Source organism: Schistocerca americana, chromosome 7 (genome assembly GCF_021461395.2).
Source record: "Schistocerca americana isolate TAMUIC-IGC-003095 chromosome 7, iqSchAmer2.1, whole genome shotgun sequence".
NCBI classification, from domain to species: domain Eukaryota; kingdom Metazoa; phylum Arthropoda; class Insecta; order Orthoptera; family Acrididae; genus Schistocerca; species Schistocerca americana.
In genome coordinates this window covers 208669707-208958064 of record NC_060125.1, presented here as the reverse complement: position 1 = coordinate 208958064, position 288358 = coordinate 208669707, and the positions used below count along the sequence as shown (strand labels likewise).

Sequence of the window (288358 nt, the reverse complement as noted above, 5' to 3'; positions counted from 1 at the left end):
CTGGCGTGATGGCCAGTGCTGCGAGTCCTGATGCCACGAGAAGAAGGGCGTCTTCTCCTTGCGATACATGGGGAATTTGCTGCTCAGGCATCAGCAGTGCAACCCCTGTGCTGTCTTGGGGCTACTACCAGATCGGTACGTGACAGCCCCACCACAGCAGACTGGCTACCGTGCTGGATATTGGGTGCCGAAAAATCCAAAACTGTCATGAGGGCGAAAGAGGATAGCGGACTATGGAATGTGACGATACAGTGTTTGGAGCGCTGTACCATCCATTTGTTCACACCACACGACACATGGAATGTAAGTAGCTGTATGTGTGGTATAATGTTTAGATACGGTAAAACGAATTTTATATTTTGTTGTTAGAACTGTAACAATTGAGGAAATGTTTGTGTTTATTTCTGTTTCATGATGCAAGCGGGGGTGTGGCAGTGACGCAAGGAAATGTCTGTCCGTCGTCACATAGCCAGGGTTACCGCTCATCAGAAACGTGATAACGACGGTCGAGTTCCAAAGAAGTCGTCCCAAAGCGACTCGTTCAACCTTGCAGGAATAATGGAAAAAAGGAGAATGTTACAAACTGAAAAAGATGTTGTATGGAATTGATACTGCAAACTTTCATATCCACGTTGTTAATGATTGACACGTGGCTACTTGTAACTGTATGATTTCACTGTAATAAAGTGGATAAAAAGTGAAGTTATTAATTTTGAAGTGTTCAGTCAAAAAGTTTATATGAAGATAATTGTTATGAATTGAGTGTGAGCGGATTATATTATGGATTAAGTGAAGCTGATTTGCTAAAATTGAAGTGAGCTTAATGAAACGGAAGATCAAATTATACTAGAATATTGAATGCACGGATGTGATATTTTATGGACCATACTTCACTGTGATTATGATGCTGAAATTTTCTTTAGAAAGGCATACAAGAGATAAATTTAAATTGAAAACATTGCAGAAACGAAGGTTTAGCAAATTATGGGCGAAATAAGTTTTCAAGTGACAGTTATAAATCAATAGACAAAGATCATCTTTGTACTTGAAGCGCAGCTGCGGCGGACCACTATATTAAAGTCGCTGGATGTTATAAGTCACGTTCAACGCAATAAAGAGGAACGTCATACTAATTGTGGAAAAGTGCAAGTAGGAACTTTATTCTTTAGAAGTGAAACTTCGTGAGTCTGTGTTTTTTTAGTGAAAAATCATAAACTGTTCCAACATAAAATGTTATTAGGACCAAAGATCACTCGCTGTGGAAAGTTGACACAAAATGGGTTGCTATGTGGGCAAAATAATAAAAAAGACCATAATAAGGAAATTTTTATAATCATGAATAGTACAAAAAGCTACTACTACGCCCTCGACGATCGACCGTTCAAACTGAACCATCATATTGATTATACCTTCGGAACTATACAGTGTACGGCAGCTACAGTATGTGCTTTGCTTTATTGCAGTAACATATCGTAACTGACGAGTAGCACCTTTTCGTCACCAAGGAAGAAAAGTTGCCGTGCACTGTAGGAAGTAGATTATGTACCCTGTGAATCGTCCTCACCCAGATGACTGGATTGCAGGTGGAGTTGCAGATCCAGGACAATGTGAACATTGTCAGGTGCAGAAGGTCTAGTCAAACGCTAGATATATGGTGCACCATGGAAGGCGTCCTTCCTCAAATGTCCCGTACTTTGGATAATTTTGAAAGATGTGTTAGTCAAACCCTGAAAGTGGACCATAACTGATTAGGCAGAAAAGTGAGAGACTCCTTTTAGTCGCCTCTTTCGACAGGCAGGAATACCTCGTGCCTATTCTAACCCCCAAACCGGCAGGGGGCAACGTACACCACCCTTTGGCATACAGGGTGGTTGGCAAAATCGCACGAAATCAATGAATATAATCGAAAGCATCAGGACATACCTGTATGTTGTGGAGTACACCGCCAGATGTCACGAGAGGCGAACCCGGCAGTATCAAAGAAGGTGGGGAGTATTGTTTTGTCAGCAGAGAAGCAGTAACAGCAGAATGTGTCTCAAGAGACCTTAGTGACTTCGAGCGTAGGTTAGTCACGGATATGGTAACAAATCCATCAGAGACGTTTGTGCCTTTCTAAAGATGTCCAAGTCAAGTGTTGGTGATTTGATTGTGAAGTGTAAATGTGAAGGACCAACGAATACTAAACCATGACCAGGTGAACCGCATCTACTGATTCACAGCGACAGTCGAACATTAAGGAGGATGGTTGGCAAAATCGCACGAAATCAATGAAAAGAATCACACATACTATTTACAAAGCGCTGCCAGCAGTCTGGGTCATCTACTGACTGTCTACAGGGAGTTAAAAGAAATGGGTTGCAACTGTCGAGCAACTCCTCATTTGGTAGTCAGCGCTTAAGCTACACATGAGATAGTGAAACAGTGACGCCACTGGACGGTGGATGACTGGAAACGAGTTTTTTGGAGTGTTGAATCACGCTTCACTCTTTGGCAATCCGAAGGAAGAGCTTGGGTTTGGGAAATGCCTGAAAACGTTGCCTGCCATCATGTGTAGTGCAAACATTGAAGTAAGGAGTTGGTGTTACGGTAAGGGTGTGTTTTTTGTGGTTTCTTCGTGGTCCCCTTATTGCCCTTAAGAAATCGCTATATGCGGAAGTATGTGAACACTTTTTACTGCATTATGCACTATGTACAGTAGAGGAACCGTTCGGATGACAATGGACCATGTCACAAAGCAGCATCTGCGAGAGCAATTATCCATGTTCAGTAACGTTTCCTGAAATAGACTGGCCTGCCTTGAGTCCCGAAGTGAACCCAGTGGAACACCTGTGGAATTGGTTAGAAAGTTAAAAATTCGCTCCCGACCACAACGTCCAACATCTCTATCTTCTGTACTTTAAGCCCTAGAGGAAGAACGGGCTTCCATTGTCCACAGGCATTCAGACGCCCCATTGAAAGTGTGTGTAACAGAGTTTAAGCTGTCCACTAACAGGTGCGCTTTGTTACATTGATACCTGTTTATTTGCTCTTAGCTCTCAGCTACATCTAGTACAATCTAGTGCGCATTTTTCTACCTGAATATGTGTTTGCTATAAAGATTGAACGTTTTCTCCGATTCACTTCTAGCGATGACGATTCTGTAATTAAAATCTGCTTTCGACAGCTTTATTGCATAAACTCGATAAACTATCTTAAATTTACTGAGTAGAGGAAAAAAAAGATGGTCCGTACTACAACGTACGTCAGCCTAAAGGGCATGGACTTCATCACAATTACTCTTCTGTCACTGTAGGTTTTGTTTAGAGGTTTTGGCATTGGCAACATTCTTTGTTTGTACTCCCAAGGTAATTTCTCACAAGACTAATCAAGTGTCGTGCGACGTTGGTATTGTTGGGCGTATGATTCTATATAAAAGTGTAGGTCTTTGCACAATGATTAATTACAGGCAAAGCAGACGACAAACGATCTTCAATCATCTGTTTGAAGACTTATCAGTGAATCTCAGTTCTTTGTCCAGTGATTATGCTTTGAGTACCTCGATCCTATCGTTCGTTCTAATGACGTGAGTACTTAGCAGCATTTCCCTTTTTCGTCGGAACTCCATGTATGACAGGCCCTGTGAATATTTGTTTCGACAGTCCGGCACGGTGATCAGCGCCTATCGTCGAATCCATTTGATCAATGTGTTTTTATCATTAACTTCTTTGTAACCCTTTGTGAGGTAGCAGAAGATAAGCGCTTTGTTATCTCGATGGCAAGAGCTATGTTAGCTCTGATTACCATATAATCAAGATATCTTTAGCTACATACATTAATTAACAGCGTCTCCGACAGTCAATGTAGCGAACGCTGGGGTGGCAGTGCTGCTGAAATCCCGGACACAAGTCCGCCAGTACGGAGTGTCGCGTTTACGCTTCTGTTCTATTGACTCATTCGCCACCTGCAAACGAATGATGGGAGTGCCTGCTTTGTATGGGCTTAAAACAGGTAAGGTGAGAAACGAGGCTTAGCCATCACATAAAAAAGAAAGTCTTGTATTAAATTCTCTTTACAATATATTACAATAGTAGTATTCCATGGACACCACAGAGAGCGAACTGAGGGATGTGAAAATAAGTCAAGGATATTTTAATTTAACTTTAGTGCAATTCAGCGACTTGACATTACGTTACTACATTACAGCACAAATTAAAATTATAATTTAAGCTAAAACGTAAAATTTAAGAGTTTCTATGATAAATACTCTTTGGTAGAGTGGAAGGAGTTGCCAAACATAAAATTCTTTAATTCAGTCTTAAACTCCACTACATTACCTACATGACGTTTAATGCGCTCTCGTACGTTGTTGAAAACATGTATACCCCTGGATCCGACTCCTTTTCGTACTAATATTAACACCTTGAAATCTTTGTAGACGTTATTTTTGATCCTATTGTGATATTCAAGCTTTTAACTATTTTTGACAATAGAGAAATATTGGCAAGGAAGAGAGTTAATGAACATACAAACTGGGAAGCAGTTGGCAAAATATCCAGTTCTTTTAAAGAGGTTTCTGTATGATTTTCTAGAATTAACACCAGATATAATTCTTGTAACACACTCCTGTGACCAGAAAATATCAGTCCTGTTGTTTTAATTTTCTCATAAAATGATTCTATAAGCCTTGGGTGAATGCAAATATGCAAAATAATCCATTTCTGCGTTTGAAACCGTATATAGCAGTAATCATGTGTGCTGCAAACAGATGTACCAAGGCACTTCATTAATTTCAGGCAGTAGATTTTCCAGTTGAGGTAGTGATCTCTCTCTGGCCCCTGAACCATATCACTTTCTACTTCATGTATTTCAATGTCTGAGAATCTTGCAGCTTGTGGAGTTCCATGAGAAATACTGACTGTATGTACTGAGTCCTCTCTAAATTCACTGACAATCCATCTGCGTTCAACGATCTGTTGATGTTTTCAAGTATTTAATTAGATAACTTTTCAGTGAGGGGACTAGTGCTATTTTTCATCCCTATATCTCTAACATCTACAAAAGTTGCAAAGTTTGCATCTTCTGAAACTGAAAATGCAAAACCATTAACGTATATCAGAAACAGAAAAAGACCAAAAATCATACCTTGGGTACACAATGTGTTATTGATTCAAGTTCTGAGTGTCTGTCCTTACGTAATTCGCACGGTACTGATATACAATGCGTACTGTCATTCAGATATACCTGCTCTGCCTTCTGTTCTGTAAATTTTTGACTTCTGCATTAGGATATCAAGGTTCACGTAGTCAAAAGCCTTATCCAAGGCACAAAATGCTGCAGTCGTAGTAATTTGTGATTTATTGTTTCTATTACACCATATGTCGAGGTAAAGATAGCCTGTTTAGATGACAATCGTTTCTGAAGTAAAGAACTGCTTTGTACTAACTATATTTTTCTGTACTGAGTGTGTATAAAATCTGTTGTACATTATGTTCCCTAAAACTTTTGAAAATGCTGCAGTAATGAGATGAGCTGTTCATTTTTGTGCGGTTTTATCTAACTTTTTGTGAAGTGGCTAAACAATTGCAATGTAAGTCCGTCTGAGGAAATTTCACTATAAAAAGATTCATTAAATAAGAACATTTACGTATTTCTAACTTAAGGTGAACAACATGTCATTATTTTACTACCGCTTTCAGAGTAAGTACTTGAACATTTATTTTTAAAAGAATTGATGACATTGAAAACTTTTTTTTTTTTTTTTTTTTTTTTTTTTGCAGACATGGGGAGAGGGTGAATTTTATCAAAATTGTTTTCAGAGAATTTCATACGAACTGTAGGCTATCTGCTAAGGAAGTGTTAAAACCTATGTTACCTACTACTGCAGAAAAACATTATTCAAAGCTTCTGCAATTTAGGGCTGCATTTGACCGATTTATTATCTACATATTCTCTTCAGGTTCTTTATTTATATTCCCTGTCTCATATTTTACTATGTTTCAAATAGTTTTACCTTGTTGCTGTGGTAATTTATTTTTTCTTTACAAGTACATGCATTTTGATGCTCTAATTGCTTTGCTTATAATTTTACAGTACAGTGTGTAACGTGATTTAACTCTGTCATCGTCCATTTCCCTTGATGCAGTTAGATCCTTCTATTAGTTTTGCATGATATTCTGTAATCCAGGCTTCAGGTGCATTTAATATGCTTCAGCAGCTCAATTTACTAGGAAAAGAGTTTCCAAAGTACCCTATAAATATACTGCAGAATGCTTTACATTTATTTTTATTCATGCCAGTAATGTTGACCACATCTTACCATTCTGTATTTCGCTAATTCATCTTGAATTGCTGAATTACTTTTTCATATATTATCCTTGTAGTTTTCCATTCAGTTTAATTAATATCAGGAAGTCTTGTACTGAACGTCAGCAGTTGACTATCAAGAGTGGATAGGCTTTTGACTATGGGATTTACACTATGACTTCGCTATAGTGTCGAAGCCTTTATAAAATTATTGTCTGTAGCAATGTTAGTGGTTCCCATAGTTCGTGTTATATTGTATGAAATGGGCAGGGGCTCAAATACAGCTCTAGAATATGTATGCTCTAAAAATTTAAATTAAAATCTCCTGTCAGTATTACTTCATTATGCTTGGAAGTCAAGATCTTTAGTAATATATTAAGTTGTCTCGTCAATTCCGAAAAATTACCAATTACAAGTACAATATATTTCTTTAAACTAGTAATAGCCAACGACTTCAAAAATACAACTTTATGATAGCCACTGTGGTTCGCGGTAGGTAAGAATATACTGACTCTTTGAGCGCAGTGTTATGAGGCCGCTGGATATTAGCTGTTTTCTAGCTTTATCCGGCTGTTAACGATCTCCCAGTGAAACTCGTGCTCCAACTTCATTTCTCCTTTTTTTCTAACCACAGCACTTTTCAGTGCATTACTGGCGGTAGAACGAACGTGTTGTGATGAGAAATATGTAAGCCTGCCGTATAAACTTAATATTTTCATTTGTTGCCATTTGTGATCGAAAAATTTACTATGACGGTAATCTTCTCTAGGGAAAAAATCTTATCTTCCGCCTTCTGAGCGATTCCAACATACATCTGCAACTTAATGCAAGGGCCAATGGATGCCACAACCAACGAGATGTATTAGGATATGTGTCTTTCCTATCAAGAAACGCTACAACCCGAGTAAGACCGACGATGTCCTGGAAACGTACTGTAAGAGATGCTTCTAACACACAAGACCATAAACGTGGCGTAAATTACTACCAGACCACACACAAGGGAGCTGAATTTTCACGGACTCGAGGGTTCAGACAACAGTAGTTTTACACATAATGCGTTCATCAAGTTATCACACAAAATAATTGTCGTCCACAGATCATGATAGGTATGTCGGTTTACCTACATGTACATCTACATTTACATGATTATTGTGCAATTCACAATTAAGTGCGTGGCAGAGGGTTCGTCGGACCACCATCAAGCTATTTCTCAACCGTTCCGCTCTCGAACAGCGCCGGAAAAGACGAACACTTAAAACTTTCAGTATGCGTTCTGATTTCTCTCATTCAACTATGATAATCGTTCCTCACTATATACGTGAGTTCCAACAAAATATTTTCACACTGTGAGGAGAAAGTTGATCGTTGAAATTTCATTTGAAGATCTTGCCGCAACGATAAATGCCTTTGCTTCGTGATCGCCAGCCCAATTGACGTCTCATCCGTGGCTATATATCCCCTATTTCGCCCCAGCACAAAATGAGCTGCCTTTCTTTGAACTTTTTCGATGTCCTACGTCAAGTAGTGTAGTGCATCTCTGTAGCAGATCTTTTGCATTTTCCCAGTGTTCTGCCACTGCATCGTAGTCTTACTTTGCTTTACCCACAACATTATTTACGTGATGTTTCCAAATTAAGTTATTCGTAACTGTAATCTATAAGTATTTACTTGAATTTGCAGCCTTCAGATTTATGTGATTTATCGTGTAACCAAAATTTGACGGATTCCTTTTGCTACTCATGTGGATAACTTCACGCTTTGCATTATTTAGGGTCAACTGCCACTTTTCGCTCCATACAGATATCTTGTATAAAACCTTTTTCAGTTTGTTTTGATCATCTGATGACTATATAAAACGGTAAATAACAGCATCTTCTGCAGACAGCTTAAGAGTGCTATTCAGATTGTCTCTTAAATCGTTTATGTAAATCGGGATCAACAGAGGACATGTAACACTTCCTTGGGTAGTGCCAGATATTACTTCTGTGTTACTCGATGACTTTATGGCAGTTACTGCGAGATGTGACTTCTTTGGCTGGAAATCACGAATCCAGTCTCACGTCTGAGACGATAGTCCATAGGCACGCAATTAGGTTAGAAGTTGCTTGTGAGGTACAGTGTCAAAAGCCATCTGGGAATCTAAAAATAGGGAATCAGTTTGACATCACCTATCAATAGCACTCCTTTTTTACCATGTGTCTGTGTACCACTTCACAAGTGTTACGTTGTTGTGCGAGTGAAAATTATATCTTTATCTCATTTGGTTTCATGCTTACCGAATATTGTTTAACTTGCAGACACGAGTGTGGTACAAGCCAAGACCGGCCGTTAGTAACAAGATATCGACGATAGCTTGATTGAGAGATACCCACCCCACTCTTCGTAAAATCATATACAGTTTCGTCTTCAGACACTATGCATCGCACGAGTTCCGGTTGGATAAGTCTATAATTTTATCTCTATGGAGATGATCTGGATAGCACGTGAAATCCAAACGGATTCTAATGAGTGCGAATCATTATCTTGTTATAACATTCGTCTGACTTTGCCAAGGTGATCTAGGTATGCCGATTTAACAGCGCTATGCCTTCCTCTAACTACGAAAAGGCCTGCCACCTTCATAGAAATTAAACTGCCAGCATTCAAAAACCAGAGAATATTGTAAAACACTGGAACGCAATTGGGTGAGCTCAAAAACCAGAAACTGAGTCCAGTCCTTGGAAGTAATGTTTCCTGTGGTATGATGCACAATCCCAATGGGTTGAAATGAGGGAACTTATGTGTGAGGGACGAAATAACAAATGCGGGAGCATAAAGTCAGAACATTGAGGACTAAACTTTTGTGGATACGAATGAAATCGGCGATCTCTTGGTGAGGAAACCTTGTAGGAGGCTAGGAACCTCGATATCTTGAAGCAGAGGAGGGTGTTGTACCTTGCTATACTTTTGAGACTTTCGCCTCTAGCCACACCTGTGACAGAAGTGCAAAATATTTTCGTATTCCATTTGTAAATGATGATATTCACTTTTTATGTGCTTCAGTCCTTTTTTTTAAATCACAAAAATTACCCCATAAAATTAAGGTTATTCCAAATGTGAAAAAATGCTGCAAGGTACAACATGGTCATTGCCTAGGAGCAAATATTCGATAGGAATTTAAAAGCGTTCCAATGGATAAACTTTTATCACGACTGTATTTAACAATCTATCGGTTACACTGTTACTCTACTAAACATCAATATCAAATTCCGTTACATGTTAAGTACGTTTCAAAATAGAAGCTATTGGAAACTAGCATGAATTTCTATTTCCAAGACAGGTGAAATTGTTGAGGCATTAAAGAAACTCAATTCACTTGCAAGAATTAGATCATCTTCTGTTTCAGCTTACGAGATGGTTCATGGACCGACCAAGTACGGTTTAACTGTCCACATCTTATATAAATAGTACTAAAAATATACAGCGTTTTACTCACCATAAAATTCTGCACGTAAACAGTTAACTCTATATTCCAAATAGCTTAAATATATTACATGGCAAATAAATGTGTAAAAGGCGAAATATTTTTAAATGCTGCACAAAACACAACCTCATGTCTAACAACAACAAAACCTGTAGAAAATGGAGGGAGCAGATTTTGGCAGCCTTTAGTGAGCATTCCTTTGTGGATTCTAAAATCAGTCGCTAGACTGCAGTAGCGACCAAAACACATCGGGTGTTCGTAGGTGCACCATCCTATAGATCAGTGTGCTCTGTCACCCGTCGATCTCGATCGGCCAGTCGATGCCATGGCTTTATGAGTCGATCTTTCAAAACTTTGGTTCAAATGGCCCTGAGCACTATGGGACTTAACTTCTAAGGTCATCAGTCCCCTAGAACTTAGAACTACTTAAACCTAACTAACCTAAGGACATCACACACATCCATGCCCGAGACAGGATTCTAACCTGCGACTGTAGGGGACGCGCGGTTCCAAACTGTAGCGCCTAGAACCGCTTGGCCACTCCGGCCGGCGACAAAAAAAACCTATGTTCTAAATCAATTTAAATGAACTGTTTTTGTAAAATACCAGTTTGCTCACAATGAGTATTTCGCATGGTATTTACAGGCCGTAAATCTGACGGCACTATCCGCCTCCTCTCCATCAGTTTTAACGCTTGCGCCAAGCAACAGTCTCTCCTCCTGCATGGTGAGGCAACTACTCGCATACTTAAGTTGGCGCGTTGTGAGCGGGGGCTGCGGTGAACGGCGGTTGCGCGTAGGGTTTGTTGCGGGGTGATGTCCGGTGTACGGTGCCGGAAGGGGAAGAGGGGGAAGGGAATGCTCCGCCTCCATTAGGTATCGGTTTTCGAGTTTCCACGAAACAACAATGTGCACGGTGGGGAGGTAATGATCAGTTAAATACTTCCTGTTACCGAGCCAGATTGCTTTTTGTATTGACGTGTCAAATAACCACCTCATCACTCAATTTCGAAACAATAGTGATCAAAATAGCGCAACAGTATATACCACTGCGACAATAGAGACAACATCGTCGAATACTATACTGTACAGCTGGCAACGAACGGCTCCGAACCGCTATTGCACACCAAAGTTTGATGACTAAGTAGGGGTATGGTTCCAAATAGATTTAGGGAACTTCAACTAGCGATAAAATCTTTTGTGTCTGAAAGAGAGGAAGACTATTCACAAGTGTATGATTGGAGCTGGTTGGTGCGTCTGGCACTTGTAACTGATACGACAGTTGAACTAAATGAGTTAAACAAAGAACTCAAAGGAAAAAACTGGATCGTCATATCTCTTATTTCTTCTATAAAGTATTTCATGCAGAAACATGATCTTTGGATAGCACAATTATAGAAATTAATTGTGACAGGCCTTATTCAGATAAAGTCAGAACTACAGTATCAAGAAACATCATTGGATCAAGAAGTTGAAAAGAAGTATACGGCCAACAAGACAGTACTGAAAACAGAGTTTGAAAACCCATTTTCAGTTTTAAAGCCAGTGGAACATGTTCTAGCATTCATACATTAACGTCTCCAGAAAGTGAGGTGGAAAGTTTTTAAAGCAAAATGCACAGTATTTTCTCTTGTAGTGAGATTGAACCTGAAGAAGAAATAACTAGATTTCACAAAGCCATTTCCTTAAAATCGGTAAACGATGAAGGTAACTTTTGGAAATTAGTGAGTGTAAAGAACCTACCCTAACACTGCAAAGGTGGGATCGAATGTTTTAGCGTTTTTAGATCAACTTACCTATGTGAGGTAGCGTTTTCAACGTTGAACATAATGATAATATATTTTGTGTAATTAAAACGATCAATTTTGGCTACAGTATTCTTTTATGCTCAAACCTTTATCAATTTTTAATTCATTAGGTCTAAATGAAGCAAACTGCATGTAGAAAATGTCAAGCCTAGAAAGACTGAGACCCTCTACTCTAGATACAACACTGCCGCCCACAAACTGGTGCAGATCTATAATGTCGTCAGTGAATAGCATTCCTGTGGTGGAGTGGTGGGAGGGGAGAGTTAACGGTAGTGGGGGGCGAGGTGGCTCAAAATCAATCGAATTAATGGGATATTTTTATAGTGGAAACGAAAAAATAATCTAGAAAATTAACGTTCTTGTGACGTAATTCAATTAGGTAGAGCTCATAAGACGAATCTATAATTTTCGAAGTAGCAGAAAATACGAAAATAAAGTTGAAAAAATGCTAATATCAGGATCCAATACTAATAGACCACAAATCCCCATGTGAGAAACGATACGTGCACAGTTTTACTTTAGGGTACGGTATTAAAAATTACTGAAAATACACGAAAACGTAGAAATTTGTCAAAATTAAGTGAAATATACCAGTAACAGTGCTCAGACCCAAAATATTTGCGGCATGAATCCCCATGTGAGAGGAATCCTACCCTCCATTGGAACTTACGATGGACCTCTGTTCTCGCAAAAATGTTCAAATGTGTGTGAAATCTTATGGGACTTACACACTACTTAACCTAAATTATCCTAAGGACAAACACACACACCCATGCCCGAGGGAGGACTCGAACCTCCGCCGGGACCAGCCGCACAGTCCATGACTGCAGCGCTTTAGACCGCTCTGCTCTCTAAGGTAACATCATGTGGCGGACAACAAGCTGCCGTCCGCAAGGGTGGGGCCGAGGTGCGAAGTCGCGGCATCCCGGGTGCGGTCACTGAACGAGCTGCCTTGGGTAGATGGACGGAGCTGCTAAGACTCCCAATAACGGCTGCGGTCGGTCCCTTCTGCTCTCTTCATCGGGTTCACGAATCGCACTTGAGGGATCAGCCGACACACGCGATGGGCACTTAGCTGTGAAGCGAATAAGGACGCTACGTCTGCAAGACTGTACGACCGGAAGCCGGCGTTGCATATTCCGGTATTGGCGATGGCGCTAACCCACGCATGCACGGTGCGCGGCGCCATTGCCGAGTTCAGCAGAAAGCCTGCTGTGTACCTTCGATGTAATAAAGTCAGTGACACACTTGCCTGTGTTTCTCTGCACACTTCGGCGTGAATCATTCTTCTCTCACAAACCACGCCACTAGGTAGTTCTGACATATTGCAACCCGTGAGCTCGGGGGGGTTGTAACAGAAATCTCTGAGTATGATATGCTTCGAAATTATACCTTTGCCATTATCAAAACCGAAAAAGACTCATATGGGGGCATTTCCAGCGTAGGAAATTTGCCGTTATGATGCCTCCAGCAGGACCAGATGATCTGTGGAAGGCCGGCATCTCCTGAACCCACACTGGACCCAACTAAGGAGCTGCTTGCAGCTGAGACCAAAAACAGCAGTTCATCATATCTCGTTTTCCTACACGTTTCGCTGAGCAACACTATCATGTCGACTTGGGAAGTAATGTCCTTCCCTATCTTCAGGAGAAAGTGAAGAGCACTGGAGGAGACCAGAAACTTTCATATCTAAAGAAACTGTAAAACTAGCTGTCTTAGTTAATTAAAAAAAAGATTCAAATGACTCTGAGCAGTATGGGACTTAACATCTGAGATCATCAGTCCCCTAGACTTATAACTACTTAAACCTAACTAACCTAAGGACATCACACACATCCATGGCCGTGGCAGGATTCGAACCTGCGACCGTAGCAGCAGCGCCGTTCCAGACTGAAGCCCCTAGAACCGCTCGGCCACAGCGACCGGTAGTTAATTTCAGTTTATTTGAACATATAACTGATTTAGTCATTGCAGCTATTATAAGATGTTAAAAAGGCATTAGCACAAGGGACACACAGACTTTTATGTCTATTCGTCGTCTGTGTCACTGTTTATTTCGGACCTATTGATGTCTGGAACGTCGAAACTGATTATCTGCTCTAATAAACTGAACTGTGACTAAGGATTTTAATTCTACAGTTTATTTCTAAAACAGTCAGAGGCAAAAGACGGCAAATGAGGACATACGCAAAAACGCCTCATTTCTGTATTGGTCACTCAGGCAGTATTCAGCCCGACAAAAAAGTGAAGCACACAGAAGACATGGTCGGATGTGAATGTAACTTTGTAGACGTACATGCCATCAGTGGGTACGTCAATGAAAAGTGCTGCAATTATCTTTGACAGAACAGTCATCACATGTCATTAGGCCGACCGTTGTGGCCGAGCGGTTCTAGGCACTTCAGTCAGGAACTGCGCTGCTACTACGGTCGCAGGTTTGAATCATACCTCAGGCATGGATGTGCGTGATGTCCTCAGGTTAGTTAGGTTTAAGTAGTTCTAAGTCTAGGGGTCTGAAGACCTCAGATGCTAAGTCCCATAGTGCTTAGCACCATTTGAACCGTTTGAACATGTCATTAGTGCTGTTGGCGCTTAGTGTCGTTACCAGGCCTGGTATGAAATGTAAGGGGCGTGGATAGCGTCAGATTTTGAGTTATTACTGTGAAAGACACCGAGATGTTGCGTAAGCGTGTGAGACAGTCTTGTCATCAGGTGATGCAACTTGAAAGGGACCTCACTGTGGATCTTCACTTGGTCCGCTGATGAAATCGTTCAGTATCGAGATTTGTGGGACATTTGGATGTGACAATGGCCCGACGTTGAACCTGATGGGAGCATTAGGGCGGGCAATTCGTTGTCAAGGTTCCGGTCGACGACGTCTGGCCACCACAAGGGCGTTCAGCCATATTCTGCACCAAGCTCACCCCTCCACATCCGCACTTGCCATCCTAGAACAAGTGACGGACTACCACCAACAGTCTGCGATATTCTGCACCACTGATAGGATTTTATCAGCAGCCGGACTAGCGAATTATACTCCCATACACAGGCTGCCGTAATACCTCAAAACAAACGGCTGCGCCTGCATAGGAGATGTAGGACTGCTGATGAATAGCGTCGCTTCGTACTGAGCGAAGATTCGCAGTCTGCACTTCGCCAGATGACCATCATCGGCGAGTATGGTGGCGACCTGGGGAGGTGTCTCATCCTCCCAACGTTTTGAAGAGACATAGCGTTATTCATGGCATCGTGATGTGGGGAGCCGTCGAGTATGACTTCCGGTCGTGACTGGTAATGACTGAGGCACCTCAGAGGACACAGCGGTACGACAGGGACATCCTGCGTCGTCGTGTGTTATTTCGCGTGCTACAGTATCTTCGTGCCATTTTTCAGTAGGACTACACTCGTCCACACATAGCACGTGTCTCTATGAATTGTATCCATTATGTTGAGGTACTCTAATGGCCAGCAAGATCGACAGGTCTATGCATGATAGAAAATGCGAGGGTTCATCTCCTATGTCAACCCTGTCACTGAAACAGTGTCCACGCTGTCAAGGACCAGTTACAAGAGTTGCTCGTCAGCTTGACTCAGTAGAGCATGCAACGGCTTTATGACAGTCTTCACAACCAAAATCAGTGGATACATTCAGGCCAGAGGGGGTGCGACATCATAGTGGTAAGTGCGTTTATAATGCCAGCTTCGGAACCATTTCATAATCACTGAAGTAACATTACACAGTTTCCCAACCCGTGAAGTTTCGTTTCGTTTCCTTTCTGGGAGCGTTGTATCTGCAAACCTATAGCGGGCTTTGTATGAAGCATTAGTTAACGAATGCACCTCGTGAACACGCATGGCTGCTATTCTTCCTCACGCACTAGGCAACTAGGCCCTAAGGGCACCCATACACGCTCCGCGAATCTAACTGCTGTCAGTTAGGCCTGAACAGCCATCCAGGTGTCGGAATGTGTGTGGGTTACACAGTTCGACTGATCCAGAGGACGGAGAACCAAGGAGCAACTCGTTCGTCCACACGGCCGAACTGACGAATGCGCAGGCCGATCTCAAACTCCGCCATTCAGATGCCAACCAACGGCAGCCTGTCAAGAACTACATTGGTAATGTGTTGTGTGGAGCTGAAGATGGCAACTTAACTGAAGTTATTCACTTGTTCGCCACTTTACTCCTCACTATCACAAATTTGTCAGGTTCGAAAATGGTTCAAATGGCTCCAAGTGCTATATGACTTAACATCCGAGGTCATCAGTTCCCTAGACTTAGAACTACTTAAACCTAACTAACCTAAGGACATCACACACATCCATGCCTGAGGCAGGATTCGAACCGGCGACCGTAGCAGCACCGCGGTTCCGGACTGAAGCGCCTATAACCGCTCGGTCACAGCGGCCGGCTTCTCAAATTCCCTCACATCTTTGCAGCAATAGTTAGTATATTTCTCTAAACTCGAGAACCGAAGCACCGAATCCACCATATGCCGATCAACACACCAGACACTCACTACATTTATAAAGTAAACCAACGTTAGAGTCATAACGAACGAAAGCCAAAATAAATAAATAAATACATTAATATACTCTTCACTCTTACGTCTGTGTATGAGGGTTTTTGACTCTTCGTATTTTCACTTTTTGTATTAATGTTAAAACAAAGAAGAGTGCGAAACGATTATATGCCAGTTTTCTTAGGTGCAAATGATCCTTACGTAGGACGTTGTGAATTGCTTCTCTCTATACATACAGGGATTGGACAAAAATATGGAAAAACGGTATATCGTGTTATTTCATGGTCCCCACCGGCATTCTTCAAGATTGAATTACTCCCAAGAATTATGTGACCATTTTGGCTGATGATGTACATCCAGTGGTGCAATATTTGTTGCGTAATGTTGATGCTATATCCCAAGATGACAGGGCCCCTATTCACACAGTTCGCATCGTCCAAGACTGGTTTTGCGAGCTCGAGGATTGGTTCTAGCACCCCCTCCCCCCTCCACGTCCCTGGCCACTGCAATCAGCAGATCTCAATATTATTAAGCCTCCATGATCTACTTTGTAGAGAAGTGTGCGTGATCGCTAGCGACCTCCATTTTCGTTACCTGTATGTGTCCCTATTTTGTAGAAGAATGGTATGAGAGTTCGCTCAAAATCATACAGGGGCTTTGTTTGTCCATTCCGAGACAACTGCAAGATGTTTTGACTGTTTTAGTACTCCGTATGAAGCATGGTAATGTATCTTGTTATTGGTGTAATCATAGTTTTGTTCATTCTTTTTTTTCCTTTATTGTAATTTCATGCCGCAGATGAGGCGGGCCAGCAGCGGCCTACATACGCCGCTCTTCAGTCAATAGACACAACAGATAGACATAGACGACAGAGAAACATAAAAGGTATGGTAATACATGATGAACATTACACAATATACACTCCTGGAAATTGAAATAAGAACACCGTGAATTCATTGTCCCAGGAAGGGGAAACTTTATTGACACATTCCTGGGGTCAGATACATCACATGATCACACTGACAGAACCACAGGCACATAGACACAGGTAACAGAGCATGCACAATGTCGGGACTAGTACAGTGTATATCCACCTTTCGCAGCAATGCAGGCTGCTATTCTCCCATGGAGACGATCGTAGAGATGCTGGATGTAGTCCTGTGGAACGGCTTGCCATGCCTTTTCCACCTGGCGCCTCAGTTGGACCAGCGTTCGTGCTGGACGTGCAGACCGCGTGAGACGACGCTTCATCCAGTCCCAAACATGCTCCATGGGGGACAGATCCGGAGATCTTGCTGGCCAGGGTAGTTGACTTACACCTTCTAGAGCACGTTGGGTGGCACGGGATACATGCGGACGTGCATTGTCCTGTTGGAACAGCAAGTTCCCTTGCCGGTCTAGGAATGGTAGAACGATGGGTTCGATGACGGTTTGGATGTACCGTGCACTATTCAGTGTCCCCTCGACGATCACCAGTGGTGTACAGCCAGTGTAGGAGATCGCTCCCCACACCATGATGCCGGGTGTTGGCCCTGTGTGCCTCGGTCGTATGCGGTCCTGATTGTGGCGCTCACCTGCACGGCGCCAAACACGCATACGACCATCATTGGCACCAAGGCAGAAGCGACTCTCATCGCTGAAGACGACACGTCTCCATTCGTCCCTCCATTCACGCCTGTCGCGACACCACTGGAGGCGGGCTGCACGATGTTGGGGCGTGAGCGGAAGACGGCCTAACGGTGTGCGGGACCGTAGCCCAGCTTCATGGAGACGGTTGCGAATGGTCCTCGCCGATACCCCAGGAGCAACAGTGTCCCTAATTTGCTGGGAAGTGGCGGTGCGGTCCCCTACGGCACTGCGTAGGATCCTACGGTCTTGGCGTGCATCCGTGCGTCGCTGCGGTCCGGCCCCAGGTCGACGGGCACGTGCACCTTCCGCCGACCACTGGCGACAACATCGATGTACTGTGGAGACCTCACGCCCCACGTGTTGAGTAATTCGGCGGTACGTCCAACCGGCCTCCCGCATGCCCACTATACGCCCTCGCTCAAAGTCCGTCAACTGCACATACGGTTCACGTCCACGCTGTCGCGGCATGCTACCAGTGTTAAAGACTGCGATGGAGCTCCGTATGCCACGGCAAACTGGCTGACACTGACGGCGGCGGTGCACAAATGCTGCGCAGCTAGCGCCATTCGACGGCCAACAGCGCGGTTCCTGGTGTGTCCGCTGTGCCGTGCGTGTGATCATTGCTTGTACAGCCCTCTCGCAGTGTCCGGAGCAAGTATGGTGGGTCTGACACACCGGTGTCAATGTGTTCTTTTTTCCATTTCCAGGAGTGTATTAGAAGTTGTTGGATGGAAGACATTGTACACAGAGGGTGTCGCCAGCTGAACAGATGAAGACATCCAGTTGGAGACGAGAACGTAGAAGAACATTGATGAAAACACTGTAGCACACAGTGGAGAAACACTGACTGACAGAAAACACAGGTGACGATCATCGGTGAAGCACTCACAAACACACTGATGAAGAGGGGTGGCCTGCCACCAGGTGGAAGAGAGAGGCAGGAGGGCAGGAATGAGGGGGGTGGAACCAGTGGAAGAAAGAAGGGAGATTGGGGGAGGGGAGAGGCGAGGGGTTGGAAGCCAGTGGAGAGGGGTGGAAGCAGGAGACGTGGGAGAGAGGAGGGGGAGAAAAGGAAGGTCAGGAGGGAGAGAGGGAGCCCTGGGGGAGAAAGGGGGGAATGGGAGAGGTGAGTCAGGGCTGGCAGGAGGGGTAGACGGATGGAACAATGACATCATCAGGGAGGGAGCCACCCTGGGCAAGGGTATGGAGGGTCTTGGATGTTGAAAGTTGAACGTTAATACTTCTTTGCAAAGTTGACCAATAATTCTGCTGGTGTGCATGCACGAACTCTGACTCTGAGATATTATTATCGCCAGTATTAGCGAGCAAACAGTTGCTGAGAAGAGTCATAAGCGGTCGGACGGAGCCTGTGATGGAGAGATGGTGCGCAACATGAGAGGTCGCAGCCTACTGGGGTCGTGCTTATAGTGCCAGAGGGGGCTTTGGTATGAATAGATGATTTTTGATAATTTGCCTTTTTTTGCACGTAGATGTTGCTTGATTGCACACTAGGGGGATTTTGTCAGATTTGTATGGAATACATTGAGAGCGATATTTGTGTCTTTGTTGTGGCCAGAGGTGTGTTTAATGAGTATAGACATTTTGAAATAATGAAAGTCTGTGTGAAGTCCGTCAGTGTTTAAATAATTCATCTTATAAATATAGTAAATTAAAGTCTTTATTGGTTTCGTTTATTCTTTTTACGCCGTTTAAGTCTTGAGGACCAACCGCCCCCTCCCCCCCCCCCCCCAATATACAATTTCTGTACAAAAACATGGCAGCAATTAGTGCAATTATTTTGATCATGCTTTCTGGAAGGGCGCAGTATTAATTCTGAAATATTTTTAGCATGTTGCTGATGGCGCAGTTGCAGCGGCAAGACGAGGTAAATTGTCTGTTGCGTACAGGAGCATTGGAGAACAGTTTTTACGAATAATTTGTGAATATTTTAAAACCCGCAGTCAGGTACTTGAGAACTGATTTATTTATGATTTGTAGATAGAGTAAATAATTTGTTTCTTTTTGTTCTCAATTAGAATTCTATTATTGTTAGAGATGTAAAGTCATTTCAGTACGTCTTTTAAAATTACCAGTTTCACCTGTCGACCCGTCTGCCAGGATTTCGTTTAGTTGGACGACTTCGCAGTTAGAGATACTTCATCTTGCTACCTGCATTTGCAAAATTTAATGCAATAGTACTTCGTCAGTTGTTGTGACATAGCATTTTTTGTTGCTTGCACGCTGTTTCACATTAATTCAAAACTTTTTATTTCGGCAATTTTCTAGCTCAGAAATTATTTTCTAACAGTGAAGTTAACAGTTCCGTATATGATAGTTGTTCTGCGTTTTGTATTATTTTCTTTATTGCTGCTACGACAATGAAAACAAGAGCGCAGTCAGAAACAGAAGAGACTACAGAGGTAGCTTCAAACAAAATTTCCGAAAATTTGGGACATAGTGTAGAAAATTCTTCTCAGGATAATAAAGTTAGGGAACTTTCGTTCAATACTGTGAATAATCGGAGTGTACAATATTATTTGCCAGTCATGCGTGACGAACTGCAAGGAACCACACGCAATTCAGGCGATCAGAATACCGTAAAACAATCCGATTTTGTTATGAGAGATTCAGGCGCTGCTTCTACTTCTATGGATTAAAATGATTTTGTCTTTCCCTCTTTCAGTGGTAATGTAACGCAGTTAATACTATCACAACTTGATGTGATTAGGAAATCCAATAATGAAATTAGAATATCCAATCATGAAATTAGGAAACCCAATGACGAACTTCGTGGAGAGATCAAAGAATCTAGTAGCAAACAGGAGAAGAACTTCAAATTGTTTCTTGATTAGATAAATGACAAATTAGATCGTAAATTCGAGGAAATCTCAGAACAGTGGAAAACTCAGATACGCAAGGAACTAAAATCTGATGTTAATAATCTTGAGTCCAGACTTGACCATGGACAGTCAGTTGATATTGTAGAGTTGAGAAGTCACAACAAGAATTGCAAATAGAGGAATTAGGGCATAAGTTCGAGCCATTACAGTTAAGGACTAACACTGAAGTTTCAAAGACGCAAAATCAGTTGTTGATTGCTGCAAAACGTGTCGAATAATTATCTGAGAGAGTGACGCTATAGAACAATCATTCAGACAGCCGGTTCCGTTCGCTGATTCCGAAGTATTTCAGCATGCAACGTTTTAAAGAAGGGGTGATGACGATTAATGAGCAAAATAAACATGACGTAACACAGATACAGGAACAGCTTGTCAGTATCGAAGAAAACATCGGTTGCGATAACGATACCAGTAGTTTCAATAATTATCACGGTGGAAATAACAATGAACGCACTAATTTTGGAAATGCTAATCACTTCTCTCTTGAACGTGATATGTGAGTGGAGTGCAAGTTTCGGTATGAGACAAAACTCATCCGCTCAGAAAAACGATGATTTTGTTACAAACATTTTTTCACGGTTCAATTAGGGGATACATGTTACTTCAACAATATGGAAAAGTGAATTCGGACTGTCTTGGCCAAATGCGAACTGCGCTGAAAGTCAAAACAACCTACTGTAACGCACAGAACACCACTATTTCCGATTATTCCCGTGGAACCGAGAGAAATAGTTGCTGTTGACATTTTAGATCCTATTACGAGAACTAAACATTGTTATTCGTTTGTTTTTATAGCTGTTGAGCTTACTTTTAAATTTGTGTCATTCACACCCTTACGGAAAGCTACTGCAGGATCTGTTTCTATAGCATTCGTAAAGAATTTCTGATGATGGCCCAAAATCTCTGCGACGTAGGAGAATTAAACCTATGTTTATATACGTTTTATGCCATCTTGTAACCAACCCTTCAGAAAGCATTATGAAAGAATTAGGTAAACTTTGCAGATCGTATTGCTATCATTACTGCAGAAATTGGAATTTACACCTATCTATTTTTCAAAATTTCACTAACGAACTACCGAAAGATTCTACAACCTGGCCTACACTGCTTGTATTAAGGAATAAACCACCATCATAGAGTACAAAACAGTTAGTAGCCGTCCCTGCACAACGACGTTTAAGACAACGTGAAATAATTAATTTAGCAGTGGAAAACATCAAGAAAGCTGTAGAGAAAAGGAAGAGCCTACAGAATCCACGAGTTAACATTTTGAGTTTACAGGGAGGTCAGAAAGTATTGCTCAAATCGCATCATTTATCTCATGAAGGAAAGTCTCTAAGGAACAAGTTTATCTTGGTGTATGAAGCTAGTTTTCGCATACCGTTACGGCAAATCGTACATGCAAATACTGTGGCTCTTGAAACCATACGCACGCATAAATCACGAGGTCTTCATCATGTATCGAACATCAAAGTGTACGAAAAATAATAGCCTAGGGGGCTTACTGTGCTTTGGTGAACATATGCAGTGGCGAGCGTAGGTGCCCCAGCTGTTGCAATGCATTTTATTACTTTAACTTTCTGCACTGTTTCATATTCTTCAACTAATCTGTATATTTGTTAATGAATTTCTCACTGTCAATCTATTTAATAGGGAATTTTAATGAAAACTGATGATCTATGATTTGTGTTGCGTGAAAAAAGTACTTTGAATTTGCTATGCATATTCTGACATGGTGCTAATAAAGTGGAAATAGACAATTTTTTGCAAGCCTTCTATGAACGATTTGCACTCAGCTGGTACTGTTCTGACTTTACTGGTGAAGTATCTGATTGAAATGTAATACTGCAATCATATTTAATGGACCTGCAACTGTTCTTTTGAGATCTTGGTATAGCAGAGTAGACTTGGTTTTGAGGTTCTAAGACAATAATTTTTTTCCTTGGGAAGATAGTTTGCACATATATATCTTGTGGTAACTTGTTATGTACATTTTGCTTTACCTTCACCAGACAGAATACTGTATTATTTTTGTGGATAGTGCATGAGATGATATTTTCTGTTCGCACAAAAGAATGGCTCTGAGCACTATGGGACATAATATCTGAGGTCATCAGTCCCCTAGAACTTAGAACTACTTAAACCTATCTAACCTAAGGACATCACACACATCCATGCCCGAAGCAGGATTCGAACCTGCGCCATAGCGGTCGCGCGGTTCCAGACTGAAGCGCCTAGAACCTCTCGGCCCCACCGGCCCCCTCTGTAGGCACATATTTTGTGAAGTAGGCCCTGAATTCTAGAGGTATAAGTTTATTTTGAATGAGAAACTGTGTGGGACTGGTTCTGAACTGAGAAAGGTACATCTGATGGGTAGTACTGTAATTAGGAAGATGTCTGATTGTTGCTTGTTCTGCTATTTGGGAAGTAGTTTGAGGAGTGATAATTTCTGAGTTGTACGCACACACATGATGAATCTAGGGAATACTGTGCGATATAGGTATGGAATATGATGAGGAATGTTGCTTTAGGATTGCCATGTGAGGCTTATGATGTTATGTTTCATTATGGTGCAACTGTGGTACATTACCATGCAACTATAGTATATTATTTGAAGTGGATTATGATTTGTAGGATATTATGCTGAAGGTTAATCATATATGCTGGTCTGAGGAAGACAGACGAGGTGTTATATACTATTTGGTGAGGAAGCATTTTTTTCGCTACTGTTTATGGAACACGGCAAGATAAGGAACTTACCCTCTTTAAACGAAATACTCCACAGCTGTTCTAGATAAGTGGAGGTTCTGTTTGTGCACACTTTATTCGAAGGTGGAGTGACAATGATATCTTCAAAAGAGGTTTATTTTGTCAAGAAAGGATTTCTGAAAGAACAGTGCTATTGAAGGTTTTTTGCTGCTGGCAAGATGTATTATGACTTTGAAAGCTATCGATTATGGAAGTAACACAAATTACAGATTGAGATACCATTCATATCTGCTATATACACTGAAAACTCCAGAAAACACGCAACTTTTACCTGTAAGATACACCAGCGCTTGCAGATGACAAATTTTCTTTTCAGCTATTTGGAGATAAGAGTGCATATGTGGATGAGCATGAATAGTTTTACAAAGATTTTTTACCTACTGCTGAGTTATGTGAGGTGTGCGTGGAATGAATTTTCTGGCTTGTAAAATGAAATTGTCTCAGTGAAAAATTTTGTTTTTCTACTTATTGCTGTTTACACTTACTATACGTTATTTTTTGGGTGTGACATGGTCATAACTGAATCTTTTCTCTTTTGCAGAAATAATAAAAGAAATACAGAATTCTATGCATTTGTATGAACCAAACAATATTTTCAGATCGGAGTATAACGTATATAATGTGCGAGCTACATTCTAACAATGCGAATGTTGCAGTGGTCTGTTATAGAGAATTATAGTTGGAGTCCTGAACGATGGTGGTCGAGAATAGGCTTGTCCTGAGCACCAATGTCACGCATTCTCCGACAGCCAATCCGCGTTCAGTAGTGTTCTGAGCTCTCTGCTCTGAATACCATAGCTAATGTTGTGGCGTAACCACAAGCGTTGGAACGAAGAGGAAGAATGCAAGAGCAGAGAAGGCGGTGAGGCGACGTCAGCCAATAGTGCACTGACTAGCATGTCACCACGATAGGAGCGCCATCTGTCTGAAGTGAATAGAAGTGCTGCTTCTGCCAGCCTCAGCCAGACATTAGAGGACAGATTATTAGCACTGCCTAGCAGAGAGTACTACAATAGCAACTATTAGCTATACACAAACTGTGTCTCAAACTTGAATGACCTTATATAGAGCCAAGTACTCAGATATATGTTGCATGTCACCCATTGCTTGCGGCACCATTGTTATTTCAAAGTTAAGTATTGTCAATATGCTTTATTGAAATAAAACTACTAATGTTATTTGCTTGAATTGTTGTATAGTGTTCTGAGAACGCAGCATCCCCTAGGCTCCCTATACGAGACGAGTGGGCAAGACCCCACATTTGGATCCCATCCTCGTCGCCAAATGTCTTTACTAACTTATGATGACTGGAGCTCAAGTCACTTACATTCTATAAGAAGGAACTGCATGTATACCCACTTTTTCCTAAATACCTACCACAGAAATGAATTATTAGAACTTAATATTTTGATTGTTTTCCTGTAATTTCACTGCATATGTGAATGTATCTTCACTCATTGCCAATTTTATATTGCATGATAATTTAAATAACATGTACTTACTATTTATACATCAACTCTGTGATATATGATTAACTGTAACATTTTTTTAATATGTCACCATTAATGACTTTGGAAAAATCTGTATGTCATTCAGTGATGTTATATAACACACATTTTAACATGTATTAACATTTTGGTGTGGTGGAAGTGGTCATAATATATGTAATCAATTCCTGAGTCTGCTTACACCTCAAACCTTTGTGTCGTCAAATGAATATATTTACATTTCGGTGCGGTTGCCAGTGGACATAGTGTGAGTTGTCCCTGAGTCTGCTGCACCTAAAGCATGTGTTTCTTTACCGGTTTTCTATTGCCAGATGATTTTTTTACGCCCTTGAAGAACTGTAAATATTATATTGTTATCTTGTCAAAAGAACTACCGCCAGTGTCATGCAGATATGAGTGCTTAACTCCACTATGATTCTTGTATATTTAGTTTCTCTCTCTTTGCGCTGTATGCAGTTCAAGGTAATATTTGTATCTACATAACTGAAAGACATTTTTAAGCTCTTGGAGAACTATAAATAACATTGTTGTCCTGTCAAAAGAAGTACTATCAGTGTCAAGTGGAGATGAGTGCTTACATACACAAGATGATATTTGTATATTTTTTTTTCTTGACTACTTTCTAAGGCTTATCAATTTCTTATTTCGTACATAAATTATGCAATCCTCTGCTTGTGATTATGCACTATACCACTTTTGTAAACGTTTGATGCTACTTTTCTCAGTTTCGTTATGTAAGAATTTTGCCTTTGCTCCTTGCCAACATGTTAAGAATGAATTACACCACAAAAGTCTGAAAAGTGCCGATGGGGGTCATGAGAAGTTGGACTTTACTACTTCTTTGCAAAGTTGAGCATTGATCCTGCTGGTGTGTATACTCTGAGATATTATTTTGCGAATACCAGTGAGGAGTCGGAAGTGGTCAGACGCAGCCTGTGGTGAATAGAAGCCACGTGACATGAAAGGTCGCAGCCTGCTGTGACCGTGCTAGTAGCGCCAGGACAGACTTTTGCATTAACTGAGATTTTTGGTAATATGCCTATGTGTTGCACGTAGTTAGTGCTTGCATGTGCACTGGAGGGATTTTGTCAGGTTTGTATATGCATACAGTGAGAGCAATATTGTATCATTGTAGTGGCCAGAGACGTGTTTATTGAGTATTGCGGAATAATTAAAATCTGTGTAAAGTCTGTCAGTGTTAAAACATCTATTTTGTGAATATAGTAAATTAAAGTCTTTACTGGTTTCTTTCGTTCTTTTTTCACTGTATAAGACTTGTAGACCGTACCCCTCCCGATTATTCAATTTCTATATAAAAATATCGCAGTTATTAGTGCAATTGTTTTGACCATGCACTGCATTCTGCATGGATCGCAGTATTGCTTTTGAAATATTTTTAGCATAGACATAAAGCCGCGTGATTGATGCGCCAGGTCGGCACGAGGTACTATTATTAGGAGGCCAGTGCGAGATACCACTGACGTGATGCCTTCCCGTTTTTTCTTTCTGTAAGTGAAGGCAAATCTCAGGAAATATGTAGGGATTTTCATACGATTTTCACAAACAGATCACGAGGATGATTTGTTGCCACAGGTGATAGCCGCGCAACTTCAGTGTCAAGCCAGCGCAATTTACTATTTCTGCGAAGCAGGCACGAGCTAACACCGATTTCCTAAATGATCTGTGATGCAGCATACATCAGCCATAAAGCTGATAAGAACAGATTATTTTCCGATGGAGTTAATGTTTAAAGTGTGTGAAGAGATTTGTGCGAAAAGTGACACAGAAAACGTATCTAGTGCCGGACTGGTGCTGGAATCAGTTGGCATGCAACTGACCGTAGCTCGCGCCACTCTTCTACGGTTGAATAGACCACACTGTACAGGTGTTGGACAAGTCAGCTGGCTGGCAGCGGCAGGGCAAGCCCGAGAGCCCACTGGCGCTAGTCAAGGACCCTTCACCCTTTCTCCGTTGTCTTACGGCTTTTGATATGGAGTGATTGTGTGCGTCAACGTTTGTAAGGTGGAACTAAGTGAGAGTCATTTGTAGGTCTACTGCTTACGGTGTGACAACATTTTTAGCCCTTTTATCCGCATTCGTTTCTTTTAATAGTTATAAGGGCGCCCCGAAACTTTAAACATACATACACACACACACACACACACACACACACACACACAGTACTGATGCTGCAATTGTGTGGCCCGTAAGTAGTCAACCTCGTTCCTACCGCCCACTAGTCGGCGTTCTGGCTTTAAGGCTAGTATGTATATCCTGGGTTCAACAGACCCGCAAATAGTTTTAACTTTTAAGTGCTATGTGAAAGACTTAAAATTGTGGCCCTACTCATCAGGTATGCTCTCTTGCAGTACTGAGTACCAAATGAAAGGTACCATTAGAGATCTGTGTCATTAATTTTAAGTGCCACTAACATTTTCGTCTTTCTACCACACATTTACATAACGTGGATCCGATGGACACTGTGCATTATGTTGAAGTGTCATCAAATTATGGTTCAAATGGTTCTGAGCACTATGGGACTTAACTACTGAGGTCATAAGTCCCCTAGAACTTAGAACTACTTAAACATAACTAACCTAAGGACATCACACACATCCATGCCCGAGGCAGGATTCGAACCTGCGACCGTAGCAGTCGCGCGGTACCAGACTGTAGCGCCTAGAACCGCTCGGCCACTCCGGCCGGCCATCATATTAGATTGGGAATTAAGAGAATGCGTTATTGGTACACCTATACATCGTTGTCATTGCAGAAAATATATTGTTACATCTCGCAACTCTGTTCAGTTGTCAGATAGAGTACTCCTATATTATGTAAGAGAACGAAATATTGTAGCGGATTATTACGAGTATGTGAAGCAATATAGTAATGTTGTAGGAGTTTGCTGCACAGCAGTGTTGTATTCGATGTCTGATACGAACTTGGAAGAAAGGAAAGTGTCTTTCGGAGCACTGAACAGTGAAATGAACAGCAGTTACATTTCAACAGACGACAGAAGAAGAGAGTAATGAGGTTATTTCTTCACATTATTTTTTTCAGATAGAATGTCAAGACCTACATCTAATAAAAGGAGCATTAAAGAAGATAGCATTCACTTATGAAGCCCAAATTTTGAATCATTTATTAGTCAATGGGAAGCTGAAGATGATGATTTCCTTTCAGATGTAAGTACTGCTTCAGATGAAAACCATGAAGTTGTTCCTCAGGCAGCAGCATGCAACTCTTTGAGTGAAGATCAGAGTAGTGGTGGTGGTTGTGATGATGACCGTGATGATGATGATAACGATGAGGTCGGTAATAATGGCTCTGGACAAATAAGCTTTGAAAATGCTAACATCCATGTTGCTCCAAATGGTATGCAAAGGAGTAAGCGCCCCCCCCCCCCCCCCCTTCCTCCCCGCCCCCTCAGTGCAAACTAAATCGTGCGTTCACAATTTGGTGAAATTTATTCTAGGACCAGCAAGGGGCATAATGACTTACACCCCCAATGATGCTTGTGACTTATTTATTCCTCTAGCCATTGTGGATGAAATTGTGAGACGCACAAACCTAGAAGCAAGAAGAGTTTGTGTACCCAGAAAAATAAACTGGAATGATGTAGCTAGAGACGAAATGTTCGCCTTCTGGGGAATTTTACTTCACATTGGAGCAGATAAGGATTGGGATTTTCCAATCAGAGAACTTTCTTTGAGAAAGTTTTCCAGTCTGTTATATTGAGCTACAATGTCTGTGAGTCGGTTTGAGGCGATAAGAAGATTCATTAGATTTTATGACAAAAGAACAAGAGAGGCTAAGGTACAAACTGATAACCTTGCTGCTGTATCCTATGTATGGAAAATATTTACAGGATAGTGCAAGAAAATAATGATACGTAAAAGTAATGTTACACTGGATGAACAGCTAGTTTCATTTAGGGGCCGTTGAGGGTATCTGCGATATATGCCAAACAATCCTGGAAAGTATGAAATAAAAATATTTTGGACTTGCGAAGCTGAACTTGGTTATGCCATTGACGGGATTGTGTACACGGGAAGAGAAACCAGGTGAGGCACCCCAGAAAAATTTGGGCCTTGCGGCAATATTGCTGGTACAGCCAAAAATGTGACCATACATATTATTTTACAAGTGTATCATTAGCAGAACATCTGTCGAGTAAAATCCTAACTGTTGTGGGAACAATGAGTATGAATAAAAGAGAAATTCCGAAGGAAATGACGCCGAATAGGAACAGAGCATAAAATTCAGGCCTATTTGCATTTACAAAAGAAATGACAATAGCTAGTTTTTCGCCAAAGAAAAAAAGTGTGTAATCCTCCTAAGTACCATGCGTCATGATCAATCTAAAGGTGAACAACGTTCAAAATGGAAGCCTGAGATTGTGAAATTTGGACCTACTAGTGCGTAATTATACACGCAAAATACAAAATAAACGGTGGCTAGTGGCTCTCGTGCAACATAATGGATATATGCATTCCAAATTCCTTTGCTGTTTCCAAACACGACGTCCCACATATCTGAAGGACTTTTGCACAAGAGAAGACTTTTCATAAAGGACCTTTCAGTGGAGATGATCCAACCGTTTATGAACAGAAGATCGTCTAATCCATTTTCACAGAAATCTACGTAGCTGGATGTGGAAAAATTCGTTACTATTCCTACAACGCAAAACAGCAGTAGCAACAACAGTACAATTAGTTGTCAGAAGAGAAGGTGTTCATTGTGTCCTCCTTCATAAGACAGACAAACAAAGACAGTGTGCTGTGAGTACACAAACATGTGTGCTAAGACTATAGCAGTATGGTATGTAACAATTGTAAAAATTAATGTCATACTTGTTTGCTTAATGATTTGTTCTTTGTGAGTGCTATAACCGCCAAACTGAGAACAGTTCGTGATAGTACTGGTGGCTTGTGTTTCAGTTTGTATAATGTAATTTATTTAATAAAAATTATTCCTTTAATTTATTAAAAGTGTTAAAAATTATCACAGCTGCCTTATATTATACTAATAAACCTTAAAACTAAATATTTGTGCGCATTAATATCCACAAAATACTTTTTCTCGTTTAAATTCTCGAATTAGACATAAATGGTTCCAATGGACCCAAGGTTTGTAAATGTGTAAAAAATTTTGGTAGTGAATGGTAATCTCTAAGAGTTTAAAAAAAATATTTTCATTTCCCTTATAGTTGGAAGAGTCTATCATTGCATTAATGCTAACAATACGTAACCAGAATAAACGCTATTCACAATGAACTATTAACAGATACAACTAGATTTATATTTAATACTGAGAAATAAAAAATAATATCCATTTGAGTTATATTAATACATGCGCTAGTGATGGAGCACCATCAGTGGTACGTCGCAATTGTCTATTTATTGCTTATTTGAAGGAAGAAGTGTCAAATGTTTCATGTATCATTGTGTGGTGCATAGACAACATCTTGTAGGAAAACATCTAAGAACAAATCGCCATTCATCATTCACTATGATAATTCGAAAATAAATAAAGTCAAATTCAGTTTAAAAATGATAGTATGCTGCAGCAGGTTTACCAGGACAGTAATAAAGATTTCTTTACGTTACTTTTATACACTAAGTCTTGTTGCGTCAAAGGGTGCAACAATGGCATGTTTTGTAACATAATATGACAGTATTATTCAGATTTTTGAAATTAATAATAAAATTGATCTGTCGATAGGTAAAAGGTAAAGGATGATGCCTTTTACTTGGAAGAGATTTCCAGGAAACTGTATGGTATCAAATTGCAGCTTCAGTGAACTAATGAAATTGCTATAAGTTCCAAAGTATTGTGTCATTTATTTACAAATTTAAACTACTTCGTTGTAATCTATTGAACAGATAAATTTACACCTTTCCTGAATTACTATTTATAAAAGATGATATAACTCTAGAATATCGGCAGAGTCAGCAGCCACTTCGACGAATGTAAGTGGAAATGGAAAAGCTATTTGTAGATGTTTTGAAATTGGAGGCGTATGAATGGTTGAAAAGTCTTTTACCCAGCAGTATCGAATAGACTGATACAACTTTCCAAGAAGCACTGTTAGAAATAAGGTATGATGAAGAAGGTAAGCATAAATTCGATAATGATGGGTTCGAAAACATATGGTGAAATAAAGAAGAAATGTCTGTTTATGTTAAATATGTGGAAAATGATTTTTAGTGTTTTGCTCCCTACCTCATGTCTTGTGGAATAGGGCTTTAGTGCTGGTAGTTACGTTATGACCAAAGAAAGAAACTACCTCAATATTTCCAAAAGAGGAGTAGTTCCTCTCTTCCTTAAAAAATTGAGCCAGATATGAAATATTTAGTTTTGCATTGTCAGCCTCAGAGATTTCATTGATAATTAACTATATGAACGTAATTTGAACTGACTTAATGCTCCTATATATGCTAGGTATAATTAAAAAGCTAAATTTATTATAGTAAGTAGTTTTACATAGATTTCTTCTGCCATATTTAGCGAAAGTTCGGCATAAGGTATTGCTAAGTAATTGTTATTATATATACTGTATTAACTTGCTGTAAAGTTTGTAAAGTTATTGTAAGGCTACCCGTAGACACGTAGACAAATTTACCGCTGTGCCAGACAGGCTCTCCGGTTGTAGATACCTAGTGATACTCAACCACAGAAGGAGTAGTTCGTTAGTTATGTATAATTTCCCCAAGCGCCTGAGATCTTCCAAATGTCTCCCAGTTGCCAGGAACCTCAGCTTTGGTCTAAATCATTCATGATGAGAAGACGTGTTTTTTGTCGCTGTCTTTTTTTCTCTTTGTTAATGGTGCCACCAATGACAACAGTTCTAAAGTGTGCGCTTTCTTATGTACTTTCCAAGGTAATTAAGCCAGTATTCTACGTCCACCTTCAGTTTCTTGAGCTAATTCACGTTTGAATATATTTGTCTCTTATACAATTATTCTTTATACCACACCTCAGGTTTTTTTCTTATTGTCTAATAGCACAATTAAATAAAAAAATGCTAGCATATCTTCAGCGTTGGTGGACATAATCACGTCTGTCTGCCGTCTAGGTTGAACTGAAGGTGTATGGTGCACTCAGTTCACCAACCTGTTCCGGCGCAGAACTGGCAGGTCTGCCGGAGAGGCCAACTGGAGCGCTGAAGCAGAGTAGTGATGGAAAAGGCACTACGGGTATCTTGTTCACGCCACACTAATTCCTCCTAGCAACTACCATTACACTCAGTGAAGGTTCCTTCTTCCACTCCTTGCAGCCCATTTTACTAGGGATCAACAAACTAGTTTGCGAACAGTACGTCCCGATTGTTACAGGCGCCGTTTCTTTTGTACAGGTGATGTCAGCCGGCGGTTTCTGGTGCTGGTCTTGCTTCTTTTGTGCACTAGCAGAGGAGTCTTCTCGGATCAGCCTCTGTGGCCACCAGAGGGACTCGTCCAACAGCTATCCCGGGCTCTGGGCCTCACACGACCCGTCCTTCTGGTTCCTCCCTCTCATGGTAGGTTTTATGAGACAAGCATTTCACGTACTGTTAGAACGAGTTTTGTTGATGGTCCATTTGATGAAAGGAGTGATGCGTTTGATTTTCCTTTACTGTAATATGCCATGCCACTGTGAATAGTTGCAGGAATGTAGGTACAGGATTCATGAACGGTGCATACTGTGTTAATTTCATTTCTACACGTCGATATCAGCTTTACACATGTGCCTTTATAGAGTTCTGCTGGTAAAGGTCGACAATACTGCCATATAAATTGTGCCAGCTGAGAACGTCCACCTGGCGTAGCAGCATCTACAACAGTTGCAGTCACCCTGGGGACAATTGTGTATAGACGCTGAAGGACAATAAACTGTATTTTATAAGTTTTCATAAGATGTATAAAACTGTAACGAGCAGCTGATAGTTCATAAAATTAAGATTGCAGTACCATGATGATATTCATACCCGAAAAATGTGACGTCGAAGAAACACAGATTATTTCATCCTCTCTTCATAGAAGCAATCTTAGATGGTTACAGAAATGTTAATGAAGGCTTCGCAATCCTGCAAGATGGAAGAAATGCCTGATACACTAAAAGAATGTGGCAGCTTATAATGGTTTCACAGATTTCACAAGTTACTTCTCGTGGCAGTGTGAGAGGGCCTGCTGAGAATCTCTATAGTTGGTGGAAAACAGGACGAATGGTACGTTCCTTCTGATGTTCTTCACAGATTATCACAACCTCTGTTATGAAGCAATGTAAAGGTAGGCTGACATAGCTATAATTTTGTAGTGTTTCCGATCTGAGAGCGTGTTAACGTGTGGAGATCGTCGGAAGAAACAACTTACTTTGTTTTTTCGCCAACTATGGAGACCCTCTATATATTTGGAAAAGTAAATAGTTGTGACTATATGGCACAACTAGACCAAAACCAGGGACAAGTTGACAGGGCGCAACCTGGAGCATTAAGCAGCAATTAATTTTGTGCAGGTAGGAAATGTGATAGAGTGGACTGTAGGCAGAGACTAGTGATTGACTACAAAAGGAGATACTAGGTGATGTTGTTTGCAGTAGCTATGCAGAGATTAGCAGACTTGCATAAGATAGACTCGGGTGAAGAACTACATCAAAGTAATCTCTCGACTGAAGGCCACTACAGAAACTGACTGTATAACTTGCTTCCTTTATATGAAAGTCCAGAGTTGCTGATTCTTGCAACACTAAAGGCTCCTCTCTTTATTCTAGTGGTATACAACTTGTTTAAGAATAGCTGCTTCTACTTTTTCCACCTTAAAGTTTTAGTTGTGATTCTGCACTCTAGGCCGACAGTAAGCTCAGTAGTCTGACAACAATGTCGTCCTTATTAGAGTTAATACCCCTCAACGCCCTCCTGAAGTTGGTAACAAGCAGAGGTTTATTTTCTTCAATAGGTTAAAGAATGGATGATTCTTATCGGCAAGATGGTCTTTGGAAAGGAACTGGGAGCTTGGACAGAACGAAGGTGGGCAAAGATATCGCTTTTGTACTTTTTGAATGAACCATCCAGGCACTTGTTTTCAGAGATTATGCGTATCTACGGAAACTCTGAATCCAGAAGTCCAGGAGTGAATCTGTTCCCCACTTTTGCAAATAAAGTTTCCCATGTTCAGGGTGAGTCGTCATGATGCAACGCATAATAACTCAAGGTACCCACCCGTCCATAATGACTTCGTCGTCGAAGGGACGTTAAAACCTGATCTATACTTGTACAGGATTAATATGAAATTCACACAAAAGTATTCGGCAGAGGGCCATCGAACCACTTCAGACTACTTTTTCTACTGTTCCACTCTCGAACAGCGGGCGGAAAAACGAACATTTAAGACTTTCCCTGCCTCTTTGATGTTCCTTATTTTATTACGATGGTCACTTCTCCCTATGTAGCTGGGCGGCAACAAAATATTTTTGCATTCGGAGCAGAATGTTGTTTCAGATTTCCTCGAAAGATTTCGTCGCAATGAAAAACGACTTTGTTTTAATTATTGGCATCTTAGCGCAAGTATCATATCCACGACATTCTCTCCCCTGTTTTCCAATAATACGAAGTGAACTGCTGTTCTTTGAACTTCTTATATGGCCTCCGCAAACCCATCTGGTAAGGATTCCACACTGTGTAGCTACACGTAGTGTAGGCAGTGTCTTTAGCATATGTGTTGCATTTCCCAAATATTCTGCGAATAAAACGTAGTATTAGCTTCGCCTTCCCCACATTTTCTGTGATCCTTCCAATTTAAATTTTTTTTGATTGTAGTCCCTAGGTATTTAGTTGAATTGGCAGATTTAAGATTTGTGTGATTTATCGTGTAATGGACATTCAACACATTTTTTGTTATTTTTCTTTTTTTGGCAGGGTAGAATGTTGTAGTTAGACGATAGTGCGCCTGGGAACACACCATGTTTTTAGGTCGATACTTCAGCATAGTGACTGATTTTAGAACCACATGAAGGAACGCGCGCTAGAGACGCCATAAGCAACTTTCATTATACGAGGGTTGGGCCTTTAATAGTCGCAACTATTTATTTACCACTCGTACAAAGTAAATACGTGTTTCAAAGTTTTACTGACCTTCAAAGTAGTCACCAGAATTGTGTATAACCCGTTGCCAGCGATGTGGAAGTCATAGGATACTCTTAGCAGTGCCAGTTGTGTTCACAGTTCGAGCGGCGCGCTCTATAGCCCGACGAATTTGTAGCAGCTCTGAAGCGAATGCCGTGAAGTGTTTTCTTCAGTTTAGAAATCGAGTTAAACTCACTAGGGCTTAAGTCAGGGGAGTGCAGTAGGTGGTTTGGCACTTAGCAGTCCCATCAGTCCAACAAATCAGTAACAGCTTGCATCCACACACTGTACTGTAAAATGATGTTCAGATCCTGCAGAAAGTGTCATCACTTCTGTCTCTATGCTGTTCATTTTTGGAATGCACCCTACGACCAGCTTAGAGACAGAAGTGATGACACTTTCTACAGGACCTGACCATCATTTTGCAAGACAATGCTCAAGCACATACAGTGCAAGCTGTTACTGATTTGTTTGACTGTCAATTTGATTAGAGCCTGCGTCTAAGGAACTGTGTTAAAAGCATTCTGCAAATCTAGAAATATGGTATCAACTCGAAATCCCCTGTCGACAGCACTCATTACTCCGTATGAATAAAGAGCTAGTTGTGTTTCACAAGAACGATATTTTCTGTTGTGACTTGACAAGACAGCCAAGCCACTATGAGATTGCCGAAAGGCACGCGTTAAAGCTCACGCAGGCTGGCGTGAGGTCTGGAACAGGTAAAGTAATTATACTAGAAGAAAAGTACGTAGCTGCTGGAATACTCAGCTTTAATCCATAATTGGTGAACATCGGTCTGACGGTACATGCATCACAAGATAAATAGCAATTGATAATGGCGCCTTGCTAGGTCGTAGCAAATGACGTAGCTGAAGGCTATGCTAACTATCGTCTCAGCAAATGAGAGCGTAATTTGTCAGTGAACCATCGTTAGCAAAGTCGGCTGTACAAATGGGGCGAGTGCTAGGAAGTGTCTCTAGACCTGCCGTGTGGCGGCGCTCGGTCTGCAATCACTGATAGTGGCGACACGCGGGTCCCACGTATACTAGCGGACAGCGGCCGATTTAAAGGCTACCACCTAGCAAGTGTGGTGTCTGGCGGTGACACCACATTTTATACACCCGTCCTGAATATGTGTCGATAGATCGTTCTCTTCGAGAAAATTCAAAATGTTCATATGCAGCATATGATCCAAAATCCTACTGCATATCGACGTCAGTGATTTGGGATTTTAGGTAAGGGGATTAATCCTTTATGTGTTGGTGTAAGCTATGGAACTTTCCTGGCCTTAGTTAGGGATATTTGGCCGAGTATGCGGTTGTATAATATCGCTAAACACTTTCACCCCATCTCCGATGGGAGCTAGGAATTGCTCTTTCGATGCACAGAAAAAAGACGTAATACGGAAGGAACCGAACGTCAGCCTGAAGCCCCGGCAGCGTTTCCCAAGAAGGGGATGCAGACGATTAGGCATAGGGTCATCTGCCAGGCAACTGTTACCTTCAGGTGACCACCCTCCCCCCCCCCCCCTCCCCCCTGGAGGGTCACATTTCCATTTCCGAACCTTGGCTAGGGGCTGTCCGGTCCCTCAGTTGCTGTACACTGGCTCGTAACAGCCATCATCGTTGCTATCATCGTTGCTGATTACCGCTCAGAGTGGACATATTGAACTGTTGCCATACTAGACGTTACACTTTAAACATTCTCAATCCTGGTGTGGTACATGGCGATCATAAATTAGCTCAGCGCCAAGCGGGCTGGCAACATCATCGAGGGGCAATAACTTCCCACCTGTTGCAATCACATCTCTGTGTTGAAATAAGTAAAGGACTGATATAAAGAGAGATGCTTCAGTAATGGCCCGTCACGCTATTCCAGTTACCACCGCCCCTACAACCGACATGCACGTGAGCCATTGTCACCTTTTCATGACCTAAGAACGGCTCGTCAAATTTTCCTAGTTGGTAGTCTGTAAAGTTCAATCAACAGCACAACAATGGCAACTATAATGGAAGGTCAGAACATGTCCTGAAAAATTACGGAATAAGGGCAAAAATCAGGACATATGTTCCGGAAATGAGGTTCTTACACCATTGTGAAGTCCGCCGCTCTAATTTATATTGCTGGTATGTAGACTAACACGTCCTGCATCAATGGAGGCGCAAACAGAGCGCAACCCATGTAAACAATTCAGAATAAGTTTAATAAAAAGCGCATAAGCAGAAGCTCCTTCTTTGAGTGAGTTATTTATAAGAACTGCTTGTGGTTGTTCATGGTTATCATTGCGTTTACTCAAGTCCCTAAGTGGGCAGATGGCCTCAATGATAGACAAACTCAAAAGTCTCAGTTCACTTTGGAGTTGAACAGTGACAACGCAAAGCAAAGGCGACGGCCAGTACCAAAGTCCTCTGCAGTCTCCAATGTAGAGGCCACTTCCTGGTGATGCCTAAGATAGTCACTGGCAGCGCCACATTCGGTGATGATTGGGGTACAGCGTCAGATACACTGGTGTTTTACATAGCGAGAGCTCTGATTGATGGATCGCTACTGTAGTCGGCGCCTGGACCAGAGGGTTCGAAGAAATAACTGGCCTGGAGCAGCACGGTGCCGGCCTAAATTCTCTGGCGGCTCCGGGATACAGCTGGATCTATTACCAGCCTTTTGGTCCATAGTCTGCGTAGAATCATTTAATATCCGCTTGAAATGAGTTTCCGAGAAACAAATTATATAATCTGACGCATCAAAGACGTTTCCGAGCTCTGAATGCAGCTTGCATCGGCTTGATACTGCACTAAATTCTCATAGTCACTAATTAAGTACATTCGTGGTCTTAATTATTTATCTGTGCCATATGCGTAAGCCATGATATGAAGTACATCTCGGTGACATGTACCGTTCCCTCTGTTCGCATTTTCGCGAATGTTATTCTACATTCACAGGATCCCACAATGTTGTCAGCAGCAGTTGACAAGGACGATTAGGTTAGTTGTAGGAATACTGTATAATACAGCAGTATCGAATAGATCACCAGAATAAGAATAATATAATCGGAAATAACCTGACTTCCCTTCAGGAGAGCTCTATAAAACGAAACCAAACGATTAGTCAGTTAGGGCGATTCTGTGTTAATCAGTTTAAAGTGGCTCTGTCGTTCTTATGGCATAGACTGTGTACAGATTTTTAACGAGACAGTCTAAGGGTCGCTTTTTCCAGTCCCAGAAATTGTATCTCATTACCACTCAGAAATCTGAAATTTGGCTCAAAGGCGACTACAACCTTCCTCCGATTTGGTTCAACGTCAATCTCGGGTTAGGCAACGCTTCAAACAGCAAGGTGACGACAAATGCGAAAAGATGGCCTGAGCTCAGAAGTTCATGTGAGTTGTATGGTGGGTTAGTAATGTTATATTGGTTCCATACTTCACGAAGATTCTGAAATGAGTGGACAGATTTCATCATTAACTTAAGTTGTTTTAATAAATTCATGTACCATATAGAGATCTTAAAATGGAAATACTTAAGCTTGAATCACTGTTACTGCTGATTCTAGGTTTCATAATAATATGTATGGAATAATTAATAAGACAATTTAATTTATTCCTCTTATTGGATCTATATTTTCTACCAACGTTAACGATATATTACCTGCAATCATATTTGCTGCCAATTGAACTGCTAATGTTCCTCTCAAATTATGTATGTAATTGTTTCAATTGGTACCATAAACGGTATAATGCAGGGATTGTACCTCGATGTATTAAACGTGCAGCTATATGATTTGTGTCATTAATTCATGCGAATAACAAAAATATTATTTCTGTCAGTAATACAACAGTCACTTTTCATGCTAGATAACTAAATATTGTGCAAACATATGAATTATTAATCAGTGTTGTAAAAAAACTGAAGTTGAAAATGTTCTTCCATTAAACTGTAATACTAATAATATTTTGAATTCATTAAGTAATGTGAAATTTATATCATTTTAAAGAATATCAGTTCATGGTGCTGTTATTCAGAATAATATATGTCTACAGGCTGGTTTACTGATGAAGCATCAGCAGTTCATGTTATCAAACGTCTTTCCAAGGTAGCTGTTTCGTCTGTAACTGTAGCAATGGGCAACAAGAACAAAAGGCTACAGAAAACGGAGTTTTGTGTTCTGCTTCCAGGATCTGGTCATTTTGAATTTTCAGAACAGGTAATGCTCCTTTAGTGTTCTCTAGTTTTAAGTCGTTTATTTATGTCTTGTAAAATTTCACTGTGTAAAGTGTACAAGTGTGGTTTTCTTTCAGTCAGTGCTTGATTTTAAGCTTATTCTGGAGGCCAGAATCGGTAGCTTCTTACATCATCAGGCGACACTTCTGTGCGGTAGATCAATCAACCTGTCTTATTGTTGAACTTCATGACGTCCTGAATTAGGAAAACCTGCTCGTGTGATTACACAGCGTTTGTTTTTCACCCACAATGTCTTGGAACAGTTGATACTGATGAATGGGTAGATTCAGTCTAACTAGTTTTCTGAAAAGCTTTCGACACTGTGTCACATTGTGCTGTTGTTTACAGGAAAAAAATTGTCGTTGACAATCTTGAGAAAATGCAGAAAGAGCTACCTAAAATTTTCACTTGATGTAATGAATGAAAACTCTCATTACATGTAGATTAGTGGCAGTCAATGCCCCAAGCAAACAGAAACATCTGAATAGGATCCGATTAAAAGTTGGTGAAAGTATGGAGAATGTCTGCTTGTTTTAACATATAGAAGCAATATGAATTGAGACTAAGATGTGATACCTATAATGGGGAAGAAGAATGGGAGGCTTAGTGGAAGGTTCTGGAAGAGTGCAGTGCATCTGGAAATGGAACCACGTGCAAAATCGTAGCGCTACCAATTCTAGAATATTTCACTAGCGTTTGGAGTCGTTATCGATAGACACGAGAGAATACATCGAACAAGTTCAAGGAATCGTGGCTACCATCTAAACAGGTATATATTGCCGTACAAAAGTGTAACGGAGTTGCTTTGGAGATTCAAATAAAAATCTATGGAAGAAGGTGAAGTGGTAATTACAATGTCCTGTTGGGCAAATTTAGAGAACTGGTGTTCGAGAAAAACTGTATCAACTCTACAAGGGCCAAGGGCAACCGTGCATAATTTTTTGTGTATCTGCCTTACAGTAATTCAATATGAAAAACAACAGCGATCGTATTATCTAGATCTTTCTCATGAAATGCTTCATTCCTCTGTGTTTTAATTACGCCACTAAGATTCCGAATCTGCATTTAGCTGAGGAATAAGAGAAAGAACGTAAGTAACACAGCAACTTCTGTTTTGGGAAATTCTTCTTTGTAAATACTGCAAAATGTTACCATATATTGTTTCAAGCAAATATTTAGCTTTCCGGCAGATCATATCTTTTTGTGACTCTTCCGAATATTGTGGCCATAACTGTTACGGTAACTGAGTACTGAGCGACTTGTTCTTCTGCTGATTTAAAATTCCGTTCACATTAAGAAAAATCATTAATAATCAATTGTACAAAAATGCATAGTTTTATAGGTAAATGACGCTGTTGAGTGGTAAAACAAACATATCTGTCAGTTTTAAAACCGTTTTCATTCGATTTTAGCCTTTAGGGCTAGAGTACTTCCCTCGTTAGATGTGTGAACTGTTCCGGCATAACGTCAAGCGCCGGCACGACGATCAAGAACAGAAGAGCAGAGAGGATTGTGGGATGACGTCAGCCAGTAGTACGCTGGCAAACCCCTCTCTAGGACGACGGCCTCTACACGAAGAGAATATAAGCGCCGAGCTGCCTAGCCGCGGCCGGAGTGGAAGACGAGCCGTCATACAAACGCTGCAGCAGTAACTTACGAACTGCATTGTTTTGCTTGCAGTGAAATTGTATATACCGAAGGACAATGATTATTTGCATGTCACCATTTGCTTGCGACACACCTTTGTGAATACGCAAAGATAAGTATTGTCAATTTAACTTACTGTAATAATCTCCATTAATACGATTTGATTGAATTGTTGTCTAGCGATCCGAGAAAACAGTTTTCTAGGCACCCTATATTAGAAGCGTGGGCAAACACAAAAGAAACTGCTCTGTTTCCTTTCATGTAAGTTATAGATGCATTACGTAGTTCACAGAGTAAGATTCTTGTGTTTAGCTTAAGGATATCATCAATGATTACACGTTTCCTTTCAGTCATGGTCTGTAAAGCTTAAAGAGACGCCCTTTTATCATTAGAAAATATGATTCTCTACGTAGAAATTAGTTCAACTTCCTTACGGGTATTTACATAATTAGATGCTGCGTATAATAGAAGCTGCTTTTACTATAATTTTCAGTGAGTTTTTAATTTATTTAACCGAGACATTATCATTACTGACAGCGCTACTGGGTGTTGCTTTAAATACATAATTTCATACTCTGGCTGTGAGTGGAAGAGTACGTGCTGCTCTAAATGAGAGTGCGAATATATAATTACTTTTCAGCTTGTTTCAGTGCTTTTTAGCGGAAATATATTGCTTCATCTGTATTTTCAGTCAGCGATGTAAATTGCCTATTCTACAGTAGAAGTAATAATTTATAGTCCTTATCAATTTAGTCCACTAAATTTGTTGAATTAGTTCGACTTAATTCGTTTTAAGGAATTGATGTTTTGTTTACTGCCTGCTGTTTCCCTCTCTTTTTCACATCTGTTGTTACATCATACCTAATGACTTATAATGTAATGATACCATAATCAATCTGATATCGAGACTCCACCATTCATCTCTATCAACGTTTGTAGTCTCGATGGGGAAGGCACGGCCCTGGGTTAAGGGTGATTGGCATATACATCCTTGGCAATCCGTGTACGGCCGCCTATACCTTTTCAGATGGTGTGTTCGTTTATCTATGGTATCATGAACCTGTCTGGATGAGCAATCGTGTATCAAAATATGGTACTGTTGCTGTTGATAGACCGTCTGTTTGCCGTCGTAATACTATGTACAACTACTGTGACAATGCGTTTGTTTCTGGGGCACACGACAGATGCGTTAGGAACGACAGTACTACATCTAGTAACTTACTAGTGTGGCTAAGAAGTACTAAATAATTTACGCACATGCTACTGAATGAGATTATCAAAATGTCTCCAGCAATACGATTTTATTACCTACAACAGATTGCTGAAACAGTAGTAGCATTTTGGAAATGATAGAAGAAGTTATCATCGCCAGTATTTGGCTAGCAAGGGGAGGAGAGGAGATGGTGTGAAGCTCCGGAACAAAATAGTTTTCACAAATATCTGGCTTTAAATACCAAACCTCTGCCCAGTGTCTTGCCCAGTGTCCCTCCCCCCTCCCCCCTACACTTAACGGGTATGCTTAAGACACATCTCTCATACACAGCGATTGAAGGGCAGATTCTTCACGGGCAAGGAAACCTTTTCCGATGGGTCTGTTACATCTACCCCTAGGAGTCTCCCAGCCAACAAGGAATAGCAACAGAACATCATAAACGATGCGAATGTGCCACAGACTTCTAGGGCACAGTTTAGATATCGTAAATATTCATGACAGTTGTTAACAGATCGTGTATAAGCAGCCCAATATATCAATTGTCATCTGTCAGTCATACTTGTATTAGGACTTTGCATACGATACGTTACCGACACATTAAGGTACAGCTGAATATGTGTACGTGAGTTGTACACCACATGGTGGACGCTGGCGGATTTCTGGTAACACCCAATGTTTATAATGAATAGCGCTCAGTTCTGTGGCCGGAGAGCAATGAAAATGTAAGTTGCCAGCCAGTTATTGACACTAGTACCTGTCATACTGTCGCATACCAGTACCAAGCTTCGGGCTTCAAATACGAGTAGAAGTATTCAACTTGCGTTTGTCTCATCTGGAAATGAGCGTGAAACGACTCCAAAACCAGTTTATGCAAGTAAAAAAAAAGATAAATAAATAAAATAAAATAATAAAAAATTCACAAGTGGCTTGCCGCAGTTATCAGTATTTATATGTAAATGATACACAGTCACGTTGTTCTACAATAACCATAATGGGTAAACGACAGTATACGTCGTCTTTCGCGAACTGCTTGCACAAAAAGCGTTACCTTATGCCAGATAATCTGTTGTATTATTGGGTTGTGGGAGATGTTGAATGAAGTCGATAAATTTGTTGTTGTGATCATAGGTTCACGATTGCGTCTTTGCGTGCGCGATCTCAACAGCAGCATACTTTCGCCACGAAATCTGCGAAGATAACAATGATATGCAGTGGGTGAATCACGATTCGTTGATATATACATATGTTAAACTGAGGAGCTGAGACTGGACCGAGAAAGACGAAAGCTGGTGATAAACGCAACTGCTCTAGGAATCGGTGGATTTGTTGCAGAACGTACACGGCAGAATTCACTGAAGTACATGACGGAATACACGTTACCGTCGATAAGATAATCAGAGCGCTACAGCGCTAAATGACCAAAGGGTTGGCCTCAAAATGTAGTGTTTATTTCATTTATTTGCTGTATTTATTCATTCTAACACCTTCTTGACAGCAACAATAGATCGTTAAATATCACATACGTACGAATAATCATAATAATTTTTTCTTCTAGTCTTAACGTGCAACTAATTCTGCAATATCTAGCTCAAAAGTTGTTCTGATTGTATTTGTTTCTGCCACTACTTTAAATTACTTTCCTCAACGTACTCGGTAAGCTATGTGGTAGAAAATACGTTGACTCGTATTAAATTTTGTGAAAACAAATTGATGTCGGTACACAGGCAGGAACGTACAGCTTGGAGGTTGCCACCAATATTACTTGGTCTAACCACTCGCTTTCAGGTAGGTGGAAATTCCAGCGAGCAACTAATGGACGCGATCAGCGTCCCTTTAGTTCGCTGAGCGTAGCTACCTCTGGGGATTGGAAATTCTCAGGAAATACCACGGCTCTAACCAGCAGAAACTCTAAAAATAGCTATCCAAGAAAAAATTTTAGATCCACGTATAGACTCAGGTGTACCTTAAGAAATTACATAAATTGACTCATGCCCCTGCATGTAAATGACCTTCAGAAGCTAGAGGGTGCGAGAGGCTGAATCTGAAACAGCATCTTGAGTACATCAGCTCTCTCTGAACATCTCGCCGAAATCCTACCAGCATTGCCCTTTGCCAGTCGCATCGCTATGCGTTGTTTGATCTTCCACTAGTCGTGCAAGCTTCGACAATGTACCACTGCTTACGTCGACACACATACCTGTAAAATGTGTCTTGACAGACCATAGGGGATAAACTGTGTTCGCAACAACTGATTCTCTTTCTTCATTGCAGTTTTCATCTCGGCAGTGCCATGATCTTGTCTCAGTATAGATCACGCAAAGATGTGCAGTATATTCTGTCCTTTTTATATTTTGTAATTATTTGTTAAATATTGCTCTTTGGCGTACTGAGCATCGAAGGACGTGGAAGAGAGGTAGTAATTGAGGAGAGAGATAGGCAAATCTGTAATGTATCCCACCTGTTATTCTATATATACAATGAGCAAGCGGTAAAGAACGCTAAGGAAAAACTGGGAAAGAGAATTAAAGTTCAGGGAGAAAGTATACACATTAACGATAGCCAGTGTCATTCTAATTTTGGCAGAGATGCCAAAGGAGTTCAAATATCAGCGGAATGGATCATAACATGGAAAAAAGTTACAAGATGAACTCGAACAAAAGTAAAACAAGAGCGATGCAGTGTTTTCCAATTAAATCAGATGACGCTTAAAGTGATAGATTAAGAAATGAAACACAGAACAGGCTATTAGAGGCTGCGAAATAGGAAATAAAAAGTGAACTTGAAAGTTTTCCTGAATAACAGAAATTTGTTGATACACTGCTCAACAAAAGTTTGGAACACTATTGTAAAATATAGTGTACAATAGTAGAGGTCTCATTGACCTAGGAACTTCATGCATTATCCAGTTAGAGCCCATATACTGTTTACTAAAGGCACGCTTTTTGGCGGTTCACCACTCACGTAAACATTTCGGTGCTGCAGCAGTACACAGCGACTAGTCCAGTACTAACAACAGCTTGATTCAGTTTGTGTTCAGCGCTACGGTAACATCCAACGTAGATGTATACAACACTTTGAGAGAGTCAGTATGGTGACTTTACTTTCAGCAGAACACACACAGTGTAAGTAGCCTGTTCGTGTGTTTGTATGCTGGCAGCGCTAGATTGCATTAATATCACTGACAGCACTCTGCTCCCTCGCTAAGAGACTCTGTGGCTGGTCGGACTCGCAGTTGGAAGTTAATAGTTAGCAGTGATGAAGGTTTGCAGTGTTAGTGCAAGCGCACGATTTGAAGGTGTGTCCGTCTTGGGGATTTAGTGTTGGTTGGAAATGGATTGTAAAATGATGATTGATGTATCTGCTAATGTTTGGATAATGAAATTATTGATGATTATATAATATTTGGAACCAGATGTCACATCGGCTAAATACATTGTTTGCTGTAGTTCGTGTAATGACGATTTTCTGGGAGGTAAGTGAGTTACGGAAAAGTGTAGGTTATTGTTAAGATGTTTTGTAATTCAGGGCCATTCATTTGTGTTAATTATTTGAACAGTCAGACTGCGTTGCGCTTGGATATTGTGTGTAATAAATGAATAGGATAAATTTGAGTTATAGTTATCAGAGAAAATTCTGTAGGTCAGTAAATAGCAAGACGTGGCCCATCGGTTACATCTCACTCAGTGGATTGATTGATTGTTGACGGAGGTTATGGGGGAAAAACGGCGAGGTCACTAGTCCTGCTCATAGCACTCAAAATGGTGTGTCTGAGGTGCGGAGAAGGTACAGAAAGACGGGAATGTGAATGATAGACCTCGCAGTGGTCGTCCTCGAATGACAACACCAATGACTTCTGCAAGGCAACAGGGATTCATACCTCATACCAAACAGTGCTTAGAAGATTGCATCTCGGTGATCTTCACTCCAGAAGACCAATAAGACGTTTCGCACTAAACCAATGGTTGCAACGCAGGCGAAAGACATGGGCTCTTGCACATCAACATTGGACTACTACAGAATGGAGTAATGTCGTGTTTGCTGACGAGACCATGATTGGTTTGCGATTAGACACCAGACGCGTTATGGTTTGGAGAAGCGCGAGACGGCAGCAGGAACGCCGATACGTTCTCGAAGTCCAATGTAAGTGCAATGTTCTGGGAGGCAATAATGATGGAATGGCGGACCCCTCTAATTCTCATCTGCGGCAGTTTGGCTGGTCTCTGATACCTCTGAGAGATCCTACAAACGATTGTAAAGCCTTGCAAAGGTGTTGTCAGCCTGAGTGTATAAACGACGTGTCTGGATAAGCTATTATTAAGGCGAGTAGCGGCTCGAAACATTAACCGTATCAGGGATGCTGGCCTGTGGCGACGATGTTACGCTATTCCTAAAAGCTTCCAAGGGACCTGAGGTGTTAACCGAAGGCACTGTGGCGGCTGTGGACAACGTGGGCACTGCTGTGGACCACTTGCACCCAAGGACTTATCGAATCCGTGCCATTCAGAAGCGCTGTTTTATTGCGTTGCAAAAGTAGACCTACTCACCATTAAGGAGGTGATCATGATGTTTTGGCTAATCGGTGCAGGTCGCTGCCGATCACAAGCGATGCAGTCATTGGCAGCTTAGATGTTGATGGCTATGGTTGCTGTTAGGAGGCAGCCACACATGGACAGAGCACGCAGAGCTGGTCACAGAGGCGGCAGAGGCGTAAAGGTTGGCTGGTAGGCCCAGGGGTGGCCTCTACATGGCAGCCGCCACCGGCGGCGTGGGTCTCTGTGATCCAGCGTAACTGTCGATTGTGCTGACTGAGGTTTTTGTAGAAGGCATAATGAAAATGATAGCTGACTTTACTAAGGGCATAGGTGGCACTGTCCGAATGAAAGCACTGTGATGGACTCCTTATAGAAAAAATATTACGGTAAAGCTGCTATTGACAAATCTATTGTAAACCACATCAATGCACAGAGAAGACATTAATGATGCAAGCAGCACAAGACGTAGGATACCTAGCGGAGAAAACGTGTAAAGTGGTCCGACGAATTTACATACATATTGTTGCATATTGAATGAAAACAACACGGGAGGTGTACAGTCGATACTTCTAATGTTCTTCGTTTTCCTTAGAGTTTGTAGTTGTGTGGCAAGGACCATTAATGATCAGATATCAAAGAGTTGTTGATTGTGTTATTTTAATTCTAGATCGCTTTAACAGATGGGTTCAATTGCTATGAAGGGTCAAGCCATGTTCTGTCAACAAATTGAGTAAACTTTTTCTATGGGTATTCGTATTGTTAGAACGAGAGACGAAGGGGCGTGACTTGCCTCAGAAGTCTGAGTGACACCATCTGAATTTAGACCTTGCTTGGCCTACACGTCATTAAAATCAGAAACGCCTGTGCCTAGGAGCTGTCTTTTTATACGTTTGAATACACTGTACCATTTAACTGACATGAGGCAACTTTCAAAGTAGCGAATAGAGTTAAAATGGTGGAATAAAAAATTCATATAACACAATAAACTGGTAGCCCAAGATCGCAGGAATTCTTTTAATTCCATGATTACCGGTTTCGGCGAAACTAAAGACGCCATCATCGGATCTAGGGATAACAGAAAACACTACAAAAGTGGGCTTCTATTCCACTTATATAACATGAATACATATAAATTTAGTTACATACCTTAGGACACATACAGGTTACAACATCAAGGCAAACAATGATGATATTAATAGTTGCCTATAACACGCAGGACTTACAAAATTGTCATGAGTAGCGCATAGGCGTCCAAGCGAGATGACATAAATATGAAGTGTCTCCATCACATAGAAGCGCACGCTAGGTACTACCACAACTCCGGCTCTGTTCTTACCCTACAGGCCGCGTCGCTAGCAGAAGAGGCGCCAATGAATGTCACAGCTCGCGACACAACAGGCTCTGCGTGTGTGGTAACATCACGTCATTATGGCTTATACATAATTCTAGAGATTACTGTATCACGTAAACATGTACAAAACTTATGATAGCTGCAGACCTACACAATTGCACATCTGCCTGGTCAGTTTATTATGTTACAAGCATCTAGATCGCTTCCACATGAGCACAGTGTGCTCCCTACACAAAAATTTAGTCTTCAGAATAGTGTTACTGAACATAGGGACTTCAAAACGAAAGTTACGCATGTCCTCCCACGCTAATACCGTTGCGCAACGAGGGAAGTGCGTTGTCTGAGAAGAGTGTATGTTCCGGATAACCTGTAGATTTAGTTCTGCTGCAGTACGAATAGCAATACTTCAGAATGTGCTATTGATATGTTGCGGTAACTGGAAACGTACTCCGAAGTTCAACTGTGCAGGAAAGTAGGATTCTTGTGTGCAAAATCGGATTAGGACTTCACGCAGCGGTTCTCAAATGGCTCCATGGCTCAGGAGCGGATTTCTATCGTCGAGGAATTGACCGACGGGAAGTACGTTCTGACAGCTGTTTACAAAGACTTGGTGATTGTGTTGAAAAATGGTGCTACATTTCTATGTCAGTTTAAAGCATAGTGTACCATTCAATGAAGTTACTTGGCCTGCCAGAATAAAGTGTAACAAACTATTTGAACCTGATACAGTAAACGGACGCTTATTCCCCATACTGTTTTACTTGACCTAATTATGGCATATTTTTAATTTCCTTACCTCCACGTGGTAAATGTTGATTTTCAGTCCTATATTCTGGCAGCCAGCATGACGAGTGATGAGCAGATTCCGCGTTACTACACTGTGACACACTATGTGATCAAAAGCATCCGGAAACCTGGCTGAAAATTACTTACAAGTTCATGGCGGCCTTCATCAGTAATGCTAGAATTCAGTATGGTGTTGACCCACCATTAGCCTTGATGACAGCTTCCACTCTCTCAGGCATACGTTCTATTAGGTGCTGGAAGGTTTCTTGGGGAATGGCAGCCCATTCTTCAGGGAGTGCTGCACTGAGAAGAGGTATCAATGTCGGTCGGTGAGGCCTGGCACGAAGTCGGCGTTCCAAAACATCCCAAAGGTGTTCTAAAGGATTCAGCTCAGGACTCCTTGCAGGCCAGTCCATTACAGGGATGTTATTGTCGAGTAACCACTATGCCACAGGCCGTGCATTATGAAGAGGTGCCCGATTGTGTTGAAAGAGGCAATCTCCATCCCCGAATATCTCTTCAACAGTGGGAAGCAAGAAGGTGCTTAAAACATCAATATAGGCCTCTGCTGTGACAGTGCCACGCAAAACAAGAAGGGGTGCAAGCTCTCTCCTAGAAAAACACGACCGCACCATAACCGCCTCCGAATTTTACTGTTGGCACTACACGCACGGGCATATAACGTTCACTGGGCATTCGCCATACCCAAACCCAGCTATCGGATCGCCACACTGTGTACCGTGTTTCGTCACTCGACACAACGTTTTCCCGCTGTTCAGTCGTCCAATGTTTACGTTCCGTTCACTAAGCGAGTCGTCGTTTGGCATTTACCGGCGTGATGTGTGGCTTACGAGCAGCCGCTCGACCATGAAATCCAAGTTTTGTCACCTCTTGCTTAACTGTCGTAGTACTTGCAGTGGATCCTGATGCAGTTTGGAATTCTTGTGTGATGGTCTGGATAGATGTCTGCCTATTGCGCATTACGACCCTCTTCAACTGTCGGCGGTCTCTGTCAGTCAACAGACAAAGTCGACCTGTACCCTTTTGTAGTGTACGTGTCCCTTCACGTTTCCATTTCACTTTCACATCGGAAACAGTGGACCTGGGGATGTTTAGGAGTGTGGAAATCTCGCGTACAGACATATGACGCAAGTGGCACCCAATCACCTGACCACGTTCGAAGTCCATGGGTTCTGCGGAGCGCCGCATTCTGCTCTCTCACGATGTCTAATGACTGCTGAAATCGCTGATATGGAGTACCTGGCAGTAGGTGGCAGCAATGCACCTAATATGAAAAACGTATGTTTTCGGGGCTGTCAAAAAAAAAGTGGTTCAAATAACTCTGAGCACTATCAGACTTAACGTCTGAGGTCATCAGTGCCCTAGAGCTTAGAACTACTTAAACCTAACAAACCTAAGGACATCACACACATCCATTCCCGAGGCAGGATCCGAACCTGCGACCGTAGCGGTCGCGCAGTTCCAGACTGAAGCGCCTAGAGCCGCTCCTGCGGCCGGCTTTGGGAGTCTCCGGATACTTTTGATCACATAGTGTAGGTCCTACTGCAGGTAGTTTTGGCGTTGCCCAGCTCAACCCGTTGTGAAGAGACACGTGTGCCTCAATATCGTGTAGATGCTGTGAAAAGTGCTGCATAGTGATGAATGCGTATTGAGTCAAAGGAAGAGAGAGAAAGAGTGAAACCTGGCGGCTGTACATGGCCAGCTGTTCTATAATAGAAAGAACAGAGCCGCCGAGCTTGGCACTCCCTACAAAAAGGGCGAATCACATAGAGCAGAGTGGTCACATGCGCCATCTCCGTGAGACTTTGAGAGGGGAATGAAGTTTAATGCAGAGCATTGCCGTACAGTCTGGTGGCTATAAAGTTTACATTACGTCTTCTCCACCCTTTCCCAGCCGAACAGTGGCGGTCAAAACTCCATCCTGCAGGTGGATTCGACCCAGTTACAACGAAGGCAGGCGCTACTTCTAAAGCGGAGGTGGGCCAATGCGTTAAGGCGTTCGAAATTTTAGTTGCAAGGTAATAATGCAATTCTGTAGAAGTTTGAAGTCCGGAATATCTAAGTGCCTGAATTCTCTCGAAGCTCTCCGTTTCCAAATGTGGAAAGGTGCTGGTACTAATTAGACATTAATGTCTCTCACATACTGGATATTAGCATTTAAAGTGTTGCTGTGTCATTTCCGTGCCTCTTCACTATTAATGTCCGGGCCAGGCTGTAGTATCTCATGAATATATTACTTGTCGCAAGAGCGAAGCACCTCTTAAACAGCTGCCCCTCAGTCCCGAGAACTGACGTATTAACTGTTTCTTTGCCTGTGTGCATTTTTGTGTTACGCCCCTACGGGGAGGAGATTTGCAAATTGTACCGACGCCTTGACCAACGACGGAAGAAGAAAGCGCGATTGATGTCCTCTCTCGCCTTTCTGTCACGGTGCCGGGATGAAGGTGCTACACCGAAGTTCTTGAGATGTAAGCGTCTATTCACCACCGCCCAAACACATCGTATTTACGACAGAATGGAACGAGCTTTTCTTCGTGAGCGAATTCATACAACACGGGGAGACTTGGCAAGAACGGATCAGGAACTTCTGGACATTTTCTGTCAACTAAGTAGCAGAATGCATCGAGACGACTGGGACAAGATCGACAGCATCACTCACATGAGCATGCAGAACGATCTCGAGCGCTGCACCGAGCGACTGAAGAGAAAGTTTGAAAGATGCCGGAAGCAGACCGACAAGGCGATTACCGACATGTCACACACAGTGGTCAACCTCACTGAACGACAAATGACCGAAGAGGAAGTGTCTGTTCTTCAAAAATGAGGGAATTTCGCTACCATCCCGAGAACTATACCTATGGAGGAAAACATTGCCAACACCGAAGCAGTTATTCGGACCCTTCCTTGTGAAATGGCAGAGAAAATACGCACTGAAACAGGCAGGATACTGCGCCGAACAAAACCACCAGCTTGCAACCTGAAGAAAGAAGAGGTACAAGCCATTAAGAATCTCAACGCCGACAAGAGTTTATTGGTACTGCCTGCCAATAAGGGGAATACGACCGTCGTAATGAAGACCGAAGATTATGAGCAAAAGATCCGGGACCTAATAGGTCCGACGATGTACCGAAAACTAAGCGCAGATCCGACGCAGCGTATCACTCGGAATACGAATCGCTTAATCAAGGCGTCTTCTCTGCCGGCGGACATACAGAGAAACCTGCGGAACACAGAAGCCCTACCACCCCGGCTGTATGGATTACCCAAGATCCATACGAACAACGTTCCACTGAGACCGATTGTTAGCGCTCCTGGCTCACCAACGTATAAACTGGCAAAACACTTGGCCTCTCTGCTCCAGTTGTACGTGGGGAAGACCGACACATACATGAAGGACTCAGGACATTTCATTGAGAAGCTAAAGAAATTGAAACTTGCACCAAACGACATCCTGGTCAGCTCTGATGTTGTTTCGTTGTTTACGAAAGTGCCACTCAGTGATGTTCTGGGGCACATAGTTTCCATTTTCTAGCAAGACATCAAAAAGCTCTTCCATGCATGTCTCACCACGAGCTATTTCACGTGGAATGGCGATTTCTACGAACAGCTGGAAGGCGTCGCCATGGGTAGTCCTCTTAGTCCAGTGGTGGCCAACTTTTTCATGGAACAATTCGAAGCACAGGCCCTGGACTTGGCGACTTGCAAACCTAAGGTGCGGTACAGGTACGTCGATGATACTTTCGTGGTGTGGAGCCATGGCGAAGAACAGCTCGGTGACTTCCTACGACACTTTAACAGCCTCCACGCCAACATAACATTTACCTCGGAAGTAGAAAAGGACAAGAAACTGCCATTTCTAGATGTGCTGGTCACAAGGGACGGTGAAAACCTGGGACACAGCGTGTATCGAAAACCGACACACACGGACCGATGCCTGCACAAACTATCAAACCACCACCCGAGCCAGAAAAGAGGCATGATCAATACGGTCGTAACGAGAGCAGGGCGAATATGTGAGCCGCAGCACCTCCGACGAGAAATGCAACACATGGAAAGTGTTCTGAGGAGCAATGGGTACTCCACAAATTATATTAGAAGTGTAACAGAGCCAAACACTCGGCGAAGTAAGGAATCAGAAAAAGAAATGTCGGGTACGGCCTTTCTGCATACATTCCCAGAGTGACGGACAGAATCGGCCGTACATTGCGCAAACATGGCGTAAAGACGATTTTCAAACCGACAAGGAAGATCAAAGAGTGTCTTAAATCGGCGAAGGAGAAAAGGGACCCACTTGCAATGTCGGGAATATACCGTATACCCTGCACATGCGGAAAAGTTTATGTCGGAATGACTGGACGATCAATTAACACCAGGATCAAAGAGCATAAGCGACATTGCAGGTTGGGGCAGGTGGAAAAATCGACCGTGGCAGAGCACGCACTGAGTGAGACCTACCAAGTAATAAAATTCGCCGACACGGAAGTTCTGGCTGTAGAGAGGCACCATCACACGCACTTGTTCAGAGAAGCTGTAGAAATGCAAAAACACGTGAACAGTTTCAACAAGAAAGAGTAAAGCCTTAAGGTAAACGGATCCTGGCTTCCCGTACTGCAGCGAGCGACCGTCGCAGGTAGCAAGAGGAGAACCGCACCGGAAATGACTGTAGAGAAGCCCTCGGACGTCGGCTCCAGTTCACCACCGGCAATGGAGGGTGAAGCTTTGACAATGCCAGCCACTCGTGCTGGCGAAACGTCAGTAAACACGTTAGACGAATGTCGGCTGAAGAACCCGAGGCAGGAGCCAATAGGCAATTTGTCAACAAGCGGCCACGAAAGCCTTAACAAATTTTTAGTTATTATTTTGCCTTTATCAAAAAAAATGGTTCAAATGGCTCTGAGCACTATGGGACTTAACATCTATGGTCATCAGTCCCCTAGAACATAGAACTACTTAAACCTAACTAACCTAAGGACAGCACAAAACACCCAGCCATCACGAGGCAGAGAAAATCCCTGACCCGCCGGGAATCGAACCCGGGAACCCGCACGACCACGAGATGCGGGCTGCCTTTATCATATGCGGCTGCTATGTAGAGTCTGTCACTGTGATGTCCTCTAACATTTAGAGTCGAAGCCTTCTGGCTGTAAGTATCTTGGACACATTTAAATAGATCGGAAGTAATTGCTTTGTTCCAGTCTGGAGCTTAAGAAAACTAGCCGACCTTTGGCCTTTCATTGCTTGTCGTCACTTAAAGCTAAATGGACCTCGAGACGGGTCCCGCAATGGCTGTAAATGTTCATGTATGTGATCTTTTGGTATTTATGTTTTAGAGAGGTGGAGCCTGGGTACTGAGGGTGACTGTAAGACGTCCAGAAAGCGTGGTCGCGTTCGGGACATGTTAGTAGCCACTGAGTGGCTTACTCACAAGTAGAGTTTACTTATGTTCTTGCTATGTGCTTTGGTAAGTTCGATAACTTGTTTTGATCACGAACGTTTTCAGTGGTTTTCAGTAAGCAAATGCCAAGAACACTAGTTGCTCACGCAAGTGTTAACCTTTTGAATAATTTTCTTTTAGTAATTGTTTTAAATCGAAGCTTTTTGTGATTTGATCTGAAACACTCTTTCATCATTTAAACTTATTTGATTGACGTATGTTCAATAATTGTGTTTTAAAACTTGTTGGTGCCACGAGTGATGTTCAGTACCCCTTTGGTCCAGTCCTTCCGATCCAAGGCAGTAAGGCACAGCAAGCCATGTATCATTTATCATATGGCTGGCGCCTTCGTTTGCGATCATGGAGCCAACAAAACGGAATTCGCATACAAGAGACATTGCAGTGTTCTGTTGAAAGTAATGAACAGGTGGTGGTAAATTTCTGTAACAACATGTTTTTCCGATGCTGAAGAAACTGCATCTGCTAGACCGTCACGATGCTCAGTGGCGACAGACAGACCTTTTAGCGCTTAGCTGACGCCACACTCATGTTAGCTTCTCACTGTACCTCTATTCTTCCACGAGGAAGAAGGACTAGTGTTTAAAACTTGAGTAATTTTTAACAGGTGCCTCTGAATATGACAGCAGCCGAAATCAGTTCTCAGTACTGGCTCCTCAGTATGTCTGGGAACGATTATCATGAAACTTCTTGTGGTATCGATAGCTACGATGCCACAGTGTAGGTACCAGTTCTTAGGTTGGGACTACGACACAGACACCGACGACAGCGCCCTCTAGCCGGCGCTGTGCAGCTCTACGAGCGACGCTCCAGATTCAGTCCATTTGCTCGCGAGCTGACGACCGACCAACATTGTTTCATCTTCATAGTGGGCGAGCCACTACAGATTTTGCCTGTGTTAGCTTTGATACATCCGACTTCGCACCTACGTGCTCATTCTCTGTTAAATATACTTTTACGTTAAAAGCAGTACCGAGATTTTTACCTCACCTGCTCCTACTCGTTTCCTACATTCGGCTTACCCTTCAGTTTACGGGAGCAGACCCACGCGTCGCCTTCCACACGGGATAAAAAACTTCTTTTTTCTCAGAATATTAATAGCTTAAGTCACGATTGCATTTCTGTCGTCTCAATGATTGCTTATTTACTTCCTACTCGGTTCTTTCTTTTTTTCGGACTTGTGCAGTCGCCCACTCGCACGTCTCGCCAGTGTGCAACCCTGGAAATGTTCGTTGTGTTACAACCTGACGTAAAGGATTCATTCGGACAAAAAACACTGTAAAGTAAGCCAACAATGTTGTAAGGATATTCGAAAATTAATAACAAAAATAAATGATACAAAATGATGTAACTTTTAAACATGGTACCTGTTGTAAAGTGATTAATGAAATGGCTTAGTGTTAATTGTGGTATGCCAAAATCTCTCCTACACACGGCGCCATTACTCACGCATGACACCCCTCTCTCATTCGAAACTGGTACATCTGACGTCACCACTGCGTTAGATTTGTATGAGTTCGGTAGATTTGGTGCTGCGTCTCGCATATTCCCTAAGAATCAGAAGAACTAGCAGATATTATTACCTCTGTCTTATTGTTTGACTTTAAACTAAAGAAATATAAAATTTGTAGCATGCAGTTTTTCTCTTTGTGTGTGATAAGCGCACCTCCATGTAAGAATATAAAAACATGCAAAAGTGAAGAAAACAAAAAGATATGCAAAAGAGAAAATGGGTGCTACCGAAGGTCTTCACCAAAGTGTAGGGCATTCGGCCTCTGACTGACGCACATCAGAGGCAGCTAGTATAATTACTTCTTACATTCCTCTAGGAGTGACGGCGGACTGCAAACAAGAACACCACATGAATATTTATTAGTCCGGCCGCCGCGTAGTTTGTATTCGGAAACTAACTTCCAGAGTAATGACAGACTTTCGAAGGAGAGGCCGAAACACTTTGATAGCCACTGGGTTGCACTCCGGTAGCAAACGGAGACGTTCGTTCGAGTGGAAATGAAGCTTACCTATAGTACCATAAACGTTTGATGCCTCAATATGAAGCTAGCGCACAACGAATGCCAATTTCATGGACCGATGGGTCGAGATTTCTTAAGCAAGTAGAGCCTTTATTTACAGTTAACAATTATATGTCTATTATTCTCTAGAGTATCATGCCTTGTAGAAATAATTTACTTATTAGGATCTCGCAGCTTTTTTGTGTGGCAACTTGAATTTTGAAATTGTTTTCAGTGGCATACAATATCAGCTATTAACTTTGAATTGTACACGTTTAAGAACTAGACGTTTCACTTCCATACATGGCTAAACTCCATACAAATACTTTCAGAAAAGACTTCCTGACACTTAAATATATACTCGATGTTAGCAAATTTCTCTTCTGCAGAAACGCTTTCTTTGCCATTGCCAGTCTACATTTTATATCCTCTCTACTTCGACCATCATCAGTTATTTTGCTCCCCAAATAGCAAAACTCATTTACTACTTTAAGCGTCTCATTTCCTGATCTAATTCCCGCTGCATCACCCGATTTAATTTGACTACATTCCATTATCCTCGTTTTGCTTTTGTTGATGTTCATCTTATATCCTCCTTCCAAGACACTGTCCATTCCGTTCAGCTGCTCTTCCAGGTCGTAAATAATTTAGACAAAAAGAGAATAGAAGCTTTTGAATTGTGGTGCTACAAAAGAATGCTGAAAATTAGATGGGTAGATCACATAAATAATGAGAAGGTATTGAATAGAATTGGGGAGAAGAGAAATTTGTGGCACAACTTGACTAGAAGAAGGGTTCGGTTGTTAGGACATGTTCTGAGCCATCAAGGGATCACCAATTTAGTATTGGAGGGCAGCGCGGAGGGTAAAAATCGTAGAGGGAGACCAAGAGATGAATACACTAAACAGATTCAGAAAGATGTAGGTTGCAGTGGGTACGGGGAGATGAAGAAATTTGCACAAGATAGAGTAGCATGGAGAGCTGCATCAAACCAGTCTCCGGACTGAAGACCACAACAACAACAACAACAACATGAACTTGAGATGAACTGTGAATTCGAATTCCACGATATCAGGAGAACAATTGAATAGTAGGGATCACTTTTTAGAAATGTCAGTGTTTATTTTTGGTTGGTGCATAAGTTCGTAGCATTTTTGTTTTGAAAATTGGTATTCCGGTTGCTGTGGGCTCATTTATCGATTTTCATTTCTTATTTGTAGTTAAGTGTAGCTGTTTGAGTTGACATGTTGTCATTTTGTCATCTGGAGATAGTAATTGGAGCTGTGAACGCTGGAAAGTGGAGTGCCAAGCGGAGAAATGGGAAAATTTCCGATGTATTTTTCTGTTTGAGTTCAATAGAAGCGGAGGCAGCGGAGGCAGCCAGAAACGTTTGCACAGTGTAGGAGGTTGCTTGAGGATAATGGCACTGGGTAGAGCAGAGCAAGAAAATCGTTTTCTCGCTTTAAGCGGAATCGTTTGACATTAGCGACTCTCCACGTTCATGAAGACCTTCGGGCATTGGTGAAGATCGTTTAAACGCTTTAATTCACAATGATCCAACCTCAGAGTACTCGAGAACTGGCAGATGTGATGAACCGTGATCATGCAACCAGCGTGTGACATTCGCACGCTTAGGGGACTTTTCAAAAGCCGATGCTCTAAGACAAAATCACAAAAAAAGCGGGTGGCCATATATGCATCTCTCTTTGCTCGTCATCAATTAAATCGTGGTCAACATCCCCCATTCCTACTCCGTATCCTTTCTGGTGATGGTAAACGGTGTCTCTGTCCTATTATAAGGAAAAGAAAGGAATGGTTGACCCTAACAAAGCAGCAATTCCCCGTACAAATATCTGCGCGCATCCACACAATATAGTGTTATGTTTCTGGTGGATGAGCGACGGTGTGGTATACGTACTACGAAATGCTTCCCAGAGGTACAACCATCACTGCTGACACTTTTAGTCAACAACTGAGACGTCTTGCCGACGCAGTCCAAGAACAACGACCAGGAAGACATCGTGAAGTGATGCTACTCCACGATGACGCCCTCCGGGTTTCTGCTAGACGACAAAAAGACACTGTACAGGACATGGGTTGAGAATTCGTTCAGCTCCCACCTCGTTCACATGATCTTGCGCTCTCAGATTTTCTCCATTACCGCTCTCTGTCGAACAGCTACGAGGAACTTCCTCTCCGAAACAGTCACGGAGTCGTAAAGTTATCCCAGCGTTGGAAGACTATTGTAAATAGTGAAGGAGAATATATTATTGATGACTAAAGTATCTTTTATGTGTATCTCATCTGTTTATTAAACGATACGAACATATGCACCAACCTAACATTAAGATCCACATCTCTGAATGTCCGCCTTTGTAGTTGAGTGGCCATCGTAGCTGACTGCCATGCAGAGGACCTGTGTTCGAACCACAGTACTGCCAGAGATTTATCCTTGGTGAGAGGGCTAGAAGAGGGTCCATCCAGCCTCCTGATGTTACCTGAGGAGCTACTTGAATCAGAAGTAGCAGCTACAACTCTTGCAAAGCCGACGATCATTCAAATGACGCATTGGCTGAGGATGACACGGTGATCGGTCAATACCGATTGGGTTGCTTGCGGCTAGAACGGCAGAGCTTTTCTTTGTCTACATGTTTCTGAACGACTTCAAATGACGCATTGGATGAGGATGACACGGTGATCGGTCGATACCGATTGGGTTGCCTGCGGCTAGAACGGCAGAGTTTTTCTTTGTCTACATATTTCTGAACGACTAACCCCAAGCCAATGAGCATCCAATAAACAAGGGAACTGTTGATAGAACTAAAGAAAGGCAGAAACGAAAGAAGGAAAAAAAAGGAAGAAAGGTTTCTGATTAGCGTGCTGTCGACGAGGTGAGGACACAAAAACGGAAAACTGCTTTCTGATGGCTGATGGCTCTGAGCACTATGGGACTTAACATCTATGGTCATCAGTCCCCTAGAACTTAGAACTACTTAAACCGAACTAACCTAAGGACAGCACACAACACCCAGTCATCACGAGGCAGAGAAAATCCCTGACCCCGCCGGGAATCGAACCCTGGAACCCGGGTGCGTGTAGCGTGAACGCTACCGCACGACCACGAGCTGCGGACACTGCTTTCTGAAATTCGGGTAGAAAACTGTCAGCAGTTTTGGCGTATTTGGCGTTTACCCACAGAGGGAAAATTCTGTTTCGATGAAGTCTGTACGACGAATGTTTGGAACCCTTCTTGCGTGCGCTTTGATTATGGACTGATTTGGTGGCCTATTACGAACGACAACCGGGACCGTGGGATAAATAATGATTTGCAGTTCCAGGTCTATCAGAGCTGTCTCTGTGATAAATTGTACACTAACAAGCGGCGGTCAAGGTAAACACAGCTTTTGCTGTGTCTGTAGTAAAACCGCGCTCACTGACCTAAGGACATCACACACATCCGTGCCCGAGGCAGGATTCGAACCTGCGACCGTAGCGGTCGCGCGGTTCCAGACTGTAGCGCCTAGAACCGCTCGGCCACAATCGCGCTGTATTTCACACAATATTGTTGATATTAAATATGGAACTAAGTGTGAAGACACCTTACATGCATATACATTCGAGAAACACAAACATAATAATAGTTTTGTGAAGGGGGAAATATGGTTGAAATGGCCCTAAGCCCTATGGGACTTTACATCTGAGGTCATCAGTCCCCTAGAACTTAGAACTACTTAAACATAACTAACCTAAGGACATCACACACATCCCCTCCCGAGGCAGAATTGTTCGAACCTGCGACCGTAGCAGCAGCGCGGTTCCAGACTTAAGCGCCTAGAACCGCTCGGTCACAGCGTTCGGCGTGAAGGGGGAGTCGTATCACAAGTGTAAACGTCTATTAATACTAGTCCTGTTTTATTTCTTTGAAAGGATCACTACCATGATAGTATGAAAACCTCTGAAGTGTGCAATGTTTGTAAAGAGGGCACAACAAGTCTCTCGGTGCCACAGGCAAGTAACGTCGAGGGGTAGCACCACGCTCTACAACAACGCTGTGTGGTTCGAGGCATCCACGCTGAGACTGAGTTTTGCCGTCTAAGTGAGAAATGGTACAACTAGTACATTGGAGATACTTGACTACTTGACTTCTCGAGAGGACATGGAGTTTTGCGTATGCTGGCCAACTAAGTATTTCTGAAGACTACGCAGGAATACTTTTAGAGTGGAACATTCTTTATGAATGTTTGTTTACTTTAGAACGGTAAATGATGCTGTTTCTCAACAGCAGTGAAAGTTGTTAAACGAGTAATTCGATGGACGAGATGAAGAACACAAGCAAGGCCCATTAGATGTATGAACACACGTAGCAAATTTTGCGAAAGACCGAGAGAGAGACCTTTCTGGTGTGAGTTACTTCACTGCTAGTTTCGCGTGCGTCACTTCACGTCTAAGTCTAATATGAGGCACTTCTGCCATTGCCCAGAGTGGCTGAGGATTTGGTTGAGTTGCAGCATGTAAAAGCCTGGTCCAATTCAGCCCGGCACTGCTGCCCTGGAGTTAATAGCAGCCATGGATAAACATCACATCTTCTTATTGTTAGGCAGAGCACCAGACGCTATCCGGTAATGACATGCAAGCAAATAACAATCCAAATACTAATTTTTCGTTTGTTACAAAGGAAAATAATAACTAAAACCAGGAAAGTGACCCTGTGTTAATTGATACAAAAATGAGATTAAATTTAGTTAACGGGAATCATTCTAATCACAGTTGTGGCCAAACAGATATACGTCGTTGAATGGGTATAAGTGGACGTATTTTTGTTGGTGACTGAACGAAATTACATCATTGTTTACGTCATTTGCAGACTAATAATAATTATACTTACTAGGAGTTGTTTTTAGTTGGTTATTAGATCCAAGTATGTGTGGCGAGAGCAAGCTATTAGTGCTTATTTTCTCCTGGGCAGCGGTTGAAGTGTTGAAGTGTGGACAAATGGACGCAAAACGGCTAGTCCATACTGACAGGTGTCTTACATTTAGGTCACAAACTTTACGACCTGATGTTTTCTGCACGGTCATACGTGCATCACTGTTTGTGGCAAGATTGTTTGATGCAGTGGAGAAACAACCAACACACTGATGTATGCACAAATTTATGTGACACATATAAAACTATCACTTTTTATATCCGTTATACCTGGTATTTTGTGGAAATACGAATATACTTTGTTCCCGTACTTGCAGCTGATGCAATAATTCTTTTTTTTTGTTGGTGACTGAAACAATTGTTAGTAACTGAAAACTCCTATCCTCCACTGCAATTGTTTTATTACTATTAATGAATGTGATGAATACAAATTATTTTTCTAAGATAAACAATAACAATCAATGCAACAAGTATCAGCAGCCTTTGGTCTTGTGGTTACTGTTGCTAACTCTCGATCCTGGGCTCCAAGTTTCTATTCATGGCCCGGCTGAGGATTTTCCACACTCGGATCTGTATGTGTGTGTGTGTGTGTTTTGTTCGCACCATCACTTCATCATTATCGACGCACAACTAAAATAAAAGACTTGGACCTGGCGGCCGAAGTCCCCAGAGGGGGATTCCTGGCCAAAATTTCCGGACGCACATTTCATTTCATTGCAACAAATATAATAAAAACTATAGCAGAAATACCGTGATATAATAAACAACAATATTAAGATACGAGTGAAACATTTGTATCTAATAAAAATAGCTCACCAGTACTTCCCTGTTTCCCAAATGCAGAACCCTTCATACAGCTTTCAATCACACCTCTTCCGATAATTCTGTCTTGGAATTCACGTCAGAATAGGTTTTCTGTGGTTTTAAACGTAACGTACCTTCCATTTCGACACATTCAAGTAAAAAGTTTGTATCATTAGTGAGAATTCCTGGCGGTCTCAGAGCTTCAACGAAGAGTGTGACTTTTTCATTGAGATTATTAGAACACTCTCAGGTCGACTGTCTAGTCGAGTGCCGCAAATAGACTGCTATGGGCATGTAGTTGTCGGCCCAGGGTTTTAAAATAGTTCCGTGGCAGTTCCGTCCAAAGACGATCAATGGGATTTTATGATTTTCCTGTTGAGCTGCACGACCTTTCTGTCGACCAAGTATCGTGTGGGGCATATGAGCATCAGCATAGTATTCCATTACCTTCTCACACACAACTAAATCGTTTCTCGAAGAAAATTTGTAAGAATGCGCTTCTCTTAGGGTTTTTAAGAGAGAAAGTAGAAGCCGGATGATTTCGAGATGTGTGCCTCAAAGGCAGACGTTTCCGTTCCAATATAATCTCACAAGAGCTATGAGAGTCTACCTATGCCACCCGCTATTGTTGATATGTTACAGTAAAAACTAAAGATATCTTTTCAGCTAAACCTGCATGTGCTAATGAGGAGTACACGGCAAGTGCCATCATTCGATTTTCCGGGAACTTCGCTTAGTGGCAGAGGATTCAAAATAAGCGAACATGTGTCTCGGTTTATCCATAGATACTCGACAGTTTCTGACAAAACGGGTATCAAAATTGTCGAGGCATTTTCGAGGTACTTTATATTCCTTTTACCGCCGGGTTTGGTCATAAGGAAAAAAAGCGGTCAATTTCGCGGGTTCTTAATTTTGTGTCCTGTGTTCGAAATCCCATTACTGTTTTTACTTATTTTATTTTTTAATTTTATTTTTATTGTTCTTCTTTATCTACCCGTGGTCGTAGAAGGATAGTACACGAACGATTCCTATCAAGTCAGAGGTAGAGGGGTCTTATATTAATTGTAATCTTATAAACTGGATACCACAACAAGTGTATAACTGGATATCACAACAAGTGTCACAGATCTATTATTCAATAATGTATCTATATTATGTTGTGGGATTATGCCGCGCGAAATGGCCGCGCGGTTTGAGGCGCCATGAAATGGATTGCGCCCCCCCCCCCTTCCCCGCCGGAGTTTCGAGTAACATCTGGGGCATGGGTGTGTGTGTTGATTTTAGCAGAAGTTAGTTTAGGTTCGTTTAAGTAGTGTGTAAGTCTAGGGATGACCTCAGTAGTCTGGTTCCTTCGGAATTCACACACATTTGTGTGGTTACATCTTTTTAAATTCTCATATTTTGCTATTTCATTCTCATATCACTTCTTGTATTAATTTTTATATTTTATTTATAAGTTTACACTACAAGAAGGTTTGTTGCGTCCCCTTGGATGATACCGATCGTAGAAACATTCGAAAGACAGGTATTCCGAACACCACAAGCACCGCGCGAAGGTAGGTTTGCCACAGTGGCATTTCTTTTTGTGAATCTCACTCGCCAAAGAAACGTTGTTAATATTGGTGAAGTTTTCGCTCATGGGCAAAAATTTGATGGAATACAATGCGTAACGAATTACTTTTCCAGCAACTTACAGTTAATTATGAATCAAGAACACTACAGGAATTCCGGCGAAAACATTTTCAAATTATTTTTCCATTTTTTCTTTTTAAATCCATTCATTTGACATACAGTTAGTAGACGGATAAGGACAACATCCTATCAATGTAGACTGGAAAAAAAATTTCGTGTAGTGATCTTCTACAGGCGTGTGAGTATAAATAAAAAACGATAATAAAAGTAGTAACAGGGTTTAAAACACGGTTCGCAAAATTAAGACTCGATGATGCTAACCAATGTGCCACCATTTCGTCTGAGGATGTCGCGCAATGAAAGGCACATATAGTACCTGAAAAATACCCACCGTCATTTCTCAGAAGCGGTCGAGTATCTATTGATAAGCCGAGACTTGTGTTAGCTTATTAGGACACCTCTTCCATTGAGCGAAGTTTCTGGTTAATCGGGTTATGGCACTTTGCGTCTTCTGCTTGTAAGCAGAAATATGTGCTAGAATGTGACTCTTTGTATATGTTGTCACAAACTGTCACTTATTGGAGTGTACTCACAGCTCTCCACGAAAAACCTGGTCTGAAAAAAATTGCATGCCCAGACAGTAAAGCAAGAATGTATAACTGGCATCTACAAGTCAAGAGAGGATGTTCCTGACGAAACTAAACACTGAGTACACATTTACACACAAGTGCAATTTTGAAACATAGTAATGGCAAGCTCCGGGTTGGAAGAGGTCGTAAGGTACACAAACCCGAAGTAAAGGCAAAGAGAATAAGAAACGAACAACAATGTTATATTCACCATCCTAAAAGCATCACTGAAAGCGAAGGCGACTTCTTGTAGCGCATTGCCCCCCTCGCTCCTTCTGTTTGTCTCTCTCTCTCTCTCTCTCTCTCTCTCACACACACACACACACACACACACACACACTTAGGCGCGCAGGTATGCATACCAGACCCATTTAATATATGTAGCCTACTCTGACCAGAAGAGACAAGCATCCTCTACTCGGAAAAAAAAAACTGTAAACCATCGTGTTCCACATCAGTGACTTTTACGTGAAAACTGACCTTTCAGATATGTTCTAAGATCTGAAGAAAATCTGCATCTTTTTAGTACGTTCATGATTCTCAACCTAGTAGCTTTCAAGGCAATTACATTCGTTTTTGACATAGGCAAAGGGGTAATTGTCGTAATTTTATACTTCTTTTAAAAAAGCATTCATACAGTAGCGCTTCGATTTTGGGAATTGTTGATCGCCGGCTTACGAGCACATTCGGTATTCTTTTTAACATAAAATTAAATCAAAAGGTTTGACGAGTATGAATCAACTACACTAACGTGTGTCATGCATGAGGTACCTTGCAGCACGTACAACGAACTGATCTAGCACTGCTACATCAAGGCCTCTTGTATTCTGCTCTTCCTTAATGGAAATGTGATTGGCAGCAGCACCATCCAACAAAATGATAACTTACCGAATTAATATCAGTCTTAGAGAAGGCCTCTTTATTTAACATGCAATCGAGAATTCCGAATTGCCTACACTGAAGAAAAATGAAGTAAGGCAGAGATGGAAAAGTGTTAATCGAACATGAATATACAGGGTGATTCAAAAAGAATACCACAACTTTAAAAATGTGTATTTAATGAAAGAAACATAATATAACCTTCTGTTATACATCATTACAAAGAGTATTTAAAAAAGGTTTTTTTTCACTCAAAAACAAGTTCAGAAATGTTCAATATGGCCCCCTCCAGACACTCGAGCAATATCAACCCGATACTCCAACTCGTTCCACACTCTCTGTAGCATATCAGGCGTAACAGTTTGGATAGCTGCTGTTATTTTTCGTTTCAAATCATCAATGATGGCTGGGAGAGGTGGCCGAAACACCATATCCTTAACATACCCCCATAAGAAAAAATCGCAGGGGGTAAGATCAGGGCTTCTTGGAGGCCAGTGATGAAGTGTTCTGTCACGGGCTGCCTGGCGGCCGATCCATCGCCTCGGGTAGTTGACGTTCAGGTAGTTACGGACAGATAAGTGCCAATGTGGTGGCGCTCCATCCTGCTGAAATATGCAGCTCTCTGCTAGCTCTGCGAGTCGATTTTCCTGGGCTGCGAACAAATGGTTGAAAATGGCTCTGAGCACTATGGGACTCAACTGCTGTGGTTATCAGTCCCCTAGAACTTAGAACTACTTAAACCTAACTAACCTAAGGACATCACACACATCCATGCCTGAGGCAGGATTCGAACCTGCGACCGTAGCAGTCGCACGGTTCCGGACTGCGCGCCTCGAACCGCGAGACCACCGCGGCCGGCTGCGAACAAATGCTTGCTGGATGCGTGCTACATTTTCATCACTCGTTCTGGGCCGTCCAGAACCTTTCCCTTTGCACAAACACCCATTCTCTGTAAACTGTTTATACCAACGTTTAATACACCACCTATCAGGAGGTTTAACACCATACTTCGTTCGGAATGCACGTTGAACAACTGTCGTCGATTCACTTCTGCCGTACTCAATAACACTAAAAGCTTTCTGTTAAGCGGTCGCCATCTTAGCATCAACTGACGCTGACGCCTAGTCAACAGCGCCTCAAGCGAACAAATGTACAACTAAATGAAACTTTATAGCTCCCTTAGTTCGCCGACAGATAGTACTTAGCTCTGCCTTTTGTCGTTGCAGAGTTTTAAATTCCTAAAGTTGTGGTATTCTTTTTGAATCACCCTGTATATGTGTAGACATTCATACAAAGACGTCCACCGCAAGTAAACGTACGTCCTTTTTGATGCGGTTAAATGCCCCCTAAAGTTTTTACCCTCTAAAGTTCCATCTAGTGCCTTGGAAACATTTCCCTGATGTCTTAACACATGCCCTATCATCGTGTCCCTTCTTTTTCTCATTAGCACATTGTTCCTTTCTCCGCTGTTTATGTGGAGACCCTCCTCATTCCGTATTTCATCAGCCCACCTAATTTTCAACATCTTTCTACAGCAACACGTCCCAAGCGCTTAGCCGGCCGACGTGGCCGTGCGGTTAAAGGCGCTGCAGTCTGGAACCGCAAGACCGCTACGGTCGCAGGTTCGAATCCTGCCTCGGGCATGGGTGTTTGTGATGTCCTTAGGTTAGTTAGGTTTAACTAGTTCTAAGTTCTAGGGGACTAATGACCTCAGCAGTTGAGTCCCATAGTGCTCAGAGCCATTTGAACCCAAGCGCTTAGATTTTCTTCTATTACACTTTTCCACAATCTGTAATTCACTAAAACACAGAGCTGTGCTCCAAACGTCCAATCTCAGAAATCTCTTCGCCTCCCTGTTGATTGCAAGGTAACAGTATTCACTTAGTTCCCCTCTGCAAATTTTGATCTTAAGTTTACCAACAATCTCAGTTTTCCTGCTCCTCATCACATTCCTATTTCTTCGCTTCACTGTCAGTCCACATACTGTGCTAAGTAGACAATTAATTCCATTTAGTATTTCCTTTATTTCTTCCTCGCTTTCAATGAGGACAGCAATTGATACAGGCCTTCTGGGAAAGGACCAAAGTGGAAGGACTAGACCCCAGGAGTTCTTCCTTCAACAACATTCACCGCTTGATAAAAATAGAAACATATCTATATTGCATAAATAACAAGCGTCAGCAATGAACGGGATTGATGAGAAAATTTAAAGGTCCTACTAACACTGCTAACTGACCCATCTGACCACAAGGAAAAAATCTAAACCACACAATACTATTACATAAAACTAAGAAAGAAACAAAATAAGTAATCTTCAGAGTATGGCGCAACGTGTTTCTTAAGAGGTTAAAACCAATAAATAGCATAATGCTCATGAAATTATTGCATTTATCGGGTCATTGACATAAAAAGCATTTGCATCCAGAATGTCTTAAGCATTCAATATTATTTCTTGAAATAAGTGCCCCTACAAAAAACAAACAAGTAAATACTTAGAGAAAACCCGAAGAAGCGCTAAGAATAATTAACTCTTACAAACTAGCTAATAAGAAAAAATTGGAACCTTCCATATTAAACATCCAATATTAATCTTTTAAAGAAATTGACAGCTTGAACAACTTCTTTCACTGATACACTATAACGGGAAACACATCAGAACCTGACAAGATAGGAAGTACAACTATTAGACCAAATCTCGAAGGCATGGAGCCAAAAGTGTACACTATAATTCTTGACAACAAACTTGTCTTTGAGATCCACACATTGACAGAGGCAGGTGTGTACTTGCCGCCGTTAGACACACTGACCAGTATTCCCGATGTGTCTGTTCCCTCTGCGAAAACCAGGAAGCTCGTGGAACTGGCCAAACTCTCCAACGGGACCTGACCTTGCTCCTGCACTTGAGATACAAAACATTTTATCAGTTAAGATGCAAATACCTGACCTACAGAGAGTGGAAAAACAAGATATTGTAATATAACCTTGTTACAACAATGTTAAGCAAGTCCTCGTTCTAAATATTTGTATTTAAGACTGACAAAGTCGTAAATTATGGGCCGAAATACAATCATCTTAGAAGCAACTTAAGCTTTGTATTCTGCCTTACGGCAGGTCTTGTCGTGGGGGAAGCCCATCAGAGAGGTCCACCGCATGAGCGTCTAGGGAAGTGATTCCAGTGGAGATTTCTCGTGGCCTTCCAGTGGTGATGATGAAATGATAATGAGAACAACACAACACCCAGTCTCTGAGCGGAGAAAATCTCCGACTCAGCAGGAAATCGAACCCGTGTCCCTTGGTGTGACAGGCCGCCCCGCTCACCACTCAGCTATTGAGGCGGACTCTCTTAGGAGCAAGTGCCGACTTAAAAATATAAAGCAACAAGTCCCTTTGAACCATTTTCGGCCTAGGCGACGCAACAAGTATGAATTAATCCAAAGAGTATTCTATAAGGGGCGTTCAAAGGTAAACGAGCCGGAGTCTGGAATACGCAAACCGGTGAAATGACGGTAATATCGTGGTGTGTGTAGCGAGGTGTTGTTCCGACCAGAGCGTGGAAGTTCACAGCGCGTCGCTAGAGGGCACGCGTGCTCGTCACGTGACTCTGCAGTACTAAAGCAGCAGCAGCAGCATGCATCAATCTTCCAACGCTGCCAGTCGCATTGCAAATATTGACATGGAGGCGTCCACAGAAGAGAAAAGAAGTATTATTCGTTTTTTGACAGCAGAAGGAGGATGAGGAACGGACATTCATCGACGAATGTCACAAGTGTACGGCGAACACTGCATGTCCCTTGCAAGGGTCAAGGCGTGGCACGGGCGCTTCAGGGAAGGGCGGGTGTTCTCAGCTGTTGATGCACGGTCTGGGACACCACACTGCATAATCGATGACATCGTCCAGCTAATGGATGCACTCATTACCAAGGACCGCCGAATGACAGTGAAAGCCATGGCCGCCGTGGTCGAATTGAGCGTCGGAAGTGTTCACACCATCCTGAAGGAACGACTGCACATGCGCAAAGTGTGTACCCAATGGGTGCCCCACAGTCTTCAACCCCACCAAGAAGCATGTCGAATGGCCCACTGTCTTTCTCATCTGCAGCGCTATACTCAGGAAGGGAATGTGTACTTGCTACGAGTGGTAGCTGGGGATGAGTCATGGTGTCATCACTTCGAACCAGAATCAAAACGACATAGTCTCCAGCGGAAGCATCCAGGGTCACCACCACCAAAACAAGCCAAGGCCATCCAAAAGAGTGTAGGAAATGTAGTGCTGACGTTCTTCAGTGACCAATATGGCACACTTCTGATTCACTTCCTGCAGCACGGGACAACAGTGAATGCCCAGCGTTACTTGCAAACCTTAACCACCCTTCGCCAAGAGATCAAATCAAAACGACCAGGCAATCTCACCCTTGGGGTCATTCTGCTCCACGACAATGCAAAGCCTCATACGGCCAACAAAGTTGCGGCACTCCTGCAGAAATTCAAATGGGAGGTTGTCGGCCACCCCCATACAGTCCGGACCTCTCTCCCTGTGATTACGCCATTTTTGGTCCCCTTAAAAAGGCCCTGAGGGGAAAACGATTCACCTCGGACGACGACTTCCAGCTGTACGTGCGGAACTGGTTAAGATCGCAGCCCCAGTAATCTTATGTCACAGTGGGACAAGTGTCTCAACAGCCGGGGTCAATTCTTCTAACATACAGTTGCTGGTTTCTGTAATTATGCCTCCGGCTCGTTTCTGTTTGAACGCCCCTTATATTAAGATAAAAAATATTAAGTCAATTTCGTTATATGGAATACTACAAACAACTCAGAGCCCTGAGGGGCGTCCTGTACTCATTACTATTAAGCAAAATTTAGAAAGTTGGAGAAGTGGAAAACTCTACTAGCTTACAGTTTGATTCAATGCCGCCAGTAAGCAGACAGGTAAACAACGCACCCTGGGTATCAGCCGGCACATGCACATGATGACGTAGTACATACTTTTTCTTAGCGGGCTCTATGGACAACACTGAAACATGATAAAATACACATCAGTTCTTCATGCAAGAAAAGCTCTGTACGGATTGGTCTTAAGAATACAGCTCATTATGTATATAAATTTTACAATTCTGCTGCGGCAGCAAGTCTGAAATCGTAACTGAGAGGCTATCTTTCTCTCACCCCACAAAGAAGTGAAAGAACAGGACAAGTCGATCACAAAAGCATGGATTGAGAGTGCTAGGACTTGTAATATCTCAGATTACAAAATAATAATCTTCATTCCTTCAAAGTTTTGCCCGAGACACCAACGGGAAAGGCCGAAGAAAATAAAATCTGGCATGTAAGGTGACACATGGCCAACCCACGGGTCCAGTTTAAGGATGATGACGACAGCAATGAACTGCAAGGCCCAGAATAACACACATCACAACCGCCGAGCTGGACGCTGCAGCACAGGTCTTCACTAACTCTCTCGCCCGACCCCGGGTCCACTCCACCGGCCCCACCTATTTTGCTTCTCGCCAGCCACGAGACCTCGCTTCTCGAGCGCTACCAGCCTTCTTCGTACGGATGCCGACCAAAGATTCTATTTTCGGTAGAAGGTCTACTCTGATCGAGCCACCACGGCTTATCATATCGTTGACATTTTTTCACCTTGAATTGCAATCCCACTCCTGAACCTATTTACTTCCGTCATTGGTTCTTCGATGTGTAGACTGAACCGAAGGAAAAAAAGACTGCACCTCTGCCTGACACCCTTCCTAACCCAAGAACTTCGTTGTTGGGCTTCCATTCTTACTTTTCCTTCTTTGTTGTTGTTGACATCGCATATTACCCGTTTGTTCCTACAGCTTACACCTATTTATCTGAGATTTTCGGACATCTTGCACCGTTTTACACTGTCGATCGCTTTTTCTAGGTCGATATGTCCTGTGAAAGTATCGTAATATTTGCTTCCGTTATCATGCGAAACGTCAGAATATCCTCTCTGGTGCTTTTACATTTCCTAAAGCCGAACTGATCATTAGCTAACACATTTTCAATTTTCTTTCCAATTCTTCTCTATATTATTATTGTCAGCAGTTTTGATGCATCAGATATTAACCTGATCGTGCAATAGCTCTGGCACTTCATCTGCCTTTGCTGTCTTCGGAATTGTGTAGATCATATTTTTCCACAAATCTGGTGATGCGCCTCCAGTCTCATAGATTCTACACGCCAGCATCAATAGTCGTTTGTTGGCAGTTATGGTTTTCAGTGGTAACTTAGGTCAAAGCATGTGTGGCGTGTGATACATCTGTGATAATTTTTCTGCCGTTGATGTTGGTTTAGAACTGATCCGGTAGAAGAATAGATAATATTATCAGACACAGCACAGTGTTGTGCATTTTTTAAAGAAGTTTCCCCAATGATTTTAAAAATTCTGTAGGAATGATGTTTAGCTGTATCAAACACAAATTGTATGCCTTACAGATCGACTTCCAGTTTCTTCTTCTGTCAAATCAGCAGATAGCTCCTTTCCTTCGCAGGCACCTTCAGTGTATTATTTCACCTTTATGCTCCCTGTTCTAAGTTGAACATCAAAACTCCTATTTCACACTTAACGTTGACGCGTTTGCTTGTACTTTCAGCATAAACTGTTTTGACTTTCCTGTATGCCGAACCTGTCTTTCAAATGACCCTTTATTTTTCGATTTCTTCACATTATTTCTGCAGCCATTTTACCTTAACTTTCGTGTACTTCTTATTTATTTAATTCCTAAGTGTTTTATTGATGTAACATTGTCTTTTCCTTGAGAAATTTTGTATTTTAATCTTTCATCGAATAAGTGATTTCTTCTGTTGCCCAAAATTTCTTCGCAGTTCTCTTACTTCTTCCTATATTTACCAGTCCAGATTCCGTGCTTGCTTCACCTTTCAACTCAGCTGGCTGTTGTAGCATTCATTATCGCAATATCTAGAGTCTCAGAGACCTTCAACCAAACGTCATCATTTATCAGTACAACTGTATCCCCCATCTTTCCACATTGATTGTCCCACCAGTTCTCTTAAGCTTCAGGGCACCTTTCATATCAGTTCGTGGCTTCACCTTACAATCCTGTGTCTCATTTCGGAACAGACCAGCGATGGCCATTCGGTACACTTTTTTCTTCAACAACTTTTTTGGTCTAAGAAGGCGCACGGTCCATCCTGTTTAAAGTTGCATTAAAAAATATTTCAAAACATCTGAGCCCATGATTCTTAAAATAAGAGAAAAAGTTACAGAGTCTTGTGAATAATCTTTTTAGCAGCCAAGATAAAAAAACATTTATAATCAGTGATAACGAGTTATGTCTAAAATTGCTAGCCACCCTCAGATCAAATACGACAAACATTGTATTTTCTAATCAACAGGCTCGTAGGAGTCACATTGTCTTCAATGAAATGCCTGCGCATAACAGCATTCATAGCGCAACCTTTTTCTAAATGTGCAACTCGATGAATATTGATGACAGTGTGTCTCCTACCGGCCTGCTGATTAGACACAACAATGTTCTTCCTATTTTATCTGAAGGTGGCTAGCTATTTTAGCCAAAACTACAGAGTGCGATACAATGAAAGCTCACTTTTTTGAAACCCCGTATTCGTCTCCTATTGCGACAGAGAAGTTTGCTACATTGCATTCGGGCTCGGCGAAGCTATAAATAGCAATGTGTCAGAAATTTGTTAACATCGAGTATAGATTTAAGTGTCAGGAAGTCGTTTCTGAAAGTATTCGTATGGAGTGTAGCCATGTATGGAAGTGAAACATGGACGATAAACAGTTTGGACAAGAAGAGAATAGAAGCTTTCGAAATGTGGTGCTACAGAAGAATGCTGAAGATTAGATGGGTAGATCACATAACTAACGAGGACGTATTGAATAGGATTGGGGAGAAGAGGAGTTTGTGGTACAACTTGACTAGAAGAAGGGATCGGTTGTAGGACACGTTCTGAGGCATCAAGGGATCACCAATTTAGTACTGGAGGGCAGCGTGGAGGGTAAAAATCGTAGAGGGAGAACAAGAGAAGAATACACTAAGCAGATTCAGAAGGATGTAGGCTGCAGTAGGTAATGGGATATGAAGCTTGCACAGGATAGAGTAGCATGGAGAGCTGTATCAAACCAGTCTCAGGACTGAAGACCACAACAACAACAACACTTGCCAGAACTCAGAAGTTCATTGTGATGTAACGTGGGTTAATGACATCACGTTGTCACCAAATTTCACCACAATTTTTGCCAATGTAACCGTGGACGTGACACACTATAGGAAAGTCGCCACGCCCACTCTTACACACATATCACCGCGTGGTCTAAGAGGCTAGCGTTGCTGCCTCTGGATCGTGGAGTCCCGAGTTCCATCACCGGCCGGGTTGGGCATATTCTCCGCCCGGGGACTGGGTGTTTGCGCCGTTCTCATCATTCATGAAAGTGGCGAGATTGGACTGGGTAAAGACTGGGAATTTGTAAGGGCACTGATGACCGCTCAGTTGAGCGCCCCACAAACCAAACATCATCATCTTTTTGACGCATAATGCGATGGAATTCAAAACCGTAACGCCCTGCGCTTAACTGGACGGTTTTCTTATAGCTGGCCGAGGAAAACATTTCGGACACACCGTCAGAATCGACACAAAAAGGCATCAGGAGGTGGAGGAAAGGGAGTCAATCAAATCATCTCTTTTCCTGAAGCGTTGATTTCCTCATATTTTGCAGTCTAAAACGACAGGTTGCAATGCGGCTAGCAACAGGAGGACGTTCTTGACAACGTTCGACTCTGCTGACAACCCTGGACCATTCATGCCTTCTCCACTGATTTCGTAAACCTGAAACCCCATCGAACGTAATCCGACCCGTTTGGAGTGCGGCGGCGTAACCGCAGTATTTGTTCTCGTATACAGGATGGAACCACTAGGGACCATTGAAAATCACTCGACGGAATCTGAACGTGATCCGAAGCTGCAAAGGGTGTTTACAGTTTTTCAGCGCTCCTGTTTGCACCTTCCTGTGACGTGATTACGGGAGAGAGGGAGTGGCAAAATTTACAGATACGTGTCTCCCCCCCCCCCCCCCACCACCACCCCAGTTCAGCAACACCCTCAGTGCTACCCGCACACCTTTGTTGGGTACTTCAAAAATATACCTGTACAGTGGCTTCCATACTCGTACACTGCTGCTCTAGCACCTGAGGGCAGGCATGGAATCTAAGAGGTGTCGAAGGGGTTACCTACACTCAGCTGCTAGAGCAGCAGTCGGCCGTTACCCGGCTGAATGTGTAGCGAAACTTCAGCACAGAGCTCAACAAGTGTACTCGCGTGGCATCAAGGATGTTGCCGAATGGGGGGTGGGGTGTGTCTTAGAGGGATCATTTGCACGCACTTATAACCACGCCACTGGAGAACGCAAAACAGTAGGAGTGAAAATCATAAATCCTTTTGCTGTTTCGGATCATGTTCAGATTTCGTCTAAAGGTCTCGGACGATCCATAGTGGTTCCACTATGTGTATCAGTATAAAAATTCCGGTCGCACTACACTCAAATGGGTCAGATCACGTTCAATCGGGTTTGCAAACTGTCATTTTCGACTGTGAAACGTGTGGGTATTCACGTTCCAAGGGAAGGGCTGGTTTCATTGATACTCTTTACGCCGCCTTCTAAAGTCCTTTTCGTGTCGATTCTGGGCGGTGGTGTGTCCGAAATGTTTTTCTTGCCACTCACAAAAAAGAAAAAAAAAAAAAGCCTGATTTCAATGCTGGACGTCGCGGCTCAAACCTCCATCGCAGATTCGCCAAATGAAGTGGTGAAATGTCGGTAAGAGAGGGTGTGACGACCTTCCCATCGGGTTACACGTCCACTTCGTGTTGAGCAGAATTGTGGTGAAATTTGGTGGCAATGTGACATCATTAACTCACCTTACATGTCACGTGAACTTCTGAGCTGTGGCCTTTTCTTGCCATGTGTCGACTGCGTGTACTCTTTCAAGCGTCACCGAGCCAGATGGTGACGTCGCAGGACGCCATGCATTCGCACCGTTACAGAGGAAGGTGGTACGCACTTTTAATCCAGATTTCAAACTTCTGCATCGCAATTGGTGACAGTTACGGGATTTTAAAAACGTTTCCCTTTAATTGTGTTATGCAGTTTAGTTATCACTGATCATGTATAACTTTTGCGACGTCGATTAATAAACGAATACTTACAAAAACCCACAACTTTTAACATTTATAGGTCACTTATTTCCAGCCTGACTATGTCAGAAAACGATATTTATGTAGGAAGGTAGGTCAATAAGAAAATTTTTGCTAAAAATGCAACGCAAGAGAAATATTTTCATTCTCAATATCGTCTTCCAGTAAACTTGGTTATTCATTCTACTGTCAAAGCTATCGAATACCAATAGTGCAAAATTTAGCTTGGTACAGACGAAACATAACTACAGAAATTGTTGTAACTGAGATTCGAAACAGTCGCTGGAACGACTCTAGATAAACTCGATGGGGCTGGACTGACCACTCAGGAACCTTCAACGGCGGATTGCCGAGCGGAAGCAGAAAAAATAATACTGAGGAAAAGGGGACGCCTTTCAGATAAATAAGGACCCATGAGTAATCCAGAGAGAGAGAGAGAGAGAGAGAGAGAGAGAGAGAACCTGAGGCCTAGGCAAAGAGATAAAAAATAATGCTTTACTTGTATGGGACAATAGAGAAGCGAATACACATCTGACCTCTGTATCGCTGCGCAATGAGACCTTTACGACAGCAGCGAGATGTAATTGTTTGCCACATGGTGTGTGGCGCTGCAGTCAGAGTCGCTAGCGCTTAAGCATCTAACAGCTCTGCTTAGTAGCCGAATTCCAGTTCCATGCACTTTGACAGACTTAAAAAGTCACCTGGCTTGGATACCACATCACAACCTCTCGAAATTGCGCATTTGGCCGAAATCGCAGATGTTTGAGAATGTGAATTGGCGGTACTGTCACTGTCCCAGCACTTAAGCCTGACGGCTGGTATGAGGAACTGAGAATGGCTGGCTTCTTGTTGGGACATGGCGGAGCGCGTGTTGTTGGCTGTGGCTGTGGAGGCTGTGTGGAGACCTCTACCTCCACCTTTGTTCCACTGAAATTGTCGCTGGAGTAATCCAGAGAGGGAAAGAGAACAAGAGCCGTAACTAAAGAGACCAAAAATCAGATGTGCATTACTACAACGAGATATACGGAAGTGAATACGCCGCTAATCTCTGTGTAGTTGGGCAGTAGAACTTGTAGGGCTGCAGTGAGCTACATTTGGCTGCCTCATGGTTGTGGCGCTGCAGTCAGTGTCGCGATCCCTCACAGATGTAACAGCGCTGCCTAGTTACCAAGGTCCAGTTCTATGCTCTTTGGTGGGCTTTAATAGGCGCCGGGCTAAGATACCAGATCCCTCCCTCTGAAAACTGGCGCATATGAATGAAATCATCCTTAAATATGTTTTATAAGGTGAACTAGGGGTGCTGTTGCTGTCCCAGCCTTAAGCCTGCTGGCTGGTGTGAGGAACTGGAAGTGTCTAGCATCTTGCTGGCGCATGGCGGCGTGGGTGTTGTTGGCTGTGGTTGTGTGGAGACCTCTATCTCCATGTCTTTGTCCACTGACAATGCCACGGGGTTTCTTGGGTGCACGTTATATTAGTGAGGTTGGGGTCTGGCAACAGTAGGCTTCCTAGTTAAGGGTGTACCACAGGTGGTGGTGTATGGCTCTGAGCACTATGGGACTTAACATCTTAGGTCATCAGTCCCCTATAACTTAGAACCACTTAAACCTAACTAACCTAAGGACATCACACACATCCATGCCCGAGGCAGGATTCGAACCTGTGCCCGTTGCGGTCGCGCGGTTCCAGACCGAAGCGCCTAGAACCACTCGGCCACTTCGGCCGGCGTGGTGGTGTAGTGTGTATGCATCGAGGCAGCTAATTTATATGACCGCACTCCAAATCTTTCTCCCTGTTGACTGAAGTGATGAGCTGCTCAAGGGTATTCACAACCACTGTTCGTGTCCACATGTCCTTTGTTCTGTACAAGCCTGTCCCCACTGCTTGTCCTGCTGGTGATAGCCCTGTTGCTGGATCTAGGGTTACTGGGGTTTGTGGGGCTAGAAAATTGAGGAGCATTCATGGTTGCCTCCCATGGAGGAGCTTTTCTAGACTATGGCCCTGATCTACATCACAATGCCCCAAAAATATTCCAGACGTTCCCAGTTTCTTACACCAGCCAGCGGGCTCACGTGCTGGAACAGCAACTGTTCCACCAGTTCACCCTCTAAAACATCTACAAGGACAATTCCGGTCACACATCGATTGCAAGGGGGGAGGGATCTGGTACCTCATACTGGCGATTTTTAAAGTCTGTCAGAGAGCATGAAAATGGACTTTGGCTATTAGGCAGAGCTGTTACATCCGTGAGCGCTAGCGATGCCGACCACAGTACCACACACCACGTACCAACCAACTGTAGCTCGCTGCAGCACTGTCACTTTCACTGCGCGGCTGTACAGAACTCAGTGATATATTCGCTGCCCTATCGTCCCGTATTAGTTATACACTACTGTTTATTTGTCTCTTGGGCTATGGGTAAGGTTCTTTTCCTTTCACACACATTTAGATGTCCAGTTATTGGTTTGTACTAAGTTGCATAATTGGGAGTGCAGAAAAGAGCCCAACACTGGAGGTGTTGGACTGTTCAATCTGGTGCGGTATATTGTGGCCAAAAAACGCTGATAGTTATGATCAGACCGGAAGGAGAGAGGAATCATCCACATTTGTATGTCGAACTGGAGGCGCTGAGTACTTTTCCTGAAGTCCCAATTATGCAATTAAGTACAAGCCTACAGCTCAACACGCAAACGTGGACGATGTCTCTCACTTTCCGGTCTAACCAGACCTAGCCTTTGACGAGCGGATGGTCTTGTTTCCAAATAAACGCAGAAAGGAGAGAGACCTTGTAAGTATTTACCATAATGTCTAGACCAATCGTCGCAGACTTGCGCTACAACCCAGTCTTACGACAAGTATAGCATCATGCGCTGCAGCGATGGGCTGCATACATTTCGGAAAACCAAAAATCTTGATTTCCAGACTCTGCCCCGTTTTTACTACCGACTATCAATCATCAATGACGTCATCATAACAGATGCTGAGGCAATTGAACACCTGGTTGTCATCCCAGCCTGTTTGCAGCCACAGGTTTTAGGACTACTTCTATGCGGGTACTGGGGAATGTCACAGACGATAGCGTTACTTGCCAGACTTTAACAGGGACACGGAAGCCATGGTACGCAACTCTTCAGCTTATGCCCTACGTCACACAGTACCACCTCAGTCTATCTCCCATATCGACAATCTTCGAACCGCAATAATTTGGACTTTGCGAGCCTATTTCTACGTTCTATGTGGCTAATAGTAGTAGATGATTTCTCCACATATCCATATGTGGTAAGCATCGCGTCCAGCGCAACATAAGCCACAATAAACACACCAGCATAGATTCTACACTAAGGTGCTTCCCTGAACTGTGGTATCGGGCAATGGGCCCCAATTCATGGTAACCGTTATCAAAAAATTCTGCACATCAAACAGTATAAATTCTCTTCTCACTCCAGAATTCACCCATCCAGCAATAACTGAGGGCAGTACCACTTCCTTGCCCCACAGTCCTGGGAAACTCATGCCCAGCAACCAGCAGGAGGAGCAGCGTGGGCATGCTTGTACAAAGCAAAAGACATGTAGACATGAACAGTGGTGGTCAACACTCATAGGCAGCGCATCACTTTAGTCAATACGAAGAACGTCCACTATTCCCAGTCCCCCAAGCTGTCCCAGCTTGTACCCAAGAAACCCAGTGGCATTTTCAGTGGACGCATACCTGGAGATAGAGGTCTCCACGCAACCACAGCCAACAACACCCACGCCGCCATGCCCCAGCAAGATACTAGACACTTCCAGTTCCTCACACCAGCCAGCAGGCTTAAGGCTGGGACAACAACAGCACTACTAGTTCACTTTATAAAATATCTACAAGGATGATTTCGGTCCTATGCGCCAGTTTCTGGAGGGAGGGATCTGGTATCTCTGCCTGGCGACCTTTAAAGCCCACCAAAGAGCATGGAACTGGACCTTGGCAACTAGGCAGAACTGTTACATCTGTGAGCGCTAGCGACACCGACTGCAGCGCTACAACCATGTGGCAACCAATTGTAGCTCACTGCAACCTTACAAGTTCTACTGCCCAGCTACACAGAGATCAGTGGCGTATTCACTCCCGTATATCCCGTTGTAGTAGTAATGCACTACTGATTTTTGGTCTGTTTGGTTACGGCTCTTGTTCTCTCTCCTTCTCTGGATCATTCCATGGATTTTGTTTGCCTGGATTGCTGTCCTATTGGGCACGCTGAGAGAGTAAGACGCCTGTCCAGAGGCCATTGACAGAGCTGATAGTGATGAATCAAAACACTGCCATCTTGGAAGTGGTTTAGGGGTATTTCGCTTTCCTGGGGCTCGTTGTGGCGTCTGGCCACTGCTACTTTCGGTCGGATCATGGCGCGCTCGTTTTATGCCTTGTGCAATTTGTATGGTGTGCTTGACTATTGAAATTGAAATACACTCCTGGAAATTGAAATAAGAACACCGTGAATTCATTGTCCCAGGAAGGGGAAACTTTATTGACACATTCCTGGGGTCAGATACATCACATGATCACACTGACAGAACCACAGGCACATAGACACAGGCAACAGAGCATGCACAATGTCGGCACTAGTACAGTGTATATCCACCTTTCGCAGCAATGCAGGCTGCTATTCTCCCATGGAGACGATCGTAGAGATGCTGGATGTAGTCCTGTGGAACGGCTTGCCATGCCATTTCCACCTGGCGCCTCAGTTGGACCAGCGTTCGTGCTGGACGTGCAGACCGCGTGAGACGACGCTTCATCCAGTCCCAAACATGCTCAATGGGGGACAGATCCAGAGATCTTGCTGGCCAGGGTAGTTGACTTACACCTTCTAGAGCACGTTGGGTGGCACGGGATACATGCGGACGTGGATTGTCCTGTTGGAACAGCAAGTTCCCTTGCCGGTCTAGGAATGGTAGAACGATGGGTTCGATGACGGTTTGGATGTACCGTGCACTATTCAGTGTCCCCTCGACGATCACCAGTGGTGTACGGCCAGTGTAGGAGATCGCTCCCCACACCATGATGCCGGGTGTTGGTCCTGTGTGCCTCGGTCGTATGCAGTCCTGATTGTGGCGCTCACCTGCACGGCGCCAAACACGCATACGACCATCATTGGCACCAAGGCAGAAGCGACTCTCATCGCTGAAGACGACACGTCTCCATTCGTCCCTCCATTCACGCCTGTCGCGACACCACTGGAGGCGGGCTGCACGATGTTGGGGCGTGAGCGGAAGACGGCCTAACGGTGTGCGGGACCGTAGCCCAGCTTCATGGAGACGGTTGCGAATGGTCCTCGCCGATACCCCAGGAGCAACAGTGTCCCTAATTTGCTGGGAAGTGGCGGTGCGGTCCCCCACGGCACTGTGTAGGATCCTACGGTCTTGGCGTGCATCCGTGCGTCGCTGCGGTCCGGTCCCAGGTCGACGGGCACGTGCACCTTCCGGCGACCACTGGCGACAACATCGATGTACTGTGGAGACCTCACGCCCCACGTGTTGAGCAATTCGGCGGTACGTCCACCCGGCCTCCCGCATGCCCACTATACGCCCTCGCTCAAAGTCCGTCAACTGCACATACGGTTCACGTCCACGCTGTCGCGGCATGCTACCAGTGTTAAAGACTGCGATGGAGCTCCGTATGCCACGGCAAACTAGCTGACACTGACGGCGGCGGTGCACAAATGCTGCGCAGCTAGCGCCATTCGACGGCCAACACCGCGGTTCCTGGTGTGTCCGCTGTGCCGTGCGTGTGATCATTGCTTGTACAGCCCTCTCGCAGTGTCCGGAGCAAGTATGGTGGGTCTGACACACCGGTGTCAATGTGTTCTTTTTTCCATTTCCAGGAGTGTATGTCCCAAAGACAGGTTGTCTACTTTGATGGCTGAAGTGCTTACTTGCGGACTGAGAGCGAACTGGGAATCTACATCTCTCATTAAAGAGTCTGTATGTGAGGTTTTACTTGCTGAGTTTGCACAAGTGAAATCGCATCGACGACTAGACCCTTGCACGATTGACCAGGTTTTGTGTGATACTGATGAAGTTCGAAATAGAATCGTTGCGAATAATAATTCAAAAATGATGTACAAATATCCTCGAATTTGAGGGTGACTGAATTTGAGAGAGAACCCAACTTCTTAAATAAGAAAAGCGTCTCCATGGAAGAACAAAACAGAAAGATCCAGTGTTGGGGAGCGTCATCAGTGACCGCAAGTCGACTAAGTACTGTGTCCCAATCCTCTTTGGCGTCGTTAAATGGCGGAAACGTGGGTGGGCTGGTCTCCGCCTGGGAAGTGATCACTGCCGGTATTGGGTTGTACTTTTTGTGTAGCAACTCAGTTTGATGCTGTTGCGGTTCATGGAACTGCTGTTGGAACTTTTACTGCAGTTGCTGCTGCAGTTGCAACGGTTGCTGTTACCGTTTCAAGACTTACAGAAGATTTGCTCCCATGATACTCAGATAACCTTTACACTTCGTCGCCATTTATTGTGAAAGAGGCCGACCGAATGTCGGTACGACTTGAGAGAAACCCGATAAGACTGGGCCGACTGGTCGGGAGCCGTCAATGGTGGATTGTCGAGAGGGATCAGAAAAGGCGACAACGGGGAAACGGCCAAGTGGAGGCGACACTACAGATAAACAAAGTAACGAGTAATCCGGAGAGAGAGAACCTGAGACGTAGCGAAAGCGAAGACCAAGAACCAACGGCGCGTTACGACAAGGAGACGACAGCAAAACGAATACGCCACTGAACTCAGCTCTGTATCGCTACGCGGCGAAACTTACGGGCGGTCGTGAGCTATAATTGTCTCACAGAATAGATTGTCGCGTCGCGGCCGGCAACACTAGCGAACTCCACCTAGCGGCTGGCGTCCAATTACATGCTCTCCAGCGTTCTTTTCAGCATCGCTGGGCCCAGGGTTCACATTTGTCTTGTTCGCAGCACGAGGAAGTGCTTTGTCGTGTAAAAGTAAAATACATTAATCTAAGCCACTTCCTTACTGTAAGTAATTCGTTGTTGCTGACGTTTATTTTGAGCAGCTTTCGTCTGTTGCGATGTGGCGTGTTATCACATCCGGACTCAGATCTGAGGAAACAGAATGAGCTACCAGCCGTCAGTAAAGGAACGATAAAATCCTTGTTTGTACACTACTGGCCATTAAAGTTACTGCACGACGAAGATGACGTGCTACAGACGCCAAATTTAACCGACAGGAAGAAGATGCTGTGACATGCATATGATTAGCTTTCCAGAGCATTCACACAAGGTTGGCGTCGGTGGCGACACCTACAACATGCTGACATGAAGAAAGTTTCCAACCGATTTCTCATATACAAACAGCAGTTGACGGGCGTTGCCTGGTGAAACGTTGTTGTGATGCCTCGTGTAAGGAGGAGAAATGCGTACCATCACGTTTCCGACTTTGATAAAGGTCGGACTGTAGTCTATCGCGATTGCGGTTTATCGTATCGCGACATTGTTGCTCGCGTTGCTCGACATCCAATGACTGTTAGCAGAATATGGAATCGGTGAGTTCAAGAGGGTAATACGCAACGCCGTGCTGGATCCCAACGGCCTCATATCACTAGCAGTCGAGATGACCGGCATCTTATCCGCTCGGCTGTAATGGATCGTGCAGCCACGTCTCGATCCCTGAGTCAACAGATGGGGACGTTTGCAAGACAACAACCATCTGCACGAACAGTTCGACGACGTTTGCAGGAGCATGGACATCAACTCGGATACCATGGCTGCGGTTACCCTTGACGCTGCATCACAGACAGGAGTGCCCTCGATGGTGTATTCAACGACGAACCTGGGTGCACGAATGGCAAAACGTCATTTTTTCTGATGAATCCAGGTTCTGTTTACAGCATCATGATGGTCGCATCTGTGTTTGGCGACATCGCGGTGAACGCACAGTGGAAGCGTGTATTCGTCATCGCTACACTGGCGTATCGGCCGGCGTGATGGTATGGGGTGCCATGGGTTACACGTCTCGGTCACCTCTTGTTCGCATTGACGGCACTTTGAACAGTGGACGTTACATTTCAGATGTGTTGCGACCAGTAGCTCTACCCTTCATTCGATCCCTGCGAAACCCTACATTTCAGCAGGATAATGCACGACAGCATGTTGCAGGTCCTTTACGGGCCTTTCTGGATACAGAAAATGTTCGACTGCTGCTCTGGACAGAACATTCTCCTGATCTCTCACCAATTGAAAACGTCTGGTGCGGCGAAATAAATAAAAAACATGTGAATTTATTGGTTTTTTGAAAAGAGGAAAAATTATGGATATGGAACTGTAACTTTAGAATTTTTGAAAGGCTTTTTTACGGATTGTATTGACCGGCTTGAATGCGGACAAATTCAGTGCTGCGTGAAATATGCCTGTAATATAATTTACCATTTCGATTAGTTGCATTTTGAATTCTACGTCATTGTTGATTTAATCAGAGTTCTCACCTTAGACGTAGAATTAGTCCTTCTGCCGTAATATTAATTCATCTGTCGCCATCGATGTTCTTCTCTTTGTTGACCGTGTGTACCATCATGAGTCGGCATCGGTTCACTTCACGAAGACGGTGGAAACCAAGGAATACAATGCTACGTCACTTTAAATAATTTTCGTAACACTTCGATACTTTTCACTATTTTTTATTCACAACACAATAAGACTTGCTGTACTCGTCGCACAAACCATAATTACTAAATATATGGCTGCCTTTCCGCACAGTCCAAAAAATCACGTCCATCCTCCACAAGGCAACAATCGAAAGTGTCTCCTAGCTCCTTCATAGGGTATGAAACAAAAGGGAATCCAATGTGAACATTACAAAGATTATAATCTACATGCCTCTCAATTTTATCTTTGGCGCAGCTTTTAAGGTATTGTATGTCTCTGCGTCGGAATGTGTCATTACAACTGCCCCCCTACTGTATACTGTCACTAGAAAATTTTATTTGGTTGACAGGATACAGTAGTTGACCTTGCAATTGATAGGTTTGGGGGTCTTTTATTTACAAACTTCATTTTTATTGTCTCATTTTCATGGCACTGTGAATTCTTTGGTATTACTGAGTGTGTGTCAGTGTTTTGTATACTTATGCTAATACAGGGCGTTTCAAAAAGAAAGAGCAGATTTCAAACATTTATTTCTCAAAAACTACAAATGATAGAAACACAATTCCAACGGTCCTTCACTCAATATGAGTACCAAATGTTACACAACAAATATCAAAACTGTACCTCAATATGAGCACCATTTGTTACACGACAAATATCAAACCGGTATCTCATTTCTTGCCACACACGACGCAACTGGTCTTTAGTTACCGAATTCACGGCCGCAACAATTCGATGTCGTACCTCTTGAAGAGTAGCGGGCATAGGTGGGACATAAACACAGTCCTTTATGTACCCCCACAAATAAAAATCGCAGGGAGTAAGGTCTGGTGACCTGGGAGGCCACAGACGATGACATTGATCTTGTGCTCCTGCTCTTCCAATCCACCGTCCTGGAATGGTGTTATTTAGGTACCGTCGTACAGGTTCAGAGAAGTGTGGTGGGGCGCCATCTTGCATGAAGATGAAGTGATTTGAATCTTCCTGAAGTTGAGGAAATAGCCAGTTTTCTAACATGTCCAGGTAAATGGTTCCTGTGATAGTTTTCTCCATGAAAAAGAAAGGTCCATAAACTTTGTTTACCGAAATTGCACAAAAGATGTTAACCTTTGGTGAGTCTCTTTCATGTTGAATAACGTCCCTCGGAGTTTCACTCGCCCAAATTCGTACGTTATGCCGATTAACTTTACCAGAAATGTGAAACGTTGATTCATCTGAAAAAATTAATCGTTCGGCAAAATTGTCCTCTTCCATGTCCTGTAGAATTGCAGTTGAAAATTCGAACCTTTTGTTGTGGTCGTCAGGACGCAATGCTTGCAATAACTGCAGTTTGTACGGCTTCATGTGCAGACGCTTACTCAGAACGCGCCATACCGTTGTTTTAGACATGTTTAGTTCGTGACTTGCCCGTGTCGTGGATTTTCTAGGGCTCCTTTCGTAAGCTGCACGGACACGCTCGACATTTTCATCCGATGTGCGTGGACGACCCGTGCTTTTTCGCTTGCAGATGCAACCATCTTCTACGAATCTGTGATGCCACTCATAAATTTGCTTATGACGAGGCGGCTGTTTGTTGAATTGACGGCGGAATGCACGTTGCACACCAACAATGGACTCTAACTTTGCAAATTGCAGCACACAAAATGATCGTTCCTGTGGTGTCGTCGCCATTTTCCTACAAACAAACGCCAGCGCCACTGCGGATTTGCATGGAACTTCTGCGCGGACCATTGAAAAACTTTGAACCTTTCTCTGACAAGAAACGTTTGAATTGTGTTTCTATCATTTGTAGTTTTTGAGAAATAAATGTTTGAAATCTGCTCTTTCTTTTTGAAACGCCCTGTATTTACAAACCTTAATCCTAATATACAAAGTTTTGGTTAATACTGAGAAAACGACATCTTGTGGTAAAGTTTGTACAATAAAATGTACAATGAATACAACGTTATTTACAAAAGTTTACTTCCTCATCAGAGGTGAAAATTAAGTCCTTGTATTACTTTCTGTATTTATTCTGGGGCGCCGAGCTTTGTTCGCTAGCCCCAGTGTTGATAAGGACGGGTGATACGCGCACCAGATTGTTTGGTCGTCCGTTAGCGGGCGACGTTGGTTGAATGCGCGCTAGTGCACTGAATATACACCGACGTGCGGGTACCGTCGAGCCTTCCGAACCTCAGTATGCGTGTGCTTTTTGTAGTTCCTTCCTGTAGACTGGATACGACGAGGTACATTAGAATATGTGCCCCGAAGAACACACCATACTATGTGCGAGGCGGAGGACGATCCCTTCGATGCAGCTCCTGGTAAGAACCGTACCATGTCAAACTTGTTTGGCATTGTCCTTTCCTATTGTGACGCCATGGGTAGTTTGACGATACAAGCTTCAATTTTCGATGTCACTTGTTTAGGCTCGCTGACACTTGCAACGTAGCACTACTTTGCACAATTTTAATTTCTACACACACCACTTTAACCGCGAGTATTGCGATCGAAACTTTCTTTTCACTACACTTTTTTCTTCGCATTAACCCCTTTTACCTATTGTACCGAGATTCATTTCCCTCAACACTTCTGGTCAATGTACATAAGTATTCACAAAATTGTAAGTCACGGGACTTGGCATGAAATGCAAAATACATCACATACAATTGAATAACATATAACACATACAATACATAGGTTACATTAATTACAGGAAAAAACTATCGACGAAAATTGAAAAATTTTTGACCACTCGTAGTGGCTTCTTCGTCTTGGATTTCACTGACACACACACATTTTTCCATTAATCGGTTAGAAGGAACAAGTCCTTTGTTTTCCTTCTTGAACTCTAGTATGTGTTAAGGTTTACCTCCGTTATGTATTCTTCATACGCAATGACATGCATCAGCATGCAGAGAATACACCTGTAGCCGCTCCACTGAAGCTTGGGAAGGGAATTTTCTACCTTCTACTTAGGGTAGTGGCAACGACTACGTGTATGCTACGGTTTTTACGTATAAAATCTGAAATTGCACGAAATAATGATTTATGTGTAGCATAAACCTAACATGTACAGTGTTTTGTGCTTAAGCACGTTCTGGTGTGCTTGTAAATCATTACCTCTAATAAAATTTCCTACATTAACATAGACATATAAACATAAAACCTTGAAGTTCAGGGTGTAACTACTATTACTATGTACAATGTTTCATAATAGCGGCACGCCCTTGTGTGCGTGTATCATCTTCAATTAAAGTGCGCTTATAGGCGTCTTGTGTTATCATGGGAGAAAAAATACAGACATTTTAATGCATCGGTTGTCATGAAAATCTATGTACACGAATAATCAGACTTTCATAGCTTCAGTGCAGCATGAAATTCTGTATGACGTTTTTGTTCATAATTCATTTTATAGACGATTCCTTTGCTTACAGGTCGTCGATCACACTACTTACCTGTTTCTCGTATAGCAACGATATCATTTTCATTCTTTGTGACTGAATCGTCATATGCATGAAAGATATAATTTTAACATGATTTATCCTTTCATGTTTCAAGTGGGTAAAGTAATTCATACCTTCCTTCTGCATACATGAGTGAAGTATCGCTAATGTTGCACTTTGTATCAGGTTTCTCGCATTTTCTCGTAAACTCGTAGAGTCTTACGGTTTTAATTAAGTTGTTTCTTGACGTTAGGTATACCTGTTTATATGATGTTGTCTTACAGTTTAATTTTCCTTATACACTTCTACGTTGTTTAAGTTCCGTACATGTACAGAGCTTCTTTCGCCTTTCACACATTCATACATACGTTTATACACAAAAAAATATCTACCACTATAATATACACATTGATGGTGGGGCCCTTTTTTCGGTACCCTGCACCATTCCTTCAGTATTCCAAAATAATTCAGGGTGTGCTGAGCATCGTCCCTTATACTAATAATACTTACAACTAAATATTTCTTCTTACATACATAACTGCCTTACGGTCCATTAATGCGCAATCATTCCCTATTTTCCTCCTTTACACTTTAGCTTTCGTACATGTACCCTCGTGTATAGCTTATATATTCTACAAAGTTGTTTGCTGAGTGCTTCAGGTGTTAACTAACGTTAATGTGTGTCTCTCTCTCTATAAACCCTAGGTATTTGTTTTTGAGGGCGATTCAGTTCGTTACTCACGTTGCATAGATCTGTTTATTATTTTCCTATTTTAAAGCTTGTGTCATTCTCTACCTTAGTCACAAAAATTAACGCGTTTGCCTTGTTGTTCATTCTGAAAATCGCTCGCTACTGTGTAATGTAAATGTATGCGTTATCTCTTTTCTTTCCTCTTTGCTGCTTTTTCCCTATATATAATTGTGTGTTGTTCTCGCGTGTACATAGCCTTCTTCCGGATATATATCTGCATTTTTTTTGAGCTATTTTCTTTGTCCTTCCGTACAAGCTAAGATTTTACTCAATATAATATAATATTACAATACCGTCCATGACCAGTATGTACTAGTATGTTCACTTTTATTACGTAATACCAGCTTATAATAAAATTTTCTAAGCTACTATTTACAAAACTAGTGTACCCTTTTCTTTCTTGTTTTTGAATGACTTTCGTTACTGTGTCTCATAGGAGCATGGTCTCAAAACTTTTAAACGTTCCGCGCGTCCGCGCTTACGTATCACGACTGGACTGTAGCGCGGGGAAAATTCTGCATTGTTGGTGAACATTATTCGTGATAGCCGCCATCATGTTATACGAGTCACGTGTCGCCTGGACTCTATCGCGCATGCGCCTTCGCTCTTTGTATACACTCAGCTGATCGGACAGGGAAGGGGGAAGATTTCTCCCCGGCTTGCTGCCTACAGCGCGGCCAATGACCTCGTCTTGCCATGCAGCTATCGCGTGCTCATCAGCTGAGCGTTGGATTCCACTTCGACGCGTGGCTTGTTGCTCGTCTCAAGCGAACAAACTCTCGCCTTCGCGTTAATTTGGCATTGTTCCTCTCTCTTAAATAACTGAGTTAGACTACAAAAGTACCGTGTGGTTTATTTTATAGTGTTAAGACTCACAGTAACACATGTTTCATTAGGTGTGGTTAACTATGCGTTTTAAAGCTGGCATATGCCCCCAGTTGGTTACTAGTTTCGATGTTTAACTGAAATTTCAGTTATGTTTTCTATAATAGACCATTACGCTCTATTGTTGACTTTACAAGATTGACCTTCACACTACGACTGCCCACTCGGAAATAGCAAAGTCCACTGCCTATGTCGATGTTTACTTTATACTGCCGGAAAACTTCCATACCTAAAATACAATTGACGATTAATTTCTCAACGATTAAGAATGTACAGTTTATCGTGACATCGCTAATGGTAACAGGTATTTGCGTCTGCCACTTAATACTTTTTGACTTGTTACCTACAGCTGTCAAGATTTTACAATTTTCCATTGGCAACACTGGTACTTTTAATGCTTTCGAAACTTCTTTAAATAAACTGATAGAAATAATATTCGTAGATGCGCCTGTATCTAAAATTACGTTGGTAATTATAGTTCCTATCTTTGCTGTTATTACAGCCTGCACGAGGTCACTTACCTTGTCCGGTGCTTTCCTCTCTTCTTCACATAGATCATCTTCTACGGCAGCTTCCTGATCATATCTTAAAAATAATTGTTTAAGATGTAATGTGTGCTTGTTTGTGCCCCCTGTTGTCAAATCGGTCGGCCGGTGGGGGCTCATTGCGACCGATTGTTGTTTACCGGGGGAGACAACGGCGTTGCTTCATTACTGTCCGTTACCTCTACGAAGTGTACTGGGTGGTTATTCTGTCGCCAGTTAGTTTCCGGACCGCTGCGTGCAACATTTTCTTGCGACCGGCCGTCGCTATTCCTCCTTGGTCTGTCATTTCTATTTCTGTAACTACTGTAATTTTCATTGGTGTGCCGCCTTTCATCACGCGGACCTGACCAATCGTTCACGTGATCATTTCCATACCGGCGTGGACCGTAATCTGTATTATACCTTCGGTCTTCACGTCTCTGTGGTGCCGAATTCCTCCGATTTCCGTAATTCCAGTTTCCATTATTTGGCCTTGTCGCATAAGGATGCCAACTGTGTGGGTTTTGTCCACTGCCATTAAAATGATATCCGTTTACGTTGTTTTGATTGGTTCCGGAATGTTCATTTCGATTACTTGTGCTCGGCTCTTCTTCGTATATTAGATCAATTGAGTCAAGCACGGAAAGAAAGTATTCAAGGTCGTTCTCCGGTATGGTTACCAATTTCTCGCGTAAGTTCGCGGGTAGTCTGTTTTTCAGAATTTTGAGAACATCTACGTGCGGTATTGGATTGTTCCAATAGCGCGTCTTATTCAAATACTTTTCGAAATACTTTCTCAATCCGCCGTTTTTGAGGTTGAACGGTTGTGGGTTGAATACCTCACGTCGCAGTCTTTCTTGGACCCCAGCAGACCAATATTTCTCCAAGAAAGCTCGTTCAAATTTTTCGTAGGTGACGCACTGTTCAGCCATGTCTGTGGCCCACGAAAGTGCGTCGCCTTGTGTGAAGCCTACCACATATCTAATCTTCTGTACCTCAGTCCAGTTCCTTGGTAAGACATTTTTAAATGCTCTTACGAATACGACTGGATGAGTTTTTCTGGATTCTGTGGAGAAAACTGGAAACTGTCTATGTTTCAAAAGGCTCTCATCGACTAGAATCGTAGAGATGCAAGGCGACACGCCTACTGCCTGTTGCAGCACCGCGTTTGGCGAATATCCATTGTTTGCCTGCGCCGGTGCGTGCACATACGCCGGACTGGGCGCGTGATGTCCTGCGTTATTGGCATCGTAATCTGGCACGGGTGAATAAGTGTCACGCTGCCTGTTGCTTGACGTAGGCAAATCATTTGAAAAATTTAGTCTACCCGCAATTTCCTTACGTATTCTGTCCTCGGCTACTTTGATTTCATTACCTAATTTTTCAAAAAGTTTTGTTTCCCGGTCAGTTATTGATTCATTTACATTAACGGTTTCTAAAGTTTCATTTATTTTGATAATGTCCGCCTTGATATGTCGAGTCTCCTGTTTCAGAAAACCGACTTCTTCGTTAACTTTATTAACTTGGTCAGGTATTTCTTCACATGCGGACTGTACTCTAGTTAAATTTAATTGAATAGCCTTTACGTTTTCATGTATTTCTTTTTTTACCGTTTGTGTTTGATTGTGTGTTTCTACGATTTCTGACAGTTCCTGTTCCTGTTTGTTTGTAAGATTTGACAATTTCTTTTCTAAATCATTTGCCAATACATTGTATACACTATTGACTGTTTTGATGACTTTGTCTTCGATCTTTTGATCGATTTCATTGGTGAGTTTATTTAAGCGTTGATCAAAATGTTTGTGCATATTTTCAAATTGCGTGTTTACACTTGAAAACTGCTGTTGGAACCCAGTTTCCATGTTTGTGTTTGTTGTGTTGTGACTGATCTTTAAATCAGGTAATCGCTCGCTCACGTTTGACATCAGACTATATAACGCCTCAAGCGTAACTGACGGAGCTTGTGTGTTTGTATTTATGCCATTATTTGTAGCCATTGTTTCTCTACCACGATCTGATTGAATCGAAACCGGGCTAGGTTCACTGATTTCACGCGAAATATTTTCATCTGATCTGGTAATCGATGCTTCATCGACTGTGTACAAGGTTTCATTTGCAAGTGGTTCGTTATTGTTAATCCCTGTCGAGTGCAATTGAACTGTATTTACTTCTACATTATGTTGTGCTGAAAAACTAATTGCGTCATCATTTACGTCACTATTGTCAGAATCGGTGACGCGTCCATGAACATTTGTCAAATTAAAGTTCTCCGATTCCATTGTGGAGATATTATTTTTATCTGTACTTTACTGTTAATCTAAATCTTTAAATTCTCTCGCAGTTGAATTAATAAAAATATCTCGCGATTGTTATTTGTTGCTCGTCGGAAATTTACAAGATGGCGCACTACGTCTTCTAATTCTGCGATTGTTGAACATAAAAAAGTAATTATCAAAGTGTAATTGTGTGTTGCCACAAACACTACCAGGATTTTAATATGGAAAGGAAAAGGTTCTGCTTTAAGTGGAGCTAAGCCAAGGTGCAGTCGCTGCATGCGTTTGCGCTTTCCTACCTTAATTACGGCTGCGCTGCGTCACTCACGATTACGTTAGGTTTGTAAATCCTTGTCCTTGTTCCTTCTGTTTATTGTGCCATCCGTTTATACAGTCAATATTGTTTCACCTTATTCGTCATTTTCCATGTGCGTCATGTAACAGAGAAAAGTGTAATTAGTACAAGTACGTTTGTAGCACAACAATCAAGTACTTACTCTTTGTTCCACCAGCACTGTCCTGTCACGGTCGCCATTGTGGCGAAATAAATAAAAAACATTTGAATTTATTGGTTTTTTGAAAAGAGGAAAAATTATGGATATAGAACTGTAACTTTAGAATTTTTGAAAGGCTTTTTTACGGATTGTATTGACCGGCTTGAATGCGGACAAATTCAGTGCTGCGTGAAATATGCCTGTAATATAATTTACCATTTCGATTAATTGCATTTTGAATTCTACGTCATTGTTGATTTAATCAGAGTTCTCACCTTAGACGTAGAATTAGTCCTTCTGCCACAATATTAATTCATCAGTCGCCATCGATGTTCTTCTCTTTGTTGACCGTGTGTACCATCATGAGTCGGCATCGGTTCACTTCACGAAGACGGTGGAAACCAAGGAATACAATGCTACGTCACTTTAAATAATTTTCGTAACACTTCGATACTTTTCACTATTTTTTATTCACAACACAATAAGACTTGCTGTACTCGTCGCACAAACCATAATTACTAATTATATGGCTGCCTTTCCGCACAGTCCAAAAAATCACGTCCATCCTCCACAAGGCAACAATCGAAAGTGTCTCTTAGCTCCTTCTTGGAGTATGAAACAAAAGAGAATCCAATGTGAACATTACAAAGATCATAATCTACATGCCTCTCAATTTAATCTTTGGCGCAGCTTTTAAGGTATTGTATGTCTCTGCGTCGGAATGTGTTATTACACTGGTCAATGGTGGCCGAGCAACTCGCTCGTCACAGTACGCCAGTCACTACTCTTGATGAACTTTGGTATCGTGTTGAAGCTGCATGGGCAGCTGTACCTGCATACGCCACCCAAGCTCTGTTTGACTCAATGCCCAGGCGTATCAAGGCCGTTATTACGGCCAGAGGTGGTTGTTCTGGGCACTGATTTCCCAGGGTCTATGCAGCCAAATTGCGTGAAAATGTAATCACATGTCAATTCTAGTATAATATATTTGTCCAATGAATACCCGTTTATCATCTGCATTTATTCTTGGTGTAGCAATATTAATGGTCAGTAGTGTAGTTTGCGCTGCGTCTCCAAGCGAGATACTCCTTAGTGATTAGCCCGAAAGGGTTGTATGGAGCGAGGACAGAAGCATTTTTTATTGGGGGGAAGGGGGGAGGTGGCGGGGGTGCTCCCACGAGTTCGCCAACGTCCTGGCATTCTATGAACAAAGGTTGGGCACACTGGCCTCTGGAGCAACGAAGTTAAGCGCCAGAACTCGTTGCTTGTTTCATAAGTCCTTTGAGAACTTGCGAGTTTGAAAAAACTTGTGACTAAGATAATCAGGATCGTATAATAGCCCTCATCTAATAGGAAAACAATGCTAGCCAACAGTATGCTACAATAAAAGTATTTTAATGAACATGGTCGACTACTGATGAGTACGGAAAGCGGTGGGGTTGTAGGAGAGTGCATATCAGCTAGTTCAATGGCGTTCTTTGCATCGCGAGAGAAGCTAATGTATTTTGACACTTGATTCTGAGCCTCGAAAGAGTATAGCAATGCATCCCAGCTAGCTCTGCACGTCGGAAAACTATTGAGATCATACTGATCAACAATGCTGTGCTTCCTTCCATTGCATGTGGAGCCCAGGTTCAGACGTCAGTATCAGTGGAAGCAAGTACAGCACCAGTGATCTGTAAGGACAGATAAGCACAAATTATCAAAAGAATGCCTAGAATAATGACTTTACCGGACGTCTTGGTTTTAGGATTATGAGGAATTTTGGGAAATATGTGCTGCTCAGGAAAGAGCTCAAAATAACTTTGCTATAACTAGTGACTTTGCATGCCACATAGGAGCTGCAACTTGGGTGCGGTGTCGACCATGTTGATGTTCAGTGTGGCGAACCGGTACGTTTGTTTCAGTGGTGGTGGACGCGCATCTACCATCACCAAGGGAAGTATGAGGGGGGCACCGACAGGAAGTCCCGTCCCATCTGCTGCAGTGCCTCACTTTTGATGTTAACAGGCAGCTTCGTCTGGCGGAGACATTTCATCCGGAGGAAGGGTTGTACCTTCCTCGACGTCGTCGGCCCATGCTCCTGTGCCGTGGGTCTGTCCAATGTCCATGGGAATTGCGTCGTGGTGAGAGAGATCTGGAGCTGTCGGCGGGGAGACAGGCGTCTCAACCTGCGCACCGATCGTGACATTGTGCGTGGCGACCTCCATGGTGGTCCCATCCCGCGAAACGTCTTCTTCATCGTGAAAGCTGTCCGCCGACCTCTGCGTGGAAATGTCGGTTGGTTGAGTGTCGTCTTCGTCGTCGTGGGTGGCGACGCTTTGAGAGCCCGTGGGTGAACGGCGGCGGCGTTTGCTCCTACGTGGTGAGCGTTATTTGCGCACGTGTTCCTCAGTGTCGGACGACGGCAAGGAGGAGCGTCGATCTGGTTCGAAGGCGTCGGTGGGTACAATGAAGTTGTTAAACAGGTGTTGCGAAGAAGTACTGATCTCCTCAGCGTCCGGTACGGGAGCCTGTTCGGCGGCAAGGTTGTCAGGTGAGACGTCTGCACCGTCCGTAGGTGACTGGGACGGTGGGACGTGCCGATCGGAAGGACCGGGCGACGGACTGGACGAAACTGTAGACGTGGAAAGAGCCGCCGCGTAACTAGAGCGGTCATCGTGGGTGTGACGGACGCTTCCGACAACGGGAGCTGCCCGACTCGTCGTTGAATGCATTCAGACCGTAGATGACTTTCTTTCCCGCAACCGGAACACGTCCGAGGTTGGCCGTCGTACATTATAATGGCACGGCAGCCTCCGATGCGTAGATAGGAAGGCACGTGTTTCTGCAACTCGATGCGGACCTGTCTAACACCGTTTAAAACGGGATAGGTTTGAAATTGTACCCATCGTTCGGCAACATGTTCCAGAACGTTGCCATGGGGACGGAGCGCCTCGATGACGACGTCTGCAGCAAAGATCCTTATCGTTCGTGTGCCAAGACCTGCGTGATCGAGGTAACGGGTCCGACGTTGTCGTCGGAATGACAGAACGTTTTGCCTCTTGAAGCACCTTGTCGCACGCCGCATCGTTGATCATTTTGACGTAGACGGTACTACTAACTATGGACAAGTGGATACCAATTAGCTCCGTTGGTGGTATTTTAACTTCATCGTGAATTAATCGTTCTACCTCCAGGGCCTTGGGTCGGGCGAAGTCGGAACAAAAGTTGAAACGTAATGTCTTCTTTCGATAGTTGTGCGCCATGGTGGTCTAGAAGGAAAACGGCACTTACAGCGCCCGACGTAAACACAAACACACGGTGCGCGCCTCGCCCGCAGCGCTCTGGCGCGTGACCGCCTCGCAGCACTGCCGGCGGCAGACTAAACCATCAGCTACCAGGGACGGACATTTATTTAGATACGTAAACGTAAGAAACGGCGTTCTTTCTTTAGAGCTATAAACATAGTTGTGTGCAGCTATCTTCTAGAGGACTTCAGGGACAAGTTAAAATTTTTTTGTGCAGCTATCTTCTAGAGGACTTCAGGGACAAGTTAAAATTTTTTTAAAGAACATTAATTTTTCTACCATGCAGCTGATGTATTTAGACCAATTGTGTACAAATCACTTTAAATCAAATATTAATCAGTGTTTGTTAGGTAGATAGAATAGTTCAGTGTTTGAGAGGTGGATACAAGATTATGTACATAAAGTTCCTGATATCTCGGAGCGACAAGTTTCCCCATGCGCTTTTTCAACTCATTTGAGATTGTGTAAACACTTTTTTTATTTTTTTCTATATACCCACAGAAAGAAATCTACTGGTATTAAATCATGCACCCGTGAGGACCAACCCTGTAGACCGCGGCGTCATGTCCACCTTCCAGGAAATCTGTTGTTCGTTTGCTGCAGAACCTCAAATGCAGAATGCTGCCTCTGATATCTAGTCAGACATTTTCAAGGAGAGCATCTTATTCGTCGACTATAAAAACTCGATGCATCTCACCTGTGGGAATACAAACGAAGTAGTATGGCTCCATGATTTCATTCCAACAATTTTACATCATATATTAATGGACCAACTCCTTTGACGATCGACATGACATACCCACCCACGATTTTCTCTGGTCCAGTAAAACATGTTGTTATGGTTCACTCCACAATAAAAATTAACATAGGTTCTTTAGAGAACGTAACACTTGGTAAGGATTTCAGAGTCAAATTACTCACGACTCGTTCGCAGAAAGTAACTCCGTGACTGTTATCGTTCCAATGCAGCTTCTGTGTCAGTGACAGGTGCTACGTGTGAAACTTGTGACTATGCAGTATTCACTGCACAGCTATAAGACTGACACCAGTGACTGCATGAACTCAGTGTAAGGTGCACTGGAATCGCGGTGTATTGGAGCTAACACGAATACTTCCATATCGCTCTTCCTGCTGGTCATCATCTCTTACCGCCGCGCCTTCTTGAACTACCAGGTGTTTATAATTAAAGTTCAGCTACTCACGGCTGTAATTATCGTACACAGGGAAACTCGGTAGGTATGGTAATGACTTAATGCAGAACGGATTTACGCAGGCAAAAATTAGTTCAAATTTTGGCCACAAGATGCCAATGTTACTCTTTACATCTCTTCGAGATGTCCGGTGCTCCTATTCAACAGATTCTGTAAACGGTGAAACGTGTAGGTTTGAAATATGATTGAAATTACGTAACCGACAGTAGTCTGAAACACAACTGTTAGAATGGGAATTGCATGTGAACGTGTATTCTATCTCGTCGCTTACGCGCATTACCCTATACTGAACTTTTCTGACTGCGAGAATGTAAATTTAATTTAGTTACGAGAATTAAACTACCAAATACTTTAAACCAAACCAAACCTGCATGAATTTACGTAACACAAAAACTGAACCTGATGCCACATTATTGATTTGTAATTGGCCCTGATAATAAAACAAAACTTGATCACTTTGAAAAGAATGGTCCGTGTGCTTAATGAATGCTATCCCTGAAATAATGAAATTTCTTACCTTTATCTGCGCAAATGTAACGCTCTTCGCACTGCTCTCTTTTAGTTTTTTAAATTGTATTGCTAGCAAACAGACAATGTGCAAGGCTGTTGCTTAGCATATATTTTAATTAAATCCACTATGAGACAATAAATTCTTGAGAAAAAAGTTAATCAAAAATGACATGTATCTGGGGACTGGTATTGACTTGGGGTAAGTAACAATGTGGCACTAACTTTAAAACATGTATTTTAACTCTTTGAAAATTAATAATGCTCACAATTATCACACTCAATAATCTGGTTATACACTAACAATTAGCTTTACAAAATCATTGGACGTGAGTGCTATACATTGTCTCGATCATCACTTATTAATACGCGCATTGCATTAGTTTACAAATAATTATTTCCAACGTCTGTGGAGGTTCCTTTTACAGGTAGCAAACATCATGGTATCTTGCAAATAAAAAAACCATTACCGCCTGTAGCGAGTAAGTATATATACAGCACACATCAAATATAACACGTCTTTTCACTTGAGAGTCTTGGGTACACCTCACGATTTAAAGTTACTCTAAAACATTACCCATAACACCTTGAATCAGCGATCGCTGTTGAGCAGAGACACTACTACACAATCGATAGTACATTTGATCATATCTTGTTCAAAATAATATTTTCTTACAAAACTTGAATTAATTTACAGTTTGTGTATATCTTTCAACGACGATTAATAATAAAATCAACATTATACCTTTCTCAGATGCAGTCTGCCCAAGTCTCGTTCCTAATCCATTACTTATGGAAACGTTTCTACATGCGTTTCTTGCATTCATAGCGCCAGAATGCACCTAGTGGCGAAAACTGGAATTAATTTTTTCAGCGTAGATCGGTTCCGTATTAATACATTAGACTATCTACCAATTTTCGCTACCACACGATAATTACAGTCCACAATGGACTTCTGTGAGTAGCTGCACTTTAATTGCAACCACCTTGTACTTTTTTTCTCGAAGTCGTTGTTCAGGTCATAAGTACGTAATGGCTACTGGAGCTCTTCGACCGCGATATCTCACGGCATTAACCATGGCTGCTTCATTTGGATGTGTGTGCCATGTTCATTCCACATCAGTTTCTTTGGCCGGTCGAGTCTCGTTGGTTAGTGCTTCTTGGCCTGCCTTGTATACGTCAGTGCAAGGATACTTTCTACAGTCTAACCAAACATGGCTTTCAACAGCGTAACGCGGAAGCTTGTCGCTCCGTGACAACTTTATATACAGGGATAATGCATACATATCTAAATCTTCGAACGTTTGTAGAGCCCAAAATTGATGGAATTTAGATTTACATTGATCTGTACACAGTTGATTCAAATTCAAAGCTACACGTCAGAAAAAATAATGTTCTGCTTAAAAATTTTAACTCTTTTCTGTAGATTTATGTAAAGTAACTAAATACTCTATGTTCGTAACTGCGCAGAAACTGTAATATTTCGTACATTTACATATCTAAAAGACTATTCCTTTCACTTATTATTTTGTATGTTATAGGCAGAAAAGACCATATGTGTATAGAATCTTGCACACTGCAAATAAGATCTGTGTATACATGCGAATGTCTGCGCAACAAATCTGACGACTACATTTATAAGCCTACAGAATTTTGCATCGGTACACGTGTTTAGTTTACGAACGTAGTCCTAAAAAGTATTGAAATAAGATGAAGAAGAATGAGCTGATCTAATCAAACAACAAATTCTGTCGTTACATTGTACGTTTACAGCATCTGCTACATATTTACCAATCATTATCCAGTACTTTGGACTTAGCATTGTATTGGTTAGCATGCATTTTGGTTTAAATAAGATGAAGATCCATATTTTACCTGTTTATGATCACTCATAGGATATTCCAAAATGTCTGTGAAACAGAGCGCAATTTTTGTGCTAAGTTACTCCAGATGTCAGTGCTCAATTTCAAACCAAAACCTCAGTTTAACGTACGCTAGGCCGTTCCAGGCCACAAGGGAAGAATGTTTCTATCTTCTACCGCTCATTTACGGGAAGCTCTCGGATCTAACGCAACGAAGCCCCTTCTAGGCTCTTTTCCATTATGGCCGCGCGGAGAATTTCAAACGTTAATTTACGACAGATTCTTTATTGGTGTCTGGTACCAGTTTTCGTGTGTGTGAGAATTCCTAAGGGACCAAAGTGCTGAGATCATCGGTCCCTAGACTTACACACTACTTAAACTAACTTACGCTAAGAACAGCACACACACCATGCCCGAGGGAGGACTCGAACCTCCGGCGGGAGGGTCCGCGCAATCCAATTTCCGCTTTCTTACAGTGTGAAACTAGTTTACACATATAAATAAATATACGCGTAAGTGGGACTAGTTGCATATAAATTTCAATAACGTTCATGTATCAGTGTAACTACGAGCGAAAGATTGGGAACGGAGGATACATTGTGGTGACAAAAGTTATAGGTTACGTCCTAATATGGTGTCGGACCTTCTTTTGCCCTGTGTAGGCATCTCGACGTGACATGGGGTCAACAAGTCGTCGGACGTCCCGTGCAGAAATATTGAGCCATGCTGCTTCTATATATGTCCATAGTTTCGAAAGCATTGCCGGTGAGGGTTTTATGCGTAAACTGATCTCTCCACTATGTCTCGTAAATGTTAGATGAGATGCATTTCTGACGATCAGGATGATCAAATCATTCGCTCGAATTATCCAGAAAGTTCTTCAATCCAATCGCGAACGATTGTGGCCCGGTGATACGGCGTGCTGTCATCTACAAGAATTCCAACGTTGATTGGGAACATGACGTCTATGAATAACCATTGCAGTCAATGATTCTTTCACTTGGGCCGGAGGACCCAGTCCATTCCATGTAAATACAACCACCAGCCACCAGTATCCACAGTGCCTTGTTGACAACGTGCTGCACCGATTTATAGAGTCTAAGTCACACGCGAACCTTACCATCAGGTCTTGCCAAATGAAATTGGGACCCATCTGACCAGACCACTGTTTCATAGTTTCGGGGCCATCGGATATGGTCATGAACCCAGGAGACGCGCTACAGGCGATGTTGCGCAGTTAGCAAAGGCACTCGCGTCAATCGTCTCCTACCATAGTCTATTGACGCCAAATTTCGCGTCACTGTTCTAAAGGATACGGTCGTCTTATGTCCCAGATTGATTTATGTGGTTATTTGACTCAGTGTTGCTTGTCTGTTAAAACTGACTACACTATGCAAACGCCGTTGCTCTCTATCGTAAAGTGAAGAACAATGGCCACTGCGTTGTCCGTGGTGAGAGCTAATCACTGAAATCTGGTACTGTCGGTCCACTTTTGACACTGTGGATCTAGGAATATTGAATTTACTGAAGATTTCCGGAATGGAATTCCCCATGCGTATTACTCTAACTACCATTCCGCGTTGAGCTTGTTAATGCCTGTCTTGCAATCATAATTACGTCCGAAACCTTTCTACACAAATCAGCTGAGTATAAACAGCTTCGCCAATGCACTGCCCTTTTATGCATTGTGCACGTGGTACTACTACTATCTGTATACGCGTATGTCGCTATCTCATGACACTGGTGCAAGACACTCGACGTTATAACCGCGAGAATTACATCTGTCACTAACAATGTATACTATGTATGGCTTACATTCGCGCCCGAACTGCGTCCTTCATAACCGTCGGCGTCATAAGGATCTGTTCCCGGGTGACCATACTGATGACCAGGTCACTCAACAAAGGATCAGGTGAATTTAATTACAGGTGTCATGCAATGGACAACTTAATGAACTTAATTAACCAAACAAGCGTGGCTCTAACATACATGAAACACGGGCCCTGTAACTCACAAAGATCATGAAAGTAGAGAGATCATCAGACTACTGAATGAAACAAGAAGTCAGTATACGACTCTACTTATTACAAGTCCCTTTGAACTTTAAATTAAACATCAAGGGCACAAATGGCAGAGAACGAGTACGCTAATGAAATATCAACATGTTACCAGTTATTTTAATATTTGTTCTTCTTGTTTCCAGTTTCTTAATTTAGAAAGTTTCTGAATCGCACACTGATGTCCTGAAGAAACACTATTCTATGTGAGTTTAGAAGTAATGATGTTCTGAAATTGTTTAAAGATATATTCTGAATAAAATGAAGTTTTAAAAATTACAATAACTACATTACAACTGAATTAAAGAACCAGCGTCTTGGCAAAGGCCGAATAATGGGTCTGAAATGAGAAGTTAGAACCAGCGCAACATGTGGGGAAACAAGTTTGCAGAAACTTCAAACTGATTGCCCCTTTTTAATCAAGAATGAAGGAAAAAACAACAAGAAGAATCAATCGTGCACCTGCATGTTGAACCTGTTATAGCTAATAATCGTACTTCAAATTTAAAAGTGAAAGTCCTAAAATGATCTAAAGTCTCAGCATGCCTCCTACAACTCAGTCTGCAAACGCTGATGTTGCTCACCATGTACAGAGTTGCAGGTGGCAGCGAGTAGTTGCTGTGACTGCTGAAAAAGCCTGCATCGAAGGCTGGTGTCCCTCGGAGCTGCCCTGGGGTCAAGATGATCTCTACTGAAGCCACCAGCAAGAACTGTACTTTCGCTCTTTCTTTGTGAAATTGTGTCGTGTGCATGATTTTGATTGCCAATGACAGTAGTTCTTCCGAGTGCAGACCAATCATATACATTCTAATAAGCAGCAGTCTCCCTTCGGCACTCAGTGTTAATATAGATAATGGACAGTGGGGAACTTTAGTACTGGGATTCAGAAAGAAGCAATGTCTAACTAAGAATATCTGTAGAATTTAGTGCTCTATCCAATCGGGCCTCTTCCATGTACGCACAGGAGAGCTCCGTTCTCTCACTCCAGAATTTATTTATACACTGATGGGAAAAAAATCGCAGCAGCAAGGAGAAGTTGTGCGACATAAACGAATGTGGACAGGCGATTTTCTACATCTGTAAGATGATGTATATTCAGATTTCGCGCCAGTCACATAAGAGTGGTGTTAGTCCTACCACTATGAAGATGAAAATCAAGGTCGCTTCAAATGCGCACTGTGACGCTGGTGAGCGTTAGTTACCTCTGAGATTGGACGTGGTAAGCAGATGTTACTCAAGAATGCCTTTAAGGCGACGTAGACAATTATCGACACATCACTGAGTTTGAACGAGGTCGTGTAATAGGGCCACGAGAACCTGGATGTTACTTCTGCGATGTTACCCAGAGAATAGGCAGAAATGTAGCCACTGTACGTGACTGCTGGCAGCGACTGTCACGAGAATGTACGGTCGCAAGAAGACCGGGCTCCAGACGGCTACGTGACACTTCCGAGAGGGAAGACCATGGTTTGGGGCGTGTGGCTTTGGCCCATAGTACTACGTTTGCAGCAGCAGTTCGAGAAGCAGTTTACACCGCAGTGACACAACGAACTGTTACAAATCGGTTGCAGCTCCGAGCCAGACGCCCTGTGACGTGTATTCCACTGACCCCAAACCACCACCGTTTACGACTTCAGTGGTGTCAAGGGAGAGCTCACTGGAGGACAGGGAGGAGGTCTGATGTGTTTCATGATGAAAGCTTTCTGCCTCGCTGCCAGTGATGGCCGTGTGTTGGTTAGGAGGAGGTCAGTTGAGGGCCTGGAACCACCTGTTCGCCTCCTTGATACACTGGACCTAAACCTGAAGTTATTTTCTAAGATGCGATTTCGTATGATAGAAGCGCTCTCGCTGCTGTCCCACGCACCCCGACTGAAAATTTGTAAGTCAGTCTGGTGATTCGAACTGTTGTGCTGCCATTAACGAACAGTATTCCAGGGGTTGTTTTCCAACAAGACAACGCTCGCCTGCATACCGCTGTTGCAACCCAACATGTTCCACAGAGCGTCGACATGTTGCTTTGGCTTGCTCGGTTTCCATGTATGTCTGAGATCGAACACATATGGCACATCATAGGACGACAACTCCAATGTCATCCACAAACGGCAGTATTCATCCGTGTACTGATCGATCAAGTACAGCAGGCGTGGAACTACATCTGACAAACTGACGTCTGGCACCTGTACAATACAAAGCGTTCACGTTTGCAATATTCCGGCGGTTATACCGGTTGTTGATGTACCAACATTTCACATCTGCAATGACTTACCTCGAAATTACATTATCCTGTGCTCTTGCGATGTTAATCACTTAAATATGGTACCTAGAAAAATGCATTCCCAAAATTTCAATACTCTAACTTAATTATTTTTTGGTGTTGCAGTTTTTTCCATCATTGTATTTGCCAGAGGTAGCTGCCCCTACTGTTTCTTAGCATGAGTCAGTAACCTCAGTTTCAGGATGACCCCTACTTGTTCCACCTCCTGGTCTTATCTCTGAGCTGCCCCTTTGCTATTATTTTCCAGAACACAGGACTACCGCTATTAGCTTGCGGAGAAATGTCGCACTGCACAGCTGGTGCCGGTAGGTATGCCATATTAAGAACAATGTTTTAACACTCAGTGGGCTTCCGTCGCTCGGGACTCAAACGCTCTTGCCGTCCGAGAAAACATGGACAACAACTGTCCCTGTCTGGCGGGCCCTGCTCACACGGAGAACGCTGGGCTTGGCGGTTTCCTGCCTGCCCTCTCGCACCCCTCAGCGATGGCAGCATATGCGCTTTGAGAAAGACCCGCGGCCTCTCGGGAGCAATGGAGCTGGTCTGGTCCTCCTATCACTGGTCCTTTAGGCTTCGTTCAACATCGATACAATAAGACACCAACTAATTATTAAGCATTTGACCAGCAGAAGAAATTAACATGGCTCTGAGCACTATGGAACTTAACTTATGAGGTCATCAGTCCCCTAGAACTTAGAACTACTTAAACCTAACTAACCGAAGGACATCACAAACATCCATGCCCGAGGCAGGATTCGAACCTGCGACCGCAGCGGTCTTGCGGTTCCAGACTGCAGCGCCCTTAACCGCACGGCCACTTCGGCCGGCGCAGAAGATATCAAAATACCCTCATTATCAGAGCTTCGCATATACTGGGTGAACTGAGAGTTCAAAAAAACTTTGCAGATACTGTACTGGCCAACAAAATTGCTACACCACGAAGATAACGTGCTACAGACGCGAAATTTAGCCGACAGGAAGAAGATGCTGTGATATGCAAATGATTATCTTTTCAGAGCATTCACACAAGGTAGGCGACCCCTACAACGTAATCACTTGAGGAAAGTTTCCAACCGATTTCTCATACACAAACAGCAGTTGACCGGCGTTGACTGGTGAAACGTTGTTGTGATGCCTCGTGTAAGGAGGAGAATGTGGTGTCACCGCCAGACACCACACTTGCTAGGTGGTAGCCTTTAAATCGGCCGCGGTCCGTTAGTATACGTCGGACCCGCGTGTCGCCACTATCAGTGATTGCAGACCGAGCGCCGCCACACGGCAGGTCTAGAGAGACTTCCTAGCACGCGCCCCAGTTGTACAACCGAATTTGCTAGCGATGGTTCACTGACAAAATACGCTCTCACTTGGCGAGACGAAAGTTAGCATAGCCTTCAGCTACGTCATTTGCTACGACCTAGCAAGGTGCCATTATCAGTTGCTATTGATCTTGTAATCATGTACCGTCAGACCGATGTTCACATTTAACGGATTAAAGTTAAGTATTCCACCAGCTACGTCCGTTTTTCTATAGTCTAATTTCCCTTTCCTGTTCCAGACCTCACGCCAGCCTGCGTGAGCTAAGACGCGTGCCTTTCGGCTTCCTCTAAACTTCCTGGGTTGACTCTCCTGCCAATCCACAACAGAGAAATGGGTACCATTACGTTTCCGACTTTGATAAAGGTCGGATTGTAGCCTATCGCGATTGCGGTTTATCGTATCGCGACACTGCTGCTCGCGTTGGCCGAGATCCAATGACTGTTAGCAGAATACGGAGTCAGTGTGTTCAGGAGGGTAATACGCAACGCCGTGCTCGATGCCAACGGCCTCGTATCACTAGCTGTAGAGATGACAGGCATCTTATCCGCATGGATGTAACGGATCGAGCAACAACGTCTCGATCCCTGAGTTAACAGATGGGGACATTTGCAAGACAACAATCATCTGCACGAACGACGTTAGCAGCAGCATGGACTATCAGCTCGGAGATCATGGCTGCGGTTACCCTTGACGCTGCATCACAGACAGGACCGCCTGCGATGATGTATTCAACGACGAACCCGGGTGCACGAATGGCAAAACGTCATTTTTGTGGATGAATCCAGGTTCTGTTTATAGCATCTTGATGCTCGCATCCGTGTGTGGCGACATCGCGGTGAACGCACATTAGAAGCGTGTATTCGTCATCGTCATACTGGCGTATCACCCGGCGTGATGGTATGGGGTGCCATTCGTTACACGTCTCAGTCACCTCTTGTTCGAATTGACGGCAGTTTGAACAGTGGACGTTACATTTCAGATGTGTGACGACCCGCGGCTCTGCCTTTCATTCGATCCCTGTGAAACCCTACATTTGAGCAGGATAATGCACGACCGCATGTTGCAGGTCCTGTACGGGCCTTTCTGGATACAGAAAACGTCCGACTGCTGCCCTGGCCAGCACATTCTCCAGATCTCTCACCAATTGAAGATGTATGGTAAATGGTGGAAGCCACTCTGCATATCGTAGCTAAGTCACTCTTGCAGTGAATTCAGTGAAGTCATATCAGACCAAGTTTCACACCGAATATCTCTTCAGCAGTAAAAATTTCAATATTACTGTTTATCAGTGTTAATGTACAACTATTATTGCCGCATTAACAAATGCGAGGCGGAATCGATCAGCACAGAATGGAAGCTTGAGAGTGAAGAGTAAAGTCAACCTACAGCAAATACTGTGAGTAAATGGAACAAATTTGTTTCCCTAAGGTGCATAGCACATACGGCCGAAATTTACACTCCTCTGGAGATATTTTCTCTGTAATAGATGTACAAAGATGAAAAGGGAATGAAGTTATATGAAGTATAATTACGTGGCAATGAGCCGTTGATGACCACAGGTTCCTTCCACGTAAACACCCAGAAATCATCCCTAAAAATCTCCGAAATGTTGTCACTGCATTTCGAGTTCACCCAGTATTCTGAATTTCAAACTTTACCAACTATGCCACGATATGTAGGAAATAAAATAGGACTCCCAACTGAGGTATGTCATTGATACTGAGTCTTTGAGTAATTAAATTTCACTGTGTTAACTGTGAATGAGATAATGATTTCCACCAAAACATTATTTGCTTCGCATTCGGGAGGACGACGGTTCAATCCCGCGTCCGGCCATCCTGATTTAGGTTTTCCGTGATTTCCCTAAATCGCTCCAGGCAAATGCTGGGATGGTTCCTTTCAAAGGGCATGGCCGACTTCCTTCCCCATCCTTCCCTAACCCGATGAGACCGATGACTTCGCTGTCTGGTCTCCTTCCCCAAAAACAAACCAAAACATTATTTGCTTGATGCATATATCGTAATTATGGTTCTATCATTCGCTAATAACAGTGGTCCATGTATGGAACCCTGAGGAACATTATAAATTACAGAGGCCCAGTCAGATGAATTTAGTTTCTCATAGATAGGACTTTCTCTCTTTAGCAGGGGAGCAGCCGCTGTGGCGCTCTACTGGTGGACAGGTGGTCTAGTGGCAGGAAACGGCCTTCGGGGCGTCTGCTGATGCTGGCGCGTGGTGGACAACTGCTGGAGGCTCGCGGACCCATTGAGACGTCCTGGGCACCTGTGGCTGCGCTGTCGCCGGTGGGCCACCTGTCGCCGCTGCCCAGACCTCTGGACGATCTGCAGGCTGTGTCCATAGTGGCCGTCACTAAGACGGTGCGTTCAGCTAGCATAGAACGTTACCCGCATAATGAGTACCGCTCTGATGTCACACCAGCCACTCATGAAAGTAAGAACAGAAATGCCTCGGCTATGACGCTGTGATACAAAAAATGGTGAACCAAACGTGTGCCGAAATGTCTTTCGATGGTTGATACCGGATGATATTTTCTGAACAAATACCACGTTCAGGGAAATTCTGAATCTGCTGAAGTTCTATAAGCTACAGATTGAGAGGGTAAACTTAATAATATATTTAGTTCATGGTACACGAATAGCACTGCTGTGTTCCAACAGTTTAGTGATGCCTTTTCTATCAGAAAAAGATTCCTTCGAATTTAAGCTTTCCCCGCAAATCAGCGCCATTTATACATCACCTCTTGCACTTTCTCATTAAATTAAAACGTCTTGACATCTAGGGCTTTCACAAAGTGTCGAAATGCACTGTTATAACTTAGTACAGAACGTATAGACGTTGAATGTGGATACTTCACTGCAGTGCGTGTGCCCTAGCATTATCATATTGTAACATCATTCCGATTCTCAAAAAATCACGAAATTTTCATATCACAGCAGGACTAAAACAGTTTATGAGCAATTCATAATATGGCTACGTCTTTTGTAGATCTTCTTCACATAAATACCTTTAAAATCACAAAACGGTTTAAGTATTAGTCCTTTCGACAGGGTGATGTACTGATTACGCTCCTACCTAAAAGAAATGTTCCTCGCACGACGCCCAGAAACATTAGTAATACTCAATTCTACAACGATTTTATCGAGTGTTACCTGCCGATTTTTCCATTTCGCTTGATCTGTTGAAACAACTATGTCAGTTGTACTTCTACACACAGTGTGGCAACTCTGATTTTCAACTTCCTGTGCCATTTGTGCGCGTGCAACAGCGATACACACTCTTTCATCCTCCTATGAATTTCTCGTGATTTCTCATTCTCACACTAAAAATCATTTCCTAGCACGTGGCCAAAGTTCCAAATATCCCTAGTAGGAGGCCAAAGTAATTATCAAATCGTAACACACAATTTTTGTACTATGCAACGATAATTGTCCACAGTAAAGATTTTTCTGTTTGCTGTATATTTGACATTCCTGTGGTCTTTATTTTTTTCTGTTCAACGAATCGTCATGTACTTTGACACCATCACAGGTTTGATTGTTTCATCTCTTTCTCGTTTTTAGTTAATGAAGGAAATAGGTAGGTTTATTTGTACCGTAGTTCCTGTAATTTTTAAACATCAGTTTTTACTCCCAGTATGTCTTTAAGTCAGTTCAGAACGTCATAGCTTCAAAACTCAAATCACCATAAAATTACATACTGTTTCTTCATCACATTAGTACATGGTTCGGGAACGTCCGAACTTAAGGAACTGGAAATAGGAAGAAGAAAGTAAGTGAAAATAATTAGTGACGTTTTCTGTTGTTAGTAATCACCACTATAACGAAAATACCTGCACACAATGATAGACAGCTGTGGTATGCCAGTAGTAAATCGCAGAGTATTTAAATCTGTAGGTAATGTTTCACTGAATAATAACTAGAAGTCAGTGAGAATCAGTGATCTCGGTTATAAACTGTAGAGTAATAATAGCGTAGCGAAACAGAAACGGTGAAATACGACTACAATTATGCTTATCTCTCGCGAAGCCAGAGGCACACCCTAACTAATGGGAACGCTGCCTGCGAGCCATATTTTATTAGGGCAGCTCCTGTCACTGGAAATCTGATAAACAGACTGTACCAGTTTCGTCTGCGGTGCCATGTCAGTTTTCAGTGGTGTCACCAAAACTGTGGGTCACATAGCACCTTCCATTACCTCACGCATGTATGAGCTACATTTCTGAGAGTGATTTGAAAAATCAGATAAATTCATGCCAAACAGCAGCATGACGGCGGCTAAGCATGATTGTTGTAACTGATTTATTCAACCTCCAAACGCACGCTAAGCGAGGTTGTTTGTTGATAGCTATCTCAAACGCACGCTAATCGAGGTTGTTGATAGCTATCTCAAGTGATCAGTGTAACATGCTTAGCTAAAACGGCGATAACACGAGTTTCAAAAAGTGCTAAAACACTTTTACTGAATAATATAGGCTATGGCTAAGGTATATGCTGACGAAGAGAACACGTCAAGTGCCATAACCAGATTTCTCAGCCACTTCACTCAGCGGAAGAGAAGTCAATAAGCGAACACGTGTTTCGACTTATCTGTAGACACTCGATCGTTTCAGAGAAAACAAAGGGTAATATTTTCAAATTATTTCATATGCATTTTGACGAGTAAACAGCTCCACCGAAGTAGTGACACAGTGTGGTTTCACAGCTGTATCCGTTGAGTTCGACAACTGATTATTATTTTTAGTTTTGTTTTTCCTTTATCTTCCCATGTCCACAGAAGAGGCTCTGAGCACAATGGGACTCAACTTCTGAGGTCATTAGTCCCCTAGAACTTAGAACTAGTTAAACCTTACCTACCTAAGGACATCACACACATCCATGCCCGAGGTAGGATTCGAACATGCGACCGTAGCGGTCTCGCGGTTCCAGACTGCAGCGCCTAGAACCGCACGGCCACTTCGGCCGGCTCCATAGAAGACTATTACACGAATGTATTCCAATTAATACTGACATAACGTTGTCCTTATTAGTCTACTACTTGTATGCCTGGTGAATGAACTAAAAAAAAAAGCAATAAATGAATGATAAAATTATTTGAAATTGTTTTCGGTAAAATTCCTTTAGTGTATCTTGATTCACTGTTCATTGAAAGCGCCAGGTACTGCATCAAATCGTAGTGACGAGTAATGATTAATGAATATGAGAACTGATGTACAAATGAAATATAAGACTGTGAGAATATAAAAAGACTGTAACCCCCAAAAATACAATGCACACATGTAGCATATGAGAAATGTATGATACTGTGAAACACATTTGTAATTTTACAATTACTACAACGCTCTTGTATCAGGTATGTTGATAAAGAACATTCGTTTAGTAACCTTCTACGGAATGAGTAGTTAAATCAAAAGATAAAAAGTAACATAAATAAAAACGGTAATTGGGTTTAGAACACGGGGTGCAATAGTGAGGGGCTGCGACGCTAGCCACTGTGCCATCATTTTGGTTGACATAATCTCCCATTAAAAGGCACCTGATTTACGTCGAAAACTTTGACCATCGGTTTCTCAGAAACGGCCGAGTATCTACGGGTAAGCCCAGACACGTGATCGCTTATTTCGACTCCTCTTCCATCGAGCGAAGTTTCTATGAAATCGTGTTACGGCGTGTGGCTTGTTCTCTTCGTGAGTAGAAAAAAGGGACCCCTCAGTAACAGTGAATATCATTTAGTACTGACAATTTGTGTGTCATAGTCTGATAGTTTAGGAACAAAAAAATGTAATTCTTGTATACAGCCATTTATTTGCTTACAGCTCTAATCTGACAGAAATGGGGCAGGTAGTCGGCGGTGACCTTAAATCAGGAATCACTCCAGCATTTGCCTGAAATAATGTTGGGGAAACCACGGGCAACCTAAATCAAGATAGCCAGATTGATAACGGAGTCACCATCACTTCAAATACAATTCCAGTCTGTTTAAAAGAGACAGACCTCATTCGATTTATCCTTAATGTAGATTACTGTTTTGTAGATAAGATATTTAAACATGTAAAAAGCTAATGCTGTACTGTTAAGCTCTTCTCAACATGAACCGCTGCACACACTACAATCGGTGTACTCACAGTATTTCAAGTCACTACACACAGTAGCAGCATACATGAGGACCAAGGTGATGGCGTCTGGCTTTCATTTTGTGAACCGCAGCGTTCTACTTGGTTGCCTGAAAATCTGAGTCAGCATCTTTCCATAAGACTCTGTAAGGCTCTACAGAGATGAAGGGATAATCATTATTAGTGTTCGGATCGATATGAACTTAAAAACCCACGAAATATGAGCCAAAACTCCTCGAAATATGCAGTTAAAATATGCTCTTTCTGCCAGTATATGGCTTTAAATAAGCAGCTAAAATTCTTTAATTATTCACTTCTCTTAGATAAATTCTTTAAAATATGCATCTTACTTGCGAAAATTAATGAATGCCATCAAATATTTTCAATAATGGCTATAATTCAATGAATAAAATGAAGTATAACATAGGTACTTACACGATAAGTTTGGTAAATTCGAAAAATTAGAGTTTGTTTGAACTACCAACATTTTTTCCATATTGTCTACATGAAAACTTTTCCTGTGGCCAGATAATAACATTCTCAAAGTTGAAAATGATCGTTCAGCATCACATGACACTACAGGAGAAAATTTAAGAGCAGCGACATCAGAGTACATGAAATCATCTAGGTTCTCGGAGCGTTTCTATGAAGAATTGCATCCAGTGTTCTCCTAAGTCTCTCATTGATCGGATCTGGCCAACTCTTGCTCTGTGTCCTGAGTCCTTCGACGAGAGCCACTGTCTTCGTAGCTTCCATGTTACGAGTCTTAAGTTTCTCAATTCGGTCTGGAAGGTCAACCAAGTGCGCTCGGATGAGTGTAACACGCTGGAATTCTTCAAGGCTTCCTTGGCTTTTGGAATGGATGAATTTTCGCTATCTTCAAAGCACTTTAGGACCTGGAACATGAAAGCAGTAATCTAGTGAATGTCGGTCTCAAACTGAAAACTGCTGTACAGAGAAATAAGCTTAATATTGGAATTCTGTGTTGTGTTCGTTTTCTTTGCTTATTCAGTTTATCCAGAACTACATACGCATCCATACCTCTTCAACTTTTCTGTGGTTGCCTGCATAATAGTTTGCAGCTGAAATCCACGTTCAGCACCTCTTCAAGACTTGTTCAGGTGGCAGAGGACAGTGAGGGTCAGCAACCTTGAAAGCTGGTTCTGCAAGGTTCGCAGGAGAGCTTCTGTAAAGTTTGGAAGGTAGGAGACGAGATACTGGCAGAAGTAAAGCTGTGAGGACCGGGCGTGAGTCGTGCTTCGGTAGCTCAGATGGTAGAGCACTTGCCCGCGAAAGGCAAAGGTCCCGAGTTCGAGTCTCGGTCGGGTACACAGTTTTAATCTGCCAGGAAGTTTCAACCTTGAAAGCTCTCACTCGACTTGGTGCCTTGACGAAAACCTTCTTTGCCGAAGATATAAGGCTGTTGACCTCTGACAATGTGGCTCTGACATCTTCAGCGACTCCATGGATGCCATGAGTCAGACAAGTGAGGTGCATAATTTTAGGGTAAAACACCCGGAGACACTCTGCGGGCTCCAGCGTATATGCGACACTATCTGTCACAATAGCCAAAATCTTGTTCTCCCCACGTTTCTCATCTTCACTCTTCACTTCTCCATAGCACGCCTGAAAGAAAATCAAAGGATTTTACAAATTTTACAACTTTTTTTTTATTATTGGCTCGGAACCTGATGTGAAAAACTTTTTATTGGCTCGGGAAACGATGTAAAACACTGCACTCTTATATAAACTATACTTTATTTTACACTATTCAATATTGGCGAAACTGCACTGCTTCCTGCACTGTGCATGCAATCGTGACGTGTGTCGTTCGTTCCACTTCTGTACACAGTATGAAGTATCCTCGAAATGGCTTTGAGCACTATGGGACTTAACTTCTGAGGTCATCAGTCCACTAGAACTTAGAACTACTTAAACCTAACTAACCTAAGGATATCACACACATCCATGCCCGGGGCAGGATTCGAACCTGCGACCGTAGCGGTCGCGCGGTTCCAGACTGTAGCGCCTAGAACCGCTCGGCCAATCCGACCGGCTGAGGTGTCCTCGTCCAGCCTCGCCAGCAGAGAGTTTTCCAACTATGACGAGCACCATATACCGACCACAAGAATCAGTGGTTTCCTCAACCGATAGCCAGACTGGAGAATCGTCAATGTCTTTTCTAATATTGTCCGAAGTCTGTAATAGAGAAACTAAATTAAAAAGTACACATAAACATGTGGACACTACGTAGGAGACATACACACCAAAACAAACTATATCCGTTTTAGCACCTACTTATATTCTGAATATTTTCTTATGTATATACATAGTCCTTTAATTTGCACAAAAAATATATTCTTTAAAAATAAATTTATTTTCTTTTTTGGAGTGAATGTTTCGAGACAGACCGTCTCCTTCTCAAGTCCTTTCTTCATTTGTCTTTTCCTTTCTTGAAAAACTTCACCCACTTTAAATTTAGTTTTTTTTTTTGCGTTCAGGTAACAAATTTCATTTTACAAAAATAAACGTTTAAATATAATTTAAATTTATTTTTCGAGCTTTTTCTTCAAATTAGACGACCATTCTTTTGGCCCATGTATATACCAAATTATAACCATTGACTTTCACACACCTAGGTTCATAAAAATTACGGAAAAACCTTACCTTTTCATACAATGGGTCTACATAGTACCTTCTGAGCGTTGACTCGTGATGAAAATTTTTTCCTGTGTATTTTTTCAAGAAGGTCCTTAATCCTTCATTCTCCAGCTTATTCAGGGGGATGTTTGCTTTTATTAAAGCTTCGCAAAGTTCTTCATTGAACTAATTTTTTTTGTTCCATATGCTTCGAAAATAAGGAGATCAATGGTTGCTGTGATGTTTTTAGCCGTGTCTTGATTACGATGTTCTGGTGCTGAGATGTCATTTTATGCTGATCCAATTGAAATTTTTTCCCAAATCTGACCTAAATCGTTGGAGAAGTGATAAACATCAATAAGTACGTACGATTATACAAGAATGTAAGAGAACAGTGTGTACCCGTGAGATGGTCACTCAAAAAAGAGAATTGAGACTACAAATAAGTTTCTGAAAATTGGATTTTCGATCCCCTCACAACATTTATCACTTCTTTTTTAATATGCAAGAACGCCGAAGGCAGTCCCTAAGGTTTTTTTTTTTTTTTGTTCCTTCCCATTCGTACACAGGAAACGCGCGCAAATTTCCAAAGGAACTTAATAATTATTTTAATTTCTTGGAAAAAATATCGAAAAAGGAAAAAACGAAGTCAAATTTACCCCTTTTTTCACATAGTTCGCGGAATATTATTTCTTCCACACAATCGCTCCCGATCCATTTCCGTAAATTATTTGTTTTTGGCCAGGAAGAAGGTAGCAAAGAGTCGACGTGAACAACACGGAAACACACCCACGAATGTTTCATATTCCAATGTGCTAACAATAACTAGTAGGAGATTGTTGGCGCACTGCAGAGATCAGGTGAACGACCTGAACACGCATTAACTGCGGGCAACAAATACCGAAGCACGTTTCTACTCCGATAATCCATCTTGCAACGAAGAGCCATTACAAGTCTTTAGCACCCTTATCTGAGGGACTGCCTAAGTGGAAAAACAAGGCTGTGACCCTCGATAACCTACCCACGTGTACCTGAAAGGATTTTATTCCGATGGCTCGTCCCGTATCATCTAAAAAAAAAAAAAAATGGCTCTGAGCACTATGGGACTCAACTGCTGTGGTCATAAGTCCCCTAGAACTTAGAACTACTTAAACCTAACTAACCTAAGGACATCACACACATCCATGCCCGAGGCAGGATTCGAACCTGCGACCGTAGCGGTCATGCGGTTCCAGACTGAAGCGCCTTTAACCGCGCGGCCACTCCGGCCGGCGTATCATCTCATTTTGGAAATTTATTGGCCTAATATTCTGGGAGGTTCTTGGGTTTTCAGGGAACAAAATGAACCTCAATATGACCTCTTAATGTCAAAAATGAGCATCTTTACGGCAATTTCTTCTAAATATGACAATAATATGCTCAAACGCCAAAACTATGCAAAGATATGCATTTTAAATTTGAATTTAAAGTAGCCTAGTACCTCCAAAACATCATAATTCGTAAAGATACCAGGTACCGTAAAAAAGTGAAATGCAAAATATGTAAAATCCGGACTCTAATTGTTATAGTGCAGAAGTCTGGTGTGAAACGTCACAGATATTTTATTTTTGTTGTTGCTGGTTAGCTGAGACAGAATTATTTACCAGACTTATACCCGTGTTATGGAAGTAATATTCTTTTACTATATAGAATGTATTGGTTCACAGGTAATTTTAAAGGCATTTTTAAATAATCTCGTAATCTGTTTAACCTCGTCAGGCAGCTTGTTACAATACATTATTCCTAATGAAACATTATTCCTTTGTTATTTCTTGGTTAATGAAAGTTCAACTTATCTCATATTCCATGGCCATGAAGAGAGAGCTGTGTTGCACAGTAATTATCTAGGCTATTTCTACGTGCATAATTGATTTCTAAATGATGAGCCCGATTGATAATTACGGTTACCATTCTTATAGCTCTTTTATTTAGTTTAAAAACTGTGTTCATACTTTGTGCATTTGTTCCACAGAAAAAAATTCTGTATCTAGGAACTAAATGAAGTGTGCTCGTATGATTACACGATTGCAGAACGTTACAGGTTCATTTAATGGGCACAAAAGCGTCATGTAGATGTTCATCCAACTCCAGCGGCATACGCTGCAAGAGAGGCGTTCTGCATCACAGTGTGGTTTATCGTTTTCGAGAGCGTAAGTTCCTCTAAGAGTTAACAAATTCAATAAATTGCTTCTTGCCACGTACATGTCGCAAAAAGACAATGACTATAAAATAATGGAGAACCGAGCTCACGCGGAGGCTTACCGGCAATCGTTCTTCCCGCGAACCAATCGCCACTGGAACAGGAAAGGCCGGGAGAGCCAGTGGTATAAAAAGTATGCTCCGCTACACACCGCAAGGTGGCTTGGGTAGTCTAGATGTAAATGTAGATGTAAATATGAATAGTATGTAACGAAAAGATACTGACGGTTACACACTGACGACAGGACTCTAAGAAGGTAACATAATGATGATATATTGTTTGCAAGTTCCTTCATGCGTTGATATCACTTCAAACAGGAATCATTAATTCCTAGACATTTCGTGTTTGCTACTCAGTCTATGGAGGTAACACATTCATTTAATTTTCCCCCCTTTAACTTAAATTCATGAGATTTGTTTTCTATATGTCCAAAGTAAATTTATTGCATATTCACTAATTTTAAACTTCCTTGAGGAACTCTTATGTTAATGTAATTTAGTACTTTGTGTGTATCACTGGATAAAGCATTTAGACGTGATAATGCGAGCACGGGGATATGGTACGTTCTGGTTGGCCAAATAAGGTTTACTTTGAAGAAATGACCAATAAATGTAATGGTACTGTAACAGAAGATCGTAGCATTAAGATGCGGTAAACTGTTGAAATTATAGGCATTTCAAGTAAACATCTACTCAGCATCCTGAACAAAACAAACACATGAAGTGGATATCTGTTTTGTAAAAGGAGTTGTTAATTTTCTAAGAAATAAAAAACATTATAATCTCTCTAGATCAAGTGCAGTTTCGTCAATTGATAATATATTCAGAAACCAATGTTAGTTTTTTGCAGAAACCTGTTATTAACTATATTTTATACCACATTATTAAACATCCCTCGTAAGCACACGTACCTTCATTGAAGACTGTGGTTAATTCTGATTTAGTAATGGTTGCACATCAGACCAGTGACTTTTTTCTGAAGAGCAGCCATTGGCGTGGTGATTGGCACGAAGAATTTTATAATGGTTTTGAGACAACAGTGCCTGTTGAGAAAGGGGTTTACGTGATTCATCAAAGACTATGCTATCCTAGAAACGTGTTTCATTCTGAAGCGTAAAACTCATACTTAATTTATCTTCTGAATCTTTCCACAACCTGTAAAAATGAAGTTTTGTTCTGAAGACATACACCGTTAACTACATTGATTTTAAATATGACAAATTGTCTCTCTAAGAAGAACTTGTTCTTCTATATCTACTGATGATAGTTAAAAACCCTGAAAGGTAATTTTGATCAAAATACACATTCTTTACTTAAGGAACGCTTTAAATTACATCATGATTTTTTACTGTTATTTATTAAAAATTCAATTTAATGAAATTGTCATGTCGCTTAAGTATCTCACTAAGGACCTTTCAAACTGATGTTTTGAGATTACATAATAGCATGTGCGTACTGAATTATTTTTTCGTTTCAGCATGAACCTTTCACATTGCGGGATATCGAAGATCAGAAGATACACTATTCTGGATTCCTTTTCGAAGTTATCGGTATATTACAAAACAAAATGAATTTCACGTAAGTAAAAAAGGATAATTAGGGTTTAACGACATGTTTACTGTGACGTTATTACAGACAAAGCATAAGCTCAGATTGAACAGCGAGGGAGAAGGTAATCTGTCACGTCGTACACAAAGAAATCAACCCGTTATTCGTCTCAACCTCGGAAAACCCAATTCTTGATGGCCGAATAGGGCTTCGAATCATGGCCGTCCCGAGTTCTAGTCTGTTATCTTAACAAATATTATATTTATCAAAGTAGCGCAGTAATACAAGTGATTTAGTAATTGTAGAATATTGACCTGACTTTCGAATATTATGTGTTTTATTAAACTTAAAGTCAGTACAGTTATCAGTACGAATTGCAGTGTGGGTTGACGTGTAATAGACGTTATACATATTAAGGAATGTCCTGGTCCAAACGTCGTGATTTGTGATGAGAGAAAGAATGCAGAAAGATTAGGAATTACTGGCATGTCCATACCGAGGCCGTTAAAGACGGATAGCCTGAAGCAATTAATGAAAACCATGGATAAAGAAATTTGGCTTGATTCGTTGAGGATTTGGAGATTTTAAATCCCCGACTCTCTACACTTGACATCACGCTTGAGGCGGTTCTTTAAACACAGAGAGAACATTGGAGTGGTTTGTTCAAGGAGATCACAGGCAACCATTTTTTCCAAGTTTTCCAACCAACTGGTCGCTCTGTTAGACGCAGGTGCATCTCTAAACATATGCTGCGAAATTTAAAACATTCCTGGCGTCTAGATGGTTCTTTGAAATTTCTGGCGAACTGCTGTAATTAAATAATTCGCTGTCACATTATTTCCGCGCCAAATTTTCAGGCCCTCTTCAGGTGTGTACTGGCGATAACATATTTTTCCTAGTCCTAAAGCAATACCACTAGCGTTGTCGGTCTGACGAGAGTGGTCTCTGGTTTTTGCTTGATTAGGTTCGCTTTAAGGTGCACTTCTCAGGTAAGGCGTTTGGAACTTTGAGCCCCTTACCAGAAATCGAGGAGGATAATTTAGTCCCTGGTTGACTACTAGTTTTTCCGCCGGAGTAAACATGTAGAGTGCCATCACTATTTCTTAATTCTGTTTGTCTTCAGAGCCTTCCAGTCCGATTAGTGCTACGGAGACCCTGTGACAGCCATGGTATCTAACCCTTGTGGCGTTTTGTAGTCTGTTTATGGTGTCTCGCATAAGTCAGTTTTCTGACACTGTCCTGAGCTTGTCTCTTGACTGTGGTATATTGTAGCGGCAGGTTGAGTTCTTTGTTTTTTCGGTGTTCGCTGCTGTTGAGATTGTGAAGTTAAAAGTTTTTGCTGTGTTTTCCGTTATGCTGAAATCCAGAAGTTCAGCGGGTGGGTCGATGATGAAGCCAAACCATTTTGCTCTGGTAGCTCCCTCTGCCACTAGTGACACCGTGATTTTTCTAAGTAAAACTAATTCTAGTACCTTGGACACGGTGCTCAGCAGACTTAACAGGACGGCGGTTTCTGGGATTTGTGGTATCTTTCGAAGTATTGGATATGGTTATCATGTTAGCTTTTTTTCATTGTGGTGGGGAGGAAGCAGTTTTAGTGGGCATTGATTTAAAATTCTGGTGGATAAAACAAGTGGATGTGAGGAGGAAGTGCTAGGTTACCGTTTGAAATGCCATCCAAACCCTGAGCTGATTATCATTTTATTCCACTGTTTGTTTTTATTATTTTGAGCTTTTTCTCATTACAGAGGCTCATCTTCAACATAATAATTTACTCGGAAATTACAATACAAAGAATAAGCATTCTTAACCTATATTTTCAAAATATTCCTCCAGGTGTTGCGATCTTGTGTGTCCTCTTCCTCTGCGCCCATTCTCCTCATTGTGCGTTGTACATTTTGGGTCCAGGTGTCATAGGTCGTCCTCTTCTTCTTCTCCCCTCCAGTTCCCACTCCAATATCAATTTTGGTACTCTGGTTTTCTCCATTCGTCGTACATGCCTGTACCACTGTAGTTTCTTCCTATCCATTACGTCGAAATAATTATTCCACTGTGTAAGATGTAAAATGTCAGTGACAGTGTTTAGTTGAGGTTACTAAGATGGGTAACCCGTTTCTGAAATTTTCAGTTGCCATGGTATTTCATCCTGTAGTTCGTGCGGTGTGAGATATAGTATGAAGAGTGCGTTTTGACTTCCGAAGTGTCATCCAACGCTTCATCTGTCTTAGGGATTGGTAAGTCTTGTTATAGTTATGTTCTTCTTTTTATTGTCCATTTTTTGTTTTGTTTTGGAACGTGTATACATTGTTTCATTGTTATCTACTTGGAGTAAAAAGTTTTCCATTTTGTCGCCCCGTTGTTTCATTTTCCATTTTGTGAGACGTCGTTGCCATTCTCGTTGTAGGTTGCGCATTTTTCGTTTGTTCAGGATGATACAGGGTGAGGCAAATAAAGTGACCCGGACGAGTGAATACGATTCGACGTCAATTTGCTGCAGCAGTAAAGGAAAAGGAAACGGCCTACAGCTACTTCCAACAGGATGGAGCAACTGACCATACAGCCGGCCGTACCTAGATACACATAATACACAGTCTTCACGCCTGGCAGAGCTATTAGCAGAGGGCAGTCTGGTCGTGGCCCTAACTGGCCACCCAGGTCACTTGATTTGCGAGTGAGAGATTGCTCCTTGTGGGGAGCCCTCATATCTAAGATTTGCCGCAAAAACCTTCATAATCTTCAAGAACTGCAGCAGAACATTTCGGATGAGATTGCAGCAGTTCCAGCAGTTCAGCTTCGAACCGCCTTCAGCAACTTTCTAACCAGGGCCCAAAATTGCCATGAGATGAATGGTGGTCACTTGCAACACCTTCTATAGTCAGGTTAGTGCTGTATTTCCTTTCCTCTGCCGTGATTGTTTAAACCATGGAACTCTGCTCTACGGGCTACTTTTATTTGTCCCACCGTGTGTAACTGCCATTTTTTGCGACTGTGAATCTGTTGATGTTTAAGGTCTCGTGATTGTGATGGTTCATCTAGCGCTGGAAAATATTGTTCTATTCTGGTGTTGGTGTTCCTTGCTGCTGATTGTATTTTGCGTGCACCGTAGACTACTTCAAAAAAATGGTTCAAATGGCTCTGAGCACTGTGGGACTTAAAATCTGAGGTCATCAGTCACCTAGAACTTAGAACTACTTAAACCTAACTAACCTAAGGACATCACACAAATCCATGCCCGCAGGAGGATCCAAACCTGCGACCGTAGCAGCAGCGCGGTTCCGGACTGAAGCGCCTAGAACTACTCGGGCACCGCGGCCGGCAGACTACTTCACTGATGAGTATCTCTGGTATGGTGAGGTCAAGGTTGGGCCTTGCCGTATTATCTAAAGCTCTTCCATATTCGTCGGATTCAATGTGGTACGACATGCAGCCGTTTTGTCCGGAGGTGCTCCGTCGTTTAATTTCAGGAGGACTGGGTTGTGGTCAGAAGAAAAGTTACGTAGAGTTAATAGCAATATTTCTACTGCAACGTTTATGAAAATGGCTGTATGTAGCCGATCTGAGTTGTGCCGTTTACGGCACGAGGATTTAGGGTGACACTAGCCGACCTGGATTGGCCAGGTTGCCCTGCCTGAAACGTTACGTAGGGTTAATAGCAATATTTCTACTGCAACGTTTATGAAAATGGCTCTACGTAGCTGATCTGAGTTGTGCCGGTTACGGCACGATGATTTAGGATGACACTAGCCGATCTGGCTTGTCCAGGCTGCCCTGGCTATATAGGTGAAACTCCTCCTCTGAGGAGGAAGATCGGTGGGTTTGAGGAGAGAAGACAGACACGCGAAGACGGGAGGACCTATTTGTGTGGAAAGTGCTACGCCAGGCGAGTGCGCCGGTGTTCGCTCGATGGAAGCTACGCTGGCAAGGGCAGCTGACTTCGTGTACGGTGGAAGTAAGAGGTACGGTGACTCAGAGCAAACTGCGGTACACGTGACGCGTCTCAAATGGTCAGATACGTGGAGTGTTATTGCAGACGCTGTGTTAACAGAGAGGTTGCTAAAGATACTCTCATTCTTCAGTACCATAAGGTCGTCATCTTGGTCGAGCATTAACGTATGGTGGTTGGTACCACATTGCTCATCTTTGTGCCAAAAGCCTAGTTTTCTGTGGATTACGCAGCCTTCGACTTATTGGCCAAATGGCTGCTTGATTGTTTAGTGCACAAGACATTCATGAAGTGGGGTTTGTCACTAAAATTACGGAATTAGTTGTTTGCGCCTGGTTGTTTATTAATCGCGTTGGTAAAGGCCGCTCACTGAAACTGTGGTCTCAAGTGGCTACAGTCGAAGCTATTTGCCGTATAAAACATTATTGTTATTTCTGATGCTATACTGCTTCGGTTGTCGAAGGTGATATTGTCTTGTATTTATGTGGACTTAGGCAGACGAGTGGAGCATATAGTTGAACAAGGTGTGCAACGAAGCAGCGCTTGTGACTCAACCAGACGTAACGAAAAGGGAAGCAATATCCCATATCTAATTATATCAAAACCAATGTTACCGAATATTAAGATCATTTGGTTACCATTGAGTCTTCTTCAGTACCTAAGCAAAATTTATATTTATGGAAGTGTGTTCCGTCTATGCAACTTAATGAAAGGCAGTTTGTTTTTTGCCTCAGGCGTTTCGCTTGTTTTATTTGTGAGGCATCTTCAGTGGCCTGTAATACATGCTTCTTTTCATACATATAATAAATGTATTATATAGTAGTTATAATATGTTAATATGTTACATTTTGTCATTTTCTTGTCTTGCTTTTCAGATTAGACACCTCTTTTGTAATACAAATCTCGTGATGTTAAATTATCATTTGGTCTTTTTTACGATTTCCAGTATTGTTAGCCAACATTAGTCCACATATGTGGTCCTAGAAATGTGTTCATTCGGTCCATATGCTCCAGCTGCAGATTCCGGCGTTTTCTCACACACATTTATTATAACATATCACTTGTACTTTTCGTTTTGTGGTCTGTATATGTGTTTTTATACAGTGTAGTGTTGCCAACTGTCGCCATGTGTGTTCTTTTATTTGTGTTGTTTGTGTGGTTTGATATTTTTTGTTTTTGATCTGTGTGTGTGTGTGTGTGTGTGTGTGTGTGTAGTTTGTTATGTGTCGTTCCTCGTAGGAGCTTTTTTTTATATGTATATAAGTGGATATTTACGTGTGTGCGTGTGCGTGTGTGTGTGTGTGTGTGTGTGTGTGTGTGTATGCTCATATTGATTCGGTCATTAATTACTTTCTTTTTCATTGCAAGGGCTCTTTGTAAGTGAAAGTTTTCTTGTAATGGCAGGAGTTTTTTGCTATGATTTTTAACTCTAATATTTTTCATCTCTTGTTCAAAGTTGGATGGTTCATGTCCATATTTATCAGGTGTTTAGCAAAGGTAAAATGTTTTTTTTTCATAATTCCAGCTTCTTATAATTTTTTAAGGAACGACAGAATATAAAAAAATGAGGAAAATTTATATTTTCACTTGTATATTCTCGTAAGTTCAAATATTTGGTAGTTGATTTGGTTATCCTTATTTTGCCTTGTTAGTAAGTGTGGAAAGGATGCAGTTGTTCATTGGTTAGGGTAAGATCAAGGCGACTGTAATTTCTGAGGAAAAACAATAATTCAGAGACTTGCATAAAAGGTCCAGCTGTAAGATGTTAAATTCTCGATTGCACGATCAGTATCTGTATGGTTGTAGTACATTTTTTAAATACTGATTTTTAAAAGGAAGTAATTTCAGTATAAGTATTTACGCTGTATTGGATCATTGAATATCGCTGTCGTGTTATCAGTGAGCAAGGCTGGTATGACTTTGTAATTTTAAAATAAAGGTTTAAAGTGTTAGGGTGGCCCCTACTCAATAAATCGCCGTGCCCTTTTCCATTGTTGCCAAGCTACCTGAAATGGGTGGAAATATGGCTTTTCTCGTATGTTCTTAGATATTAGAGGTTCATGAATTGACAAGACTAATGTATCTTCCAGGTCGAATAATTTTGTGTCTTTAGGTATTTGTTAGTCGAGACTCCCAAAGCTGGATTTTGTGCATTTTAGTCGTCTTCGGCAGTAATTTCTCGAATGATTGCAGTGAGGTAGCGTGTTGACTGTAACAGATGTCGATAGGATGTGTTCGGTTGGTTCGATTCCTTCCTGACTGTGGTTAAATGATTTCTGAATGAAGACAGTTGCCGGCCGGTGTGGCCGCCCGGTTCTAGGAGCTTCCGTCTGGAACCACGTGACCGCTACGGTCGCAGGTTCGAATCCTGCCTCGGGAATGGATGTGTGTGATGTCCTTAGATTAGTTAGGTTTAAGTAGTTCTATGTTCTAGGGGACTGATGACCACAGATGTTAAGTCCCATATTGCTCACAGTCATTTGAACCATTTTTGAAGACAGCTGTACTCCCATCTTTTCCTTGTTGTATGTCGGTCCATAATCCAAATGTAAGTTGACGAAATACATTACGAATTGAGCACCTGTTACAATATTATTGAACACATCATGATATAAACTAATTTATAATCTTGAGTCCTAGCAATTCCAACTGTTCTGGTATGTCTTCTGTACCTCTTTCGCCCTCAATGGGGATACGATAGTTTGCTTCCGTCTAACGCTAAGCAAATTTTACGCTCAGTGACTGATGACTAACAAATATTTTGGTACTCACGTACTCGTCTATTATCGCTGTGGGACTCAAATGCGGACTATAGGCGAAAGTAAACTGAATTCTCCCATTTGTGATCCCGCTGGCGGCGCATGTGTTGCTTCGGCGCATGAGCTTCCACTATGATCGCTCTCTGTCGTGAAAACTGGCCTCAGCGACATAAGATAGTTGATGTTCGCGGGTTAAAATCACAAACCGACGCCATCTATGTGGAGTATAATAGTTCTTATTTTTTCTTATTTGACTACCTAAATAACGCTGAGATACCACTGAAGTACGCCTGAATGCTGTTCTTTCACTAATACAGGTATGAAGAAATGATGATGGATTCCCAACTGTCACTGTCAATGACCAACACCTGCAATACTACCTACCCACTCGCCACTGTTTCCTCACAGTAAATCAGAACTTTCTAAATTGAAATAGTACGTGGTTATTTTAGACTACTATACGGCCAAGTCTCACGTCTATACTTACAAATAAACAGTTAACTTAATTCCACAAACACTCAACCACTTGTACACCTATACATCTAAGATTAGTCGGCATTTACACATGTTAGATGTTTGAGACTTGCAAAGGTCTCTGGTACTATAGAGATTCGTGTGATTGCAGCACGTATGTCTGAGTTTCAGGCAGGATCCCCCGCTTCAGTCTATGCTGAGGTGCTATTCCAATACCCTTGGAATGCCTCTGCAATGCTGTTTGAGTGTAGGGAGAATACCAAGTGGGCTGAGGCGTTTGGAGTGAGGAAGGAGCCGTGCCAGAGTAGTCTGTCCTGTGGACCAAACCCACTGTGCCTGCGTGTCGCAGTTGTTGGCGCATCTGCCTAGGGAGCAGGAGACCTGGATTCGAATCCCGGCACTGGTACAAATTTTCATTCGCCGCTTCAGACTATGTATATACACTACTGGCAGTTAAAATTGCTACACCAAGAAGAAATGCAGATGATAAACGGGTATTGATTGGACAATTATATTACACTAGAAATGAGATGTAATTACAGTTTCACGCAATTTGGGTGCATAGATCCTGAGAAATTACTACCCAGAACAACCACCACTGGCCGTAATAACAGCCTTGATACGCCTGGGCATTGAGTCAAACAGAGCTTGGATGGCGTGTACAGGTACAGCTGCCCATGCAGCTTCAACTCGATACCACAGTTCATCAAGAGTAGTGACTGGCGTATTGTGACGAGCCAGTTGCTGGGCCACCATTGAGCAGACGTTTTCAGTTGGTGAAAGATCTAAAGAATATGCTGACCAGGGCAGCAGTAAAACATTTTCTGTATCCAGAAAGGCCCGTACAGGACCTGCAACATGCGGTCGCGCATTATCCTACTGAAATGTAGGGTTTCGCAGGGATCGAATGAAGGGTAGAGCCACGGGTCGTAACACATCTGAAATGTAACGTCCACTGTTCAAAGTGCTGTCAATGCAGTGAATGAGACGTGTAACCAATGGCACCCCATACCATCACGCCGGGTGACACGCCAGTATGGCGATGACGAATACACGCTTCCAACGTGCTTTCACCGCGATGTCGTCAAGCACGGATGCGACCATCATGACGCTGTAAACAGAACCTGGATTAATCCTAAAATATGACGTTTTGCCATTCGTGTACCCAGGTTCGTCGTTGAGTACACCATCGTAGGCGTTCCTGTCTGTGATGCAGCGTCAAGGGTAACTGCAGCCATGGTGTCCTAACTGATAGTCCATGCTGTTGCAAACGTCGTCGAACTGTTCGTGCAGATGGTTGTTATCTTGCAAACGACCCCATCTGTTGACTTAGGGATCGAGACGTGGCTGCACGATCCGTTACAGCCATGCGGATAAGATGCCTGTCATCTCGACTGCTACTGATAGTAGGCCGTTGGGATCCAGCACGGCGTTCGGTATTGCCCTCCTGAACCCACCGATTCCATATTCCGCTAACAGTCATTGGATCTCGACCAACGCGAGCAGCAATATCGCATTACGATAAACGGCAATCGCGATAGGCTACAATCCGACCTTTATCAAAGTCGGAAACATGAGGGTACGCATTTCTCCTCCTTACACAAGGCATCACAACAATGTTTCACCAGGCCACGCCGGTCAACTGCTGTTTGTGTATGAGAAATCGGTTGGAAACTTTCCTCATGTCAGCACATTGTAGGTGTCGCTACCGGCGCCAACCTCATGTGAGTGCTCTGAAAAGCTAATCATTTGCATATCACAGCATCTTCTTCCTGTCGGAGAAATTTCGCGTCTGTAGCACGTCATCTTCGTGGTGTAGCAATTTTAATTGCCAGTAGTGTATATATGATAGATGTCTGAGGCTTGGGAAGGTCTGTACAACAATATAATTTCATTTGAATATTACAACTGTGTAGGTAGGCAAGATGCATCTCGATTTAGTCGGAGTTGCTGTGTATTAATGTTGCTGATGAGAATGTTCTTATCTAAAATTGAGAATGCTCAAACTGTCATGAGTTTACTGAACCTACTGAACAATCTACAGATAAACAGCAATAACTGGACAAAAACTGTAATATGAAATTGCTGTTGCAAGAATATTACTGTTCTGTTTTAGTTCATATCTGTAAAGTTTTACACTGAGACAAAAGTCTTGGGATACCTCGTAATATATTTTTAGACCTGCTTTTTCCCGGTGTAGTGCAGCAGCTCGACGTGGCATGGACTCAACAAGTCTTCGGGAGTCCCCTACAGACATATTAAGCCATACTGCCTCAATAGCCGTCCACAATTTCCAAAGTGTTGCCGATGCGAGATTTTGTGCTCGATTATGACCCATAAATGCTCGATGGGCTTGATCTCGGGTGATATGGGTGGCCAAATCATTCTTCAACCCAATCGCAGACTACTGTGGCATGCTGACATGGCGTATCCGTCCATAAAAATTCCATCCTTGAATTGCTGAAAGTGGTTGTCAAGCAGCCGAACATAACCATTTCCAGTCAGCGATCGGTTTAGTTGGATCAGGGGACCCAGTCCTTTCCATGCAAACACATTATGCAGCCACCACCAGCTCGCACAGTCCTTGTTGACAACGTGGGCCATGGCTTTGTGGAGTCTTCGCCACCATGAACCCTACCATCAGCTCTTACCAACTGAAAGTTGTGCTGATCTGAGCAGGCCATGGTTTCCCAATCGTCTAGGGTGAAACCGATGTGGTCACAAGCGCAGGAGAGGCACTGCAGGCGATGTCGTCGAGGCACTCGCGTTGGTCTTCTGCTACCATAGCCCATTAATGCCATATTCCGCCGCACTGTTCTAACGGATACAATCGTCGTAGGTTCCACATTCATTTCTGCTGTTGTTTCACGTTTGTCTGTTACCCCTGCCAACTTTATGCAAACGCCGCTACTCTTTGTCGTTGAGTGGAGGCCGTTGGCCACTGCGTTATCCTTGGTGAGAAGTAACGCCTGAAATCTAGTATTGTTGGCACTCTTGACATTGTGGATGCCACGTGCGTCTCTCTCTTAGTATCATTCCGCGTTCAAAACCTCTGAATTCCCGTCATGTGGCCATAATCAGCATGAAACCTTGTAACACGAATCACCTGGGTACAAATGACAGCTTCAGCAATGTGCTGCCCTTTTATACCTTGTGTACGTCATACTACCGTCGTCTGTATATGTGCATGTCGCTATTCCATGACTTTTATTATCTCAGTGTATTTTGCGTATATTTACATAACGTCGTGATTGCATTAATCAGCAAAATAAAGATGAATTACAAATTCACTATAGACATATATACTGACCCAGTAGAATTTCGTTTGCAGCTTTCTTTCAAGTAACCAGGGTCATTCTATTCGGGCGAAACGTTAATGGAAAATTTCTGAGCGCGAGAGTCTTTGTATCACTGTGGGATAGAGTATATTTGGTTTTATTGTTGTTCTAGGAATAACTGTCTATCCAAAAGTTATTTGTTGTTCTGTGTTTAAATGCAGTCTGTACGGTATTGTTCACCGTTAGTGTAAACACTAGTTGGTGCAATATGAAAATGGGTGCCGAAAATAGTATGAACGCATTTGTCACCTGAGATATCACTGTGATAGATGACAGTCGCTCCATCTGTAACGAGGCAAATGTCCCGCCGTTGGCAGGAAGCTGCTAACATGGAAAACATTGAAAATGGTAAGAAAATTATTTTCCTTTCAGGTAGCTGTTCCAAAAATGTATATGGGAGCATAGAAGCGTAGAACGCTTGAGATCAGACACGGAAACGGGATTTCTCTTCGTTATATTGCAAACACACTATTTTTTGATTCAACAACGGTCACAAACTTAAGCATTTATTAGAGCGATGTAGTATAACTTTAAATAAACTTTCACTTTTGAATAATGCGTACTTTGGTCGTCACAATAAATGATTTAACAATAGATGCTTTATTTACAGCACATTTTCTCAAACATGAAAAATTGATAAACAGTTACATTTGTAACAGATCCCAGAACTGATTTGTACTTCAGTCTTTCTATTTTCTTAGTCAAAATAACACCTTCATCTTCTTGTACTCAGGCTCTGTTAATGCACCGTATACGGTACTCTCGTTTTGTGGTTGAAGCCCGCAATTCTGCTCTTTGCGACATCTTGTAATCTTCGATCTCCTGTTGTCTTCTGCATAGATCGTCTGGTTAAAATCTTCGGTTCTTGCAACTTCTTTCTCACTACTTCTTTCTCTAGATTCTCTTCTCCCTTGAGAATCTTAAATCTCGCACTGTGTTCATAAAATCTGGCAATTCAAGGAACAATGATGATACTCCTTACTTTATAATATTGAAGCTCAGTTTTCAAACAACAATTTGTCCAGAGTGCTGCAGTTCTTGCAATGTAATTACTTGTTGATCGACTATAACATCTTTTGCTTCACATTGCCTCCTCCCTCCCCCTACGCCTACTGCATTTATACACTAATCGCTTGACTATTGTTTCTCCTGCTTCACTCTGCCCCCGCTGTTCCATCTCGTCTTTGTTTGTTGTCTTCTCTTCATCATCCTTGTGTCTTCTTCAGTAAATATTTGTCTCCACCTTTGGATGCTGTATTTTACGCCAACTCCAATTTTTGTGATGGCTTTTTCTAACCCTTTGGGACCGGTATCTATTATGACTTCTCTTTCGTTCTTCCCTGCATCCATGGTACCTGGTGGTGTATTGTAACCTATTGTTTGTTCATACGCTAGCTTACTGTACCTTGTCCTTGTTTCATTTGATAACCACATCTGCTCTTAAATTTGTTATTATCCCTTTCGCCAGTTTCTGAAAGTATTATTGCTACTCACCTCTTCCGTTGTTCTTGTTTCTTTACAGAGAGTACTCTGGGCCATTAGCCCATTACTCAACCTGCATTTCTCGCGAATCTCTCGCCCAGCGAAGAGTCCCAAGCACTGAAAAAAAAACCGCAAGTGATGCCAGTGTATAAGTCAGGTAAAAGAACTGATCCCCATAATTTCCAACCAACAGCCTTACTAACGGTTTGCTTCAGAATTCGTGAATACATTCTGAGTTCGGATATGAAAAATTTCTTTGAGACAAAAAAACTTTCGTCCACAAATCACCACGAATTTGGAAAGCATCGCTCGTGCAAAACTCAGCTTGCACTTTTCTCACAAGGTATCCTGCAAACCATGAATAGGGAACAACGCTCAGATTCCATATTCCTGGATTTCCGGAAAGCTTTTGACGCGGTGCCCCACTGCAGACTGTTGACAAAGATCCTTGCATACGGTTTAGGTTTCCTGATACGTGAGTAACTTGAAGGCTTTTTAAGTACGTGGTCCTCGACGGCGAGTGTTCTTTAGAGAAGTGTGATAGGACCGATTTTATTCTCTATACACAGATGATCTGACGGACAACGTGAACAGCATTTTACAGCTGTCTGCTGACGACGCTGTGGTGCACGGGAAGAAGTCGTAGCTGAGTGACTGTAGGGGTATGCAAGATAACTTATACGAAATTTCTAGTTGGTGTGATGAATGTCAGCTTGCTCTGAATGTAGAAAAATGTAAGTTAATGCAGTTAAATAGGAGAAACAATCATGTAACCTTCGAATACAGCATTAGTGGAGTACAGCTTGACACAGCCGCATCCATTAATTATCTAGGAATAAAATGTCAAAGCGATATGAAATAGAATGAACATTTCAGGTTGTTAGAAGGGAAGGAGAATGCTCGATTTCGTTTTATTGGGAGGATTATGGGATCGTGTAACTCATCCATAAAGGAGCCGGCGTATAGAATGGTAGTGCGACCCATTCTTGAGTACTGTTCAAATGTTTGCGATCCCCACCAAGTCGGAGTGAAGGGAAATATAGAACAAAATCAGCGCTTGCCGCTAGTTTTGAAACCGGTAGGTTCGATCAGCACGCATGTATTACGGAGATACTTCGTGAACTCAAATGGGAATCCGTGGATGGAAGACGACGCTCTTTTCGCAAGACAATGTTGTGGAAATTTAGAGAACCGGCATTTGAGGCCAACTGCGGAACGATTCTGCTGCCGCCAGCTTGCATAAGGCCGTAAGTGCTATGAAGATAAGATGCGACAAATTAGTGCTCATACGGATACTTTGGGACAGTCGTTCTCCCACTCTGTATTTGCTAGGAAATGACTAGATGTAGTGCAAGGTACCTTCCGCGACGCACTTTACTGTGGTTTAGTGAATGTGTATGTAGATGTAAGACATAGCTCTTCCTCTTCATTTATTAATCTGCTTCCATCTTTCTTATAGAAATTCTTCTGTTCCTTCTTCTCTTCTTGCCCCTTGTCATTTTCTGTTGCGACGTCGTTTCCAGAACGTTCATTCTTAGTCTCTGAGTCCGCTTCTCTCTTCGTCTCTACAGGTTCGATTCTCTCTAAATTACTGACATTTAGTGTTTCCTCATCCAGTGGGCTTATAATGATATTGCCACAGCGATCGAACTCCCTGCGATTATCTTCCCGTGTCCTGTTTTCTCGAGTGACGTCATGTATGTTCGCACCATAGCTGAACAGCGCTCTGTGTGCTTCAGCTGTCTCGTGTCTGCACGTTACGTCACTCCGTCGACGCAATCGTTGCTCTTCGTGCTCACGGCTCCATGCTACACCGTCATGTTTGTGGCTTCACTCCCATTTTCATCACCGATGGTCTCCTTTCGATTTGCGCAGTTTTCCACTTTCTTGTGTGTGATCGTATCTCTGCGATCGCTGCTTTATTCGCCGTTTGTTCTGCGTACCACTTTGTGACACGTGCCTCCCTGATGCCTTTCATTGTGTACTCTGAGCTGAAATTTGTTCTGGATAATGTCACTTAGTCTGGTGTTCTCTCTTCTCATCCTGCTCCTGTGACTTGTTATAGATAATTTCTTAGAACTTGCCGACCATTCTTCACTGTTGGCTTCATTCGGATGTTGTTTTCTTGTTGGTTCATGGTGACTGTGTACTCACCTTAGTACATTTATTGTCCCTGAGAGATTGTCATGTCGTGTAGATGTAGGCCTCCACACACGCTTGCTTTCGTTTTCCGCATTGTTTTATTGATGATATCTTATCCTGTTACCTTCCTGTTCTGTTGCTTTCTGCACAGTTACACTTTCCTCGTTCGCTCCTGCCGCGACGTCCATTTCTGCCGTTACTGTTGTTTGTTGTTGTATCCTACAAATAATTTATTTGTGATTTCACCTATTGCTAGTGAAGCATGATTCAGGTCACTCTATTCCCCTCAGAAAACCATCTTCATACCACTATGGTTCACCACCAAACGCTTCTTGTATCGCTCGTGGCAATCCTCCCTTTAATTCGTCATTAGTCGAAATGTCTGTGGGGCACAACTTATTGAGCACTCGATTACAGTAGACTGAAACACATCTATTGCTATATGCTGGACTCCACATAAACTGTCTCACAACATTTGCTGCATCTCAGGCGACCAAAATTCCTGAATAAATTTCTGATAAAACTCTTGGAATGTTTAGCACTGGTTCAGTGTGTCATACGCCCAAAAATTCCCTGATCAGTCTTCCAATAGCTTTACCTAATAGTAATTTTGCACGATCTGTCCATCTCATATCGCTTCTCAGTACTTGTTACAAGGCTCTTGAGGTACACAACAAATACCATGAGAGGTGGCCACCTGCCCTGGTTCTTCTAATTTCCCAGCATCAGCCTCCAGATAGCGCTCACACATTCGGACCGCTTTCTTCTTCTGCACCACGTCCATCTGCGTGTCGTACTCACCTGCTGATAGTGTTTCTGGCCGCCAAAATGAGTGTTGCCAACAGCAGAGTACATTTCTTCTATTTTGTACTAGACGAGATAGAACACCTTTCGCCAACAGGCACAAAACATGGCCCGCTGCTGATGCACACAGAGTTCCGATCCTGGCAGTCATATGGTACAGTTCAGTGCCTCCAATTACGTTACGGTACACACTTCTAAGAGCATCGTTTAGAAGAGTACAGTCCGTCTGAGCAGTCGTTATTTTTATATCTACACCTATATCTACACTCTATAAACCACAGTGAAGTGCATGACAGAGGGTACGTCCCACTGTAACTGTTATTAGAGCTTTTTACCTTTCTATTCACGTATGAAGCGGGGGAAAAATGATTAATTTAAGTGCTTCTGTGCGTGCTGTGATTATTCTAATGTTATCCTCACGTTCCCTATAGGAGTGATATGCAAGGGATTTTAGTATATTTTTTTTAGAATCATCATTTGATGAGGTTCTTGAAATTTTGTTAGTACACTTTCTCGGAATAATTTCAATCTATCTTCAAGAGCCTGCCAGTCTATTTCTTTCAACATCTCAGTGACATTCGCCTGTGGATCAAACAACTCTGTGACTATTCGTGCTGCCCGTCTCTGTAAATGTTCAATAGCTTCTGCCAGTCCTGTATGGCAAGGGATCTACACATTTGAGTAATATTCTAGGATGGGTCACACAAGTGATTAGTAACCAATCTCCTTTGTAAACTGATAGCATTTTCCTAGTATTCTACCAAAAACCGAAGTGTGCTACCTTCTTTACTTACATATGATCGTTCCTCTTCACATCCCTGTTGCGTCCAAATATTTGTGTGAGTTTACAGATTCCATCTGTCAATAACTGATGTTATTGAGCCACGTGCGGCTCACGCTGATGCTGTTCATACCTTGGCATCTTTCAACAGCGATAGTGGCGTATCATTTTTTAGCGTGTTCACTGGCGCCAACACGTTTGCTCACCTTGTCTGTCCGTGAGTGGCAGCAGCAGCGCTTATCGATAGCACGTACTGTGGTACCATCTTTGGAGCGGCCTCTAGTATTTACGGCTCGTTGTGTGTCGTGGGTGTTGGGTTGGGACGGAGCGGCAGTGAGGGCCGCACAGCCAGTACTCGTCCGACCGCTGGCGACACACATGCGTTGTCCGACAGAAGTATGTGGTCGCGAGAGTGCACGACCACGTCAAGGACCGGATTCAGAGAGTTTTAGTTGAATGGACCGTGATATTCGAGTAGTGCAAGTATCACCTGTGTGTGTGTGTGTGTGTGTGTGTGTGTGTGTGTGTGTGTGTGTCCGCCTGTCAAGTGCCCTCATCGCAATAAGTTGTCAATCAAAGATTTATACTGGGATCTTTTCCGTGCTGACTTGAGTGAGGAGTTGGTGATTCGGTCGGTAGTCACATCGAACGACGTCCACTTGGTTTTCCAAACCGCTCCTGGCTCCTCTGTGTTTGTGCCGACTGATAATTCGTCCGTGTTGTTCACAGTGACTGGTTGTAGTATTGTTTGAGACATTGTGGAATTGCCTTCGCGGATCCATGTGTATCTTGTGTGGTTTTTAATGTCCAGTCATTTAAATGCTGCCTGCGTTCTGGTCTCGATAGTCGGCGTAGGACGTAGCAGCGAGGAGGAGCGCAGTGCGTCGGCAGGCCGGAACCGCTGGCGACGTGCACTTGTCAGATCGAGGGGTTGCAGCCGCCGACCGAAACAAGGACGTTGGAAGCTGAGTGATCATTATCCAGTTGTGAAACCTTCACTGTTTGAGATCTCGCTGTTGTTTGCGTCTTGCTGCTCCCAGAGTCGGTGAGACTAACCACAACAAGTGGAGTTGTCACGTTGGCGGAAGCTATTAGCCGCCTTCTACTCCTTGATGTTAGTTTTGATTTAGTATTATTGTTATTAGTGAAGTGCAACCAGCGGTATTTTCTGCCTTGGAGGTTAGCATACCTTTCCGGCAGCGTACCTTTCCTCGTCGGGTTGGTGCTGTCCGACACGGCGTGTAGTTCGGCAGCGTCCGCAGCTCGTGGTCGTGCGGTAGCATTCTCGCTTCCCACGCACGGGTTCCCGGGTACGATTCCCAGCGGGGTCAGGGATTTTCTCTGCCTCGTGGTGGCTGGGTGTTGTGTGCTGTCTTTAGGTTAGTTAGGTTTAAGTAGTTCAAAGTTCTAGGGGACTGATGACCATAGATGTTAAGTCCCATAGTGCTCAGAGCCATTTGAACCATTTGTAGTTCGGCAGCCTCTTGAATTGTACTGTGCGTATGTTTTTGGGAGGTCTACCTTGGTTCTAGTGTTTCCTTCCCCCGTGGGTGTCCGTCTACGCCCTTGCCTAAAAATATTCCATTGTTGTACCTGTGATCGGACGTCAGGCGGATTGGTTAGTCGGTCGGTCGGCGCTTTAGCTACCCCTAGTGTGAGTTGCCATCCTGTTACGTAAGTACAGCTCTTGGCTGCCCGTCTCACCGCTTACACAGCTGTAGTCACCTTCCTCAGGTCGATCCAGGGAGCACTGTCTGTGGATCACTCCGTCTTTTTGGGACAAGATGTCGTAATTGTTTAAAATTTACCCTAATGCTTTAACATTTTATCCCCACTTGTACTTCCGGCCTTCGGCCGTTAAGTTTCAAATTCAGGCCTTCAGTCGTTGAGCATTCTGAAAACTGATTGTGGCCGTCAGCCCTCAATAATTTTGAATCCTTTCTTAATCAGGCCTTCAGCTGTTAATTGTTTGTAACATTGCTTGTGGTCTTCAGCCGACAAATAATTTTCAATCATGTTTTAGTGAGGCCTTCAGCCGTCACTATAGCTTGTTACAAGTTATTAAGATTATTAGAAAGGGTTTTAGTATTTTTAAAGTGTAATTGTCCATCTTATTTGTAATTCAGGTCATCAGCCTTTGTGTATTCTGAAATTGCTAGTGGCCTTCAGCCCACGAATAATTTTCAACCTTCTTAATCAGGCCTTCAGCTGTTGATTTTGTGTAACATAGTTTGTGGCCTTCAGCCGACCAATAATTAGCAATTTTTTCTTAATAAGGCCTTCAGCCGTTACTATAGCTTGTTACCGTTTTCATGGTTTAGAAGAAAATATCTTAGTATTTGTTAATGTGTAACTGTCTTCCTCACTTGTAATTCAGGCCTTCAGCCGTTGTGTATTCTGAAAGTGCTGCTGCCCTTCAGCCACTACATCTACATCTACATTGATACTCCGCAAGCCACCCAACGGTGTGTGGCGGAGGGCACTTTACGTGCCACTGTCATTACCTCCCTTTCCTGTTCCAGTCGCGTATGGTTCGCGGGAAGAACGACTGTCTGAAAGCCTCCGTGCGCGCTCTAATCTCTCTAATTTTACATTCGTGATCTCCTCGGGAGGTATAAGTAGGGGGAAGCAATATATTCGATACCTCATCCAGAAACGCACCCTCTCGAAACCTGGCGAGCAAGTTACACCGCGATGCAGAGCGCCTCTCTTGCAGAGTCTGCCACTTGAGTTTATTAAACATCTCCGTAACGCTATCACGGTTACCAAATAACCCGGTAACGAAACGCGCCGCTCTTCTTTGGATCTTCTCAATCTCTTCCGTCAACCCGACCTGGTACGGATCCCACACTGATGAGCAATACTCAAGTATAGGTCGAACGAGTGTTTTGTAAGCCACCTCCTTTGTTGATGGACTACATTTTCTAAGCACTCTCCCAATGAATCTCAACCTGGTACCCGCCTTACCAACAATTAATTTTATATGATCATTCCACTTCAAATCGTTCCGCACGCATACTCCCAGATATTTTACAGAAGTAACTGCTACCAGTGTTTGTTCCGCTATCATATAATCATACAATAAAGGATCCTTCTTTCTATGTATTCGCAATACATTACATTTGTCTATGTTAAGGGTCAGTTGCCACTCCCTGCACCAAGTGCCTATCCGCTGCAGATCTTCCTGCATTTCGCTACAATTTTCTAATGCTGCAACTTCTCTGTATACTACAGCATCATCCGCGAAAAGCCGCATGGAACTTCCGACACTATCTACTAAGTCATTTATATATATTGTGAAAAGCAATGGTCCCATAACACTCCCCTGTGGCACGCCAGAGGTTACTTTAACGTCTGTAGACGTCTCTCCACTGATAACAACATGCTGTGTTCTGTTTGCTAAAAACTCTTCAATCCAGCCACACAGCTGGTCTGATATTCCGTAGGCTCTTACTTTGTTTATCAGGCGACAGTGCGGAACTGTATCGAACGCCTTCCGGAAGTCAAGAAAAATAGCATCTACCTGGGAGCCTGTATCTAATATTTTCTGGGTCTCATGAACAAATAAGGCGAGTTGGGTCTCACACGATCGCTGTTTCCGGAATCCATGTTGATTCCTACATAGTAGATTCTGGGTTTCCAGAAATGACATGATACGCGAGCAAAAAACATGTTCTAAAATTCTACAAGAGATCGATGTAAGGTTGCAATTCTGTCTTGTTAAGGCTTTCAGCCGTCACTATAATTTGTTACAACTATTAAGATTGTTAAGAGGGTTTTTGTTATTTTTAATGTGTAATTGTCCACCTTATTAGTAATTCAGGCCTTCAGCCGTTGTGTACTTTTGAAATTGCTTCTGGCCTTCAGCCAACGAATAATTTTGAACCTTCTTATTCGGGGCTTCAGCCGACAATAACTTGCACTTCTTCTAATAAGGCTTTTAGCCATCAGTGTAGTAAAATTTTTTAAAAATGATTGTTGAGAATTTTGTTTTTAATATATAAAGTGTATGTGTTTTCTGCGCAATCAACGGTAACTGATTAGGCCCAGTCCACACCTTTCCTGCTTTCCCTAAGTCCCACGGCTCAGTTATATTCCTGGGGCATAATGTTTTTGCTTTTAGTTTTGTGAAATGCACAGTTTTCTATTTATGAACATTTAATGCGACTTGCCAATCATTGCACCATTCTGAAATCATATCAAGGTCTGACTAAATATTGTTACAGATTCGTTCTGGTTGTTTTTCGCTGTAGATAACAGCAACACCTGCGAAAAGTCTGAGGTTACTATTTAATCATCGGTATGATAGTTAATATACAACATGAACAGTGTGGAACCCAACACGTCTCCCTCGGGTACAACCGAAGTTATTTCTACATCTTTACATGAGTCTCCATCATTGATAACATTCTGCATCCTACCTATCATGAAACCCTCGATCCAGTCATATATTTCGTTTCATACTCTATATGATCGTACTCTTGATGGTAAGCGTAGATGTGGTGCTGAGTCAAATGTTTTCGGAAACAGAAAAACCCTGCATCTACTTGCCTGTCTTGACCCACGGCTTTCAACATGTCATGTGAGAAAAGTGCGAATTGTGTTTCACATGATCTGTTTTTCGACCTGCAGGCAGACTGACATGGGGGAGTTCGTTCTGTTACAGGTACCTCATTACGTTTAAGCTCTGAATATGAACTAAGATTCTACGACAAGTGGATGTCAAGAATACTGAACGGCAGTTTTGTGGATCACTTCTGCTGCCCTTCCCGTACACAGGTGTGAGCTGTGCTTTCTTTCAACTGTTGGGCACAGTTTTTTTCCTCGAGTGATATACGACAGATTATAGTTAACAGAGGGGCTAACTCAACTGAGGATTGGGTATACAATCTGATAGGGGTTCCACTGGGCTCTGGGGTTCGTCCATTTCTATCGGTTTCAGCTGTTTCTCAAGACCACTGACACACGTATCTATTTTAGTCCTCTTATTAGTGGTGCGAGAGTTAAGTTGGTGAAATATAACTGGGTTTTCCTTTGTAAAGGAACATTTGAAAACAGAGTTAAGCATTTCTGCTGTTGCTTTGTCACTTTCAACTCCAGTTCCAGTCCCATTCGCGAGTGACTGGACACTAACTTTTGTGCTACTAACAGCCTTTACATATGAACAGAATTTCTTTGGGTTTTATGAAAGACCATCTGACAATATACTGCTACAGTAATCACTGGACGCTCCACGCACTGCTCTATTGACTGTCAAATGCGTTTCATTGAGCTTCGCTCTGTCTATAGACCTGTGCTTTGTTTTATACTTATTATGCTGCAGTCTCTGTTTCTTTAGAAGTTCCTTTGCAGTGACTATATACCATGCAGGATGTCTCTCATTAAGAACGGTCCTACTGGTATATATCTATCAAGTGCTTGAGCAACTGTTCTTTTTAAACTTGAGCTATATTTCTTCTACATGATTCTGTCCTGAGATAAAAGTTTCAAACTCCTCATTTAAGTATGACTCTATTGTTCCTCTGTGTAGGTTGCTGCAGATATAAATCTTTCTGATTGTTCCCCTTGACCATTGTGTTATGGTATTCATCCTTACAATAACTGCCTCATGATCACTGATATTAGTTTCGATGTGACTTCCTGAAAGAGGTTAAATCTGTTTGCTGTCAGTACAGCAAATACATAACCTTCATGGATGGGATTCAGAAATATCTGTTGTAGGTAGTTTTCAGAGGAGGCATTTAGTAACATTTTACAGGATGTCTTATCACTTCCACCACTGCCAAAACTGCAGTTATCCCATTTGATTGTTGGATGAATAAAGTCTTCTGCAATGATTACACTATCATTAGAGAAGTTATGTACAAGCGAACTAAGGTTTTCTCTGAAGTTTACAGTTACATCAAGAAATAGATGGACCTTATTATAATTTTTTGTCCACCCTTGGTACTGAATGTTGCCCAACCAATCTCACATGCAGTTTCAACTTCTGTTTCGGCGGACTGAGTACCAGAGCAGTTAATCGGGAGTATCTGCATAATTGCATTCAGTGATAATGACAATGTCGCGAACTGCCAAGAGGCAGCAAAGTTATTTAGAATTCAGTGTGTTAGGTATAGGACATCAGTCAACAAACTGCACCAAAGTTAAGTATTGTAGTGTATCATCGCTTTTAATAAATATTATTGGTTTCTTCTTATTGTGTTGCAACATTCCTGTTCTAGTGGTTTCATGCCAAGTAAGTTGGCAGTGGTAGCGTGCTATCTCTACCTTTAAAGAACTATGGTTACTGCGAATGTTTGGGTTGAATTAACAGTGGCATAGTTACAACATAGCCAACATTAACGTTATTGTAAAACATTTATACGATGTGAGGTGCTCAATATTTTCAACAATAATTTTGGAATAGGAAGTATACCTATCTTTCTCTTTTTTGGAGGCTTTACCCTACACTTATACACAAAGACGCCAAGTAATGACGTACTATACTTATCTTTCTCTTTGTTACAGGCCTTGCCTTAGGCTTTACCTTGCGCTTTTTTGTAGAAATACCAAGCAGTCAGATGCCATACTTTTCGTTCTCTTTGTTGTAGGCCTTACCTTACATTTATGCACAGAGACAATAAGCGGAAATTTTGTCGAAGTCTTTCTGCATTTCCCTACAATTGTCCAGTAATGATACACTCCTGTACACAAGAGCACTGTCACTGAACAATCAGATGGTACCTCTGATACTATTTCATAAATCATTTATGCACACTTAAACATTAGAGGTCCCATTCCGCTTCCTTGTAGCACATCCGATGTTACTTTCGTTTCTGTAGTATGTTCGCTGTCCGCCTTAACATACTAAGTTTTATTTGTCACATATTACAATCACCCATTTGAGAAGGTAGTCTGTAAGACCCTATCTTGTTGGTAGTCAGTGAAGTGACCCGGTGTTGCACGCCTTTCTTAAATCTGAAAGGACATAATCTCACTGTTTACTTAGATTTACCATTTGCCATATGTCAAGTATCAGGAGTATCAGTAGAGCAAACTGTGTTGCAAACGACTGGTAGCTGCCTGTGCTGCTGATTATTTGAGAAAAGGACGTTTTCCTCCATGTTAGAGCTTCGACAAGCCCTATGATCATGGAATAGACGGGTCTCAGCAACACTGGTCTGCAATTATGTGCATCCGATCTTTTACTCTTTCTACAAATAGGAGTGACGTGTTCTATTTTCCGTCACAAAGGACGATCCACTGTGCGAGAGATTCTTGAAAAACGTCAGCAAGGACGGGGGCCGATTCCTCAGATTATTCAGTGTGAAATCCAACAGGAACTCTTGTCAGAGTCTAGTAATTTGTTCTCTTTAGGTAGCGTGCATTAATGTTACGTAATTTTCTCTAATGCAATTCTTCTTGATTGTGAATAATATCTTCAAATAGCATTTAGTGTTACTTTCATTCTTGCGGCTTACAGCAACAAATAAACCTACCAGCTATGTCTAGTACACATAGTTCGTCAAGAACAGTTGGTGAACATTCCAGATAGCTTGGAAACTGTAGACTGTTTATCAGTTGCAGTATTCGCTAAGCATAATTAAACTGCCATTTTTGCTAGTGAATGTCTGTCCTTTAATCTTCGGATGTTCTCCTGTCTTACTTTGTCTTCTGTAACGTGATGTTTTTAGCAAATAGAAACAGATATGAACCTTCGAACAAAATGATATATCTCTAATGTAAGTACACTCCTGTAAATTGAAATAAGAACACCGTGAATTCATTGTCCCAGGAAGGGGAAACTTTATTGACACATTCCTGGGGTCAGATACATCACATGATCACACTGACAGAACCACAGGCACATAGACACAGGCAACAGAGCATGCACAATGTCGGCACTAGTACAGTGTATATCCACCTTTCGCAGCAATGCAGGCTGCTATTCTCCCATGGAGACGATCGTAGAGATGCTGGATGTAGTCCTGTGGAACGGCTTGCCATGCCATTTCCACCTGGCGCCTCAGTTGGACCAGCGTTCGTGCTGGACGTGCAGACCGCGTGAGACGACGCTTCATCCAGTCCCAAACATGCTCAATGGGGGACAGATCCGGAGATCTTGCTGGCCAGGGTAGTTGACTTACACCTTCTAGAGCCCGTTGGGTGGCACGGGATACATGCGGACGTGCATTGTCCTGTTGGAACAGCAAGTTCCCTTGCCGGTCTAGGAATGGTAGAACGATGGGTTCGATGACGGTTTGGATGTACCGTGCACTATTCAGTGTGCCCTCGACGATCACCAGTGGTGTACGGCCAGTGTAGGAGATCGCTCCCCATACCATGATGCCGGGTGTTGGCCCTGTGTGCCTCGGTCGTATGCAGTCCTGATTGTGGCGCTCACCCGCACGGCGCCAAACACGCATACGACCATCATTGGCACCAAGGCAGAAGCGACTCTCATCGCTGAAGACGACACGTCTCCATTCGTCCCTCCATTCACGCCTGTCGCGACACCACTGGAGGCGGGCTGCACGATGTTGGGGCGTGAGCGGAAGACGGCCTAACGGTGTGCGGGACCGTAGCCCAGCTTCATGGAGACGGTTGCGAATGGTCCTCGCCGATACCCCAGGAGCAACAGTGTCCCTAATTTGCTGGGAAGTGGCGGTGCGGTCCCCTACGGCACTGCGTAGGATCCTACGGTCTTGGCGTGCATCCGTGCGTCGCTGCGGTCCGGTCCCAGGTCGACGGGCACGTGCACCTTCCGCCGACCACTGGCGACAACATCGATGTACTGTGGAGACCTCACGCCCCACGTGTTGAGCAATTCGGCGGTACGTCCACCCGGCCTCCCGCATGCCCACTATACATCCTCGCTCAAAGTCCGTCAACTGCACATACGGTTCACGTCCACGCTGTCGCGGCATGCTACCAGTGTTAAAGATTGCGATGGAGCTCCGTATGCCACGGCAAACTGGCTGACACTGACGGCGGCGGTGCACAAACGCTGCGCAGCTAGCGCCATTCGACGGCCAACACCGCGGTTCCTGGTGTGTCCGCTGTGCCGTGCGTGTGATCATTGCTTGTACAGCCCTCTCGCAGTGTCCGGAGCAAGTATGGTGGGTCTGACACACCGGTGTCAATGTGTTCTTTTCCAGGAGTGTATTATCTGAAATGTTTTTCTTCTGTGGTTTAATAGTACAATGATAATACACGTATAAATCATTCGAAATGAACTTACTATTATGTATCACATAGCTCTGTAATGCTGCCATTATTTTATTTTATATAAATGTATCTTTTATGTATCCGTTCTTAGCAAAAATTTTAACGATAATAAACTGCCGGGATGTCCCTTGATTAGATTCTGCATCCCATTTCTTATTCCGAAAATTGTCTCTTTTGTCGTTTGTGAGAGCCTGTGAAAGTTGATAGGAACAGTGGGCAAAGTTAATACGCGACTTTCAGACGTAGCCTTCCAGATTGTGCGATTGTTTATTGAATCAGTTTTTGCAGAGAAAATAAGTTTTTTATCTCGTTACTCTGCGGTGCGTCAGCGAAAGACCTAATTAGCATTCGGTATTTTCTTGGCTCTGCCGTTCCTTATTTCTGCACAGTCAGTTTTTCCGCAGTCATTTGGCGCTTGGTTTCCAAAAGTAAGAAATACAATACACCGTTGACGTGGGGGGCGTTACGGCGTGGCCACTCCATCATTCAGATGACGTTATTTTGGAGAAGCAAAGAAATATAAATCACCATGTTCGGAAGCTAATTGGGATCATTTTCATCCCGAATCTACCGGACGTCCTCATCAGACAACCAAATCTAAGAAAAGTCATTTCCACAGGTACAGGGTTTTGTTACTCTTGTCCATTTCCGTCTCATTTTAGTTCAGAAATGTCAATCTCTACAATAGTTGTAAACCGCTATTGTCATCTTCATTGCTCACTTCACATTCGCTTCTAATAACTGCCACTTTCTAGAGTTTTTCATTTAATATGGTGTTCTACTATGTGGGTGTTCTTCCTATGTATTCTCTAATCTCATGTATTTGTAGAGGTCAGCTCCAGTCACAATTTACAATTCAAAAGATGTCTTGAGGAATTTTCTTGTATGTTGGAGACCACATTCAGAGATAAACAGACCAGCAAAAATTTTATTTGACAGTTTCTAAATAGAACACCTGTTATTTTGGTACGGAATAACTACTTACAACCACTTGATTGAACTGGTTTTGCTATAAAGGTCTCATTTAAAAGTAACAGAAGCTACTTCTCCCTGAAATTTAACGTTGTAAAAATAATATGTTGAAGCGTCTCCTACGCTTTCATTGTGACTGATTGTAGACTGAAATTTTATTATGATGAATTTTCAAGAAATTACTAACGATCAACTCATTTTTGATTTAAATATTACATTTTACTTACATCCTATTGATTTTACTAAGGTAGTTTGGTACTCTGCATTGTCTGCAACTCAGAATCCGTTGTGGTAAATAATGATTAATTTTAGATGAGTCATTGCACTAGGAAAATATGAGACAGCTGTAAGAAGAATACTAGAGACACTTTAGTGACTTCATGCGTGGAGCTGATTCTGCTCTGAAATTATTTAGGCCTTATTTAGTACTAAAACGATTTCTGTTTTTCGTACGTGTGCATGTCTGAGCTATGTGGTTATCATGTTCAGGCTTGACGTACATGAGGTGGAGGACGGGGAATGGGGGAAGCAGAATCCTTCAGGCAAGTGGAGCGGCGTGGTAGGGGAACTGGCGGACGGAAAGGTTCAGCTGGCGGTCTGCTCCCTCATCATCACCACAGACCGGCTGGACGTCATTGATTTCAGCACGCCTGTCTATGAGACTAGGTAAGTCTGCTTCCTCACTGTCACCACATCTGTACTTGCATACTTGCTTGCTGTATCCACTTCAGAGTACTCACCTGTGAGACCAGGACTGTCTTCTACCTTCTCGTCACTACAGATTGTCTGGATGTCATCCATTTCAGCATGACCGTCTATGAAGGCAGATCAGTCTTCTTCTTTATCATCACCACAGAGAGGACGCATGTCATACACTTCAGCATGCCCATCCATGAGACCAAGTCAGTCCACTTCCTTATCAGCACTGCAGACAGACTGGTTGTCATCCCCTTCAGCATGCTTACTTATGAGACGAAACAATTCCTCTTCTTTATCTTCAGCACAGGCATATTGGTTGCCGTCCCCTTCAGTATGCCGATTTATAAGATCACCTCACTCTGCTCTATCGTCATTACATCTGGACATCATCTACTTCAGTATGTGCATCTATGAGACCAAGTCAGTCTTCTCTCTCACTATCAACACAGATCTGCTGGACGTTATCCACTTCACCATGCACTTCAATGAGATCGTGTAATTCTGCTTCCTCATATCGACTGCAGGCAGAGTGGACGACTTCAAATTTAGCACATCCATCCATGGCACTAGGTCAGTTTGTTCCCTCATTATCACCACAGCTAGACTAGACATCATTCACCTCCACATGCTAGTATATGACGCCAGGTCCATTTGCTTCGTTATCATCACCACAGAATGGCTGGACGTCATCCACTTCAGGATGTAGATTTAAACTAGATCACTCTGTTTCCGCATCATCACCACAAACAGACTGGATGTCATTCAATGCAGCATGCTCTCATATGATACAATATCAGCGCTGTTACCCACAGTCAGTTTTTCATGATAGCTGACTGGCACGTACCACAAAAGAGAGGTCACTATTGCTGATTCAACCTGTTACTTAGCAATAACTGACCAAGTGAAGTGTCTGTTTGCAACAACAACAGCATACTGCAGCTAAGTGAGAAAGCACCAGGACTTGACAGTGCATTGTGAGAATGTATGTAAGTTATCATTTCAGCGTTCGGAAGAAGTTGTCGTTTCCTCCAAATTTCTATCACCACTTCACAAAAGAGAATAGGAAGAGCTATGAATGGCCCTTGTCTTTCTTCATTTGCACTGAGCACTGAGTAACCAAACATCTCTCACTCTTTCATAAACTGCCATAGTCCATAGCACGTTTCTCCTGGTCACGTTACACTTCTCTCTAGTATCACATCGTTGGTTCTTTCTGTACGCAGCGTCATGCTGTGCATCCGATGTTGTAGAAGAGCGGGTGTGCTGGATGAACGTCTCTTTGTGTTCATGTCGCAGTGAATTCGAGGAGAAATTGATGTAAGTTTCGATGTGGCAGAGAAGTTATTGTATGCCGTGTGGGTAGAAGCTATATGAGGCCAGGTCATCTGTTACGAAGAAAATATTTAAACACAAGGTACAGCCATCGCCATGGCGAGCCACAGGACTGCAAACTCTGTTGCGTACTGTGCAATACACTGATGACCCATCCTTGAGAGCTTTTGCTATAGATTTCTACTTTTCAATAGCGGCACAGTCGTTAAAAAACGGATTATAAGGATGAATGCACAAGTTCATGTAATCAGTGCAGAACGTAACGCCGTTGCTACGTTAAGGAAAGTGATAATATTTTAAGTAATGTAAATAACCACAGTAATGAACCATCATCGATGCAGTGTCAGTGTCCAGGATGATTCTCAAGATTAAACCAATCGCAGTTCCTGTACAAGATCTGGAATGTGATATTTCCTAATAAGTCTAGCGTCTGATGTACAGATTAATGATTATAAAATGATTAACTACGATAGTTATCTGATCGCACTAACAGAGAGAAAATGTCACTTTTACAAAATTTGTTTCTAATGAACTGTAAGTAATGCGCATTTACTGAAATGAAGGGATATAAACCACATGTTGATAATCTCAGCTATCCTGTCCTATAAACAATTTATATCATTTATCAGATATTTCACAATGATACTTGCGTCACTAGTGAACAAGAAATGAATCATCAGTCACATTTCGTGGTATATCACTAATACTTTAAGAAAAATGGAACAAAAACGGAATCCTGTGAGACCCTTCATTTTATACTATAAATTTGTTTCCCGTTTGTTGAGACCGAAAATAATGTTATGCTTCATGTTTTAAAGATATAGAAAGAGCCACTGACAAACTTTTAAAGGAAACATTGGCAACCTCCTTCTCTCACTCCACTGCCTGCCTGTGAAAGAGGATGATGTTCAACACAATAGATTGGTGCGTTACATTCAATATAACTCTCACTGTTTTCGACGTGCCTATTAACCGTCATCGAACAGGAGGAAGAAGACGAAATATTCCAGGAAATTTCCAGCAGAAGAATAAATTACATACCTCGTCGCTGAAACTATTTTGAAGCAAAACTGCAAATTTGATACAAAAAACTTGTGCTTAGTCAGGTGTGTTACTGCCGTGTCATAACTGGGTTCTGTCTGGGTTTTTTGCAAACACCTTTGTGACACTGCCAGTAAGCATCTAGAACTTTAGTTATCTATATTACTTTCCTCTCCCTTTGTATAAACTTGCGTTATTCATGTGAGTATTTTAATCTGTATGCAAACTGGCAGCACCTTAAAGACAGACTGGCCAGGTAAATGAGTACAGAAAAATGTTAATTACTTCACTGTCATTCGCAGCTGTAATGTTATATTTTTTTTTAGAGACGATCAATTGTGATCTAGGAATAGACCGTCATCTGCTCCTAGACCGAAATCGAACGTCTGTTATAAAATATGACGTTAAAGTTGTGTACTGTATAATGAAATTCTTAATATTCATTGAAGATGTACAACACGACCTCCATAAAATATTGCTACAGAAAACATATTTGGTGCAGTGATATTCTGAATCCTTTTTCAGTAAAATCACGACAGTTTACTCTCTTTAATTTTTAATAATTCTTATGAGTTTCATCCCGTTAATTTGGTGTAGAAGAGGGCGTAGATAAAGATTAAATGGGAGGTATGATACTGCGTGAACAATTTGACATTGCACTGAAAGATCTAAGTCGAAACAAGGCGCCGTGAGTAGACAACATTCCACTAGTACTAGTGATAGCCTTTGGAGAGCCAGCCATGACAAAACTCTACCACGTGGTGAGCAAGACGTATGAGACAGGCGAAATACCCTCAGATTTCAAGAGGAATACAATAATTCCGGTACCAAAGAAAGCAGGTTTGACAGGTATGAAAAATACCGAGCTATCAGTTTCATAAATCATGGCTGCAAAATACTAACACGAATTCTTTACAGAAGAATCGAAAAAGTGGTAGAAGCCGACCTCGGGGAAGATCAGTTTGAATTGAGTAGAAATACTGGAACACACGAGGCAATACTGACCCCACGACTCATCTTAGAAGATAGATTAAGGAAAGGCAAACCTAAGTTTCTAGCATTTGTAGAGAAAGTTTTTGAAAATATTGACTGGAATACTCTCTTTCAAATTCTGAAGGTGGCAGCGGTAAATAGAGGGAGCGAAAGGCTATTTACAATGAATAGATATCAGAGGGCAGTTATAAGAGTCGAGGGGCATGAAAGGAAGCAGTGGTTGGGAAGGGAGTGAAACGATGTTGTAGCCTATCCCCGATGTTATTCAGTCTGTATGCTGAGTAAGCAATAAAGGAAATAAAAGAAAAATTTGTAGTAAGAATTAAAATCCATGGAGAAGAAATGAAAGCTTTGAAGTTCGCCGACGACATCGTAATTTTGTCAGAGACAGCAAAGGACCTGGAAGAGCAGTTGAATGGAATGGACAATTACTTGAAAGGAGGATATAAGATGAACATTAACAAAAGAAAAACGAGGATAGTGGAATTTAGTTGAATTAAATCAAGCTATGCTGAAGGAATTATGTAGGGAAGTGAGACACTTAGAGTAATAGATGAGTTTTGCTATTTGGGGAGCAAAGTAACTGATGATGGCTAACGCAGAGAGGATATAAAATGTTGAATGGCTACGGCAAGGAAAGCGTTTCAGAAGAAGAGAAATCTGTTAACATCGAGTATAGATTTAAGTGTCAGGAAGTATTTACATGGAATTTAACCACGTGTGGAAGTGAAACATGGACGATAAATAATTTAGACAAGAAGAGAATAAAAGCTTTCGAAACGTGGTGCTACAGAAGAATGCTAAAGATTAAATGGGTAGATTACGTAACTAATGAGGAGGTTCTCAAAATAACTGGGCAGAAGAGGAATTTGTGGCACAACTTGACTAGAAGAAGGGATCGGTTGGTAGGACACATTCCGAGGCATCAAGGCATCACCAATTTTGTATTTGAGGAAAGTGTGGAGGGTAACAGTTGTAGAGGGAGAACAAGAGATGAATGCATTATGCAGATTCAGAAGGATGTAGGTTGCAGTAGTTACTCGGAGATGAAGAAGCTTGCACAGAACAGACTAGCATGGAGCGCTGCATCAAGCCATTCTCTGGACTGCAGACCACAACAACAACAACACCAATAATTTGATGCATACATCATAAATTTCTTGAGAGTATTAAGTTGAACTGCTCGGAATTTTTCCATACAAAATAAGTTATTATTCAGCATAGAAACATGGGTTACTGAATAGTTTTAACACCTATGGGAAGTTAATGTTTCACTAGAGAATGGATATTATAATTTTAACATCTAATATAACATGGACACTTCTTGAAACAAGACTGTATATAACTGTCTCTCAGAACTTCCTTTGGTTTTGTATAATGCGTTATTTCAGGCTGTTTGATGGCGTCCTGCAGTACTTTACAGAATTGCTTATAATAAAATTGTGTAATTGGACTGTGATTGTTTTTCATATTGTGAGCATCTCCCTTCTCCTCTTACATTTTAATAATACTACTTGTTAACTTGTGGGCTGTAGACTTTTTGCAGTGTGTGCCATTTAAGTGTGTCTATAAACGTCTGCATACCTCGCAGTCTTTTGTTTGCCATCTTGATATATGGCTCTACCTTGTTTTATTTGTGAATTATGTCTGGCAGACCACAGATTAATTTTATCACAGTGTGATAGTGAGATGCAGAACAAGGCATAAAAGTGTTATCTCTAATAGTCATACTGTTCCTCTGTACTGTTGGAAAGTGCACTAACTGAATCAGATTATGGAATGTAATTCCATCAGCATTCTTTTATTGGAGAACCTAGCAAAAAGTTAAATTACACATTTTAAGTATTCCTACGGAATGATGTCAGCACAGTGTCATCTCAGGGCAGGATAATCGTGTTGTCTTAAATGTTAGGTTACTAGACAACCAAAATTAGATTTTGTTTTACTTTAAAATAAAGTCTTTGTGCACAATCAGTAGTCAGACGGTTGTTACACTCAGTATTTTGATGTATTAAAATTCTTCATTGGGACATTCAATTTCGCTTAAATGGCCCTTCTTCTAATTTACAAATAATCCCTCGAATGGAAACCAGACAAGATGTAACCAAGCGAAGGGCGCAAGAGAGAAACTATACCATAGTCAAGCACAATTAGCAGTTAAACTGCTTCACTCATAATCCTATTAATATTTGGATGAAACAAGTCCTTTTGATGCTTCTCAACTGCGGTCTCTATTTACTGAACAAATCTCCACCGTCAAGGGAAACCTACTTAAGCAGCGTATCACTTCTCTAACTTCAGCAGGGAAATGGGAGAGCGGTGCTACGTAAGATCATTATAGGTCAGCCTTTGGTGCTATTCGGTGCGTTATAGAGGAAACGTGGTAAAGTAATTTCATGTAGAAACCTTGCGGTCTAATGGGGCTCGAAAAGTCTTCAAATTGGTAATTTCCTTGTCACTTGTTAGGTATTTATTAGTGCAGTACATAGATTAAAAGCAGATTTGGACGAGGTTCTTGGAGAACGATTACGTATCTAATTGGAACAAAGATGGGGAATGAACGCACTAAGGGGCATTACTTGCGAAAACTTATTGTTCAGTGTTGATCCAAAAGTGTACCACAACGGCTACCAGATGCTGATGAGGTGAAGTTCGGTACCTTGCGCACAGGGAAAGTACTTCACCCGTTAATTAGTTTTCCTTTCTCGATCGCATTCTGTGATGTGTCCTTGAGAGCTGTAATTACTGAGTTAATTTAACATTATCTGTGATACATGATACGAATTATTTTTATGGCATCATTCTTTGCAATCGTGCATATTTCTTGTTATGACTGGTGAAAGCTACGTATTTAGACAAATAAATGAGAGAAGTGGATAGAGGAAGGCTAAAGATGAAGTCTACGAAATATGCTAAATTAAGAGCTTGCCGGCTACGAGACAGGAGCTTCCAACCTCAATAAAATGGTTATGAAACTTCTCTCGGTAAAGAAACGCTTGTAAGAGTGTATAATTGCTTTGTAACTTTAAAATACCGTAATAGCTTGCCGGAGAAAACGTACAACTGGAATAATAACCGTGATGGCAGAATTAAGAACTAGATGATTCTCTGTAGTGGCAGATGGATTGTCTGCAAAGACAAAGTTGCGATGTCTAGCTTGTACACATAGCTTTGTTGTTTGTGAGTCTGATTTTGTAACAACAGAAAGAAGGAAGGAAGCCAGTCAGGGAGACATTTGTAGAACGACAGTCGAATTCAGGATTGCTAAATTCTTTAAATTCCTTCATACGGATGGTCAAGATACTTACGACCACATTTCTATAAAAAATCTGAACACTGTTGGAACCACTAGGATCACTTATGTCTCATCGGATCTGGTGAGTGTAAAGATCAGACAACCATAAAGTAGACAAAGGACATCATGTGATGGAAACATTAGATCTACTACGGTGACAGTTTGCTCCTCATTGGAGTCACTTACGAATGAAAACAAAAGAGATCCTTTTGTTGGCGTAGAAACAACCAGTTATTCAAGAAACATAATTATTAAATCGGAGCACTAAATGACAGCAAAATGAATGTTCTGAAATATATTAACAATTCACTGGATACGGCCATTACACGATGTGATGCATGGAGACAATCTGGTGGTAAGTAAATCGTTGTAAATAGAATTAACGCAATCATTCCCAAGGATGTAGAAAAACAAAGTACAGAAAAACGTAGTTCGTTGTAAATGGTGGAACGAAAACCCCAGTCAGTGGCATCGAGCATTGCAGTCAAAGTAGACTGCGTGGCGTTCACTGTGCGGCCCCTCTTTAGATCACATTGCTTACTTTTATTTTTAAAGGCTTCTCCAGTCTTGAGCAGTTGCCCTGTATTCCCATTCGCCATCATTCACCATCAGTGCAGTCTTTCTCATACAGACCACTCTTCCTCATCATTCCAATTACTTCTGCTCTCCATGTTAATCTCGGACACCCACGGTTCCTCCTTTCCGATGGCTACCATTCAATAACAGCTTTTGCCAATCGTCCTTGCTCCACTCGCCGTATGTGGCCATACGAATGAGGGACTCTCTTCTCAGTTACTTGCACGACTGGTTGTTCCATATTCATTATCACCGTAATTTCCACATTTCTTCTCGTCTCTGTTCTGAATATCCTAGCTGAACTTGTTATTCCATCCATCTCGGCTGCCTGTACTCTACTTCTCTTCAGGTCCCCTAGGGTCCATCCTTCTGCACCATATGTTTGTATACTTCTAACTACTATGTACGGAATCCTTTTCTTTGTTTCTTTTAATATTGCGCTACTCCATTTAGCATCGTCATTGATCCGTTTTCCTGTTGGATCCTGCGTTCCACATCTGTTTCACAGCTTCCTGGGATGTAGGTAATCGATCTTAAGTATTTAAATTGCATTAATACTCTGATGGTTCCTTTCTGTGCCCTGTGCGTGCAACATCCTTGGTAATCAGTAACAGAGTGTACCTATCCTGTGTACATCTCTGTCCAGTTGCTGGATTACTAGACCTCACCGGCCCGCGAGAGAGAGTGTAAGAAACTGCGGACGGCTATATGGGGAAGTGATTAGCAGGTAGAAAGGGAGTGACTTGCTGCCAGCGCCGTGAACAATTGGAGGCCTGGTTTTGTCTGGAACGTGCGAGCACTGTGTTGGGCCGAACATTGCTGGAGAGTGGTGGCCAAGCCTGAGTACTATGGGCGTCATCACGCTGGTTGGAGTTTAACTGTCAGTTACTCGGCCGTTGACGGAAGTGAGCGTACTCGGGGAACCGTTGTGTGCCCGTATAGTGGACTGTAGGGTGAGGTTTATTGTGCTAGGAAATAACTTTGTTCGGAACTGGGTTGTATCACTGTGCATCCTGGTTCCTTTAGGGCCCAGCCGATATTTCTGGTCGTTCCTCACATTTGCTGTTGTGAGCCAAAGGCGCTCGTTTATATTTTTCAACCAGGCTGTGTTTAACCAATTTTCTTGACTAGCAATCGGGATTTGTGGCGAATTATGTTGTTATTGTTGTCAACTCACCATGTTACTGAGTAGCGGGTCTGCCTTGTTTGTGTACGCAAGCCCGCTCTTCCTGCCAAATCTTTCTGTAAGTTACCTGCCTGGTGCATAATTTATTCAGCATTCTTTAATTCGCTGGTCTCCAGCATTTTATGAGAATTATTTTTAACGATCTCCGTGCTTGCAATACTGGTTTAATTCATTGGCGTTTTATGTTTTATTAGAACACTGTATAACGCTTTCAGTGCTTATCAAACTTGTTTTGTTCATTGGTGTCTTGTATTTAATTTCAGTAGTCTTTAATTCAACTTATATATTGTGTTACAGGACAGAGTAACGATTATGTAATACCTTATCCGATGAAACCATGAGTAAACCAGGAACTGTGCCTTACTGTATGATTTGGTTGATTTGCGGCATTTGCCAAATTACTTTGTGATGTAAACTCCTCCCACATCTGTGGAAAAGGTATCTATTTGGCAAGGTAGCTGATCAGCTGATTCTAGTAAATCCACATTACTTGTCGTTAAGTGTTTTCCGAGCTATCTGCATACGTAGTAACTATCTTGTGATTTGTTTATTTGCCATTTCTATCTGCCAAGCTTCGCTGTTGCCTTTATTTCTTTACCTGTGACCCCCTCTCGCCCCTGCGCCCTCCCCTTTCCCCAGAGATTAAGCATTTGCCTTACAGTGGAGTTCTATTGTTCAGTTGTATATAGTAATGCTAAGTGAATCTTTACATTTATAATTAACTTCTTCTGTTATTTAATACGCAAGCAAAGAAGTAAATCTAAGCAATACCGTCAAGAGACGGCCTCTAGAAAAAGTTCAACCTCGTGTTTTGCAATCGTTTGCACCGTACGGCTTACTGTGTTTGTTAGCCGGATAACCTGCCTGCCCGTGGAGCGTGTTTAGAAGTAAGCTTAAGGTCTCTCAAAACATTTGCTAATAGACCGCTTGTATTTTAACCAGATTTCATTTAAGTATCTTCAACAAAAAGCTTGTTTATTTGGCCACCTGCCGTTAATTCGTTTATTCTGTATTTGTCTTAAATTCTATTTAAGTTCCGTGAAATGAACTCCTGTTCACTTAAGGCTAGCCAGTGTTGACGTAATCTGGTCGTTATGGGCGAGGCATTGTGTTCCTTAATAAAATTTGTATGCGGAACTTATGTACCTTGAAATATTTTGGCTTCGCCGTGGTGGTCGTTTATCATCGAGCTCTAAGCTGTTTGTCCAGTTATGAAGTTTAATTACTTACTCGATCAGCTGATGTTCCCGATCTATAATTGTTTATTAACGAGCAAGGCTGTGAGGAAATTACTAATGTTACTGCAACTGGTTAATAATTAACTTAGTCCGATAATTTGATATTGGCGCGCCAGAAAGCAGTAATTTTTTGTAATTATCATCTTGCTCCCATGCATTTCAAGTGCTGTGTTTACTGATGTGGTGACGCTTCGCTTTAACTGCTTTACTCACTAATCATAAATACTCCCACTGCTAAATTGTGTATTTTCTCATTGTAAAGAGTTTAATTGTCTTTAATAATAAACTGCTGTTAAAGTGTACTTTATTTGTGGTCCCAATAACTTACGACTCCGCAACCAGCTTCCTATCGCACCACGTGCGACAGTATTTAACCATTACACCAGAAAAATTCGGAAAATCCGTTGGTTCTCTTCTATTAGATATGGTCTACGATGGACTTCAGGCTGCAAATAAAAGCACTATTATTGCCTGGGTAGTTCTTGAGAAAACCCCGAAAAATCATGTTTTTTTTGTACCACAAGTAGCAATTGTGGGGATTGCCACTTCTATATACATGGCAAATAGTCGAAATTTTGACCGTACGTCCTTAAAGCGATGGTCTTGGGGAAATGCGAATGTTTTTCCAAAATAATCATTCGTACCGAGATCGTAGAGGTAAAATATGCACGTAATGTCCGATTTGAAACGTAAATGAAGTTTTAAGTGACGTAGTGAACACATAGGGTTATCACAAGCGTTGTGAGGTCGCCGATGTACGTTTTCGTCTGCATTTTTCACCAGTAAAACTTAACGACGCGCTGTCTCTGTGTAATGCACACAACACGCCCATACATACTGTCTGGACCTGGAAATTGTTCGATGGTGCCACCTGGTGACACAAGCAACTTACCAAAGATTATTTTGTCGTACGAAGTTTTTTGTACTTGCAACTACAGTACTTTGGTATCTGCAGGTGTAGCCTGAAAATGTTGTGCACTTTTATGTATAGCAGTGTAAAGCGAACTTGCGTTGGTTGGTAGACGATTTTGTGTTAACCTTACGTTAAACGTAGTTATTTGTTGTTCAAAGGTGTCGGAGTATGTAAATGAGTCGAATTATGTAAGAGAACTGTAGAAACTTTATTGACCTACAGAATGATTGTAATTAAAGTGCAACTACCCATAGAGATCTAGTGTAAGCTGTAATCATAGTGTAGCACCAAATACGGTAGAAATGTGTTAATGCGTAGCCGATTTACACAGCAATAAATTTAATTCGTATTTTGGTCACCAGGGCCAAATCTAGCTCTGTGACTGCAACAAAAACGCACAAAAATATTTCCGTATGTTATGGATTAGGAACAGGACGTGGGTAGAAAAGGTGAAACAAGAGACTCTATTATTTACCGCCGCTTAAATAATTTGTTCAATATGAGCACCGGAGACCTCGACGAGATGCTGCATCCGTCGGATGACTCGCAGCAGTTCTGGTGGAATCCCGTGTTCTTGTATACTGGCCTTCACATCAGGTAGGGACCGAAAGTGTCCCTGGTAAAGATGTTCTATTTAGATATTGAATGAGGTATAAATGACTTAGATTCAGATCAGGTGATGTTGCAGGCCATGCATCTGGAAAACTCTGGAGATAACACGTTCGACGTTCGTAAAAGGTTGCATTAATCAGATCTATCTGTGGTGTCACCGCCAGACACCACACTTGCTAGGTGGTAGCCTTTAAATCGGCCGCGGTCCGTTAGTATATGTCGGACCCGCGTGTCGCCACTGTCAGTGATTGCAGACCGAGCGCCGCCACACGGCAGGTCTAGAGAGACGTTCTAGCACTCGCCCCAGTTGTACAGCCGACTTTGCTAGCGACGCTACACTGACAAATTGGCTCTCATTTGCCGAGACGATTGTTAGCATAGCCTTCAGCTACGTCATTTGCTACGACCTAGCAAGACGCCGTATTCAATTGATATTTATTATGTGAAGCATATATCATCAAGAGCGATGTTCTACAATTGTGGATTAAAGTTAAGTATTCCAAGAACTACGTTCTTTTCTTTATAGGATAATTACTTTACCTTGTTCCAGACCTCACGCCAATCTGCGTGAGCATAAAAGCGTGCATTTCGGCCTCCTCTAGCAACACGGTGTTGGCTCTTCTGCCAACACTTCACTATCACTGGGAGAGGAGATGATGCCAGATCTTGCAAGAAAATGGTGGTTTCCTCACAGTTTGGCTCTTCCGAAGCAGGACTCACGTGATATACAAGGAGGTGTTCATAAAGTGCAGACGTCACGGAACCCCTGACAGGCCCTCTGGGTGTATTTTATTCGAAGAACCGACGGAGAGTGAATGTACTTGTGAATCTACACCACACAGTCACAGACGGCAGTGACTGTTCTTACACGACACTCAGTTTAACATTACACCAGATTCGGCAGTTCTGTTTATTCACGGTACCCTGTAGTGAAAAATGTGAAAAGTGTGCCTCATCACGCCACACAATATTGCCTGACTACAAATAATCAGTTTCGAGCCAGAAATTAAAGAGCAAATTCAGAATGTTGCTGCGGGTCCTGAGGTTTCAGTTGCTGCACCGTTTGGATCCCGTAATGCTACCAGCGTAAAACCGACTGCAAAACTTTCCATACTGTTGACAACGGGATGGATAATCCTCACGATGTTGCAGGATACCAGGTATATGTTCTGCATGGTCAATAATGTCCCTGGGTAGGACGTCTTTCCCTTCCAGGTGCCACACCAAGCTCACGTGTGTTTTCGAATTTCTTTAGCATCTTATTTAAACCACTTAATGAAAATGCTCAAATGTGTATGAATTCCTAAGGGACCAAACTGCTGAGCTAATCGGTCCCTACAGTTACACACCACTTAAACTAACTTACGCTAAGGACAACACACAAACCCATACCCGAGGGAAGATTCGAACCTCCGGCTGTAGGGGCCACGCAGTTCGTGACATTGCGCCTCTAACCGCGCGGCCACTCCGCGCGGCCCATTTAGTGACTTCGGTCATTTCCTCAGACATTTAAGTCGGCGATATTTTCTCTACGCAACACTTTAACTGCTGCCGTTCACATAAAACAGTTTCACTAACAATGCACGATCTCTCTTCTCGATAGCCATACTGTTTAATCACGTTTGTGGCTTGTCAAATGACAGCGTGGACGTCATACCGTCGTACAAACAGTGTACATCGCCAGGTTTGCACCTGGTGGCCACAATTGGAACTAATTTCTTTTCCAGCGTAAATTGGTTCTGCGTTAACGCATTAGCATATCTACCATGTTACGCTGGCATACGATAATTACAGCCCACAATTGACTTCCGTATAAAGCTAAACTTTAATTAGAACTATACCTAGTATGAGTAGCAGACCCAAATCTAACAGGGAAAAGAAGGGAACCGTTGAAAAATATTTATGACGGGGCACAAAGAAGACAAATGTCCACCTCTTTGAAAGACTCTGAGAAAAGTGGGGAACTAGTTACCTTAATCCTCATTCAGCCTAGTTCACCTAAAATTTTGGTATGCGAATATATTCACGCTTTTAGATGCAGCAGAGGGTGAGGAGACATTAAAAGGGGGAGCGAGAGAGGAGCCAGTGAAGATGGGAGAGACAAAGTGGCAGTGAAAGAGAAAGAGAGATGGATAAGATAATGGCAGTGGGAGCCAAACAGTGAGGAGACAGTGATGGCCAGTGAGAGACACTGGCAATAAAGCAGAAAGAGAGATGGAGCAGTGGGAGCAAAATAGAGACATTGGAAATGAAACAGAGAGATGATCAGAAATCATACATAGGCTTGGGGCAGGGGCGGTCTGGATACCCCCATCTCCTTAAAGTCGGCGAACCTTAACACGAAAAAATTTGTTCTCCCCCATCTCCTATACCAACTTCTTAAAGTTTCTCGATGTAGGTGTCAAAAGCTCAGACAAACCATCCCCAAGGGCGTATATGGAGAAGAGATAGTGGTCGTTGAAGAGAGAAACAGCAGGTTGTAAGCGAGAATGGCAACCAGCAGATAAAAAGAATGGGACAAAGACAATAGCAGTGGAAGAGAAAGAAACAGTGAAAGCAGCAGAGAAGGAGAAGTGGTAAGAAAGAGCGGGAGAAAGGGATGAAGTCAGTGACAGTGGGAAACACAGACAAGAGAATGTACCAACCGGAGGGAAAGGAGACAGTCGGATAGGCATAGAGACAGTGGCAGTGACAGGGAAATACTAAGTATGATGGCTTCACTACAAAGAGATACTGGGTAAAAATATTTAGAATATTCTGTTTTAAGAGAGTGCAAATATGTTCGCATGCCAAGATTTTTAACGAGGAAGTTGGAATGAGGAATAACGCAGCTGGTTTCCCACTTTTCTGCCAGTCTTTTAAAGGGGACTGTATTGAACTTTTTATGAGCCGAGTGGAGCATTTTGTAGACGTTACCTATATACTCCAACATGTCCCATAGCGCATTGAAGAGTATAGAATCATAAACTTCTTATGAATCCTCGTGTATTACGTGTATTTGCAGACCCTTAGAATACGTCTTCCCACTTATTTGTTTAAAGGCTAAAATTATGATCCATATAAGATCGTGAAACTGTAAAACCTGCCCAGTCCTTTCTACAACAAAATTTTCGGTATTCATCACTGAAATTCGCCAACAGCCGACTTCCTGTCATTATCATCATTTAATCATTTTGCAGTTCGTCCAATTTAGTTCCTCCATTATTAACAATTCACGTCCATCTGGATATTCGTCAAACATTTCTTGTGGTAATTGAAGAAGTCCCTCATTTTCTCCTCAAGGGGATTTTCATTAGGGCCATACGCTGCAATTAATTTCCACTTTATTCCATGAATTTTTATTGTTAGGGTGGTTGTTCTTTGATTATCTTCCTCCCAGTTAATTATTCATTGTTTCCATTTTATTATTGGAAGAACTACTATCAATGATTTATTCTTTCGCTTTCTTCCACTCCACTCCTAAACAAAATATCATCTTTAAACACTTCTTGCTACATCCTTTCTTTTTTGTTTCTGTTGTTACCTGGATATGAATTATCAGTATCTCGTTTATGTTATTATATTCTCAATTCTCCCTGACAACCCCTATAATTCCGTGTTCCAGAAATCAGTCATTCTTCTTACACAGAGTCAATGTCTTTTGGTCCACTCGGCTTTTTTATTTTCTGTGGGAAACAGAGTCGTTGTTGTTGTGGTCTTCAGTCCTGAGACTGGTTTGATGCAGCACTCCATGCTACTCTATCCTGTGCAAGCTTCTTCATCTCCCAGTACCTACTGCAGCCTACATCCTTCGGAATCTGCTTAGTGTATTCATCTCTTGCTCTCCCTCTACGATTTTTACCCTCCACGCTACCCTCCAGTACTAAATTGTCCTGTTGACGGGACTGGCTCTCCCAAGGCTGTCAGTAGTTCTAATGGTATGTTCTCTATTCTGGGGGCCTTGTTTCGACTCAGGTCTTTCAGTGCTCTGTCAAACTCTTCACGCAATATCATATCTCCCATTTCATCTTCATCTACATTCTCTTCCATTTCCATAATATTGTCCTCAAGTACATCGCCCTTGTATAGACCCTCTATACACAGAGTAAAGCCTCCTTTTGTCAGGGTGGAATTTGAACACCCTGCCGAATCCTGAAGCTGGAGAACAGGTAATTTTCCCCATGGTTTACTCCCCTAAAGGCTGCCTTCACTATAGCTAAGAGTCGCCACTACCCTGTGTTCCCATCTCAAGAAAACAAAGCTCAGGATTGGATAAAAAAATATTTGGGTCGTTGTGAGACATCCTTTTTCTGGTTCCTCTGCTATGTATCCCTCTGCTTCACTGACATACGCGAACGTTCTCGTTAGCATAGACAGTGCTAATTATAGGGTCGTGTCGCCTAGAGAGGCGTAAGACCACGTCATCAGGAGACAAAGAAGGTAAGATATTTAGAGATGGAGTTGAAGAATGGGGAAGAACGTGGGCCTTGTCATTTCAAGCGTGACTAACCCAGTATTTGCGTTAAATGAGTTAGGAAAACCACAAAAATCCTTAAACTGCATGGCTGGAAATACATTTAAACCGCCGTCCTTTAATGCGAGACCAGAGTCTTACCACAGTGCCAACTTGTCCGGTTAGAATGTCAGGAGAGGCAAAGGCTACGTGAAACGCCAGGGATAGTGCCTTGTGCATTGACATGAGTGATGAGACAACGCTGCGTTTAGCTGGGCTTTCTTGATAGGTTGTACATTTTTTCGATGGATTCACAGTGAGGAAAACGTCAACGATGTAGAACATGTCATAAAAGAATAAAGCGAATACATACTTGCAAAAACAATAGATTTTTGTCAATGCCTCTTCTACAGATCCTAAGTGAAATTGTCCATATTGGTGTGGAATAACCCAACAAATCTAAAACACAGTTTCATTTAAGAGGCAACAACAGATTTGATGCAAAACATGGATTGTGGAATATATTCAGGTACAGTCGTGCTCAAAAGTATCTGAACGACCTGAATTGCATTTCACCTGATTCGAATGCAACCAACATAGAGCAGCTGTCTAGCATGTCCTTCAATCGCCCCTCGGTACAGTCGTTTGACTATTGATAATGGTTCCAACAAGTCACCACTGGAAAACACTACTTTGCATCGCAATAACTCAAGATGTAAAGTAATACCAAGGTACTACAAATATCAGGGAACATCTTATCACAGATAAGACGGTTCTTCAGGCTTGTAAGCTCACATTTATTACAATAAATGATATGCATGAAATGTTGCCACTCTCGTTATTACGTCAGATAGGTAATTCACGTAGTAAGTTCGTCGTATTCATGATTTCCTCTTCAAAATAACATACCGTACTTATTATTTAACACAAAATGAAATTAAAAAATTAAGTTATTCACGAGCAGCTAGTTGAGAATATGTATGAACTTCAAATGACACGACGAACCGTTTCGTTCTGCATATGGATTCAAACCCAGGTCATGCAGACTAAGCAAAGACTTCGTGACTGACGGAAACTAACAGTCATTCCTGACTAGGCATACAGAGAGTGATATACCTCGATTTTAGACAGTGTTGTTGTTGTTGTTGTTGTGGTCTTCAGTCCTGAGACAGGGTTGGTGCAGCTCTCCATGCTACTCTATCCTGTGCAAGCTTCTTCATCTCCCAGTACCTACTGCAGCCTACATCCTTCGGAATCTGCTTAGTGTATTCATCTCTTGCTCTCCCTCTACGATTTTTACCCTACACGTGGCCCTCCAATACTAAATTGGTGATCCCTCGATGCCTCAGAACATATTTTACCACCCGATTCTTTCTTCTAGTCAAGTTGTGCCACAAGCTCCTCTTCTCCCCAATTCTGTTCAATACCTCCTCATTAGTTATGTGATCTGCCCATCTAATCTTCAGCATTCTTCTGTAGCACCACATTTCTAAAGCTTCTATTCTCTTCTTGTGTAAGCTATTTATTGTCCACGTTTCACTTCCATACTTGGCTACACTCCATACAAATACTTCCAGAAACGACTTCCTGACACTTAAATCTATACTCGACGTTAACAAATTTTTCTTCTTCAGAAACGCTTTCCTTGCCATTGCCAGTCTACATTTTATATCCTCTCTACTTCGACCATCATTAGTTACTTTGCTCCCCAAATAGCAAAACTCTTTTACTACATTAAGTGCCTCATTTCCTAATCTAATTCCCTCAGCATCACCCGACTTAATTCGACTACATTCCATCATCCTTGTTTTGCTTTTGTTGATGTTCATCTTATACCCTTCTTTCAAGACACTGTCCATTCCGTTCAACTGCTCTTCCAAGTCCTTTGTTGTCTCTGACAGAATTACAATGTCATCGGCGCACCTCAAAGTTTTTATTTCTTCTCCATGGATTTGAATGCCTACTCCGAACTTTTCTTTTGTTTCCTTTATTGCTTACTCAATATACAGATTGAATAACATCAGGGATAGGCTACAACCCTGTCTCACTCCCTTCCCAACAACAACAACAACAACAACATCGTAAACATTGTTAACGGACGCAAATTCCAACGCAGCATCTATTGTCCTTGTTAACGAACTACGAGAGATGTTTAATATTGCTTCTTCTCAAGTAACTTACTTGAAATGCCGTGAGGCAAAGCTTTGTGTTGGACAGGGATTCGAACACAGGACCTAATTGGATTGTCATCGAAGCACAATCAACTGTGACATATCGGATTTTCTCGGCAGTAGCTAGATGTTTTAACTGAAATGACGAGACGAAACATTAATTTTTTCTTTCTCAGGACTCCAACCTGGCACCTATGGCTGTTATATTCTAGAGAAAACGAACGTTAAAAATGGGTTTGTTACTCCAGCAGCGACATGTGAGCATGTTTGAACTAGAAATAATATGACGAAGAGTTCACTGCTGACTGGGAATCGAGCCCCACACATATCGCTGTTGACTGCACACAAAGAGACGTCAGCTACCGAATTTTTCTCCACCAGCAGCTCGAAATAACATCCTTGAATTCACAACGATTTCACAAACAGTTCTGTATCTGACTGCGACTCAAAAACGTCAGATACCGTTAGTGTCGACAACGAATGAAAATACATTAAAAATCAAAATTATTAACCACCAGCAGATAGATGTTCTCATGCTAGAGCTTCGTAATACATAATGAAAGCTATAGTGCCAGGCTAGGATTCGAACCCTTTCACGCGCAACATGTGGAGGTGTTGAGGACTCTGCAGTTTTGAACAAACAACAAATTGCGGTAGAGCTGTATTGTCACGAAAGGATCAAATTCCGCGTTAAGGGTGGTCTGAGTTGCATTCCCAGATCAGAACCAGTTTTATCGAGATACAGAGCTCAAATAAAAGATGGAAAAAGTGTCCTGTGGCCCTAAACAGCGTTTGTTTCGTCTCTAGAAATAAATAACTAATATAAGAAAGCCTACTGTTGATAAACTTTCTACGTGTCGCAACTCCTGGCTTCATTGTGGTTCAACCTAACGTCTACTTAGTAGAGAAGGAATATCATGTTTAACATGAATGTCAGACGACAATGCCATTATACCTTCTTCACTTGGCGTAGCCAGAAGAGAACAGAATCTGTCTCTCCTTATCAAAAATCATCAGCAGAAGTTGGAATCGAACCCAGACCTTAAGCATATGAACCTAGCATCAATCCAAGAGACCACCAAATTCTCTTCCCCAGCACTCATTTTTCTATCATAACATCGTTGCGCCACAGTGGATGAGAATTCTGGCACACAGACTCCCTGTAGTGGTTTGCAGCATGTTCAGTACATTCATTTACTTGGTTGACCGAATCGCCATGAACTAGCTGCCTCGGCTACCCAGTGCATACATTCGACTCTATTTTGTAATCACCGAAATAAAATCACGTAACTGACACCTACACGGAACTGCCAACAGTGTAGGATGCAGAAATGTAAACAGCAAGTGTTCCTTGAGATACTCTGTTGCGCTATCTGTTTGTTAAAGCGTCGTGCAGTGCAAAAGAAAAGCTGTAAATGTCTGTCTCTCAGAAGTGTAGATCCGGCCATATGCATTATATCACAGCACTGTGCAATTCACAACTTGTGGAGGAATTGTTGTTGAGTTCTGAAGATTCTGTACCTATGTGTCAGGTAGTATCGTAACGGTAAGCGTCGCGCAGTGCTGATAACACGCCGCGAGTTTGGGTACTTTCATTGCTACATTTTTTAAAACGCCATACTGCTTTCTGCTGAAGTTATCGATCTAATGGAACTTTGAACATAATTCCCTTCACTTCTCAACCCAAAATAGTCGCATGTGGAAAAAGGGCTGTCTTCTGCGACATTTTGTTCTTTTCAGGTTTAATAGATGGCCAGGCTGCAGATGCATCTCGAAACTTTTGTATTATGTATGGGGAGAGCGCATCGTGCCAAAATACGTCATAAAATTATTTTCTACATTAGCCGTCGTGTGGCAGTGGCATTTTATTCTTCATAAAATCTTGTTTGACAGCTTTGACTCAGACAAGTTTTCTACATGCATGTAATCAATAAACTCCATGTGCATTGTCAGACTGTTATAGATAACATCAGAGAATTCGCATACATCATAGATGATTAATTTCTGTGTCATGGTAATTGTGCACTGTGCACTGTATTACAAGAAATGAAATAAAACTACCCACGATAACCTTACGACGAAAGTCTGTTTCAATAAAACTGTGTATCTCTCGGCCTCTATCGGCACGAATTAGTAAAATACTTATCACTTAGATTTCGATTTGGTCTGTGTTTGATTGGTATGCTGTGTCATACTCAAGTGCTATGCAAATGTGGCATTTCATAAATAAAGTTATGTATTCCTAGAAACCCAAAATTTGTTTGTCAGCGGCGAAAAGAGGCATTACCTGTTGTGCAGCATTGTAAGTTTTTCACTGTGGCACTAGGAGCCGAAAGTATTTTCTTGCGATTTCCTTATCGATGTGTGATCTGACTGCTTGTAGCTCTTTTGCAGAAGGTATAAAAACGTTACAGTCAGCAAGACTGCAACCGCAAACCATAACAGACGCTGTAAGTAGGCTGTTTAGGTTTTTATATTGGTAACGCCACGTACCGCACTGTATGAAAATCGCTGGCTGTGCTGTGTGCAGTCTGTGGCTGGGTGGCATTGTTGTAATATTCGCTTTTGTAGTGTTGGGCAGTTGGCTGTTAACAGAGCGTAGCTTTGCGTAGTTGGAGGTGAGCCGCCAGCAGTGGTGGATGTGGGGAGAGAGATGGCGGAATTTTGGGAGCTGACGATCTGGACGTGTGTACATCAGAAAGAGTAAATTGGTAATATTGGATATCATGGACGGTTTATATATTATGACTTTTGAACAATATTAAGGTAAATACATTGTTTGTTCTCTATCAAAATTTTTCATTTGCTAACTATGCCTATCAGTAGTTAGTGCCTTCAGTAGTTTGAATCGTTTATTTAGCTGGCAGTAGTGGCGCTTGCTGTATTGCAGTAGTTCGAGTAACGAAGATTTTTGTGAGGTAAGTGATTTGTGAAACGTATAGGTTAATGTTAGTCAGGGCCATTCTTTGGTAGGGATTTTTGAAAGTCAGATTGCGTTGCGCTAAAAATATTGTGTCAGTTTAGTGTTGATCAGAATAAGTAAAGAGAGTGATGTCTGAGTACGTTCAGTTTTGCTCAGCTGTTTGAAAATCAAATAATGTAAAAGGTTTATCAGCACAGTAATTCATTAATTTTTCAAAGGGGACGGTTCATATGTCGACCCTTAGCCTAGGATACCTCACTGGAATGTTCTAATTTTTTCTTGTAGTTTCTGTAATTAGTGTAGCTATTGTTTATTGCTATCGCGTAATTGTAGAGAGAATCTTCTTTGTAGTTGTAGTATTTCATTGTTGTACAGTAAAACAGTTGTTGCATGCATGTAGATTTGCACCAACTATTTCGCAGCTACGATTGCAATTAACGAGATATTGTTTTCAATGCTATTTAATGTGTTTTCTTATTTTGCTCTTCAAATTGTGCTTTTCGGTGTTTTCGTGTGAAATATTGTGACAATGATGGCGTGTGAAAAACGTAATACTAGGCTCCAAAGTAAGCTGAGAAATGACAGTGAAGACGAATTTTGTACTTACGTCATTTATTTTTCAAGATTTTTGAATTACAAAGAAAGTTTTCCATGATACATTTCATTCCATTGCTGTAATCTGTAACACCTGAGGGTATAATTACATTAATCCTCAGGGGGGTACACACCTACTTTGTGTACCATGTGTTTGTCAAGCACAAGGAGCCCTAGCTAATATGGTATTTGCTTATACAACTTTACGCATCGGTACCATATTTCTCTAACACATAAATTACACAGCTATCTGATCATTTAACTGAGAGAGACAAACATTTATTTTAGTACATCAATGACAGATGTTTACGTAATTACACAGTCGGATAACTTCACACTTATGAAATGGTATTTTGTCCATAGTTTGTGAACTGTTCATATTTTTTCTGAACCATTCTGATAGTATGAGAGCTTTGAATGACGTATTTGATATGGGATTATGATTTTTAAAGTACATTTGAGGTAGATGACACTATTGAAATGGGCATAGAATATTTTTAGGTTTTGAAATTATTGGAGGAAGCTACAACGTTTTTGAGATTTGACTGAGGTGTTATGATGTTATTACGACGACAATGTGTATTATGCTGTTGAGGTATGTTTATGATCAATAAGCTGATGCTATATGGGGAATTTGATTATGCTACGTATTTGTTATGATGAAATATTGAAGAAGTGTCGACGAATATGTATATGTGTAATAAGGTAAGGAATAATGAGTAGTGGTTAGGGACTCTGACTTGTGAAAAAGGATGTTGGAAACCAAGAATCGTACTTTAAGAGTTATGAAATGTGTGTAAATGCGTGAATGTATCACAATGACGGCGAAAATTTTTTGGACACTGTTATATTTATAGCATTTTGTTTCTACAGATTTGTAACGCAAATATTTCGACCTGTGAAATTTTATTTGTATCAAAATGTCACCGTAGCGGAAACTGGTGTTGTAAATATTTTGGTAAGGAAGGTAGGTCACTGTAAGCTCCCAGCTGCACGACAGTGGCCTGGAAAAAAGCGATTAGTGTGTACCTTTCAGAGGCACAGGTGGAGAAAAAAAGAGGCCATTATCCTCGCAATTGACATTTCTTTGTAGAAAGCATCGCAAATACGAAACGCCCAAACTTGAAAACATATGATTACACTGTGGAGCTCTTAATTTATGATATTGACTAAATTGCCTCATGGAATGATGAGAAACACTTTAACATCTATTGTCTTTTTAGTTGCGAGATTTTTTACTGCCTTTGGAGACGCCATTTGCCTAGTGAATGACGTTGCACACATTGATTTGTATATATTTGCTCATTTCATTTAATATCTAGTTTCTAGCTGCTCTGCAGCATTGGTTAAAATAAAATTGAATAGATGTACTAATATAGATATTTTATGCCTACAGATCCAGTAAATAATAATTTTATGATCTACTTCCAAAAAAATGAGGGAGCACCAAAAGACATTTCCACTTCTCAGGAATTGCAAACATAATTTTTGTCAGTAACTTGGTAACTTGTCGGCTAGAGTAAGTTACAGTTATGCATCACTCTAGTGTTAAGATGTGACACAGGTATTAGACATGGCCATCTTTAGTGTATTATTTTTTGTGTTTGAGCTTTGTAATGTTTAGATAAAAGTTATTGCATTTGCTGCTGCTGTTTGCCAGGCATTGTCCTACTGAATTTAACCTTGTGTTAAGCCAATTTTACTACTGATTTATTTTTCTTGTTTGCTGCATCTTGCCTTATATTAGTTGTAATGTAGCATTTGCTTTGCTAATTTATATATATTGCTACATGCTTTGCCAATTTACATTTTTTGTCATGGCTGTTTGTGTTAATTGTTTTGTGCTGCTGCATTGCCTCGTCCCTTAGTTTAGCATCTGAGCTCAGTAGATTTAAGTTAGCTTAAGATGGGGTAGGCTATATGAGAGAACGAGCTGTGATAAATTGGAAGAAATATATTGAGAAGCTATAACAAAATGGTTTGGCCAAACAAGAATTTTGAAAGGGAATATGAACAAAAATTAGGGTTTAGGGACAACAGGTTTAGGTAGGATTTTCTTGGAAATAAATGATGCGGTAAGATAATGGAAAATAAATAACGAGGTAAGAAATAAGTGAACATATAAATACAGAAAGCATGCTTGGATTTGATTTTTTTGGTGGAAACAAATGTTGAAATAAGATGAAAGATCTATGGAATGAAGTTTTGGGTTGGACTGCAGTACCAAATGTTAAACTGAAAACAAACCGTACCCTTTCCTCTTGTGTTATTCTGCTATGTGTTTGTGTAGCCTTGTGTATTTGTTTTTTCCTGTCTTTATGTGTAGAGCTGATAAGATTTATGTTGTACAATTTTTCTAATACTAAGCTACATTCACTATGATGAGGCATACTGTTATCCTCGAATATAATTTGCATTAATAATATGTTATTTACTTTGTAAAGATGTTTAGACACTACTAATTCTGTTCTGTTTCAATGCTCATATGTGAAATTAAAGTTTCGAAAACTATTCTCATTACTTTATATATTTACTTGTTTCATAATTCCTGTAACACTGATGTACATGTTTAGTTCTATTCTTTTGGAAAGCCAGTGTTACTACAAATGTTATCTGTATTATTGTGTTTTAATGATGTTTCCTGTATCTTTGTAATTGTATTCTCATGTTATAAAATTGTAATGGAGACCAGTTCAGCAAATTAAGTAACTTGTAAGCATTCGTTTCAGTGCACACGTTTCTGTTGATCATAATATATGCACAATATGTGAGAAGCTGGGACTGTTAGTGTTTGCATGTGTGTTGATAATTCAGGAAGGGACTGGTTAACAGCATTGCTGGTTCTAAGGACAATTCCAGAAACTTTGTGAGTGCACAAGTGGTGGTTTATAGACTTGTTATATTCGCCGCAAGACTCTTTGATGGTGATTGGGCACCTGCATGTTTTAATGTAACCTGCGAGTAATTACTGATGTTTGATATTAACATGAAAAGGATTCCGTGGACGGGGAAGAACCTCTTCTTGGGCAACTACTTCCATAATGACCAAGAGGCATTAAATGATCTTCAAGCACATGTGTTCCAGCAACGGTATGAAGAAAATGATAGTAACAATGGCGGTAATAATCGAATTATCCGGTAACTTCACACTTCACAGAGGATTTTCTCGAACTAAAAAATTTGCTGAATTAGTGAATATTTCAAAATGGCTTTGCAACGAGGCTGTGATGCGTAGAGGAGTCTTTACATCCTGCTGACATGAGAATAGCATAATCTTCACGTCAGAACATTGCATCTACTTAACCATTTAATAGACTCGCTGTTTTTCCAACGTGACTAATTTTGTAAGCTAAGCACATCATTCGTTACAGCACACTCCTGGGGCTGGGAAATGTAGCCACAATGGTCTGGTGGAACGAACTATCACAGGTGCAATGCATGGGTTCAGGCATTTACTTTTAAGAGGCACAAACAGATTTACTTTACCTCTGGAAACCTCAAGAGAAAGACGTTATAATCCAGAATCCGCATTAAACATCACGTTCCTTCGTTACCAATTGGGTAGAACCGTTTTACGTTGGGAAATGACATAGGCGGAAATCATGATAAACAGAAATACTGTCTCCGGTAAACTTACTTACATTAGGACATTTTATTTTATTTGATGAAACGATAGCCATTTAAAGGAACAGGTCTCTTATTTTTCTTGTACTTGATTGAACTAGAGACGTTGAAAAATTTGGTGCTGGACTGTGATTCGAATTCGTATCTCATCTTTTGAGGATCTGAATCTCTCGGAACAGTATCGCTCAGTCATTTCGTTCCTTTTCCCAAGACTGCAACCTTCTCTAGGTCTCCTCCAAAGGTAAGTATGTGGGTCCGAATCCTGATCCAGTAGAAAAATATTCATAATTTCATTTCAAGCCCTGTCACGTGCATACCAGTCTGCTAGTGAAAATTAACGTGCATTTTTAATGTCTGGCCATGTGTTGCCAACAATCGCAGTAGGTGTCGTCATTTCTGGTCAAACACGCACACATCTTACTGTTGGTGAGTAAGCAAGTGTTACTTAAGCTATGTTCGTGGTTGATAAAGAAGGACGGTAGGTGTGCGGTTCGATTGTCGCTCAGGCGCAAAATTTGTATCCTTATTTTAGATTCAAACATCTAGCAGTTGGTAAGAAAAACCGATACGTAACATTTGACTTTACTTAGTTAACAATCCGATTGCGTGCTGGGTTCGTATCTCCGTCACAGAACTTCACATCATGCGATTCATCTTTAAATGCATGAACACTTTGTTCCTTCTGAATGGAGGCATATCAGACATCTTTCGTGGTTAGTTAACAGGGACGAAAGGGTCTTTACAGGAGTCCCAGTATATTACAAAACTGTCCTCTTTTTTTTTAAGTTTAGATTTGGTTACTGATATTGGCGAAAATTTCTGTAATTCGTGCCTCTTCATGACTGGTCAGCAATATGATATGATCAGATTAGATTAGATTAATACTTGTTCCGTAGATCATGAATACGACATTCTGTAGTGATGTAGAACGTGTCATTTTAATGAAAAATTTCTTTACATACCATGATTCAGTTACTTTGCAACAATTTTTTACTCTCTCTCTCTCTCATTCTTTTTTATTTTTATCTCTCTCCCTCACTCTCTCTCTCTTTTCTCTCTCTCTCTCTCTCTCTCTCTCTCTCTCTCTCTCTCTCTCTCACACACACACACACACACACACACACACACACACACACACACACTCACACACACACACACACACGCGCACACACGCACACAGTCTTTTTTTTATTTTTATTTGTTTGTTGTGCTCGACTATCGGCGAGTACGAAAACGTTCGTCAATGATTTTCCTAGTTTTGAGTACACTTACGAAAGATATATAAAAACAACTATGAGAGTTGCTGATTTATGAAGCTTAGTTTGCAGTCAGATCTAAGTATTATTGGTAACTACGCTCCAGTCCCTAAACCCAGTTACAGCAATGTGAATCGGACGGATTACGTATTCCAGGCCGTAGCAGTCGCGTCTTCGAGACGTCAGCTATGGTCACTTCCCAGCCCACTGTAGGATCACATCGGATCGTCTTCTTCTTGCTGGTAATGTAACTGAGATTTGGCGACAAGGTAATGTATATTTGGCAACTCTGTGATTGACGTGTTACTTCCTGGTGCGCACGGAATTAAGCCTCAAAGTTCACTTGATTTTTCCTGTCATTTCCATTGAATAATCTGAGCTATTATTAACGCCTGAGCTGTAACAAAAGATTGTAAATTTACGGTTTTCTGACCAGGAAAGTCGTTGCACGTGAAAATTGCATCTAATCTCGTCCTTTAAATAGCGGTTTACGAGTTCTAGCCACTACTGGTCTCGTAAGAACACACGTGACGCATCCCTATTCGCTAGCTCTGTGGACACGTGCTAACCTGAGAGAAAGCGTCTGTTATGGTTTGCCGTTCCAGTCTTGCTGAGTGTAACGTTTTTATCCCTTCTGTGAGAGAGCTACAAGCAGTCAGATCACACATCGATAAGGAATCGCAAGAAAATACTTTCGGCTCATAGTGCAATGGTGAAAAAGTTACAATGCTGCACAACAGGTAATGCCTCTTTCCGCTGCTGACAAACAAATTTTGGGTTTCTAGGAATACATAACTTTATTTATGAAATGCCACATTTGCATAGCACTTGAGTATGACACAGCATACCAATCAAACACAGACCCAATCGAAATCTAAGTGATAAGTATTTTACTAATTCGTGCCGATAGAGGCCGAGAGATACTCAGTTTTATTGAAACAGACTTTCGTCGTAAGGTTATCTTGGGTAGTTTTATTTCATTTCTTGTAATGCAGTGCACAATTTTCATACGGTTTCTTTTAGTGTTGTTAAGACATTATTTACCATGACACAGAAATTAATCATCAACGATGTATGCGAATTCTCTGAGGTTATCTATAACAGTCTGTCAATGCGCATGCAGTTTATTGATTACATGCATGTAGAAAACTTGTCTGAGTTAATGCTGTCAAACAAGGTTTTATGAAGGATAAAATGCCACTGACACACTACAGCTAATGTAGAAAATACTTTTATGACGTATTTTGGCACGATGCGCTCTCCCCATACATAATACAAAAGTTTCGAGATGCATCTGCAGCCTGTCCATCTATTAAACCTGAAAAGAACAAAATGTCGCAGAAAATAGCCCTTTTTCCACATGCGACTATTTTGGGTTGAGAAGTGAAGGGAATTATGTTCGAAGTTCCATTAGATCGACAACTTCAGCAGAAAGCAGTATGGCGTTTTAAAAAATGTGGCAATGAATGTACCCAAACTCGCGACGTCTTATCAGCACTGCGCGACGCTTACCGTTACGCTACTAGCTGACCCATGGGTACAGAAACTTCAGAACTGAACAGCAATTCCTCCACAAGTTGCGAATTGCACAGTGCTGTGATATAATGCATATGACCGGATCTAGACTTCTGAGAGACAGACATTTACAGCTTTTCTTTTGCACTGCACGACGTTTTTAACAAACAGATAGCGCAATAGAGTATCTCAAGTCGAAAGGATCACTTGCTGTTTACATTTCTGCATCCTACACTGTTGGCAGTTCCGTGTAGGTGTCAGTTACGTGATTTTATTTCGGTGATTACAAAATAGAGTCGAATGTATGCACTGGGTAGCCGAGGCAGCTATTTCATGGCGATTCGGTCAACCAAGTAAATGAATGTACTGAACAAGCTGCAAACCACTACAGGGAGTGTGTGTGCCAGAATTCTCATCCACTGTGGCGCAACGTTGTAATGGTAGAAAAATGAGTGCTGGGGAAGATAATTTGGTGGTTTCTTGGATTGATGCTAGGTTCATATGCTTAAGGTCTGGGTTCGATTCCAACTTCTGCTGATGATTTTTGATAAGGAGAGACAGATTCTGTTCTCTTCTGGCTACGCCAAGTGCAGAAGGTATAATGGCATTGTGGTCTAACATTCATGTTAAACATGATATTCCTTCTCTACTAAGTAGACGTTAGGTTGAACCACAATGAAGCCAGGAGTTGCGAGACGTATAAACTTTATCAACAGTAGGCTTTCTTATACTAGTTATTTATTTCTAGTGACGAAACAAGCGCTGTTTAGGGCCACAGGACACTTTTTCCATCTCTTATTTGAGCTCTGTATGTCGATAAAACTGGTTCAGATCTGGGAATGCAACTCAGACCACCCTTAACGCGGAATTTGATCCTTTCGTGACAATACAGCTCTACCGCAATTTGTTGTTTGTTCAAAACTGCAGAGTCCTCAACACCTCCACATGTTGCGCGTGAAAGGGTTCGAATCCTAGCCTGGCACTATAGCTTTCATTATGTATTATGAAGCTCTAGCATGAGAACATCTATCTGCTGGTGGTTAATAATTTCGATTTTTAATGTATTTTCATTCGTTGTGTCTGACGTTTTTGAGTCGCAGTCAGATACAGAACTGTTTGCGAAATCATTGTAAATTCAAGGATGTTATTCCGATCTGCTGGTGGAGAAAAATTCGGTAGCTGACGTCTCTTTGTGTGCAGTCAACAACGATATGTGTGGAGCTCGATTCCCAGTCAGCAGTGAACTCTTCGTCATATTATTTCTAGTTCAAACATGCTCACATGTCGCTGCTGGAGTAACAAACCCATTTTTAACGTTCGTTTTCTCTAGAATATAGCAGCCATAGGTCCCAGGTTGGAGTCCTGAGAAAGAAAAAAATAATGTTTCGTCTCGTCCTTCAGTTAAAACATCTAGCTACTGCCGATAAAATCCGATATGTCACAGTTGATCGTGCTTCGATGACAATCCAATTAGGTTCTGGGTTCGAATCCCTGTCCAACACGAAGCTTTACCTCACGGCATTACAAGTAAGTTACTTGTGAAGAAGCAATATTAAACATCTCTCGTAGCTCGTTAACAAGGACAAAAGATGCTGCGTAGGAATTCGCGTCCGTTAACAATGTTTACGTTATGTAATTTAAAGTTGATATTTGCTAATTGATACTGTCTAAAATCGAGGTATATCACTCTCTGTATGCCTAGTGACTAATGACTGTTAGTTTCCGTCAGCCACGAAGTCTTTGCTTAGTCTGCATGACCTGAGTTTGAATCCATATGCAGAACGAGACGGTTCGTCGCGTCATCTGAAGTTCATACATATTCTCAACTAGCTGCTCGTGAATAACTTAAATTTTTAATGTCATTTTGTGGTAAATAATAAGTACGGTATGTTATTTTGAAGAGGAAATCACGAATACGACGAACTTACTACGTGAATTCCCTATCTGACGTGATAATGAGAGTGGTAACATTTCATGTATGTCAATTATTGTAATAAATGTGAGCTTACAAGCCTGAATAACCGTCTTATCTGTGATAAGATGTTCCCTGATATTTGTAGTGTCTTGGTATTACTTTACATCTTGAGTTATTGCGATGCAGAGTAGTGTCTTCTAGCGGTGACTTGTTGGAACCATTATCAATAGTCAAACGACTGTACCGAGGGGCGATTAGAGGACCTGCTAGACAGCTGCGCTATGTGGGTTGCATTCGAATCAGGTGAAATGCAATTCAGGTCGTTCGGATACTTTTGAGCAGGACTGTACATATTATAATTCTTAGGCAATTTTAGTAACCCTCATCAAAGACACGATCACTTGACAATGCTCATTTGCATTAAGAACATTACTGCACTGATGATGTACAGATGTCCGATTTCACATAATATTCACGCCATTTATTATTATTAATAAAATATACAAATCAGTCGGTTCTTCCAAGATATTCGTCAATGAAGTACAACGGAGTTGTCCATCAATAAATCCTCTGTGGTTCTTCATAAACTAAAACTGAACTTTTTATAGCTGCTGCCTAGTTATTACACTAGACTCGCATTCGATAGGACGACGTTTCAATGCCCCGTTCGGCCATCCTTATTTAGGTTTTCCGTGATTTCCCTAAATCGCTCCAGGCAAATGCCGGGATGGTTCCTTTGAAAGGACGCAACCGACTTCCTTCCCCGTCCTTCCCTAATCCAATGAGGCCGATAACTTCGCTGTCTGGTCTCCTTCCCCAAACAACCCAACCCCCCTAGTTATTAAAAATGTATGTTCCTGAATAAAGGACCCTTTATGGGTCAAAGTAAATGACTTTAAAACTTTATGAAGATTATCTTACTTCTAGTGACGATTTCATTAACTGAGCTGTTGGTTTCAAGAAGAAATTGATTGTATGTGACAAGTTTCAAAAACGTATAAATGAGTTGGGAAGCAGTTGATAACATCCCCAGTTCCTTTGACAGGCGTCTGTAGGGTGGTCTTGAGTGTACAGCACAAATAAGTTGTATTATATGCTTTAGGCGTCGGAAAACTTGATAATTTATTCCAAAAAACGGTGTCTTACGATGTTTTTTTTTTTAATTTTTATGTCTACTATATCTGCCAACATTCGCGTTGCAAATGAAGAATTATTTAGGCACTTCAGTAATCTTTTGGTCTGCTACTATCAATTGAATTTACTATCGGGTTGTAATTCAAAGAAAATAACACTATCCATCTGTTCTATCTGGTTGTCATGATACTGTGGACATATATCGGAATAAAACCTCTTACAAGTTCTGAACTGCATGTTTTCTACACTGGCATACAGAAGGCAGACAGCGACTTGCACTATAAAAAGAACTGAGACCTGTAAGCGTTGTGATTGCGCTCCATGGTCCAGTTGCGTGGACCGAAATTTACCGCTAGGCGTTTCTGATCATGTCTAAATCAATTTTACGTTAGAGATAATACGGCGAATGTCTGGACAGCAATAATTACGCTTTTTTCTGAACATTTCAGGATTAATGAATGAGCTTTGTATTGGAGTTCAGGTATTTCTGAGCCTACCGTACATCAATGATATTATTTCCTGTGCTTGAATTTCATTCAGTTCATCCTCATCCATTCCACCAATTTCATGGCAGTAAATTCAATTCAATTGGTGTATACTCTCTTTTCTGTCGCCAACTGTTTTAATGGGCGAGAAGGGCAGCGACGCCACTTGTTTCTCCATTATAAATGATGCCGTCACGAAGTTAGCTAAGGTTTCTGCTTTTTTCCGTACGAGATGTCTTTTCGCATCCGTTTAGCTATTCGAATGCAACGTCACTCATAGTGAGTCCATTCAACATATGTATTATTTTGGCCGATATTAAAGTAATAGTAAAAACCAGAGCAGGTCAGAATAGGACTAGCGCACTGAGGCTTCGTAAAAACGTAATTTTATATGCAGACAATCCATCTGTTCCGTAAATGAGAATCTCAAAGAATTTCGCCTGTTAATATTGGTAAGATGTTGTTCTCGTTGATTCCAAGGGTTTCGAGAACGTCTTAATTTCCAGTTTGAAATTGGATAACAAACAACAAAAGAAAGAGAACTTCGTGTATTATCTACATCTGCATCTACATCTACATGGATACTCTGCACATAACATTTAAGTGCCAGGCAGAAGGTTCATCGAACCACCTTCACAATTCTCCATTATTCTAATCTCGCATAGCGCGCGGAAAGAATGAACACCTATATCTTTCCGTACGAGCTCTGATTTCCCTTATTTTATCGTGGTGATCGTTCTTCCCTATGTAGGTCGTTGTCAACAATATATTTTCGCATTCAGAGCAGATAGTTGGAGATTGGAATTTCTGAGAAGATTCCGTCACAACGAAAAATGCCTTTCTTTTAATGATTTCCAGCCCAAAACTTGTTTCATTTCTGTGACACTCTTTCCCATATTTCGCGATAATACAAAACCTGCTGCCATTCTTTGAACTTTTTCGATGTACTCCGTCAGTCATATCTGGTAAGGATCTCACACCACGCAGCAGAATTCTAAAAGAGGACGGACAAGCGTAGCGTAGGCGGTCTCCTTCGTAGGTCTGTTACATTTTCTACGTCTCCTGCCAATAAAACGCAGTCTTTGGTTAGCTTTCCCGCAAACAACAGAAGACGGCTCTTCAGATTTTCTCCCAAATAGTTTATATAGATAAGGAACAGCAACGGGCCTATAACACTACCTTGGGGAACGCCACAAATCACTTCTGTTTTACTCGATGGCTTTCCGTCAATTACTACGAACTGTGATCTCTCTGACAGGAAATCGCAAATCCAGTCACATAACTGAGACGATATTCCATAAACACGCAGTTTCACTACGAGCCGCTTGTCTGGTACAGTGTCAAATGCTTTCCGGAAATCCAGGAATACGGAATCGTTCTGAAATCCCTTGTCCATCTCACTCAGCAGTTCATGTGAATAAAGAGCTAGTTGTGTTTCACAGGAACGATGTTTCCTAAACCCATGTTGACTGTGTATCAATAGACTGTTTCCTTCGAGGTAATTCACAATGTTCGAAAACAATATATGTTCTAAAATCCTGCTGCATATCGACGTTAACGATATGGGCCTGTAATTTAGTGGATTACTCCGACTATCTTTCTTGAATATTGGTGTGACCTGTGCAACTTTCCATTCTTTGGGTACGGATCTTTCGTCGAGCGAACGGTTGTATATGAATGTTAATGCATCAGCATACTCCGACGGGAACCTAATTGGTATACATTCTGGACCAGAAGACTTGGTTTTAAGTAATTTAAGTTGCTTCACAACTCCGAGGATACCTACTTCTATGTTACTCATGTTGGCAGTTGTTCTCGATTCGAATTCTGGAATATTTACTTCGTCTTCTTCCTTTGTGAAGGCATTTCGGAATGCTGTGTTTAGTAACTCTGCTTTGGCAGCACTGTCTTCGATAGTATCTCCATTGTTATCGCGCAGAGAAGGCACTGATTGATTCTTGCAACTAACATACTTCACATACTACCAGAATCTCTATGGATTTTCTGTCAGGTTTCGAGACAAAGTTTCGTTGCGGGAACTGCTATAGGCGTCTCGCATTGAACTCCGCGCTAAATTCCAAGCTTCTGTAAATGATCGCCAATCATGAGGATTTTGCTTCTGTTTAAATTTGGCATGTTTGTTTCGTTGTTACTGCAACAGTGTTCTAACCCGTTTTGTGTCCCAAGGAGGATCAGCTCCGTTGTTTGTTAGTTTATTTGGTATAAATCTCTCAATTGGTGCCGATACTATTTCTTTGAATGTAAGCCACATCTGGTGTATACATATATTATTTATTTTGGAATGAGTGGAGATTGTCTCTCAGGAAGGCGTCAAGTGAATATTTATCTGCTTTTTTGAATAGGTATATTGTTCGCTAGTTTTTCGATGATTTGGGATTACAATATTCAATCTCGCTACGACAATCCTGCATTCACTAACCCCTGAATCGGGTTTGATGCTCGTTATTAACTAAGGATTATTTGTTGCTAAGCGGTCAAGTGTGTTTTCACAACCGTTCACTATTCGCGTGGGCTTATGAACTAATTTCTCGAAATAATTTTCAGAGAATGCGTTTAGCACAATTTCGGATGATATTTTATGCGTACCTCGGGAATTAAACATATATTTTCGCCAACATATCGAGGATAAATCAAAGTCACCACCAACTGTTATCGTATGAGTCGGGTACGTCATTGAAATCAAACTCAAGTTTTCTTTGAACCTTTCAGCAACTGTATTATGTGAAATGGAAGATCGGTAAAAGGATCCAATTATCATTGTATTCCGGTTGCAAACAATGACCTCTGCCCATACTAACTCACAGCAAGTATCTACTTCAATTTCGCGACAAGTTAAACTTCTTCTGACAGCAACAAACACGCCACTGCCAACCGTATTTAGCCCATCTTTTTGGAACACCGTTAGGTGCTTCACAAAAATTTCGGCTGAGCTTATATCCGAATTTTGTCAGCTTTCAATGCTTATAACAATTTGAGCACCAGTGCTTTCTATTGACGCTTGGAGCTGTGGTACTTTCCCAACACAGCTACGACAATTTACAACTGTTATACCAATGGTTCCTATGTTCAGCCTGCACCCTTTGTGACTAAAGCTCTTCCTGTGTTTTCCCTAGACCCTCTAACATAAAAAACTGCCCAGTCTACGCCACACAGCCCCTGCTAGCCATGTAGCCGCTTCCTGCGTATAGTGGACACCTGACCTATTCAGCGGAACCCGAAACCCAACCACCCTTTGGCGCAAGTCGAGGAATCTGCAGCCTGCACGGTCGCAGAACCGTCTGAACCTCTGATTCAGACCCTCCACTCGGCTCTGTACCAGAGGTCCGCAATCGGTCCTGTCGACTACGCTGCAAATGGTCAGTTCTTCTTTCATCTTGCAAGCAAGACTGGCAGCCTTAACCACTTTTGTTAGCCGCTCGAAACCAGAAAGAATCTCTTCCAAAGTGACACGCATCATTGGTACTGACGTGAGCATCCACCTGCAGTTTGCTGAACCCTGTGCTCTTCATGGCATCCGGAAGGACCCTTTCCACATCTGGAATGACTCCACCCAGTATGCACACGGAGTGTACATTGGTTTTCTAACCCTCCTTGCCAGCCAAGTCCCTAAGGGGCCCCATAAAGCACCTAACGTTGGAGCTCCCAACTGCTAATAATCCAACCCTCTGCGATTGCCCGGACTTGCAGGCTGAGTGGTTTCCTCTGAAACAGGACGAGGGACAGTATCTGGCTCAGCGACAGTGTCAGCCACAGTCAGCACCTGGAACCCGTTTGACAGACAAACCGGGGAGGCCATACGTGCCGCAGCCTGGGAAGTCTTTCGCCGCCTCCTTCGCCTTGGGGCGACCTCCCACTCGACCACAGGTGAGGGATCGGCCTCAGTGCGACCAGTAACTGGGTTTGCCACCGGTGAGGACCGATCGGAGGACTCTTACGTGCTGGGCGTCCGTTGGATCCCCACGGCCGGCCCACAACACTGGCGCCCATCCACTGCAGCCTCAAGCTGTGTAACGGAAGCCACCACAGCCTGAAGCTGAGAGCGAAGTGTCACCAACTCGGCTCGCATCCGCACACAACAATCGCAGTTCCTGTCCATACTAAAGACCGTGGAAAACTGAACTCAAAATGGTTCAAATGGCTCTGAGCACTATGCGACTTAACTTCTCAGGTCATGAGTCGCCTAGAACATAGAACTAATTAAACCTAACTAACCTAAGGACATCACACATATCCATGCCCGAGTCAGGATTCGAACCTGCCACCGTAGCGGTCGCTCGGTTCCAGACTGTAGTGCCTAGAACCGCACGGCCACTCCGGCCGGCAAAACTGAACTATTCAGAGAAACGGACTATCTGCGCGTGCTGCGCAACTCTACTGTAGACCCTGACGAAAACGCACGAACTGTGTCTAGTAATACGCAGAGATTAAAAAACCTAACTACCGAAGCGCTCAAGTGAAAGTAAATAACTTGCCCCTGATTAGGAACTTTTAATATGTCACAAAATCGGTTTACTTTCTGACGCAAACGAAAACGCGAGAACTGTGGCTATTAGATATTAAATTTGCACGCAGAAACTCAAGAAACTAAGCTATTAAAACACAAAGATGATACAATAAAATTCGCTCCTGGTTAGGAATTCGTAAATGACACAAAAGCGTTTACTTCCCTGTTGCTGCGTCTGTCTCGGTGCCTACAATTTAACAATTTTAGTATTTTTTTCTTTCCTTGTATTCTGAAATATTTCTTCGTGACGAATTTCATGATTCCATACCAAGAGGAAGTACCCATAAGTTATTAGTGAGTGAGTTTACGAGTATCGCTATATATGACATAAATTTTGGTTGGATTGACTTAGAAGCTTCGCTTTCTTACATCGCCAAAGGATCTTAGGCCTTAATATGCGACATAAATTTCAACCTGATAGTTTACCCGTTCCTGAGAAAAAGGATTTTGAAAAGCCAGGCAGAGAGACAGACAACAAAGTGACCCTATAAGCGCTCAGTTTTTACCAACTGAGGTTCGCAACCATAAAAGCACGTGGTATGTTTGCCTTTCCTAGACGGACCTGTAATTCTCTGAAATTGTTAAGTCTGAATAAGACATCTGTGACAGCCGGTTTTCATTGAGTGGGTGCTACACCTTGTGTGCCGTTATCATGTAATATTCTCTTGAAATGTTAAACGTCCTACGTAGAGACTTCTGGAAACGTTTAATGATTTTTTTAATATCATTCTGGTAGTATATGTCCGTTACGATAATGACATTTATATAACTAGAAAATTTTTTATATCCTGAATCAGGATTTCAAGGAAACACTAAGGATCCGAGGCAGCGATGGCAACCCCTGAGGGGCAACCCTCAGTGTTTATACTAATGAAAAGACGTATCCACTCCAGAGGCACAGGCAAGTCTCTTCCAATGGCTGCTGTAGATATGTGTCCATGATACCTGACGTAGAGAAGTGCTTCTATGCATTTTATAGTTTTTTGTTTTCACCAAAGGTTATAATTCTCCTCTATCAAAGACTGTGCTGATAGTATTCTTGCAATCTCCATATGCGTGTAATTATCCTCTTTATTAATGACTGATCCAGGCGTAATCTAATCACTAAGTGACATGGTTCCAAAAACTCCTTAGCCTAGTATATTCAGTTTCATTTTCATATCGTTCCTCACTACAAACGATATTGAGCGTATTGAAAAATTTTTAGAGGGAGGTTTGGAATTTCTATAGATTGAGCTTTAAATTAAGGAGCAAGGCGGGGTCCAGTGAAATAATGACTCAAACTCCTGACACAGTTCTTCGGTGAAGGTTAGTGCGAAGGAAACCACGTCGATTGTGTCATGCACCTGAAACCAGAAAGCTGTGGAAGCATCGAAACAATATACACTGGCGAAAGAAAATCGCAAATACTAAAAAGAAGTTGTATGACATAAACATGTTCTAACCGACGCAAAGTCATTGAGTAAAACATGCTTTCTGGCGTTCCCCAAAGTAGTGTTACAGGCCCTGTGCTGCTCCTTATCTATATAAACTATGTAGGAGACAATCTGAGGAGCTGTTTTAGATTGTTTCCAGAAGATGCTGTTATTTATCGTCTAGTAAACTCATCAGAAGATCAAAACAAAAGTTATCTGTATGGTGCGAAAATTGGCAATTGACCCTAATTAATAAAAAGTGAGGTCATCCACATGCGGGCTAAAAGGAATCCGTTAAACTTCGGTTACACGATAAATCAGTCAAATGTAAATGCCGTAAACTCAACGAAATACCTAGGTATTATAATTATGAACAACTAAAATTGGAAGGAAGACACAGAAAATGTTGAGGGGAAGGCAAAACAAAGCCTTCGTTTTATACGCAGAACAGAAAATGTAACAAATCTACTAAAGGGTCTGCCTACATTATGCTTTTCCTTCATCTTTAGGAGTACTGGTGCGCGGTCTGGAATCCTTACTAGATAGGGTTAACTGAGTACATCAAGGAAGTTCAAACAAAAAGGGCACGTTCTGTATTATGGCGAAACAGGGGAGAGAGTGTCGCTGACATGACACAGTATTTGGCGTGGACATCATTAAAACAAAGGCGTTTTTCGTTGCGGTGGAATCTCTTCACGAAGTTTCAATCAACATGTTTCTCCTCCGAATGCGAAAATGTTGGTATCTGTGGATTTCTGCTCAGTTGAAGTGGTCGGTATAGAAAGCAGAAATCTACACACACCAGTATTTGAATGCTGGCCCCTATTTTGACCAGAAATGAGGTTTAATCTTCCTGTATGTCGGCCAGGGGCCTGAAGATGGCGTAGTTAATCGCCGAAACTGGTAGTCAAATGAAATAAGTTTGCAAATCAGTCTGCTGAAAGGTGTTTGATTTGACATCCTGAAACGAACCCGTAGCTGTCTGTAGCTAGTAAGAAAAATGCTACACGGTACCCAGGTCCCTGCATTGCCCATATCGTCATTATATTCTGCCTGTCACACGAACACCTAAATACATCACTACTGTTTGATGATACAACGACGAAGAGTTGACTGAGGCAGCGTGAAGTGGCCAAGACTACCAGCTAGTTCCGTATGAAGCATGTTCTATCAGGCAAGACCTCTCCCCCCCCTCACCCTTGTCTTCCCCTTCTCCCACGCCAAGACGCTGCATGCGAGAGGTGGCGAAAAGAGCCGCTAGGGAGCGTGAGGCAGGGAAGGCGGCGGGCGGGATCTTACAAATGTACACAATGTGGCGCCGCATGGCACAGATTCCTCTGGTGTTACCACTGACTGAATACTGAGTGAAAGCAGATTTCGTACCCTAAAATATATATAGCAAGAAACAGTTTTCGTCGAGCCTAAGAGCCAGGGAAATTCTGAATGGAAACTGAATCCGCTTGCATTTGGAAAACTCTCTGAATCCTGAAAATTTATTATATTTTCGCGTTGGAAGACGTGTTGCATGGCCTGTTATATGGCAGTAGTCACAGAAACTTGAGTTATATAACACACCGGCTGCTTAATCAGAACGAAACACTCTGGTTAAAAGAGAAATTCAAAATGAGATAATGTGTTAGAAATTTGGACATCTATGATCTCATGCTAACTGTTGTTGGCATATTTTGCAAGATTTTTCTTAAATTTATCTAGAGTTTATTGGATGATAATACCAACAACTGGGTGCAATATAAAGAAAGCGCTGTGCATTTAAATAAGGCCCAGAATGAGAAGATGATTAATATTTCTTCCATTTATGAATTTCAGAAAATGTCATTTGAATATAACCTTTTGTAGGAATGTAAATAGAGTGCATTAGTTTGTGTCTGCAGACGTAGGAGGTGGACTTGAGGTAGACATTTTATAGTGCATGGGTAAAAATGACACACTTTTGTTAACTGTGTTACTTGTAGTCAAGCTGGCGAAAGCTGTAATAGAAAGTACTTATCTTCTTCTGATGACATTACAGTTGTTTATCTAACTGTCATTGTAGCTTCTTGTATAATGATGATTGTGTTGCAAGTATGGACTCGCTATCTAGATTGGGTTCCGATAGTAGACTTCAATGCTTGGCATGTTTTCTGCCCCGTTTCTTATTTCTCTTTATTGTTATTTTAACTCTCTGCCCTATATGAGACGCGTGGGTTGTCTGCGGTACAATATTCTGCTCTTCAGCCAAGCGAGTTAAAGGAAATATAACGAGAAAGAGAAAACAAATTATTGCTGTTTTCATGTTTAAATTAAAAATCAAAGACAGATCGTTAAAAAACGAAAGCATATATGGTTTAGAATCACATTGTACAATGATGAAATTCTTCTAAGAAATAAAACATTGAAGCACTGCACTTTCATTTAAGAACTAAAGGACCAGCCTTGGTGAGAAGTATTTCAGGAGGAGAGAATATGTTCCTTGGGGCTGTGGATGTGGGTAGAAAAAACAGGAGTCGCTTGGGGAGGAAAACTATGGAGGTGAAGGTAGGTGTTGGAAATAGAGAAGATGTTAGGAATACAGAAGGTGGGAAAGACACCTAGTGAGGAAGAGTTTGGTGTGAGGGTAGGGTATTGGTAACAAGGATGGGGATACATGTAGAGGGAAAAGGAGAGAGATACCCTGATGAGAAGTGGGATAAATGGGGAGACTTAAAGTTGGTAGGAAGGATAAATATTGGGGTGGATTGGGGTGGATCACATTGTCTGAGAGAGGGATGTGGTTGAAGTTTCTATGGAATGGGATGTGTAGTGTAAGTATAGGAATGGTGTGCTGTGTTTGTAAAGGCGCAGAAGCACAGAAATATGGCGATCAGAGAGAAGACAGTGGCGTTATTGAACTCTAGTTTACGGCTCGTATAGGAGATGCAGAGGTGTTCGATGTGGGGGAGGAAGGGTGGGAAATTGATTAGGTGGTAAATGATCCAATTGGGGGAAGATAAACAGAAGCAGTAAGCGAGATGGAGTGCACAACATTCGAGGATTTGGAGGTACTTACACAAGTTTGGTGGGGCGGATGTTCATGGAACATTTGCATAGCTGATGATGGGGTGGGTCAGGGTTTTGTAGTTGAGGAGAGTATTGGAGGCGTGTAATCTTCAATCCCCCATTTCTCCACGTCCTCTGACTAATAGGGATGCACAGATGAATACAGTTATCTTCGTTGAGAGCATGGTCATTAGCGGCGACCTCCGTCTTTATATGTAACGCCTCACGGCGATCTGCGACGAGTGATGGAGTTGCCAGAGCGAACGAAAGGCCTGTTGGTCACCAGCCTGTCGTTACTAAACTTGGCTGTTTGCAGCGCGGTACCATGGGGAGTCTTGTGCAGTGGGCATAAACGCTGCCGACTGCGCAATTACAGTCGTTTTGTTTCCGCAAAATGTATGTGTATTGGACAACGGCTAGTGTGATCACAGTTACGGCCTGATAAGCTGACCCACTTCCGTCTCGCATATGTATGTAGACGAAAGTGGGTCACCATATCAGGACATTCTTAAGTGGAGAGGCAGGGGGAAGGCGGTGCACAGGACGAGGCACATAACCTCGTGGGCCGGTAGACACAGGAACTAAAAAAAGAAGACAAAAAGTAAAAAATTAAACAGATGACCATGTAGTTCCAGTTCTACACATTCATGTAGCTTGCCTAGACATGTTGGTATGCTGCACTATTTCAGAAACGATCGTACACATGTTAAGAATATAAGAGGTTGGTTACTTTCCAATTACATGTGTGGTTGCTGCTCACACTGTGCAAATAGCTGGAAAATGTCCAGCGATATGTGGGCGAACGTTCGAGCATACTTTGAGCTTTTAGAACAAGCGCCAAAAATCAAGTGTGGAGTGGGAGATTACGGAAAATACAGAGAACTACCTAACCTCAGAACTACGTGATAGTGTGGTGTTAAGCCGTGGGAAACTGAGAAGTGTGTGCAGGTGACAGATGGATTATTGATTGCAGGGTATGGAGGTCAATTTACATTGCGTTTGGAAAGAGACCTCACGTTTCATAGTGCATGTAAGGAGGTGCTCGTTGGTGTCCTCGCATAAGCAACTTGTGGAAAGTGGCAACGCTACAAGGCCGATATTGTGTTGTCATTGCTTGTTGGGTGGTACTGAAATGCCATTACGACAGACAGAAGTGTTGGCATATGGACAGTCTTCCATAACATTTACCACTGGATGTCCGGGCATTGTGCCTCCAATGTGTTGCAGAGGGTGTGCATCAACAACAGTTTGTAAAAATATTTCGCTGACAGCGGGAACATCGTTGGAAGAGCATTGTGTATGTAACTAAGTTTGAGAAAATAGGTGGAAATGTGAGACAGCGCCAGAGCAATGTGTGTCACGTTGAGCACTGTGGCAGCTGAGTGCAGCATCAGGGTTTTCAAGATGCATTGCATAAGGGATGGTGAAGGCTCCCGCCAACATCTCAGCATTGTGTATATATATATGTTGCAGTGGTTCTGATGTATAATGCGATAGCTCTCCCCTGGAAAAGACCAAGGTCATCTTTTGTAAGAGGGAGGTGACAGACTGATACCAGATTCTGAAGATGGTGAAACGTCCCCTTAGAACATTTATTGAATTACTGTGCTGATAAACCTCTTACATTATTTGATTTTCAAACAGCTGAGCGGAACTGGACGTACTCAGACATTTCGCTCTTTAGCTATTCTGATCAACACTAAATTGACACACAATATTTTTAGCGCAACGCAATCTGACTTTCAATAATCCCTACAAAAGAATGGCCCTGACCGACAATAACCTATACTTTTCATAAATCACTTACCCCACAAAAATCTTCGTTACTCGAACTACTGCAATACAGCGAGCGCCACTACTGCCAGCTAAATAAAAGATTCAAACTACTGAAGGCACTAACTACTGATAGGCATAGTTAGCAAATGAAAAATTTTGATAGAGAACAAACAATGTATTTACCTTAATAGTGTTCAAAAGTCATAATATATATATACAGCAGTTCATGACATCCATTCTTACAAATGTACTGTTTCTGATGGACACACTTCCAGATCATCCGCTCTCAAAAATCCGGCATCTCACTTCCCCACATCCACCACTGCTGGCGGCTCACCTCCAACTGCGCAACGCTACGCGCTGTTAACAGCCAACTGCCCAACGGTACAATGGCGAGTATTACAACAACGCCAAAACCACAGACTGCACACAGCACAGCCAGTGATGTTCATACAGAGCGCTACGTCGCGGTGGCGTTACCAATATAAGAACCTAAACAGCCTACTTACAATGGTAGCATGTTGAAGTTAACATCCCAGGATAGGTGGTAGATGGAGCACATGCGCAGCATGGACCAATGTAGACATCATGTATTTGTTGATGTATGTCACTCTCTGTAGTGGGTTCAGCGTGCACAGGAGGTTATGGATAACGTGGTAACGGAGGGACTGAGGCAACTGTCGGTACGTTTTCACTGGGTGGAGCCGCTAAAGTCGAAACCCAGAAAATGGAGCATTGTCACAGTGGGCAATGGTAATGGCCCCTCTAGTTAGAGCCTGCATCGTGTGTACGTGATCACTGAATTGGTAACTTTGAGTTGACTACCTGACGATTTTCTGTAATGGTGGACCTTGCTTCATAATTTCTGAGAATGGGCATGCGAGAAGCAGGACATCATCTGTCAGGCCCGACTGTGAAACGTCTGGCCATGCATTGTAAGTCCCATAAGATCAGGCAGGAGACCTCTGAAGAGAGCCTCTAAGGCAATCATGTAGAAACCAGTGGGCCAGATCAAACGGCCAGACCAAACGATGGACTGGGATCAGTCCAGCCAATCATCCATTCACCTGGCCCACAGACATGGCATTGAGAATTAAGCAGCCAACGGCGTCTATGAATGGTGAGGGAAACACTGTGCCTTATACCTCCAAGAGGCAAAAATGGTCTTGAACTTAGTCGAAGGCACTACTGAAATCTATTGGCACCAGTGTCACACAGAGAGGGCAGGATGCAGGCAGCGGAATAATGTACAGACACATTCACGTGTGGCCATCTGGAGGGTGGACCCACGGCTGCGTGATGTTTGTTCTGGTGAAAGTACTGCAGGGAACACCACATCCACGCACTCTGCCAAAGGAGGTGCCGAGATTTTATAATCCGTGTTGAGTAATGTGAGGGGGTGAAAGTAGGTGATGTACATTCACCCTGTTGGTTTGTCAAAGGTATGAGAATGCCGTTGACAAAGTCTAGTGGTAGAGGGGAGGAGGGATTGAACAACTTCTGGGACAGCTCGGTTCATCGTAGAAGACCGATAAAATTCAATTGGGAGGCTGTTGTTGCCTGGGGATTTGTTCTTCGCGCCTTTGACGATGGTGTCCCCTCCTCGGTCGCTGTGATCGCTGTCGCCAAGGATACCGCCTCTGTGTTGTTAAGGATGTAAGTGAAGAGTTGGACAACATCGTAGAAAACGGGCGTCGCCGCCGGTTCGTCATGGTAAAATAGTTGGTAATGATCAGTGAAGGCTGAGACGATCGCTGCTTGGGTGGTGACATGGTTGCCATCCCGAGTGTTGAGGGTACAGAAGACGGAACGTCATCAACGAAGGAGGCCGGATGTAATATAAAGCATGGATGTAGGCTCCTCGTTGGTCTTGGCAGCGTGAGCGCACCGCCATCCCTCATAGTTTGTTACATTTAAGGGACAGAGATTTGACTTTGATACGTTGGCGATCGCGATGGACTTCGGACACCGGTGGAAAGGCATGAGATTCGCATAAGACGATGTAATAGAAGTGTGTAGCATCTAGGTACCACGCCATTGCATTTCTGTAACACAGTGTGAACTCCCACTTAATCGCCAGCTTCCCGCAAGTCATCTATGACAGCCACGTCTTGGGGTACTGAGGGAGGTGTTGCACACAGGACATCCATATAACGCATTGTTGACAAACCGTGTCGTGATGGAGAGAGATATTGAGATTCCAAACACCTCGATCGCTCCAATCTGGTTGTGGCAGTAGGAGTGCAGATGAACGCACAATGGTCGGAAAAGGCCGGTAGCCACATTTATATGGTGCCCCCCCCCCTTAAGCGTTTAAGGGTTGCAGAAATGTTAAATCCGATCGAGTGAACTCGCTCACTTGCTGAATGGCTTTGTGTAATGTGCGTAAACAGGGGCATCACCATATATGATCTCCCATGCGTCAATTGCATGAAAATTATTCGCCAACATACATAAGGCCAGACACAGTGACTAGCCATGAGTTTGGTCTTTTGCGTGGAGGACACAGTAGAAATCGCGTAATACTATACAACGGTCGCCGGCCTTGGTGGCCGAGCGGTTCTAGGCGCTTCAGTCCGGAACCGCGCGACCGCTACAGTCGCAGGTTCGAATCCTGCTTCGGGCATGGATGTGTGTGATGTCCTTAGGTTAGTTACGTTTAAGTAGTTCTATGTTCTAGGGGACTGATGACCTCAGATGTTAAGTCCCATAGTGCACAAAGCCATTAAAATCATGAACATTTTAGTTGCGAAAATTATTCTGCATCAATTTTTAATGTTTATCGCTTTCTCTATCTCTTTTTAAAATCACTGAATGTAATATAACACTTAAACGAACATTTTTAAATCGTGTCAGTTAGCAGGAAAGCTCTAAGCAAACAGATTAAATTTTTGTCAGGAATTGCGCTAGCTTCCCTCGTTGTATGATATGTCTCCTGGGAACTACGTTCAATATTTCAGTACGGGAGCCTTGCCTTAGTCCCATAGTGCTCAGAGCCATTTGAATCATTTTTATACAACGGTCGTATCCCCCCCCCCCAAATAAGAGCGCAATTTCTTCTGTGTAGAACATAGGTTGTTGTCGGTTTGTCGAGCCTGAGAGGCATGTAAATTGATGACTTGGATATCAAAAAGTTTTTGGGTCATACCCTGTCTAGATGGGAGAACAACCAAATCTGTGACCAGAGGAAGCCTTCCTGGATGTAGAGCACCACAACAATCCCTGTGAGACCGCCGACTGAATAAAAGAATTGTAATCCACAAAGAGTCTATCAGCACTGGCGGCCGAAGACTTCCGGCATAAGAAGTCAGCCTCATTCTGCCAACGGCCGTGTCAAAGAGGGCGGAGGAACGGATAGAGGTTCAGGGCACTCTCTTGTCCTAGGGGTGAGAAATTGCCCCTAAAGGCGGAAAAATCAGCAATGATCAACGACATGAGGATGCAGAAGGCAATGGAAACCACTGCATTAAAGACACGTAACGTGTATCCATAGGACATGTGGCCTGTAATTGAAGAAGTGTCATGATGATCTCTCCATTGGCAAAAGATTCCGGAATAGTCCCCCATTCGGATCTCCGGGAGGGGACTGCCAAGAGGGAGGTTACCATGAGAAAAAGATTGAATAATCAACGAAAGGATAACGTTCTACGAGTCGGGGCGTGGAATGCCAGAAGCTTGAACGTGGTAGGGAAACTAGAAAATCTGAAAAGGGAAATGCAAAGGCTCAATCTAGATATAGTAGGGGTCAGTGAAGTTAAATGGAAGGAAGACAAGGATTTCTGGTGAGATGAGTATCGGGTAATATCAACAGCAGCAGGAAATGGTATAACAGGCGTAGGATTCGTTATGAATAGGAAGGTAGGGCAGAGGGTGTGTTACTGTGATCAGTTCAGTGACCAGGTTGTTCTAATCAGAATCGACAGCAGACCAATACCGACAACGATAGTTCAGGTATACATGCCGACGTCGCAAGCTGAAGATGAACAGATAGAGAAAGTGTATGAGGATATTGAAAGGGTACTGCAGTATGTAAAGGGGGACGAAAATCTAATACTCATGGGCGACTGGAATGCAGTTGTAGGGGAAGGAGTCGAAGAAAAGGTTACAGGAGAATATGGGCTTGGGATAAGGAATGAAAGAGGAGAAAGACTAATTGAGTTCTGTAACAAGTTTCAGCTAGTAATAGCGAACACCCTGTTCAAGAATCACAAGAGGAGGAGGTATACTTGGAAAAGGCCGGGAGATAGGGAAGATTTCAATTAGATTACATCATGGTCAGACAGAGATTCCGAAATCAGATACTGGATTCTAAGGCGTATCCAGGAGCAGATATAGACTCAGATCACAATATAGTAGTGATGAAGAGTTGGCTGAAGTTCAAGACATTAGTCAGGATGAATCAATACGCAAAGAAGTGGGATACGGAAGTACTAAGGAATGACGAGATACGTTTGAAGTTCTCCAACGCTATAGATACAGCAATAAGGAATAGCGCAGTAGGCAGTACAGTTGAAGAGGAATGGACATCTCTAAAAAGGGCCACCATAGAAGTTGGGAAGGAAAACATAGGTACAAAGAAAGTAGCTGCGAAGAGACCATGGGTAACAGAAGAAATACTTCAGTTGATTGATGAACGGAGGAAGTACAAACATGTTCCGGGAAAATCAGGAATACAGAAATACAAGTCGCTGAGGAATGAAATAAATAGGAAGTGCAGGGAAGCTAAGACGAAATGGCTGCAGGAAAAATGTGAAGACATCGAAAAAGATATGATTGTCGGAAGGACAGACTCAGCATACAAGAAAGTCAAAACAACCTTTGGTGACATTAAAAGAAACGGTGGTAACATTAAGAGTGCAACGGGAATTCCACTGTTAAATGCAGAGGAGAGAGCAGATAGGTGGAAGGAATACATTGAAAGCCTCTATGAGGGTGAAGATTTCTCTGATGTGATAGAAGAAGAAACAGGAGTCGATTTAGAAGAGATAGGAGATCCAGTATTAGAATCGGAATTTAAAAGAGCTTTGGAGGACTTACGGTCAAATAAGGCATAAGGAATAGATAACATTCCATCAGAATTTCTAAAATCATTGGGGGAAGTGGCAACAAAACGACTATTCACGTTGGTGTGTAGAATATATGAGTCTGGCGACATACCATCTGACTTTCGGAAAAGCATCATCCACACAATTCTGAAGACGGCAAGAGATGACAAGTGCGAGAATTATCGCACAATCAGCTTAACAGCTCGTGCATCGAAGCTGCTTACAAGAATAATATACAGAAGAATGGAAAAGAAAATTGAGAATGCACTAGGTGACGATCAGTTTGGCTTTAGGAAAAGTAAAGGGACGAGAGAGGCAATTCTGAGGTTACGGCTAATAGTGGAAGCAAGGCTATAGAAAAATCAAGACACTTTCATAGGATTTGTCGACCTGGAAAAAGCGTTCGACAATATAAAATGATGCAAGCTGTTCGAGATTCTGAAAAAAGTAGGGGTAAGCTATAGGGAGAGACGGGTCATATACAATATGTACAACAACCAAGAGGGAATAATAAGAGTGGACAATCAAGAACGAAGTGCTCGTATTAAGAAGGGTGTAAGACAAGGCTGTAGCCTTTCGCCCCTACTCTTCAATCTGTACATCGAGGAAGCAATGATGGAAATAAAAGAAAGGTTCAGGAGTGGAATTAAAATACAAGGTGAAAGGATATCAATGATACGATTCGATGATGACATTGCTATCCTGAGTGAAAGTGAAGAAGAATTAAATGATCTGCTGAACGGAATGAACAGTCTAATGAGTATACAGTATGGTTTGAGAGTAAATCGGAGAAAGACGAAGGTAATGAGAAGTAGTAGAAACGAGAACAGCGAGAAACTTAACATCAGGATTGATGGTCACGAAGTCAATGAAGTTAAGGAATTCTGCTACCTAGGCAGTAAAATAACCAATGACGGATGGAGCAAGGAGGACATCAAAAGCAGACTCGTTATGGTAAAAAAGGCATTTATGGCCAAGAGAAGTCTACTAATATCATATACCGGCCTTAATTTGAGGAAGAAATTTCTGAGAATGTACGTCTGGAGTACAGCATTGTATAGTAGTGAAACATGGACTGTGGGAAAACCATAACAGAAGAGAATCGAAGCATTTGAGATGTGGTGCTATAGACGAATGTTGAAAATTAGGTGGACTGATAAGGTAAGGAATGAGGAGGTTCTACGCAGAATCGGAGAGGAAAGGAATATGTGGAAAACACTGATAAGGAGAAGGGACAGGATGATAGGACATCTGCTAAGACATGAGGGAATGACTTCCATGGTACTAGAGGGAGCTGTACAGGGCAAAAACTGTAGAGGAAGACAGAGATTGGAATACGTCAAGCAAATAATTGAGGACGTAGGTTGCAAGTGCTACTCTGAGATGAAGAGGTTAGCACAGGAAAGGAATTCGTGGCGGGCCGCATCAAACCAGTCAGTAGACTGATGACCAAAAAAAAAAAAAAGAGAGTCTAAGTATTAGCAAGAAACACCAGGGGCTCTGACCATTTTGTCAAGGAGCTGCAGCTTCGCTGTGTTGCTGACAGTGTTGGTATTGAGTGTTGCGAACTTGTATGTGTGGTATGGTGGCACTGGGAGCGGATCTACCATCATCAGAGATGGTTGTGGGTAGTATCGACAGGCATCACCAACCATCACAGTGTGGATGAAAGCTGTGTTGGGTATCGGTGCAGGACAGTGGCTGCAACTCTGGGTGAGGTTCTTCCTCGACGTCGTCGTACGAACACCCCCTTGGGGGAGGGGGAATGTATTGTTTCCACGTGGTCTTCTCTGTAGAGGGAAGGGTGATTGTGACGACTGCAGGGTGACTGTAGTTTCAACCCACACGTCCAATGGGAAACATCCATAGTAGTCGATAGCGCCAATACAAACCGTCGCACAATGATGCAGTTAGTCACTGTTGCTGTCAGCTGATATGGTGGTGTGAGTGTCATCTGCTGGCCGGTGTGGTTGAGCGGTTCTAGGCGCTTCAGTCTGGAACCGCGCGACCGCTATGGTCGCCGGTTAGAATCCTGCCTCGGGCATGAATGTGTGTGATGTCCTTAGGCTAGTTAAGTTCAAGTAGTTCTAAGTTCAAGCGGACTGATGACCTCAGACGTTAAGTCCCATAGTGCTCAGAACCATTTGAGCGCCATCTAGTTGGCAGGGTCAGGGTCGTTGTGGGGCATAGCCTCGCCGAGCCCTATGAGTAACCAATGGTGACGCTTGTGCCGGCATCATGATCGTTGTTGACGACCATGTTCCTGTGTATCAGACGATGGCAACGATTTACGGCGTCCCGGCTCGAAAGCCGCTGTACGCACAATGAACGCAGTGAGCGGCCTTGGGTTGGAGCGACTCCTTCCATTGTGGGCCAGAGCAGAAGGCTGTAAGGCGACCTGCTTGTGGTGAGTGACCGCAACGACGTCCGAAAGATGGTGCGGAGGCGCATGCTGCTGCTCAAGGTAGACATGCGGTGGACTGGGGGTTGTCATCACGCGACCGTCCCCACACGCGTCACTGGCAGGACAGTCGTTGTGGTCAGGGGTGGCTAGTCCGTAAGTGGAAGTTGTGCAACACGTCGCTGAATGCTTTCTGACCACAGATGATCCTCTTTCCTGCAACCAGAGTATGTACTTGGTTGACCCTCAAACAAAATTATGACCCTGCAACCTTTGGTCCGGAGGTGGGAGGGTACATGGCTCTGCAGTTCGATGTAAACATGTCGAACACAGGCAGTAGTTCGTAGTCTCTGACCATTCTGACACAGAGATCAGCATGGTCTATAGTGATGGTCCTACGTTGCCATCAGAGATGACAGAAGCGTTGTCCACGGGAGTCCTCTCGTATAAGTTTTTTTTACATGCCGTGTCGTCAAGCATTTTCAGACTGACAGTGCTACTAAGTACGGGAAGATGGATCACTATGATGTCAGTCGGCGGTATCGCAGAGGAATCGTTCGACATCGAGCGCCTGGGGGCGGGCGAAATAGGGCATAAGGTGAATTGCAATGCCATTTACGATAGTTATTCACTATGATGGCTGTGCGGAGTGGCCGCGCGGTCAGAGGCGGCATGTCTCGGTCTGCGCAGGCCTTCCCGTAGGAGGTTAGAGTCCTCCCTCAGACATGGGTGTGTGTGTTGTCCTTACAATAAGTTGCGTTAAGTAATGTGTAAGTCTAGAGACCATGACCTCAGCAGTTTGATCCCTTAGGAATTCATACACATTTGAGCATTTCACTATCATGTATTGTTAGCAACGACAGCTTGCAGTTATGGCCATGGTAAACACAAACTTTGGCTAGCTGCGCTGCACTGCGGAATACCGTAACGTGCCCGCACCGTAGCACTGCCGAGGGCAGACTGAGCTACAAAGGACTCATCGACAGAGAATTGCTAAAAACATCTATATATCACCTAATGCAGCAAAAGACAGTATAAAAAGAGTAATCAGTTTGAATATCTTCATGAAACAGTAGGCAGTATGCTGTAATGGACTGCCGTACATCCATCAAGCGATCAGCAGAGTTTTCACGATCAGTCACAAATTATTTCAGGACACGTATTGTGGGCTTACCAGAGGGACCAGTTCTCTCAACGAATAAAAATAATCGTTTGTGGAGTCGTTGTAAACAAGGCTCTTCTTTGTAAAAGTAAATCAAAATATTTTTCCAGCAGCTGTTAACAGTTCTGCTGCTATTCATTCTTCACCTCTGGTTGTTACAAGTTAGACACAATTAGGAGTTATAGATCCAGTCAGATTAATAATATTCATAGCTGATTTTTTGGTTCTGTCGCAAGAACATAAACTGAGTAAGAGCACTCACACACGGATGAGCGTCACTGTCGAGAACATTAAAGTTTTGTAATTTCAGCAGCTTCTGTAACATTTCCAAGGGCTCTCAATGCATTGTAATTACTCATGCTTTCATATGCGATGTGCTACTACTTCTGGTAGTCATTTTTACGACCACGAAAACAGCCAGTTATTGAACAAGTATACTATGAAAAAGCACAAAAAGCAAAATGTATTTTCTGCACATATACAGGGTGTTCGGAAATTCCCGTTGCAAACTTATAGGAGTTTTAGAGGGAAGTAAGTACATAACATTTTGAATAGGAACCCATGTCCGCACTGTTTCCGTACTACAAACGTTTGATCACATAGTTACTATCTACATATTTACTAGCTAGGTATGCAATAGGATGGTCTTGGTTGGCGGTGGTTACATAGGTCAGTTGATGTTGTTTGACGTCAGTCCTACCTCTCTTATATGGTTCGAGCCTCATTCATGTGACTTTGAATCTTGGAGCAACATGGTTGAGTATACGTTTGCAGAGTACACCGACATGATCCTTCTGAATGGCGAAGCTCACGGTAATGGTAGAGCTGCTCGTCGTCTCTCTGAAGATCTTCCTCCACAACGTCCGACTACATCGCATACACTTTTTGTCACGATTAAGGAGCGGTTTCGAGGAAAGAAACCTTCATCTTCAGCAGGCGTGATTGTGGTGCTACAAGTAGACGCCGCACACTCGAACTGGAAGAGGCCGTTCTACATGCGTTGAAGAGAACCCGTCAACGTTTTTGGCTATTAATAAGTGGATCTGATACTAAAATGTAGACTTTCACGGCCGGATATATCATGTCCATTATAATTATCCGGGCTGTTATGCCGTGGTCGGTTGATGAATTCTGTGTCAATACCCAACGTTTCGTCTCCGACTGCGGGAGACATCTTCAAGGGGGTCCGTGGCTCGATGGAAGGTCCAACACATCCACTGGCTCGCTACTGACTGCCGCTAAATTCCGTGTCCGCGCGCTCCCGCTCCGCGGCGTGACGTCACGTGTTTTGAAAATGTCAGTGCAATTGGCCGCTGTTCGTGGCCGTCGATCGCCTTTGCCATCACCCAGTAGTGGACGGGTGGTACACATCTTCTTTAACACCGGCATCCATATACCGTTTAATTTCACGCCTTCCTCCTTTCGATTGAAATTATTAGGGTGTTTAGCGATTTCGATTGCCTCCCTGTAGAACCTTTCGTAATATCCACTTGTGGCCGGTAGTACTTGCGTCTCCTCGAAACGAAATTGTGGTTCCCTGGCTGGAAAGCATGCTCCGCAACAGCTGATCGTTCCGTTTCTCCTCTTCTACAATTGCCCCTGTGCTCTTCCAACCGTTTAGAAACAGTTCTTTTAGTGGTACCCACATAAGCATCTCCACAGCTGCATGGGATCCTATACACTCCAGCTTTTTCCAATGGTTTGCGAGCGTCCTTGGCAGGCTTAAGGTATTCCTGTATCGTAATGGTGGGCTTGTGAATTACGGTAATATTCCGCTTCGTCAAAATCCTCTCTATTCTTTCCGTTACATTTTTAACAAACGGCAGGAAAACCATATATTTTGCAGTAGCCTGTACGTCACTATGATTTCTGCGTGGCTGCCACGGTATCGCTGTTTACCATGGTTCCACTGTGGTGTCACCGCCAGACACCACACTTGCTAGGTGGTAGCCTTTAAATCGGCCGCGGTCCGTTAGTATACGTCGGACCCGCGTGTCGCTTCTATCAGTGATTGCAGACCGAGCGCCGCCACACGGCAGGTCTAGAGAATCTTCCTAGCACTCGCCCCAGTTGTACAGCCGACTTTGCTAGCGATGGTTCACTGACAAATTACGCTCTCATTTGCCGAGACGATAGTTAGCATAGCCTTCAGCTACGTCATTTGCTACGACCTAGCAAGGCGCCATTACCATTTGCTATTTATCTTGTGATGCATGTTCCGTCAGACCGATGTTCACCAATTATGGATTAAAGTTAAGTATTCCAACAGCTACGTACTTTATTTGCTAGACTCAAATCCTTTAACATCCACCTAATGATGTATTGGAACAGCTGGATCGAATTTTTCCTGCCGATATTTCAGAACTGTTTAAGTGTTGTTTGACGACCACATACTTCAAGTGGAATGAACAGTTTTATGAACAAACGGATGGCGTGGTTATGGGAAGCCCACTAAGTCCCGTAATTGCAGACTTCTTTATGGATAAATTCGAAGAACAGGCCATAGGTACTGCCAGCAAAAAACCAAATGTATGGTTCCGATACGTGGATCACACGTTTGTGCTGTGGAGACATGGCAGGGAGGTAGTAAGCCGGTTCCACGAACATCTGAATAGTATAAACTCGAGAATTCAGTTTACAATGGAGGAGGAGGTAGACGGCAAATTACATTTCCTGGATGTGCTTGTTTTTAGAAACGAAAATGGTAGTTTTGGCCACTCAGTAAACCGCAAACCCACGCACACGGACCGTTATTTGCACGGGGATTCGAACCACCACCCACAACAGAAGCGGGGTTTTATCAAGACGTTAGCGGATAGAGCTAGAAATATTTGTGAACCTGAGTTGCTGAGATGGAGCATCTCCACAATGCACTAATGAAGAACGGATATTCGTCCGGCGAAATAAAACGTGCGTTGAGGCAGCCACGCAGAAATCATAGTGACGTACAGGCTACTGCAAAATCTAAGGTTTTCCTGCCGTTTGTTAAAAATGTAACGGAAAGAATAGGGAGGATCTTGACGAAGCAGAATATTACCGTAATTTACAAGCCCACCAGGACGATACAGGAATACCTTAAGCCTGCCAAGGACGCTCGCAAACCACTGGAAAAAGCTGGAGGGTATAGGATCCCATGCATCTGTGGAGATGCTTATGTGGGTACCACTAAAAGAACTGTTTCTAAACGATTGGAAGAGCACAGGGGCAATTGTAGAAGAGGAGAAACGGAACGATCAGCTGTTGCGGAGCACGCTTTCCAGCCAGGGAACCACAATATTCGTTTCGAGGAGACGCAAGTACTAGCGGCCACAAGCGGATATTACGAAAGGTTCTACAGGGAGGCAATAGAAATCGCTAAGATTAGATTAGATTAGATTAGTTTTCGTTCCATAGATCCGTGCTGAGGAGATCCTCGTGGATGTGGAACATGTCATTTTTGTTTTTTTTAAGCTGAAATAACGATACTAATAGTATGAATATATACAATACATCATTTGTTTCTATTAAAAAATTCGTCAATGGAGTAGAAGGAGTTGGCCACTAGTAAGTCTTTCAGGCTCCTTTTAAACTGATCTTTATTTGTAACAAAATTTTTTATGTTTACTGGCAGATTATTGAAGATGAGTGTTCCTGAGTAGTGGCCCCCTTTTTGAACTAAAGTAAGTGCTTTTGAGTCCTTGTGCAGATCATATTTGTTCCTGGTATTGTATGTATGAACTGAGCTGTTTGTTGGAAAATGACATATATTATTTAGGACAAATTTCATTAATGAGTAAATATACTGAGAGGCAGTAGTTAGGATACCCAGTTCTTTGAAGAGGTTTCTACTGGACGTCCACGAATTTACTCCACAAATAATACGCATTACACGCTTTTGGACTCTGAAAACTTTTGTTTGACTTGAAGAGATACCCCAAAATATTATACCATATGACATTATGGAACGAAAGTAGGCAAAGTATGCAAGCTTTTTCATTTTTATGTCGCCTATGTCTGCTAACACTCGAATTGCAAATACAGATTTGTTAAGGCGTTTCTGCAGTTCTGTTGTGTGCTCTTCCCAACTGAATTTATTATCAAGTTGTAATCCCAGGGTCTAGCGGTTCTAGGCGCTCAGTCCAGAGCCGCGCGACCGCTACGGTCGCAGGTTCGAATCCTGCCTCGGGCATGGATGTGTATCCTGTCCTTAGGTTAGTTAGGTTTAAGTAGTTCTAAGTTCTAGGGGATTGATGACCACAGATGTTAAGTCCCATAGTGCTCAGAGCCATTTGAACCAGTTTTTTTGTAATCCCAGGAATTTAAGACTGTCAACCTCTTCTATCTGCTCTTCTTCGTATTTTATGCATATGCTGGGTGGAAACCTCTTACAGGTTCTGAATTGCATATAGTGAGTCTTTTCGAAGTTTAATGTCAGTGAGTTGGCTTTAAACCATTTATTAATATTCATGAAAATATCATTAGCAGATCTTTCTAGATCTACACTTGACATACTATTTATTGCAATACTTGTGTCATCTGCAAAGAAAACGAACTCTGCCTCTGGCAGTGTAACTGATGAGAGATCATTAATGTACACAAGAAAAAGCAATGGCCCTAAGATGGATCCCTGTGGGACACCGCATGTAATTTCTTCCCATTCTGATGATGACTGATGACTTAATTCACTAGTCCCTTGCACTGACACCTTTTGTTTCCTGTTAGTGAGGTATGACTTGAACCATTTTGCAGCACTGCCCGTGACACCATAGAATTCTAATTTACTTAAAAGGATGTTGTGGTTCACACAATCAAATGCCTTTGACAAATCACAGAAAATACCTGCTGCTTGTAATTTGTTATTTAATGAATTAAGTACATTTTCACTGTAGGTGTAAATAGCCTTCTCGATATCAGAACCCTTCAGAAATCCAAACTGTGTTATTTGTGGTCAGATGGTTGAGCAGCTGCCTGTACACTACTTTTTCTAAAATTTTTGAGAATGCTGGCAAAAGTGAAATCGGTCTGTAGTTCGATGGTATCTCTTTATCCCCTTTCTTGAATAGAGGCTTAACATCTGCATATTTTAGCCAGTCAGGAAATGTCCCAGTTATAATTGACTGGTTACACAAGTAACTTAGAATTGTACTAAACTCACAAGAACATGCCTTAATTCACTTTGTTCGTATTTCATCGTAACCACTAGAATGCTTTGTTTTTAAAGATTTTATTATGGACGTTATTTCTTTTGGTGAAGTGAGTGATATATTCATGTACTTGAAGCTATTTGTGAAGGCTAGTTTCAGATATACAAGGGTATTATTTACTGATCCTGAAAGTCCCATTCTATCAGTAAGGGATATTAAGTACTTGTTAAATAGATTTGCCACACTATGCCCATCAGTTACTAATGTGTCATCTATCCTTAGTGCTATTTGCTCCTGTTCCTTTCTGGTTCTACCAGTCTGCTCTTTCACTATATCCCATATTGTTTTTATTTTGTTCCCTGACATTGCTATCTTCTTCTCGTAGTGCATCTGTTTAGACATCTGAATTACTTTTTTTAATGTTTTACAGTATTCCTTGTATTTAGCTAAATCATCAGCATTGGAGCTATTCTTGGTCGACAGATACATTTTCCTTTTTGTCTTACAGGAAATCTTTATTCCTTGTGTAATCCATGGTTTTATTATAGACTTCTGTTTAATTTGAGTAACTTTTAGAGGAAAACAGTTTTCAAACATGGTACTGACATTGTTCATGAATGTGTTATATTTTCCATTCATGTCATGAGTACTATAAACATCTTTCCAGTTCATATCTTTGAGTAGTTTTCTAAAACACTCAATTTTTGTTGATTGACTACTCTCCTGTACTCAGATTTAACAGTCTTGATAATCTGCTTAGAATTTACATCTAAAACAAGGAGCTGCATGTCATGATCTGATAGTCCATTTATAACAGGTTTTATGAACTGATTTTGTTCCTTTGATTTGTCTATAAAAATGTTATCAATGGCTGTCCTTGAGGATTTAGTGAGCCTAGTTGGAAAGTTTACAGTGTGAGTTGAATTGAAAGACAACATTACTAACTGCAGTGAATGTTTACTGGAAGATTGCATTAGAAAATCTATATTAAAGTCACCAGCAATCAAAATTTCTTTGTTTCTTCCTGTTAAATAACCCAAAAGAGCTTCTAGATGATCTAAGAATAGATTATAATTTCCTGCAGGTGCTCGGTAAATAGTTCTTATTATATAGGATCTGTTATGGAACTCTACTTCTGTTGCACATGCTTCTAGATGCTGCTCTAAACAGAATTTATTAATGTCAATGTTTTTGAATTTATGGTAGTTTTTGATAAATGTGGCAACTCCTCCTTCATCCATATCTACTCTGCAGAAGTAGGAAGCTAGCTTAAATCCTGAAATGTCTAACATATCTATATCAGTGGTCACTTGATGTTCAGAGAGGCAGATTATGTCAATTTGGTTAGATGAATTCATTTTATCGATACAAATGAGTAGTTCATTAACTTTATTTCTAAGTCCCGGAATGTTCTGGTGTAATAAAGATAACTGATACTGCATACTAATGGGATTGTAACTGCTTTGGCGAAGATGAACTGGCAGTTTCTGATTACTTTATGTTAAACACTGTTTAAATGGAGGCTGTATGATAAGATATGACTCCTAATCATCTGTTTTCTCAAACTGAGTGTGTCTGCCAATCTCTCTTAAAACTCGTTTTCTTTCCTCCTTCCCTATCCTAAAAAAGGCATCCCTCTGACACCTGTGACCACAGGTATTTTACCACTTGTGCCAGTGTCCCCCCTTAAGTTTTCTGCAATCAACCCAGACAGTTTTCCCTTCCCTTTCCTATTGAGGTGAAGGCCATGCCTAGTGTAGTCCCACCTATCGATAGCATCCACAGGAATCAAACCAATATGGGAACCTATATCCGTCCTAAGCAGCCACTCCAACTCCAAGTTCACCCTCCCTACGGAAGAGTTCAAATGAGGCCGATCATGGCGTCTCAACACAGACACAAATCCCACACTCGTATGCTTCGTTGCTGACGCTATCTTTACCAGGTCACTCTCTATGGAATATTCAGAGTCTCTGCCAATGCTATTTCCCGGGCCACCCACTATAACCACAGCATCCTCCTTTGTGAAATCCTTCCATAAAGCACCTACATCCTCTGTTACCTGACCCAGATCTGCACTAGGCTTGAAAAAGTTTGTGACGTGGTACTCTGGACCTAGATTTTCCTGCAGTAGTTGGCCAACACCTCTACCATGGGAACTACCTAACAACAGAACTTTCTTTCTCTTTACAAATTTCCCTACCTTTTTCAAGTCCTTGAAAGCTTGTTGTGCCCTTTCTACAGCTTCAGCTACATGAGGCTCATCCGATTCTGACTGAGGCAACAGGTCAAATCTATTTTCAAGATTTATGACAAAGCTGTCTGATGCTCTCCTTTGCCTGTTCCCCCTATTACCTGTTGCCACTTCCCACCTCTGTTCACCCTTCTCCATCTTTAACCTGTCAAGATCCTCCCTTGCCTTGTCTAGGTCAGCTTGAAGAGCTGCAATTTTCCCTTCCTGTTGCAGTATTTTCCTATCTCTACTACAGATCCTACAATACCACTGGTGAGCCTCATTTATGTCCCCATTTCCCACGCCACTACATTCGCCCTAATGAAAGTAACTACAGAACCTATTACACCATACCCCGGAACTAACGATCCTACGGCATGTCACACACTTCTCACTCATGGTAAAAACAGAAATCGTATAAGCTGATTTAAGTAGTGACTAAAACGTAAACAAAGGACCCTAGAAACTATTCAGGCAGATATAAATAAATTGAAAGAGTACTGAATAAAAAAACTGGTGATTACATATAACTCACTGTTTACTTACGATACGCGCGCGTGAAATTAAGCCTAAAATCCGTGCTATAGGCGCGAGAAGGAAAATAAACTTCTTACCCCATTTAATCTTCTTTAACACTTCACTAACACTTCCACTAATGTAACAACACTTATATTATATTTATACCAACTGGAAACGTTTATCTATAAGTTTAATTCACTGCTTACTTACGATTCGCGCGCGTGAAATTAGGCTTAGGATTCGTGCTACAGGCGCGAGAAGAAAAATACGCTTCTTACCCCGTTTAATTTTATTTTATACTTCACTAACACTTCCACTAATTCAACAACTCTTATATTATGTTTATAACACCTGTACACGTTTAAAAATAACTTAATAACAACGCTTTTTATAATTATTTAGTGCAGCAAATACTCGAAGACTCCGCGTCGGCCCTTAGAATGGGTGCTTGAAATTTTAATGTCCAAGTGAGACTATGTACCACATATTATATACTCTAACCACATTCTCCACCTGTTGCTTCATGCCATCATGGGAAATACACCAAAAAGAAAAAGAGAAAAAAAAGAAGAGAAACGGGATACCACGAAGGAATTATCCAAATGGGAGAGAAATCGGTAGATTGATTCACATGTCCAGGGAAACAGATGACTACAATTTCAGAAAAATTGCGTAATTTATTCAAGAGAGAGAGTTTCAGAAGTTGAGCAAGTCAATAACGCTTTAGTCAACGCGTTGGTCCACCTCTGACCCTTATGCAAGACGTTATTCTACTTGGAATTAATTGATAGAGCTGTTGGATGTCATCCAAATTCTGTCCAGCTGGCGCGTTAGTTCGTCAATATGCCGAGTTGGTTGGAAGTCTCTGCCCATAACGCTCCAAACGTTCTCAATTGAGGAGAGATCTGGCGACTTTGCTGGCCAAGGTAGGTGTGCGGGCCGGCATTATCTTGCTGCCCAGGATTACTTGCCGTAAAGAACAATAAAGCGAGGCGTAGAAAATTGTTGACGTGACGCTGTGGTGTAACGGTGCTGCAGGTGAGAACATAAAGGGTCGTACTATGGAAAGAAACAGCAAACCAGACCATCAGTGCAGGTTGTCGGGCCGTATGGCGGGCGAGAGTAAGGTTGGTACGTCTCTAGATACATCTTAGGCCTGGAGTCTGCCTGCAGTAGAATTGTCTTCGGTGATGAGTCCTGCTTCGAACAGAACTCTATGGGCTTACACACCACCAAAATCGTGCCCTTCTACACACGGCGAAAATTTCTACTGCTTGTCTTCGCGCTTGCCAAACCTTACCTTGGCCGTCAGGGTCATCGGTCTCTCCCCAGTTGAGGACGTTTGGAGCGTTATGAGGCAGCATCTCGGGATTTTGTCTATCTAACGGGCCAAGTAGACACAATTTGCCACCATAGCGCTCATCACGACATCCACCAACTCGGCCTATCAGTGTCAAGCGGAATAACTGCTTGCATAAGGGTCAGAGATGGACCAACATGTTATTGACTTGCTCACAATATGTGAAGCTCTTTCTCTTGAATAAATTATCCACTCTTTCTGAAATAATAATCATTTTTGTGTCTGTACATGTACATCACATCTATCGATTTTCGTCCTGTTGAGATAATTCCTTTGTTGTACGCCTCTGTCTTGGAGTGTATTACCGTCATTAACTTCAATTGTGTGCTGTGGATGCGAAGATACAGTAGAATTATCACCATCAACACTGCAGTCTGTCTCCAGTTTCACCCACAACAATGGAGTAGTTAGGACCTGAAGTGAGTGCACCAACTGTAGCACCACCATTCATTCCTGATTTTTAAACTTCAGATCCAGCGTGTCTACCTACAAAATGACAATGTTATGAAACGGCACGCTTAGGGTAGTTGTCCCTGACGCCCTTGTCCTTTTGGGTTGGTAGAGAGTCCGTCTTCGTGCGGTGGCCAGACCCGGAAGGCGACGGCCTGCAAGCGTCGGTGACGAGGCTGGGCGCGGTGTTCCAGGCGGAGGCGTGGGCGGCCGTGGGGACGGCGCTGGCGGCCTCCTCAATCTGCCTCTGCCTGCTGGGCCGGCCGAGGGACGCCGTACTCAGGGCTGTGGCAGCCCTCTGCAGCCAAGGTACGGTTACAGGAGACTGGAGGCCCTCGTGGCCACTGTCATTAATGATAAAATCTATTGACTAGTTAGGCTGCGTCGTACTCCTCTTCAAACTTCTGCAGTGATCCAAGTTTCGATCGCTCCACCGGGACTTTCTTCAGGCTGTCACTGGACGGCTAAACACTGTCGAAAGGCAGTTTCGCTTTCGCTTGTAAAAGACTATGTTGCCCCCGCTTTTTCGGAAAAGTGGAGTTACTGAACAAAAGACGAAATGTAAGATCAACGATAGCGGAGAACCAAGAAGAAAGTGACCAGGTTATAGATTTTAAGAACAGTCGTGTGCTAACAAGGGAAGGTAACGTTTATAAAAGTAAAGTCCATGGAGCAGTATGAATATAGAACAATGTCTAAAATTTCTTGAAGGATGACGGCTACTGGCTGATCTTCGTGTTTTGTCGGCTATTACGGAAGCAAACACCGAACCGCGGCAAGAGAGGAACAAATGCAGCTACTAGGAATCAATCGAGACTGCACAAGAACAAAAATCTTTTGAATTTCCACTGTCTTTCAGTATTAGTTGAAAATGGTTCAAATGGCTCTGAGCACTATGGGACCTAACATCTGAGGTCATCAGTCCCCTAGAAGTTAGAACTACTTAAACCTAACTAACCTAAGGACATCACACACATCCATGCCCGATGCAGGATTCGAACCTGCGACCGTAGCGGTCGCACGGTTCCAGACTGTAGCACCTAGAACCGCTCGGCCACACAAGCCGGCCAGTATTAGTCGACCAATATTATTGCATCTGGGAGCGCGGGGAAATCCAGAATATTGTTGATGTGCCACCTGTTAGTATATGCACAACTGACCTGAAAGCATTGACAGTGCGAAGCGTTTTCCTTAATCACCCCTGTACTTTTTTCCCTTAACATCACCGAGCGTTTTCGTTATTGGCCACTGTAGGCCAAGTGCAATAATGTCGTAGTTGGGTGGTAATTGCTTTCACCGTTTACCCAGTTACAACTGCCTACCAATAGCAGCCTGAACTTTTTGTGTCTAGTAACTGCACTTGTCCGAGAAGTGAACACGGCGCTACCTTTCAAATGTTTCAAATGGCTCTGAGCACTATGCGACTTAACTTCTGAGGTCATCAGTTGCCTAGAACCTAGAACTAATTAAACCTAACTAACCTAAGGACATCACACACATCCACGCCCGAGGCAGGATTCGAACCTGCGACCTTAGCGGTCCGCTACCTTTCGACAGCGTTCAGTTGTCCAGTGGTAGCAGTGGATTCCCGGAAAGGATGGCAGCAGAGGGGTCGAAACGTCTATCACTGAAAAAGTTTGAAGGGGAATACAGTCAGTTCCACAAGAAAGTGTACACCATAATTTCAAATGTAAGGTCCGCAGAGAAGTCTCCAGTAGTGGTCTCGAATCGATACTCAATGCGCTTTTGCACAGCGTAGATAAACAGTGTGAGAGTTGAATGTTTTATTTTGTCGGTTGCAGCTTTGACTATTTGCACTTATTTACAGCCAGCCTGAACGCTGAAAAAATGTGACATGTTGATCAAAAATGCCTTCTGAGGCCCGTTAAGAAGCTATTTGGTTCGAACGAGGCAAACGTGGTGCTCAAAGAAGATAATGATCCAAAACATCGCAGCCATATTTGTACAGCGTGGAAACGAGACAATGGCGTGTCCACGATGGATTGGGCTGCAATGTCTCCGGATGCAAATTAGATCGAAAATGTTTCGTCGCATTTTAAGACGAAGCTTACAGGAAAGCTAATACATACTTTGAAACAGCTACCATATAAAATCACGATGATATCAAGATCGTTACCGAGAGAACATGCAGAAAATCTCGTGATAAACATGCCACAAACATGCCAAGCTATAATCGATAATGGCGGCGATTGGAGTAACTATTAGGTAAATTGTGCAATTAGTAATAACAAGTATTTTCATGCAAACATATATTTATAATAGTGTCTTATTTCACACAGATAACGGCTACACTATCTTGTGGAACTGGCTGTATGATGTGGCCCAGCTACTCACATTTTATCGTCAAGGTATTATTGTCTGTCTGCGAAACCGACAAGTTTTTGTGTCATAGTACACTGCAGAATTTGTCCATTACTACTATCAAGAAAAAAACCGGCAGTCAATATTAACCATTCAAGCACGAATCAATCATTTCATGGATCATCAATAGAATGCACTTGCCCACAAGATCCACTATCTGATAAGCCAAAACTATCGAACCCCTTTCAGCGAGAGCAGTGATAGCGTAACATCATGAGAACCATCACATGATGGATTAGTGACGCGTGTTCTCTAAGTGGTAGCCAGCACACGATGGACCAGTGCGTCTACAAGTTGACTCGTCATATCATGGGAGAACAGTGGCCTTATCTCAACCCTGGACACATTGTGGAACAGATTAATGTGTACCAAGCCTGCAACACGAAATCCGTCATATGATAGTACAATAATACCAATTCCTTACTACTGGACCCATCTTGTGATCGATAACTGCCAGTTTACTACATGCGGATCGCATCTGCAGGCGAACGTCGTCTATTCTGTTTATAATGTGATTATATGTTCATGTATAAGAAGAAGTGGAAAAAATATATGAGCAGATTGAGGAAGACTACGAAGAAAATGGGAAAGGGCAAGTAAGAACTATAACGATGGGAGACTGAAATAGTACAGTGGGACAGAGAAGGAGAAACAACGTATCTGGGGACTATGGGCGTGGAAAGACAAACGAAGGGGGAGAAGAACTGACACTCTTCTGTGATCGATTTGATCTCTAGAATGCTAATACTTGATTCAACACCATCAACAAAGATTATATACGAGGAAAACTCCAGATGAAATTTCTAGATAGCCAACAGACTTTGCCATAATCAACCAGTGAAGCATAACCCGTATTAAGATCGGACAAACCTTACCAGGAGCAGACGCCGATATAGACCATAATTTACTCGTAACAAATGTTAGGACGAGATTAAAGCATAGTAAGGGATGTCGGGAAATCTGAAGATTGAAAATTTTAAGAAAAAGTACAGTCACGGTGTCAAAAATAGTTTTGAAGAATGCCATTAGATATGCAACGTCGGAAGGATTAAGGATAGAATTTTGTAAAGTGGAAAGAACAAGGAATAAGAAACACTGGATAGCAGGAAAGAAAAGGGAACAATAGGAAGTATGTTGGGCAAAATTACACTGGGGTAATGATCGTGTCCAAATACGTGGTCATCCAGGGGAAGGGGGATAATCGATTGGGCTTCCAATGGATCTGTGGTAGTAATCAAAGGCAGTACGACAGCTGTGGACTACTGAACATTAGTGCGGAAGACCCGTATCCCTTCATGCATTTCAGGCTTGATGTCTTCTCCACTGCAGGAGGCATCTTCCAGTAGAATAACTGCCCAAGTCACAATAGTAGAATCGTCCTACGGTTGTTTGAGGAGCACGATTATGAACTCACATCAATGTTTTGGCCACCAAGTCCAACTGACCTGAATCCTATGCAAAACATCTGAGTCCCTACCGGGCAGTAGTACACACCCACAAATCGCCGGCCTCCTCCTAATTTACGGGAATTGCGTGACCTGTGAAGTCTGGTGCCACATAAACCCGGAAACCCACCAAGAACTTACGGAATCCATGCCATGTAGAATTACGGCAGTACTGCATTCCAAATGTAGACCAATACGCTATTAAAGCTGATGTCCAAATGTTTTGGCCATCATTTCACCACCTTGTCCCCATTCACAGCCTCTGAGATGTATACCTAGAAAAAATCCAACAGCCGTGTAGTGCTCGGAGTAATCACTTAGAGCATTGCTCGTTAAAGTTAGGGTCTCGAGTTCGGGTCTTCGTCTGGCAACGAATTTCAGTTTCCCAAAATTTTTCGACCAGTTGTGCAGTTTATGAAAGAGCTTTGTTCCAGGTAGAATACCTTTTTAAACGCAGGATAGTAGTATGAGAAGCCGAAGATGAAACATTTGAAAATTGTTTCCTTATTTCTAACAAACTGTGAAATGAAACGAGTTTTACTAAGAGCTGTGCATTGACTCGTTTCGTTCATTAAACGTTATTGTTGTTGCGGTCACCACTCCTAGGGCTGGTTTGATGCAGCTCTCCACGCGACTCTGACCTCTGCAAGCCACTTCATCTCCGAATAACTACTGAAAATCACATCCTTCTGAATGTGCTTACTGTATTAATCTCTTGGTCTCCCTCAACAATTTTTACCACGCTTACTGTTGTGACTTGGCAAGACAGCCAAGCCACTATGAGAGGAAGCCGAAAGGCACGTGTTTAAGCTCACGCAGGCTGGCGTGAGGTCTGGAACAGTTAAAGGAGTTGAGTCTAGTAAAAAAAGTACGTAGCTTCTGGAATACTTAACTTTAATCCATAATTGGTGAACATCGGTCTGACGGTACATGCATCACAAGATAAATAGCAAATGATACTGGCGCCTTGCTAGGTCGTAGCAAATGACGTAGCTGACGGCTATGCTAACTATCGTCTCGGCAAATGAGAGCGTAATTTGTCAGTGAACCATCGCTAGCAAAGTCGGCTGTACAACTGGGCGAGTGCTAGGAAGTCTCTGTAGACCTGCCGTGTGGCGGCGCTCGGTCTGCAATCACTGACAGTGGCGACACGCGGGTCCGACGTATACTAACGGACCGCGGCCGATTTAAAGGCTACCACCTAGCAAGTGTGGTGTCTGGCGGTGACACCACACTTACCTCCCTTCAATACTACGTCAGTGATACCTTGATAGAACGTGTCCTACCAGCCAATCTCTTCTTTCACTCAAGTTATGCAACAAATATCTTTTCTCCCAAGTGCTATTCAGTACCTCCATATTAGCTAGAAGATCTACCCATCTAATCTTAAACATGGTTCTACAACACAATTCAAGAGTTTCTATTCTCTTCTTGTCTGAACTGTTTATCGTCCAAGTTCACTTCAGTACAAGGCTACATAGCATTCAAATCTATATTGGATGTTAACAAATTCCTCTTCTTCAGAAACTCTTTTCTAGACATTGCCAGTCTACATTTTATATCGTCCCTACTTCAACCATCATCAATTTTACCTTACAAATAGCAAAACTCATCAACTACTTTAAATGTCTCGTTGCCTAATCGAATTGTCTCAACATCACCTGATACAATTTCATTATCCTCTTTTTTCTTTTGTTGACTATCATCTTATATCCTTCTTTGAAGACGCTGTCCATTCCGTTTAACTACTCTTCGAAGTCCTTTGTTGCCTCTGACAGAACTACGAGGTCACCGGCAAACTTAAATCTTTTCATTTCTTTTTCTGGACTTTGTTTTCATCTCTATATTTTTGTTTGGTTTCGTTTCTCTCCTGCTCGGTATACTGATTGAATAACATCAGTGATGTGTCATGTCTCTCTGTCTTATAACTCTTACAATTTTCGTCTGATTTCTGTACGACGGAGGTGATCAGATTGTAAGGCATTGTAGATACGTTGTGCTGAGAAATAATTGTTAAGAAAAAATTCGATGCGTTGCGCTGTGTTAATTTAACCAGTCTCCTCTTTGTGCGCTCAAATTTGGGGCCTGCCATTGACAGTGTTGTCAGACGTAATTCCTCGTTTGATTTCCTCAAACCGAACACGTAGCTTAAATGAATCACTTCCGAAAAAGTCGCATTTTATCTGGTAATGAGCATTTCAACAAGTGGTAACTCATGGACTTAAGGATGACTGTGCATTATAGCATTTTATCGTGTGCAGGTGATTCAGTTTGCGCACGCAACGACCTGATTGGTTGACGTCAATGGTAATTAAATCAGAAACGGTGCAACGTATCGATTTTTTAATCAATTATATCTGAGCACAACCTATCCCGAAACACCATCAAAATCTGTACACACTGTTTTTGACCACCATGCGTAACCTGTCGTTTCCTGTGTTTTACCCCTGCTACCTTCAGAATTGAAAAGGGTATATATAGTCAATATTGTCAAAAGCTTTATTCGAATCTACAAAATCTATAGAAGTAGGTTATCCTCGTAGATGGTTAAGGTAAAGGTAACTCGTAGGAGCAGTATTGCCTCGTATATCCCTATGTTCCTCCAGAATCCGAATTGATATTCCCCGAGGTCGGTTCCTACCAGCTTTTCCATTCTTATCTAAATAATTGGTGTTAGTATCTTGTAACCATGACTTTTTAAATTGACTGTTCCGTAATATTCACACCTGAAACTAGCTGCTTTCTTCAGAATTGTTTTTTTTAAATTTTTTGAAAGGTTAAAATTTCCTAGTTGTGTAGTGTACAATCAAAATTTAATTTTTGTGATTCTCAGTACAAAGGTGTCGGAATTGAATTTCTTGCGAATCTAACTGTGACGGTGTTTCCTGTACTAGTTTTGTCCCTCAGCGTGAATCTTGCATCCATTCAAACGCTACAGAAACTGGGAACCATTCCATTAAGAAAATTTTTTCATGCTTGGGCATAAAGAGGACGATGTCGATGAGAAGCATGTTGATGGTAAAGATGCTGATACGGAGGATGCTGATGATCTGCTTTCTCAAACGTGAATGCTTTTACTTGGAGAACTTACGTTATAGCTGCCTTTTCTAATTCTTTGGAGTAACTGAAACTTCAGAATCAATTTCTAGGTGAAACGACATGTATAGACGTTTCTCTCATTCTCAGTGATGTGTATTTGGAGTAACATTGTACTTATGGTGGCAAGTTTATGGGATATATAGCAAAAGTGACGCTAAACTTAGAGAGCTGCATTAGCTTGTAATCTGCACATGCAATTTCAGGAGAGTTCATGTAGAGCTGAGTTCGGGTTCTTAACATTCGTATTGATGTTACTAAAATTGAATCCCTTACGCTTCAGAAGAGTATATGCTGTACTGGTTGTATCTTGGCAAATTTAAAGTTGCATATAAAATGACCAGAGAAATGCTGGATATTATCTCGGGAGGCAGTATTTCTATGTACCCCACCTCCCCCTTCCCCTGTTGATAAATTTTGTCAAGGACCAAACGCTATGGCAGCTATGAAGTACTGGCCACATGAAGTGAGACCAGTAGGGAAAGTGAGATGGAAAACGATAGAGGCGTATGCATTATTATGGTACATTAGGATAGCACGTCTGCCTGAGGTTGAGATTCTATGAAACCCCCATCATACGACGACACTGTACAATCTTTGTAGGTTTCCCACACCAGAAGCGTAAAACCGCTTCCATACAAAGCTGCCTAATGTTATTTTGATAATAATGTATAGTGAGAAAGACTGAGACAGCTGAAGCAATCTTTAAGACTAGCTTTGGGTAGATCGACGGTCCAGTTCCCCATTCACTTATGCAGACTGCCATTTTCGTTCGTTTCCTATATCCCTCATAGCTAATGTTTATGTGGAAGAGGACGTTCGATTTTCTTTGGTATCCATACCCAATATAAGCTTATGCTCCGTCTGTAATAACTTCGTCTTCGACTGGATCTTATACTCTTAAGTTCTTACCTTCTTTTTGCACGCTGATGAGATGTGAGTGGAAGCTTCGCAGGTTACTCACTTGTACCAGCCTAGTATTGAATAAACAGTTCTTCATGGCATTAATACTGTTTCTGGGTACATCATTCATCATAGTCCATGGTGTGGCTGTTGGTGTGATGCAGCAGTCCTACATTCAACCCCGAAACCTGGGAAGAAATATTGACCTTCTACACTTTCTCCATACTTTCAGCTCTACAATGAAACAACTCTTCCGATAGACTGTCAAAACTCCTATAGACTCACAGTAGGATTGTAATGAAAATCAGATGATTGCTCGCTGATAATATCATGGCATGGCTAGACTGTTTCAAACCCACAGCGGTACACGAAGAAGCAGATCATCAGCAAATCAAAGACGACTGTAAAGGACTCATTGTGTTCTCGTTCAATGCTGCTCCCTCTCTTCCTCCTCTACATGGTACTTTGTTACTACAATTATTGTTTTCAGTCAGCACCCTGATCCAAGTGAAGTGAATCCAAAGAAAAGATTTCAAAGAATCGATACTTCTTCATTTTCCGTTACTGGATAACAATATTTAAAGTCTGTCAGAAAAGGCTATTGCAGGTACACATACTGTAATAAACGAGTTTCTCTAATAGGGATGCTTGTTGACGCTGCAGGAGGCGACGTGGGTGGTGGTGCGCGGCGGAGGGTGGTGGTGGCGGTGCTGGCGACGCATTTGTGTGGCAGCTGCCTGCTGGCCGCCTACTCTGGCCGGCTTACGGCGCTGCAGGCGGTGCGGCGGGTCAGCCCACCCTTCAGGGGTCTGCAGGGGCTGCTGGAGTGCCCGCAGTACACGCTGGGACTCATCCGCGGATCACGCCTAGACGCGCTTTTCTCGGTAGGCCCTAATGAACGGAAAATGTACGCAAGTACAAATACATCTATGTGTTTTTGATCACAAATAGTCATGAGTCACCTGGAGCAATTTCAAACAATTATATTCCATCCAAACGATCAATTTTCTTCATACTAACAGATTTTCAAATCCAGTGCCAGGACATCACTTTCATACAGCAGTAATACATAATTTTCAAAACAAAAAAAAATTAAAATCTCAAAAAATTCCTTTGAAAAGTAGAATATTTCCGATAGCTCTGGGGTACAAAATATTTTTAAATTATCTGGTTAGTGAGTGCAGCCTAAGAGGCTTGCAAACATAGAGTCGTTGGTTCTAAACTCTTCAGAGGCAACTATTCTATTTTTCCTGTTTTTAGTTCTGTGCTTCTTATCAGATGGAAATGTCGAATATAAAAGGCTGAATTTATTTTCAATGAAAATAACATCTTTTTATTTTTAATTACTCGTTGTATGATAATGAATTAAAATTTGATACAGATGTCTGAAATATCTTATTTTCAAATTAGAAAGAGTGTGAGGTAACTTTTCTCCTCTTTGCTGTGCTGGCCTGTGCTGCTTGCCTGCTTTCTTGTTTGGTGCTCATAGACTACTATGACGCAGTATTTTTATCTCCCCTACTGAGTGCTGTCGTTGCATGTGCGTGATAATATTTCTTGTAAGTACGACGCTGATTTTTAATTATTGATAAAACTCTACTGCATACAACTGATAACAAGACACACACACAAAACCAACGCGCTCAGTAACGGGGCGGTAACTGCTATTATTTTTCCAGGTCTACGCCCATATGCCTACTGGGTTATGAAGAGAGGGAAATGCTAATTGATTTGGCATTGTTTACTGAGGTAACAAGAAATTTCTTATTCTTAGAATTATGAATTAGAGCTTTGGGAGACGGGGTAACTGTTTGAAAATTTGAAATCTGTTTTTTCTTAGCAGACTGAAATTTTATCACAAATTTAGATCCATTAATTGAACATAACCTGGAATCACTGATTCATACTGTTATCAGTGCTGACAAGTATTGAAATAGATAGTTGGTCTCGTATTATCAATCTATCAGTGGTCGCCCTACAGGGAGGCCGAAGGGAATTCCTTGTCACACACCAGATAACAACCCTTCCATGCGTCGCCACGCTGAGGTACACCGCGAAGCACTACGTGAAATGCCGCTACTACGTAAATTAATGCAAAAGCCCGTCCTCACAGAGGTGGGAAGCTATCCACAGACATGCCTGAGCACATAATTTTCAGGTGCGCTCGTGAGGCAAGCCAATGAGTGTACCAACTATGATATACTACATTTCACGTCTTACCACCTTCCAGACGGAGCGTCTCCACCCTATGTCCTCTACTCGGCACATCCTGGCTAGCGTCTCCACGCCACGCTACTGACCGGCCAGCCCGGCCATAGTTCGGTGGCATATCAGATAAAATTAGTGTCAGTTGCTCTTACAATGTAGATGATAGCGTACGAGAATGCTCAGCTTTTGCCTCGGGTTCGGTTCTTATCGCTGTGCCATGTGCAATTTTTGTATCGCTCTCTTGCTCGGTTTTAGGAAACAAACCAAGAACACGTTTGGCGACACAGTCTCAGGTGGGCCGTTTGAATCTGCGCGCACAATGGCGTGATTGGCTAACTTCAGCGCTAACTCATTCCGAAACGGCACAGCTCGTCGAATTTTTTTCTTAACAGTTATTTCTCAGCACAACCTACCCTGGAACGCCCTTACAAGCATTTCAGACTGTTTCTGAGCACCTTGTATGCATCAGTCATACTGTTGACTCTCTAGAAATAAAAATTGTTTTAGTTTCTACTCATCTTTTATAGTTCTGCATGAAATTTCAATTCGTTAGAAATAGTGTTTCTTTAGGAGATTGGTAATTGAAAATATTACGATTTTTATTAATTTTTTTGGTTCAGTATTTCTCAGGTAACATTTTCGTTTGTTATTAAATAAGAAATTTTACGCTGAAGTAAAAAATGTTGCTACTGTGAAGTTTCGTACCAGTAACTGCGTAACTACAAAACTCATACATTACACACTCACCTACTGGCGCCGATATTAGTCAATTAATTCTTTTTCTTAATAGCGCTCCCAAAAAGAATTATAATATTCAAAAGTAATTTTTTCGAGATTTTTTGGGGCTGTTGTAGTACTGCTTTAAGAAACTGATGTCTCCGCACAGACTTTCAAATCGGAGAAAAACGAAGAGTATCAGTCTCTAAGTTTCCCTTGTTAATACCACGTGTCAATTAACGTGGGAGGTGAGGGGGAGGAGGAGGAGATTAGTGTTTAACGTCCCGTCGACAACGAGGTCATTAGAGACGGAGCGCAAGCTCGGGTTAGGGAAGGATGGGGAAGGAAACCGGCTGTGCCCTTTCAAAGGAACCATCCCGGCATTTGCCTGAAGCGATTTAGGGAAATCACGGAAAACCTAAATCAGGATGGCCGGAGACGGGATTGAACCGTCGTCCTCCCGAATGCGAGTCCAGTGTGCTAACCACTGCGCCACCTCGCTCGGTGGTGAGGGGGAGGAAGGCAGCTGTGGCACATCTGTTTTTAGGTTGGGTGTGAGATAATGGTGGTACATAACCATTGCTCTGCTGTGTATGGAGAAACTCAAACCAGACTTGGTATATGTGCATCTTATTACTTTAAAAATTATACTCTCATGTTAAGACAGCCCTACCACCCTAACACGCTAGTTGGAAGTGTGAGGGGGGGTGACTAAAAAAAAAACGTTGAAACAAATTGTATTAATGTCTAATTAATAGTTAGCTTTACTGGGCTGCTGATGACAGTAATGAATGGGTTGAAGCGGTTGTTTCAAGCGTTTATTATTTCCAAAAATCAGTTATATTTAATTTAACAGAACGTCAATGTTGACGCTCTGAAACATCAAGAACTTCATTACAACAGCTTTTTTACAGTAATATTCTACCAGTGTTACTGTCTTTCCCATCACTGATATAGCACTGCACTGGATTTTTAGGAAGGGTAGAATATGCGACACTGAATTTCTCTGCATTCACACATGGGATTAAGATATTCTGTACCTCAATTAGGGTTATTGTCTTTGCATATGTTTAATTCAGTTCTCAGTTAATTGCAGCCTTTACATTTGTCGCACATGCTGTTCGTATTATGAAACTGACAAATTCAGAAAGTAGATATTTTTTGTGTGACCATGGTGTTTCAAGTTTTTAGAGGGAATCTTGAACGTGAAGCGCTTTCAGTGATGATGCGTAGGTACGTTAGTAACTGTGTTTTCCTTAGTGATAATGGACTTAAGGTGTTACATGAGCTCCCAGCCAGATTCTTTATTCGGCAGCTGGAATGCAGTCCCTTATGTGCTTGAAGGATCGAGAGTCAGCTGGCCGGCCGGTGTGGCCGAGGGGTTCTAAGCACTTCAGTCTGGAACCGCGTGACCGCTGCTGTCGGAGGTTCGAAACCTGCCTAGGGAATGGATGTGTGATGTCCTTAGGTTAGTTAGGTTTAAGTAGTTCTAAGTTGTAGGGGACTCATGGCCTCAGATGTTAAGTCCCATAGTGCTCAGAGCCATTTGAACCATTTGAATTTGAGAGTCAGCTAATTGTTTTCGTAGATGTTCTGCTACTATCTCTAGTTCGCTCTAGATCTTCAAATTTGTCCAAAAGTGCAACCAGAGCAAAACCATCAGGGCACAGAAGGAATTTCTCTTCTGAGGATGAATTTATTCGTTAAATAATATTGGAGGGAGTATGCTTGCTTGAGGTAAACTTTGCACTGATCCCTCCGATGTCTGTGCCTGTCCTGAAAGCTGTAAGCGTGCCATTTCTACCGAAGATAAAGTTCTTTAGTACGTGGACTTAACGTTGGTGACTGTTGGGTTGACAACACCACGTTTACAGTTTGAGTGCGCATGTGTTTGGCAGTAGAGTGTGAGTCGAATGAGCCAGTGGAGAAATCGTGATCGGAGGTAGGAAAATCTAGAGTAGAACAGAGTTTTGCTGAATATTAATAGATAAGAGCTGAAAATGATATGTCGGAAAGTATATTACTGACGAATTCAGAGGATAAGATACTAGTTATTACCCACCAGAGAACTTGCATCCGGGCTTAAGTGGCTCAAGTAGTGAAGGTTAAAACTAGCGTGTTCATGATGAGAAATACTAACAGTTATACACGAGGTTTCATTTGATAGTTAATAATTTCCACGGGAAAATTTTCGCGGATGTCACTAACCAGACGAATAGTACTTGGTAAGTGCGAATGGAAGCTTATTAGGGTTGAAATTTATGTCTAATAAACAGTGCCTGTTATTAAACGTGTTCTCTATTAAATACTGAATACAAACGAGATACATCCTATTATTGATTGACATTAAGAAGGGTTGAAATTTATGTCTAATAAACAATGCCTGTTATTACAAGTGTTCCCTATTAAATACTGAATACAAACGAATACATCCTAATATTGATTAACATGAAGAATATAGAAAACTGTAATAATAGATCAAAACATGGACATAACCACAGCTCTTAATCCTTCCTCGTACATCTACGTCTGAGTTGTCTCCTTCCCCCGCACTTCTTAACTAAATGGTTTCATATTGCTTTTAATCGCATTTGCTACCTCTTTAATAAATCAAAGCACTCTGAGGAGGGGGGGGGGGGGGGGACTGACATATTACAAAGTCAGCATACAATACTCTATTACCTAGTGAGACGGATATTATTTCAGTAGGAGTACCATTCCTTGTTAATCTGAAAAGTATGGTAAGTGGGATTCAATGTTATACTGTGCCGTGTGCTGCCTATCCCAGATATATTGCATAAGGTAAAGCATTTTTCTTGCGGGTGATTTACCCCTCCTGAAACTGGCTTCTTTAACCCTTTGACAGCTGAAGGCACGCCACCTTCTTGGCGCACTGAGGCGTCACGGCCTGCGGCATAATCCGTCTACCTGCGCTGCGCGTCTGTCTCTCAGAGCCGCCACCGGGACCGGATCAGCCCGCACTGCTCAACCCCCCCTGTGCTGAATATTTCTCAGCTGAATACGACTCGCGCAGATCCAGCGTGAATTATTGGCGACTTTGAGCTATACTATCTCGGACAATAGTTTTTGTAAAGAAATTCAATTTAGCCATTTTGTATAACTTTATGCGTTCTCTTAAGAATATTAATTAAAAGAATTTTACGAGCCCTAATGAGGCAAAAAATTGTTCGTAAATCGGCCAAAAAAATAGGCACTCAAAAAAATTTCGAAGTTTGGCTTCTTGCATCTCCTGAACTAATGCTACGACGAACGTGAAAATTGGCGTGTAGTAACCTAACAACACAAGGTTTTTAAATATAAAGTTTCAATTCCATAGCACTTTTCAGTACTGAATGAATTAAGCACAAAATTTAAGATTTTGTAAAAAAGTCAACAATGCGGTATTTTCGTTTCGATTTTGCTAAGAAATATGCTCCATAAAACATACCAATCTGTTCAACTGGAATGAAAGTTGGGCGCGAAAATCAGGTCCGAAAACAATGTAAACTTCGGTTTAGCATATCTAGTAGCGTGAACGCATGATGAAAACGAAATTTAGAGTGCAATACATGGACTGCACAACGATAAGGAGTAAAAATTTTTATTACTCTAATATTTTCCAATAATCTACAAATTAGTCGAAAAGATATTGATTTTTATGAAAAGGTGCAAACAGGGTGAATTCGATACTTCTTTCCCAAATACCGTTTTCTATTAATGCTTCAACGCCTGTCTCATTGAAACAACCAATTTTAAGCCCAACACCCTCTCCAGAACAATGAGTTTAATTTCCAATGTTGGCTAACAACAGAGGCAAAGTAGGAAGAAAAATCGCACTGAGAAAAGAGTTTTAACTTTGGCATGTTGTTTCTCGTTGATCAAAGGCGTTTACATCAGCTATGGAATACATGTTTTGTACAAGTAGACCGCGTGTGATCCACATTTGGACTACTAAGGATAAAAGAATATAACTGTCCATGTGACGTGTTACTAATTTAAATGTATCGTACGCAGCTTAATGTATGGGTTTTGTTATACTGGCGCAATGTACTCGGCGTAATCACATTTGCCACAGTAAAGGTATTGCGCTATCTCAGTCACCAAGTCCGTTCATTTGCCAGTAAACATATGAAGTAGTCAGGCTTCGTTTCAATAATTTTACACCTGTTGCATCTATTTCCCATCCTTGTTTTAGATTTAGGTTTTACAGAGAGTTCTCTACTGCATTGGCTCCTTACTTAGCTTGCATTTATCACGAATCTCTTGCCCAACGTAAAGTCCCGACCGACTGAAAAAAAGCGCAGGTGACGCCTGTATGTAAGAAGGGTAGAAGGACGGATCCTCAAAATTACAGACCAATTTCCTTAACATCGGTTTGTTGCAGGATTCTGTAACATATTCTCAGTTCGAATATAATGAATTTCCTTGAGACAGAGAAGCTGCTGTCCATGCATCAGCACAGATTTAGAAAGCATCGCTCCTGCGAAACGCAGCTCGCCCTTTTTTCACATGACATCGTGGGAACCATGGCTGAAGGGTATCAGACGCATGCCGTATTCCTAGACTTTCGGAAAGCGTTTGACTCGGTGCCTCACTGCAGACTCCTAACTAAGGTACGGGCATATGGGATTGGTTCCCAAATATATGAATGGCTCGAAGACTCCTTAAGTAATAGAACCTAGTACGTTGTCCTCATCGGAGGTGAGGGTATCATCTGGAGTGCCCCAGGGAAGTGTGGTAGGTCCACGGTTGTTTTCTATCAACATAAATGATCTTTTGGATATGGTGGATAGAAATGTGCGGCTGTTTGCTGATGATGCTGTAGTGTGCGGGAAGGTGTCGTCGTTGAGTGACTGTAGGAGGATACAAGATGACTTGGATAGGATTTGTGATTGGTGTAAGGAATGGCAGCTAACTCTAAATAATGTGATTGGTGTATAGAATGGCAGCTAACTCTAAATATAGATAAATGTAAATTAATGCAGATGAATAGGAAAAAGAATCCTGTAATGTTTGAATACTCCATTAGTAGTGTAGCGCTTGACACAGTCAAGTCGATTAAATATTTGGGCGTAACATTACAGAGCGATATGAAGTGGGACAAGCATGTAATGGCAGTTGTGGGGAAGGCGGATAGTCGTCTTCGGTTCATTGGTAGAATTTTGGGAAGATGTGGTTCATCTGTAAAGGAGTCCGCTTATAAAACACTAATACGACCTGTTCTTGAGTACTGCTCGAGCGTTTGGGATCCTTATCAGGTCGGATTGAGGGAGGACATTGAAGCAATTCAGAGGCGGTCCGCTAGATTTGTTGTTCCTAGGTTTGACCATCACGCGAGTATTACGGAAATGCTTCAGGATCTCGGGTGGGAGTCTCTAGAGGAAAGGAGGCGTTCTTTTCGTGAATCGCTACTGAGGAAATTTAGAGAACCAGCATTTGAAGCTGACTGTAGTACAATTTTAGTGCCCCCAACTTACATTTCGCTGAAAGACCACAAAGATAAGATAAGAGAGATTAGGGCTCGTCCAGAGGCATATAGGCAGTCATTTTTCCCTCGTTCTGTTTGGGAGTGGAACAGGGAGGGAAGATGCTAGTTGTGGTACGAGGTACCCTCCGCCACGCACCGTATGGTGGATTGCGGAGTATGTATGTATTTGTAGATGTAGATCCGGGCTTTGGACCAGCACTGGCGAAGTTAAAAATAAATGTATACATTTTTTTACATTTTTGCCTTTTTTCAGTAATTCATTCAGAAGCGTCAATAAATTTTCACAGATTTAGTTCCCAATGATTGGTAATGCTTCTTTTTTATGATAAGTTTCAAAGCAGGGTGCAACACATAATGGAACGTTCCAAGTTTGGCATTGGTATCTAGTTTCGCGGCGCACTTTCTGTTTCATGCAAACCACGCATCTGCGCATTAGCGTACTTTTCTGCCAATTTTCACTCACGATAACAGCCGGAAAATGTCTCCCTGTGAATCGCAGAGGATTCTCGTCATCGTAGCGCCTTCTCCTACCAGCTATTATCCGTTCTGTAGCATATTTTTCTGTAATCTCCCTTACGAGAGAAAGGTGAAATTCTGCGAGCACCATTTTTCGCCCTGTGAATGACCGGTGGAGAGCATGAGCGTTTAGAATGCACACATCCAGCATGTGAAAAAAAATATTTCTTGTACCATTTCACAGTCTTACCACTGATCCCGCTGAGGTTAGTAACATGTCACAACGGTCAACTGCACCCATATTCGAATTGAAATCTACAATACATTGCGGTTTCTTTATTTTTTGGACAGTATTTCTGTCAGTCTTCTCTGTTTCGACCATAGGCGTTGTGTGACTTATGGTCAACATGAACACCTCTCTCTTATCGCAACACCAGATAGCAAGGACCTTGTCAGTGGACCTAAACTCAGTTTCTCCTCGTTTTAATGTCTTCTGCAGTTTTGGCGTGTTGCGCCTGTTCTACATATACAGTTACATCTACGTGATTACTCTGCTATTCGCAATAAAGTGCCTGACAGAGGGTTCAATGAACCACCTTCATGCTGTTTCTGTAACGTTCCACTCTCGAACGGCACGCGGGAAAAACGAGCACTTAATTATTTCGGTGCGAGCCCTGATTTCTCTTATTTTATCGTGATGATCATTTCTCCTTATGTAGGTGGGTGCCAACAGAATGTTTTTGCATTCGGAGGAGAAAACTGGCGATTGAAATTCCGTGAGAAGATCCCGTCGCAACGAAAAACGCCTTTGTTTTACTGATTGCCACTCCAATTCACGTATCATGTCTGTGACACTATCTCCCCTATTTCGCGATAATACAAAATGAGCTACCCTTCTTTGTACTTTTCCGGTGTCATCCGTCAGTCCCACCTGATGCGGATCCCACACCGCACAGCAGTACTCCAGAATAGGGCGGACAAAGCGTAGTGTGAGCAGTCTCTTTGGTAGACATGTTGCACCTTCTAAGTGTTCTGCCAATGAATCGCAGTCTTTGGTTTGATCTTCCCACGATATTATCTATGTGATCATTCCAATTTAGGATATTTATAATTATAATCCATAAGTATTTAGTTGAATTTACAGCCCTCAGATTTGTGTGACTTACCACGTAATCGAAATTTAGACGATTTCTTTCTCACGAACAGTGCCACATGCAGCTGTTCCATGGTTGTGAAGCCTGAGGAACAGGTCTGGGCTGGAGTACCAATTATCGAGATATAGACTACGACCCTGTTCCAAATATGGCCCCGTGAGGGTTGCCACTACGTCGCTACATTTTCCCAAATTCTTGAACCCAAATTCTGTTGTTGCGCCTGTATATACAATAAAATCTAAAATATACCCACTCTGACAGTCACACAGTACAAATGTCTTTATTCCGAATCTACTTCACTTGGTTGGAATAAATTGCTTAAAAGATAATCGTCCTTTGAACAGCAAGAGACTTTCATCTATACAAAGCTTGTGATGTGGGCGAAATGAATTACGAAACGTCTTACGAACTTTGTGAACAATCGTCCTAATTTTAAATAGACTATCGCCTCCAGTACTCGCAGAGTTATCACTGAAAAGTAACATTTTCAGAAGTAGACAAAACCGGTCTAGGGACATAATTTCGCTGAAAACTGGTGTGATGGAAAGTGTATTTCTGGAGCAATAATCACTTAATTTTAACTTCTTAACTTGTGCCGTTAGAAGGTAATCACCAACAAAACGATACATTTCCTCAAATCCATTGTCTTTCCACTTTGACAGTCGAGAATTCACCGATTCTGTAGTCTTTTCTTTGGTGTAAATGTAAAAACGATTTGTTTCGTCTGCAATAAATTGCAACAGTTCTTGAGACATGAAAGAATGCTTTGGTCACTATCTAATTGAAATTTCTGTCCTGAACTCGAGTCATCGAAGTAATAGTTTAACGGCTGGAAATTGGTTTCTTTCCAGTCAAATGTGTCACTTAAGCGCGCTCTTTTATGAACCGTTTCACTGTCACTTCCTGCTTGTTAGGATTCAGAGGAACTGCTGACTGTAATTGTTGTTCTCCCCTCTGATGTAAAGGGCTGAGGACTACAGCTTCGAGATTCTGTTGAAGACTCTTCACTGTTAGCAACGTCAGATAATTCACACTCACTGTCGCTCTCAGTCAGCATATGCAGGCTTTCTTTATCTGTGCAACCACGGCGACGTTACATTTCTCACGTAGAAAACAAGAAAACTGACGAAAGTACAGGAATCTAAGTCGAATTCTGCGAAGAGCGAACACAGCAACAAAGATATATGCACTCTCGAACTACACAGCCAGACCGCTGAACAGCTACTAGAAGAGCAGGGCGGAAAGACAGCTCTGCGTGTATACACGTCCGTAGCACTCAGGTAGTTGTGACTCAGCGCGCCTATACTTGTCCCTAGCGGTTGGAATGCCGGTAGCGCGGGACTCGTAAACACGTTCTTAGCGCTGTAGGGAAGACCCAAGGCCGCGTGTATACACGTCAGGCGTGCCAGGGAAACGGTGATCGGTTGGTTAGGGAAGGAGACCAGACAGCGAGGTCATCTGTCTCATCGGATTAGGGAAGGATGGGGAAGGAAGTCGGCCGTGCTCTTTGAAAGGAAGCATCCCGGCATTTGCCTGGAGCGATTTAGGGAAATTACGGAAAACCTAAGTGAGGATGGCCGGACGCGGGATTGAACCGTGGTCCTCCCGAATGCGAGTCCAGTGTGCTAACCACTGCGCCACCTCGCTCGTTCGGGAAACGGTGAGGCACGACGAGTTAACACGTCCACAGTAGTCAAAGGGTTAAGTTCCAGTTCTCTCACTACTTGTAGATAAATCGAGACTATGTGATCAGAGGTATTTTGTGGGTGACGTAAGTGTCATTGACATATAATTCTAGAGATACTTAACGTCCTTTTCTGGTTTTAATAAACTGATAAAAGTAATGTCGCCTGACGTGGTCGGATAGGGCAACCCAAGAGGAAGGTTTATAATAACTACCTTCTGAAATTGAAATATTTGGAGAAGCTATGTGATGGGAAGTGAGGGAGGGGTACAAGTTAACGTGGCTTGTTGATAACGTGCAGAGTCTATAATATAGGAGCCTCTTGAATCGCCCGTACCCATGATCGTTGTGGTGTCACCGCCAGACACCACACTTGCTAGGTGGTAGCCTTTAAATCGGCCGCGGTCCGTTAGTATACGTCGGACTCGCGTGTCGCCACTGTCAGTGATTGCAGACCGAGCGCCGCCACACGGCAGGTCTAGAGAGACTTCCTAGCACTCGCCCCAGTCGTACAGCCGACTTTGCTAGCGATGGTTCACTGACAAATTAAGCTCTCAATTGCCGAGACGATAGTTAGCATAGCCTTCAGCTACGTCATTTGCTACGACCTAGCAAGGCGCCATTATCAATTGCTATTTATCTTGTGACGCATGTACAGTCAGACCGATGTTCACCAATTATGGAATAAAGTTAAGTATTCCTGAAGCTACGTACTTTTCTCGATAGTATAATTACTTTACCTGTTCCAGACCTCACGCCAGCCTGCGTGAGCTTAAACGCGTGCCTTTCGGCTTCCTCCAAACCCCGTGTATTGGTTCCTGCCAATTCACAACAATCGTCTTACCTAACTGTATCGTACTGACAGTTTCATAGACATTTGCGGTGATTTTGTAAGATGTTGCACTACTTTGCCAGTGGCATCCGGAGCTCTAACTGTTAACACTCATTTAGTTCAAGCTTCAGCGCCTTATTAGCACTACAGTCACGTGGGAATGTAATCGACGAATTGGTGACCGAATTTCTAATTCATTTCGCTATGCCCGTTGTACTTCCGAGTGTAATTCCACTAACACTTTCATAGAACACAAAATCATTCAAAGGGAAACCTCAGTTTACTCATTATTGATACACTATCCTCTAATTGTAGCTGCTGTTCGCCATCTGTTGTCTAAGAAATGCACTACGCTATACTACACTACGCTTCTCAAACTCCAGTGGTACGTCAAGCGCGATTAGCGGCAGCTGCTAATCCTGTACAGAACTGCCGAGCGCTCCTCCCTATAAACTTGACCAGGTAGTGGGGGCTCCACTAACGGTACTTCGGAACTCGAAGGCACTCAGATTGCGTAATGGGCGGTTTAGGCAAGCAGGAGCGGTTTACCTAGCTTACTGCCAACGATCAATTTCAAACATTGCACCATCAGATGTGTTATTTGTAAAGAGTGTTAAATTACTCCGTTAACCTGATACATACAGCAAAATAATGAGAGAAAGAAGAGAAAATGCTAGCAAACGCAAAATTTTACTTTTCAACGAGTTATTCAGACACTGTTTTATGAGGGTGACAGAACAAAACTAATCACTGCTATTGGGAAAGAATATTATCACAGTACGGCGATACGGCTCTCCACTTTCCTTCATTTTAACGTACGTCGCACGACATAGGTCTTTTAGAAAGCCCTACAAACATAACTACCCTGCAAATCAAGATACCATTTAACCAACATTTATTGCGAGGCTTGTGCCAATGTAACAAAAACTAAAATTAAGTGTAATCCAAGAAGAAGCAAACCATTGCCTGTTTGCAGTTCACTGATTGATTTCCTCAATGTCTAGCTGTGTGAGTGCCAGTTGAAACAAATTACAATTCCACATTCCCTGAAAGTCTGAAGTGAAATCTGCAATGAAAATTCCCGTCAGCAGTGCGGTTGCTCCACAAATCGTCTCAGATTTGTCAAATTTTATTTGGAATTTTCAAGAAAAATAGCCCAGCTCCTAGTGAGCAGAGAACTGTTTCCAATAATTATCAAAACTCGAGTCATATACAGTTACAGAAATCTAAGAATAATTGATCCAAAAAACTGTCAGTCTACAAAAGGTATCTTTGTCTGTACCCTATATATTTTGAGTTAGAACACAACGAAGTATTGGAGCAAGATCATGTTTATGTTAATGTCAGATGATTTATAACAACAGAAGCGCTTCATGTTCTGCATACTTAATATCATTAGTCTCACAGTGGAAGGTAAAAAGGTATATTGGTGTTCCTAGAACTTCATAAGCTTTTACAGCACACAGATACCTGTTAATCATACAGCTTATTTTCATGTGTAATATGTTTCCACAACTATGAATTCGTTGAATACGTATTGACAGTTACAGTGCGATACATTTTCCACCTGATATACACGTAACATCGGATGCAGTACAATGAGACGTTTAAAGGCTGTTATTACTCATATAAGCATCACATGAATTAACGTGTAATGTCGCAGGAAATACTTGTTATACACTAAAATTCCAGTAACATTTAGTCACTATTCGATAAGGTATCAATCTGATGGAGAGACTGTCAGTCATCTCTGAATGTAGTGATGTGGAAAGTAGTGCACTTCAAGAAAAGTTATAACGCAAGAGCTTTTGAGTTACAACTTGAGACAAGATATGTCTTACCCGGGCCGGCCGGAGTGGCCGTGCGATTCTAGGCGCTTCAGTCTGGAGCCGAGCGACCGCTTCGGTCACAGGTTCGAATCCTGCCTCGAGCATGGATGTGTGTGATGTCCTTAGGTTAGTTAGGTTTAATTAGTTCTAAGTTCTAGGCGACTGATGGCCTCAGAAGTTAAGTCGCATAGTGCTCAGAGCCATTTGTCTTACCCGGCGGTAAAAATCCGTTAAAATCTTAATAGACAGACATTCGAGGTAGATATAGAATGTTGTTATTTTTGTGATGTTCAGTCCAAAGACGGTTTTGATGCAGCTCCCACGCTAGTCTATCCTGTGCAAGCGTCTTCTACTCTGAATAACCATTCAAAAGTACATTCATTTGAACCTGATTATTACGTTCATGCCTAGGTCACCCTTTACAATTTTTACCCCCAACACTTCACGTCATTACCAAACCAAATGCTCCTTGGTGGCTCATGATACGTCCATTCAATGGATCCCTTCTTTTAGCCAAGTTTTTCCCTAAATTTCGCTTCTACTCAAATCGATTACGTACTTTAAGTATAGTCTATGTCTCCAGTGTTATCCAAGTATTTCTATTGGGCTTTGTCTTTTTAGCTATGTGATCCTCTTCTGACTTCGCTGTTTCGTTTCTAAAACCTTCCTAATTGTTTTATGTTGTATTCCTTACCCCTGTTTCAGTCAATCGTGCCTAATGTCCCCTCTGAAACTCCCAAAAACCTCTGATTCGTTTACTTTAAGCAGGCCCTATTTCCTTAATTCCCTGCCCTTTTGCAGTTTCTTGATTTAATCTGCTATCTATAACATATAAATTATGGCCAGACACCACATTTTAGCCCTGAAATTGTCTGGGAGTTTAAATTTCTGTCTTAGCATCATATTACCATTGTGAAACCTTCCAGTGCCTCTAGATGTCTTCCATTTATACTTCCTTCTTTCGTGTTTCACAAGCCAAGTGCTAGCAATGATTAAATTGTAGTCAGCGCATAATTCTGGCAAGTAGCCTCTTTCATTCCATTTAACCTCTTCAATGTCTCCCACCATTTTTCCATCTCTTCTTTTTCCTACTATCGAATTCCAGTCAGCGATGATAACTAAGTTTTCGTCTCCATTATCTACCTGAATAATGTCCTTTATCTTATCATACATTCTTTCAATCTCTTCAGCATCTACAGAGGAAATTGCAAAGAAGTTTATACTAATGTGTTGGCTGTTGGTTTCGTGTCTATCGTGTCTATCACAGCCTCATACCGATTTCCTTATTCATCATTAGGCCTACTCCTGCATTACCCTATCTAATTTCGTGTTGATAACCCTGTACATACTTCAGCAAAAGACCAATTCTTCCTGCCATCGCACTTCACTAAATCGCATTTTACCTGTCTTTAAGCTATCCATCTCCCTTTTTCAGTTCTCTAAGCTACCTATTAAGGGATCTAACATTCCACACTCCGAATCGCAGTATTCCAGTTTTGTTTCTCCTCACCAGGACATCCTCCTATGTAGTTTACTCCTACAGATGCCAGTGGAGCATTATTGTACCTCCATAATATTTTGTCAAGAAAATGCCATCATCATTAAGCCATACACTAGAGCAGCATGTCCTTGGTAAAAGAAAAAAATGTGATTTCCTCTGCTTTCAGACGTTCGCAGTACCATCACAACAAGGGCACGTTGACTAATGTTACAAAGGCTGACCAGTCAGTCATGTAGACTTTTCTCCCGAAACTACTGAAAGGACTGCTGCCCTTCTTCAAGGACCACGGGTTAGTCTTGCCTCTCAACAGATACCCCTCTGTAGTGGTTGCACGTACGGTTACGCATGATATGGCTATCGGTAGCCTGAGGCGCGCAAGCCACGTGATCTCGGCAAGATCCATGGTTAATTGAACACCTTATACATCGAGAAAAACCAGAACTATGAGTAATAGTACTTTTAACAACAGCGTAAATGGATTGTTGTTCCTTAGCTGCATAGAGGAATTTAATGGGAAAATTTTAGTTGCAAATAAAAAAAAAATGTTTGTCACCAACTTGATAATGCTTCCCAGAGTATAGATTTAGCTGTAAACATACATGTGTACTTCAGGTGGGATGGTTATGTTCACTCAATGGACTGTCTCAGTAATGCTGAAGAATCTTAAGAATTTAATACTCAAAGAAAAAGATCAAATGACTTACGAAATCCTTGTAATACATGCCAAGAACATATCAACAATATTTATTTATTTATTTATTTATTTATGCATTTATTTTACCTGGCAAGATTAGGGCCTTCAGGCCCTCTCTTACACCTAACCAGGCATACTCAGATTCAACAAATTTCAGTGTATACAGAAAATTAGGACATATAACATGTTATACAGTATTAATGTTAAAGAAAAAAATGGAGATTATAAAAGTAGTACAATGATAATTATAACAATCAAAAAATAATTATAACAATCAAGAATAATAATAATAATAATAATAATAATAATAATAATGACTATGTATATGAAAGTAAACATATTTTTTTTATATGAGTGTCAGTCCTATTGCTAGTTGGGAATTTTCTCGTTATATTCTTGCAGCTTGTGAGTTATTCTCATCAAGCAGAGACATAAGACGATGGAATGGGGTGAAAGAGATATAGAAGAGGTAGATAGGTTAGAGGAAGAGAAATAGAATGGTAAAATTCGAAGCTATGATGGAGAGGAGAAAGAAAAAGATGAGGGGGGGGGGCACAATAATGGTGACTATACCGTCCCTAATATGTAAGTCTTAAGTTCCCTCTTGAATGTTGAGTGGTTTTGGATAAGACGCAGATCACAGGGCAGCGCGTTCCATAGTCGTATGGCTGAGATGGAGAATGACACGGAGAAAGATTTTGTGTTATGTAAAGGTACAGCCAAGATGCTAGACGTATCCGATCTGGTATTGCGGTTGTGGAATGATGATAGGTGTTTAATGTGAGAAGATAAGTAATGGGGGCACCAGTGGCTAAGAAATCGATGAAGTAAGCACATCGTGTGGAGATCGCGTGCCTTATGTGGGCGTATCCAACCTAGCTGGGAGTATGAAGGACTGATATGATCATACAACCGTATGTTGCATACGTATCTAACACAAGCATTCATCACTAGCTCGAGGCATCTCGAATTTTCATTATTTGTACCATGTTGAACTACATCACAGTAGTAAAGATTAGGTAAGACTAGTGTTTGGACTAATTTTTGTTTAACATGGGTTGGAAATATTTTTCTAAATTTTTGAATTGCATGTAGGGAGGAGAGCGATTTCCGGCAAGCTGTGACTGTTTGTTCTTCCCAGTTGAGGTGTTCATCCAAGATTATTCCAAGGTCTTTTACTGTTTTTTGGTATGGTAGTTGGGTACCACTGAGGAGTATTTGAGGGACTGTTTCGCGAAAGTACCGACTGATTAACTTTGGATGAGATATAAGTATGACCTGGGATTTCTTGGGGTTTAGTTTCAGACCTAGGTTCTGTGCCCATCGAGAAACAGAGCAAAGATCTGCGTTCATACTCGCTACTGCGTCAGCAATGTTCTTGGGGCTTGCACTTATGTACAGTTGGATGTCGTCGGCATATAGATGGTAGTTGCAGGAGTGAATCACTGAAGAAATATCATTAATGTACAGTGAGAAGAGTAATGGACCAAGGACGGAGCCTTGGGGAACTCCAGAGCGCACGTTTTTCCATGATGACTTTTCCGACCCACAAATGACTTGTTGACTTCTGTTTTTGAGGTAGCTGTCGAACCAGTGTATTGCGCTGTTTGAGAAATTCAGCTGCTTCGTTTTAATTAGTAATATATCAAAGTCAAATGTATCAAAAGCCTTGCTAAAGTCAAGCAGTGTTAGGATGGTAACTTCACGTCTGTCCATAGCATGTTTAATGTCATCAGTTACTTTGATTAATGCAGTTGCTGTACTATGGTGCTTTCGAAAACCTGACTGATATTTGTCGTGGATGTTATGAGTTTTGAGGTAATCCGTCAGCTGTTCATGGACGATGTGTTCTAGGGCTTTAGATATTGCAGGAAGTATGCTGATCGGCCTGTAATCACCTGGCGACTTAGGGTTGTCAGTCTTGGGTATAGGTTGAATTAAGCTTTGCTTCCACTCAGTAGGATATGTACTACTGACAAGAGACAGGTTGAAGATGTCTGTGATAACTGGAGTAATAGTGTTTACGACGTTCTTAATCATGCCAATGCTCACTCCATCATTTCCTACTGCCTCGGAAGAGATTCTCATAATTGCCTTGTGTACTGTGCCGGTAGTGACATGTTTTAGGAAAAACTTGTCTCTCGAGAGATTGATATCTTGGGGCTGGTAATTTGTCGCTGCGTGGCAGTTTACGGCTGTTGAGAAGAAATCGTTAAATTCTTCTGCAGACGCTTGATAAACAGCGTCAGATCTTCGCTTCCCTATACCGAAACTGCGCAGCTTTTTCCACAGTGCAGCAGGTTTTGATATGCCGCATACGACAGAGCGGGCATGTCTGATTTTGGCATTCCTCACGCTTTGCTTGGTTCTATTTCGGAGTTTCCTATAAGCTTCGTACGCCTCGGGAGTTGGGTTACGCTTGAAGGCCCTATGTGCAGCATCACGTTCATTCATTAACTGGCGTAATGCAGTGGTGAGCCACGGAGCGGGAGCTCTCTTTACCTTGACAGTGCGTTGAGGAGCATGTTTATCATACAGTGCAATAATTTTGCGACATAATTCCCGAATTTTTCCGTCTAAAGTCGGTTCATTGCTTATATCATGCCAAGGGATGTCTGAGCAATCCTTTTGAAGAGCGTCATGGTTAACATTTTTTAGGTTTCTGTAGGTTACCAGGTGAGATTTTTCTTTGGTAGTATGTACTGGGTAATTTAAGAAAATCACGTCATGAGCAGAGAGTCCTGGAGCGGATGTCTGATTGGCGCGAATTACTTTATCTGGTCGCTTTGTTGCTATTATATCTATGAGTGTATGGCTGTGTGGCGTGTGATGAGTTGGGTCCAGCGGTGCTAAACTCATATCATTGGAGTGGAACAGTCTCCTAAGTTTTTCTGCAGAGGGAGATTTTAACTGTAAGTCGATGTTTGTGTCGCCCATAATGATTATGTGTTCATACAGTGTCACGAGTGAGGACAGGGCAGACTGAAAGGAGGACATAGCACCGACGTTTGGAGGTTTATAGATTACTCCAATTAGCAGTTTCTGATTTGATGTATTTATTTCGAAAAACAGGAACTCTGCTTCTCCTTCGCCCTTTGCATCCGATGTGCATAGTATAGTAGGTCTCAGATCAGAGCGAATATAGGCACCCACACCACCCCCGCGTCGTGTTTCACGATCTGCCCTTAGGAGAGAGTAACCAGTGATTCGGATAGCGTCGGAAGAAATGTTTGGTTTCAACCAAGTTTCAGAGACGAGGATAATATGGAACAGCGATTGGCAGAACAGGTCACAGAACTCGTCGAAGTGAGCCGTTAGCGACTGAGCGTTCGCGTGGGCCACAAAGAGCCCGCCGCCGGAACCGGTCCGTCCCATTGTGGCCGCCTGTAGGACCGAGCGCGCTCCGTCTACCTGCTGGCCGGAAGAGGGACAAAAGCTGGATTTCGCGGGGGAAGACATATTTACAGGTGTGTCCAAGGTCGTGACTGACTCAAGCGTCTGTGGGCTAAAGGTGAAAGACAGGCTGGTGGTATCGGAGAAGGGAGCGAAAAGAAAGATGGAAAGTGGCAGTAGTGGTTACGATAAAGATAATAGTAGTAGTAGTGGTAGTGACGAGGATGAAAATAACAGATATAGAAAGGCGGTTTTAAGGAGATTCCTGTTAATGGAGAATGTTAATTCCCGTTTGACTGACAATATGAATATAAATGAGCACTATATATGTTCTCCAGACTCCTGTAGTGGCTTTAAAACTGATTTTACATCAAAAACAGCCTCTGATACGTAGCCTTACTTCAGACGGAGCGTGGGTTGAGGGGTGTCAAGGCTCTCCACCACAATTTCTTTCCTTAGCTGATATATTTAAGTACGAAATAATTATCTATTATGCGCGCTGTTTGTGCATGTAATCATAGATCATTCAGTACAAAGAAAGAGGGCGGGATTTGACTGAGCAGTCCTGTACTAGGTATTATATCCAGATACACTGAGGTGACAAAAGTCACGGGACAGCGACATGCAGATATACACGCGCCGGTAGTATCGTGTAGACGAGGTATAAAGGCAGTGCATTGGCGGAGCTGTCATTTGTACTCAGGTGACTCACGTCAAAAGGTTTGGTCGCGTGACGGGAATTAAGAAACTTCGAATCCGTACCTGTAGATGGAGCTAGGCGCGTTGGATATTCCTTTCTGAAAATCGTTAGAGAATTCCATATTCGGAGATCCACAGAGTCAAGAATGTGCCGCAAGTAGCAAATTTCAGGCCTTACCTCTCACGACGGTCAACGAAGTGGCCGACGGCCTTCACTTAACGACGAACTTATTCGTTAGCACAAAGCGGCGAAATGTGGCATCAATGTGCTGTGGCAGCGGATGACCGACGTCAGTGCCTTTGGTAAGAGCACGTCATCGCCTGCAGCGCCTCTCTTGGGCTCAAGACCATATCGTTTAGATCCTAGACAAGTGCAAAACCGTGGTCTGCTGAGCACCGTTTTCAGTTGGTAAGAGCTGATGGTTGGCCTCCATTGTGGCGCAGATTCCACGAAGCCATGGACTTGAGTTGTCAAGAAGGCACTATGCAAGTTAGTGACGGCTCCATAATGTCGTGGGCTGTATTTACATGGAACAGACAGGGTCCTCTGGTCCAACTGAACCTCTCATTGGCTAGAAACGGCTATGTTCGGCTACTTCGAGATCTTTTCCAGCCATTCAAGGACTCCATGTTTCGAAACGAAGATGGAATTTTTATGAATGACAATTCACCACATCACTGGGCCACAAATGTTCACGTTTGGTTTGATGAATATTCTGAACAGATAGAGCGAATTATTTGGCCAACCGTCGAACCTCTATGGGACATAATCGAGAGGTAAGTTCGTGCACAAAATTCTGTACCGGCAACACTTTCATAATTATGGACGGCTATAGAGGCAGCATGGCTCACTATATCTGCAGGAGAGTTACAACAGCCTGTTGAGTCTATGCCATGTCGAGTTCCTGTACTACGCCGGACAAAAAGACACGATATTAGGAGGAATACCACGACTTTTGTCACAACGTAAAACAGGCCTGCAGAATATTCGATATTCTAAGAAACACTTCAAATGTCTTTTAGTACTTAAGAAGCAAGGTGAAGAATTCCCTGTCTTCTTGTGAAGGTACATTTATTTGTTCATGTTAAATTGGTACTCTTTTAGATCTTTGCACATTCTTGTAATCTGTAGATTTCTTCCCTGAGTTCTGATATAATACTTGTCTACAAATCGCTTAACATCTTCATTCCACATCACACGTTTTCAGGTCGCCAATTTATTTGCATGTTGGAATTAATGGGAGTCAAATGGGACAAAATCTGGTGAACAGGGTGTTTCTCCCACAAATTTGTACTTCGAACCTCTAAATTTTTCCGATGCTTAAGCACAAAGTCTTAAGCATGAGAATATGCTCAAGGAGTAACAAATTTTCTTTTATTTTTGCATCAACTGCCTCTTCTTACCTATTAATGTCATTGTTTCCCTCTTCGTATCGCAGTGGAACATCTCATCTGTAGTTACATATTAGCCAACACAGTGAAACGTTCAGTTTTAAAAATCGTCAAATCATTGCTGCCAACTTCGTTTCAACGTTTGCATTTGTTTGCAGGTTTCAGTTTGGGGACATCATTAATATGTCCAAGTCTCAGTTCAGCAGCCATTTCTTGACCACTGAAGACGAGTCCATAAAAACCACAATCAACTGTATATGAATTTGCGATGGTGACGAAACTGTGAAGTCACTCATTTCATGACGTCACGATATTCCTGGTATCCGTGTAAGGGAATATACACGCCACAATTTTCTGCAAAAGCCTTATGAATCACAATTATTGCGTCACATATGCAACACGGTGCATTGTAACGCAAACGCACTTTAATTGATATCATCGCCAGCTCTGTTATAGGCATAGATACTTAGCACTTTGCTTATTAACATATTTCAAAGGTAGACATCCAATAAACACTTTGCAGACCCATTATCTCCGAGAGATTCGTGCAGCTAGACGTGTGGGGCTCAGCGTCGTTATGGTCCACAACATTCATATATGGCACAATAAAAAGTAAACTTATTCATGCACTTTTCTGCGAGTTAAAATATAATTGCAAAGAAGTGTAATATCCAATTAAACATGAGGAGAATACAACAATTTCGGTAATATTTTAAAACATTTACTCGAATCAGGCTGAAAATCTGTGATAGCCACTGGTAATGAAAGCAACAAATGAACGGACTCTAATGAAGTGGATCTACATTTAAATAGGCGACATTTAGGAATAAAGAATAAAGGAATAAAGACTACAGGAATAAAATGTGAGTAATACGAGACATCAATAATTTACCTTGCAGCAAGTATGAATAGTGGAGCTCCATAGACACTAACTGCTTGCGGGCTTTCACTTCGGCAAAAATTTTCCACTCCGTTCAGTGGCGGACAAGATATTTCTCGAACTGTGGAGAGCCTCCATAAAGTCCGTTGGCGGATGCTAATGGAAAAAGTTGTTGGGCAAAGAATGTTTGAAAAAGCTATCGGCTGGACTGCAAATTCCTCATTAATGTGAGTGGAGGGAAGTGGCTAACGGGAATTTTCGTGCCTCAGAGCTTTGCTGCTACTGGCATAGCCCAGAATATCAGTGTGGTGAAGTGTAACGCAGTACTGCATTGGAACCGTCAGTATCGATGAATATTAATATACGAAACGTACAGCAGAGCTCAGTGAACCGCAGGAGAGCTAACTGAGTACGCCACGACTTGATAGATGAACGTAAGAAATATTTTAGGCGTTTAGGTAATGACATCAACGAACGAAACTTATCAGCTCTTACTGAAACGCAAAAACCACTTTACAACTAACTGATGACAGCCGTTTTCTTCCGATGTTCATTAAAATATAGGTTAAACATATACTTGGTGAGAGAGGCTGATAATTAAGTTCAAAAATGTTTCAAATGACTCTGAGCGCTATGGGACTTAACAGCTGCGGTCGTCAGTCCCCTAGAACTTAGAACTACTTAAACCTAACTAACCTAAGGACATCACACACATCCATGCCCGAGGCAGGATTCGAACCTGCGACCGTAGCAGTCGCGCGGTTCCGGACTGAGCGCCTAGAACCACGAGACCACCGCGGCCGGCGATAATTAAGTATAATACATCGAGTTAGCAAACACTGCACGTGAAGATGCTGTTGTTCAACATTAAAAGAGACGCAAAGGATATTTTCGAGCTGAATTACCGTGGCTAATATTTACATCTGTAGCGGTCTCATCACTCAGTGCAAAAATTATTTGTCTGATTGGGAAGTTCAGGAACGCTTCTTTGGAGTGATTAATGTTCGCAAAAAAAACAAAAAACAAAAAAACAATAAAAACGAAACTGAAAGTAGTGGCACAAAACAATTCTCTAAACGTAATGAACATTTTAGCAAATTCACACAATTTGTTTCTTGATTGTGCTTGTAAGATTTATACGCACTGTTAGTGCTGTGAAGTATTTCTCGAAATGTTGACGTCTGTGTCTCTGAGAGAACAGAGTAGCTGTGTAAAGCGATGAAAATCTCAAATACCTGCATCTGAAAATCAGACATACGATAACTTTGTCTCTCGTTTAGCGAAACTGTAAACGGAAACGCTATAGTGATCACTGGTGATGATTTGCAGTAAAGCTGTAGTAGACAAACGTATTGTGACTCTAAACAATCTGCTACTCAAGATATTATTCACATGAACTTAATCTTCGTATACAAAGCCATAATGGAATAAAAACTCTCCCTCGTATCCAGTTAAAAAACACTTTCAAATGTGTGTGAATTCGTAAGGGACCAAACTGCGGGGCCATCGGTCCCTAGAGTTACACTGTACTTAAACTAACTTATGCTAAGAACAACACACACACCCATGCTCGAGGGAGGACTCGAACCCCCGGCGGGAGGGGCCGCGCAATCCGTGACATGGCGCCTCAAACCACGTGACCACTCCGCGCGGCCCAGTTCAAAGTCTGATTCTCGATATCTTCAAGGTAAAATACTTCTTTCTTCCTGTGTAACTCTGATGCAGAAGAAATAGCATGTGGCGAAACGTGCTGACACTCGATACTCCACGTCTGGTTGTTAGATGAATTCCATGTGATGGCTCTAAACAGAAGAACGATATTAAGAATTAGATACGCAAGAGTTTTATGTGAAACCTTCGTAGATGAGGTTTACCTTTCCAGAATTCTTTCGATGAAAGACAGTCACGCGTTTTCTTTCCTCAGAAATTGATTTGCTTGAGCAGTATATTTTGTATAATGTGATATGAACACCGTAAGTTTTGACCGTTGTCTGGGGCTTTGGACATATGTCAGAAATGTGTAACTGAAACAGTATCATATTAATTTAATTATTTATGCACAATATGAAACAGTCACATGTTTTGAGGATCAGTTGGAATTCGCTGCCAAATTTTTACTAGTGGGTCTGTGTTACACAGTTTTTTCCGTTGATATGTACAATATGTGTATGAATATACTAGCGCAGCCCACGACTTGTCTCACACAGCTACTGATATAAGGAAAACAAATTTTTTCCTAACGGGCACGATGTCACTTCGACATATAGTGGTGACCCAGCAGAAGAAAGTGAATAGCTTTTCTAATGTGGAAAGAAATACTCAACCCACTTGCTTATAGAGCTAAATGCAGTCGTGTTCAATGTTCCAGCATTGTTTTCTTCTCAGTTAAGTGATGTTACGCTGTGATACCGAAGTCTTTCTAAAAGTCAAAATCACACCACACCAGTCTTAATGGCGTCGCTATACACAGCCTTGCATACTTCAGCCCTACTGAATTCCGCAGGAGACAGACTCCCTACTTAGATCATGTTACTTCCTTCATAAAAGTTATTCTGTACAAAAAAAAAAAAAAAAAAAAGCACGCACATGTTTTACATGAGTTTGTGGTTAGTGAGATAAAAAATGTGTTTATATTTTTCTGAGGTTTCCTGGCGTGATTGGTTAATGGTACATTTTTGCTGGTCCGAACATTTTAATAACTTCTTTCTTCCAAAAAATGATTCGGAAACTGAACTGGTCACTTAGGTAAAATTCTGGAAGCGAGGGTCATGTGTGTTCACTTCATGTAGTGATTCGATTCCAAATTCTGTCCTATCTGTTGTCCTATGCTGTTTGACACGTGAAAAAGTGGGAAAAAACATAACTCGCGTAACAATTCCGTGTGCACAGTGACCTGCTGTAAGTCTTTCAATTGGACGTTACTTCAGTGACCTCCATATTCCTAGCCTTTCTTAGTTATCCAGCCGATTAAAGGGGACTACAGTTTATCGAGGAGTCCGAACCACGTGTCGTTTCCGGCGAATCTCCGCATCACTGATAGGAGAATTCGATGTTAAAGACAGACTGAAAAATCTGTGGTCGGACCAGGGTTCGATACCGCGACCGTTCCGTTTCCAGGCACACCCTTTACCGCTAGATCACCAGGTCCTACTGATTCTTGTTAAACATTTGTGTAGGTGCAGGTTCTGCATGCTGGATGATCGACCAACGCCCATCTACTGAGGGACAAGGCCCTAAATCTATTATGAACACGATACAGTGCTCAACGACACTGCGTGAAGCAGACCTATCTTGAGCAAGACACTCATCCTCAGTTTCATCTCCACGTCCTCATTACTGAAGCAGAAAGAACAGAAGCTCAGAAGTTAACATTTTGGCGAACACAGATTTCTTAGAGATAGACAAAACTCTCCGAATGCGGAGGGACAGGCAAGGACAGTGAACGCGTATTTTTCGCAGGTTTTTCCCTTAAGCGGTTTAGGAATACCGCGGGAAACCTAGCCACGAACACTGCGCCACATCATCATTATTCAAATATGTTCATAGAAAATTTCTTCTCCTATCCTTGTCCATCTGAGATACATCTCCGGTTGATTATAATGTTAAATGTAACAAACAGAATTCAAAACTAGGTTTCTAAAGAGCGCTCAACACCGTAATATGCAGGGAGAGTAACATAAAACCGAAACCATAATGAAGCCCCTACAGGAAAGACCATTACACAAGTAGCGCGACTAGCTGATGAACAGGGCTCGAACAAAACCATGCAAGCGCAAAAAATTCAACACATTACCACGAATAACACGGTTGAGGAAACCAGCTGGCATTCAGAACAGCCTCCAGACGTCTCGGAATGACGATGGAAGTGGATAGAGATCACGCGCCCTTCTCTCCAAAGTGGGCAACAAATGATGAATAATATCATGTTCTGATGACTGGAATGAGCAGGGGAGATGCGTTGATTCATTATCGTGCTCACAGAACTAGTTCTGGACGATGCGAGTTGTGTGAATAGGGGCCCTATCGTCTTCGAACAGAGCACCACCATTAGGGAGCGGATGCTGTACTATGCGATGGACTTAATCAGTCAAAATGATCATATAATCTTGGGCAGTAATGCGACAATGCATGGTACTCATGGAATACCACAATATGGTTGCCTGAATCATCACCGAACCCACGCCATGTTTCCTTCGTTGCGTTTAAGCTCTGCCAGAAATTTAAAATCAGTGGAACATGACTCATGCGACCGTATGACGTTCTTCTATTGCTCCATCGTCGAGGTCTTACGGCTTTCTGTGACGGGCATCTGTGTCACTTGTAAGTGGTTTTCGAATACCATCTCGTCCTTCTGCTATTCCGCTTTTACAGCTGTCGTCCTTTTATCTCTCGTTACAATACTCTTCAAATACTGTCTACCCGGATCACTGAACACAAAATTTCGTCAGCGTTGCCTTAGCGGATGATGTTTTTCCTCTTTCCCTTCATGCTGTATAAATCTTCTATACGGTGCCTCTTGGAACACCAAACACTTCGACTCCCTTGGTTACAGAGGCACAGACCGTACGAACGCTGACAATTTGCCCACGTCTGAATTCACTTAGCTCCGACACAACGCACTCGCAACCACACAGAAAACTGTTATTACCACGGTTGACATTTGTAATGTATTGAGGATATTGAACAGATGCTGTTCGTGTTCGAATAGAACAGCGCAACCTTCAAGCTTGGCTAGAATCTGCTTTTACGTTCAAACATTCAATTTGTCTAATCACCGTATGTATTACTACCCCCAGTTGCCGCCGTTCGTCAGACGCTTACGTGCATGTGCAGTATACATTTCAATGCAGTACAGGTTTGTGAGTGCAGTTGCGCTTGCGTAAAATGCATTATTCTGTTCAGGAGGGGATAGTTATAGCTAAACCTATATTTGTTCTCAGTCGCTGGAAGAAGCACATAAAGTGTTCGTAGAAAAATTTGTGAATGCTAATATCCGAGAGCAGCGTAGGCGTTTTAGTTGAAAACGGCATTCAGCCGTTTCATTTTCAATATAAAACGAATAAGCCCCCTTTCGTTGGAATTCCATAGGGTACATCCGATACTGAAAGAATTACTACCAATCCAAAAAATCGGTACGCAACAATCACTATTAAACGAACATCTTCTGGTGAAATTCTTCACGAATTACATTTGAAATCGTACGGTGTTATGACAGTGCAACAACTGGAGGAGGTGGCCAAACCGAAACGAATTGACTCACAACTGGTTCTCGAAAACTTCGTTAGTGGGCAGACAGACCCTACGTCGTATTTCATGTCAGAGGAGGCACGGTTTCGTTTTCGCGGCCGTGTTACATCCCGGAATACCGGCTAATGAATGGGGAGGAAACCTCACGAGGTATTCAAGTGACCAATTCGCGATTGGAATGCCGGAGTTCAGTAATCATGTAGTGTAATGAATATTTTTTGACCGCACTGTCAGTACACAAATTCACCTCACAATTGTCCGCCCCTGTTAGCTGAGAGGTCAGCGCGAGAGAATGTCAATCCTAAGGTCCGGGTTCGATTCTCGGCTGGGTCGGAGATTTTCTACGCTCAGGAACTGGGTGTTGTGTTCTTCTCATCATCATCATTTCATCCCCATCGACGCGCAAGTCACCAAAGTGGAGTCAAATCGAAAGACTTGCACCCGGCGAAAGGTCTACCCGACGGGAGGCCCTAGTCACACGACCTCACAATTTTCGAGGAATTCCACGCGCAATGTCTCCGGCGTTCAACAGATTCATTTTTAAATGTAAAACGAAATAGACCACCTTTCGTTTGGATTCCTCAGGGCACTGTTGATACTGAAAGAAGAGTTACTGCCAACACAACAGGGCAATGTGTCACGTATCATACGTTCCACTCAATCGCATTCACGTTGCCATCACAATTGAGCGAGATGTCTGCAGTGGGCGGCGGCCTCCATGTTCCCCATAATTGTCTACTTGCGACTTTTTTCTTTGGGATTACGTAAAGGACAGAGTTTATGCATCTAATCCGCACTATATTGAAGTATAGGTGAACGTTCAACGAGAAATCAGTGCAAATGACCACAATGCCTTGCGTCATACTACTCTCATTATGAGCAATCGAGCACAAAAGCCCATCGATGCCTAAGGTGATCATTTTGAACATCTTTTGTAGCCATAATGTCAATAAATGCAACATTTAAATTGCGTATCACTCATAAAATTTCATTCCAACGTAGTCTACCGATTCGACGGCTGTTATGAGTTTGCTTTTATGTTGTTCACCCTGCACTTCAGCTATAGGTCGTTTAGAAGAGACAGGAATTCTTGCGCTTATGCTATAGACCTTTCCGGCGCTCCTTGGAAGATTGTGTGTGCCAGGTGTATTAGCAGAACCTGTAAGTACGAAGAATATCGATACTGCGAAAAATATTTCGTAATTCAGATGGTCAGAACCGCCTAGAGGACGAGACCCACATTCAATTTGTGCCCTTAGTCACACTCTTACGCTGTTGTCGTCTGTAAATCAAATACGTGGGATTCGTGTGAATGTAGACCATATAGCAGTTGATATGGACTGTCTCTCGCCATGATTATGAGGCTCATCATTACTTTGAAACTACCGAGAGAGAGAGAGAGAGAGAGAGAGAGAGAGAGAGAGAGAGCCTAAGTACTACGTCTTAAGTAATTATGTGCCAATGTTTAAAATGATGAATGTACGCGAAGCGAAACCTTAGCTTCACTGTCGTGTTTCATGACCGTGGACTAAGGTTACACCAAACAACTGGTTTTGGTGTCTGTTAGTGGAGGAACGTACTGTGTTGACAGCACTGAAGCAGATTCGACTTTCTTCTGCTACGAAAGTCATCAGGTAGTCTGATTCCCTTAGAATACTGAATAGCATGGGGCCAGCCAAATCCTGGACCCGTTCCTCCATCTACATTATATGGGACAGGAGATGATAACTGCTGACTATTAGGTACCGTGAATATTTGGAGCACCAAATTATCAGTATCTGCAACCAAGACGAGGCTCCGTCTTGTCTACTGTACTGTACTAACAGCAACGCCACTGTTGCTATTGGGTCAAATGTCATTAGAGCAATGAGTGCAAGTGAAGGATGACGAGCTCCTGTGTTAACAGCAACGTGGCCAGCGTGTTCCCATCAGCCACAAGGGTCAAATGAATTGTTTTTTTATTCACATCCTTATTGAGCACTTTCCTCTGATGCAAAGACTCCTAATGAAGCTACAAGACTCTGCCACACGATACTATGACTGCAATGCATAAACATTGGCAGGTTATGCACTAGTAAAATGCATTATGTTTGCCAACTGGAAAATATTGAGAAGTTTTGGCTCTCAGTGTGATTCTAAGAACCAATTGTATTTGATTACAATCCTATAATACAACTTCCAGATAATTAATTGGCACGCTTCTTTTATTAGCGTTATTTATCGTATTATTGTTGTTACCTTTATCATAAAATAATTCTTTTTATCAGTTATATAAATACTATTTGATTTATTTGTTATCGCGCTACAAATATAAGTCTGTTTGTTTGAATGACCACTCTTTTGAATCGAGCTAAAAAGATCCTTCCTATTTTGTTTAGCACACTGTTGCATAGTGTGTATCAAGCAATTCCATTTGTAGATTATTTCTTCCAAACGTTTTTATGTAGTGCTGAATATTTACAGATGCTGTTCTGCCATCCAGATTTAGGTTTGCAATGATTTACCTAAATCGCTCCAGGCAAATTGTGGAATGACCCCCTTTAAAGGGCGAGGTCGCTTTCCTTCCGCGCCCTTCTTTACTCCGAGCTTGAGCTCCGTCTCTGATGACCTCGTTCTCGACGAGACGTTAAACGCTAATCTCCTCCTCCTCCTCCTCCTTCTTTGAGGCTGGGTGTTTATATTCCTTGCATTGAATATTTGTGTCTCATTTCCCGCCAGAAAAAACACATTTCAGGAGTTATGGTGTCTCCTTGAGCCACGAAACAACAGAACTCCGAGAGAAAGTGAACGCTAAAGGTGTTCTAGCTATGATGTGATACGTGGCACGTACAGAGTGTACTCTGGAAAATTCCAATATGTGACGTTCCTTTTTCAGAAGTATACAAACCCGCATAGTGATGCAGGTATGTGTACCGGATCTACATTGTGTGGTTCAGGCCGTCTAACTACATTTTCGTATATACTCCACAAGCCATGGGGCAATGCGTGACGAAGAGTATTTTCATAGTAATATTGCGAATTGTCTCCCTTATTCTATTTACATACGAGCCCTTGAAAAATAACTCTCCGTACGCTTCTGTATGCCCCCTAATCTCTCTTACCTCATTCCGATGATCCCATACGAGATTTATGATTGCAGCAGCTTAACTGTCGCAAAATCTTTCTCATACAGAATAAAATGTTCTCGGTCCATCAGCAACCTCGACTAGTTATAATGCTACGAGCTTCCGAGCAAGCACACCTTGGCCATTGTCAAGTTGTATACCTGCCAATGGGCTACTGTTGCGCCCCATATATACAATAGCGGCCGGCTGCGTCGTCTCTGGCATCACCGCACATGATCATGATGTTTGGTTTGTGGGGCGCTAAACTGCACGGTAATCAGCGCCCATACAAAGTCCCAATCTTTACACAGTCCAATCTCGTCACTTTTATGAATGATGATGAAATGGTGAGGACGACACAACCAACCAGTCCCCGGGCAGAGAAATTCTCCAACTCGGCTCGGTGTTCGATATGGTCGCTTCAGCCACGCGATCACTGGACACTACGCCACGCGGAGCTACAGGGCGCCATCTTTATTAAGGATGTTACAAGTGATTTTTATTTCGATCGCTTTTTTAAGTACATTGACCCAGAAACTGTTGGTGCCAGCCATGACACAGATTTCGTCAAATTTCATCCAATAACTTTTTTGTACAGCATGATTACCTAAGGCGGATTTTTGTGAGTAAATTAAGGGATACAAATTCTCATTCTCCTTCCTGTGTTGTTCTACATGCGCACTGTTAGGCCGACGTTATATTGACCACACTCGCAAGTCATTTTCTAGACGATGGCATTTTCTGAGAGTAGTTAAAGATTTGGCAGGTCTCAGAGCAACTAGGGTGTACAAGATACTTTGAAAGGATGGACATTTTTACGTTGGACGAACAGAGTGCACTGTGCAACAATGCAGTGAGGCACATGAGAGGCTTTATCACCTACTCTACGTTCTGGGTCGTGGCTTGACACTAACAACTTCTGGGATTAAGCAATTGACGGAAATATCGAAATAAAATTCAGCGCTAAACCTCTTGACAGTGACAGTGGCCTGCATTTCAGTGCGGCGTGGGTCCAGCAGTAGTGAGATTGAAGTGGGCACACCGAACACCGAGTCACAAAGTAAGGTTACGGTTAGGTGGTTTCTTATTCTGTGAGTGATCACAACTGTGTAAGCTGTAATGAAATTGTTTAATATTGCAATCTTGTCACGGGAATACACGCTTTTACACAGTTTACAATGTGACAATGTTAAGACAGTTGTCAAAATGACGCATCTCGTCCTCTGAAAATGAACTAATCCTAAACACAACAGTCTTAAATTTTAACTCTCAGAAAGTTAAACAAGCCCAAACACAACAATAGTAAATCGTAACTAGAAGTTTCTTTACAAAGTTATTCTTATGATTACGTTATGATGTTGGCCAGTACTACGATAAATCATTCGATTCCAGTTCAGAGTTGGGTACTATTTTTAGGATGACAATCAAGTCTACAGAGGATGGTTAGTTCTGTAACAAGTTGAGTAAAGGATTACCTAAGGTCGCTCGAGTTTACAGTGGACAGAAGCTGGTGAACCAACAAGTTTACGCCTCTGCATGCGGTATTTACCTTAGCTGCGATGAGGTGTCGTCTGCCTGGCTGCTCTCGCCAACTAAATTTCCTATAAAACTAATTAAAGCTTTGCTGAATTTTCCAGCAGAAACTCTCCCTATGTTCCTCGATATGTGAGAAAACATGAACTCATCCCTAGTCTCTGACTATGGCGATAGACACGCGCATGGGTGGAGCGTCGTGCATATTATCCCTTTCAGTTCTCGCAAGAACAATTAACTAACTGGCTGGTTCTTTTCTCCACAGTTGGAGCCCAACGACGCTACAGCTAATTTCTAGCTGGATATCAGTCCTGTGAACGCAGTGTTCACACAAATTTCTCCTTTGCATCGTACAGAGCATTATGCTCCACGTTCTGCACTAGACGCCAGTTCAGAGAAGAGTCCCTGAAAATTTCCGTCTTGTCTTTCTCATAGCTGAACTGTCTCCTCACCTGGGTTCTTTCGTTCTTCACGTCATGGCTTTTTTTGACCAATGACCAATAGCAGTGTTCCTCTTATTTTGTGGAAACCCTTTCAACAGATCGCAAGGGTCCTGCCATTAAACTGCATCGAAATCTCTTCACTTTACGGCTTCTCAGTGCGTTTCCGCCAATCGGACGTTTTGTGCCCACTCCAGACGCCTAACACATTATATGTGTCTATCATGTGTGTACCACTTGCAGTTCACGTGATCGAATGCGTCACTGGTTTTGTTCGTATCCATTTGGAATTCTGAAATTCAGTTTTCTGAAGCTTTTTCTGTCCTCCTCCTGGCGGCCCGACCTGTTATTCTCTCTCCCATCCGAGTCACCTGGTCGGTCAGTTGTTAACTCTCGCCTGGAAAGCCCCTGAAGTTGTTTCCATGGTGCCACCTGTGGTGTGGCATTCACCTCTGCCTGCCCTTGATTCCAAATCAAAACGTTTCCTCTAGCTGCTTGTTCCAGCTTCTGCTCATAGACATGCACTATATAGGATCTGTGTGTTACTACCGTCGATTGATTGTCATCCCTTTCTCTATTACATACCGATAGGCAAATTTGCTCATTACTGCCAAATTAAGTTAGGTGTCATGTTCACATTCCCATTGCGATGTATGAAGTTGTTATGTAAGGTGCGAAACTGACCTTCATCTATTCCGCCACCTTACATATGCTCCTCCTCCCATGCTGAATTTTGCGTTGGGTCAATCAATGGTAGAGAACTTGATTGAAGTCAGAGCAAAATTGGTTGCAACTGCTGACTGTAGCAATTGACATATTCACTGACCAGCTTCCTATATAAATATTTTGTATACCTTAAACAGTGGTTTGATGAGAATCCTTATCTTTTTATTTTACATTATACTCGATTTGCTGTATATGTATTAGAGCCCTTATGTGATTTTCTTTTTTCTTTTGAAATTTAACATTGACTGATTGGCTTTTTGCTTACCTAATTTATGTTAAATGATGATGGATATGTATAGAATTCGAGGAAACCTTCATTAAACAATATCCTCCCCTGTTTTGCAATAAATTTTAATTTTCTCTAGCTTTCATATCAATCATAATGTATGAAATTTTCATTTCTGACCATAAAGCTATTAGATTTAATTATGAACTCAACCTCCCATTACATTACAGACATAATCCAATTCGTGATCATGTATATATACTCCAAAAATCTTAACTCCACACATTACGACTTTACAAAAATTTTCAAATTTGACTTTCACAAACATATTAAATTTCTAATCCTACTAATTACTTGACAAAATTTATATTGACATCATGGAATAACTAAACCCATCCATGTTTATCTATCCTATATTTTTGATACACATTACACATTAGAATATCAATCTCCTAAAAACGATAATATCAGGTTTTCTTAATTTAAACATGTTGAAAAATATAAAATAAAAACAAATATTATTCATGTGTCAAGATAAAATTTTAAAAAACATCATTAATCAAGATCTACTGGTAAAACATAAAAGTTTACAAATTAAAATATTTTTAAATACAATGAAAATTATCTTCTTCAGTTTGTTCTTATTGTAGTTTGTCTGACAGTTCTTTCTCTTACATCTTTAACGTGGTTCATTGAAATTTTCACTTTTTCTTCATGCGTTTCGACGTGCCACCGTTGAACGTGGAATGACAGCCGGCTGTCTGCCTCGCCGCATTTCCTTTGAGCATGGAGTGACGGTCGGCATGCGCCTCGCCTAGTTTCCACTGAGCATGGAATGACGATCGGCAGAGAGAAAGGTTGCTGAAGGTCTGAGCGTGTCGTGAATGCGTGGTTGCCTATGTTGCAGGTTACATATGCCCATCGTGACTTTGTATTAGAGATTATATTTGACAGCATAAAATGTTTCTTCATCATTCGTCGAATCTTTATGCAGGTTCACTGTTGGTAAATTCTTTGATAGGTTTCTATACAAGTAGTCATCTCCCCTTTCACGGTATAACATTTGAAGGTGTTGCCATTTTCCATAAGGAATATCGGATATTTATACTATTAGAACAGTAAAAGTGGATTCTCGTTGGTAGTTAAATACAATAATGGTCTTGTATGGGAAAGGATTTGAAAAGGTTTTTTGATCTCTTCTGGTTCCGGCTCTTCCTTCTTCCAAGTCTTCTGCATTGCATGTTCTGTTCTTGGTGCATATTGCTGTCTGCTCACTTGTGTCTTCGTTCTTCTCTGGACTGGGAATTGGGATTGAAGACCTGTTTAACCTCGTTATCGTTGATCCGTTCTAATGGAATCTTCTTTAAACTTGTTGTGTATTCATTATTGTAATCGGTTGTTCATCTAGATAGATTGGACAGTCTTTCCTCGTTTTCTCGCTCCGTCCCACGAATGTTCAGGGACTGTATCACAGTTGTTGAATTCCATATGGTCTGAAGATAGTTTCGGCTATTCTGTACTTTGAGTTACTGAAATGCGGTTCTTCTTCTTCGTGTGGTGAACCTAAGCACCCGCTCGTCCTTGCTGTAAAATGCCTTCATTCCTGTTCGGAGGAATCCTTTATTTCTCCATAAGCTTCTTTTAAATGGTTTGCGACAGAAGTGCCAAGTATCTAACACTTTCACAAATCCATTGTAATTAAGCTTGTATGTGATTTACATATAACTAAAGCTCACTTCATGGTACATCTTGATTGTATCCAGGATCCGTTGTGCAAGATATTGACCTCACTTACAAATATTTCATCACACTAACAGCTTGTATCTCTGGTCAGCTTGATACTATACATACATCAACTACTGGCACTAACTATACATCCATCTGCATATTTTAAAGCATTAATCAATTTATTACCCCAACCTTAACTCAGCTAATATATGTAATGGATATAATCTTAATACCCCTTGCCATGTAAAGTTTGCTCTCATACAGTCACTCTTTCCACCCTCTCTCTCTCTCACACACACACACACTTTCTCTTTCACTTCCTCTCCTTCTGCCTCCAGCCTTTCATACCTATCTGTCAATCCCAATCAAAATCGTTATTTATGTATAATTTTACCTCTGTAGCCAATATCATTACTGTACTTAAAATCTGTAACATTTCACCTGATTGTTATAGACAATTATGAACTTTAAGCCATTTTAATATTTTACCTGATTGTATAAACCATTACGAAGTTTAAGGTGTTTCAACTTGTCAGAATCGGATTTATATGCCACCTGAAGAGCTCTGAGCACTATGGGACTTAACATGTATGGTCATCACTCATGCCACCTGAAGAATTTATTCCAACACATGTATTTGCAACCGCAAAACAAACACCTCCAAATCCTTTTATAAAAAATTATTGTGTAGTAATGTTGTTATGATGTATATTCTTTGTACTTTGCGACAATGTCTTCTCTTCTGTTATACAAACCTAGCACCCAGCAGTTTCCAGATGCCATAATTGTTTACAAATATGACAATATACATGTGACGTGTTATGACACCGAAAGGAACCGGTGACTACTGGAGGTACTCTATTTTACTTATTTTATGTTTACTGTTAGATATAAGTTTAAATTTTTGTCAGAAGAAAACCAAAACCATGTTCTGAAATAGTCTCTTGTTTCCCCACTAGATAGTGCCACAAGTTCCTCCAAAAAATAGTAACACAACACACACACAAATGTCATACTAACTAATGTAAATCTACCTGATGTTGGAGGTTTAAACCTTAGAAAAACGCCGTTGAGATAAATAAAACGGTGGCTGGTATCAGTAAACTTGTTGTTTAATTTAATGTCAATAACAGTCATGGCAAAGCCTAACCTAAAATGTTCGGATTGAAACTTTACAAACATTAAAAATTTTAATAACTTTACAAATGTTATCATTTTCGTTTCACTATTTTTAGTTATTCATCATCTTTTCTCCCCATTCTATTTTCTTAATATTAAGATCATGGTTTCCTCATCTTCATCATGATGGATGGTAAGAGTGAAAAGGATGGTGATAAGGGTTAGTAAGTTAGTGAATTTCTGCCATTAGCTCTTTTTTTGGTTTCTAACTACAAGTATATTAAGTTATTTTGAGAACTTCGCAGCTTACCCCTACTCCCGTGTCTTTTTCTGTGCAATGTCTCCTTTTTTGGTACTAGCTGTAACAGAACTTCAAAATACAATTTATCTCTTTTTTTTTCTCTATTCTTTCCCTTTTCCAAAATTTTCTCTATTGCTCTGTTGGGTTGTTTTAAACCTTATAATTCCTTTTCTGAGTTCTACTTATCCCTTTCTCCCTTTTCTTGATAGTAAACTTTTATATTCTTTTCTCCTCTCATCATACTCTTCCTTATTGAAATTTTCTCATGGCTGATCTTACTTCGCACTGTTCACCTCCTTCCAAGAAATAACATTTTCTTGTTTAGCTTAATATTTCAATTCTCTTTGATAATTATATACATCCTAACAAATTCTTATATCTATTTCCCTCATATCTTATTTCAGTATCAGTTTGTGGTGCTTTCCACAAATCATATATGCTTACTATATTATCCTCACAATATCTCCTCAATTATTTGTTCACCATGCTCTACGGAACAAATTAGACATGACTATCTCCTTCTCACATAATTATCTATTTCCTTCTTACTTCTTTACTTCCTTTACTTCCTTTCGTCCACAAAAATAAATTTTCTCCTCCTTTGCACAACGTCTATAAGACAGAATCTACTACTACGTCGTCAAATTATCGACAGGCTGATCTCTGTCTTCATTCTTTGTTTTCTATTCTTTCCTCAGAACACACTTAATCTGCTGAAGAGTTACTTTAATTCTTACATTCCTCTCTTTTCTTTTTTTCCTTACCTTCCTACCAATTTCATTTTATTTAGTTAACTGAGATAAGTAAAAGTTGAAAGTTTTATCTGGATGCATTTTGTTACCTTTCATGCTCTTTGATTTCTGGACATTTAATACAACCAAAATTCTCCTGTTGAGTTACTCGTTTTTCTTCTGTCTAGCCTTTGTATAATTTTAAATGACTCACATGGTGCAGACTTAATGATTTTCGTGTTTTTGAATTAATCAATTCGACTGCATTATCATGGACTACATTATTCACTTCCATTGGGACTTTGTAACCAGGAAAGAATTTATGGCTCAAGTGTTTTCTCTTGCTAGAGAGATAGTGGATTTTTAGTAGCACTTTTTGTCCTAGTGAAAATACTTCTGTGTTTGCCACTTTGTCCGCTCAGTTCTTTCTCTTTAATGCAGCAGCTTTCAAATTTCTCAGTGCTAATTTTACTAATTGGTGATTCTGTACTCGGGAGACTGGTGGGAATTTAACTATTTCTCAGATTTATTTATTTTTCAGACTGGTGATTGGAGATAATAATGTACTGCTTTGGGGCATTTCGTTTATAACCTTTTGGAAATCAGACAAATGCCCATCCCACGTATTATGCTGCTTGCAACAATACAAAAGACAGAGGGTTCCCAAATCTTTCATAGATCATTCAGCTGGGTTGGCGCTTGGCTTGTGTCTGGAAATATAAATAGGTTCAATTTTATGTCACCGCAGAGTGTTTTGCCATTGTGCTGAATGATATTGTGGTCCATTGTCCGATAGTATTCGATCGACCCAACCAACTTATTGAAGGGAAAAACTTTGAACATAGCTGCTAAGGTTTTATATTATCGTAGGAAATCTCGTGTCAGCCCTTTGCATATGCTCCTCCCCATTGCTTTCTTCAAGAGTGTAAATGTCACGTATTTTGACGTTAATTCTAGGATCACAAAAACGAATACATGACCTTTTTGTGTACAGGGTAACTGACCCATGAGATCTGTTGCTGCTATATGTTTCAATTTCTCCAGAATGGTAGGGAACATTGGTGGTCTTGTTTGAAAGGTTACATGATTAGCCCTCTGGCATTTCTTACATTTAGCTAGAACCTGTCTGATTCTTTGATCCATATTTGCGAAGTAATACGACATTAATTTAAAAAAAAAACATTTCTTAGGCCCAAAATGACTGTTACTCAAATGAGTGTACCAGATGTACTTATTTATTGATTACTGTGGTATACATGCGACCCACAAACTTTTATTTGTATTATGTCTGCAGAATAAGACATTGTCCCTTATGAGATAGCAGTGTCTAATATCCCGTGATTCCCTGTTTTTCCACATAGTTTTAATCTTGGCTAGGTCTTGGTCTTTGTCTCGTTCTCTGCCTAACTGTTTTTAGGTATTGGTGATGTAGTTTTCAAATGGCACGTTTTTCAGGTAATAGAGGAGTACTTGCTCTTCTTTCATATTGCTCACTCATTTTTTGTTAACTCCTTCTAGCAACCGGGAGAGGATATCACCTATGACATTTGATGGTACAGGAACATAAGTGATTTGAAAATCATATTCTTGTAGCGTTAACATCCAACGACCTCGTCTTCCTGGCAATATTTTTGCACTTAATATTAATTCTAGCGCCTTATGATCTGTAAATACATTGGTTTTTCGCCCAAACGAAAAGTATCTGAATCTGCGAAATCCCCGTACTACTGCTAACGCTTCTAATTACGTGACTGAATAATTTTTTTCACATTTAGTAGGGACTCGACTAGCGAAAGGTATTGTTTTTCTTATCCGCTGTCCGTCTTCCTCATATTGTTGAAAGAGTACCACTCACAAGCCTGTTTTCACACTGTCGGTTGTCATATAGAATTCCTTCGTTAAATCGGGATGCGCTCTAAGTGGTGCCTTTGCTAATGACCTTTTTAGTAGCTGGAATTCCTGTTATGCTTGGTCATCCCACACTCAGGTCATCTCTTTACTAGTCAACGCACATAAACGTGGGTAGCAAGGGATTCTATCCTAACGAATCTTTTATGAGACCCAAGAAGCTACGCAACGTCTTTCTATTATATGGCGTACCAATGTTCAGTATCACTTGTAGTTTCTTAGGGTTAGGTTCAATCCATTGTTAAGTGATAATATGAAATAAAAACTCAACCTTTTTATTTCCAAAACTGGATTTCATTGTGTTTACAGTTACTCGATATTCTTTTAACGTCTTTAGAAATTTGTCAAGTATCTCATTATGAAATTTCCATGATGGCTCAGCTACCAAAATGTCATCAACATAACAGGAGAGACACTTTTGAAGTTCTCTGTCCAACACAGTCCCTAAACCTCTTATTAAAGCAGCGGAGGATATGTTCATTCCGAAAGGGAGACTTTTGAATTGATGAGTTCGTCAAAATGCGATAAAAGCCGTATACTTTCTGCATTCAGGTGTTAGTTCTATCTGCCAAAAACTATCTCTCAAATCAAGGGAAGAAAAAATTTTAACTCCAAAGAACTTTTGTAGCAGCTCTTCCAATTTTTCTGGGCGCTTGTTCTCAGGAATGATAAAGGAATTTATCTGTCTTGTATCAATGACTATCCTAATACTCCTATCCTTCTTATCTACAATTTGCAAGGAACTGTTATATGTTGAGGTTGAAGTTGCAATAATATCATCTTCTATCATTTTGTGTAGTTCTGAAAATAATTGTTTTCTGTAACACAATGGAATAGTGTATGGTGGTACTCTAGATGGCATGTGTTCTTTAACCTGGAATTCATATTGAAAATTCTTAATGGCACCGGGTTTTGGTAGAAACACCTCGGCATTTTGTCGTAATACTCTTTCTAAGCCGCCCAGGATTAGCCGAGCGTTCTTGGGCGCTGCAGTCATAGACTGTGCGGCTGGTCCCGGCGGAGGTTCGAGTCCTCCCTCGGGCATGGGTGTGTGTGTTTGTCCCTAGGATAATTTAGGTTAATTAGGGTGTAAGCTTAGGGACTGATGACCTTAGCAGTTAAGTCCCGTAAGATTTCACACGCATTTGAACATTTTTGAACTCTTTCTAATTCAGCTTGGTCTGTTCCTGAAATATCCCTTACTTGTCTCAACTTATCATCTATCTCTTGAGGATTACCTCGTTATTTATAGGTATTGTTTCTTTCGCCCTTGTGTATAGTGGATGTTCTTCTTCCGATTTGTACAAATCCAGTTGCCTAGTCAGCTGTTTGTGAGCCCCTGGCATCTCTTCATGTCTGAGTTTCCCTTCAAAATTAAGACGCACATTCACGAACATCATACACCCTTCGTGCATATTTAGTGTGACACGATTTTGACCCATTAAATCGGCACCAGTGATTATGGGTACGGAATGTTTTGGCACAGTTACCATGTTCGCTTCTATTTCATGCCCCTGACATGAAAAAGTTATCAGCATTTGTCTACTAATCACTGCTGACGCACCCATAATCCGTCCTTTGACTTTAACACGTTTTGTTCGTAATTCTAGTAGAGTCTGTTCAGAGTTACATTTCTTAAAAAGTTCTTCTGAAATCGCCGTCATTTCGCTTCTCCTATCAAGAATGGCGTCTACAAGTATACCACCTACCTCATTCGGAACTATCGGTAGCACATGTGGAGCTTTAGTTTCATTTGCATGCATTTTAATGCCTCTTCGATTGAGTCATAGGTTAATCTGTCAATATGTGTGGCCAGGTTCTCCCATTGGTTTGTTACTATTACTTTATTCTTTTCCTTAATTTTAACACCTGTCATCTGAATGCTTTGGAATGAAGTTATCTGCCCATAATCTTTATTAAACGCCTCCATTACTTCTTCATATGTTCGTGTATTATATGTGTTATCTGCCTAAGTTATCACTATTTTTGTTGCCAATAGTACATTATCCTCTTGGCACACTATTTCTATCACCGGTTCGTGTAACTGAGCTACATCTTTTACAATTTGGTCCTCACCACATTTTGTATTACTGTCTATATTCACCGTTAATAATTCCTGTTCCTCATCATTGGTCGATTCGCAGTCAATTGAATCCCAGTACGCTGGTGTTTGTATTCGCTGTCCCCCTAAATTTACTTCACAATCTTGCTAACCAAAACTAAGTCTATTTACATGTTTAATTACATAATTAACTTCAGTTTTCGGCTGAATCATTTGTGACTGGTCTTTGCATCGTTCATCTCGTCAATTCTGTCTGTTACCTGGGTTTGGTGGTCTCAACTCGATTTCCTGTACCGCTTCATTTCACGTGTTTTGTCCTGCTGATGCATGATTTTCGCAACCTTTCTGCGTTCTGAGCATTCCATTTCCACCTGAATAACCTGTATTTTGCTGCTGAAAACTTTTAAACCTTCCGGCTTCGTTTTCACGGGGCTATAACTCGGATCATAGTTACCACCATAGTTTCTAGGACCAAATCCTCTACTGAAATCCCTCGGCCCGCCAGAACCATAATTGTTATTTTACTTCTGTCCGTTTACAAAACCACGATTGTTATTGTTATCCGATGGGCGATTACCACTCCTTCTAAAACGATTACCTTTTCCTGCGTTATTATTGCCGTTGTAACTATTATTAAAGCCTAATCGGTTGCTGTTTCCCCGTACTATTCTTTTTTCTCACTGTACGTTGTTTCTTCGCGTCATCTGCACTGAAAATGAATTCAAGTTCTAACATTCCTTTAAATGCTTGTCTATTATCTCCTGTCGTACCAACCAGTGACTGCTGATAACGTAACGGTAACTTCGTTGTGCAAATTCGTATCAAGTACCCATCACTGTATGTATAATCTAACCACTGATTCTTTTTTGTCATTTCTTTGAAAAATCTAACTGGTTTCTTTTCTCCTGAATTTTCGAATAACTCTTTTTGTAACAACTCATACTTTATTCTATTTTGGGTTTCTGTGGACCAGTATCACTCCAAGAATGCGGATTTAAATTGCTCATACGATTGACAGTTTGCAGCTACTCTTTGCATGGTTTCCGCTATTGCGCAGTCCGTATACCCACAACTGAAGTCACGTTTATTTCTAAGTGGTCAATGCTCTGCTAACTAACCCGACCTGTAATTGATTTATAAACGTTCCCGCTGTCTATGTAATGTTGGTATTTTCTGACTGTAAAAAGCGATCATTGTCAAATTTTTCTCTTCCACCATACGGCGTTTGTGTTTTCACAACATTCCCCGTTCCCTTCAACTGTGTGGTATTCGTTCTAACACATTTGGGTCTTGAGATGACATATATATGTCCCATCTAGCATCGTATCTACGCAGTGGTGTACAGTTACCTGAACCGTACCGTTCCTCGTGCATCGGACTGAAAGATTCGTTTACATTTACCGTTACTGTTTCAGTGTTTTGCCTTCCTATTTGACTCGTATTGGCATACGCTCTATAACCTGTTGTACTGTAACTTGGAAATCACGGAATTGGTGCATGTGTTGCTGTAACTTGCTCTGATCTCGCGTCACGTGCCCACGTTCGGAGGGTCGGCTGTCGCTGTGTAGGAATGAGCAAGTTTACCGTTTCTCGCTCCATTGTCAGCTGTGACTCCACATTACCTGTTCCAGTCACCTGTGTTAACTGTTGTTTTTCTATTTGCTTCTGTTTAGTTTCGGTAATCATTGACGCAACCTCTTGTGGATGTGCGACTGGAATTTCATAACGTTTTGTGTTTCCGCTACTGCCACGGAAAATTGCACAACTGACTTGTTTACGTCTGTCACATGATACCACTGATTCCGTTGCCTCGGTACTGCATTCTGTACGATTCTCGATACACTGTCTCAATTCTGTACGAAGGTGTTCATGCTGTTTCTGATTTTTCAAGAGCATGTATTCAATGCCTGTGTAGAATCGTTTTAATGCGACTCGCGTGACACGGTTTCTGACATTGAGCTCTTCCACGATTTGTTGCGCCTTACTAGACGTCTTACGCTCTAAATTATCCACTCTTTGATTAACATTAGACACTGCATCCGGCACCTGGTCAATGTCAGAACGCATCTTATTCTGGTCAGCCATTAACGATTGTATAAGCTCTCGCGAGTCTCTCGCCTCTCTCAGAATTTCAGTGAACTGTTCATTGACTTGTGTTCGTAGTTTTTATTGATCTTCGCGGACTTTTTTGAAGGCAGCACAGGTTTCAAAATTGATACCATTCGAGGCAGCGTTTGTCTCTGAACTTCACCGTGTCGGTTTTTAAATTCGCCGTTTCGGTTTTTAAATCTGCTAACCCTGCATTTGTCTGCTTTACGACCCTAGTGAGTTGCTTCAATATTGGAAACATACTATCTGACTCTTCGCCAGCGTCACCTGTCACTATTTGATGTAAATTTTGCCGTTCGTGTCTTTCACGTGACGTCTCACCGACTTCCGTGCACAGTGCACGCGCTTACACAGATTCTTTCTGTTGGAAACTGTCCCGTTTGGTTCAAAATTACTATATTCGGTTCAACGTACCGAAGTTGCTTGTCCTCTGATTCTACTTCAGACCCACTAGATCCTTCATTTGTTCGTTTTCGTGCATTCTCAGACTGTGATACTAATCGTGAAGCTGCTACCATTCCTCTGCATTATCCCTTCGTTCCGTTCCGTGACTCGCACTCCATACCTTTTGTTGTACATCAGTCTCTATCCTGTCAAGATATTCAGTTTTACGTATATGCGATACTCTCCATTCTTCCGCCATCTCCGATCGTCTACCTAACTTCTGTCCTTCTCGGATTGAGCGAGCTTGCGCTCTCGTCGACATCAAGTAATATGATCTTACACGTTTCCAAAATATCATAGAAATTTTCTTAGACTATGTACACATCATTATCAACTCTGTTCACTGTTTGTAGAATGTGAACCCAACTCATCAACGCCCAGCTACTTTTACAAATCACAAACGTTATCCTACTTGTTAATACAACTTTTCTACACTTTGGATCGCACATTTACTGTATTCTGACCACTGTACATTTAAATACATTGGGTAATCTCGTCACAAAAACAACAACAACAAAAACTTTTTTCAGTTAAAAATTTTAATTTCTCTTTCTAATTTGACTAGCTGCCATCCTATCAGACGAATTGTCATCTAGGCAGGGTCACCATTTGTAAGGTTATGGTTAGGTGGTTTCTTGTTCTATGAAATGAAATGAGCATTTGGCGTCATTCACCGAGAGGCCCCTTTCGGGGCAAGTCCGGCCGCCTGCGTGCAAGCCACATTGGACGCCACATTGGGTAACCTGTGCGCCAGATGGGGATGAAATGATGATGAAGACAACACAATACCCAGTCCCTGAGCGGAGTAAACCCACGACCCAGCCGGTTATCGAACCCAGGCCCCTGAGGACGGCTGTCCATCACGCTGACCGTTCAGCTATCGGGGCGGACATTACTTATTATTTAGCTGAACACAACTGTGTAAGCTGTAATGAAATTGTTTAATATTGCAATCTTGTCACGGAAATATACGCTTTTACACAGTCTACAATGTGACAGTTGTCAAAATGACGCATCTCGTCCTCTGAAAGTGAACTATTCCTAAACACAACAGTCTTCAATTTTAACTCTCAGAAAGTTAAATAAGCCTAAACACAACAATAGTAAATCGTAACTAGAAGCTTCTTTACAAAGTTATTCTTATGTTATGATGTTGGCCAGTATTACGATAAATCATCCGTTTCCAGTTCAAAGTTGGGTACTATTTTTAGGATGACAATCAAGTCTACAGAGAATGGTTAGTACTGTGACAAGTTGAGTAAAGGATTACCTACGGTCGCTCGAGTTTACAGTGGACACAAGATGGTGAACCAACAAGTTTAGCCGGCCGCTGGTGGCCGAGCGGTTCTGGCGCTACAGTCTGGAACCGCGCGACCGCTACGGTCGCAGGTTCGAATCCTGCCTCGGGCATGGACGTGTGTGTTGTCCTTAGGTTAGGTTAGGTTTAAGTAGTTCTAAGTTCTAGGGGACTTATGACCTCAGCAGTTGCGTCCCATAGTGCTCAGAGCCTACAAGTTTACGCCTTTGCATGCGGTATTTAGCTTAGCTGCGATGAACTGTCGTCTGCCTGGACGCTCTATCCAACTAAATTTCCCATAAAATTAATTAAACCTTTGCTGAATTTTCCAGCAGAAACTCTCCCTATGTTTCTATGTGAGAAAACATGAACTCATTCCTAGTCTTTGACTATGGCGATAGACACGCGCATGGCTGGAGCGGCGTGCATATTATAATGCCCTCTCAGTTCTCGTAAGAACAATTAACTAACTGGCTGGTTCGTTTCTCCACATTTGGAGCTCAACGACGCTACAGCTAATTTCTAGGTGGATGTTAGTCCTGTGAACGCAGTGTTCACACAAATTTCTCCTTTGCATCGTACAGAGCATTATGCGCCCCGCTCTGCACCAGACGCCAGTTCAGAGAAGAGTCCCTGAAAATTTCCGTCTTGTCTTTCTCATAGCTGAACTGTCTCCTCACCTGGGTTCTTTCGTTCTCCACGTCATGGCTTTTTTTGACCGATAGCAGAGTTCCTCTTATTTTGTGGAAACTCTCTATACAAATCGCGAGGGTCCTACCATTAAACTGCATCGAAATCTCTTCACTTTATGGCTTCTCAGTGCGTTTCCGCCAATTGCACGTTTTGTGCCCACTCCAGACGCCTAACACGTTACATGTCTATCATGTGTGTACCACTTGCAGTTCACGTGATCGAATGCGTCACTGGTTTTGTTCATATCCATTTGGAATTTTGAAATGCAGTTTTCTAAAGCTTTTCCTGTCCCCCTGGTGTCCCAGACCGTTATTCTCTCTCCCATCTGAGTCACCTGGTCGGTTGGTCGTTGACTCTCGCCTTGGACGCCCCTGAAGTTGTTTCCATGGTGCCATCTGAGGCGTGGCATTTGCCTCTGCCCACCCTTGCTTCCAAACCAAAATGTTTCCTCTCGCTGCTTGTTCCACCTTCTGCTCATAGACATGCATTATATTGGATCTGTGTGTTAGTATTATTGATTGAGTGTCATCCCTTATTGCGTTAGATACTGGTAGGCAAATTTGCTCATTACCGCCAAAATAAGTAGGTGTCATATCATCCTCCGGTTGCGATGTATAAAGTTCTTATGTAAGGTGGGAAACTGACCTTCATTTATTCCGCCACCTTAAAACCGTATGCCTCTATATGTTGATGCCATGAGCACCAGTGACATCACAGCTGGTTTTTGGTGTGTACTCGTATAAAGTGGTAGCAGCAGCTCACTGGCAGTCATGCCAGTTGATAATGGCCAAGGAGTGCTTGGTTGAAACGTCCTGGCGTTTTAACCACTTAAGGCAGCTGGAAGCATGGGACAGTTTTATTCAATGTTATCGCCCCGAGACTGTATACTTTCATTCCTCAGTAGTTGTTCTGAAAATTTACCCAGCAGTGGTTAGCGATAAAATCGTTCCCTTCCTTACGAGATTTTCATTTAACTACTCTACAGCTCTCCCGTTTCCTGCCGAGGACATCGTCGATGTATCGCGACGTTTCGATGACTATCGCTTTCATCACCTATTCGCCAGAAGATGATGAGAATCACATTTATCGAAACGTCGCTTCATTGCACTGAACACAGTTGACCGGAAAACCCGAGAATAACTCGCCCAGGAAAACAATTACATAATGCTCTTATTTAAGTTCCCAGAGCATCTTTCTTACAGTTTGGTATGAGCTATATCGACCTGTTTATTCTACCAGTGTATCTCTGAATTCGTTCGACGCTGCAATCATGTGTACTTGGTACACGCTCCAAACGCCGGAGCACTTCTCTAGAACCGATTAGAATTTGTCGAAGAGCGTGTTGTACCGTTTCCCTTACTTATACAACGAACTTTCATAGCAACTTTCCAACAAATCTAAGTTCTGCACTAACGTAATTTATTACTGATATTTAGATTTTCATCGTACTTTGATTCTTATTGTTTCCCTGCACAGTACGTTTCGCAACTGGTATTATAGGCTTCTAGATGCTGTAGACATACTCTCATGTATAGAAAAAACAGAGCCCCTTGAACGACTTGCGACAGGACGTTCATATTGACAGGACACATTCATTAGCACGTTCTGCAGAAATGATTAGCGTTTCAGCCACTTCGGTTCGACAGGTGCCCTGTTAGCTAGTAGACACAGGGTCCGCCATGGGCCCTGGTAACCTGTTCCATGCGTGATACCATCGGTGCGTATAACGTGCGAATGGTGTCCTGTGGTACACCCATCCATACTGCATTCACCTGGTTCCAAACTTCATTTGTGGTGAATGGCACTGAGTCACAGCAGTGAATCCGTCGTTTTACCGTATGTCACACTTTTTCGATTGGCGATTTAGTTATCTGGCTCTCCAGAGCATGAGGCTGTCATCCTCTGCCACAAGAAGTCACCTGTTGCTGCAGCAACATGCAGTCGTGGATTGTGTTGCTGAAAAACGGTGTTGGGGTGTTGTACATAATGTGTATAGTTAAGGGTCGCAGGATGTCATTCACGTAGGACACACTGGTCACAGTGCACCGGACAGGTACTAACTGTGATTTGTGGTTGTACCAAATAGCATCCCACACCATAAGGCCTTGAACTGGCGCTGTATGTCTTATGCGAATGCAGTTATGTGATGCCGCTCCCCTGTCTGCAGTGGACCGAAATGCAGCTATCATTTTCAAAGAGATAGAACCTGGATTTGTCTGAAAACGCTATCTGACGCCATTCCTGTCCCATTGACGAAGTTCCATATACCACTGCCGTCTAGCACGTTTCTACACATTCCTCAAAGGTAGGGAGCGAAGTGGACGATGCGCACGTGACCCATTCTGTAATAAACGGCGACGGACTGCCCCCCCCCCCCCTCCTCCCCGATATTGGACGATGTGTTACACTGTATCACTGTTGTGCCATAGGCGAGGAGGACGCATGTCTGCCCTGCAGTTCCATTCGAATGAGGTGTCGATCTTTTCGGGGGTTGGTCTGACTCGATCCATCTCGTCGTTCTATGGCCTCCGTGAACCATTCTGCACATACCGGTTGCGCTGACAAAGCACTTTGTCCTACAGGAGCAGCAATTTCCCGGATGGAGGCATCATATTCTCTCATGCCAATAATGCGTCCTCTTCCAAACTCACTCATTTGACGTTACGGTTCGCGCATACGTCTGCGAGGCAATCTTCACGTCTGACCAAATGACACTCATCCATTACCTTCGGTTTATAGCGGTAACGAAAGCCGCAGGCACATTATACCGTTAGTTGGTGTAATGCCGTGATATCGATGTTGATCGTGAACCCACGGGTCGACATGGTTCAAATGATAATCAGTTTTACAGAACATACTAATGTACATAGCCTGTGAATATGAGCGTCCTATCTCTAGTCGTTTCGAGGTGCTCTGTCTGTTTTTCTGAACATGAGAGTAGTTTTGATAAGGAATTCATCTCTGGAAATGTGCCATTTGGATATAATACAAATTTGAGGCTCGAATCATTCTCAGTTATCCTGCTTCACTATACAATTTGTAATGGCAGAGCTGCACAACCTATGTTTTCCAGATTGCCTCAGTGAATGACATACAGTTTCTCCCCACTACAATAACACCTGACAGATACTGGTGCGTTCGCATCTAGAATGGCTGACTGGGGTGCTCCATGGATGCAGACCAGCGTTTGTGAACCATGGGCTTGAAACCATGCGTGGTTGGACACATTGTTCGACGAACAGCAGGGTCACTAAGTGAAGCAGCGCCTGTTCAGCTTGTCTCCAGTGTAAGGATACTGTGAAGTGGGATATTTGAAAGTAATTTGATATTCAAACGAATTTTACATTCAAACGGCGCGTTTTCGGAGATCAGTTCCTTACCAAAACTTTGTCTTCTAAGTCTCCTTTACAACTACTAGAGCCCGGAAATTGGAATAGTGAAACCCTATTATATGTTAGAAACATTTCATGTCTTCAGATTTCGCCGCTAATCTTTTAATCGAATGAAAATTGGTTCTTGATCTTCGTTATAGACATTACTTTGCATCTATTCATATTTAAAGGGAGCTACCGCACCTTAAATGAAGCGGAAGTATTGAAAAAGCTTCTGCATTTACTTTTAATCGGTAGTCGACGATATTTTTTTCTATAGACAGAAGCATCGTCAGCGAAGAACCTAATAGTGCTGATAGCACTAGATGATAAATAGTGTCTGTATACTGAGGAGGTGGGAGATCGTAGTACTCTTTCTTTTCCTTTCTGATGTGCAGTTGCAGTTCATTAAAACGTACTATGTTATACACCGACAAAAAAAAAAAAAAAAGCTATGCAGTATCCTCAGTGACTGTGTTCAGTGGTATCAGGGTATAATGTGTGCATGCCAAGTGGTTGTAATGTTAGTGATTGATTTCTTACTGTCAACAGTGATCAGATGGCTCTCATAACGGATGGCTGTGCGCCCTCAGTTTTGGCTTTGTAGGCTGTAACTGTGCTGAGTTTAGAGGTGTCTGCAAAACTGATTCTAGGGTACAACCATATCACACCGACCAGATGCTTGCGTTAGCACAGTATACACCTACGGCAGAATTGACGCATTGTGTGAGCAGCCATGGGTGACCGAACGTCATCCAGGGAAGAAATCTGGGTACATGTTGCAACTGCTGTATAACCAAAGGACAGTGGGAACTGTCTGTTTGCACCAGGACTAAGATCACGTGTGCCTCTGACCAGATTACCGCTGACACCACGATACTACCAACACAGCTATTCTGATGTCGTGAAAGAGTCTACTGGGGAGGGCAATTGCACTCCCTCGTCTTCATTGATGAGAGTAGATTATGTCTGTATGCCAGCGACGGACATATATATATATACATACATACATATATATATATATATATATATATATATATATATATATATATATATAAGGTGTAGACCTGGCGAGCGACCTATTCTTGGGCGCATCCTACCGCGACACACAGCCCCACCCTAGGCTTCATGGTGTGCGTGTGTGTGCGTGTGTGTGTGTGTGTGTGTATGTGTGAGGGCGGGAGGCAGTGACCGCTACATTGTACACGATCTTAGCAACGCGCTTTTGTTCTATCTCCGACAGGAGGGTAATGTCACTTTTCAGCAAGACTATGCGCAATGACATACTGGTGCGACGCAGCGTCTCAGCTCTGGCCAACGGGATAACAGATCTGTCGCCAGCTGAACAGGTGTGGGACATGGTGAAGCGGAAACTTACGCTTTCTCCAATACCTCAAGAACCATTTCCGAATCACAACAAAATGTGTAGAATGCCATTCGGCGCTTTTATAATCCTTCGTATTAATGCGACTGTTTGAGCATCCTTTACTGCCATTTGCTCTGAAAGGACGGCTTCTACTGTTTACGTGAACCGTATGTCTGCAAGATATAGTGTGAAGTAAGCCAACTGCGTTTCACGTGAGTGGTTTTCCTATCAGGGCTTGAAATGGCGCCTCAGCTACCAGGAGGTTAGTGCTTCATGTCACCTAACTTTAACGAATGTACACTGACGCGAAAAAAATCGTAACACCAAAAATGATTTGTATAGACTAATGGCATTTCGATAATACATTTTTCTAGGCAAGAGATTTAAGTGATTGACATTGCAAGATTAGAGGTTACTGTAATGTGAGATAAGCAAATGCTGGTTCATTAATAAACAGTGTAACCGCTAGAATGTTAGGGGCATGCGTTGTTTTGTCCAGGTGCCAGATGTCAGTGTGTGGGATGGAGTTCCATGCCTGATGCATTTGTTTGGTCAATAAAGGGACGGTTTATGATGGTTATGGATGACGCTGGAGTGATCGTCCGATGATGTCCCATATGTACTCGACTGTAGAGAGAGGTGATGGCAACGCGTCGACATTCTTTCGAACATGTTAGGTTACAATAGCGGTATTTGAGCGAGCGTTATCCTGTTGGAAAACACGCCCTGGAACGTTGTTGATGAATGGGAGCATAACGGGTTGGATCATCAGAATAACGAAGGAATTTGCAGTCAGGGTGCGTGGGATAACCACGAAAGTGCTCCTGCTGTAATACGATATCACTCACCCCAGACCATAATTCCAGGTTTAGGTCCAGTGTGTCTAGCACGTAGACAGGTTGGTTGCAGGCACTCAGTTGACCTCCTGCTAACCAACACACAGCCATCGCTAGCCCCGAGACAGAACCATTTTTCATCAGAAAATACAAAGACTTCCACTCTGCGCTCCAACGAGCTCTCTCTTGACATCACTGAAGTCACAGACTGCTGTGGTTTGGGACCAGTGGAATGCATGTTACAAGCCGTATGGTTCGGAGCTGTCCTTGAAGAAAACAATTTTTAATAGTTCGTTGTGTCACTGTGGTGCCAGCAGCTGCTTAAATTGCTCCTGTAAATCGAGTAAGATGCACCAGAGCCATAATCCGAACACGATGAAGTTTCCTCTCTGTAATACCACATGGCCGTCCGGGCCCGGTCTTCTTGCGACAGTACATTCTCGTGACCACGTCGGCCAGCAAGTGTTTTGCAATACCGCAGAAGGAACATCCAGCTTCTCGTAAACCCTCTTACATTACCTCGTTAAAATCAGTGAATTGTTGATAATGTCGTTTATGTCGACTTAAAGGCACTCTTGACTAATATCAACTCACCAAGTCCAATCTCAATGTTCACGATCTTTAGAGCGTGTATTAAAAGCAAACTGATTTACATCCTCATATTAGCGCTACTACCGCCATTCGTATGTAACTGGCACGGAATTGGAATAGATATCATCTTCCAGATGTAGAAACTCTCCTTCTAACTTTCGTTTATGTCACCCAGCTCCTTCTTGGTGTTGCAATTTTTGTCCGTCAGTGTATAAGGGACAGTCAAATGAAAACCGAACACACACCACGAAGGGACCATGGGATGGTTCCTTCAAAAGTAATTACCACACCCGTTAAGACATTGATCATAATGGGAGAGGAGACGATCAGTTCCTGTTTCGTAAAATGCGGCCGACCGCTCACGGATTCACGTCCGCTCCCATTCTTGCACTTCTCCGACCCACTGAAACCGACGTCCATGTACATCTTTCTTAAGGTCACCAAAGATGCGAAAAGCACACGGTAAAAGATTCGTGCTGTAGGGCGCTAGTTGCAGTGTTTCCCAGCCGAAACGCTGGAGAGTACCCTTCGTCCGATTGGCAGTGTGGGGCGGGTGTTTTCGTGACATGATTACTCAGCTGCAGCGGCTCTGTGCTCGTCCATTTCCTCGAACGTAGAGAGCCTCAATCAATCCTCAGCGCTATGAGGACACTTTGCAGAAGCTGCGGTGTGCTATAAAGGTAAAAGTCGGGGGATTTCTGTCTGACTGAATCATCCTGTTGCACCATCGCCCATCCCCACACTGCCAATAGCACGAAGGCTACGCTGATTTCCACATCTTTGGCGAACTTAAGAAAGACGTGGACGTCGGACGAAGAAGTGAAGAAAGGAGTGCGGTTGTGGGTCCGTTAGCTGCCGACGACGTGTGGTCATTACTTTTGAACGGAACCATTCCATGATCCCATTATGGCGGGTGTTCGGTTTTGATTTGGCTGCCCCTCATACATGCGTAACGATCACATAAAACTAATCGTTGGTAAGGCAAACATCTAACTGAGGTCTTTTGGAAGAATCTTCAGGAGGTGTAGTCCACCCCGAAGTAGGCACTTTACAAACGATATGCGTACCAGGTAGTGCTCATATGGAAATCAGAGAAGATCCAAAAAAGAGCACTGTGTTCCGTCACAGATTCGTTTAGTAAGTACGAAGGCGTGACGGAGATGCTCATCCAACTCCAGTGACAGATACTACAGGAGAGGCCATGTGCATCACGGTGTGATATGTGGGAAAAATTCCGAGAGCGTTCCTAGGACAGTTAAACCACGTATTGTTGCCTGCTGTATAAATGTCACAAACAGACCATGAAGTTAAAATTAGAGAAATTCCGGCTCACACATATACTCACAAACAACTGTTTTCCCGCTTACTACTCGCTAATGGATCACGAAAGGGGGTGAACTGACAGGGGTAACACCAAGTATCTTCCACCACACGCCGTAAGGTGGCTTCTGAAGCATAGAGGATTATGTAGTAGATGTAGAGATTAGTAGTAATTTTTTATTTGTTTTATGTAACGTGATTCAAACTCATTAGCCTCACTTTCGTTAGTAACTGTAAATACAGGTATAATGGTACAACACGAATTGAAATAGAAAATCTGAAACAGCAATTTCCATTTGGATTCATTGCTTTGAGTACTAATTGCAGTAATATAACTGAAATTAAATCACTGAATATGAAATTAAATATGCTAAAACAGAAATTTAACAGGAACTAAGATTAAATTTGTTTCCATATCATTCTAATTTGAGTCCGCTTTTATTTGAATAATTCATTCTATATGTAATAAACTGAAGCGTAATGCTGTCTGACAAACGTAACGAGGTCGACACTATCTCCAGAGGAAAAATAAGCGATGTACGCAAATATTGTGTTGCAGGGACAGTAGACTCAAATATTAATGCTGCCGAGAGCATTTCCTGCCATTTTGTGACACTCTCAGAGGGAAGTACTAGACCAGTAAAGCCATCCAGATAGTCACCTTCTCTGGTTTTCAAGCGGAAAAACTTTACTTCCTCGGGGAAAACATTGGTTACTTTAAACTTGGTATTTTAAACACGGTATTCTCCGCATGGCATTAGCTTCCTGTGTGCGCTTAGCTCTGGTTGTAGTTTTCTCAACAGGGAGAACATTTTCCACCGTACACCATTTCGCAATTCGATTGTACTTAATAGCGAAATCTCTAGAAATATTGTCGTGAAACTAAGATTACAGGCTCACAACGCCTGCTTTCAAAACTTTAAACGAACCTTTTCTCTATTACTGTTAGTGTTGCTGCCATGACTGCATTATTTTCGTAAACAGGTAAACTCCCGGGACTCGAAACTCATCGTGCATTAAAATAAAAATCACGACTCGAAACTGAAGGCGGTTTGTTTTATGTTACGCTAACAGTTTATTTCAATTCGTCTTACAGTCTAGACCACTAACTGATTGAAACAAATGAATGTTATTTTTCCGCCTCCGCTGTGCCTGATTGTGAAGAAGAACGAACTCTTTCCCGTCATGGTCGAAGGATCAGCTGTTGTGGGAAATAAACACACCTTCATGCGAAGTTTAGTTCCAAACGCCAAGTTAAGCATTGGAGACGTCTGAAACATTAGAAATCATGCCGAAACCCCTTTCCACCTGAATTCTCCCACTCCGTTTTAATGCATCAATTACCAGCTACTTACGTTCACCATACCTGTCGAATTTTTCCTAATGTCTTATGCTAACTGCTAAGCTGAGCACCAAAATCCCAAAGTTTCTCCACTCTGCGCTGCTACCGCTGCTGCTGTGTACCTGTAAATGATGATAGGGTTATATGAGCCCACAATATTCAGGTTTGCATATTGTGCCTTTTATTTGTTGTGTTTGATGTATGGCGGCATAATACGCGGGAAATGCCTTTGAAAATGGGAAATATTTTCCAAAACACGTCGTGCAAAAGGTAAATAGAAACAAATCGTGACTAGTAGCGGAAAAAGTTATTTTATAAACAAACCCATTGTTTTTACCGTCGCAAGCTTTCAAAACAATCATATATGTAGGTTATTTGTGGGCGCACAGTGTACGGATGTTAGAACACGGAGTTGCCGCGTTTGGCAGCATAAATGGCGATAGCCAGGTTGGGTATCGAGGCGAAGTGGATTTGGATTACGGATACAAATTCTTCATTCAACGCAGCTTCAGGTTCATCAATCATTGTGGCTGTTTCGTGTAATGTCTTGCCATTCTCTTGAAAACAGAAAACCAAATGTTTCCAATAAGTGAAAGATCAGTAGATTACAGTTAGTGTTTAGAGAGATACAGTCGCGGGGCCGATTGAGTAGCGTCCTCCTGAACACACTGATTCCATGTTCGCAAGACAGCCTTGGGATACAGACGAAAGCGAGGAGCAATAACGCGCAACGGTAAGCCGTAGCCTCAATACATCAAGGTCCTACCGCTGTTGAATGACTACGTCAGCTGGTAGACATTTCACCATTCTACACGAAGCCTAAAATGACCTTCCAGGAAACAAGGGACATACAAGTGCTTCACCGAAGAGCCAAAGGAGCAGGTACACCTTCCTAATATCGTGTAGGGCCCCCCACGAGCACGCAGAAGCGCTGCAGCACGACGTGGCATGATCTCGACTAATGTCTGAAGTAGCGCTGGAGGTAAGTGACGCCATGAATCCTTCAGCGCTGTCCATAAATCCGTGATAGTAAGAGGAACAGCATGTTGCAGGGCATCCCAGATATGCTCAATAATGTTCATGTGTCGGGAGTGTGGTGGCCAGCGGAAGTGTTTAAACTCAGAAGAGTGTCCCTGGAGCCACTCTGTAGCAAGTCTGGGTATATGAGGTGTCGCATTGTCCTGCTGGAATTGCACAAGTCCGTCGGAATGCACAGTGCACACGAACGAAGGCATGTGATCAGACGGGATGCTTACGTACGTGTAACCTGTCAGTATCGTATCTAGACGTACCAGGGGCCCCATATCACTCCTGCTGTACGCATCACACACCATTACAGAGCATCCAGCAGCTTCAACAGTCCTCTGCTGATATTCAGGGTCCACGGATTCATGAGGTTGTCTCCATACCGGTACACGTCCATCCGCTCGATACAATTTGAAACGAGACTCGTCCGACCAGGCAACATGTTTCCAATCATCAACAGTCCAATGCCGGTGTTGACTGGCCCAGGCGAGGAGTAAAGCTTTGTGTCACCATGGGTACACGAGTGGGCCTTCGGCTTCGAAAGCCCATATAGATGACGTTTCCTTGAATGGCTCGCACGAAAACACGTGTTAATGGCCCAGCACTGAGATCTGCACCAATTTGCGGAACCGTTGCACTTCTGTCACGCTGAACGATTTTCTTCAGACGTCATTTGTCCCGTCCTTGTCGGATCTTTCACCGGCCGCAGTGATGTCGGAGATTTGATGTTTTTCCGAATTCCTGACATTCATGGTACACTTGGGGAATGGTCGTACGGGAAAATCCCCACTTCATCGCTACCTCGGAGATGTTGTGTCCCATGGCTCGTCCACCGACTATAACACCACGTTCAAACTCACTTAAATCATTGTAGCAGCAGAAACCGATCTAACAACTGCGCCAGGGATTTGTTGTCTTATATAGGCATTGTCGACCGCAGCGCCGTATTCTGCCTGTTTGCACATCTCTATATTTGAATATGCATGCCTCTACCAGTTTCTTTGTAACTTCAATGTATTTCTCATACACACAGTATGTAGACGGCGTTACACCTACCAGCTTTGCGTGGCTTCGCTGAAATGATAATCATTCGCGTAACCAGACACATAAAAATTGACATTATTCTCTACAACCTGCTTCAATTCGCTATAGTCTATACGAGTGAATGATAAGAGAGAAACAATTAGCAGGGCAACACCAGCGACTCACCTCTATTGCCGCGCGTATTAACGCAGCCGTTTCCATAACGAAGAACTGTGCCGGCACCCAATTATATTTCAAAAATGTGTGTGAAATCTTATGGGACTTAACTGCTAAGGTCATCAGTCCCTAAGCTTACACACTACTTAACCTAAATTATCCTAAGGGCAAACACATACACCCATGCCCGAGGGAGGAGTCGAACCTCCGTAGGACCAGCCGCACAGTCCATGACTGCAGCGCCCCAGACCGCTCGGCTAATCCCGCGCTGCCGAATTGTGTTTGCCCGGCGTATTAATGCATTTGGTTTTTAGGCGGTTCCCATGTCTCAGTAGGAGAGTACCCGGTTCCTCCTCTGGTACACAGTACGCAAGGATGTAGAACATTTTCTCACACTCGCACACAGAATTTACTCTATGCGCAAACAGTCTCGGTACACTGTTTCTGTCTTAGCGTCGTGATTAGGTAACTGATGACCTTAGCTGTTTGGTCGCCTTAAACACTTACTTAACAGCAGTAGTAGACATAGTCAGATCTGGTAAAAGCTGTAGTCTTCATGAATAATAGAGATAATTATGGCGATGAGACGTAATATCTTGTTGGAGATAATAATGCATATTGTATCATTAGTATCCGCCGTTTATGGCAAAAGTTCTTGATGATAAAATAATTTGGATAAGGCTGAATACAGTCTGTTTATAAATTATAGGTAAGTGGATGTAATGTAGTAAATAAATAAATAAAAAGTATTTTGCTCTTGTCTTCTTTCTAATTGCATGATCTCCATTTCGTATTGATTCACCACACATTCTGAGCGTAGTTGTCCACTTTCTGGTACATTTCTTTCAATTCATGGTTTGTAGTTCCGTTTGTGTCGAATATGTAGATGATGTAGTACTACTAATTGAATCATAACAAGAGTCGAAAGAAATGTACTATAAAAAGGAAAACAACGCACAGGATGCTGGGCTAAATGTGAACCAAGACAAAACTATGCTCATGCAATTAGGATAAAGACAAGATCAGAAGAATTTCTTGAGCCATACGGCATGAAGTTCAACAGAGTTCACCATTTCAAATAGTTGGGATCTTGGTTTACCAGTGACGACACCATAGAAATGGACGGCAGGAGAAGTATAGCAATAGGTCGGAAATGGGTCTATTTCTTCAGGGAGACAGAAGTAGTATGGTATTCTGACTTACGGCAGGTCTTGTCATGGGTTAAGCCTCTTCCAGTTTTGTCTGTCCATAGCCAGTCTTTTCATTTCTGAATAGTTGTCTCCTTTGATATTGTCCAGCATTTGATATCTTCTTTCTCCTCTTCCCCTTTTTCCCTCCACCATTCCTTCTATTCCTTCCTTCAATAAACAGTCGCTCCTCAAACAATGTCCAATCCACTTCCGTTTTCTCTTTCTGATGACTTTCAGCATGCTTCTGTCTTCTCCAACTCTTCTTAATACTTCTCCATTCCTTACTCCGTCTTCCCATTTCACTTTTTCCATTCTTCTCCATATCCACATCTCTAGTGCCTCCAGTCTTCTTTCACCCTCCTTCCTCAATGTCCAGGACTCCGCACTATATAGAGCAACGCCCAGACGTAACATTTGGCAAGTCTTTTCCTCAGATCTTTGATCAGTGGTCCACAAAGTAATTTCTGTTCCATCTTGAATCCTTCTTTTTTCATTGCAATTATTTTTCTAATTTCAGTTGAACAATACGTATCATTCATTATTACACTGGGGTAAAAGAAGGATCCTCCTAGAAGATTGTGAGCCTAAAGACTGAAGACAGACACAATCCGGCGTATCCTGGAAACGGTGAAAGATTTCACCGTTTAATCCTTCTAACACCAGATCAAGATAAAGTCCAAAACCAAATTAACATCAAGATGCAACGGCCTTTATGAAGACCACCCCTCGTGACGATCTCGATAAATATTGAGAGGTTCTCTAGTCATAAGAGTGTTTTGGGTCATTCATGACCCAAAACAGCCAGCGTCGTTCAACAGCAAAAGATTTAGAAGGGGATATAATCCTGACAACATCTTTGTGAGTAGGAAGTTGGCAGCATAGTGCATGAAGCTTGTTGAAGAACCTATCCCAAGTACACAACACAGACCCGTCATTTGTGTTGTGAATACCATGGTTAAACCAGAGGAGGTGCCTTTCCGAAGACGGTTTAATTTCAAAAAGGCAGACTGGCAGAAATTTAAAGAGCAATTGGACGAAGAGATTGAGAAAATCCCTCCTCGACCAGGTGAGTATGGTAGATTTATCGATCTTGTGAAAGGCATCTCAAGGAAAAACATCCCAAGGAGTTGCCCTACCCAGTACATCCAGGGTCTGACCGGCAGCAGCAAGGTCTTACTTGACAGGTACCGAAAGCCGTTCACTTAGGACCCCTTCAGCGAAGATACGATGGAGGCTGGGGAGGAACTATTGCAGGCTATTGCTGAGTATAAGAGATCACGGTGGTGCAAACTAGTCGAGCATCTTGACACGAAACAAAACAGCAGACGTGCATGGAAATTACTGAAAAACTTAAGCGGGGACCCATCTGACCACCAGCAGAAGAACAACGGGGTAACGGCAAATTAGATTGCTAGCCAACTTCAGAAGAATGGGAAAACCAAAGGGAAAAGAGAAAGGGAAAGAGTTATACCCCAAGAACAAAAAGGTTACGGACTCCTCAATGCTTCATTCACAGCAACCGAACTGGAAGACGCCATTCAGAGTATGAAACTGAATAAGGCCGCGGGAACTGATGACCTTACAACGGAGCAGAAAAAACAGTTTGGGCCCAAAGCTCGAAACTGGTTACTACAAATGATGAACACCTGTATTAAAGAGATGTATATTCCAAAACTATGGTGGCAGGCGAGAGTGGTGGCTTTACTAAAACCTGGAAAGGAGATAAAGGACCCCAAAAGTCACAGACCAGTGTCACTTCTATGCCATCTCTATAAGATACTGGGGCGGATGATTCTCAACCGGGTGGCAGAAACTATAGATGGAAAGCTCATAAAGGATCAAGCCGGTTTCAGACCAGGAAGATCTTGTTGTGGGCAAATAATTAATCTGACGCAACATATAGAAGATGGGTTTGAAAAAAAAATTAATAAGTGGAGCAGCTTTCATAGATCTTACTGCTGCATACGATACGCTAAACCACAGAAAGCTATTGCGCAAATTATATCACCACACAGGGGACTGTGGGTTGACGATGGTGATTGGTTGTCTTCTGCAGAATCGAAGATTTTATGTCCCCCTAAATGGTAAGAACAGTAGATGGCGACTGCAGAAGAATGGCTTACCACAAGGAAGTGTACTTTCTCCCATCCTTTATAATGTGTACACTAATGACCAACTTATACCTCAAGGTGCAAGACTGTTCGTATATGCTGATGACACAGCTGTGGTGGTCCAGGGGTCCAATTTTGATGCAACATCTGGAAATCTCTCTAGAGCGCTTGAAGAACTGGCTCAATACTACGACGCCAATCACCTCAAGCCAAACCCTGAGAAAACCCAAATATATGCTTTCCATCTGCGCAATAGAGATGCTGGAGTTGAGCTCGACGTTACATGGCAAGGTAAGAAGCTAAAGCACTGTCCAACCCTTAAATACCTTGGTGTTGTACTTGACAGAACGCTTTCCTTCAAGCAGCATTGCCAAAACACCAAGGGTAAAGTCTGCTCCAGGAATAGCATCATCCGCAGGCTGACAAACTATGATTGGGGAGCTCAACCATCAGTACTGAGAACATCAGCACGTGCTCTGTGTGTTTCTGCAGCAGACTATGCAGCGCCAGTATGGGAAGCATCTGCACATGCTAAACAGGTTGATGTAAGTGTAAATGAGACAATGCGAATTGTTACAGGCTGTCTCAGACTCAAACCAACGGGTAATTTGTACCTACGTGCTGGCATTGCCCCATCCAAGATCAGAAGGCAGGTGGCAGCAGACGCTGAGAGAACATAGAAAGAAACAGATTCTCGACACCCACTGAATGGGTACGTCACTCAGGCTCCGAGGCTTAAGTCTAGAAATAGCTTTATTGCAAGAACCAAGATCGTTGACGGTTCACATGAAGATAATAGAGTCCGTAAATGGGAGAATGAACAAACCACACTGCAGATAATACCAAAAGAGCAAATGGCACCTGGAAACAAACTTCCTTATACAGTGTGGAGAACACTAAACAGCCTGAGGACTGGTGTACCCAGATGCAAAACTAATCTGTGCAAGTGGGGACTGCTGACTAACAATGACGACGTTCTTAGCGGGTGCGGAGAGGTACAAAACGAGGCACATCTGCTCATGTGCCGACTACTGCCGGAGCCCTGCAGTTTTAGTGACCTGCTACAAGCCAACGACAAAGCCATAGCTGTGGCTAACTATTGGAAAAATAAACTTCGATCTGGACACGGAAAAGTAAAGTAATTATTACAATTCCCAATTAATTGAAGTTACTCACTTGCTCTATTTCCTCTCCCCCTGTTTTTCATACGGCATTTTCTCCCCTTTCCACCAATTACCATGCTATTCGTTTTCTTCTTGTTAATCTTCATACAATAGTCTTCTAATTCTGTGTTGAGACCATATAACATTTGTTCCATTTCTTTTGCACTCTCTGTCATCACAACCATGTCGTCTGCAAATCTTACACACTCCGACCCCCTATACTAACTCCTCTCCTTCCATCAAACGTTTCACTAATAATTTCCTCCAGATATATATTGAACAGTGCTGGTGATAAACAACAACCTTGTCTTACACCTCTTCCCAGTTAAATTCGTTCACTCATCACACCTCCTATTCTTACTCTTGCTCTCTGCTTCAAATATAAATTTCTAATTAACCGCCAATCCCTCCAGTCAACTCCATGTTCCCTTAGGATTTCCATCAGTTTGTTCCATCTGACACACTGAAAAGCCTTCTCAAGATCAATGAACACAAGATACACATTCGTTTTCTTCTCCATAGACCTCTCCCCTATAACTCTCAGTAGCCCAATGGCATCTCTAGTTCCCACTCCTCGTCCGATACCAAATTGTTCACCTCCTATTACGCAATTCAGCTTTCCATATAGCCTTCTGTTGAGTATCCTCAGCAAGACTTTGTCTGCATGCGATATTAGGCCCACTGTTCTATGTTCCTCGCACTTTTTGCTGTTCTTTTTCTTTTCTATAGGTATTAAGATACTTTCTGTACAGTCCTTTGACGATTTTCCTGTCATGTATACTTGATTACACAATTCAATCAACTCCCTTTTCCCTTCCTTCTCCAATGAGTTTAACAGTTCCCCAGGAATCTCATCAATTCCCATTGCCTTTCCATATTTGATCTCCTTCATAGATTCTCCAATCTCACTAGTTAGTATTGCATTTCCTTTGTCATCATCTGCAAATTTACCTTCTTCGTCTTCTATCGCTAGGTCTTCTTCACTTGATCGGCTGTTAGCAGCGTATAGCCATTCAATATATTCTTCCCATCTTCTCGTTATTTCTTGGGGTTCACTCACGATTTTACCCTCTGCTGCCTCTGCTTCCCTTAGTCCATTGTTGTTTCTCTTTTCCCTGAATGTCAAATCCATTGCTTCTTTGTACATCAAATCATATTTTCCTTCTTTCTCTAATGTCTCTGTCTTGTCACATTTTTCTGTCAGCCATTTCTCCTTTGCTTTTTCTGTCTCCCTTCTTAATTCATTATTTAACATCCTGTAGTTGTACTTCTCTTCTTCTGTCTTCACAGTTTTTCATTTCCTGCGATCATCAGTCTTGGTTATCGTATCTTGCGTAACTCATTCGTTCTTCACTTTTTTCCTCTCCTTGACTCGAAGCGTTTCCTTAGCTGCTTTTTTGATCCCATATTTAAAACGATCCCATCTTCCTTCTGTGCATTTCGTTTCCTGTCCTTTCATCATGATTTCTCAATATGCATTCTCTAATTTTTCACAGTTGCCTTTGTCTTTCAGTTTCTCAAAGTTAATGTGCTCTCTCTTCTGTCCTTTCCAGGTTCTTTTCAACTTAACTAGAACCTCAGCTATTACTAATATATGATCTGAATAAATATCTGCCCCTGGATAGCTTTTGACACTCTTTAGACAATTTCGGTATCTTTGTTGTATATTATCTAATCAATTTGATATCTTTTGTTGTCAAATCGAGATATCCAAGTATACCATCGTCTTTCGTGGTTATCAAATAGAGTATTTCCAACTCCAATGAAATTTTCATTGCAGTATTCCAGCAATCTTTTCCCTCTCTCGTTTCTTTCTCCCAGTCCAAATGTTCCCAGAGCTTATCCTTCCGGTCCTTCGCCAACTACCACATTACAATCACCCATTACAATAATACATGCGTTTCTTTCTCTCTCTCTCTCTGCTAAGTTTTCTGTCGCCTCATAACATTCTTCTACCTCCTCATCTAAATTATTACTTGTTGGCATGTAGACCTGGATGATAACTAAGTCTTTCGTTTTCTCTGTCAGTCTCATCATTAGTATACTTCCACTAACATATTCAATCTTGATAACCTTGTCCTTCAGTCTTTTACCTATCAAAATTCCAACCCCATACATTCCATTTTTATCTTCACCTGAATAGTGCAACCGGAATCCGTCACTTTTTAGTTCTCCACAACCACCTCATCTCACGTCACACATTCCGAGTACATCCAATTTGTTTCTTGTCACTTTATGTTTGACGTTTTCTAATTTCCCATCCTGGAGAACGGTTAAAATATTCCAAGTCCCAATGCTCAACAAGTCTTCCATCTTCTTCTCCATCCTTCCTTTTCTAATTGCCCTGATTTCTGGAGTCCTCGTTGTATTCCCCTCCCGGAGATCCGGTTGAGGGGAAGCTTTACCTTCGGAATATTGTACAAAGAGGTCCATCCCATGAACGTCTAGCGAAGTAATTGCAGTGGCGGTTTCCCGTTGTCTTCCACTGTCCTCCGCATACTGTGGGCTCGCTGATCCAGTTTCCAGTTTCCCACTGGGGTTGGTTACCCAACTTTCCACTGGCTTGCTCAGCTTAACGGGAGCACCACGTGTAGGTAGGATTGTGGAGAATTGAGGTGAGAGAGGCTGTCAGGGAGGCGGCGAGTTTAAAATTAATATCAGCGGGCACCAAGATAAGAATTTACCCCTTTCCTTTCATGAACTATTTTAGATATCGAAATGAGGTTCTCGGCAAGTGATAGTACGCTAATAGCACCTAGTTAAGGATGGAATAAAGAATCTTAACTCGTGTATCGATTGAGATACTGAAGCCTTGCATGACTTTTAAAATTAGAAAGACAGCTTTTATTTACGGAATCCGATAGCGATTTAAAATACGAGTACAGTGATATAACGCTTGTCAATCTTGAGAGTGAAAATCGACGCAAAAGAAACCGAAAAAGATTCTAATATTGAAAAGCAAGTCTGCTGAAATCGGTTTTGGCGTTGGAAACACCCCCATGCCAGACTACGTCGTTGTATGAAGCTCTTAGACTGCTACTTGTCTGCACTGCAGAACTAGCAGTAAATGTTTTGTCTAGCGGCAGGTCATTTCTGATTTAATATTTCTTTCATGCAAACATTTACACTAATGAGGATGAGTTAAATATGTTCCTTTCGTACAACGACTGTCAAACAAATGCTGTAGAAATGATAATAGAGAACTGCTTGACGAAACTGTTGTTGTTTGCACAAAAACCTGGGAAACGTAGACACATTTGAAGTAGTTTTGGTATGCCCCATCTCATGCGCAAGAAGCTATCATACGTCGTAATTCCATATACAAAAATCGTAGCTGATACTGCATCTACGTATGTCGTACAGGACAAGAGGCTTCAGCTTAGTAGCGTAGGCGTTCCTTAATGCATCGGCCGAGAATTTAATAGTACCAGTTGATATACTTGTAGATTTTCTGTTGCCCATATTCCATAGTTCTGCATATTAACATGTTATTGGAAATGGAAATGGGCTTCATCTGTGCACAGAAGCAATTCCCGGACGTGAGTGATTTTGTATGGACAGCGATGCAGACATGTTTCATAGGGTTTCATGCACCGTGCTCGCTGGCATGTCCAGCGGTTGGGCAATTCCTCGTGCAATGAATGTTTCCACACAGTCACTCGACCTTTCCTGCAATGCTGTGGTCACGTCTTCGACAGACATCGGTTCGCTGTCCTCTGGCGCTGTCACACTGCAATTGAAAAGAACGTGTCTTTTCGAATTTTTTAATCATTTTCTCCAGATCTTTAGTGGACGTCAGACCAATGCCTTTTTTTATACCCTTGGGTGCTCGGAACATCTACTAGCGCACAGTCATCGTTCTTGTAAAAGAGCTTTACCAGCAGCGTGAGATTCTTCAGGGGGCAATTGTTTTGGGCGTCTCGAACGCAAACTGAGGACCAGCCGTCTGCCGTGCGTCTTGTGGAGTGCATATTCTGAGGATTACAGCGCCATGTATTGTTCGAATTTAATTTTCGTATTTTTATTTTTTTTTGTTCTATGACATTTCCCGCTGAGTCAGTAATATGCTGTTCCGAAATTGAACTTTAATTAGGGACACCGTATATATATATATATATATATATATATATATATATATATATATATATATATATATATATATATGTACTAGATGCGTTTGAAAAGACAGTGCCAAATAAAAACTACTTACGTGTTAGGGGTAAACCTTCGTCCAACGCTGTTCTAATTTGTTTATCACGTCAGCCATTTCTTCAAACTGGGGAACAAATAGTAGTCCGAGGGAGCCAAGTCTGGAGCTTAGGGGGGATATGAAACGAGTTGGAATCCTATTTCCATTAATTTTGCGACCATAACTGCTGAGGTGTGTGCCAGTGCATTGTCATGATGGAAAAGGACTTTTTTGCGGTCCAATCGCCGGCGTTTTTCTTGCATCTCTGTTTTCAGACAGTCCAATAACGATGAATAATATGCACCTGTAATAGTTCTACCCTTTTCCAGGTAGTCGATGAGGATTATCGCTTGCGAATCCCAACAGACAGTCGCCATAACTTTTCCGGCCGAAGGAATGGTCTTCGCCTTTTTTAAAGCAGATTCTCCCTTGGTAACCCATTGTTTAGATCGTTCTTTGGACTTAAGAGTAAAGTAATGTATCCATGTTTCATCGAAAGTGACGATACGACGCTTAAAGTCCTGAGGATTCATCCTGAATAGCTGCAAACCATCTTTGCAACACTTCACATGGTTCCCTTTTTGGTCAAGCGTGAGCAATCGCAGAACCCATTTTGCGGATAGCTTTCTCATATCCAAATGTTTATGCAAAATATTATGTACCCGTTCATTCGAGATACCCACAGCACTAACAATCTCACACACCTTAGCTCTTCTGTCATCCATCACCATATCATGGAGTTTATCAATGATTTCTGGAGTTGTAACCTCCACAGGGCGTCCAGAATTTTTCAGCATCACTTGTGCCCTTATTGCCTCTCCGAAGATTCTGAAACCACTTGGAAACTGTTATAATTGAAGATGCAGAGTCACCGTAATATTTATCAAGATTGTCTTAAGTCTTCTGAGGCGTTTTGTCTTTCATAAAGTAATGTTTAATCACCTCACTAAATTCCTTTTCGTCCATTTTTTTTGACAATCACTCGCCTTCCCTGATTCATACGAATGCCAAACACGAAGTAATAGACCAATATTGCTGAAACTTGGTGTGCGTTCTTTCCAAAGATGCTACTAACTAAACATGACCTCGATACGCGCCGGTGGTGCCATCTCTCAGACGTTACAAGGACTTTTCAAACGCCCCTCGTATACGGGATGGGGCAAATAAAAGTGGCCTGGAGAATAGGAAATACAGTATTAACCTGACTATAGAGGATGTTGAAAGTGACCACATCTCATCTACTGGCATTTTTGGGCCCTGGTCACCAAGTTGCTGAAGGCGGATAGAAGTTGACTGCTGGAATTGCAGAAATCTCTTCCGAAATGTCCTGTTGCAGGTCTTGAAGACTATGATAATTGTTGCGATACACCATGGTCTAGAGGGCTCCCCACAAATGTAATCACACCCAGACAGATCAGGTGGCCAGCTAGGGCCGCAACCAAACTGAGCTCTACCACCAACCCTGTTAAGTGTGAAGATTGTGTAAAAGTGCTGCAAGGTTTGGCTGGCTGTAAATGCAGTTGCACCAACCTGTTGTATGTAACTGTAGGCCTTTCCCTCCTTCATTAATGCTGCCATGTGTATGCATGCACTCACGTCCAATCGTATGCTCTCTTCCGGGCCACCTTTTTATTTGCCCCATCCTGTATGCATGTATGTAGTACCCTTCCTGCTTATACTGTACTCCGCCTTCATGATTCTAGTACCTTCCGCCGCGGAAGTCGAACACGCGGCAGAACAAATTGACGTGGTCAGCCCATAGACGGCTCCGCCTCCGCGGCGGCTATACCGCGCAGCGGCTCTCGCGCAGCGAGGGCGTCACCGCTAAGCCACGTGCAGACAGCGGCCAATAGCCGCTCCCTCCGGTTTCGTATATAGGGACCCGCTCTGCCCTAGTCCTGCCAGTGTGGTACTCGCTCTGGATTTGGTTTCTATCTCGGCGGTTCTGCGTTCTGGTCGTTGCTCGTTGTTGACATTTGCGTGGCTCTGGTTCCGAGTGGATTTACGTTTGGTGTTTGGTGGAGCAACAGCAGCAGCTCATGCGACCGCAGCAGCAGCAGTTGGAGGTCTTACAGACCTCAATGCAGTTGCTCTCGGACAAGGTCAATAAGCGGGATTCCCTCCCACCTCCTTCCCCAGGTGCCCCGCTTTCAGACACGTTCCCACGTCCGCCGTCGTTCCTACCGTTCAACGACGCAAAAGAAGATTGGGTAACGTACCTGCATCGTCTGAAGCTACATTTCACGGCCTTTCAGGTGTCGGATGACTCTCCGCAGTGGTCGTTGTTCTTGTCTTGGGCCTCACCGGACACGTTTTTCTTGCTCCGCAAGTTGGCACCATTGGCCGACCCCATGGCTCTCTCCTTTCACGAGATCTATGTGTTGCTAACTAACTATTATTCCCAGCGATACCACATGGTTGCCTCTCGCTTGGAATTCCATCAATACCACAAGAAGCCGGGCCAGTCCTACCGTTCCTGGGTGACGGATCTGGAAGGCCTCGGCCGCAAATGCAACTTGACGTGCACCAATCAGTAGTTCAAGGCGTCATATGCAGATTCGTTAATTCGGGATGTGGTCGTTCAACTGGCGCCCGATCCAGAGGTCCGCACTGCGGCATTAAATTTGGACAACCCCTCGTTGGAAGACATTCTGCGTATTGCCCATTCCATCGTAATTGCTCCCGTCGTGGCCGCAGTGCTTCTCGGCTCACACTCGAGCTGACTGTCCCCATCGCTGGAAGACCTGTTCGCTCTGTGAAAAAGAGGGCCACATTCGATCTGTCTGTCGTAGCCGCTCGACCCACCCCCATCCCGCCCCTGCGGGCCAACAGGAGGCCGTCCATGCTTTACACACAGTCGCCCTCGGACCGACACACTGGCTCCAAAGTTATTCCTCATCCTACACATCTTTAACGAGGACGTCCGTTTCCAGGTCGATACGGGGGCCACAGTTCCTTTGGTCAATCTGACGACGTATGCACGTCTCGGGTCTCCAGAATTGTCCCCATCCTCTCGGAGGTTGGTCGCCAACGGAGACGGTTCCATCCCTCTCAGTGGGCAGTTTTCTGTCATGGCCATCTACAAAAACGTTCCCCGGCCCCTTACCCTATTTGTGGTGGACCACCCGTCGGCTTCCGACATTTTTGGACTACATGCGTTTACACGGTTTGGCTTTTCCATTCAAGACGAAGTGCAGTTCGTTTCAACTACGGTTCCATTTCAGGACCTAGACGATGTTCAAAAATTGGTTCAAATGGTTCTGAGCACTATGCGACTTAACTTCTGAGGTCATCAGTCGCCTAGAACTAATTAAACCTAACTAACCTAAGGACATCACACACATCCATGCCCGAGGCAGGATTCGAACCTGCGACCATAGCGGTCGCTCGGCTCCAGGCTGCAGTGCCCAGAACCGCACGGCCACTCCGGCCGGCACCTAGACGATGTGTGCGCGTCCTTTTCCTCCCTGTTTTCGGCAGACCTGGGCTGCGCTTCCGATTTCCAGGCACACATCACTTTACTGCCAAACGCGCGGCCTCGCTTTTGTCGGGCTCGGCCTGTCCTGGTAGCTTTGCGTGCGGCCATCAAGCAGGAACTCGATCTGCTCCAGTCTGCGGGGGTTATCGAGCCAGTACAATCGAGTGCCTGGGCAACGCCCTTAGTGGTCATCAAGAAACCCAATGGATCGCTTCGTCTTTGCGGATTTTGGGGCTACGGTCAACGCTCAGTCTTTGGTCGAAACTTATCCCATTCCTCGACAGGAAGACCTTCTCGTTAAACTGGCAGGTGGTGAGTACTTTTCTAAGATTGATCTGGCAGAAACCTATTACCAATTGCCGTTGGATGAGGAATCGCAGGCCATCGTCGTTATGAACACGCCTTTAGGTCTCTATAAATACAAGCGTCTTCCGTTTGGCATTTCCTCTGCCCCTGCGATTTTCCAGCGGTACCTCGAGCAACTTACGCAACCGACTTGTGTCAATTACCTCGATGAAAATTTAGTCACGGGGCGCACGCGCCAGGAACATCTGGGCAACCTCAGTACCTTATTTCACGCCCTGCAGGCTGCGGATTTACGTTCTCGACTGGAGAAGTGCAGTGTTTTTCAACCGGAAGTGGAGTATATAGGACATTGGCTCAGTAAAGATGGCATCCGCCCTTCGGACCGCAATGTCGCAGCCGTCGATGCCCTTTCCCGTCCACAAAACTTATCCGAACTCCAGGTATTTTTGGGGGAAGTCAATTATTACTTAAAGTTCTTATCCCAAGCCACCCACGTAACGTATCCCCTGAATCGCTTGCGTCGCAAAGGGGTGCCTTACACGTGGACTTCTGCCTGCGATCAGGCTTTCACCCGCCTGAAGACGATGCTGAAATCTGCTCCTTGCCTGACGCTTTTCTCTCCGGATCGTCCCTTGGTGGTGGCGGCCGATGCCTCAGCGTACGGGATTGGGGCAGTCCTGGCGCACAGGAATGAGGATGGGTCGGAACAACCTGTGGCATATGCCTCCAAGACGTTAACCCCTGCGCAAAGGAATTACTCTCAGATCGAAAATGAGGCTCTTGCCATTATTTTTGCAGTTTAGAAATTTCACATTTACCTGTTTGGGGCGCAGTTCACCCTCCTTACGGATCACACGCCCTAAGTGTCGCTTTTCAGGCCCCATTCGCACCTCCCAGAACGGACGGCTCAGCGTCTTCAGCGCTGGGCGTTGTTTTTACGCAATTACACTTACACCATCCGCTATAAGCCCACCAGTCAACACACTAATGCAGATGCCTTGTCACGTCTCCCAGCAGGACCCGATCCGGCGTTAGACCAGCAGGAAGTCCTGTGCTTCCACATCGACTCTGCCCGCCGTGATACTCTCGATGGATTTCCTCTGACAGCCACGCAAATCGCCGCTTCAGCGCGCAGGGACCCCATTCTGCGGCAAGTCCTCCGCTATATGTGGCCTCCCTACCTTGCCCGACATTTGAAAACTGACTTCAGCTCGTGGCGTCACGTCTCACACAGATTTTCGGTGATGGATGACGTCCTCCTTTTGTCCACGGACTCGGACGCCCATCGGGTGATCATCCCTCCGGACTTACGCCACCGCGTCCTGCACATATGTCACTGCGGACACTGGGGGATGTCTCGCATGAGGGCATTGGCTCGATGACATGTCTATTGACCAGGGGTCGATGGAGACATTGAGCACCTGGTCCGTGGTTGCACAGTGTGTGCGCGTCATCAGGCTAGTCCTCCACAATCTTTAGCGCAATGGCCAACACCCAGCCCACTATGGGACAGGATCCATCTCGATTTTGCAGGCCCCTTCTTAGGCTCCATGTGGCTCCTCATGATTGATGCCTATTCCAAATACCCATATGTGGTTCGCATGGCGTCCACCACCACTAACGGCACCCTCACCGCCTTGGCCCAGGTGTTGGCCATTGAAGGCCTTCCTCAGACGTTGGTCACAGATAACGTGCCCCAATTCACGGCGTCTTCGTTCCAAACCTTCTACTCCGCTAACAGTATCAAACACATTCGCTCTCCCCCCTTCCATCCTTCATCCAAGGGCGCGGCGGAACGCCTGGTCCGCACTTTCAAACTGCAGCTGATGAAATCAGTGGAGCCGTCGGCCACCACCTCGGCCCTCACCTTGCTTCTAAGCACCTACTGCACTACACCGGTGGCCAGTCATAGTCTTGCCGAACTCCTTCACGGGCGACAACCTCGGACCCTCCTCCATCTGCTGACACCATTCCCTTCTGGGGCCCGCTCTCGCTCCTCCCGGCGCTACGCCCCAGGCATGGCCGTGTGGGCCCGCTTCTATGGCAGCACACCTGCATGGACGCTTGCTACAGTGACAGCGGCTCACTGGCGCCGAGTGACGACCATACAGACACACAGACGGCTCGAGCTTCGCCACCATAACCAACTCTGTCCTTGGGCCCCTGCCTTGATTCCAACCCCACCACCTTCCCTGCTTCCTGGTGCAGACACGTCCCTCGAGGTGGAGCCCTTCCCTTCAACCTCCGTCTCCTCGCCGGTTCTGCAGACACCCCTTCCGCCTCGCCGGGGTATAGAGACGCCCACTGACCCCCTGACCTCTGGTGACACCTTGATCGATGCCGCAGACAGTCTGCCCTCCCCTCCCCCAGTGGTCCCTCCGGACGTCTCACAACCCGTGCCCTCGTTCCGCCCGCCTCGGCATCGTCCGGGGCATTTCCGCCGCTGTGCACCAATTTCGGGGGGGGGGGGGGGGGAGGGATCTAGTACCTTCTGCCGCGGAAGTCGAACACGCGGCAGAACAAATGAACGTGGTCAGCCCATAGAGGGCTCCACCTCCGCGGCGGGTATTCGGCGCAGCGGCTCTCGCGCAGCGAGGGCGCCACCGCTAAGCCACGTGCAGACAGCGGCCAATAGCCGCTCCCTCCGGTTTACTATATAGGGACCCGCTCTGCCCTAATCCAGCCAGTGTGGTACTCGCTCTGGATTTCGTTTATATCTCGGCGGTTCTGCGTTCTGGTCGTTGCTCGTTGTTGATATTTGCCTGGCTCTGGTTCCGAGTCGATTTACGTTTGGTGTTTGCTGTTACGGTTTCCACAAGCCTCCGTTGTTTTTCTCTTCCTTGTTGTGTCGCTCATAGTCGGTCGTGATCGGTTGTTGTCAGTTGTCGTTGGTCTGTCGTCCGACTCGTCCTGTGTTTATCCGGTGGTGCGTGCTCCACCGCCGGCGGCTTCCCCGCCTGGCGGCTCCGATTCGCAGCCCAAGGCGTTCCCGCTGTTGGTTGTGGTTACTACAAGGATGTTACTGTTTCAATGGCGAGAAGTGTAATTGTAGCTGATTACTTATGTTGTAGACAACTCACGATCCAACGCTGCGCGCCCTGCATCGGACCCGCATGGTGAACGACCACCCACTGGAGTACATAAAAGGCTTTCGGAGGGCGTGCCAGCAGCGCGGCTTTGCCTTGCTGGCCACTAAGCAGGTGCAGGGTGCGCTCGCAGACCGCCTGCCCTGCAGACTCATGGAGATCCCTGGTGCCTACTTTGATGGCCTGGCTGCCTTCGGCTTCTCCAAAGACTTCAAATACACCGCCGTGTTCAATTACTGGTGAGTAATTTCTGCGGACGGGGGAAATAGTGGTGGTGGTGGTGGTGGTGGTGGTGGTTAGTGTTTATCGTCCTGTCGACAACGGGGTCATTAGACGGAGAGCAAACTCGGGTTAGGGAAGGATTGGAAAGGAAATCGGCCGTGCCCTTCCAAAGGAACTATCCCGGCATTTGCCTGAAACGATTTAGGGAAATCACGGAAAACCTAAATCAGGATGGCTGGAGACGGGATTGAACCGTCGTCCTCCCGAATGCGAGTCCAGTGTGCTAACCACTGCGCCACCTCGCTCGGTGGGGGGAAATAGTCAACCGACGCTTGTGTTGCCCTTTTCTGCTTACCCGAAGTACCTCTCTCTCCTGGATCATGCCTGAAGTACTGGTAATGTTAACCAGGCCGCTATCTAAGTTCTACTCTTCATTGATAAGACGCTATCACGATGCTTTGAGGGAAAGATATTTATATCAATATCAAAATCCGCGTTCTGCAGAGCACTGTAATATTCGTGGGAGTGGATGCTTCATTGCAGGACATAATGAGTTTCTTCACGTTTCACCTGCGTATGCAGTGTGGGAAGAAGGACTGCTTCAACACATCTGTATGAGCTGCAGTTTGCTAACACTGTCGTTGCGCCTACAGCAGGAGAGATACATAGGCAGCTAAACTATATTGATAGGTTCTTCGCTGCTTCTTGTAACCTTGTGAGTGGACTTCAGACAACAGGTTAAATCCATGTTCAAGCGTCCACTAGTTAGGCTTTTTCAGCATCTAGTAGATGCGCTCTCATATGTCAAACATAAACGTAACCATTTTTATGCCTTTCTTTGTACACAGGTTGGTTATAATTAAGCTCTCAGTATTGAGAGTGATCGTAAAACAATTAAACTTCGTTGAAACATTTTTAAGGACATGCGGAAGAGAAATAACGAGTTAATCATTGAAAGAAACACATTTTATTTTCACATGAGATGGTAACTTCCGATAATTGCGTATCATATTTGCGTTACTGTTTACAGACGTTGCTCAATAAGACGAGCATTGAAATCCGCGACAGCCTGGAACCGCTATCATTTCACCGTTGTTCGCAGCACTTTCCGAACGCTGGACCATGGACTGTCCAGCTGTCGTGTCACAGTTCGTGCACTGCTTGAAGATCACACACTGCGTCCAGAATTCTCAGCCATGGCAACAGTAACTTCCTCAACAATTTGTGGGGCAATTGGCCGTCGACCTCTCCCACGAGCAACTTCCAAATCGCCAATTAATTTGAAGGTGTTCTTCAACTCCGGTGCCGAAAGAGAACTTAACGGTATTCCTTTAGTGCGTCGGCACTCACGAAGAGCAGCAGCACTATTGCTGTTGTTTAAAAAAGATAGCTTTACGAGTAAAGCCCACCTCATCTTGCCCAGACTCATGTTACCAGCCAGCAGCTGCACTGCACACTGTCGCTTGTGTTTCAACCTTACGTCTTCGAACTACACTACTGCCCATTGAAATTGCTACAACACGAAGATGACATGCCACACACGCGAAATTTCACCGACAGGAAGAAGATGCTGTGATATGCAAAAGATAAGCTTTTCAGAGCATTCACACAAGGTTGGCGCCGGTGGCTACACCTACAACGTGCTGACATGAGGAAAACTTACAACAGATTTATCATACACAAACAGCAGTTGACCGGCGTTGCCTGGTGAAACGTTGTTGTGATGCCTCGTGTAAGGAGGAGAAATGCGTACCATCACGTTTCCGACTTTGATAAAGGTCGGATTGTAGCCTATCGCGATTGCGGTTTATCGTGTCGCGACATTGCTGCTCGCGTTGGTCGAGATCCAATGACTGTTAGCAGAATATGGAATCGGTGGGTTCAGGAGGGTAATACGGAACGCCACGCAGGATCCCAACGGCCTCGTATCACTAGCAGTCGAGATGACAGACATCTTATCCGCATGGCTGTAACGGATCGCGCAGCCACGTCTCGATCCCTGAGTCGACAGACAGGGACGTTTGCAAGACAACAACCATCTGCGCGAACAGTTCGACGACGTTAGCAGCAGCATGGACTACCAGCTTGGAGACCATGGCTGCCGCTACCCTTGACGCTGCATCACAGACAGGAGCGCCTGCGATGGTGTACTCAACGACGAACCTGGGTGCACGAATGGCAAAACGTCCTTTTTTCTGATGAATCCAGGTTCTGTTTACAGCATAATGATGGTCGCATCCGTGTTTGGCGACATCATGGTGAACGCACGTGGGAAACGCGTATTCATCATCGCCATACTGCCGTATCACCCGGCGTGACGGTATGGGGTGCCATTGGCTACACGTATCGGTCACCTCTTGTTCGCACTGACGGCACCTTGAACAGTGGACGTTACATTTCATATGTGTTACGACCCGTGGCTTTACCCTTCATTCGATCCCTGCGAAATCCTACATTTCAGCAGGATAATGCACGACCATATGTTGCAGGTCCTGTGTGGGCCTTTCTGGATACAGAAAATGTTCGACTGCTGCCCTGGCCAGCACATTCTCCAGATCTCTCACCTATTGAAAACGTCTGGTCAATGGTAGCCGAGCAACTGGCTCGTCACAATACGTCAGTCACTACTCTTGATGAACTGAGGTATCGTGTTGAAGGTGCATGGGCAGCTGTACCTGTACACGCCATCCAAGCTCTGTTTGACTCAGTGCCCAGGCGTATCAAGGCCGTTATCACTGCCAGAGGTGGTTGTTCTGGGTACTGATTTCTGAGGATCTATTACCCAAATAGCGAAAAAATGTAATAACATGTCAGTTCTGTAGTATATTATATTTGTCCAATGAATACCCGTTTATCATCTGAATTTCTTCTTGGTGTAGCAATTTCAATGGCCAGTAGTGTAGTATTGGG

At 42.4% G+C, this 288358-nt stretch overlaps 1 protein-coding gene across 1 annotated transcript; it reads left to right on the top strand.

The window, feature by feature from the left end:
- The first annotated feature begins 121249 nt into the window (after positions 1 to 121249).
- On the top strand, positions 121250 to 285469 carry LOC124622841 (probable glutamate receptor). Its single transcript, XM_047148633.1, has 5 exons — positions 121250 to 121302; positions 143741 to 143917; positions 204343 to 204539; positions 212699 to 212940; positions 285212 to 285469. The coding sequence occupies exons 1-5, from the start codon at positions 121250 to 121252 to the stop codon at positions 285467 to 285469; spliced, it is 927 nt and encodes a 308-aa protein (XP_047004589.1).
- The last annotated feature ends 2889 nt before the right edge of the window (positions 285470 to 288358 follow it).

Coding starts and splice junctions, on each gene's coding strand:
- LOC124622841 (XM_047148633.1), top strand. CDS start 121,250: ATGGAAGCTACGCTGGCAAGGGCAGCTGACTTCGTGTACGGTGGAAGT. Junction 121,303..143,740: donor GTGTACGGTGGAAGTAAGAG/GTACGGTGACTC, acceptor TATCATGTTCAG/GCTTGACGTACATGAGGTGG. Junction 204,540..212,698: donor GGCAGCCCTCTGCAGCCAAG/GTACGGTTACAG, acceptor TTTCTCTAATAG/GGATGCTTGTTGACGCTGCA.